Below are 288,358 nucleotides of genomic sequence, written 5' to 3' on the forward strand. Positions count from 1 at the left end.
GTCAAAAGCAAGAACACGCCACATCTAGATTATAATTCCTACCTTTTTCTTCGTGTTGATTTCGGCTAGGAAGACTCCCTAACCGTAATTTTTGCAGCTCTTTAAAAGAAGTTCCTATACTCTTTCGCGCAGCATTAGGTAAAAGGTTTCTTCTCCGCGCTGCACTTTTCAGGAGACACGAACTAACCTCCGCTCTGCACTGTGCAGGAAGTTCCCTTCGTCTCAGAGCTACTACGGGAAGGAAGTTCCTAGTCAACCTGATAGACCTCCGTGCTGATATGGACAGAGCAGCCTTCAAGAACCTTCAAGAAAAAGCTATGAATCGCGTACTTGAATTGAAAAGCCAAATTCAATTTCACACTTTAAAATGTTGCCAAAGGATAGGAAATCGTTTTCAATAACTATACTGAAGATTCCAGGGTAACAGGATGAACTGGAAATATTGTAAATCTAGCAAGCAGAGGAGGAGCCGATCGATGCGTATTTCCTAGGAAAGTTACGAGCAATTAAACAAACCATGCCAGAAACATAACAAGAATAGAAGATGCACTTCTTGTTTCTGGGACTCTAGTGTATCTTTTTTGCAAAATAAATTGCATTGGAATAATTTAGGACAGTCCAGGCTTTACGAAATTGCATACACTTACTAGAAGTGGCAGATGATTTAATGAGGAAACGAGAATATCTAGCACTATCTCAACATATATAATCCTCGTACAGCCAACCTTCCCGTACTCCAATTACCAAACGTAAGTTACAATTTTATTGTTTTGCAATCACACCAAGCTATTGCTCCTAATCAAAAACCTACTGCTCCCTTACAGAAAACCATTTCTTTCGTGCAACCATCTCAAGTTATGATTTTAACTTTTCAAGCATCATACCTATAATGCAGAATATTCCTTTTCTTACTTAACTTCCAGCTCAAAACAACAGGCACTTGAACCCTCAATTATCACCCCCATATAAAACCACCCCCCTCAACAAAATAATCCGTCCGACATCACCAGAATAACCAACGAAATGGCCGAATTATTTTCGATGGTCGCTTAAAAGACTATGCGACAACAATACGGATGTACGAGAACAAACAAAATTCAAAGAAAAATTAGAGCAAATTTAGAAACGACAACCCGATAAGGAGTAATAATGTGCATAAGCATAACAGGAATGTAGGTATCAAGAAACAATATCCAAAGGAAGACACACTATCTGTCTGTTCAATCTTCCTTAAACAGGGACACTACGCATCATCTTGGTGGGAGAACAAGAAGAAAGAATAAATACATATAAGACCATCCCCAAAGTTTCAATTTGGTAGGAAACAAGTAAAGAAGGTTGGAAACCATGCAACTGAACAATGTTTGTACCTCAACCTCAAATACTAACGGCACTTTTATTATAATATGGCGTATTCCTTTGTAAGTCATCGCATAATTTGGTACTGGATATTCATTTTGTGAAACTTAAGTAAATCTGTTTTTTTTTGTCAGACAGTGAAGGTTTTGTTTATGAAATAAAGTTTTCAGTTTTATTCTGAGTTTTAGAAGGATTCTCGAAGTCTAATATTCCTCAAATATATGCAATAAATTTTGTCGAGCCACCAGGTAATAGACTAAGAAACGTTATGATTTAAATTGGATATTGTTAGCAATGATTATTAAATAGCACTTTTGTCTAGTTTCGTCCAAACGATGGCAAGGACAAAGATGGAGATCACAGTAATGCTGAACTCAATCTATGTCTGCAATAATGAATAAGTAAATATTGTCTAATTTAGATAAAGTTGTTATTTGGAAAAATAAAATTAATGGTAATTTCTACTTTGTAATATGTTGAGAGAAAATTAGATTTTTCTCTGTGAGAAAAGAAAAAGAAAAAACAAAAGTTACTACTAGCACCCTGGATTTAAGTAACTATGAACTTACGTTCATGGAGACAGCTGGCTAAAAAGCCATAGATATTCTAATTGAGGTACGGAACGGATGTTCGTGTAAGATACCAAAACGGTGCTTTACTCCTGTTTGCAGTTTAAGTGGCCATTCTAATTGAGGTACGGAACGAATGTTCCTTAAGATACCAAAATGGTGCTTTACTCCTGTTTGCAGTTTAAGTGGCCATTCTAATTGAGGTACGGAACGGATGTTCCTGTAAAATACCAAAATGGTGCTTTACTCCTGTTTGCAGTTTAAGTTGCCATTCTAATTGAGGTACGGAACGGATGTTCCTGTAAGATACCAAAATGGTGCTTTACTCCTGTTTGCAGTTTAAGTGGCCAGTGTGAAATATGTCTTTATCTGGAAAATTAATGGACATATTAGTGATTAATATTATTAACTTATTTTGTGTGCTATGATCTGTTATGCGGTGATCCTAGTTTTTCAATTAAAAACCTGTTAATACGTCAAAATATATAATATTTGAATTTACGTTGAAGTGTTAGTGGAATTTCAATGTTGTAGGTTAAGTGGAATGTTCCAATGGATAATATTGTATAATTCATCTAATTTAATGTATCTTCAGCAATTGTGGACTCGAGGATATTTTGGTAAGTTGAACTATGTTATTTGTTTTAATTCAAGTTGCTCTAATTGAGTATCCAGTGTCTTCAGTTGGATGTAAATTTTTAAAAAAGGATACTAAGAACTCTATTGTCCTGTTCAAATATCCATTAGTTTACCAAGTTGGAAGGGTTTTGTAATATTAAAACTTTCTCTCACAATAAGGTCATTATATAACCACCTCAAATTTTAAAATCGAATTTTATTTGATTGATCCATTTGAACTTTCCAGTGATTCTATTCAGTGATGCCTCGTATAATTTTAGCTTTGCACATTATAGTGTTGTTCACTCAAGAGTAGTAAAACTATAATTATTTTGTGTGAGTAATAATTACTCGGCAACAGGCGTGTCTTGTTTTATACTTTACACGTTAGCACAACTTTCAGCCTTTGCAATCCACAACTGTTGCTCTGAGAGTTATTCACGATATATCACAACATTGAACGATTTCGACACAAATTGTGCTCGAATTCGTTCCACGAAGCACCAAAAAGAACATAGGAAACTTTGGTTATTATTTAGCCTTATTAAATCTATTCTATATTCTGTTTAATAATATTAACTATGTTTATGAAATCTGTATGTACACGTGTTTCGCACTTCATACCAAATTAATGTTTACACGACAAAAATTAAATCACACGTCCATTTAGATTATTTCATCGAAGTATACATTTCAATATCGGAATATATACATATCGGAGCATCCAATATATACATTTGACTTTTATATACGGACCAAACGTATACAAGAAAGTACAGCTTTTAATGAAACTATTTTTTGACTACATGACGAAACAGAAGTGCAGTATCAATAATAAATGTTCAAAAATGTAATACAAGAGACTTATAAAGCTTTATGCACATTTCAGAATTTTAAAAAATGTGGTATGTATTTACTAGTCATATAGAATATATAATACTCGTATATTGTGCGAAAGTCAGAACTAATATACTGTACAAGGTGTTTGAAAAAGAACTCCCTAGTTTTAAGTATAAATTTAATTGGGAAATGAATAAAAAACTTACATCAATGAGTACATATCATGAAAGAGATTTCCTTCAAGTTTTGTTTAATGTTGGTAGACTTCAATGTGGGATCCATTTGTGGGATCCATGTTCTCGGTCTACCTGGTGATTTTGCTTTTAAAACACTACCGGTTTCCTTGAAAGACTTTAGTTAATGGTGGTTTTTGCTATAAGTGGTTCACCACCATACTGACGTCTAAAATTACGTTGCACTGTTATAACTGACTCAGTTTTCATAAGCCAAATAACACACTTCTTTTACAGATTCTTTCTGTTGCGGAGTACACATTGTTGCTGAGTTGCTCTGCACTGCACGCCTGCCTGTACTGAACTGAGGAAACAGGGGAAAAAACAGTACTGGTGCCGTCTCAAGGTCAAGCAGATCTGCCAACTGTAGGGGTGCCAAACTTGGAGAGTTGATGAATCAAACACCACAAACTTGAATAGTGTATGTCACTTTCTACAGATTCTAGAACACATTGAAACTAGGGAGTTCTTTTTCAAACATACTGTATTATATAAATCTTTTATGTGGAGGACGTGTGCATTATACCATGACATTGTAAATAAGCTTGTTAAAGTAGATGTATTTAGTCTTTCAGAAAACAGGTTCAGGTCGTATCTGAAACAAGAAAATTTCTGTAGAAATAATTAAGAAATATATATATATATTTAAAATTTATTTATATACAACACAACAGGCTTAATGCTCAGTTACAATACTGTGTATCTACTGTAAACGTTATATACATATAACATTTACAGTAGATACACAATATTGTAACTGAGCATTAAGCCTGTTGTGTTGTATATGAATAATTTTTTTAAAAATTACTATTACTTGTAACATTGCAAAAATAAGCACAACTAGATTTAGAAATAACGGTCTTAACAACCAATATGCACGACTCAGCTTTCTCGTAGCTTAAGAATCTTCGACCACTGCTGATAAGCATCGTAAATGTAGTGAAACTTCCGACTAGTATGTATCCAAAGTAATATGACAATCATTTAAGTGGGTTCAATACCTGGATATATTCAAAGCTTAGAGTCAAACAAAATGGAAAATTAACAGAGAATATGAAAATTCTAATTTCTAGGTACCACATAATGCTGATCACAGATACGCATTTCTCGTGTGTAATAAGAAGAGAAATTAGGAGTGGTGGTAGAAGAGCGTGAGAAATTTGAAGTTTCGTACTTTCATTTGGATATCCAAATAATTGATTTAAATATGTAAAGATCTTTATGTGTTATGTATTAATATGTATTTTACAAATAGTGTTACATTCAGAATTCGTCATATTATTCAAAATCTTTGAAATTACACCTACACAAGTAAAGTATACTTATTTATAATCACATATTGGATACCATGTTATAAGTATTTCACGCCATATAATAGAAATTTATAACGTATCATATGTTTGTAAGTTGTACCTTTTTTTCCGCAGTGAATAGTAGTAACAAAAAAATTATAAGTAAGTTACATATTTTGCACAACTAATTTTCTCAATTGATTGCTTATTTTATTGATTGGTAGTGAGCTTGTAACGTTATGTATGTTTTTAATGAATGCCAACACTTTTTATTTTGTTGTTATTTTGAACACCTGTATCACTGGAAAGGCAGCATTCAAAGAAAGTTTCAACCCAATACTGTTTATTCATATTTCTCTCTCAAATATTGAATACATTCGTTATATGAATACGTACCAGGAAACCATATTGTATGGTTTTACGATGTAAGTTTTCAATTATATCTAATTTTAGGAAGAAAAACTAAATCTTACCAAGAATTTCCAGCCTTCCAAAAACAACATCACGAAATATCCTTGAAGATGGAAAAATAGACATCACGAAACCAGCCTGAGTTTCAGTATACCATCTGAAACAATATTGGTCAAAATATGAAATTCAAAAAGATAATCATGTAATACCAGAATAATATAATGATCTATAAGTCGATTTCTATATGTACACACATGTCTTGACACGAGTAGCCATATTCTTGAAAGAAAATATGAGTTCATAAACAATAGATGTTGTTATTATTTTTTTAAACTAGCTGTAAAATATAGTTGTTCTTGTAATATTTCTTGAGAAATGTATGCAATTACCAAGTGTGTTGTGATTTCATATCTGAGGGTGAGATCAATATTGTTTTAACTATTTCAATTATTCAAAGAACGCATTTGCAATTCTATGATCCAATGCTTATTTTATAACTTTATCATTTCCTGATCTTTCTTTAGAAATAATAACGAATGATAAGTATTTATATTTTGTGCACATGTGTAACAACACATTTTACCATATAAAGTATATAAGTGTTTCTTTTTATATTTTCTGTATAAAATCCTGCTAAAGGAAGACATATGTACATTATATGAATAATAATATATGAATAATATATGAATAATTCTGTAAATATTTGTAATTCAAATACAATCCCATTCTTCTTTATGGGACACGATAAAGTTATATTCGCAACATATGTATTGACATATATTGTATTATAAGTATTTTATGATTCTGAGCTGCTTTTAAAAGTTTAGAATGTGCTCACGTATGAGTCAGTATTTTTAATATGTAAATCACCTACCTAAGAAAGACTAATATAGTTATAGTAATCTACCAGTTGTAGATGGAAAACAAACAAAAAAGAACTTACTGATTCTTGTTATTCTGTAAGTTGCATGTTATGTTATTCACATAAAATATACTCTAAAAGGCGAGAGTCCATATTATTTGTTGTGAGTGTAATGTACTTGAGGTCGGGTTTCATGCTCTTTTACAGAACGCAATATGTTTGCGAAAGTAGCATTTAGTTATTATTTTATTTTGAAGTGGCTCTCTTAGAGATTACCTTTTAACAGTATGCATGGAGATGAATGTTACTAAGATCGCCTAATGGAGCGAGGATAACCTTTCCAATTAGAAAAAGAGATTGTATGTGTATTTGTGATATTGTAAAAATGGCTTCATATTGTTTATTCCTATCATACGTATTGCCGATAGAGTTTAAGCCCAAACAATACGGAGATATCTGCAGGTTGATGGAAGGCACGTACCAATATTCAAAAAAATTAAATGAGTTTCAAGATCATCTTGAAAGAGATGTACAGATACAGAAATTTCAATTAACTCGAATCATAGGTCACATCATTCGTTTCATTACTATAGTGCTTATCTAAGAACGGAACTTATTGTACTGATGCCCTATTAACACGAAATTATAGTTAAACATTGGAACTGTAGTTATTTATCTTCTACAATTAATAATATGCGTTTCTGACGTGCCGAAGTACTACTAATATACATTACAGCAAGTAGCTGTTCTAATTTTGTATATCTGCCTTGTTAGTTTTAGCTCGATTTATAGCAATGAAAAAATGTAACGGTAATACAATTTTAGAATGATTATACAGGGTGTTTCAAAACAACACCGACAACGTTTGTCCTGACACTAAATATGACAAAAAGTATAGACCAACTTGGGTGCACAAATCATTCCTTTCGGAGTTATAGGCTTCCGAGAACATGAAAAAATGAAATTTAAAGGTCCATAGCTCGAATGTTATGTGACCTACTGTAGTCGAGTCGGGACTTTATTTAAGAACTAGTGTGTGGGCTATCCTAATATCCAAGTTTCAGAATCCTGCGGTACTTCCGCAATAATTTTATAGAGGTAATTGATGAATGCTTCAAACTACATGGCGGTAGCCAAACTCCCTCTATAAAAATTGTTACGTGAGTAACGCAGGATTCTGAAACATGCAGTTTTGGACGGATTTTTCACATATTAGTTCCTAAGTGAAGTCTTGATCCGACTCCAGTATGCCCCATAGTTTAGGAGCTATGGACCTTTAAAGTTCATTTTTTTTTCATGTTTCCAGCAGCCTCCGGAAGGAAGGAAGCATTTGTGCATCCAAATTGTCTATACTTTTTGTCTTATCATGGTGTCAGGAATCACTTCCCGAACGTTGTCCGTGTTGTTTTGAAATACCCTGTATATTTGATGCGATCTCAGAATGATTTCTATACTCGATAATGCTCTTGCAAGATGTGTACGGGAACCAAGCTGTACGATCACAACGCATTATGAAAAGTAAACTTCTTTCTGTTGCATCGACTTTATTTTGGAATCTACACTTGTGCTAGCATCTGCCACTCGCACCCTAGATTGTGGATATGGAAAATCAAGTGTAAAATGTGTTTCTTCGTTGCATCATTGACATAAATGTTAGTTTTATGTTTTCTATTTTACTTCAGATCCAAACAAATCAATATATTTCATTGAATCAAACATTTTCTTGTACGCCTTATATGTGGAGAACTACATATAGTGTAGCCAAATAAAAGCTAACAATTTACTTAGTATGATGTGCTTATTCAGTTAAAACTACGAAAACTCGATTTAGGGGCCGTTCAAAAAGTTTGGGGCACCTGATCCAAAATCAAATTCTTGGCCAAAATTGCAATCTTTTGATGTACTTTTTTGATAATTCGTAAACTTCTTGGCCAAGATCGCAATCTTTTGATCCATTGTTTGGATCATTCCTAGAATTCTTGTTACTTAAACTTTCACTTACCAAATACAAGAAGAAAACTTACCTCTACTACTCAGCAATATTACCACTCTTGTGCACAATAACTGCCATTATTTACAATTTCATCATACACACAATAAACACTCCTTTTGTGTATACGTTCTTCCTCCAGCAATACTTTAATCGATCTGCTTCATTACTTCACAAACTGGCTTTACCTTTCCCTACCCTGCATAATGGATTACCTTAAATTTTATTAATACGTAGATCTCTATTGTAAGTTGTTACGACGTAGTTAATAAATCCAATTCATGCATTTAGTATTAAAAAATGCAATTAAACAGTTGCTACTCTAATTTACAATAATATGATGAATATAATGCTATGCAATGTTTATACTTAAGTTAACACAATAAAACTTTTCAATGTCTGATAGTATCTTAATTAACTTATTTCGATGTTGTATTTTCGGGAATGCTTTGTAACGCAAACTTCAACATAGCTAGTGTATGAATTACGAAAATTCTTTTCTAAATTCCACTCACTCAGATGGTCCTTATAAATGCTATCAGAATCTAATGACAGTCCTTCAAATAAGAACATTAAAGTGCTTAAACCTGATAGTTGTGATAACGTGTGTGAAGTAATGCATAATTCCATTGCCAATCATACTTTTATTTAACATGCACAGTATGTCGAAAAATAACGGAACTTTTTAAAATAAAGAAAAATAATTAGTTATTTCACAATCTGTAGTTCTCCTTATTAAAAATTTGTCACTTACACATCAATATACCGCTGGGCACGTTCTAACAATGCTAGCATACTATTTTGAATGGTATTTTTTGGAATCACTTCAATGACCCTCGTCACGAAAGACTGGATGTGTGTAACATTGTCATAAAATGTTCCTTTCATGGCTAATTTTGGAAATAGAAAATAGCCACACGGCGATAAATCATGCGAATACGGAGGATCTGAAAGCACATAGATTTGTTTTTTTTTTTTTTTAGCCAAAAAGACTGTTCTGTGGTAAGGAAAAATCGAGCACAGACTTTCCATCTCTTTAAATCCTTTGTCAAAATTTCGTGCATCATGTCTTTGGCCGTATTTAAATCCTCCGCAATCATTCTGACAGTCGAATTCGCATCGTGGGCGATCACTTCATGCACTTGTTCCCCCAACTCATTGCAATTGTTGGTTTTCGATCTGCATGGCTTTGGGTCGTCTTCCAAGGACAACCGACCGTCCCAGAATCGCGTATACCACTCGAACACCCGTGTACAAGATAAGCATGCATCACCACACACTTGCTTCATCATTTCCAATGTTTGTGTAAATGTTTTACCTAGTTTGAAACAAAATTTAATATTGGCACTTTGCTCGATTGCGTTTTTGTGACGAGGTGATACCAGATACACTCACGTTTCTTTCTATAACTTGACACTCCGTTAATTGGTTCTCATGATTGCGGTCTCGTTTTTTGTTTCTTATAATCCAATTCATAGAAACTACGTGTTCTTATTTTAGATTTGGTAAGTTAACTAATCCACTGGGGTAACAAAAATGTAAAAGAAACTTGATCGGCTTTTGAAATGAAATGTAAAATAGAAAATGAAAATTTGGAGTAACACAATATATTAATCGACCACAATAAAAACGTTAAAAAATAGCAAAAGAGCCAAAAGAATAAAGTAATATTATACAGCAACTCCGTCTGCAACTCAAGAAAATAAATAAATAATTTTCTGATAGTCTACACATGAAAATTCTCTGGAAGTTACCCCAATTTCAATTGGGCAAATTTGTACATAAATTAGATCACGAGAATTAATACTGGAATGAAAACAAGTACTTTTTACAAATTTCTGAAGTCTTGCAAATCTTACAGAGATTAAGGTAATATATTTTTTCACACCATTATTTTATCGTCCTTGTTCTGGATTTATTTTACAAATAGTCAGTTATAATATGAGTTTATATGTTTGTTCATTTGTTGTTTTATCAATATATTATTTACAATATATCAAACAACTCTGACTTTACATTCGTTTTTGTCTTTTAGTTCCATTACAATTATTTCATTCATTTCATTTACGAATATGTTACATATTACTTCTAGATAATATTTAATTCCTTACATGGTAGTTCACCTTTGATTTATATGTTATTTTGGCTGCCTCGCGATTAGAAGAGAACTTACAGCAAATAGAAGGAGTTCATATAAACAATGTTACCTTCGTCCAACAAACGAATATGAACTATAACTAGTTATTACCGTAAAATATTAGGTATGAATAGAACAATATGTTAGACTTGGCATGTTTTAAGTGAATACTTACGGCGTTCGTGCATTTAGTATTGGTGATGAATGATAATGTTCTTCATTACATTGAGGATAGCAAGAACAATCTCCTTTATTTATTAAAGTATCTATAACAAAAAATTTAGTTACTATCTCAAAATAAATTAGTATGTTAGTAAATGGTTGCTGATAGTGAAAACTAATAAATTTCATGTTCAACACTGTCAAAAGATTTTACTAGTACTTTGGCATCATTACATTAGTAATAAAGAAATGCTACTAGTTTGATTTGATATTTCCCATAAATGACACAGCTACGGTCCATGTATGGGCATTACGTATTAAAGAAATCACCAATACTTGTATACATGACAATATTAAATTATTTTCTTAATATTCATACATGTATATGTACAACATGTATAAATAGTTTTGTCTTGCGCATATTGTGTACCGTTACAGCTTTAAAGAAGATACTGAAAACAACTTAAGTAAATAGGTTAAAGCAAAGAAAGATGAGAAACTTTGAATTATTTCTTTTTATTGCTAATTTGCTAACCGGAACTAACAGTATAATTTGTTTTTCATAATTTAGTTACGTAATCGTTAGAACATTATACAAAATGTAATTGAAAAGTTATAAACAACAGGTGACGCCACTGCTCAAGAGTAGATGTAATTGCCTGTTGCGTGGAAGCAGAAGCTTGGTGTGACCTTACACGTGCTGCAAGAACCATTGCGATATCTTGGTTCAGTACAGCGTAACAACCTGTTGAATGCGGGCATGTGTGTCTGTCGTGGAAATTATTAATTTCACAAAAACTAGAACAAGGTGTTTATGTCAAATTTTGTTTTAAAACTGGATCTTCTGCTTCGGAGACTTATGAACTCTTAGAAACACCTTTGGGAGATAAAATCTCTGAGCCGGTCAAACGTGTATATCTGGTTTAACAGATTCAAAGATGGTTACGACTCAGTCGAAGACGATCCCTTCTACGGCCGGCCTTCCACGTCATAACCAACGAAAACATTGTGAAAGTTCGCGATTTAATGCGCTCGAACCGTAGGCTTACAATTTGCGAGATGGTTGATGACCTGAATTTAAGTTTCCGTGCGGTTCAGCCAATCTTAACTAATGATTTTAACGTGCACCGGGTGTCCGTGAAATTAATTCCGAAATTATTGTCAGAAACGCAGAAACAACATCAACTGGGAGTGCCCCAAGGACAGCTTAATATTGCCGAAACGGATTCAGAAATCTTAAATAGGGTAATAACAGATAGTGAAGCATGGATTCACTGGTATGGCTCCGAAACAAAGGTTCGATCTTCAATGGAAGAACTCAGGTTCACCACGAAGAAAGCCCGAGAAAGTCGGTAGAATGTGAAGAATATTTTGGTACTTTTTTCGATTCCACAAATGTCGCGCATCATGCATTGCCATTAGAGCACAGATAGTCAACCTGGAATACTACAAAAGTATCCTTCAGCGTTTGCGCGCAAATATGAAGAGGAAAAGGCATGCCCTCTGGAAAGACAAGAATTGGGTCTTTCACCACGAAAACGCACCAGTACATTGTGCTTTATATATCTAGGATTTTTTGGCCAAATTAAACATACTCGTGGAGATCCTTCGTGGCTAACTGGTTAGCGTACGCTATTTGGCGTGAGAGACACTAGTTCGATTCCCGTGGGTGCTCACGTGGTTCGAATTTCACGTTAATAAGTAGATCCATATCTCTTATCGCTTCGCTGCCGAAAAGGACACTAAGACAACTCAACTGAATTCAACATTCCTGTACCTAAGCAACTCCTATTCTCCTGATTTGGCCCCTGCCGACTTCTCCCTGTTTTCTAAACTAAAATTGTCGCTGAATGGGAGAGATTTGACGCAATTGAAGATATCCAGTCAAATACGTAGAGAGTTCTTCATACTGTTACGGAAGATAATTTTCAGGTATGTTTCTAGAAGTGGAAACACCTTTCGAATCAGTACATTCAGGTAGCAGGAAACTACTTTGAAGGAGATCCATTGCAATAGCATCTAAATACTGGCATTTCTAAACTACAAAGTGAGTCTTAAAGCTTTCCAATCATACCTTGTAAGTATTTAGTACTGTCAACGATTTAAACACCTACACTTCTCAATGATGTACACAATGGTAATATATCAGAAACAGATCTTCAATATCCAAATTAGTGTATGACTATCACAAGTGCAATGCCTTAGTTCCACGAAATATCTGTCCTAATATCCCCAAACCATCTAAATGATTAAAAGATATATATAATAAAGAAACCTATATAAGAAGGAAATAATGTGATTCATTCTCGAAATTTAAGTCACGTCTATCATCTAGAATAAAATTATAGAAACGGCATCGAGTAATAAATGAAGAATAAACGATCAGGTTGGTTAAATAGTTACATCGACCTAAAAATCCAGATTGAGAAGAAGAGCAGCAAATGATTTTAGAAAAGAGACTTTTAAAAGTTGATGAACAACTCCGTGTTTGGAAAGGTAATGGAAACTATTTTACAATAGTGAATATTAAACTAGTAAATTATTAAAAGAAATATGAGAAGCTAGTAAAGAAAACAAATTATAAAAGCACAATAATGTGTACGAAAAACTTTGTAACTATGCTTTGTGAAGATAAAATATTATTTAACAGTTTAATCTATGAGGGTATATCGAGTTTAGATTTCTTTTAATGTTTAATACATGACTTCAACTATAATGTTATGACATTGCAATATCAGGACAAAATAGAAATATGCTATACTGATACATATAATTATTTCTATTTAAAAAAATGTGAATGAAGATATAAAAAAAACATCAATTAATTCAATACTAGTAATTATCCGCAAAATAATTGATACAAACTGTTTCAAATAAATGAGAAAATAGTTCTTAAAATGAAAGATGAAATTAGAGAAAGCATGTAGTAGAGCTTGTCCAATTAATATTAAAAATGTATTCAATTAAACCACCAGAAATATCTCTAATAGGTAAAAGCTTTTTCAGAAATCTAACAGGAAGTCGATAAAAATTAGTAAAAAGAAATAAAATTGCATTATAAAAAATGAAGTATATAAAGTGATCAAATTTTTGAATATGACAATTGTTTTCTTTAGTTAGGATTATTATAAGAACAACAATTTAATTTGAAGTTATTAACAAGAGTTGTATAGTGTAAAAGTAAAACACTCATTCTTAATTATATAGATGATGAGAAATGTGTTATCAGAGATGCTAAAGACACCTTGCCATTGGATCATTATAAGGTAGAAAATAAATAATAATTTATAATATAATAGCATTAGATATAAGTTCTTTATGACTGAATGTCATATAGCCCTTTGTGAAAAGCTGTATAACCATTTCTCTTATATCATGTACAATATATAAATTCATCTATTTAAACTAACAAAATTAAATATTTATGTAGAAAATATTTATCCGAAATAATATAATCATTCTTAATTAAATCGAGTTTAATAATACTAATTTAGTAAAGTATTTGTTTGGGCGCATGTATTTATATAATTTGTGTATATAAGTTATCTTACAAATTGGGTTTGTGTAAATTTGATCATTTCAACATCAGCAGTAATTTCAGTTATGGCATAGTATTTTTGAAATATTGCGTAATATAAGAACGTTTTATTATGAGAGAAATACATAGTAGAATTTCTGACAATTCACGTACCTAAATACAATTTCTTCTCACATCTCCACCGCTAACTTCGTTTCATGCTATAGATTAGTAAGATTGAACATAAACGTATTTGGTAGACTATAATACAGAATAATTTATGACTTTATCACTGAGATATAGATTCCTATATTGAGAACATTTAGCCCAACATTTATTATTCTGAACCATGGACGTTAGGTTTTAATTGATTTGTAATTATTACTAGGCGCTACATCTACTCTTAATTAGCATCATGAATTTTCTGATTCAGAAAGGACAACGAGAGAGACATCATAACACATTTGGCAGTCATTTTTACCGATTTTCTTTACAAAATCAACCATGTTAATTCTACCAATATTCGGTTAGCCTTGACAATAAGACCCTTTAAATCTATGTGATTAGGTTACGTGAATTCTGAATCGGAGGCCCGGTACGATTGCCGACATGATCTCATGAAGTTCCTCTCTCACATTAGCCTGTGGTTCCATGCAGGTTTGGAAAAAATACAGTTTTTTTGTTTGTTTTTTTAAAAAAAAGAACAAAACATATGTTTAAAACATGAAAAAGGTGTTTAAAATGTTTTAAACATGTTTTAAAACACACACGAAAAAAACCTGTTTTAAACATTTTGAACAGTTTAAAACATGTTTTTAAACATGTGTTTCAAAATCGGGTGATAACTTATTTGTTAAGATTTCTTGCTCTTTACAAGCAATCAGTGATGCTATTCTAATTGTTTACCAACCTGTTCTGTATATATACATAAGAGAGAGAGAGTAGATGGATAAGTAGATAAATATATATAATTCTCTTAGGAAAAAACCGTACAAGGTAGACAAAAGCAGTTTTTTACTGGATACCACAAGTGACAAGAAACGACCTACACAGCATTCTATTACAAGATGGTGTGACGAAATTAGATACTACTGCAAATATCTAGAAAACAAATTTCCCAACATAGATGGTTGTCAAAAATTATTGGAAAGATCTTAATCCAGCAATGGATCGGCAAGTGTTGATAATATGTATGCGTTTCAAACATACGTAAACCTAAATAAGCCTTATCTCTACATTCATGTGATCACAGTTTTCATTCTTGATATCTGAGCACTTGAGATTAAGAAATAAATCGCTTATACTTTATTTCTAGGAATCATATGTTTAACCCTTTAGCTGTGAGAATTTTTTTAAGTGGAATTGTTAAACTAAAATTTACTATTGTGTCTGGTTGTAACAAACGGTTCTGCGAACTCGGAATATTTAACAACCGGTTCTAGCGAATCGATCGGAACCGGCTGAATTGCACCTCTGCTTGTAACCGACGTTTTCTGTTAAGGCTACAATGTATTGGGTACATAATATTTCAATATAGATTAGTAATTCTCAACTTTTTTCATATAACGACCCCCTTTTATTACTTCTCTTGCCAGTAACTCTCATAAGTACTTTCTTGGTTGTAATAAGCTTTTTAGGCAGATTTTAAAATCTACCTACTATAGAAATTTCACACCATCTATCAATATACATGGTGAAATAAAAGTCCTCACCATCCTTGTGTGTTGAGAACGGATTGAGGGAGAATGATGAAACTTAAAAGTAGTCTAACACATCAGATGGTGCAATCAAGCATCGTGGCTGCCATCTTTGATTGCAATTCGAAATTTCACATGCAAAGCGAATCATTTTACATGTTTTAAGGTTAGAAATTTACCAGAAATACGCTTGTGCGGTTATTTTAGCCCTAAGACAAGTCATTTCAAAGTTACTGCTTCTGAAAGTTTTCTAGTTATGTCCTCAGGGGCTAAACTCAGGTATCGTGAGGCAGGTGAGATTTTAGTTGCAAAATTTCATTACTATTTTAGAACAGTGATGCTAATAAAGTTATTTTAAAATAATTAGTTTTCGAACAGTAATATTTGTAGCACATTTCGCGTTGTGTTAACTTTAGAATATTTTCTGCAAACCTATGTAATTGGTTCCTTTTATCAAGCCAATAATTTATTGCAGAAAAGTAAAAGTAATCTGAGATTTTGGGGACAGTAAGGCAGTTTTAGAAACCTTTAGATAAGCAAAGTCCAACAGAACAAGTTTGAGGTCCTTACCAGGGTTACAAACCGTAACGATTCTGTCGGGACTGTACCAACTTCTGACTTATTTGTACCGCGTTCCGACCGGACATTCGTCGGGACGCATATTGTCCTGTTTTATCGATTTTCTAAGTTAATTAATATTTTACTGTGCCATTTTTACAAAGAAATAACATTCTTTTACCTGCAGTTTTATGTACAGAATCCCTTGTAACAAATGTGTGTTTTAATTTGACTCATAAAAAAATAGCAGCTAGTCCTTAATTGTTTTTATTTGATAATCCAGCCGATTATGATGATAGAATATTCCATGCAACACTAAAAAATATTGTTTTTGCAACCTCTTTTAAACGTTGTTTATGTTAAATAAATTACAATTACTTTGATTTAAATTTTTCGCATAATAATAGCCAAAGAATAAGACTTGATTTCAGTAATACTTTTTTCAGTAATTCCTTAACAATGTTATGCACTCATTTGTGATTTTAAAAAAAAACCTACACAGTTTTCTCTCTAAACTTTGTTTATATTAAATAAATAGCAGTTGTTTTGGTTTGAATTTGTTGCATATATTGCTTATACATATTGATGAGCAGTGAGTGGGAAAAGAAAAAATAAGGTGCCGCATTCATTCAGGCTCCGTGTTCAGCTGATTATTTACTTTGTTTTCAACGACTCACCGTATATGTAGTTTTCTCCGGGGGGGGAGCGGGTTCCAACACCGATTGTTCCGTCCCGATTTTTCTTAAGAGAAGTTGGCAACCCTGGTCCTCACACCTAATAAATATGGAAGAAATATAGATGATCAAAACTGGAACGTTGCTTAGGCCCAATTTCCAGAATTTTAAGCAGGCCCGAAACTCGAAAGTAGATCCACCTTTTAAATCCTAGGCCAACAACTAAACAAGAGAGCAATTTAGGCCTATAGTTCCTTACGATAAATAGAAATGGTGATCATAGTCGCGGATGACCTCTAAACGGACGCCCCTCTCTAGCGGCAATCATATAAAACTCTAGATTGCACTTTGTCATGTAGTTTTTCTTTCTTTTTAATTTTGGATTCTTTCTTTCTGTAAAGATGTGTATATGAAGACTGAGAACCAACACTATATCAACGAATGCCTGCGATATTTCAGAAGCACAATATAGCAAAGAACCCTTTGTTTGTTTTCTGAATACAACACAAAAACTTGTTTCCATTTTAGATCTTTTATTTATTTTTAATATAAGTTCTACAGTGCGTCCCACTAGCTTTCGAACCCGAAAAAAAACGTTATAATTTCCGAACAAATATACATAGGAAAATGAAATTCACAATACACGTACCTTGTTTCATGCTGAATACATGACCGTCAAAGCAGGTGCTGAAAGTGTCCTCCCTGGACGTTAAGACATGTTTGTACTCGGCGTTCCATATTGTGAAAAGTCCGATGTAGAGTCTCCGGTGTGATCTCATGAATCGCATTCTCAATGTTGTTTCGCAACTCTTGCAGTGATCGTGAGTTGTTTCTGTAGACACAACCCTTAAGAAAACCCCATAAGAAGAAATCAGGTGGTTTCAAATCCGGGGATCTTGGCGGCCACAATCCTTTGGAGATTATCCTGTCACCAAAAAAGGACTAAATTTCTGCCATGGTCACGTTGGAAGTATGGCATGTTGCTCCGTCTTGTTGGAAATAACCGCGATGCAGTTCTTGATCGTCCAGCTGATTCACAAATTCACTGAAGATGTGTAAGTAAACTTGTGTGTTTACTGTATCTTCAAAGAAGATGGGTCCAATGATACGCTGTCGGAAAATTGCACACCAAACTCCCACCTTCAAGAGATGAAGTGGAATCTCATGGTATACATGCGGATTTTTGGCAGCCCACACCCGAGTATTCTGCGAGTTCACATAACCGGAGAGATGGAACCAAGCTTCATCTGTGAACCAAGTATAGTCTAGGATTCTTGGATTGTCATGCAACAAAGCTTGCAACCAACGACAATACATCACGCGCTTTTCCCAATCTGTAGTCTTGAACTCCTGGACAACTGTAACGCGATATGGAAACAGCTTGGCTCTTTTGGCGGCTCTTTGCACAGTTGACTTTACATCCCTACCTCTTGTGATAATCGACGCATGCTCTTCTTAGGGGACTGCAAAAGACGTTGCCGCACATTCTGTACTGTCTCCTCGGACATCCGTGGACGCGCGCCTCCATGTCCCGTAAGCAACGTTCATGTTGTTTCGAACTTGTTCACCAAATGATGTATTGATGATTTCGATGGTCCTTTACGGCATCCAAATTCACGGCAAAATTCACGTTTAATGGTCTGATACGATTCCGATATCCAATATTTTTTAACAATGAACACGCGTTCCTGTACGGTGTACAGAACCATCCTCGCGATGCAGCGACTCGAGTCACACTAACGCACGAGCACCACGCCAAGCATCACTTCCCCTGGCGCCACCTATCGTCTTTGTTTTGACGTGTGCGCTTCTGTTCAACCCTTTTTCGTGTTTAGCATGAAACAAGGTACGTGTATTGTGAATTTCATTTTCTTATGTACGTTTGTTCGGAAATTATAACGTTTTTTGGGGGTTCGAAAGCTAGTAGGACGCACTGTATAAGAAGTCCAACCTTGTACTACGACACTTTATCGGAAGTTAACTGATAAGCATTTAAACAGTACAATAGGGGAGAAGAAGGGAATGGCGATCCGCCCACTTTGCCCTCATGTGTGACCCGAGGAGAAGTCAAACTAGTGCTTCCATCTGCCTCTTGTAGCAAGGTTTCTTGTGTATTATCGAGGAAGTTGTCAGAGAAGACTGAAGTCTACAGCGTGCTGAAACTTGTTTTTGTTGATTTTCTTTTAAGAATCTGCATATTTCAACTCACGATACGTACGATTTTAAGTTGTAAGATCTTGAAGTTACTAATATTCATAAAAAGTTATATTTACGTCTAATGCACGACACACAGTTATATTTCAAATAAACTTCGTTTTACAATATAACCAGCTCAATTTTCAAAATGGCGCAATGTTGGGAATGTCGATCATCGTGATCGGTTTACCATCATGGTGATCGTCATTCCTAACAAACATTTGGAATACTTCTCCAGCCAAAAATTATAGAAGAGGCTAGACCTAAGATACGTAATACGCCTACTTGAGTCAAAAACTGGAACTTTGGTATCAGTGTAACCTTTGTGGATCTTGGGTGGGTGCTGGCTGAACTGTTGTGGACTCACCACATGTATATATCTGTGACGTGTCTTTGAAAAAACGTCAATAAAACATTCAGTTGACGTTTCTCAATCTTTCGAAGGCGCAGTGTAGAAAAAACTTGAACTGCCTATGAAAGAAACTATGTGTGTTTATTAAGTTTGTACTGTGATCGCCATTACCAACATGTGATGGGAATGGCGACCAAAGTAGCAATTTGAGTTTTTTCCATCGCGTTCCCGAACTGAAAGAATGATCCTCTTTTTATTTTACCACTTATTGTAGAAGGATTGGAATACGTATTTACAAATTTGTTTCAATATATTTTGCAATTGAAACTACATAATTACCCATTTTTCTTAGGTGATCGCCATTGCCCACCTCTCCCCTAAACGTTAAAAACAAGGGAAAAAAGAGACAAAATTGTAAATCCCCACATTGACCTGCTGTAGCAAAGAGAAATCAAAACCTTCATATGGGAAGAAAATAGTCTTTTGAATGAGAAAAGCTTTTTGACCACATTTTCTTTCTCTGGCTATTTTTATTTTCGCAAAAATGAAATAAAATGAAAATAAGTATATATTTAAAACCAGTCTTTAAAATACACGTGCTTAAAATAAAATGTTTGAAACATAAAATATGTTTAAAACAAAATCAATCATTTAAAACAAGTTTTAATAATTTGTTTTAAACATTTTGTTTTAAACAGAACAACCCTGTTTCCATGTCTCATACAGCATATGTCTCGAATATTAATATATATCTTTCGTAGGGGCAGCACTTTAAAGAAAATTACCGAAGCGTCTTGTACACTATTAAGGATTTGAAATGCAGTAAAAAAGAGAATGAAGTGTGCTTTTCCTTGACATGCTGTACGATGGAATATTTTTATAATGATACGAAGAGTTTTAGAAATCATATTTATTTTCCTTTGAAATGATTCTATTTGGACATACTGAATAGCATTGAACGTCTGTTAAATACATATCTTCTTTCCACTTCTTCATATATATGTAAATTAACTACCAACTTAACTGATGTGTAAATAATTTAAGGTTACATTGTTAAGTTAATATAAGAAAAGAAGGTTATCATCAGCTTAAGTGTTATCACGTAGGGATAAAATACGGTTACTCTTGCAAAACATATAATATAAAAGTAACGGAATTTCTAATTTTGTCACGTACCTTTGGAATTAGCGTAACATATCAATCCTTGTAGATCACAATGCTCGTATTCGTCTGTAAGGAAAAAGTTTGTGATTATAATTTTAACATAATGTGGTTTATGCAGAGTCTTTTAAAGTATGATTAGCGTCCTACTAATGGTCTGACTAGTGCAGGAAACGTGTTAGTCGAACTCGTTAGTATGGCACTAATCACGCGCAGAACGACCCTGCATAAGGCCCAATATCGATTGCACAATAAAACTGTTTTAGTTCTATATTCACATTACTATAATATATGATCTCTACTCAATATTACGAATATTTGATGTAAAGAATACCTATAAATATATTATATATTTCCTTTGTACAACATTAAATATTGAAGGATATATTACATTAAACCTTGCAATGGTATATCTAGGATTCAAAAAGGATTTCCCAGACGAAATATAAAGGTGTCACATTCACAGCACTGTTTGTTGTAATTTCTGGAAATCGGGAAATGAATATTTATGTCTGTGGGTGAAAAATGTAATATGGTATTGTCAAGTAACTACTGTGTATGAACGGTAACAAATCACAAAAAATATCTTTATTAGTGTAATAAAAGTCCTATTCTATTCCTATAGAAAATTAACTCTGCTCTAAATGTAGACATTATCAAACTATTTTAAGAGATTCTTGAATGTTTTTTGCTAAAAACAAAGAAATTATATTTTTGTTGTCATAATGTGCTTCTTTATCTGTAAGAGCAATATAATAGTCGAAAATAACTTAAGTAACAAAACGCATTGCACCATACTCATAACAATTAAACAAAGCAAGTTATATATGTTCTTCTCTCATACTTCCTCAAAGAGCATTATAATTCAATTTAGATTTTCTTCTATTGTATCAAGTACAAATGTCCAAACCGTACATAGACTATTATTTAAAATTAATGATATAATAGTTCACTGTTTATAGTAATAACATTAAAAGTGTTACAATTTTTAGTTTCAAAAATATCAATTCACTAACAACCAATGGAATGATCAACAAAGTGAATGTTAACACGCATATATTTCAATTGAATTTTGAAATTATAAGTAATCTCATTGTATGCTCTAACCTTTTATTCAAATAAAGACATTTTGTCCGAAAGTTTTGAGTGCACAACTGTCAACAATATGTTGCATTGCAAAATAAAGCCTACAATTTTTGCCACATCACAAGGTAAATTGTGAAAATATACTAGTCAGCTTTGAATATCTGATTAAAATTTAACTGATTGAAATTAAGATGAAATTAAGATTATGGTGGCAGCACATGGAATGTAAAAAAAATATATTCCAAGGATTTATTCAAAAATTTGAAACGAAGAACACAATAATATTTCATTTGAAAATATTAGTCATACATTGAATTCGGCCCAATCATTAAACTCGACTGAGTATTACATACGAAAACAGTTTGAAAATTAAAGTGTTCGCAATAGTTCGTGACTCAGTTTGGCAGTGTTTCCTAGTAGAGTAGTTGATCTGCGTGCAAAGTTTACTGTATCTCGATCATTTCTGTGTCGGGAAAGGACACTTCTGATCCCAATTATGTGACTTGTTTGTTATACTATTCTGTGCTCAGGAAAGGTACATAATTTTATAAATATTTAGTTATTTCTACGGCTCTTTCGGATTTTAGTGGACACCAAAGACATGACATCTGTTCGATAAAAGTGCTAGAACAATCCAGATATATTTTCTATATCAGTGGTTCTTTTGCAATCCCAAAACACAGGACTTTTATTACCGAATTTATAAAACAAAATGTGTACTGCATACTTAGGAATTAAATTGGGTGACCAAGATCAATCCTGGACACCACATAAAATATTCAGAACCTGTGTAAAAATGTTAGACGGTGGACTGAGGGCTAAAGAAAAGTCTCAGTTTTGAAATCCCAATGATGTGGAGAGCGCAGCATAACAGTGTAAGTGGCTTCTTTGTATGGTAAATTCACCTGGATGAGCAAAAGATCTAACGATCCTATTCCTCTATTCCTAAATTCCCCTCATAGTGATGAAATTCCTATTCCTATATTCAGCATTTGCAAGTTCCAGTGACGAAGACGATTCCTGTGTCAACATAAATAAGGAAGTAATAATGAAGAATTTGTGGCGCTAGACAATAAATCTAGTTCGGGCAAATCGTTCGCTCTGGCAGTTAAACGTTTTCATTCATCTATCATCAACCTTCATCTATCGGAACGGAGAGAAACGTCTATTAAAATATTTTCAAAGGAACAAAGAATTGGTGTATTGTACAGATACGACAGAACTAATTGAAGTCATGGCATGTAAGTACAATGCAGAAGAACGGTTGCTCTTTATTGATAACTTGAAGTGGAGCTTAAAATGTGTATTACTGCATAATAATAAGTTAGCACCAATTCCTGTTGGTCACTCAATGTGCATGAAGGAAACCTACGAAATAATGAAACTACTACTCGAAAAGTTAAAGTTATGCAACTGGACAGTAGATCTTATATCATATGCATGTGTAAAGCAAATATACTGACCAGATATTAAACTTTACTTAAGGGGGCAGACTACTAAATATTTTTCAAAACCTAACAATTTTTCTTTTGCTTGTTTTTTCGTAAGTGGAAAGAGATAATGAAATGTAACTTACCACAATAATAGATACTGTTATTCTACACACAAAACTACGAATCAAGAGAATAATCATTGTTGACAAAAGAATAATCATTGTTGTCAATAAATACAAAGAATAATAATGTTTGTATTTATTTTGTAATAACTTATTTATTTTGTAGAAACTTATTTAAGTTATTATAGAATAAGTACAAATATTATTTAAAAAGTAGTAAACAAGGAACCAAGACAACATGCTAAGTCATCAATTACCGTTGAGTTCATTTTTCTAGTCGCTGTCTTAACCTAGATTTTTGGGTAATTCAAATTGTAGACACATTGTCATTTCTATGGATGGCAACACTGTTTATTCTTTAGGTGTATTCTTCGTACTTTTTAGGTGTAGAATAACATTATCTATTATTGTGGTAAGTTACATTTCATTATCTCTTTCCACTTACGAAAAACGGGCAAAAGTAAAATTGTCAGCTTTTCAAAAATATTTAGTAGTCTACCTTCTTAATAAGTATGATTAAATTACCAAAACTTCTGACATGATATGCAAAAACCAGCTATTTAACTAAAACCTGAGACCTCGATTTATGAAAAATCACTTTAAACATCTAAGTCAGCGGAAGAAGATTTTCATGTGTAGACCAGTGTTATCCATCAAGTCTCAAATACGATTTTTTAAATCAAAGACAAATTATAAATAGCAAATATAATAGTATAATACTAAGATATAAAAATAGAAACTAAAATTACAAAAAAAAACAGTGTTTGCGCAAACTAAACTGGAATTTATTGAAATGTTTTAAACAAAAATTTTAAATAATTAGGCATTCAAACTGCATTAAAAATAGCCCTCATTTAAATAATGATTTCTGATTAAAATTAGAAGTATGAAATTGTTACTGCTACATATCAATCGATTTTTATAATTAAATATCAAGTTTAAAGTCGTATTTTTTCCTATGACTTTAAACTATTAAGAAATTTAAGAACCAGTTTGAATCTACTCATGTTGAACGAACCGAAATGGAGAACTTTATTCGTTCATATGACCGTAAGTCTTTTATTTATCAGCAACATTTTTTTTTTACCTAAATTGAGATCCAACGTGGATCATTCAAATTTACATAATAGTGTGCCGTAGTCCTAAAAAGCATTCGTCAAATTTTAGTTTTGAAAACTTGCAAAATTTAAGAATGGTCGAATGCATACATCTTAAAATTTGTAAGGGGTGTATCATGGTATTCATATCTAATTCAAGAAGAGAAAGAAGGGTACTTGTTCATACGAACACATTTTGCAATAATAGCTGTTCTTAGTGAATTTTGTGTCATTTCCTTGAAATCCATGCCTCATGTTTATTAAATTTCTAAAGTAGAAAGTCTCACTTATAAATAGTTTTAGAAATTATTTTCATAGAAGGATACAAAGTAAAGCTCCTAAATTTACAATTATGTATTCAGGTGGAAGAGAATATTTACCAATATCTATTTTCTAACTTCCCAAACATAAAATATTGGTCTATGGTCAATTTAATACATTCATGATTTATGAAAGGAAATAGAGTCCTGTACTCATTCATATAAGCACATGTCACATGCAAAAATAAAAGCTTATGTCATGCAAGAGGCTATAACGTATTTTTAATATCCACATTTTTATTTCGACTGATATAAGAAAACATTTAGGAGTATATATCTTGGTCCTCGAAAACATTTGTTATTTCACGAAAATACCTAAATTTAAGGGTCAAGACAACACACTCTCTTCAAACTTTTAGAAGGGAGGGTAAATTTATACATATTATATAAAAAAAGAATAGATCTCTGTACTGAGTCATATAGATATATAACTTGATAAAACCAAATTATAAAGGACAATATTTGTTGAAGCGGTAGCTACGTTGCAATTTGAATAACTTTTCACTTTTTTACTCATATATATTAAAAGAGATAATTAGATATTCCACCTACAAATACCACCTACCAATAGATAATTACATATTCAAATTGTTAGATAATAGTCAACCATGTTTTGTCAATTCCTAAATTTAAGGATACTCATCGCAAATTTGGAGAGAATAGCATCAGTACTCCGATATATTTTGAAAAGGAATGAACTACTATACTCGATCACATAACCATATAATGTTATGAAACCTCACCAAACGGGATAAATTACGTGAAAAGCCTCCGAAATTTGATATTCTTAACATTTTGTTATTCGCAAATAGGAAAGTGATGGATGACCCAAACCTATACAAGTACACACACCACTATTTTTATTTTTGTTTTTTTCAATTTCCAATACTTAAGGGTATTAAAAATATGGACTGTTCGTAAGATTTTGGTGTTGGGCCCAGGGAACCTGACGAAACTTGGTGGATATTGACCATTGTAACTTAATACCGTTTAATCTGGTGAAATAGTGTTCATGAACCAAACAGAGACCAATTAACCGTAAGGTAGAGAGTAGAACTATAACTTGGAAGTCAGAATATGCGGAAGTCATATATGTAATGGATGCAACCTCGTACCTAGGTTAAAACGATGCGATTCCCGGAGGAGATCAAATAGGGGAACATATAGGTATGAAATTTATGGGACAGTTTCTAGACAAAAAAAGTAACGATACAACGGATAACTATTTTATGTCACTGAAACTTGCTAATAAGGAAGCAATGGAGTAACATCATTGGAACTGTTGACAAGCAATAAATCAATGAAAAGAGAAAAAGAAAGAAAGTAAGAAAAAGAAATTCCTATCTCTTTCAAAAATATTTGTGGATACCTTTCTACAGGCTCGTATCCAGGGAGGTCTAGGGGGCCTGCCCCTACATTCTTACTGCCCCCCTTAATTTTCACGGTAGGTTTGCTATGAACTATAATATAGGGATAAACTATAGTATGGTTGGATCGCCCCCTTACTTCTACCGACCCTTCCCCCCCACATTTTGGGGCTGGCTACGGGACTTTCTTTCCAAAAAAGACGAATTTACAGAACCAATACAACACTTTTACTTCATACAAAGTAAAGGCGTCAAATAACACCTCGTTCACAAGAGCCTTAACAATTCTGTGAAAATTGATTAAAGTTGCTTGAAGATGGAACCAGAGGCAATGATAGTCTACAACTACACAAAGTTATTGTTATTACACTGTTATTGTTATTACAAGCCGACCTAAATACATCACGAGTTATGCTGCATAATTGATATTAACACTGTACACGCTCGCACAATCGGTAACGGATCAAAGTTTTATCACGAGCCTTCATATAGCTAAAGAAAGCAATCAGCGGCAAGATGTACACAATCTTATTAACTAGGAACTAAGAACAGTCAACATAAGAATATGTCATATTAGAATGTTCAACAAGAACCGAAACACACACACACACACACACACACATATATATATATATATATATATATATATATATATATATATATATATATATATATATATATATATATATATATATATGCGGAAAGTATAAAATGTGCTTTGTGAACATTATGACTAAGGTAATAATGTGCAAGAATATTACTTGAAAATCACTCTCTGATCGTTATTGCATCAAAATTTCAACATTGTTAAAGTTGTTCTTTTTTGCTATATACCTCGATATAAAAATAGTTTATGTCCTAGTGGAAAATTATTATGAGCTAAGAAAGAAATAATAATATAACAGTTTAAAGCAATTCAATATTAAATTTAAAAGTTAAGCCTAGTATGGGAATTTGTTAAGGGGGCAGACTACTAAATATTTTTGAAAAACTAATAATTTTTCTTTTGCCCGTTATTCGTAAGTGGAAAAAGGTAATAAAATGTAACTTACCACAATAATAAATAACGTTATTCTACGTCCTAAAATACGAGTTGGAAGAATTTTCAGTGTTGCCATCCATAGAAATAACAGTGTGACCAAAATTTGAATTACTCAAAAATCTAGGTAAATGCAGCGACTAGAAAAATGAACTCAACGGTAATTGATGACTTATCGTGCTGTCTGTCTTCCTTGTTTACTACTTTTTAAATAATATTTCTATTTATTTTATAAACCTTACATAAATTCTTACAAAACAAATAAGTCATTACAAAATAAATAGAAACATTATTTAAAAAGTAGTAAACAAGGAACATAGACAGCATGATAAGTCATCAATTACCGTTGAATTCATTTTTCTAGTCGCTGCCTTTACCTAGATTTTTGAGTAATTCAAATTCTGGTCACACTGTAATTTCTATGGATGACAACACTGAAAATTCTTCCAATTTGTATTTTCAGGTGTAGAATAACATTATCTATTATTGTGGTAAGTTAAATTTTATTACCTCTTTCCACTTACGAGAAACGGGCAAAAGAAAAATTATTAGTTTTTCAAAAATATTTAGTAGTCTGCAGCCTTAAGTGACGGCTGGTGGATTTAGATGAGGATTTGATTTTTCAGGACATGCTACATTCTCAAAAAATAATGTCTCACTTACCTGAATTATAGAAATGTAGTGGAACGCAATTGCATGCTGACACTAGTTTCTTGTATTTACATTCCATTTCGCAGCCCATTAATGAGTAGACTTGATTGACTGCTATTTTTCTTTCATTTCCAAAATAGCACTTCCTTTGGTATGGAGTAAGTTGTTCCAAACTGGGTGAACTCACTGTTTGCATTATTGTAAAAATAGAAATAGCCCTGCTTGCAACTGAATCCGAAACAATACTCAGGTCTTTTCTTTGAGGATATTCGTACGGAGAATTCACAAAAAGCTGAATGATGAAAAGAAAAGAAAATTTTAAACAATACACGAACAACAAAACGTTTTAAGTATTTACATATATAATTTTAAAATAGATTATTTTTATATGGTGTAGTAAACCATGTAAAGCCAGTAAAAGAGAAACGTAAAATTAACAAGAAAAATGTAACAATAATTATATTAAAATCAGTAAAATATCATTTAAAATTTTAAAAATTTTAACTTCACTCTTTCAATGAGATTCAGATATTTTCATAGAATTAATGTATATATTTATCTACTCTTGGTAATAGTACATTATATTCAGTAAGAATCGTTGGCAAAAGCAATATCTGAATTGATCAAAGTCTAGGTTCCGAAATATATACTTCTATCACGCCTTCTGTAAATGAATACTCTAAAATTAAGAGTAACAAGTGAGTAATAACATTCATATAACCACGAAGAATTAAAATATATCTCATTAGTATCCTTATTTCAGCGACGAATAGTATATGAAGCATTTTCTGACAATTCTCATGATTTGTTCAGTACCTAATCTACACAGCAAAAACTGAGGTGTTGTAACAACACAAATTGCTACCACTTTACCATGTTACTTGTATATCAATTCAACATCAAGCACGTCGCCTTAGAGCATATCGAAAATACCTCGTTATTGGCTGTGAGTATTTGTATTGTTTTTTATTGGCTGGTATGAGCAAAGCTTTGCGAAATATATTTCACATTTGTGGCAAGTAACTAAACACATTCTATGTTTTCTGTAATCAGTCACAATAATATTGTTATAAACCTTTAAATCATCTGACAACAATTACACAGAGAGCAGTGCTTCCATCCGTTTTCTTTATGTGTTATTCTTATGTGTAAGCACGTATGAACCGAAGATGACAGAACTGTTGCCTATGTAACTCTTGTCAGACGACTCACAGGTTTACAACAATGTTATTGTGACCGATTACAGAAAACATAGAGCATTATTTGTTACTTAACACAAGTGCCAAATATACTTCGCAAAGCCTTGCTTATATTAAACCAATGAATTAATACCAATGAAAATTCTCCCAGGTAGTAAAAAGTTATTTCTGATATGCTCGGAAGGCGATGTGCTTCCTGCTGAATTAACACACAACTAACACGCTAAAGTGTCATTTTGTGTTATTTCAACACATCATTTTTTACAGTGTACGTTGCTCTGGAGCTTTGCTTTCAACAATCACTTAAAAGAACTCACTAAAACCAACTATCTTCGAAATATTTGGAGGATATACAAATAATTGAAATAGCCAAATCGAATTTCCGTAGCGACAAATGATGGCTTTGTAATATGTAACTGAAGATTAATTGTGAAGTTCTTCAAATCAGTATAATATTCGTAATATTAGAATATTTTCCTGGCTTTAGTAGTATCATATCTAATGGGCGGTTTAGGCCAACATTATGGTAAATATTATCTCCTATGAAGTTCAGTCATTAGGTGGTACGCACATAACAATATATACTTACTTTAATTTCCGAAATATATTTTCAGATTGCGGAGGAAGCTTGTTTTGTATAAATTGAATTGAATGGGGCTGTTAAGACTTTTCTTCAAGTTTACTTTGTATTAATTTACAAAACTTTGTCATTATATTTTGGGAATAAGCTCCTTACATCAAACTAAAATGGGCCTGTGGTAAAAAGTGGATAATTTCGAAGTTACAGGGTGCCTTAAACGTGAAAAAGTGCACCTTAAAAGTTCTTAGCTCCACTACTAAGGGACCTATCGTCGTCGAATCAAGATATCACTGATGAACTGTTATGTGAACCATCCAAATAGTCATGTTTAAGAATGATAAAGTACTTGCACACCAATTTTTAGAGAGGTAGGTGGAGAATGATCAAGTACTCCCAGTCTCTTAAAAAATTATTCTCAAGTGCTGGAACATTCTTTAACATGGATATTTGGATAGTTCACATACTAGTTCCTCAGTGATGTCTTGATCCGACTACGATAACTCTCGTACTAGTGGAGCTTTGAACTTTCAAAGTGCACTTTTTCACGTTTTCGGCACCCTATAAGTCCGAAACTATCCACTTTTTAGCACAGGTCCATATGTTTTTTTTTCTTATTTTGATGTGATTAGTCTGTTTGAAAATATTTTGGCACATTTTTGTAACACCTTGTATATACATCCCGCTATACATTGGACGTCGTTTTATGTTGAAGCCATCTGGCATCCCCTTGAAATACTAGAGTATATTATACATTGATTAGCGTATATATATTTAGTTTATGGATGCGGACAATAGTATCCAGCATTCAGATTTAAGATAAAGTTATAAATTTGGCAGTTTAGTGGCGTCGTTTCATCTTCCAGTCATATTATGTTCAAGGATATTTTTATACATATTTTTCTCTTTGCATTTTACATCCATTCAAGTGCATGTGTGTACAATTTAAAGTCACGCAGAATCAGAGCTCTTGTCATATTTCTCTTCTTTAAAAGACGCCACATGTTCTTAAATTGTAAAATGGTAGACAAGCTTGGCATTCCAGAGTGAAATCTGTATTGATTTAAGAATTATACTAATTTACTTTAATTTTTTTACTTGTAGAAGGAAATCATTGGGAACGTTATGAAGTTACTTCGTTTATAAACAATTAAATACCTTTTATAGATATCGTGCAGTACTATTGTTACGCAAATTAGTTTCGCTAGCTTTTGCACCTGTTCAGCACCATGACTACATGAATTTCTATCTACTCTGCGTGATCCCTCACTGATAGCTTAGCTTTCGACTTCCACGACAAGGAGCAAGAGTGTTAAGTATTCAGCTACGAATGAACCTTTAGCCTTCTTGTATTATTCATATGTTTTGATACAACGTGTATTTGATCTTTATATTTGAATGTAAAGTGATAGGAACAGGAAATATTTTTCAGAACGTTAACTTGCATAAATATGCCAAGAACTACTCTTTGTTGATTTACCTTGCCTTTGATGCGCATGGTTTCCAATTTGTTTAGGATTTAACTTCTAATGTAGCTTCACTATTAAGAATCGCCTAGTTAACCTAAAAATTATAAACACTAATGTTCTAGGTCACTAATAGTTCATTGTATGTATCATAATAATTTTCTGGAGGCTCGATAAGGTTTGCTTTTGCAGCACACGGTAACACATAATCTTCAACTTTCTCATTAATTTATCCTCCACGAAACATCAAAAGTTGATCCTACAAATTCGCAGCTAGCTATTTCAAACTTACAGAGGGGAATATTTACAAGGAGGTTCGGACGGGTCACTCCACCTACCTGAAGGTCACCATGAGCCTCCGAGCTCATAAGGTCCCAAGACTAAAGGAAGTGAACAAACCGAACCTAAGAAAAGGTTCAAAAGATAAATTCTAAGTGATATTTTGCATTAACGGAAAAATATCCAAATATGTGACATACCCAAGCGAATAGATCTCGCAGAGTAAAATAAAACGATATGCGTCTGTGTAATAGCTCATTGAGAATTCTGGAGAAAATTGGGGAACATTAATTAATTAGTATACATAAAAATTGACACTAAGCATAAACCACGTTACATAATGAGTAGACTGATAATGAAGCAAACTCTCATGATTTTTTATTATTATACTAGCAAGATTACAGTACGTAATATCGATAAGTAAAAAATAATGATTAACTCTTACTTTAATTTATATTTAACTGATACATTGTTTAAAGATAATACACATACGAGCTCTCAGAACAAGTAGAGCTTAATAATATAACATGTTTTAGTATAAATTTTGATGTAGTGTCCTAGAAAATTGATAAAATGAACTTTGATAAAAATAATAATTGACAGATGAGTTGGTGAAGATCGTTTTCACTTGTATTTTGTGCTGCAAATGTAAAAAATGCTCTGTAAAATGTATCGTACCTTCTAATAATAAAGCATATACTCTAATCAGCAGTGACACACTAATATTAAAAGTTGCGAACATAATTCTTTAATATATAGTAATATCTATTTATATTAACTCAATCTTTAACATTTGTCGAGTATATTTTCCAGAACTAGAAATTATAGATAAAATGTATCGACTAATCACTCCCGTCATGGTGGTAGTTAGAATTTCATAATGTCCATAATTTTGATTAGATCAAACATAGAAAAAAAGTACAAAGTACAAAGTTTAAAATGTAGTATCGATCACATGATAACGTAAATATAGTATCCATCATATGATAAGTTAAATACGTACAGTAAACTCAGAGTAATGCATTGTTGTAACCATTTTGAGACCAACACAATTAAACAGAAATAAATACATAGTATGGAGTATACGTAATATAAACAACATTCATAAGAAATAATAACATATCACGTGACAAGTAGCATCTCAGGTAGGAAACTTCTATTACGGAATGATCAAGTGAAACATCCTGCCCTTAATATATCTGGTAATCGATCATAAAACTTAACACCATTTTAGTTAAAATAAGCTATTAAAACCTCTACAGTGCATTTTCTTATTCGAAATTCTCAAATTTCTGAGATGAACTGTAGAAATATGATTTTATGTTTGGATAGGTGATTAAGAAGTAACCACGAAATAAGTTAGTAACGAGTTGGCTTTCTAAAGAAACATATATATTTTCTGCAAAATTGCAAATTGGAGCTTATGCTTCTTAACTATTTGCGACGTTGAAAGCTAAGAAAAGTTCATGAAAACATTTTACACTAGACATTGGATATTCCACAGTGCTATTAGCATTCAAAATCGATGAAGAAAATAGAATATCCAAGGAAGAAACATTCTATAAAAATCTGCACTTTTGTTTCAGCTGAACAAGTGGATATGATGTGTGTAAATCCCCATGTCAAAGTTTCGAGAAAACCGATAAGAAGTTAATTTTTGTAAATTTGAAAATGTATGTTGTACGATGATTATGACACTTCTTAATATGAAAGTAATATTAAACTGAATGAGAGTATATTAATAAAACTCTCATTGTAATACTACTAAGACCACAGAGAACACTATGGCTATGATATATGTTTTAATACTATTATCTTCTCTTAAATTTTATCGTTTCTTTTATTATGATTCTGTCCAAAAATAAAACAAGAATAGATAGATCGCATACATATAAACAAAAAACTAAGATGAATCTTGAATATTTTTAGAGAAAATAGAGATAAATGAACTACTGTCGTAAATATAATACAATTATAGTATAACAATACTAATATTAATGTGTAAAGTACTTTCATGATAGTACGAAGATATCACAGAAATTTCTTTTCCAGGAAAGTGAATAACAATTTTAAAATAAACGTATATAATCAATCAACATATCCAATGAACATATACAATTGAGAAACATAAAAATACCCTAAAGTCACTAAAATATCAAATTCAACCAATAATTTTCAGTAAGACATTATTTATATGCTTAATATTACTAAGCATATGAAAATAATAATAATGCAATTAATATGCAAAACATTTATTTATATATAGTTTATTTGTATTAAATAAAAAAGTGAAATTTACCTTGGATGGTACGTTCGGCAATACATTTAGGAAAGAAAATGTATAATTGGAGATTGTTAAGATACTACTTTGAAATTTCTCGACGGTTTTGTTGGAACCATATCTGTAAAATAGAATGTAATATTGTTTATTGACTGTTTGAAATACTTGAAATGCAGTTACTAGCAGAAAATCATTATCACACAATATGGTAACATGACATTAAAGTTGAGGAGTAACTTTTTATCTTTCAAAATGAATTCCTCAACATATGTCCTTGTCTATAACTGAATTGTTCGAAATCTTAGCAATAACAAGTCGTTTAAGATGGAAAATATAATTTTGTATCATGGAATTACTAAGAAAAAATATGTTTCTGCGATTAAACATGTGTATAGCTATGACTTACATCACGCGCGATAAAGACCAGTACATATCCTCAATAGCCAATGCATCCTAGCATTGCAAATTTTCAGCGGGTCGGGATAAAATCTTACAGGAAATATTTTCTCCGCGTTTATAGAAACTTTCGTTAGTGGTCAGAAACAACTAGCTTACATTGTTGTCCATTTATTCTTTTGCATTTTAATTACAGCATTTAGGTCAAATGTGTGAAAATTTTTTAATTATTAGACAAAACTTTAAATTCATTTATCTAGGAACATGACGGAAGATACAATAACCAGGTTACTAATTGAAATCATAATTTTATATATACTTTCTCATTAGTAATTGCTTTATTATTTATCAGTAACGATTAGATTATTCTAGCGAGGGTTAGAAAGCATGCAGATACAAAATATGTATTAAAGTTGAACGTTATATTCTACAATCCATGACCTGAAGAAAGATGCTCTATACAGCTTCAACCAGCGATGATAATTAGATCGATAATTATTACCAACATTCCTCTATGCATAACACTTAAACCTTAGCAATATAAATGTGATCAATGTGAAAATACATTACACGGAGAGTAGAATCGGTACAAAGCTAATCTCGAGTGGTCACTTTGTACAATACCTAACAGATGCATCAGGTATGTTGGAGTTGTCAAGGAAACCATATATCCTTAATGAAAAAGGGTAAACCTGCATTGATTTCCTCCGGAGGCTTGGTGGATTGCAAGGATTATAACATCCAGCTATTTTGTACACCCTAACAATGGTTCAAATCAATTAATATCTTGAATGTAGTCCCTGAACTAGACATTTTTCAAACCATTCGTCTCCACATTTAAGATCTCTATCATCTCTCCTCCTCAAAAACCAGAAAGGTCACTAATGTTTGCAATTTCACAAGAACGGTTTAAGATATATTGTAATATTAAACTGCATTGTAATTACGAACTATTGAAAATACGTGTTTTAAGAAAAATAGATTCATTAATAAGTTGTAACTTTGTTCAGACTCAATCAAAACAAGTCATATCGCAATCATAGTATTAGACACTAAAGCACTGTAGATGTGAATTGTTTCATCCGTGTCATTTCAGTTTTTTCTGCAAGAACCGATGCAGTTAATCTTCAGTTTGAGGTTCAATAAACACGTCAAACGTATATATCACAACGTAAATAAACTGATGTCCAATGTGACATCTTTAACTTATATTAACATCCCATTAACTAAGTTTTCATTGCAAACGTTGAATGATTGAGTATTAGTACGACATTTTTGTCTGATTGCTCTCCCACTCACAATCCATTACTCCATTTTTAATTCTCGGTAACTTCACACTTTATCCTGTGAACAGGTCGCAATTGAGTCTACGATCCCTTCAGTTTATCCAGATTTCTTAAAGCATTTCCAGTACTCTGATTTTCATAACTCTTTGATTTTAATGCTTTCATTGTGTCCTTGGAAATTAACAAGGGCAAAACATTTCCTCACGTAAAAATAACCTAAATTACTTACTGAGCTCAATACAAAGTCGCACAAACTTAGGATGATAATCATATACATAAGCTTTCTGAGAATTCCCTAGTGCTATTATAGAACTATAGTTTACACATGGTCAATATTATTTCATTATAATATCTTTGCGCTTACTGTCGTTTTCCTTTGCCCATGGAACATAATCGTAAATTGTCTACATTACTTAATGTGAACATTAACAGATCGACTGAATTGTTGCGAACACAAGACTAGAAAAACATTTAAACCAAAAACAAACATATATGGTAAAACAGCACTGATAAGAAACTAGTTATAATTTCCTCATTACTGAATAACATTTCTACTTTTATGTACTATTCCACCACTATGCCCTGCAGGCGAAGGGAGACGGATGGTTGATAAGAGTGAATGATTATAAAAGAAGGAAACATCAAAATCGTCAGAAAATCCGTGGACGCGATATTGTCCAACACAAACTCATATGGACTGGGCTCAAACTAGGGACTTCTCACTAGAGATGCAAAAAAGCCGGCTTTTTTTTTTTTTGATCGATGGTTTTATTCACATAAAAAGCCGGCTTTTTTGGGAAAAAACAAGAATTTTGGAAATTTTGGCTTTTTTCATTTTCATGATTTTTCTATCTAAATAGCTTTCTTATAGTATATTCTATAGTTAGATAAGAATTCCATGACCTAAATGCCATATTTCGCTTTGAAATTCACCATCAACATGGATGGAGCACATGTTTTACGAATTAAAGCTAACATGAAGAATGTAGTATTTGAGGGCAATTTTAGAGGCTATTTAACTTTTGAGTTATCGACATTTTTTTCATATCATTATAGTTTGTCATCCGTGTTTCATTTCTAAGAGCTTAGCACTCTAGCTTCTAGCGCAAAAGTTAAACTTACGTTTTTCTCTATATCCGTCAAAGCGTACGTTTTTCGATATATCCATCAAACCGTACTTCCACATTTCTGTTATACTGTAGCTGTGCAAAGATTTAGCAATAATTTTCCGGATACAACCTTGAATACTAATTTATACAAATAATCAGTAGCGGATTGAGAAAAGTACTTTCGGAGGGGTTTCTCTGATTGTTTCGTTTTCTAAAATGTCCTAATTTTATTTGGAAGGAGCTTGAAGTTTATGAGTACAGGCATAATATTTCGTTTCGTTGATATATTTAGCGATAATCTTCCGAATACAACCTTGAAGATCATTTTATACTGAGAATCAGTGGCGGATTTAGAAGAGTATTTTGGGAGGGGATTTTCTTACTAATATTTAGTTTTTCTAAACATTCGTAATTTTTATTTGACGGGAGCTTAAAGTTTATGAGTAAAGGCATAACTACCTATTTTCTTTGTTTTAGACATTCCGTAATTTTGGGGAACAGGCTTCAGTCCGAAAGACCACTTCTCTAACCTTCGCAAAACCGTCACTGCTGGTAATTAGTAATAATAACGATTTAAAACAATAAGAAAGGAAGTCGGCCAACTCACAGTAGACGCACTATTTCTACTTCACAGATGGAATGAAGAAAATCTTTGTCAGAATGGTCGAATGCTGGGTTGAATCCCGAACTTCCCGATAGAAGCGCAAAAGCTCCACTCAGTCATGTTTGTTGTGCAGTTGTATTTATCTTAACTTAAATATATTCCGTAGTCCTTATTTTTGGTGGTGGTGGGGTGGGGAGAGTTCCGTAATGATATGAAGGGTGTGAGCCAAGAACATGGTAACCAACAAATTTTCAATTGCTGAGATGCAGCAGATAGACAGCAACGCATACCGCTTCGTTAGGTCCTTCATGTATAGTATTATGTGAAAAATCAGCTTTCCGACTTTCAAAATGGATTGTGCAGCAGAAAATCTCTAATTTCTTAAAATAGTAAAATTGTGGGTTACCATGTTCTTGCCTCACACCCTTCATATGTTGAATCCCTCTTGTTAAAAATTCAGAAAACTTGAGGATTGAGTAAACCGTGATGGTGGTTATATAAAACTATAGAATTTCAAGAATATACAGAACCAAAAGCTCTAGATGTGCAGCCTTTAAGTGTATCATATAAATCTAAATATTCTTCTTATGATATATTTTAATTTTATTTTGTTCCAAAAAGAGGGTATGGAATATTTTGAAGTAAAAATACTACATAGAATTTTGCTAGTTGTTTGTGTATTTTTTAAAGAAGCATTTACTTTTAGGGTTGGCTGGTTTACACCAGCTGTTTTTTTTAATAAACAACTGGTTTAAACCAAAAATAAAAAGAACGAAAAATGCTAATCGTGTGAACTTCATGGTGACGTTTCCACACATCAAACCATCTGCATTAGTTTTATTTCCATTTCACCTTTTAATCAAGGTGTCCGTTAACGGCAGGTTTTACTGTATTTACTGAAATTTTATTTTAGAATAAATGTTCATTCAACATTATATCCCTACCTGATACCAGATAACGCTGATCCGTAAAATAAACATGTTCCGTTTTCTGTTCCAATATATTGACGATTATTATAATGTTCAGTATTATAATATGTATTCTGGTAGACTACTTGACATTTCTTAAACGCGTCCATTGGAAGCAGTACCTACAAATATTAAGAAGTTAATAAATTAATTGTAAAATATATATTAACATCCAATAGGAACAAAAGAAAAACACAAAATTGAAATAGTGTAGTTTGGGTGTTACTTTATCATATCTCACTTGTCAGTTATTCTGTAGGCTTCAAAGGTAAATTTTAGAAAGTTAAATATTTTACAGAATTCAGTTATTCATTTAGAGACACATGTACACTTTACAAAAGCAAAATTAGCAAAATGATAAACAATGATTACGTGCTTTTAGGTCAATACAAACCAAACAATATTATGGTAAAATATTCTATATGATTCAGCCCCAACTAAATAAATAAATTATCAAAATATCATTTTATTATGATATTACATTTTCGCTTAACATTGGAAGTTCAAAGAGTATACAGCCCAAATGAGTCGTCCGATTCAAAAAAGAAAAATCCATCATTTTAGATTGAAAACATAATATTTGGAGACAGTTTCCCCTCTTACACTTTGTTGTAACTCTTGTTATGACAGAGTTACCCTATGTCAAGGGACACTTGAGACACCCTGATATATATAGATATATGTGTCTGTGAGGGAGAGAGAGTCTGTCTGTGTGTGTTGTGTATTAACATTTCAGTGGATATATCACTAAAATAATATCCTTTTTAAAATACTAATGTTAATAGCGGTTAATATTTTTTACTTACCATAATGAAACTTTTACCATAATGAAGAAGCTAAGTTAAAACGCAACTATTATTTCAACTTATATTAATATCCGTGTTTTCAGTAAAGATGACTCTCTCACTACATTTGTCCCAGATGTCCTTCAGTTCTGGAACAAATTCTAGAGACCTTAAGGCCACATCACTCATAGAATAACTTAAAATAATATCTACTATCAATTATTTTTTAAAAAAAAACGAAAATCTCTGAAAAAACTATAATGACCAATTTAGAAGAGAGCCAATCTATTAACGAATTTTAGACGAATTTCAGTTGTTTTTTTTTTCACCAATTAGCGGAGTTTGCTTTTCTCCTTGAAATGACCATGAGGCAGAAAGAAGAAGGATGTTTGTTTTAATGACATAACTACATAGATACTGCCCAAAAAAATCAAAATGCTTATTTTTGTAAGAAGAATACACATAGCATGTGTAAACAAAGCCATGCAATACAGAAAGTGTTTTCAATTGGATTTTGATCAGAAACAGTGGTATCCTTGCCATATATCAAGCTACATTTTGTGAATATTAGGACTAAAAGAACCATGGAATTTATTTCTCGGGTGTCCAATAGCAGGTATACAGTACCGTACTGCATTTTTTATCATTTCTTATTGTTCTCCATCAGGTAAACTTAGTTTCTTTATTATTTTTTCTTAATGTGTTTCTAGTTACATCTTGAGCTCGGAAGAACCGAAGCAAATAAACCCATAAACTAGAATGTTATACTCGATCAATGCAGGGGTGTATACCTACTTTTGGGCCACCCTATGGTACCTCTAAGTACTATTTATTGTTAGCTGTGATTTATGACATAAAATATAGCATCTATTCCAACAACACTTCAGTAATGAATTCGTGACATAAAGAAAACAAATTAAAGGAATTGTACTTGACACATGAAGATATCATAGTAAGACTGAAAAATACCAAATTTCAACCTTCTAGGTTGGTTAGTTTTCGAAAGTTTACGGTTCGAAATGTCCAATTTTGGTCCAAAAATTGCATGTATTAGCTTCTTTAATTTGATATATCTCGACTCCTAATTAATTTACAAAACTAAGACTTACGTCACTGCTAAGTCAATGTTTTAGATTTTTTTGGATATTATATCAACCAATGGAGGTGTACTAATTTTTTCGAAAATTCAAAATCGAAATTTCAAATTTGAATTTCTCGAAAAAGGGCAATTTTAAATTTGTGAAAAGAAATCTCACATGTAGGTTAGGCCTTTATAAAGATAGGTTAAAATATAATTTTGGGATCGTGATGGAATCGCGAATAATAGAAACGAACCGGGTGAAGTTCTTCCACCAGAAAATGCATACGGCATCAAGGAATTCTACCAAATTGCTGAAATTTCTAGGATTATGTCAAACACAAAATACTGTAAGAGAGAGCAGTAAGAGACAGCTTCAGTAAGAGACAGCAGTAGGAAGAAGTTACAATTTCTAAAAGTCTTTTGTGTGATTTGCGGAAGGTATACCTTTTGTTTAAAGAGCAGTTTCCTTATATGAGCATAGGATTTTCCAAATTTGCAGAGGTTCGCCCAAAGAATATTGTGTTAACTGGAACTAATCAACGTACACTGTTTGCGTTTGTACGACACATCAAAAAGTGAAGTTAGTAATAGAAAATGCCAAGTTACAAACTCTCACCATTGGTTTCATAATGGTTTCGATTCTCAGCGGGAGCTTATGTAGTTCAGATTCCACATTAATCAGTAGATCCATGTCTCGTATAGCCTCGCTGACGAACGGGACGTTAAAATCGACTCAATGCTTTCATAACAAATTACAAGGACTGCCTACACCTCATGACGTGTGAATCTGTGTCTGAGGACTTTTCTATAGGAACTTGCTCTTCTTGCCCAGGAACTGACGTCATCAAAACTCTGATGGAAGACACCCTAGAGGAAAACTTAATCGGAACTCTTATTTTCCGTCATTGGTTATCTGTTCATAGATGTACATTACAAACTCTTCAGAATCCATTCTCAGAATTTATTGAGCTATTTTGTCAAAAATTAAATGATCATTTATCATGACTTCATAGCAAAGCAGCAACGTTTATTTTTCAACCATGTTAAAGGAAAAATTTCCGAAAGTTAATTGTGTTGTTGTTTGCGACTTCGCAGAAAATTACGACTTTGTTGTACAAGATGGGCCACAATCATTTCACTGGAATAGTAAACAAGCTACAGTCCACCCCTTCGTAATTTGTCACCGAAAAGATAACAAAAATTACCACTATAATTTGATTGTAGTAGCTGACTGTCTTGAGCACAATACTCTGGCATTCTGCTCTTTTGCAAAAAAAGAAAAAAGAAAAAGAAAGAAAAAGAAAAAAAGAAAAGAAAAAGAAAGAAAGAAAGAAAAAGAAAAAACTCGTGAAATTCCTTCGAAGCAAATATAGCACTGCACCTGAGAAAATTTTCTACTTTTCAGATGGTTCTGCTGCACACTATAAAAACCGTAAGAACTTTCTAAACTTATGGTTACACCAACAAGATTTCAGAATACAAGCTGAGTGGCACTTTTTTGACATAACCCACGGTAAAAGCCCATGCGATGGTATAGGAGGCACTGTGAAGAGACCGGCAAGAAAAGCAAATCTCCAGCGCCCATTCTCAGATCAAATCCTGGAACCATTACAACTTTATGAGTGGGCAAAGAAGAGTATCTCAGGGATTGAGTTCATATTTGTTACTCACTCAAAATATACTGTGACTGATGAATTTCTTAGAAAAACTTTTTGAAAATATTCACCAAATTTCAGGGACACGAAGACTCCATGGCTTTGTACCCCGTGATAGAACGTATGTAGTGACTAAGCCCTTCTCCGTTTGTTCAACATCCAGCATACACCAGCTACTGACGTCCAGGACGCTTCCATTAAGCGGATATGGATACATGGATATGTGATTATAGTTTACGAAGGAAATTGGTGGCTCGGATATGTCGTCACTACTAATCAAGAAGATGGCCAGGTGAAGATGGCCATTTTCGCACCACGCTGGACCATCACCTTCATTTCTTCATCCAAATAAGATAGACGTACTGTGGGTTCCGTCACGAGACATTCTATGTAAAGTGAGCAAAGTGACACCTACCAATCGTGTTTACCATATTCCTGAAAATAACGTCAAAACAACTACCAGAGCTTTCCAGAAATACATTTCTTCAAAAGGCTTTAGCTAGAGGTCAGTCCCTGCTTAGAGATGCCCTACAGTTGAGTAGTTTGAACGATTGCCAAATGTTACAGCGCAAGGAAAGTTCAGTAAGCACTATGCAAATCGTGTAAGACATTTTTAATTTATTCACACAATTTCCTTCGAAGTCTGTATCTCTCGATCCCGTAATGATCCCAAAATTATACTTTGACCGTATCTTTATAAAGGCCTTACCTACATATAAGATTTTACACAAATTTAAAATTACCCTTTTTTCGAGAAATTCGAATTCAAATTTTCGAAAATTCCTTTTAGTGCACCCCCATTGATATAAATGTCTTTAAAAAAGCTTAAAACAACTGCTTTGCAATGACGTAAGTCTTAGTTCGGTACATTAATTAAGAGCCGAGACATTTCAAATTAAAAAACTAATATATGCAATTTTGCGTCCAAAATTGGAAATTTCGAACCGTAAAACTTCGAAAACTAATCACCTAGAAGGCTGAAACTCGGTATTTTTCAATCTTATTGTGATATCTTCATGTGACGTAACAATCATCAAAATCTGAAGGGGTCTGTATAAAACGGTGTGCCTTAATGAATCAATTACATCAACATTCTTCTACATTTGAAAGTTTGCTCTATATGCGTGAGAAAAAATAAATATGACACATTATTTTTGATAATATTGGTGCAACATAAATTAACAGAGCTCTCTAGAAGCACTCAAAACGCTAACTTATTTTGCTGAAGTTTTTCGATTCTATACCATTCTCACACAGTTAAAAAAAAAAAAAAAAGTGTTTCCGAGCTATACATACCTGCTTTTGAATTTCACTTAAATTAAGATGTGAAATTACTGTGTCATTTTTGTATCGGAGGAACTTGTCAGTGTTAGAGTCCTGTATATTAGCCAATTGATGCAGAAATCCAGCCAAATATTGTTCTTTCTTCACGTCGTAGTCTCCAAATATACTAGTATAGAAAAAGAAACAAACTTATCATAAAATAAATGCCTTATTAAGTAAGATAAAAATATTATTATAATTTAATACCACTACTAATAGTACTTCACCATTTGACAATCTGCAGTTATGTACTATCTGTTCATTTCACAATACTTACGTGGATTTTTTTAAAAAAAGGAAATATGTATTTCTTCCTTCGATATAAAGAAAAAAACTCTCATTCGGGGATATCAATCTAAAATCTGTGTTAAAAAGAACTCAACATTCTTCCATGTCGCATGTTTTTAAATTAAAAATGAAGCGAAATATTTCAGATGTCCTATTGTTATGCTGTATATGATGAATGTAACGGCGACGATTAGAATGAATAATATGGTAAAATGAAGTAACTGGGAGGGAACGAGACAAACACGAGAAAAAAACTCATACACATTGTGTCTGTCCATCACAAAATACACTTGGCGTTAGTTAGGATTGAACCACAGACTCATGCTCCAGAAGTGTGAGATCTACAATTTCCTCTTAAAAACTTTATGATAAATATAATTTCTCTTTCTACTACTGATAAGGACTACTGGACTCGACAGAGATACGAACACAGAATATTTAGAACAGTTACAACTCCATCCATGCTACTACGAAAGTATTCGAACCCCCCAGTAACAGTTACAACTCGGAGATTGTCTACCGATGTAAAAGTTTAACGTTTTTCGTAAGTAAATTAATATACATTTATTGAAAGGCAAGAGTTTCTTAAACTCATGTCGACAGGTGTACCCACCATAAACAAATTACACAGTTGAAAAGTTCAATCTTGTTTGGGAACAGTCAAATATGTTTAAAAAATAACATGAGCAAAATATCAAAAATAAATATGTTTTCTAAAAATTCTTGTCAATTGCAGTGTTAAAAATAACGCCTTTTTCAAGAAAATGAGCTAGTTATTGAATATACTTTAATGTGTTTGCATAGTTTATTTTTGTGTATAGTCTGAACAATTGCTTCTAGATAATAGTTACGACATATTTATAATTATTTACTGAGTAAAAAAAACTTAGGGATTTCTTTCATTAGTCGCTCTGAATAAATCTGAGGCAGATCCACAACTTTTGTAAATATGAGAAGCTTGCAACAACGGTCACAAGCAAAATATCGAAAATGCAGACTGCTATGATCAAACTTGTTGCTATATTTAAAAAAAAATGTATTTTCTGAAAGTGCAAGTCATTTTACATAAATAATAGTTTTGGTAGTTTCCCTGACTTTACGCGGTTCGTTTTTAGTTTGAATAATTTGCACATAACGAAGAAAGTCATGCCTCATGAACAGATGCCAAGGGTTAACATAAAAAAAAGAACGCGATACTTAATTAAGAAGGTGTAACAAAATAGAATAAGGTTGAACCTCTAGAAACAATCTATCCGTATGAAAGTGATTCAACAAGAAACCGATTTGTTAAAGCTTCAACATATGTCGCTGAAATCTGATTTTTACAAATATTTACTAGTATTCCGATAAAACCATGTGTAAAAGTGGATCTGAAAAGCTAGAGGGACGGTAGCGTCATGACGTCACGCGTCCCCTGCCTATTTTTACTCATTGTAATTTTACAACGATAACGTTATATATTGTTTATTTCGATTGTGATCAGGGCAGCCGTGCTCAAGCACTATCTATAGAAGAAGAAAAAATATTTAATAGGTTAATGAAGATATTTTGTTTGTCCATTGTTATGGTGATGTTAGCCATTGTCAAGGAGATGTTTATAAACTATAATTGTGACTGTCGCCATAGTTGTTAGATGTACAATTTTGAATAGTGCGTTAAAATACGTTATTATTGTCAAATATAGATTTATGCACATTGTAAACTGGAGTATGTTACTTCAATCTATCTTTAATAATAACTAATATATGTAATAAAAAAATAATATAATAAAAAATATAATAATAATATAATAAAACTGTGAGCAAATGTATAAGGTAACGTTATTTTTTTTAGGAACTGGGGGACGCCGTATATATATAGTTTTTTGGAGGTGCGGACGACGTCTCCCTGCGTTCTCCTACACTTTTACCCCTGGATAAACAAACATCTCTCTTGATAATACTGCCATCTGTTATTGACTACACAGAAGGGCAAGCGAACGCACGCGCAATCGATTTACACTTGTATCTACATGCGAGAAATGTGATTGATCAAAGACAGGGACAGTGTTCCTTTCGAAATGGCGAAAGGCAATGTTTCAATTAATATTTAGTGGTAGATTATTGGTTTATGAAAAGGTGGAAAAATTGAGAGAGAGATAACTAAAATCTTCAACATTAATAAAACGTGTATTCACCAAACCATAAAGCGAAATGAAGAAACGAGACAAGTGTCCAGTCGCAAGGGTACAGGTAGAATGTGTTCTTCACAATAATGCTGTTCGCTAGTTGGTGAACCTTGTCCATACCTTCAGTAAAATAAAAACTTATTGAAGTGGGCATCCAAAAAGACATTTCTGACTAGTACCAACTGAACGCAATGATACCAATGGACGATAGATCATTTGCATTGGACCAAAAAACGTGGGAAATCATTTTTAGATGAGATAAGCTTTCAGGTATTCTTCAATCGGCCAGTAATATTGTGCCGAACTTCAAAAGAAAAATTAAACCGGAATGCATGGTGTCAATATTGGAAAAGAATACGGATACCAAATGATTTCGCGTTGCATGACATCAAAAGAGCCTGGCAAGATAACCATGATGGATGGTTCTGTAAATACGAATACATACTCAAATTTGATAAACGAAAATATTACTCCATCGAAGACGAAATTGATAGGAAGAAAGAAGACTTGGTTGTACCAATAAGATAATGCACCTTATCATGTCTCCAGAAACACTAAAAAATGATCCAATAAAATGAAAATTCCTCGCTGGAGTTGGTTGTTGGATCGCCAGACATGAATCCATTTGAAGAGGTGTTACGGAGACCCGTAACAATAAGGTAAAAAAAATAATGTGTTGAGGTGACACATGGCGTAGCTTCAATAAGACCTGGGTTAAGACACTCCAGGTACATCTCGATTTCATCCGAAAGCTTGGTTGAACTCAAGCGGTCGAATCGCACTTCGAGAGAACCCGAAGTGCATGGGATTCTTTACTGGGCCCGGCGTCCATCATGTACCATCGAGACCAAGAAATGGTAGAGCATTAAAGTTAATCACTAAACTTGGCACCTACGAGAGGTGGGCGATCGAAACACTGGTATTTGAGGATTGCACCTTCATACAGTATGTCCTCCAACATAGGAAAGAAATTGACCTCCTTACTACATATAATTTCCTAAGAGATTCTCTGGAAATTAAATTCATTCCCTCAATTAAATAGCTTTATTAAAGAAATTGAAAAAGGAAAAAAAATACAAAAATGTATTAACAACATACCACTCGGCCATGGCCGAGAATGATACCTCGATTTTAAATTTCTAGAATACTACTGGCTAATTTCATATATATGAGTGGTCATGAGTTTCCCTGAAACACTAGAAATAATCACAGAACCAGCTGTTAGATTTTCCATTGATGTCTGCTAGTCGCGCACAACTTGAGTTTGTAAGAAAGCTGAAAAAATTGAAGTAAATCTAAAAATGAACCAGTTTTCGAGAAATCTAATTAAATCACATTACAGCATCTATTCAGACTATTTCTGGCTAATACATTTTGAGTATACAGTGCATAGACTTTTATACGATGCCCAGCTCGGCTGGGTTCAATTTATGCTTATTGACACAGCCAACCAACGCGGCCAAAATAATAGGGAAAAACTTTAGATTTCTTTGGTCTGCCATGGGCAAATAGAGACTAAGTTCGCTTTTAAAATCGCTTAACTGTTAATAATTCCTAACTTGGATAAAATTCACCTTAGAACTCCCGTTTTTGGGACGGAGGAGGAGGTTGCTTACTCTCGGTCTTGTTCCTAAGTTGGCGGACACGGCTGTATATCGACTACCTTACTGGCTTTAACCACCGCACGCGAGTTTTTGCTATTTTCACATGTTTTTTGATTGCATACTCACCGTGTGGAGTCTACACGCGTAGCGAGTCCAGATAAACACTGCGAAAAAACTCCTGTCGGCCCCCGCAGGGCTACAAACTCGTGTTTATATACTCGGGAAGTAAGGTAACCATAACTTTGGGTCGGCCCACAAAAGGAGGGATAGGATTTATGTAACCTTGTACACACCTCTTTAGAGTGAGATGGAAGAAGACACAACAATAGAGAGAGAAGATATTATTTACGTATTTGTCTGAATACCGGAAATCGCATCTGTTTATGAATTTCTGCAAAATCCAAATTTTTCATCAACACAAAGTTTTATATGAGAAAACAAAAGTAATTTGTTGAAGAGAACAACAATTTAGCTGAATGTATTAAAGTAAATTTAATGAGAGGGAATATTCTCCATGTCACAACAGCATTTTTTCTATCTATCTCTGTTAAACATCAGAGATCGCCGTTAATTCTGCTTGCCATCACTCACATACCAATCTCTCTTTACCTGACTCATCCTCTATTTATCTCCTGTATTACATTCATTACACTCCTAACGCAAAATCCAGGAATCCATGTTCCGACCGATTGAAAGCAAGTTTACGGCCTTTTACAGCTTCGCCAGTGACTTGCTTCCAATCTAGGATAAAATTTTCACACATTAGGTATGATCATGTGTACAGTCGGCCAAGATTCCTGTTGTGTTCAGCCAACCAAGTACAACTCAGTGTCATACTTCGTCCTCCTATTGTTTTATTACATAACATTTTAATGTGTACCAAGCTCGACTGGGAGTCGAACCAGGGCACCTCTCATTCATGTTCCAACCCAGCAGAAAAACGCTGTTTTTCTATCCTGGTGTCACTGAGATTTTAAGGTGAACATACAGTCTATCCACATTATAGACTCATTGTCATGTTTAAAATTTTAATTCTTAATTATTCTTTCCTTCAAAAAGATATATTTCCTCTGTGAGAAAAATGGGAAAGCTTCAGGAGCAAAAAGAATTTTCTCAGGTATTTGGTAATGTGAATTCCAGAATTTGTAAGAGGTGTGCTAACAAGGACTGTACAACTCGAAAGGTGGGCTAACAAGGTATTAATCAGGTACGTAAACAAAAACTAATACCTTCTACAGCTAAAAGAAAAATTTGTGTGAAACAGGAAAAACAATGCAAAGATTTATCTTTACAGATTTTACAAGGGTAAAAAATCCCTGTTTTTCTACCACTTGAACATTAAAAGAAGTCAAGCTTATATTGGTTTTGTCACACATGAAAAAATGTATATATACATTGAAAGGTGACAAGAATTTGTTCATTTTCGGTAAATTAACTAAAAATAAAACATCCTGCCTAAAGTCAGGGAAACCACCAAAATCAATTAAAAGTGAGTGTTGTGATGCAAAATGACTAGTTTTTCATCATATATAATTATTTTTAAATAAAACAAGTGCAATTGCAACAGTCGAAAAACTTTTCTTTTTAAATGTTTACCTATTTTAAGCCCTACAGTATATTTAGACGTAAGTCTTCGGAAAGTTCTTTAATCTTTGGTCTGACACACCTAGAATACTCTTATAAACGATAATTCTCACTTTGTGACAGATCTAGCGCCGTATCCTAGATTTTTCTGTGGGGGCAAGCATTAATACGCGTATTTGGCCCCCCTAAAAAATTGTTTTCCTAATTCTTAGGCCCCTTCTTTCCCTTACTCTTTATGGCTCCCCGGATCCTGTGTTCCCTTCTGCATTTCAAGGTCTGCGGGGCTGTTCCGTTCCCTGGGCCCGTTCCATACATGACAAATTAAGGGGACAATATTGACAAATCTCAAATCCATACGAATAAATATTATTTCTAAAGCCCCTAATAGTGGACATTTTTTACTGAAATGGGCCCACGACTCATTTTTGTTTCATTTGCTCTTAGTGAGCTGTTTTGTTTATGTAATGTAGTGAACCAGTTTGATGTTTCATTTATAATTTCATGTTCATATCGTACATGGAGCAAAAAAAAATTGTCTTAATATGACCCCCCTCGAACAGCGTGGAACTTCTTTTGCCCCCTGTCCCTATAAGTTACGGCCTGGTCAGATCTCACTCTATTGTTAACAGACAGAACGTTTGTCAGGCTGGTCACAACCAAAATATCGAAATTCAAGTACTTTTTTTATGTTCAGTATAATACTAGGAATACGTAGTTATACCGTTTCCTTGATTCCTAGATGAAACTAATCGTAATATGATTGATATTTCAAAATAAATTGTTACTTTCAACAATGGTACCATCAACAACAGTTGATAAATGTTACTATCTACATGAGGAAGCTTATTAGAAAATTGCATCTCATTTAGAAATTGTATTCCTGTATCAATCTTCTGTTTTGAAACAACTTATTTTCGATAATAACTCCTTGGAGTATAAAATAATTCTACATATGTTATGCTCATTTTGCTTAGTTTTTCTTTCTTTTTGGTGAATTCTTAATTTGTTCACTATTTTTATTTTTTTTATTTTATTTATTTATTTATTTATTTATTTATTTATTTATTTATTTATTTTTTGTTTTGTTTTGTTTTGTAAACATCTTTCTACATAGTAATATTGACGACTGCAGCACAATACATTCAGTTAGTAATTAACTATTGAAACTTCGAAAATCATCATTTGACAACAATGAGCAACTTTTGACAATTGTCTGAAGCAAATAGTGTGAATTCTTCCCTTGACAACTTTACTGGGAATAGTTGAAAAAAAATCACAACTTCCTACAAGAAAACTAGCGACATACACGTACGTTATTCCGTTTAAAACTTGTATACATAATTCCGAGTTGTGTTTCGAGCTATTTTTGTAACAATGGCTTATCGACAATTGCTAGACAAAGTATATAATGATCAGAAACGGTTTAGAAACTCTTCCATTAGTTCCTCTGAAAGTATAAGATTCTTCTCTTTTTCCACATGAACTAACTCTGATTTAGTTTATCAGATAAGGTTGTTATATGCTTTTATTGTCTGATTTTAAGCTGTTTCGACTCTGAAAGTATAAGATTTTTCTCTTTTTCCACATGAACTAATTCTGATTTAGTTTATAAGATAAGGTTGTTATATGCTTTTATTGTCTGATTTTAAGGTGTTTCGATTTGTTTATTATCAATTATCTTCTTGAAACAACGATCACAAGCGTAATACCAAAATTGCATCTGTTGCGTTAGCCAGACACATTTAAATATATTCAATTCTGCTACAAACTTTAATTGAATTGTAAGTATAAATAATCGTTATAGTTAATTGTTTCATTAACATTGTTTCCTCCAACAATAACACAATGAGCAATACGGAAAATTGACAAATACCATTTTATAGCTATTATTGTGTTTATGTTCATTTTGCTGGATTAGTTTTTTTCTGGGGTAAAATATTTATTTGCTCACTAATATAATGGTTGTTTTATGTAATTCTTTATGTAAATTTATGTGTGAACCTTTCCTTATAGAACATTGATGATGGTTGTGCCATATATTAACCTAGATAATAACTATTTCAACGTCCGAAATACACTTTTGGGAACAACGGGCAGCTTCGAATAATGGTTTGAAGCAAACGGTATACGCTCTTACCTAGACATGTTTACGGAAAATAATATTAAGAAATCGCAGCTTTCTATGAGAAAATTGACAACTTACCATGTCAAGTTAAAAATTTGTATATGTAATTCTGACCAGTGTTTGTAGATTTCCATAACCTGTAAGTACTCGCGCTCTTATTTGTGATAGCAGTACTCGCGTGGGGTCGAATAGACCCCAAATTAATATTAGGTTTTTACAATAATAAATATTTTTTAAATAATTGAGATAATGTAGCATAACTCTAGAGATGTTTTTAAAAGTATTTGCTGCAATTAGATTTTTTCTACTCGTTTTGAGACTTGTTTATATATATTTTTGCATCAGGACTTCCGGCTAGCAACACAAAATTTACCTGTTTGGGAGTCTGTGAACACTCCGCGCAAGTACTTAAGAATTAAGAAAATTTATCTCGATTGACACAAAATTTTCTCTTTTCGTATCAAATTTTCCCAAGTTTGTTGAGTGTCTAATACCTATGATAGAAGTTACGTGATAAGATTAAGTTAGCTGTGTTAAAGGAAGTGCGAACCACTTGAGATGTTTTATTCATTTGCTTTCTGCTTTATTTTTTATTTATTTATTTATTTATTTACTTTTTCCTTCACTTTTTAGCAAAAAGTGCACAAATACCTCTCTTTTCTAAGTCTAATTAAATCTAGATTAGAGAAAGTTCCGTCAAACTAGGAACACAGTTCTGACTTAATGTGTTTGTTACTGTCTTGCAACAATGGTTTCTTAATAATTAGTACGAGAAGTGTATGTTGAAAAGACTTTATTTCTTTCCTCTTTAATTTGTCGTAAAATAGAAATTTTATTCGCAGATCCATCTTGTTTTTTGTCATTATTTTGCAATGACTTATTTTTTATAGTACCTACGAGTAGTGTGTAATGATTAAAGCACTTAATAAACTCTTCAGTTAGTTGCTTTGAAGGGTTTACTATGTTTTTTTTTTTAAGTGAATATTTTAATTTTGATTTGAGCTATAAATAGCTATACCAATTATCTAGGGATGCGCACGAGACAAGATTTGAGGCTGTCTCGTCTCGAAAATGTGCTGTAAAAGTGATGTCTCGACTCGAAAAATGTATATTTTTCTATTGGAAGAGCTGTGACTCGACTCGAATTTTGCCAGGAAAATTCTGTCTCGACTCTTCTCCCCTACATTTATCCCAACCGAGTTTGATATTTGCTCAATCTATTTACTGAAAATTCACGGTAAATGTGATTCTCTGTTACAGTGGTTTCCTCTAGGCTAATTATTAACAGATTTAACTTCAATCGGTTACTCGTGAACATACGTGATTTTTTTTCTTTGAATCATGATTATCTCGTTAGATAGTTACTGTAATTTTCTCTATTAAGTTTTAATGTAATCAATCTCTTAACATCTTGAAGGTTAAGGCTTCATTTAATGCACGCTAATTAAATCACATTTTCTACTATTGGAATAAAATTGTATAATACTGGAAATCTTATATCACAGCTTTAGATTGCAGTAAATATCACTCAGGAGTTGACATCCAAAGAATAATATTGGAACTTTTAGATGAGATCCTTTTCTTACGGTTTAGTTATTTATTATGGAGCCTATATTTTATTTCCAATTTTTAAATCGCTAATTTTTATTATCATTTTTAGCTATGACTTCCTGTAAGTTTCGTTAATTAACTTCATATTGACAGAGACAGAGGAAATGCCAATGTCACCTTAATGAACTATACATATGGGAAACATTTATACATATTTTACTTCAAATGTTGGCTGCATAAAGAAAGGAAATATATTTTGTGTTTTCCTCTTTGTGGAAATTTTGATTATTAATTAAAATGTAAAATCAGGTATAGTACCTAGAAATAGTCAGAGATAGAAGAAAAATACATTCGTTAGCCATAATATGGTTGCGTTTCTTAATCACGATCTACAAATTTAAATGTAAGTGAATTTGCTTTAAAAATAATTATCTACGTGTCATTTCTAATTTAACGTCCCTATAACGTCTTATAAATTTAATGTCTCTAATTCATGCCTTAGGCTAAAGGAGACGCAAATTAAATCAATGCCAAATAATTTACAGCGCGCTCTATCACCGGAAACTGTATATCTACGTGTAATTATCTACGTGTCATTTCTAATTTAACGTCCCTATAACGTTTTATAAATTTAATGTCTCTAATTCATGCCTTAGGCTAAAGGAGACGCAAATTAAATCAATGCCAAATAATTTACAGCGCGCTCTATCACCGGAAACTGTATATGGGACCGCGTATGCAAAAGAGACATATGTTACACACTAGAATAGTAGGAATGATGACACAAATGCTTCTAGTTCAGATAATATTATTATTTTCTTTCTTGAATGCAGCACTTTTGTTCAATGCTATGTTGATGGAGTATTGTTTCCTCAATACAAGGATTAATCATGTAATTTTATTTTACAGTTAATATACTGTTTTACTTATGATCTTTACGGTGTTAACTTATTCGTAATGTCAAACTTAAATATATTATTCATTTAGTATCATAGTTTAGATGACGTTTATGTCATCCGACATTGAAAGATAATTTTTAAGTATTTTAAATACGTAAAGTTTCTATTAAATATCTATTATGAAATATGAATCTTTCCTAAGAATGTTCAATTATTTGTCTATATATATGGAAATATTATTTTACATAATTTTCAAAAAGAAAAATATGTGAAATATATCTCTCTGACTTTATATATTTAAAACTGCTAAAAGGTGCTCTAGAAGCATACTTGAAACATTACTTCAAAGCAATATAGAAACGAAAGTGGATTAATATAAAAAATCAAATTGATGAAGTAGAATAGGCATTAGGAATTATACTTTACATGTCATATCTTGATTGTCCTAAGTTGTTTGATATACCAGTGAATTATACCAAAATATTTTGAAATATATAATTATTTTCAAATAATGTTGTACGTTGGTAGAACATGTGATAATTATAATTCCTAAAATTATTTTTCTAGTAGACTACAGTTATAAAAAATGTGCAGTCAATAACACTTCCTATCTTCAAAATTGCTAAATGACACTATATAATTTGATATTTGTTTCGCCACCTTTGCTTAAGTGTACACATTCAGATTGTATCTTACATACCTTGTCAGGAAGGACTTCGATGCGTTATTATTCCACATGTCTATAGGGCATTGGGTAAATGCCGGAAAAGAAAATGAAAAGTTGTTATAATTCCTCTGGATAGTTAACACAGTTGGACTTTCTTGAAATTTCTCCCATGATTTCAGAATAAGGTAGCATGCACAAGTGAGAGAGATCACGATAACAATAGTCCAGAATATCCTAAAACAACAAAACACATAACATTTTTAAAGTCTTTTGTAATGTATACATTTAACAACATTATTACACTGAGAAAAAAATGTAGGTGGCATACTTAAAAAGATAGGTTACGTGCGTAATTCCTGTAGTTTTTGGACTTAACGTACAGTAGACGCATAACTGAAAACGCATGTTTTATAATACTTTCTGTATAAGTGTTCCATCTATACGTACTTTCCGTATGAAACAATGTAGGCGGTCAGGATCTCACGTACAAATGGACGTATATAACATATAGCTGACGAAGGTAACATAAGTATATGCATGTGATATACGGAAAACTGTTAGATGTCAGACATCCTGCAACGGCATGATGTAACATCTAAGTGCAGTGCCTATGTAGCATACGGATGACGTATGCTCCGTACTGATTTATGTAGTAATCAAGAGGATACTGTATATTTGTACAATATACCGCTGTCCGGAGAACGGATTTTTCTCTGTGTAGTATTCTGAAAATTCAATATATTTCAAATAGTACGAAGATAATATACCTTAAATAATATAGCATAATATATATCTTAAATATCTTAAATAATATAATATATCTTAAATAATATACCAAAGATAATATAGCATAATAACGAAATCAGAGAAATATAGCGGAAAATGAACCATAGATGCAAGATTCTATTCTAATTAGTTTCCACCTTAAAGTATTTTACAAAACTAATGAAAAATCCTCTAAAAGTATTGCGATTTCTTTTGGTATTTTGTGCGTTATAAATTGTAACACTGGTCCGTCTGCCTGTCTGTTGGACATTTCGCACCATGGTTATTGTCTTTCTTCTTTTGCAAATGACATCTACAGTGATTGTTTAGTCTCCTGTAGAATATTACGTGAATCACTGTCACGTCGAGTAGAATATTGTGTTGAGGCTGACGGAGGATATATCGAGCATCTGTTATAACCATTAGTGTTCTCTGAATTCTTGTTCACCGTAGTAAGCAGAACAGCAAGCATAGTACATAATTCATGGTGGAAGATATCGTTTTCATGGATTTTCTAGAGATTTCCAGATTCCTTCAACTTTTTGTTCTACCATCTTTTTCATTATCATTCACTAGCTAGATCTACTGTATCTACTGTTGGATAATAACTAAGATCTTAGTGTAGCTACTGTGCTAAACCCGCTCTTCAGGAAGTAAGTTTCCGAATCTTTGCGCAATATTTATTTTTAGAGCATTTCAGATTTCTGTATCTCTGTAATCATTTGTTTATCATCTTTTGTTTCTATTACGTTTTTCTAGGTACGAAAACCATGATGAAATGATATTTGAAGTTATAACTTTGCTTGTAAGTGCAATCAACCACTTTTCTTTCATGTTAAAGTTTGCTATGAGTGGTTCCATAATTACAAATACTAAAATTTGTGAATTATGCAAACTTGGCCAATGATAATATGCATATACACTACATAGCAACATTATAAGCTAATAATTAAACTGTTATTCGTAGTTAAATCAGAATTCCGATAAACCAGCTTCCTCAATAAAATTCGTTGCGCCGACGAAATACAAGCTAACTCTAAAACATTGATAAGAGAGTGTACTAGCTCCTCTGGTATTTGTTTCGCCACCTTTGACGTACACTCTTGTCCAAAATTATTGTCGCATGTCTATAAATTATGTTGTTGTAGGAATAAAATTTGATAATTAATTCGCCTGGTATTTCTTACAGTGTTAGTGTGTGTATAATCGACAGAGACATGTATGTGGCAAATGTCATGTCAAAAGAGCAGTAAATAAGAACAATAAAACGAAAATAAAACTTTCTAGTCTATTTAGCATCATTTTGTTTTACTCGTTCTAATTTTCGTATTTATAATTCGTTTCCTATGAAATTTACCACAAATATACATTTCCCGATTATAAACATAGTATTAGTATTAAAAATACCCTGCAAAATCATTATCAAATTATATTCTTACGAGAAGACAGTTATAGATATGCGACAATCATTTTGGACATGAGTTTACCTTAAAGTTTTTAAGCTAGGTAGAAATTATAAGTTCCTTGTTTTGCAAATAGCTTAACTTTAAAACAACGTGGTTTTAACTTGTATTTTTATATTTTTGCATTTATTGTTTTATGTTTTCTCCAGTGGGTTTTATCTACATAATAAATGAACATCTTGTATGAGTCACATCATTTTTAGACTTGCAAACTATGTTATGCATACGTAACGCAAGTCTTATGGAAGTGATTCAACTAATAGTTAGCAGTTATCATGGCAAAATCGATATAATATGTTAAGATGCGGTTTTCTGTAGTGATTTCATCGTTCCAAGTATATGCTCGTCTCCCATGTAACTCTGTAATAAACCTAAAAGTGGTTCAAATCAGTCATTTCAGGATTCAATTTGTGTCACACTAAAATGAAAGCGGTAACTATAGCGAGAAGCTTTGTGAAAACGATGCAGCGTTTCAAGGCTACACACTGTGACTGACTATTCAGGACATTGTAGCAAAATTGCAAAGTGGCTCACATTTAGTGTTTCTTCCTCAGTAGTGATTTCCACAAAACAAAAACAACAATCTTGCAATTCCTTATTGGAACTTCCATAAACTGTCCAGTAGTACAGTGTACGCTGCTGATTCTCTGTCACATATTAGCAGCACTTTTTCAAACAGCACTCTTTGTCTGCAGAAAATACTTTTGCTCCAATAAACTTACCAAAGATAGAGGTAAAAACATTTCCTTAATTTCTGTTCGTTTTGATTTCTCTTGTTTAAATTGGCTTTTGTTCACTGGTCTCTTTACTTTCTGGAGACTTTCATAAAATATGTCTCAATTTAGAAGCTTATTTGTATATAATGGTTTGATAAATCAGGTTAAAATCCCAAAACCTCACTTGCATAATTAACTGATAAAAGGGTAATACTATAACTTTCCTTGTGAAAGTGAGTCAATGTAGTACTGAGCTTTCTTGTTGCCGTTAGATTGATATAGTCTATATCAAAATTGATTATTACTTTTCTTAAGTTAAATTCTACATTTTTTCAACACACTCTCTGAAACTGCGCAACACACCAGTGTTTTACGACGTACTCGTTGGCAACAACTGGCTTAGAAGACCATTTAGTGGCAGAATAATTGCAGTTCTTATTTTATGTATACAGTGGATTCAGGTAGAAGAAACTTAGTCAATTCCATAATGGTGTTAGTGAACCTCAATTTATTTTTCCCATTGAAATTAATGTAAATACTATTAATACGTTCTAGCCACAGGAACATGATACTATATGCCTTTCTCTTACATTTTGGAATCTTTAATTTGATGAGCAATGTAAAATTAAAATAACATTATAATGACAACAGCAATAAAGAATCACAAAATTAAACAAAACAAAATAACGGCGGAAAAAATATTAAAAAAGCGCAAAAAAGTAAATTTTTATCACAGCACTCTGGCAGACAGGATCTTTACAATATTCTGAATTATAAAATGCGGACACTCGTCAATCTGGCCAACTTATTCTCGACACAAATATAATAAGACTTATATTTTATTTCCAAGATCTCTTTTAAAATAATAATAAAATTTTAGGACAAATATAGTAAACTCTATAGATAGTAATTATGCAAGAAAAATCAGTAAACAATATACTAGTGTTCCTTCAATTATCACGCTGTACTGCTTTTCACTGCATGAGCCTTCCAATTGAATGATTTGAAACGTCACCGTCTATCAAAACAGAGAATACTTCTCACTGTATTAAATAGATTGTGTTGTTGGAAGTGGGATGAAGAAGTAACCACTATTCTATTCTAAAGCCATCTCTAGGCCGTCCACGATTTGAACGTGAGAGCTCATGAAGACACTTTAGAAGCAGCCCATAAAGGAAGTGTAGGCCACCATCCAGATGTTATCATCGAGCTGAGTTCCATTTCATAACATTCCATTCATTACCCCTAGCAGATTTGACAGGACGCAGTATCCAATCTTCAACATTACCTGGGTAGATTTGGTTCCTTCGCATACATGCCAGAAAGTTAAGTAAAACTTCGGAGATTAATTTCATCAATTAGAACAACCACAGAATCTTCTAGAGCAAACAATAATTAACGCAAGTACTGGTATCCTATTCTAAAAGTTAGGTCTTTTATTCTCTTCCCTATTTTACCTTCTTTATTTCATCATTTGAAATTGTTGAACATTATTTATGCATTAAAGTATAACCTTCTAAAATATTAATTTCGTGTAAGTTGTCAGTTGCATTTCTTTGTTTAAATAACTTATGGCAATTATTGAGCAAGTCATAAGTTAATATTTGAGTCAATTGAACTGACAATCCGCATCTGCACAATAATCCGATAATCCTTTCAAATATGAATATTTTTATGCAACATCAGTAAATCTTTGTATGTTCTCAATGCATTCGTATATATACAATATTTTATTTTACATAGCATATTTTTAAATATAAGTCAATTATTTATTACATTAAGAGTTAGTATTAAAATGGTACTCCAAAATTATATATATTATTGTTACGAAAAGTATGTTACCTAAGTCTATAAATTTACATAATAAAAATTTAAAAATGCATTCTGCAATATAACATTGTGTTTTACTGAAAGAGTAAAATAGAATACTGTTGACATAATCGCAGGTAAGTAGAGTATATTTCAGAAAGGCTGACTGGAAATCGATCCAGAGATTCTTGTCTTACAGATGTCGATATTCGATACCAAACATCATTCTAAACCATTTCTCACAATGGCCTACACACACTCACTTTATGGGCAACTGCAAGAGCTGTCCTAACTGCAGGGCCGTAACTTGTGGGGGCAGGGGCCAATTGTCAACCAGGAAAGCTTCCCTCCGTTCAAGGGGGGCCCATTTCAAGACAAAATTTGCTTACTCTATATACGATAAGAACACGAAATCATAAATGAAGCATCAAACAGGTTCACTACATTTACATAAACAAAACAGAAGCACACAAGAGGTAAATAAAACAAAAATGAATCATTGGCCCATTTCGATATATATATTGGGGGCCCTAAAAATAATATTTATTCGTATGATTTTGAGATTTGTCAATATTGTTCCCTTAATTAATAGGCTTCGGGGGCTCATCAAGAGTAAGAGAAAGATGGAAAGAGGGCCCAACAATTAGAAAAAACTATTTCTAGGGGCCCAAATACGTGTATTAATGCTTCCTCCCAGAAAAAAATCTAAGTTACGGCGGTGCCTAACTGCCTAACTGCTTGCTCGACTTGCGCCAAAATTTTAGTCACTTTTGCTGTGATTTGTCCCCACTGCAAAGGCCATTTTGGACATTGAAATTTTCAGAACGAAAGCGACTTTACAAATCTTCAGCCGTTGCTTTCCATAACATATTTTGCCTATAAACAACATCCATTTTTCTCGCGCCTCCAGAGAATTTTTGTCTTTTCCGAAATTAAGTTATCAGAACTATAAAAACGTTTCACACTTGTACTAGCTTCAGTTGTAAGCTGTCAAATTATTAGGACTGACCTACTGTAGAGGTCTGCATGGGCCAGTGAATTTATAATATGAGGTCCGACTCGAGTCCTTTAGACCCGAGCCTGTGTGATAGTCAAATGAGCCCGAAATAAGCCCGAATTACAGAAACTTAATAATTAATGCAAAACTGTATTTTTATTTACAACAATTATAGCTTTTTAATATTCCAGTTTACTTTTGTAGCACTTATTTTTCGTTAATACATTTTCTCCTTTTTGTAATTTTGTAATACTTTCGACATCCATTTTGTTAAAATTCAGTTTCGACAAACATTTAGAGCTAATTTCTCCTTTTACAAGTGAAAATGAGGATGATATATTTTTGTGAAGAAATTGTGAAAGAAATATTTCACATATCAGCAAAACAAATAAATAATAAAAAAAACTCAAATATAAACTAACGTAGTCCTCAAGAAGAAAAATAGACAACTTGTTCTGAAAGCTTTTCTTTCTTTAATTCAGTGTAAGAAACAGTATTTTGACTCACAGATAAGCTAAGCATTTTTATTTCTGTTTTTCTCTCCACTACACAGCTTTACTTTCAATTGCTTACGTCTAATGATAATCAGAATTTTAGTATGGACATCTCAAGTTATAAATTTAAATATGCTTTAAAAATTCTCCAGAAAAAAAAGGAGTCCGATAAATATCATTGTACAGCATATTTTCAGAGTTCTGCCCGAAAAGGCCCGAGAAATATGATTGTATATTTAAATATTTACGGCCCCTGCCCGGCCCGAGCCCGAAATGATCTATGCTTTGTAGGCCCAAGCCAGTGCAGATCTCTAGTCTACTGTAACTGGTATATTTCGAGGGTTGAGACAATAGCGTCACCACATGTTCAACATGCTCAAAACGCTCAATATATTTTTTAAACGAGCTTGTATTATTATTATTATTATTATTATTATTATTATTATTATTATTATTATTATTATTATTATTATTATTATTATTATTATTATTACTATTATTATTATTAAACTGCAAACAACCTTACCAGGGGTAAAATTCTTATATCAATAGTTTCTGGTTACAGTACAGCAATAGTATAGGACGCAAAATCTACTCTAGAAGTGTTGTTTCAAGTTGGAATAGCACGTGTTGCAATATCTTACTTTCTTTATTCTACACGGATTCTATGTTGAAAATAGAAGTTGTATTGCAAGTGAAAACAATGTATGGTCAGCACGTTAAATCATTTGAATGAATGTGAATAATAATAATAATAATAATAATAATAATAATAATAATAATAATAATAATAATAATAATAATAATAATAATAATAATAATAATAATAATAATAATAATAATAGGCTCTAAACATTTTACCGATATACTTAGGCGTGTTTATCTTAATTCTACATATCTGAATCTACAAATTCTACCAATTCAGTCTTTTTCATGTTTTATATTAATATAATATTCAAATCTAAACCATTAGGCTTTTTCAGAATCTGTTTGAACATAGAACTAGAATGATACAGAGTGTAACGGCGTCTCTCGTAGGTGCATAAAACACTATATTACTTACAGGTTAGATTAATAAGTTCAGGTAGTTCCTTATTGCTCGAACTGGGGTAACGAATATAAATTTTCCTTTTGATAATTTAACAATTTAATTTATAACAAATTAACTAAACAAATTCAACAAGTAAATAGACGAACATAACTACAAACATAGGAATATCGAAAGGGTGCGTTTGATTTTTTAATGTCGTATAGAATCCATTTTCATGTTGCACAAAGTGGCACATTTCAAAGAATTTAACACATTTTATGTTATTAATTTCGTAAAGGATTGTGCAAACCAATATAATTATACCACACAATTCAAATACTACCACTTGGTAACGTATGGGCAATAAGAATACGTCCATAAGTGGAATTAAAGCAAATATCAAAAGGAGCAAATAAACTAAACAACAAAAAAAAATGAAAATGAAGCAGTTGTAATTACAAATTTAAATATTCTACATAGGCCAACTCCTTATTCTCCATAGTTCCGCACAATCGTACAAACCTTTTTACGTACAATTATCACTTAAACTTCACTTTTGTTTATATCGTTCCACTGTGAACAAATTGGCACCATGTTAACACGACAATTGTGGTGTGCGTGTGTAAAGTCGATTAAGTCAAAAAAAAATATGAGAAATTGAGATTTTAGTAAGGTCTTACGTAAAAAAATAATAATAATAATAATAATAATCTGCATCTTTGTGTCTAGTCGGCTAAGTCATAACTTCATATTTAAGAGAGATGTGGAACTGTGCATATACAGACAAATAGGCAAAGTAAATATTTTGCGCGTGTACAGGCGGTTAAGGTGGATCACCACCCAGAAGTCAGTACATATTTTAGCTCGTTCCCTTAACTACTGCGCAATGAAACGTTAATTATTATAAATATTGTACTATAAGTTAGAGCTATGTTTCTGCTACAACACAAGACACTGATTCATTTGGTTGTGTATTGTGATATCGAAAAAGGTAACAAATAAAAGAAAATATTTGATTCGTTTTACAATGAGCACACAAGATGGCACTCGGCACAAGATGGTACTGTTAGATCTTACTAGAACTGCTCACTTTTAAGAAATGTTTACTTGTATGTGTAAAGTATTTTAAAGTAACGATCTCATTATGAAATGGATATATTGTTTTTCCGTTTTTCGTGTTATGTTTCACATTTTATTTGAATATTAATCTATATTTGAGGAAATAGATTTTGAGAAGGAACTTGCGCAGAAGGCCATAATGCGTCGTTGCCAAATTTATACGTTTACTGTGGTAGTCACAATAAGAAAATTCCTGGATTCTAGAGTTGCAGTTCGAGAAATGGAACTTAGCTCTGAATTGCGGTAAGGATCGAAATCTAATTTCTCCAGTACATATCCAAGCAGAATTCCATGATTACTTTCTTTATTATCTGGCATCAGTAAACACTTTACATTATCTGGCAACGCCGCACTATTCAAGCAGCTTTTAGCATAGCACCGAGAACACCTAGTGATCCACCTTAAGGTCAGAACTACGTGACTTGTCTGACTTTGCACTATTCTTACTTTGTGTGGGTAGTAGGTTAAGTAAAGACTGAATGACTTGTCCGATTTTACACCTGATTGTGTGGTATACTGAGTGTCCAAATACGTTTAAATTGCATCGATAGGTTTGAATGAAACTTCATATTATTCCTTCTATCCTTGAAAGAAAATTATTTTCGTAGTGTGTGTGTATATAAGAGTATTTTGCTCTGCTTGCAGGTGGTGCGAGAGATATACCGGTACTCGTGTTACAAGCCGAAAACAATTATAGTAATAATACAACAAAGCTTCGTGTAGTTTCCTTTAGATTGAAAATAAGAACACAGCTCAAAATAAAATGTCGGTTCCTTTACATGTTTTGTTACCTTTTTTAAAGCTAGCTTTTGAAAGGCAAAACTGAAAAGGAAATTCTAACTTCAAGACTTTCTAATAAAGCCGTCGCCAATACAATAGAAATCCTTCATTCGAAGCGTTATTTAACCACTAATATGACTACGGTCGGAAAACTTACTTCTTTCTTTCTCTACGTAGAATTAATAGCACACTCCACAGCAGCAGTTGTTAGAAATGTTTTCCAGGAGTAAGGTGATTGTCGCGTTAGCTAGAAAACACAAAATAGAAGACTCGGATAACTTAAGATAGGTAATTGACTGTTCTGATGACAGCGATAAAGATCCTCTTTTTAACCCAAACAACTATTCAGAAACACTTTCGGATTTAGATGAAAACGTGGATGAAACGAAAAGAAAATTATTAACGAGAGAAAGAAGAGTGGTGGAATAAAAAGATGAAAGAACATTAAACGTCAATTTTCTAAAGAAAACATCGAAATAGAAGACAATAGTACAGTTATGGTAAGAGATAAAGAAATGCGCTATAAGACACCCTGTAAAGATTTTTGGAGAACCACAAGAACTTCTAATCAAGATGTTACATGTAATCAAGGTCTCTTTAGCCAACTTCAAGATATTAGTTTTAAGAAAGAAACGAACGAATCAGTTCATGAAGGGATAGAAAAGAGAGGAAGCAAAGATGATACAAGAAAAGTACAACAAAAAAGAAAAGAAGCCGAAACACAGGAAAACAATACACACCAAAATCAGGAAAAGTAATGAAGGAAAAAGCTATGGAACCGCTAGGAACATGCAGACTGAAGTGTAGTGAAAGAATAAAAGACGAATACAGAGTAGAACTACACAAAGACTATTGGAATGGGGGAAGCTTTGATAAACGGGTTCTGTACATTTCAAGTTTGATCGATATTCGGGATAAGGCTAATACAAGAATACGGACAAATGATCTTGACAGATATAGACAGATAACTGTAAAATACAATTTAAGTATAAATGGAAAACTTGAGGGAATTTGTAAATCGTGTTCTATAAAAAACATTCGGTGAAACAAAGACTTTCATTGAAACAATTATTCAAAAGAAACGGACAGAAGTATCTGGAATTCCAGACCAAGACATGAGAGGGAAACATCCAGCAATTTTTAAATTGCCAGATCAAACAAGAGAAGCAGTTAGAAGACATATTCCGCCTTATCAGAGTCTTTTGACGTACGGTTAGCATCATACTAAGGGCCTGACTACTGTATTTAACATATGTTAGTAGCACTCTTTAGTATGCCACTAATCACGCGCCAAAACGACTCTGCGTAAGGCCCATCCTCTCTATACCAACTTACGAGAGTCACTATACTCGAAAAAAATCTGACAAAACATATTTACGAAGTCAACTTACTTTGTTATATCTATACAGGAAATTTTAAAAAAAAGCAATATCCAGAGAATCCCGTGAGTCGTAGAATTTACGAGTCTATTTTTCATGAATTTAATATAGCTATACAATATAAAAAATAAAACTGATACATGTCCTGTATGTGACAAATTTCAAATGAGAATGAAACTGTCCGAAGGTAACGATAGATTAATGATGAAAGAAGAATGGGAAAAGCACACTGAAAAGGCAGATACGAAGAAAAAAGAAGAGATAAGGAAATATCACGGAACGATCCAGATACTCTTACCCTCACTTTCAATTTTCAACAGTGCCCTCCGACACCAGTTGTTACTAACTCCATTGCGTTCTACAAGAGGCAGCTCTGGACTTACAACTTAACAGTTCATAACTGTAAAACGCAACAAGCGATTTGTTTCATGTGGCATGAAGGGCAGGCTGCAAGAGGAGCCAACGAAATAGCTTTCTGTATTTACTGATGCTAGAACCTAATGTACGTAACGTAATAATGTACTCTAATTCTTGCCTGTAATGTGTATGGTGTCTATCCAAAACAATCCAAATATATTATCCATCGATCATAAATTTTTAATCCCTGGTCACACTCATATGGAAAGTGATGGCGACCACAGCTTAACTGAAAAAAGAAGAAGTATGGAATTCCAATACATCATCTACATGATTGGGCCCAATTAGTTCGTGTTACAGGCAGAAAAACACCATTCCTTGTTACAGAAATGTCAACTGCAGACCTCCTTGACTTCTCATCACTACTGAAACAGGATTTAATTTTACGAAAAACTGACATGGAAGGAGAACGGATTTTTTGGAGAGACATTGAGTGGCTTCATTTCGATCAGCAGAATCGTGACAGCTTTTCTTTTAAAACACATCTGAACAACGACGGAATTTTCAGAAAGGTCAGTTTCAGGAGGAGAGGGAGACAGACAAGAAAGCTTGTACCAAAGGTTTGCTACAATGGACCAAATCCTATATCGGTGGAAAAGAAGAAGGATCTACTTGATCTTTTGCCATTCATCTCCGAGACTTTTTGGTAATTCTATAGGAACCTGAAAACAAGCACAGATGCCCGCAACACTTTGCCTGATGCAGTTGGAGATGAACACATGGGAGACTATATTCCTAGTGTGGTGATATTGTGTTGTGCCCTGAAATTTGGTTGATTTTTTTTATCCAAATAGTGTGTGTTCATTTTACTCTTTTTATTTGTATTACAATTTTCATTTCGCATTGTGTGTTGCAGAAATGATTATGTATTTTGTACTTGTGCATTATGTCTCCCAAGTTTTTGTGCTTTATGTAGCAGAAAGTGTTTAGTTTGCAAATGCTAGAGCTATACAGCGTGAAAAAATAATCAGTGTAAAGAATTTAGAATATTTTTCATTTAAGAAGAGTAGGAATCTACAAGTGTCATTTTAGTAATATTGTGGTAAACATGATGTGCAGCTTCTTCCTAAAGCATAGTCTTTGTTAATATTATTCGTGTGTTCAGTGACGTTAAAGCTTCAGTGCATTATTTTTTTTTTTTTTTCATGTTTATGTTATATTACCAAAGAAGTTTCGAATTTTGCAAGGAATAGTGGAATGCAAAGTGGTAATTTAATTAGAGCAAATCATTTAAGAACACATTTTACAGATATCAAAATATAAACAAGTTCGTAGCAACATGTAGATCAACAATTCATATTTTAACAGATGAGCTCATAATAAAACTGATTCAATCGGTTAAGTTTATAAAGTGTTTTATCTTTATTATTATTATTATTTTACTATTATTTTAAGTTTTGTTTAAAGAAAATTTGTATGAAAAACATACAGCTATGTCCTTAATGTCATTGGAAAATATTTAAGTAAAGCGATAAAAATAAACAAAAGCATAAATTACATTCCATAAACCGTGCCTCAAATCTTGTGTAAAGTACGACAAGTCATATTATTTTTTGTGTAAAGTCGGATAAGTCCAAGCTTGAACTGCAGTAGATTTTTCAAGTATTGTCTAAATGCCGAAATAACTTTTCAAGTTGCTGAGATGTAGGTGTAAAATCATTATTCTTGTATTAAAATAACAATAAAAATAAATAAAATTACTGTGGCTATTACTATTTATTATTTAAATAAATAAATAAAATTTTATGATTTACTGAGATTTTCCAAACTTTCGAAATTCATTTTTCTCAATTAATGCTTTTTCTGACTTATCCGACTTCACACACGCACGCCAGAATTATACCTAGGTTGAAATACCCAGCGGAATCGGTTGCATTTTCTTACGTTAGATGGCAGCACGATACGGTATTCTTTCCAGTCACCAAAGAAAAACTGACATCTACGGTGAATCACTGAAAGTTCAATGTCTCTATTTGTCATCTGTCCGTCCTTTCCAATTGTTATTAATATTATTCTCCCCCTTTTTGGAACATTACCGTTACACGAGACAGGGCCGGATCTACAAAATATTGCGCCCGGGGCAAAGAAGTTTTTCTGGCGCCCACTTCCTCCCAAGTCCAGTGGCGTATTTAGGGGGGCTTCCGGCCTTAAGCCCCCCGAAATCGTACTTACTATAGTAAAGTATATGAAATATCTTGCAGAATTTTCATATTTTCAGGCAAAGTCCCCCCCCCACCGAAAGTTAGCAAAGCTCCTCCCGAAACAAAATCTTAAATACGCCATTGCCTAAGTCCAAATACTTTTTGTTAGAAATTGGAACAAAGCTTAAAGTACATATTTTTATAAGATTAAACTGTTTGTCATCTTTCTCTCTTTTGTAACTTTTACTGAAATTTGTGTTCACATACAAGCAATGGCGTATTTTGGAGGTCTTCCGGGCTTAAGTCCCCCCCCCCCCGAAATTTTATTTACTATATTAATGTAATTGAAATATCTTGCAGAATTTTCACATTCCGTGGACCAAAGTTGGCAAATCCCCCCCCCCCCCAAAAAAAGCATAAATACGCCATACGAAGTATTAAAAGTCATTTTATCGTCTAATCGAAACACACGAAAATAAAATACTCTGTTATACTGGAAACAAAATTCTCAAGATATTCCTCGTAAGAAATAAATAGTTGTAGAAGATGCAACTTCGTTATATAGGGCTTACATGTATTGGGACCTATTGTAAAATGTCCTTCTGATTTTAACGCAAATATTAGTATTGTAATATAAAAGACAAAACAAATACAGTACATAACAATTCAAACAAGCTATAAAGGTAACAAAGAAACTTCTGTCGTTTTTTGTGGAGGTCTATGTTCCATTGGCTCTCACACCGTGAGTTGAATGTGAATGGAGAAAAGACGAAGCTCAGTTATTGGTAAGGGTATATACAGTGCCGAAGGCTGATAGTTTCAAGAGGGTAGGCCCAATGTTCTATTACTACTACTAATAATAATAATAAAAACTAAACTAACTAACTCTATGGCCTATGGAACCCGGAGGTTCAATGCCGCGTTCACAAAAGCTATCCACTCACTTCTATCCTTAGCTAACTGCATCCAGTTTCTACTTTGTATTCCTATCTCTGCGAGATCCATCTTAATATTGTCCTCCCATCTGCGCCTAGGTCTTCCTAATGGTCGTTTTTCGATTGGTCTTCCAGTCAAGACTTTGAAAGCGTTCCTACTTTCTTTCATTCTAGCTACATGACCTGCCCACCTAAGCCTCCTAGACTTGACGACCCTAACAATGTTGGGTAGACCATATAAATTATGTAGTTCCTCGTTATGAAGTTTCCGTCATTCCCCATTCCCGTTCCTTTTGGGTCCGAATATTCGTTTCAAGATCTCGTTCTCAAATACGTTCAGTCTATGTTCTTCCCTCAGAGTAAGTGGCCATGTTTCGCAGCCATACAGAACAACAGACATGATTATCGTTTTGTATATTTTAAGTTTCAAATTCCTCGACAGAATTCGCGACGACAAGAGATTTTGAACCGAATAGTAACACGAATTCACTGCTTTTAGTCGACATTTAATTTCTTCGTGAATATGATTTTCCTCTGTTAATATTGATCGTAGATATTTGAAAGTATCCACTTTATCAAAAGTATTATTTAATATTTTAACGCATCCATAATTTGCTGTATTACGGTCCAGACCCACTTCCATGTATTTAGTTTTCTCTGCATTTACTTCTAAACCCATGTCCCTGCAAGCGTTTAATAAGATCTCTGCATTTCTTTCTATTGTTCTCCTATCATCCCCTATTAAATTTACATCATCAGCATATGCCATAACCTGGTGAATACCGTTCAACTCTAGGCCCTGGTTGCTATCTTTGATTTTCCTTATAGCGTATTCCAGAACAAAGTTAAAAAATAATGGCGACAACGCATCTCCTTGTTTCAGGCCATTTTCGACGTGAAAGCTCGTGGACAAATATTTTCCTACCCGGACTCTACTTTGGGATTCATTTAAACATATCTTAATTAACCTAATTAGCTTTCTCCGTATTCCAAGTTCTGTAAGGACGTTGTATAATGTTTCTCTCCTAACCGAGTCGTACGCCTTTCTAAAATCAATAAATAGTTCATGTAATGGGGTTTGTATTCCCACTTTTTTTGGAGTATTTGGCGAATGGTAAATATCTGGTCGATAGTTGAGCGATTTCGTCTAAATCCGCACTGATAATCTCCAATAATTTCATCTGTGTATGGGGTCAGTCTTGCTAACAAAATATTTGAAAGGATTTTATAGGATGTTGACAGAAGAGAAATGCCTCGATTCAGTTTTGTCGCCTTTCTTGTGAATTGGAACAATGATTGATTCTTTCCACTCTTGTGGCAATTCTTCCTTGTTCCAGATAAGGAGAATGAGTTTGTGTATCTTGTTCCACAATTTTCCGCCTCCAGCTAAAATTAACTCAGCCGGAATTTCATCTACACCCGGAGATTTGTGTTTCTTTAATTTCTTTATAGCGGTTTCTACTTCTATTCGGTTGGGTTCTGAAATATACGGTTCTGCGGTGTGTATCACCTTTTCTCCACGCACACTAGTTTTTGGTTGCGTGTTAAGTAAATCGTCAAAAAAATCTTTCCATCTATTTAAGATGCTATCCGTGTCAGTGAGAACTGCACCGTCAGATTGCTTTAATATAAAAGCACGAGGTTTATAGTCTTTCTTAAATTCATTGATTCCCTTATACATGTCCCGGATGTTTTTATTTTTACTATTATCTTCAAGTTCCTTAATTTTAGCTTTCAGAAAATCGCGTTTCTTTGTTCTAAAAGTTTTGAAAGTTTCCCGCCTGATATCTGCGAAATTTTGTGTAGTTATTTCATTCGGATTTTGTAGCCAGCGTAATTTTGCCTGTTTTCTCTTCTCTGCTAGTTCTATGCATTACTGGTCGAACCATGGTTTGTTCCTACGTATTTCCGCGTGTCCCAATTTTTCTTTGGCTGAAATTTTAATGCTATCTCTAATTTCAATCTAGGTATCTTCAACACTAGTGCATTCCGAATCTTCTAAGGCCGAGAATCTATTCGAAACTTCAACCTGGTATTTCTCTCTTACCTGGTTCTCTTCTAATTTCTTTAAATTGAATCTCTCCGTTTTCGGACAATGAATATTATCTTTATTCAACGATAGCCTCTCTCGTATTATCACTGCTACCACGTAGTGGTCAGTGTCACAATCAGCCCCTCTAATCGACCGGACATCATTGCCTTCTTCTATCTGCTGAAACGTGATCAATTTGATTGTGTGTTTTTCCGTCTGGTGATGTCCAAGTGTATTTATGAACGTCGCGATATGGGAATTTTGTACTCTTCACGATTAGGTTTTTGGATATTGCAAAGTTCACGAGTTTAACACCGTTGTCATTACTTTCCTTATGCAGACTTTCGTTCCCTATAATCGGTTTGAAAATATCCTCTCGTCCTACCTTCGCATTGAAATCCCCTAATAGAATTTTCATATGGTATCGCGGGAGTTGGTCAAATATCCGTTCCACTTCTTCATAAAAACTGTCTTTTATATCGTCATCCTTATCTGTTGGGGCATGTACATTTGAAACAATAATATCACACCACCGTCCCTTAAGAGTAATAAAAGGAAGTCTATCAGTAACAATTTCAACCCGTTTAATTGCTGGTAATATACGTTTATGAACGAAAGACCCTGTTCCTAACTGGTGATTTTTATTTCCTTCCCCGTAAAAGAACGTAAAATTTCCGGAATTCTCAGTCCCATTTCCTTCTCACCTAACTTCCTGAACTCCTACTACGTCCATCCTGTGTTTCTCTAATTCTCTCGTTACGGATTTTAACGCGCCTGCCCTATAAAGACTCTTAATATTCCATGTTCTAAATCTAATGTCCATTTTCTTTTGCTGAGGTCGTGCCAAGTTATCAGTCCTTGTCCGAGGCTTTTGAGAATATTTCTGAACAAGTGCTCTTTTTTACAGGATGAGGTTGTTAGCCCTACCCAAACCCCCAAGCTGGAGGACCACTCCTAGTCGGCTGTCCGCGACTGCTTATTCAGTATATTCGCAGCTAACCTCTATATCTAGAGGCCTTCTCCTCGATCCGCAACCTGAGGACACGCCATGCCGTGGTGACAGGAACCCACGTTAACACATGAATAATAATAATAATAATAATAATGATAATAATGATGATGATAATAATAATAATAGTAAAATGAAAGATTAGACATAAATATTTTACTACAGAAATGTAAGAAGACGAATTCACAAATTTAATGCAATTGTAGTACATTGATAGCATTTATTCGGTCCGGATCTCATTTTTCATAATGAAATTGACGTATGTGACTCATAGATGATCTTAATTCGCCATAATGCAATTTAATTGTTTTAATTGGCGTGATCGGGTAGGAAAGATGGACTATCACATTATCTGTGCTTCACAAGAAACATATGTTGTGTAGTCTACATGTACTGAAACAAACACTGCTTGTAAAAGTTTGTCTTTAATTATATTGTTCAAAACACATGACAAGCATTCAATCAAGATATTTTGTGTGTCACTTAATTCCCAGAATCAGACTTAAATATTAAAATTAAAAATTAAATCAGACTTAAATATTAAATATTAAAAACAGAAACAGACTTAAATATTTTTATACGCCGCTCTTTATTTCAACAACTACAAATATATTTTTTTTCTTTTTGTACCAATGCATGCAGAACACTCTTGCCCTCTGTTCTATTTTCAACACTGGCGTTGGTCTTCGTTCCTTAATAATACATTAATTTTCGAAAGACCACTGACATAGAAGATTCTTTAATAGGAATTATATTACGTATATTCATATCCTCCACTTACTGACATTTTCTCTCATTCACTTTTGCAAATGTAAGAAAACAGTATCACTCACAATATCTCAAAAATACACATTCTTTCGATTGAACTCAACGAGTCTGATATCGTACAGGTTTGCGCCAACGCAACGGAATAAAGGGGTATTAGTTTGCGACAGTAGGCGTCGTGCCTTTAGAATTGCTTGTTCCAGTTTTTGCGTTGCGTTAGAGTCCGCAAAAATAAGCAAAGTTGGAACGGAATGGAGCCCATGTTATCTTGCTCTTTATCTGTTTGATATATCGAATCGAAATCGAAGGTCTCGAGAAAACCTAGTAGGTAGAAACGAAAGTCGATAAGCGCTGAGGCCGGTCTCTTTCGCAGGCTATTACCAACACGTTCTCTCGCGGGATTTTCTGAGTAGCTTGGCGGTAGTTCTACTACCGCCTGAGACACTGCTCGGTGAGGCTCCCAGCAGTGGTGCCAATCACGATTTCTTTATCGAACATTTTTTTTTTCAACTTAGAAAATATCATGCATTCTGTGCAAGAAATATGAAATAATGATAAATTATAATGTCTGAAAGTAAATAGGTAGGCCGGGCCTCTTACCACCCTTCGCCACTGGGTATATACAACATACTACCTGGTTGTGGCAGATCAGTTACACCGTGAACTTGCGTAAAGACAAAGTGAACATAGTACCTCCACTTAGCGTCACAAGGGCTTGGTATGTTGTACCACTTCAAACTGGGGTCCAAAGGCCGCTGCAGCGGAGCGGATGATATGCCATGTCTTTGGTGAGGGTGTCGTGACTATGCGGACAGTGCAGCGGTGGTTTAACAAGTTTAAGGACGGGAAGACGCACCACGTGTCAGAACACCAACACATGTACCAAATGAAGATCTTAAGGCAGTAAATGAGGCGAACAGTGGCCACACATGTGAGGAACTTTGACTACAATTCAGTGTGAGTGGAAACCATTCGGCAATACCTCCTTCAACTTGAGAAGTACTACAAGTTGGGTAGATGGATCCCACATGATTTGACTCCGGGCCAGATGGCAACGCGAGCAGACACCTGTGTTTCTTTGCTCTCTTGTCTGAGGAAGGAGCCATTTGTGAACAAAGTGTTGACATGTGATGAGAAGTGGATCCTGTACGAAGCTCCACGGTGCCGTCATCATTGGTTAGCATCCCATGAACATGTTCCAAAATAGCCAAAACCAGCACTGCACCAGAAGAAGGTCCTCCTATGTGTTTGGTGGACTGCTTGCTGCATCATGCATCGGGAACTGCTAACAACTGGTCAGAGCATCAATGCAACTACGTACAGTCATCAGTTGAGCCGTGTTCAAGAAAAACTCAAAACTCTGGAGCCAGCACTTCTGAATTGCAAAAAGGCCCTCCTGTTACAGGACAATGCAAAACCCCACGTGGCTAAGATGACCCGGATACCGTTCTACGAATTGGATGGGAAACACTTGCATCCGCCATACCCCCCGGACATTGCACAGTCTAATTATCACCTGTTCAATTCCTTGGACAATCACCTTCGAGGATGCCAGTTCAAATTCCTAGTAAAGGTTCAAAATGCACTTGGATTCCTTTTTCGCTTCACGATTCACCAAGTACTACCGCGATGGAATCCATGGCCTTCCAGAACGTTGGCAGAAGATCGTCGATGCTGATGGGGACTATTTTTGATCTTCCAGGTACGTCTTACTGGTAGGTGACATATCGATGTTTGAATGTGCTGGGTGAAAAAGCGACAGAACTTATTTGGTTATTTAGAAACATTTTTCTACAAATACGGACCTTTAACTTGATAACCTGTAGCTTCCTCTTCTTCTGTTGGCTCAGGAAATTCTTCTTCATTGACTTATTTTATGATTCCACCTTTGTGTGTATATTGGTTTTTCAGTTGTATGCTTGGCTTCACTTTATGTGTAGGCCTTCCACCTGTACGTTGATAATTATGTATTTTAATTTTCCTCAAGTGATATTGGCTTTTCTCATGCGATATTGGCGTTTCTCGTGTATATATTGGCTTTTCTCATGTGCATATTAACTTTTCGCGTGTCTATATTGCCTTTTTCTCGCATGCGTATATTGGCTTCACTCTATGTATGGTCCTTCCACCTGTGTGTAGATAATTCTTCTACTAATATGCTTACGTTTAAGGTAGATAGTTACACTTTCACATCCATTTATGTGTAACAAAAATACAGAGAACAATTATTTTTATTTATAGTATCTATTAATAACGGTATTCTATATAATTCCCTTCTCGTTTTTAACATGCGATCTGCTTGAGCAACCTTGTTCTCTGTAACTAATGTTGCCACATCTGAGAGATGTTTTAATGAGGTTTAGTTTGCTGAAACTTCTTTCACAAGTTGGCATACTGCATGAAAGGATAAGAAAATTTCTAAGAGACACTGAGACGTTTGGACAGATACTTTGAACGCCTTTTCGGTAATTATGTCGAGTATGTTCCTTGGGATAGACTTCTTGAGGTCCGGCAAGAATACAGCAGCCTGGTCATCAAGACTCTCAATTTCTTCACATAATTCTACAGCATTCAAATTTTCTTGGTATTTCAAAACGAGATCCGCGCACGATTTTCTTAGGTCCTCCGAAGACATTTTACACAATGAGCCTCCTCTGAGGAAGCTGAAGTTCTTGCGTACTTCTTTGAGCCTGTCCATTCTAGTAAAGAGTTCTTCCCGTAAGAGGTTAACATTTCTGAAGAAAGATTGTTTAAGGCGATCCTCTTCAGTGAAAAGTGTTGCATTATCCTCTCCTGACCTTCTCTTCTTTTTCAAGATACACTTTTCTCTGAACTGATATTCCACATCTATCAAATTAACAGTAACCTCCGCTTAAGACAGATATCTGTCAAATCTTCTGAACCTGGAGATTGTGTTCAAAAGATCAGATAACAAATCAAGAGACCTTTGCAGAGTCAAATCCTTATTCTCAGTGTTTCTTCCAGACATGTTTCTAGGGGAGTACTGCCCTCCGGAGGAGACCAAAATAATACGTCTATAATATAATAATAAATAGAATAGTACCGTGTGAAAATAATATGTGTCCTTCAGAATAATAAGTGTGCCCCGAAGGAACATTTTTTTTCTGAAAGAAACGCTGCTTATTCTGTATTTCTTTGTTAACTCTATTTATTTCATGCAAAACTGAGTCCCAATATACTAAATAATTTACAAATATCAGATCTTTGATTGGTTTCATTAAGTTTTAGACTACTGATTTGACTTCTGAATTAGAGGAAGTGGTTATAATTTCATCAAATGCTGCGAGAACATTTTTCAGCTCAGATTTCCTCCCACTGTCTTCATTCAACCAACCATTTCATCATCGTTCATACGGCCTTCCAAAGTTGCCAGTGTTAATCTTGCCTCGAAATGGCGCCCCCTACATGCTTTCAACCAGCTGCGCCCCGGGGCAAATGCCCCTCCCTTTCCCCCTCGTAGATCCGGGTCTGACACGAGATACGAAACATAATAAATCAGTCCTTAGCTCGGTCTCGTCTCATGTCCAAATTTATGGAATCGATCTTATTTTCGATTAGAACATACTTGTCTCGATCTCGGTCACAAGACAAAATCTCGATCTCTTCTTGGTTACGTCTCGGTAATCTCAAAATAAATTGTGTGTAATTAAAAATGAATGAGTAGTATCATATTACAACATAACATTTCGTCTTTATATTTTATTTTAAACCATTATTGACCGCAGAACTAATAGTTCTTCATAGCTAAGTCATGTCCTCTGTGCATATGTTCTAGTGTCCAATCCCTATTGGGGATATCAAGCTTTAAATGGACCCTAATAATTGTGCATATCTCACTTTATATTTTGAGTAATTTTTTCTCAGTATCGAAGAAAGGGTATTACCCTCCGATCGATCAGCTGTGATTGTTTACAGTCACTCACATAAGTACCTGGACCCCTGACTGTTATAATTCCATTACTTGGGGTCCAGGTCATGCAGTTGTGAGAACACCTAAACAGATGCAACCCAACTTACACGTAACTTTACTCGTCACAGACAGCTGTTTGTAGCATTAAGTCAAGTCTTTATGCAAGTAAAATTGTGAGTAGATGACGCACAAAACATTTCTCCATTCTGAGATGAATCGCTCTGGTTCAGAGCGTGTTGTCCAATGAAAATCATATGTTAATCTCAATATTGCTGTGTATGTAATGTATTATTTCTTTAAATACTGTATGTTTAGAGAAATAAAAATACTACCCACGCATGGATCAGTAAATGCTTGAAAGTAGCTGAAAATATAAAATCTAGAACAACTGCAGGGAATAAGTTTGTAAATTGTTGCCTGCGTTGAGTAAATTGTTCTCCAATTCTCATTATTTCAACATCTTTTTCTTTCTGGAGGAGAGAAGATATTGCTTGTCACACTGAGTATGTATTGAAATTGAAACATTTGAAAAAGTTTCAACCTGTCCGAGATTCGAACCCGGCTCCGCCGAATAGAAGTTCAATACGCTAACCACTTACCTACCGCGTCACTTCATCTTTCATCTAAAATATTTGCTAGTTAAAATCGTTGTATGTAAGACTATACAAAATACTAATGCTCGTATAATGAGATGTTCCTTATGAGTGTCGCAATGACTTACTCAAGATTTCCTTCTTTAACCCAAAAACAAGTTATATAGACCTTCGTCAATCAGGAACATATCACGAAACGTTCTTCAAGTTAAGGCTACGTTATCGTTTTCAAAGAAGAAAAGAGGATAGAAATTAATTTCACATTCTTTAAACTATATCAACACGTGTACAAATAGTGCGTACTGTGTTTACCTAACATAACTACTAGTTTATTTTCTTATCTTTGTATGAGCAATCGATGGCAAAGTGTGAAAGTAGAGAACTGCCATTATAGTGACATGGGTTCGAATTCCGCTGTGGCATTTATTATTTTCTTTATTGAAAGCTAGTGTTTATGTAATTGTAATTGTAATTCTGTTATTCCTTTATTATTATTATTATTATTATTATTATTATTATTATTATTATTATTATTATTATTATTAATAATAATAATAATAATAATAATAATAATAATAATAATAATAATAAAAATAATAATAATAATGAAAATTCGGCTACATATTTTATATTTTATGAATTTTCAGATTGGATTTCAAGTCTTTTTATTGAATAATCAACACACTCTTTTGTTGGTGGTTTGCAAATATCATCCTACTGCTTTTTACTTGTTAACATGCACGCTACACCAAGCTTGGATACTATATTTCACCCTTCTATATCTACGGGAAGTGCCCTAAAGGTTTTGATGATCATAAGAGAGTAAGTGAATAATGATGAGATCAATGAACTTTGCGTATTAATAACATTTAAAGTATCAGGTTGTCGGAAAAGGCATGTAGTATTTCGGTAAAATATGACAAATAATTATTTGTGGATATACTAAAGTAACTCGGATCATGCAATAGTTATTTCATGAATAGCTAAGATGTTGAGCATTTTCTGTATTAATATTGCTCTTTGTTCGGTTTGGTTTTACAGATTTGACCAGAGATGGCGTGGGTCAATGAAAACTTGACCCACGACCCACTGACCCACCACCCACCATGACCCATCACCCACCGTGACCCACTCTGGCCCACGAAATCACATCGTCATCAACTCTGACACATGATCCACGGCCTCTTCTCTAGCGACTAAAGAGTAATAAAACCAGTTGGGAAATTCTACTTAATCGGAGTTTGAATTTCTACGGTCAATCGCTCAAGCACCGCTCTTTTACAATAACGGTGGATCTGATCTTTACGATATAAAATGGTTAAGTGTTCGTCATGGGAAAAATTACAATGAATTTCAATTAAATTGTCATGGTCTAATTATTTCCTTGTTGCATTATAAATACTTTTTAGTGGAAAAACGGATGAAATTTGAAACTCCCAAATCAAGAAAAGTAGACCAACGAACAGAAGCTAACATTACAAATTTTATGTCTATTTTTCTCACAACTTTATGGATTGATTGACCTCTGCTCTAAGCTCTCCATATAATAAACAAGCTTCAGCAATTATTATAGTAGAAAGCGCATGGTAAGCATATACGGATATGTGGTGCGAAGCACTGTATTTTTTTCTCAACTAATATCAATCGTTTTTGATTATTTTTACAAACTAACCAACTATCAATTTACCATATATAGAAAGTGCCGCCATTCCCCATAAAGGTGAATTCTAAAAAAAATTGAGGAACGTTCTGTTCATTTTCAATAGAGTTAATATACTGAATTTTAGCTCTGTAAATTTAACGGCTTGTGAGATATTCATTTTTTTCGCAAAAATTCGGATCTCCTTATCCCTTAGGATATTATTATAATGAAAGCAATATGTTAACATCCCAGTTTGGATTAAGGTCTAACTATATACGAAAAGTAATTTCATTTGACTGCAATTTGGCTGTGATGATTAGGCACACATAGTTACATTCAATTTTTTCATATAATAATTTATATATTACAGTGGTTCAAAACTGTACTTTTTCCAGTAGCTAGCTCCACTAGAACTCACAGACTGCGTATCCCGAAACCCAAGTAGTAGTATACGTCCCATTTCTATTATTACAATTTCAAATATCAATATCCAAATATGACTCAAGTTCTTTTTTTACTTAGTGATACTCATCACAGGTAAGTAAACAGAAACAAAGGAAAAATGAAAATGGAGACCTTGAAAATAAAACGTAGACAAATTGACCATTGTTCAGTAGCATATTTTTAATTTACGCTCGACCCTACTTACAGGAGCTAAATACGCGGTTCTGATAAGTGGGAGTTATCCGTTTCTCGCCACGTACCGTAAATATAGCATAAATCAAGTGCCTGTTATTGGTGGTCTTCGTGGCCGAGCGTACCAGCGTAATGGGCTAGTAATTGGAATTGCTTTTGGTGTGGGTTCAAACCCGAGCTAAGGAAAGTATTTTTACTTTTATATTTTATTTTTTAAATTATCAAAACACATTTTTTTCATTAAAGATGAAAATAATACTCAAAAAAGTGATGACGTTACGTGTGCAGTTTTGCTATAAGAATCCACAGTATAAGTGGTAGTAGTAGTAATTGTAGTAGTAATAGTAGTAGTAGTAGTAGGAGGAGGAGGAAGAGCGGGGTAGAAGCCCCGCAGAGCTCGTTTTGTTCCACCTTGACTGCCATGATATAAATTTAACCTCAACTGCTTCTTCAATTTTCTTCTTCAATTCCAACAACTTGACAATTTTCCTCTATTACTACTATAATACACAAACATACCCCATAAGGTTTCGACAATCGTTAGTTACAACCAATCAGAAACGTGTTTTTAGTTTCTATGGCTAGAGTCGAGAGTGAAAATAATAGGCTGTTGAGATGCTGTCTACAATGCAGTGAGCAGAGTAAATCAGCCTGTCAGAGTGGGTGGTGGGTCATGGTGTGTGGTGGGGCGTAATGGGTCACGGTAGGTGACGGGTCGCAGTGGGTCACATGCTGTTGACCCATGACCCACTAACCCACTCAGAAAACTCGATCAACTTGATCCAATGACCCACTCCAACTCTGGATTTGACAACACATAGAAGATGTAAGACCAAAAATTGCATGTTCACCACATTTTATTGTTTTACTTCAGGCAAGGGAAAAATGCGCGAATATTGTTTGTGACTCTTATTGTCCTCAACGTTTCTGTGTTTTTGTCCCTATTCGTAAAGAGTTACTGGAAAACACTGTAAAAGTGAGTAAAACGCGTAAAAAAGGAAACAAGATACTGAGGAAGGTTTTTTTTAAAATTAGTTAACTTTTAAAAAATAATACAGTGCCCTGAAACACCAGATTCCAATCAATATGAGTATCTGTCCAATGCCGTGCAGTGAAAATCATAGCCCGAGGCGAGAGCATACGGCAAGGCCTCCGTACATAAGAGTTGTCAATTTAAAGTTGAATTCTCTGGACTATTCTTTCTGCATAATACTTTACTATTTTATCATGACTGAAACCAAAAAGTTTCAGCATTATTACACTGGAATCGTAGAAGTATGTAATTATTGAATTCACTGTACAAACAGTTTTTTTTCCTTCTCCCAGAACGGCGATGACTTAGATTAGTGGGTTAAGCGTTAGTTTCATTGTGCTGGGGCTACGGGTTCGATTCCGGCTGAGGCAATTAAGGATTTTTTTTATAATTTGCAATTTTGATACTTCTGATGTATACTAACATGAAAAATGTTCAATTTCTCTGGGTCTAAGAGTTGAGACGACTTCCTTCACAGGTGAACTGCCAACAACACAAAATTAAGTCATACGTATCAACCTTAATTTCGTAACAATCTGGCAACGTAACGTGTTGGGACAAAAATTGATGAATACATAAGGGTTAAACAAATCCTTACTGCTGTAGTATGGGCCAAAAACGAGTTCCATGAAATTGTTCCTAGATGTGCACAAATTACAAATAGTGATCGAACTTACAGCTCTAGTCACGAGAATGATCCTTTTTAAGATGTCACCTCACCTTTCTACCTAGAAAAAGGGCGAAACAAAATGCATTACTCTTATCATCATCATCATCATCATCATAGGTATTCTGCCTTTATTGGCAGGTCACTTGCCGCAGCTGAGAAGCTTCCATGCTCCACGGTCCTCCGCTAACCTTTTCGTCTTCGCGCATGAACTTTCTGTTTTAATATCATCCATTAATTGTAGTCTCCTTCGCCCCCTCCCTCTCTTTCCCACCACCATACCCTCTAGGACGTCCCTCATGATACAATCTCTTCTTAGGCAACGTCCCAACCAGTTTCTCTTCTTCTTCCTAATAATGTCTAAAACTGTTTTTTTCTCACCCACCATTTCTAACACTCTCTCATTCGTTTTCCGCTTGACCCAACTAATTCCTTCCATTCTTCTCCACACCCACATTTCGAAGGCTTCCAGTCGATTTTCGTCACCTTTGCGTAATGTCCACGTTTCCGCCCCATACAGTACAACACTCCACACGAAGCATTTTACGAGTCTTTTTCTCAACTCTTTGCTCAAGGTCCCACAAAACAGAATTTTCTTTCTTTTAAAGGCTTCTTTCGCCATTCCTATCCTTGCTTTTATTTCACGTTCGCATTTCATGTCATTACTAAGAACACTACCCAGGTATCGAAAACTATTCAATAGTTCTATTTTCTCCCCTCCTACTTTTATATTTGACACAGACCCCTTCGTTTAAATCCCCATGGCTTTTGTCTTTCTAACATTTATTTTCATCCCATATTCTTTAAAGCCCTTTCTCATTTTTTCTAACATTTTATTGATTTTCTTTTCAGATTCTGCAACAAGCACCATATCGTCTGCAATTCTAGATAGACATTAAATAGTGTTGGCGAGAGGCAGCATCCTTGTCGAACTCCCCTTCCAATTGCACTCTCTTCCGTCAGTTCTTCCCCTATCCTAACACTTACTTGTTGGTTCATGTATAAGTTTCTTATGAGTCTTCTATCTTTCCATTCCAACCCTGTCTTTGTTAGAACTCCCAACAACAATTCCCAATTCACGCGGTCAAAAGCCTTTTCTAGATCGATAAATACAACATACACCTCTTTCCGTTTTTCTATAAATCTTTCACCGATCACCCTTAATAATCCAATAGCATCTTTTGTGCCCTTGGCTCTTCTGAACCCGAACTGCCCTTCCTCAACATCTTTATTTGTTCTTCCGTATAACCTTCTCTTCAGTATTCGGAGCAGAATTTTAGCTGCATGAGATATGAGACTAATAGTTCTATAATCCTCACATCTCTTTGGGTTCGATTTCTTAGCCATCGGTATCATGATCGTTTCCAGAAAGTCTCTTGGCCATTCTCCTGTTTCCTATATTTCATTGCATAGTCGCCACAATTCTTTCTTTCCTTTGTCTTCTATATTTTTAATGAATTCGATTGGTATGTTATCTATTCCTGTTGCCTTTCCATTTCTAATCTCGGATATAGCCTTTTCAAACTCATCCTGAAGAATACTAAATCCTTTATCATCCTCGCCTACTTCATTTTCTACTTCAACATTTAGGCTACACGGTCTATCCCTACTCTCATATAAGTCTTCAACGTATTCTTTCCACCTTCCTATGACCTCATTTCTCTCGCTGACTACCTTCCCATTCTTATTTTCTACTGCCATCATAATACTCCCTTGTTTTTTTCCGAAATTCCATAGATTTCACTTCCTTGTACATTTCCTCATATTTCCCAACTCATTCTAATTCTTCTATGTTCTCGCATTTTCTTTTGTAAAACTCTTCCCTCGCTCTGTCTGTTTTTCTTCGTAATTCATTATTTAACTTTCTATACATCTTTCTGCCCTCTTCTGTATCAACCTGTTTCCACATCTTCCTCTCCCTCATTTTCTGCAACATCTGCTCTGTAACGCATGGTTTCTTAGCAGTTTTGTGTTCGCGGTAACCTACTTCTTCTTTTGCAGCCTGCTGTAAGCAACTTTTAATATGTTCCCACCGTGCATACTACCTGCGCCTATCCTTTCCTCGTTTGAACATTTTTCTTCGAATTTTTCAGCGAAAAGATTTCTTATTTCCTCGTTTTTCAACTTTTCAGTATTCAACACTTTGTTACCTACTTTTCTTCTGCCTACATTTTTCAGTTGAATATCTACTTCGGCCAGCACAAGATTATGATTACTGTTATCAGCTAACAAATATTTATATTCCATTTCTTGTTGTCATAAAATGATAATTCTATTTGTAAATCCATAAACGTAATAATATTGTTGCGTTCATGTGTAAACCTAAGAAACATCTGACATACTGTATATTTTTCTGTTCCTATGAATACCTTCGACTATGTTACTTTTCTTCCCTTCTGTGGTAATAATAATAATAATAATAATAATAATAATAATAATAATAATAATAATAATAATAATAATAATAATAATATGAATAACATGATTACAATACCGATTACATAAACATTAGCTTCCCATACAGAAAAATTAATAATTGCCACGACGGGATTTGAACCCAGGTAGCTGCAATAGATGCTTCCTGCTTTCACATTTTTTAAACAAGTCGCCCCAACCGGAGTATTGTTCACAACTGGCACCTCATGTCCTTTCGAGGTATTCCAAACACTACAGGAACACGAACACAGAAATACTGAGGACATTTAAAATTCCCACCTCTTTGCTCTTCAGAGGAATTCGAACCCCTAGTGGATTGCGCTCCATGATCAGAAGCCGAACGCCCGAGGTCACTCGGCTAGTGCCGCCTGCTCAATTAACCACAAATTTTTCATATGAATATAAGAAAATAAACTAGTAGTTATGGAACATAAACATAGAACTGTCTAATTCTACATGTGTTGATAAAATTCAAAGAATGTGAAAATAATCTCTGTCATCTTTACTTCTTTGGAAATTAGAAGTTATGGTAAAGAAGAAATGTAATGTAAATCGGGACCATTCATCAAACCGATGACGTAGCCTCAACTTGAAGAACGTTTCGTGATATTTTCCTCATTGAGGAACGTTTATAAAGCTTGTTTTTGAGTTAAACAAGGTAATCTATTTTGTGGACGCTTAATTGATTACCAAAAAAAACCTTCTTGCTTTATATTAAGGTCCTTGTAGACGGGGAAAGTAGAAGACCAGAACTAGCGGCAAGCTACTATAGCCGGCAACAAATGACCACCTACTTTCCTCGTCTATAGAGGTACTGTCTACTGGACCGGCAAGTAGGTACTGGTGGGCAGAACATGTTTGATTTTACTGGCGCGCGATCGGCAAGTAGCGCGTCATGTGGTCGGTCACGCGACTACTGGCGCCCAAAACTCTTTTGTCAAAACGTTGTACTTACGGCCAGTAGGCACTTGTCGCAAGTAAAAATTGATTTCCTTGTCGTGAAACATTCTAATTAAATATGTCTGTGGTTATTCCTGAGAAGAAGAAACTTATCAAGTGGGGGAGTGATGACATTATAACGTTTTTTTGGATATATTTCAAAACTACGAACTGTTATGGAACGTGCGACATGAGGAATACACTGACAAGTTTAAAAATGAAAGTGCTTTACGAGAAGTTCTTTTAAAGCGCAATGTTGTGGTAACTGATATATTAATTTCTTGCGATCAAAAATTAAATCCATAAGAACCCAAAAATTAAATCCAGAAGATACAGTAACTGGCCGCCAGTAAAACTCCTTTACTTGAGTCAAGAATACTTACGCAAGGTACATGCATGCGGGAATGTGAGGGAGTGGCCAGTACTTGCAGCCAGTTCTTAACACACTTTAACAGTTTGTAACTTGTGATCAATTTGAAACAGGAAGTCGTTGATTCAATTCCTGGTTTGAATAGAGTATTTAGAGAGATGGTGGTGGCAATTCTTACAATGCTAAACGGTTTCATTTTTTTAAGTTCTTTTGTGTATATGTGTGTGTGTGTGTGTGTGTGTGTCGAAGTACGTGAATGTTGTAACCGGGAGATACAGTGGGTTTTTACCACTTTTAATTTTAGTAGATAATTATTAATGGAGAAGGAGTGTGTTCTAGGGAGGATTAATCAATATTGTAGAGAATTGATTCTTTATCTATTTTCGTTTCTGCTTTATAGCGACCAAGGGGGGCGCGGTGGCTCAGTGGTAGACTGTTCGCCTCCGGTGCTTGGGGTCCCTGGTTCGATCCATCTCGCGCCGTATGGACTTTATGGTGGACAAACACCGTGCTCGTGGGTTTTCTCGGAGTTCTCCTGTTTCCTCCCACTTTCTTCATTTCACTCATTTCTCATTCCATTACTTCACTTCACATCATCGTCTCCTTTAGGCTAACCGGCATAACCGTGGGACGTTAAACTTAAAGATTTCATTTCATTTTATAGCGACCAACGATGAAACATGTAAATTGTCATTTTGACCACCACAAGTTTGAGTATCAGCTCCAGAAGCGAACTAGATTCCCAACTTTTAATCCCCTACATTCTGACCAAATTCAAGACGATTGCTCGAGTATTTTTTTAAAAAAAAAAAAAAGATTTTCGTTTCCCGGACGCATGGACGGACATGGAAAGATATAAAGTAGTTTTGGTAAAGCAAAGTTGTTTACAATTATCTTTATGTAACACAATTATGTTACTTCTTGTAATCAAGATTGTCCTAAACCATATTAGTTATGTTAATACGCAGTGGCGTAGGGAAGCGGGGGCCCAGAGGGGCCGCCCCCCCCCCCCAAATAGGTCCGGCAATGTACTTTGGTACTTCGATGTTTGTAATTTTTTATATATTTTTATGTTTATATATTTTTTTGTTTGTAATTTTTCTACATATACCTATAACAGCACTTGGGCCCCCCCAAACACACATCCTGGCTACGCTACTGTTAATACGTATTTAAAAAATAACCTGCGTAATAGTACACATGTTTAGGTTAGCCATATGAAGTCAGAAAGAACTCAAACAGCAATTTCTTAATAACGATTTTTTTTTTAATAAGAAGCATTTTAGTAACTTCGGAACTTCCTTTTATAATTTTATACGTTCACTATACATCTGAATGTTGATATTAAAATAATAAGAAAAACTTCATGCCTTAATCACACGAAGTAATGCTAAATGAAATATGTAAGCATAGTAAGATATAACGTTAAAAGTTCCACATCTCAATTGCAATGATACGCAATACTTTTGAAAACAGTGAATATCATGAGTAATATATAAAGTTATCAAACAAGTTAGTATCAAAGAATCATTGCAATACTATTTCTCAGCAGTTCATGTTACCAAAAGTGCCAATAAGTGTCAACACAATGCACGTAATATTGATTGTAGATGTTACACTAACTTCACGTCAATTAACGTTTCTGTATTATGTTTTAATTTTAAAACTATAAAATAATATATTCACTACGTATTATTGAATGCAGATAAAGCTACTTACTTTTCTCCAGTAGATCTCCCTGGTCTAGCAATTTCAGCGAAGCCATGAAATCCAGTGGACAGAAATATACGTTCCACGAAATTCGACATTATTCATATAACCAATAGTTGTAATATTACGATGAGTGTGTAACCTAGAAACAAAACAAGGTTCAACAATTTGAATGAAACAGAGGAAGCATAATTCACACACCTACTCACAATTCTGCGGTTCGGAGGAGAACAATAATAAGCGCCACTAGCTGAAATAGGTGGAGATTTCACAACAGAAGAATAATTATTTAGTTTAATTTAGGAAATGTACCTCTTGGTATCACGGAAAGTTTCTTATATATGTGAATTGCATTGCATTTCATGGGAATGTTAAACTCCATTTTCCAGTTTACTCGAAAGTTAGAACGTGTGGCTTGTCTTTCTTCGAACCTATACACATATAAGAAAAATTTAAACCTCAAACTAAATTTATGGAAATTTGAAATTACGTGCGTCAGTCAGAAAGTTAGCTGCCACTTCTTTCTAAATATTTTCGGTAAAAAAGGCGATTGCAGACATGTACACTCATATCCAAAATTATTGTCGCATGTCTATAAATTATGTTGTTGTAAGAATATAATTTGATAACGAATTCGTCCGTTATTTCTTATAATGTTAGTATGTGTATAATCGGCAAAGAAATGTATTTGGAAAATTTCATGTCAAAAGAGAAGTAAATAAGAACAATAAAACGAAAATAAAACTTTCTTGCCCATTTAGCAACATTTTGTTTTACTCATTCTAATTTTCGGATTTATAATTCTTTTCCTATGAAATTTACCACAAATATACATTTCCCGATTATACACATAGCATCAATATTAAAAAAGTACCCTGCAAAATCATTATCGAATTATATTCTTATAAGCAGACAGTTATAGATATGCGACAATCATTTTGGACATGAGTGTACCTGTATCGTGTAATGTAATGTAGCGGCTTTTACGAGGCAAGTGCAGGTTTTCTGACAATCAGATACAACATGTCTCAACAGTTGCAAGTGGACTCCAAATTGGAAATGCATGCAGTGATTCGATATTTAGGGGAAGGGCGTGTAACTGCACTGAGATTTATAGGCAGTTGCATGAAGTGTATGGTGAAAATACAATGTCACGTCAAGCTATACCGAAGTGATGCAACATGTTTGAGAAAGGACGTTGACAACCTAGCCACTCAGTACCTAATTGGGGATGCAAAGTTGAGTGCAACTAGGCGCCTTCCACTCACCATCTAGAATGAGTGGGATAAACACTGATATTAACTTGCGAAAGGTTTCTCATTTGGGGATAAATTAAATAAAAATACGTCCACTTCATTAAAATAAAAACACTGTATTTCGTTATGCTTGAGAGTGTACTGTAAGATTTCAGAACGTTAGTAATGACGGATATTAAGATTCATTTTGCCAGACGAGTACAGAAACGGTCAAGTATTGAGCTTTTGAATACTGAATCGGTGCTACACATACCTGGATGAACTGGTGTATTTCCCTCGTTGTTCCGGTGTTGAACTCGGCTCCTTTAAGCTGAATCTCCTAGCTGATGAAAGACGAAATGAGCATTGAAGTATGACTCCGTTCCAATGCTACTCTCTGCGTGACGTTCTACGTTGTTAGGATGATTTGGAATATGAAGTATTTTCTCCTCCTGTCATCTGGCTGATTCTCGAATAGAACTTGGTTCTCCAAACTCGAACCATAGAATGATCACTGTAACTTGATCATAGACTCTACTATAGACTTCCTATCGAATCTCGAAGTACTGTCCTTTGTCGAATCTCTGAGAACTCTCCAAGGACTGTCCCAGAACCGTCCCAAAACCTTCTCGTCCTCCAGTTTTGTTTCGCCTTGTCCAACCTCCGTCGTCTGCTTGTCGTCTGCTGCAGCACGTGCAACACCGTTTTCACATGGAGAGACAAATTCCTTCCATGTGTCAAAACTCAAAATTGCAATCCTCGACACGTTCTGATTTCCCGATTCTAAGCAATTCTACGTACATCCGTAATCTCATGAAATTCGTGAAATCTTACAGATTCACTTTATACAATTTCTAGAATCTGGCTAATGTGAGGATAGACACATTGTCAACATTTCCTTCCTACATTGCCAGACTCTCAACGATGACATTCTTGTACACATGTGTTTACAATAAACTGCTGACACAAACATTAGCAACTTTGTGCAGCTTGCATTTACTCGCATATACAACATTTAATTCCCATAACCTTAATAAATGATTTTGTGACATAAACATAAAATAAAATCAAAATATACAAATTACTTTCCTCGAAAATCGAGTCCTGCTACATGGCCCCCCTTAAAAACTTGGTTGCTCCGCAAACCAAATTAGACCTCGTAAGAGGGCGATTTTCCATAAACACCCTGTACATCATATAAACTGAATCAATATTGAAAGATAAATATAAACTTGAAATAAAATAAAATAAAACATGTATTATTATGCAGAATAATTATATAAATAGTAATCAATATTCCTTCACCTAAAATTATTCAAAAATATATATATATTTGAATTTTTAATCTTTTTCTTAATTCCTATAATTATAAAATACAAAAACTTCAAATGTAATGTAGCAAAGTATATCCTCACGACATCTAGTGAGTTTTCGCTGAAATACTTGCTCATCACATTTGGTCAAGAATGATTGTGCATAATTACATATATGTTAGTTTGCAAGTACTCTTGAATTATCTTCTCTTAGCGACAACGCTTTTAGAGTGTCAAGTTACCAAAAACTTCCACTACTCTGTCTGTCCATACGTGCCAACCAATGAATTTATTGGCCGTATCAGTACTGGATCAACTTCATTTATTTCCACCGCTATGTCAATGGAAATCTAAAACAAAGAACTTGTAACATAGTTTTCAGAACATAGTTAGTTAATATATTCACATTTGCACTGTAAAACTTGAAAATATAATTGTTTTATTTTCATCAAAATTTTATTCACTGACATTTTAGCATGAACGGAAATATAATCTAGCCGCAGGGCGTTGGATATCCTGTAGATCCTTCCAGCATAGTAACTGCAAGATGAACAGTTTTCAATCAAGTGCGTCAAGGTTAACCTAACTTCTATTTCCTGCCTTTCTGTTCGCGCGTCACTGTTGACTGGATAACATCGAGTGTTAATATTCCGTAGCAATTATTACGTTATTAGTTTTAAAACACTATAATTTATAATACAACGATGTCACACGGATAAAAATATTCACTTTTCATGTTTTTCGGGCACTCAGTTTTTCCGTGTTTGTCGGAATTTTCGTTGAAAACGTCGGTTTTCGTGAATTTATAGTGTCCCATTGATGTATTAGTGTATTTCTCATCTTCTGTAGTGATGTGGTGCAAGTGTGTGTTTTCCCGTTCAGTTTCAGTGCTCTTACTACAATCCGCTATACTACCATCTGGCAAATTCTTAAAAATAGTGATATCAGTGCTTTGTGGGACAGTTTTTAGTGTAGATTTGCTCTTATTAAAAATAGTGGCATAAATTGGTGATATTTGGGAAACTGCGTAAGTCTCAGACTCATCTCTACCATTTGCTTCTACATCTATGTTTGATCTTACATTATTTTTACCATTTCTTACACTATTTTCGTATTTTCTCTCTATCCTATTTAATCTTAACAAAATATAACATGTGATAATTACTATTACAACTAATACACTTCCTAAAACTAACGCTGATATTAATAATAATATTGTATTGATGTCCATTTCCTTCGCTTTTGGATATTATCTGAAATAGACGAGAAATAGATAAAGTCGGGATAGGCCTACTTAAAATTCGTAGAAAATTACATTTATTACAGTTAATTAAATAATTAAAACACCTAACTTGTGTCTGCCTACACTCTTTTGCGTTCTAAAAGTCGCATATTTTGAAGCAGTCTTATTTTGTTCTTTCTGTGTCGAGCACCCTTGTTACTTTCCTAGTAATCTTTGTGCATGACCGTTAAAACTTTAGCTATGTGTGAAGTCCGTCTAACCATAACTTGAAGACTATGTTTCACACTTAAAAACTCGTGTTTTCACTCTTTTTCTATCATAAATATAGCATTAAATTATACTCGCTATATCTCTCTATATTTAAGCTTTTATTACTTATTTCATACGTATTTATGTAGTTTAAACTTTATTTTAATCATTTACGTGGTTAAATATTATAAATTTTATTAAATACTAATTTTTCTTGAATTTCTAAAAACATATTATATGAATTTACGCTCGGACTAGGATAAATCTTCACGCTTTACGGAACTTCAGCGGGGCTAGATAGAGCGACTCCTGTTCGTGTTCGCTTCGGGTTCACTCGGAATCTTTCGTATTTACCATGTGCTCGAGACCTGGAGTGGAGACTAGCGTAGCCTCTCGCGGAGCTACTCTCTCGCACGGGTCTCAGTTCTCATTCTTATCTCTTGCTGCTCAGAGTTTCAAAGCTGTTTAACGCAAATCCATACAGAATAATATGTGAGCCTTTGCTCATATCGTTTACAAATTACGTTCTACAATAAAATTAATAATTCTAATGATTCTTTTCAATCAATATTGATTGATTATTACTAATTATAATAAAATACATTAATTTCTTTTCTTTTCTTTTCTAAAACTTACAAAAATTTTCGGAGTTTAAAAATAATGAATAAATACGTTATTACTACATACACTAAACATTCTTTAACACTATTTGTGAATTATTTCTAGCTTTATCTATGCTTATTTGCATCTTTTAACCTTTTAATTCACCATTTACATACACTATAAAATTCATTATTCGCTATTTTATAAAAACACTTGTAGTAATTATACATATATACTATCTACTATTACTATAATAGTAACCTATTACTAATTCGTCTATTTTTATCTATTATTAACTATTTTCTAGTGTTGTTATTACTAATATTATTACTTTCTACATTTATTTTCCTTATCCCTTCTTGAATGTTTGAATGTTTTTAGACTTTATCTATCCTTGATTGATGTCACTATCCTAGATTTATCTAGGTTATCTATTCTCATCTATTTCTATCCTTATTTCACAATTTTTTCTCATTTCGTTCACACTTTATACGGAAATGGGACATCGTTTGGTACACCGTATTACAATACAACCTATCCGGTTTGGGTAGTATGACTATTATGAACTATCATAGACTATAGACTTTGTTTACTTAACCTTATACCTTCATATGGTGATGGTGTTTACTATTGGTGATGGCTGCTTGGTGAGTATGGAATGCATGATTTGAATACACTTTGACACATTTACATGTTTGTTTACATTCGATTTTTTTTTTCAAAATTACCAATACTTAATTTCAATGTTTACGAACTGGTTTACAACCTTTTCTAGACTTTTCTCGCTCTAGTTCACAGAATACAAACAATTTTTATACAATATGATCCTAAATAATGTTATTATTATTATTGTTCTTATTATTATTATTATTATTATGATTATTATGGTTCACTATTTTCTACTTTATATTTTCTTATCGATCTATACAGTCTGCAGTACAACGTTATTAATGCAATGACTGAAATAATTAATACAAATATGATTGCTGCTATTACATACATTATGTAATTCGTTCTAATTATTAGTAGTGGTACAGTGGTATCCACTTTCAGTTTTAATAAATTTTCAGCTAGATTGTTGAGTTCCTCATGGTGTATACTAAAATTTAATTGCTTTAGCGTCCAATTCCCTATCAAACTTAGATGCTTATTATTTACACTTATTACTTTTCTTGTTGGAATCGCCAATTCTCCAAAAATTAGGTTATCGAATGAATCGTATTCAATGAAATACGAGCAATTGTTCCCAAAATTTACCTTCGTCGATGTAACTTCGTGATGTTTACCTAACTTAGTCACATATCCTTCTACCAATGATGAGTATAATACTCCAGCATGAGTATATTTGTACACTACCTTGCCTAGGTATTTCTCTGTTTGTTGTTCGCAACCACTTAACGATCCATTGAACACAATGTTGTTCAAGCATTTAGCTGCATCATCTAGTGATATCTGCTCGCAAAAATACAAGAAACTCTTGAATTCACATTTCGATCGATCTAGTGTGTGATATATTCCATTAGCTAAGTATACCACTTCCGGTAACTTATAGTACGTTCGAAAATTGTTAGTTAGATAACCCATTGAAATTACATTAAACATTTTTGATACAGTATTTTCATAAACAATAGGCGTTTTTAGCAATAAGTCGATGTTGTTTTCGTTATAGTCATATTTCATTATTCTAATGTTTCTTTTTCAGTCTCGAATAAAATTCTGGAATTAGTAAAACCTAATATTAATTTCCTGTTACTATTCATTTATTTATTTATTTGTGTTTTAGCCTACTATGAACAATTTATTTATTCCTATGTATTTTATATTTTTATTTTACTTTCTAGGTGTCAACTGATTTTAATTAATAATTTTAATTTTACATTCCATACATTTATTATTTATTCACAATTCTAGTAACTATAATTCAAAAAGTGTCTATCGATTCGGGAAATTTCCTGATGGAGATTAGCATTTCCTCCAATCTCGGGATTAGGGTTTGGTTGAGAAAGTGCCCCCTTTCTGACACTTCATCGGTAGACCCAATTTGTACCATAGTTACATTAGACCCTATGTTAAAACTTTTTTTTCACCAAATCAAAATTTATTCATCACCGTCTGATGTTTTATCTGTCTCACCATATTTTTCACCATTTTTACTTTCTACAAATAATTTTAATCGTCTTAAGTCTATAGTGTCACTCTTCTTTTCACCATTTTTAGTTTCATACTGTACTTTGTATGAATTATTGTTTATCTTGTCCACAATTACCCCTTTAGTATTGTAACGGTTACCAAAACATGCGGGCAAACCTGCTCTTGGCATTTCCCTAATTAACACTTTTTGACCAATTTCAAAATTCGGTTGATCAAACTTTTTCTCTATTTGCTTCTTCTGAGATCTAAATCTTCTCTGCAAATTTTTGTACGCTAGCTGGCGTGCCTCTTTTATGCTCTGAAGTCTCACCTCATTGTCGACGTATTCGCAAGGAATGTCTAGGTCCTGCTCAAGAAACGTTCTTGGTTCGACTCCATGCAATAGATAGTATGGCGAAAAACCAGTACAATCATGCACTTGCGTATTAATAGTAAATATCAAACTTGGCAAGATCTCGTCCCAGTTTGAAAAATCCTTGTCAATGTAATGCTTCATTACTTGCTGTAATGAGCCAATGGCCCTCTCTGCACTCCCTATCGAATAATGGGCGCTTGTATTCGCAAAATGCAATTGCATTCCAAATTTCTCTGCCATTTCTTCCACTATTCTGCTGCGATGAGATGATAGCCTGTCCAGATGGAGCTGAGATGGAACTCCATGTTTCGTAATCAGATCTTCGAAAATTACCTGCGCAACGATCTCTGCCGTTACTGCGGGTACCGCTCTAGCGATAACAAATCTAGTTGCATTATCTACAAACACTAGAATGTACTTATTTCTATTGTTACGAGACAATTTAAAAGGACCAACCTCATCCATCACAACTGACTGAAATGGAGCATAAGAGGGGTACGTCTGCGCGTGAAATGGTACTCTTCCTGTCTTTCTTTTCTGTATCTGGCAACTTATGCATTCTCCTATATTCTCCATGAAGAATTTCTTCATGTTCGGAAAATATATTAATTTTAATGCACGTCTATAGCATTTCGTGTACGAAAAATGTCCGCCACCATATACCGAACAATGTAGGTTCTTGAATACCTGTTCTCTTAACGCATAAGAAATACATAATAACAACTTTGTACCACCTGCCATTCTTTGTGTTCTATAAAGCCTATCGTCCTTTACCGTATACCATCGGGCTTGCTTTTCGGCCTTTACGTCAGCATCCTCTGGGTGTTCAATTGCATGCATAATCGGTCCGAAAAATGAATCTTTTCTTTGTAACTCGCCAACATCAATGTCCTTATCGAAAGTCAAATTAACTTGGAGATCTTCGGAATTCACTTTCAACGTTTCTAACTCAATATCGTCTACTGTTGGTTCAATGTCTGTGTTCCTGGACAAAATATCACTAGGATTCTTTTCTCCAGGACAATGCACCGGTGTGTACTTATACTGAGCTAAGTCTAAACTCCATCTTACCAATTTCGGAGCTAATTTAGGTGACGTTTGCAAATACTTTAATGCCTTACAATCGGTGTACAGCTCAAATTCTTTATTGAACAAGTAATAATTAAATGCTCTTAAAGAACTAATCACTGCCAATATTTCTAATTCCACTATGTGTCTGGTCTTCTCTTGTGGACGTAACACACGACTGTAATACGCTACTGGTGTCCATTCACCATTAGCCTGTTTTTGCATTAAAACTCCACCAATCGAACTAGTCGATGCATCTGTGTACACTCTCGTGTCCAAATCTTCCCTAAATGGAGCTAGTAATGGTGCATTCAGTAGTGCTGATTTTAATTGATCGAACGCCTGCTGGTGTGATTCATTCCATTCGAACTTATGACCCTTTTTCAAAATTGGTTGAAACGCTGATGTGATTTTGGCATAGTCCTTACAGAATTTTCTAACGTAATTTGTTAAACCAAGAAAAGATTTTAACTGCTTTACATTATTCGGGGATTTACATGCTTTTATCGCCTGAATTATCTTCGGGCTAACCTCATATCCTGCGTCACTGACAATGTGTCCGAGAGCCAAAATTTTCCTTTCTATGAACTGACATTTTTCTACAGATAGTTTGAGTCCGTAATGTCTCAATCTTTTGAAAACTGATTGTAGTACATCTACCATTTTCTCCTGATTATTCGTATATATAAATACATCATCCATATAATAGGAAACTGACTCCGGATTTACATTTGCCAGGGTCATCGCCATTATTTTTGTGTATATGGCGGGCGATTGTAAGTATCCCATCGGAAGAACACGATACTGATAAGCTCCTACGCCTGGTATATTGAATGAGGTATACTCCCGTGACTCCTCAGAAATAGGCACTTGATGGTAAGCTGATTTTACATCCAAAATACTAAAATATTTATGTCCTCCCATACACGTTAAAATTTGATGGATCGGAGGCAGCGCAATGCTATGTAATTTGACGCATTTGTTCAAAAACCGACAGTCCAAAACTGCACGAATACCCCCTGACGGTTTTTGTATAAACAACATCGGAGAGTTGTAAGCACTTAAACTTTCTTCAATTATTCCTTGCCTTAACAAAATATTAATTTGTTCCTTGACTTTATCTCTTAACGCTATGGGAATTGGATATTGGTGTCGTCTAAATGGTACTTTCGTTTCTAACTCGATGTGGTGCTCAAAATGTTTTACTTGGCCTAATTCGTCGTCCTGCCATGCAAAAACATCCGCAAAATCATAGCATAAATTCTCAATTTTATTCCTAATTTCCGGTTTCGTTTCGGTCCCAAATTTCAATCGAGATTTATCAAAATTTCTACGAGATCTTAAAATACTATCTATATCTTCGGTTGATAATCCTTCGTTCTTCAATTGTTCTTCATCCACACATTCTTCAGCTTTTCCTAGCGTTACATTTGGTCTTAATAAAATTGCTCTATTAGATGGATTAATAATTTCGATCTTGTTATTTTCAGCCGATAAAAGTGCACGCGGAATCAACACATTGTATTGGGCTTCTATCTTCCTGTCCGGTTCTAACAAGTATTCCCTGTTATTCCAAGAACTAACCAAACTCACTTCCACAGTAGTCTTAGTCCTAGGTAACAACCGTACCTTATGACCTAATACCCATCTTGGTCTAATACAATGTTTTATTCCTAAAGCTGCATTATCAGACACAGTCACAGATTCCTGTTCTTCCCTTTTCCTTAATCTTGGCTTTCCAAATCTCTGCAATGTCAATTTATTCTGACCGTAATTTATTTGGCAATTCTGACTCTGTAGAAAATCATTCCCGATCAAAACTTGATACGGAAAATCCTTCACTACGCGAAATTCCAAATGAAATGTCTGTCCGGCCATTTTAAATCTAGTCACAGCGATCTTATTTACTACTAACACATTCTGTGTTATTCCACGAATACGTGTAGGTCTAGGGATTACCTTCGCACTAGGTGGGACTAGCTTTTCATTTACAATAGATATCTGCGATCCTGTATCAATCAACGCCTTATGACTTCTACCATCTACTTCTATCGGAACATAGAGCATATTATTATCAGTTAACGTAGAGGCTACTATTTCTCTAACTTTTAATTTACCACCTGTAAATGTGCCTCTGTCATTTACAGTTTGACTTAGTTTAAATTATTTGTACTTGTAGCCTGATAATAAGTTGTACCATTTATCTGGTTCGGTACCACTGGAACATACTGTACGGGACTATTTACTTGGCTATGATTTTGGCACCATGATGAACCATTAACACCATTCGCACAACAACTATTCCCTCTTTGTTGCCAAAAACCTGTCTTCCTTCCACCTCTGTTATTACGCCAATTATTTCTAAATCCTCTTCCATTATTGTATCCACTAGAACCTCTATTCCTATTATAACTATTATTATTGCCATTCCGATTCCAATTCCTATTTCCATTATTCTTGTAAAAATTTCGTCCTCCATTCCGAAAATTTCTATTTCCTCTAAAATTATTACTATTATTCTTCTGTTGCTTCGAATCACTACCGTTTTTATCTTCTCTACTATTTCGGTCTTGAAAATTAGCAGCTAATGTCAACTGTAATTTCTCTATTTTCTTCTCTAGCTCACTCAATTGAGTGATACTCGGTGGCTCTTGCTTAATTTTTACGTCTTCCCTATTTTTAATCTCTTTCTTTAACAACAACTTGTCTACTTCCACATCGCTATCTTCCTCTTCTACTTGTTCTCTCATTTTCTTTAAAAGGTCTTTGACAGTAACCTTTCCGTTTTCCCGTTTAACGCGTTTCTCTACTTTGCACTTATTCTTCTCTATTTTCTGAAGATCCTCTACAAATTTATCAATTGTGGAATACGAGTTAGTTCCTACTCGTTCCATGAAATATGGCTGAAGACCACCTACAATTATCCCTATTTTCTTTTTGTCATCCATGCTAGCGTCTAATCTTTCGCACAAAACTAGCATATCATACACATAATTTATTATAGGTTCATCCTCGAGATGCAACCTTTCTCTTATACGTTCCTCTATATCTAATGTTACATTTGTACGTGTAAATTCTTCTATTATGCTTTTCTGTAATTGCTTATAACTAGTTTCGCTAACATTCCTTCTCTTTAAAAATACCTTCATCCATTGTCTACCATTCCCTTTGAATACACTAGGTAATAGCTCTTTTCTCTTTTCCTCACTTACGCCTGCCATTTGACACGCGTCGTCAAACTCATCAAAGAAACCAATTATATCGCTATCTGTCTTCAAGTCAAACTTCGGAAGTTTGTTTACATCGGAATAAAATGTTACTCCTGTCGCCATTTTATCTTCTTTTGTACTACTCGACTGCTTATTACCAATTACGCTATTTTCAAATGGAAAAATTGATGTAAAATCTTCCGTATAAGATTTTGCTATAGGACTGGACGGAAAATTCTCGACGGGTCCTAATTTCAAATTCGGTTTCACACTTTCTTGCTTTTTCTTACTCGAACTTGCAATATTAAACAAGTTTCCGACCTGTACTCCTTTTGCCGCTTTTTGTGCTCTCGTACGAATACTTTCGTTACTCATTTACTTATTAATTACTTACACTTATTCTTATAACACGTATTTTCGAGCTACTTAATTAACTTGTCGGGAAAATCGGATAACTATTTTCTTATTGCAAAACCTTAAATTCACTATATCAATTAATACATTATAACTTAATACCTTAACCTACTTCGAGAAAATACGATCACAATACTTAAAATTACACTTCATCGTAGAGAGGGTGGGAAGGGTGGGTTTTCGTTACTTAAATCAACTGAGACTGAAACGCAGAACATCTCCAGCATGGGAGAGTTGGGCATAACCTCCGCTAGGCATCGAACCCTAAGCATACTCCACCATGGGAGGGATGGGAGGTAATTAATCGTGTCTACTGGGAACGATACAATTGCAAAAGCAAACCAGCATGTCCACCATGAAGTTAGGGACTTAGTATGTCTACTGGGAACGCTACAAAATGGCCTAAGCCTCACAGCATCTCCACCATGACAACCTAGCCACTCAGTGCCTAATTGGGGATGCAAAGTTGAGTGCAACTAGGCGCCTTCCACTCACCATCTAGAATGAGTGGGATAAACACTGATATTAACTTGCGAAAGGTTTCTCATTTGGGGATAAATTAAATAACAATACGTCCACTTCATTAAAATAAAAACACTGTATTTCGTTATGCTTGAGAGTGTACTGTAAGATTTCAGAACGTTAGTAATGACGGATATTAAGATTCATTTTGCCAGACGAGTACAGAAACGGTCAAGTATTGAGCTTTTGAATACTGAATCGGTGCTACACATACCTGGATGAACTGGTGTATTTCCCTCGTTGTTCCGGTGTTGAACTCGGCTCCTTTAAGCTGAATCTCCTAGCTGATGAAAGACGAAATGAGCATTGAAGTATGACTCCGTTCCAATGCTACTCTCTGCGTGACGTTCTACGTTGTTAGGATGATTTGGAATATGAAGTATTTTCTCCTCCTGTCATCTGGCTGATTCTCGAATAGAACTTGGTTCTCCAAACTCGAACCAAAGAATGATCACTGTAACTTGATCATAGACTCTACTATAGACTTCCTATCGAATCTCGAAGTACTGTCCTTTGTCGAATCTCTGAGAACTCTCCAAGGACTGTCCCAGAACCGTCCCAAAACCTTCTCGTCCTCCAGTTTTGTTTCGCCTTGTCCAACCTCCGTCGTCTGCTTGTCGTCTGCCGCAGCACGTGCAACACCGTTTTCACATGGAGAGACAAATTCCTTCCATGTGTCAAAACTCAAAATTGCAATCCTCGACACGTTCTGATTTCCCGATTCTAAGCAATTCTCCGTACATCCGTAATCTCATGAAATTCGTGAAATCTTACAGATTCACTTTATACAATTTCTAGAATCTGGCTAATGTGAGGATAGACACATTGTCAACATTTCCTTCCTACATTGCCAGACTCTCAACGATGACATTCTTGTACACATGAGTTTACAATAAACTGCTGACACAAACATTAGCAACTTTGTGCAGCTTGCATTTACTCGCATATACAACATTTAATTCCCATAACCTTAATAAATGATTTCGTGACATAAACATAAAATAAAATCAAAATATACAAATTACTTTCCTCGAAAATCGAGTCCTGCTACAACGTATAGATATTGACGATGCTGAGCGCGAGGGAAGACTGTCACCCTCCTTATAGCCCAGACCTTTCACCGTGTGACTTCCATATGTTTGGTCCCATAAAAGACGAACCTTCAAAGCGACGATACCAATCGGATGACGAGGTGAAAGCTGCAGCCCAAGAATGGTTATCGGGCATTGGACGGGATTTCTTTGCAGAAGACAGAAAAATTTGTACCGCGTCTCGACAAATGCTTAAACAACGGAGGTAATTATTGTGAAAAGTAGGTTGTGAATGGAACTTAACGATACAAATGAAGTTATTGTAAAATTTCTATTATATTTTATTTTCTTAAGCAGTGCAACTATTTTTTTTTACTAACCTTTGTATATAACACTTCAAACGTTGTTAATTCTTATTAAATACTTTTCGAAGTATTAAGAATGTTTAAGAATGAGATTGTTTAGCTGATAATGTGGAACCAAAATATCAAGAAAATTAATTATAAAGTTCAAAATTAAACTAAGAATGAATATTATAGAGATCCTAAAAAGTTTAATTATTTAATAAATTACTCTTTTCCTAGAAGTAATTCGCTTATATTTATAAATTCATTATGAACCTAGTTGTGCATCATGTAAGATTTCCAGATAAAAACCAGTTGAGATTGCTCCAAGAGCATTAAACCAGAACGAACTTAAAAAGATTATTTTTTAAATTTATATGAAATTCTATATTTAATTTATTTAGTTAACTAATGGCGCAATTATTGAATCAATAACTGGTCTTGTTGTTGAATAAATATTGATATCAACACCAATACCATCTCTCTACAACTTACAATTCCCGAGATATGCCTTCTTAAATCTCCTGAAATCCGAACTTTTTTGGCCAATATTTCAAGGAACGGTAAGAGTGACCCGAAAAATTCAAATACTTCTTTCAGATAGTTTTTGATGCTGTATCTAATAGAGGGCTTAAAATTGAACAAATTCACGAATAACAAGCTGATAGACATAGACACACACACACACACATGCATACACACATACATACATACATACACAGAGAGAGAGAGAGAGAGAGAATGTAGCAACGAATTCTTTAAAACAAGTTCCTTAAAAACATTTCATGTGTAAACACTTTTTCAACTCAGGTGCCTGAAGTATGTAGAATATGATTTTTTTTTTTAAAGAAGTATTCAAACGTATTAGAAATGGAAATAACCCGTATAAACATCAAAATACAGCTGTAAATCTTGAAGTTTTTATGGAATAAAATAACGAAAATATAATTTTCAAGTTTCTCTATGTTGATTATGGCTTCTTGAACCTTCCAATTAATATCACTGCAGATACTGTTTAGGTTTTTGAAACATCGTCTAACCTCACAACGGAATGGATAAACAACCGTACATTTCAAGAGCAGTGCCTTACTTCAATCACTAAGAAAAATATTCTCGGTGCCGTTTATCAATTTATAAATATAACGCTGAAAACAGGAACTCTTCGGCAATCATTGATTTTTAACTTTAAAAAATTCATTTTTTTCGAAAGAAGTAGCTGCTATTTAAATACGAACTATGATTATTTTACTCATTTCTTTTTCTTAATAATCATTTTATTGAGAATTACAATGCGAAAATATGTAACTTTAACTCATTAACTTAAATGCGCTTCTACATACATATTAATCGAAGTAATTCATTCAAATATATACAAAATTTCTTAAGTTTGGAGCAGAAGTATGCTTCAAATCACATTCGTAACTGATGACAGGATTGTATGCATATGATCATAGGTCTTCTGCTGACAGGTTTCTTGCTGCAAGTCAGAGGCTTTCATGTTGCACGGTCTCCCGCTAACCTCTTCGTCTTCAAGTACGATTTTTCCGTTTCGATATCGACCAATAATTGTAGGGTCGTTCACCCCTCTCTTTCCTGCCACGATACTCTGTAGCACGTCCCTCATGATACAGTTCCTTCTTCCCAATCAGTTTCTTCTCCAATTCTTAATAATATCTAAAATTGCTCTATTCTCTTCATTTCTAACACCCTCTCATTCGTTGATAGCCCGACCCAGCTAATTCCCTCAATTCTCCTCCACATCCACATTTCGAAAACTTCCAGTCGTTTTTCATCCTTTTTGCGTAACGATTGAAAGTGTTTGAGAACAAGATCCTGAGACGAATATTCGGACCCAAGAGGAACAGGAATGGGGAATGGCGGAAACTTCATAACGAGGAGCTACATAATTTATACGGTTTACCCAACATTGTTAGGGTCGTCAAGTCTAGGAGACTTAGTTAGGCAGGTCATGTAGCTAGAATGGGAGAAAGTAGAAACGCTTTCAAAGTCTTGACTGGAAGACCAATCGGAAAACGACCATTAGGAAGACCTAGGTGCAGATGGGAAGACAATATTAAGACGGGTCTAGTAGAGATAGGAATACAAAGTAGAAACTTGATCCAATTGGCTAAGGATAGAAGTCAGTAGAGAGCTTTTGTGAACGCGGCATTGAACCTCTGGGTTCCATAGGCCATAGAGTTAGTTAGTTAGTTAGTTTTGCGTAATGTCCATGTTTCTGACCCATACAGTACAATACTCCACACGAAGCATTTTATGAGATTTTCTTCACAACTCCTTCTTGAAGGTTTCACAAAATAGTCTTCTCTTCCTTCTGAAGCCTTATTTCGCCATTTCTATCCTTGCTTTTATTTCACGTTCACATTTCATATCATTACTAATAATACTACCTCACATATCGAAAAATAGTCCCCTGTTCTATTTTCTTCCCACCTACTTCTATATTTGACACGGACCCTTTCGTTTCAATCAGCATGGCTTTTAGCTTTCTAACATTTACTTTCATCCCATATTCTTCACAGCCCTTTCTAAAGATTTTTAACATGTTATTGATTTTTTCTTCAGATTCTGCAATAAGCGCCATATCATTTGCAAACCGTATACACCTAAAGTATACACATAGTTTTTCTTAACTATGTATTATTCTATTTGTACATTATATGTAGAACGCGTTTACGAATTTAACTTTGAAACTCACATTATTAACCTAATGTCCAGTATATGTATGGTATTTTTGGGTTAATAATACATTTATTTTACACTATCCATCTCGGTCTTGCTTTATATAGTATGTGTTCATTTCCGTAAAATTATATTTAATTGCTGCTTTTCACTGAAATCTCTTGTTTGTTATGTAATTGTTGTCAAATTCCGTGCTGCTCTATATCCAATAAATATAAAGAGTATCAGCGTGTCACATACTTTTTTTTAAAAAAAAATATCAATAGTCATACATGTTGTTTAGTTTCTGATCATTTCCACTGATTATGATGTCCTCTTCAGCAGCAAAACTATGCAAGACGTTGGTATACAATTTAACGTATATTCCGAAAACCATTAGCTCCCACCGTGAGTCAAACAGGGGCCTCCCATAATAAACACGGATATTCTAACCACATAGTCACAAAGGAGTTGGTAACTTTAAGTAAAATAAAATCTTACATCCAATCAGTATATATATCACGTATCAGGTGGTTCATTTGCGCCGTACAATAAACAAGTAGATGACCAACCATACTTATGTGAAGAAGAAGTTGCCTACATCTAAGGCGCAACAGATTATGAAAATTACGAAAGTAATTAAAACTATGTATGATGGCTAGATGGAACTTGTTTGTTCCTTTTCTGTCTTTATTTGTGTATGTTGGTCATAGACTACACTAGTAGTGGTAATGACTTCACTTGTGATGAGATGGCTGGTGTTGTAGGTGCTTTTACCAGTGAGGAATACACAGACATAATCCTTATCTATGGTGAAACACGGGGAAATATGTCCGAAGCTCGGAGGTTATATCGGGAACGATTTTCTAAGCGATAATTAAGTCAGTACATGTATTTAGACGTACAGAAATTACGGCTCCAGCAAGACATAGACAAAGTGCAAGCAACAAGACATAGACTAGTACCTGGCAACGACTATACTATAGAAAGAGTTTGATTATTTTCAGGAACATCCAACACATAGTAACTAGTGGTATTCATTTTGTCATATTTGATATATTTCTTAGTATTTAAGGCGTCACATTTAAACTATAATGAACTACTGTGAGTTGACAGTTTAGCTTGAATAATTCATGAATGTCACACTGTGCGTCGGAGCTCTGAGAAAAGTGGCGCCCCAATGTGGACATCGTAGGGATTTGTCAAACTTCATTTAAAATACCATATTATATTACATTAAACAACAGTTTGTGTCTTCACGTAGCGCAATTACTTTACCATGGATAGTGTTCGCTCGCTTGTGTGAACAGTGCGAGAACGGTCCTAACAGATTACCACAAACACGATCACCAAAATTCGTATGTTTAAGATGTTAATTCATATTTTAATTTTCTCTCCCTCTCTTTCTTTCTCTTTCTCTCTCTCTCCCTCCCTCTCTCTCTCTCTCGCTCTGTGTAGTAAAGCAAAAGGAATCTAATCTTACAGGTGTCTTCGAGAACGTATTCTTTCTATTGAACTCTCACTCAAAGGCGGTTTAAGGTAAATTGCTTATACATTTTTCTGAAGATGTTGCCCAGCACGACTACATCTCTATTTTATTCTCTAGTCTCGTGTGATATAATCTCGATAAACTGAAAACGGGCTTCGAAATTGCAAATGTTGATTAACCTGGAAAATAATATTTGTAAACTTGATTCCAAATGAAATGTTTGATTCAAACGTCCACAACTTCCCTGTCGCGGAGCTTGAGCAATTAATCGTTTCCAGTTGCAAAGATACGAAAATGTTATGTACTTGAAAAAAAAAGTTCAAACATATGAAAACTGTCTACCTGGTGTCTACTTTTTTATATGCAAACATTATGTAACCTCCTACTACGTGGAAAACAAAAATGGCGAGAAGCAGGAGATTACGCACGCACCTTAATTTCCGAACTTATACGAGATATGGGAAACGCACGCACGCATGATAAACGAATTGATCCAAGAGCCTTTGTATAGTAGTTATCTAAAATGCATGAGACTGGCTTTGATTCCTGTCAGTTCAGTTTTCAGTATTTCTATGCTTATTCGAACTTAATTACACACATAATGATTTATTTGTCTTGATAATTACCAGTAATTTGTATGATTTCTAGTAAGCCTATCTGTTATTTTTGCGGCCAGTATCAAAAAAGGTTATTATTATTATTATTATTATTATTATTATTATTATTATTATTATTATTATTATTATTATTATTATTATTATTATTATTATTATTATTATTCATTATGAACTGTTGTTGATCCACTACTGCATGAAAGTCTCTTCGATATTTCTCTTGGACAATCCGGAGCTATCTTGGGCAATCCGTTTCCAAGTTAACTTACAGAGCTTTTGGTCACAGCACTTCATATTTCGACGCTTTCTAGGTCTTTCTTGTTTCCTGATATCCAGCCAGCAATTGCTCTTATTTAGCTGCCATAAGTTATTCTTACAATGTGTCCCACTCACTACCATTTTAGACCGTTTATTTTTACGATTATATGAGTCACTCCTGTCATCTTTCTGATCCATGTACTTCTTTTCTTCTGGGCCGCAATGGCTCAGTGGTAGAGCGTTCACCTCTCGTGCTTTGGGTCCCGGGTTCGATCCCAGCCCCCGCCAAGTGAACTTTGTATGGACAAACACCCTGTGCGTGGGTTTTCTCGGTGTTCTCCCGTTTCCTCCCACTTTCTTCATTTCACCATTTCATTCATTACTCATCATCACCGTCTCCTTTAGCCTAACTAGCATTACCGTGGGACGTAAAACCCAAAGATTTCACTTCATTTTCATTTTTTTTTTTTACTTTTTTTTTGGGGGGGGAGTTACACCGAGAATAAATCTCTCCATGCTTCCATTCTAAAGACGGTGAATGTCTGATTTTCAAAGTGTCCAAGTGTTCGATCCTTCCCTCAGAAAACAGGTAGAATACATTCGTTATATATTTTCCGTTCCAGGCATTTCTGCATTTTACTTTTCAATGTAAAGTTGTTTCTTCCGAATGCAACTCAATCTAGTTTGATGGGTTAATTTTTTCTTTAATGTTTCCACCTATGCAGGTCTGCCTCAGGTAAACGTACGTGTTAACTTTTTTTTCTAACTACATTTATTCCACTTATATCTTTGACTTCATTGCGAACTTGTTGAGCAGTTCCTTTGTTTTCTCCATATTCATTTTTAGATTTCCGACTTCTTTGTTTTTAGATTTGCTCTTTAATCATATCTTGAAATTCTGTGTTTTTGTTAGATAAGAAAATAATGTCATCGGCAAAACGTAGATGGGTCTCATATTACCCATTAATATATATTCGCATGTTTTCCCAATTTACAAAACGGAATACACTTTCAAGTATATTTATAAACAGTCAGGGGCAGATCCAGGGGGACTATCGGGGCGATCCCCCCCCCCCAGAAGAGGTAACTTTCTTATTTTATATATATAAATAAAACCCATCCCAAAGTTTGGAGCCCTTAAAAGTAGCAGTATGACAACCCACGGCCCCCACCCCCCAGAAGTCAGTCCTGGATCCGCCCCTGTAAACAGTTTGGAGGAAATTATTGTATCTCCTTGTCCTTTTTTTTCTTTCTTTCTTTTCAGTTCGCATAGTCTTCGTATAACCAAATAACAGAATAGTCACACTGGCTTCTTCATATATATTTCCAACGACTTTGATAAAGGCAACTTATACTCGTTTGATCTTTGGATCAGTTCCCTCACTATTTTGATATGGTCCGTTGTGGTATAGGCACTCCTAAATCTGACCTGTTCTCTTGGTCGGGCGAGGTCTAGCTGTTTTTCTAGTCGACGCGTCAGTACTTTTGTTAATTCTTTATTGCCGGGCAGAGTGACTAATGAGTCTGTGATTCCGTAAATATTTGTCTCGTTTCTTGTGCAACAATATAGTCGTGGCACTTTTCCTTCTTTCATCCTAGTATAAAATCCGCGCTAGGATTTTTTCAGTTTTTCATCAGCTTCTTGTAGTATGTCTAATGTTAACTACATCTTCCCCTGCTGCTTTTGCACTTTTCATGTTTTTAATAGCGTATGTAACAACATAAACAATATCTGTTTGAAGCATTCTTTCAACGTTGTTTGCTGTGTAGTGTTGTAAAACTCAACACTGCCTTGTAGACGTTAGAGTTTAAATTATAAGATGCAGTCATAACTACGGTATTAAAAATAGTTAGTAATAACTGCGATGGCTAGATAAGAATGTCGTCACTTTCACACCATTTTCGCTTTTTGCTTCACTTTATTCGTGTACGGTATATTTACAAAACTCAGAGCAATAGCTGGTAATTTAATTTCGCGTTAGAGAACACCGTTTACATCTACAGTTTGTTACGTATGTATATGAATAACGATCAAGTTATTCATTTATTTTGTATTCTACTTTTTCACAGCTAGTCGTACTCTGAGAGTTAGTAAAGCTTCCGTACATAGAATTTTGAAAGCAGACGTTGGCACCCGTACAAGCTTCATCTGAACCAAAAGCCCTATGGAAATGATTTTCAAAGAAGACTTGCTTTCTGCAGAAGAGTTCTAGCCGAGACTATTTGGATCTGTTTCTCTCAAACCTAGATTTACAGGACATTATATTTGAATTTGATTAAAAATGAGTTGAACCTGCAGAATTAGTTGGAAGACGTGTCTTTTTAATTGGCCATCAATCACTGGTTTCATCACGACAGTGCATCACCTCATCAAATTCTCCCAGCACAGCAATATCTTGATGCAGTGCATCCTGAGTGATGAACTGGTCGTGGGGGTATACGGACAAAATCTCGCGGCCGAAACATCGCCGCCCAAAATCTTGCCGGCCAAAACCTCGCGTGGCCAAAACCTCGTCGCCCAAGACCTCGCGTGGCCAAAACCTCGCCGCCGAAAACCTCGCGGGACAAAATCTCGCCGGGCCAAAACCTCGCGTGGCCAAAACCTCGCCGCGAATGAAACTTTTCTTTAAAATTTACCCAATGTGCTTCCTAATATGCAATTCCACATTGAAAATAATAATAATAATAATAATAATAATAATAATAATAATAATAATAATAATAATAATAATAATAATAATAATAATAATAATAATAATAATATACAAAACATCGTGTGCGTGGGCTTTCTCGGGTTATTCCCGTTTCCTCCCACTTTCTTTATTCGATCATTTCCTTCATCCTGGTCATCTACGTCTCCTTTAACCTATAGGACATAATCAAGGGACGTCGTGAAAACTCATATATGATTTCATACTTTCATAAATATTATTAGATTTTTGTTAAAATTTTAAGTTTTTGGATGTTCCAAAGTTCACGAAACTAACCTCGTTAGTAGTCATTACTTTCCTTTCTTTCCCTATAACCAGTTTAAAAACACCCTGTCGCCCTACCTTCACACTGAAATCCTCTAATACAGAAATAGAATTTTCATATGGTATCGCGGGACTTGGTCAAATACCCGTGATACTTCTTCTGAAACAGCGTCTTTTATACCGTCATCCTTATCATTTGTTGGAACATTTACATTTTGGTCAGGCGAGATTTTGGGTATGGCGATATTTTGAGGCGCGAGGTTTTGGCCCGGCGAGATTTTGGCCCGCGAGGTTTTGGCCCCGCGAAATTTTGGCCTGCGACGTTTTGGGCGGTGAGGTTTTGGCCAGGCGGGGTTTTGGCCCGGCGAGATTTTGTCCCGCGAGGTTTTGGCCAGGCGAGGTTTTGGTCCGCGAGGTTGTCGCCGAGAGGTTTTGTACCCAAACCGGTCGTGGGGATTAATCCCTGTTAATTTTTTTCTCCTGAGGCTACATTAAGAAGCTCCACAAGAGAAAATAATTGCTGAAACATGTAACATCCCTTAGCAATTTTCTTGACTGGAACGTTTGGGTTGTTTTCCTTTTTTCCTTTCTTTCTTTTTTTTACCTCATTTACCGTAAATGTAGATTGTTGTTAAATCTGTACATTTCTTGGAGCAGTAATAATTTCTAAACAACTTCCTCGTCCCTTATGCTATAGTTTGTTATTTCTAGTATCGGGGAAAGCGATTCATATGATATTTCCAATGTAATTCTTGAATGTATGATATATATATTTTTTCATACGAAGACAAAGTGCTTTTATAAACGCGTTATCCTGGAATATAGGCAACCCAGCTTACTTCGTTGTATGGTTGGTTGTCCAACTACACTAATTGTACAACGCAAATGAACCATCTGGTGTATTTATGCAGAGTGTTTCAAAACAATGCCGACAACGTTTGGGGTGTGATTCTTGACACCAAAATAAGACAAAAAGTATAGACCAACCTGAGTGCACAAATGCTTCCTTTCGGAGTTATAGGCTGCCAAAAACATGAAAAAATGAACTTTAAAGATCCATAGCTCCAAAACTGTGGGACCTACCTTAGTCGGGTCAAGACTTAACTTAGGAACTAATATGTGCTCTATTCAAAAATACATGTTTCAGAATTCTAAGGTACTCACGCAACAATTTTTGTATAGGCAGTTTGGTTACGGGCATTGATCTGAAGTACTCATTAACTACCTCTATAAAAATTGTTGCGTGCGAAGTACTGCACGTTTTTGAGAAGACACTATATATATATATATATATATATATATATATATATATATATATATATATATATATATATATATATATATATATATATATATAGTGCATTCCGTCGAGAAATTTAAAGCTTAAAATATATAAAACGATAATCATGCCTGTATCGCTAACTCTATGGGAGGAACGTAGAGTGAAAGTACTCGTATTTGGGAGTGAACTAAGAGGAACGGGATTGGGGAATAGCAGAAAGTTCATAACTTGGAGCAACATAATTAATATCGTTTATCAAATATTGGTAAAATCACTAAGTCTAAGAGCTCAGGTGGACAGGTCACGTGGCCAGAAATAATAAATTGTCAAACTTCCAAAGTTTTTCTTGGAAACCCAATCGGAAAGCGTCCTTCAGGAAAACCTAGGTGCAGATTTAAAAACAATAATAAGGTGTATCTAGCGGAAATAGGAATACAAAGTAGAAACTGGGTACAGTTGACTAAGGACATAACTCAATGGAAAGCTTTTGTGAACACGTCATGAACACACATATATATATGTATTTATGTATGTATAATACCAGTTACTTTATTTCTTTAGAAAGAAATTCGGTGTGAGAAACCTACCTTTCTCTTTCAACTCCCGGTGTATGTAGGGTATACAACTGTCATCAACATGAGTTGCTTAAGCAATTAGATGTGATAGGATTTCAGCTCTATATGTGTATGTGTTTTGTTACAAAGGCAACAATGTAAGAGTACAATGGACTCATGCTTAATTATATATTCATTCGCATGACGCTTATAATATTGTTTGTTATTTCCCTAGCAACTAACCCAATCAAAAATTTATAGGTAATTTGGATGTAATACTGGGCATAACTTCCCATAATTATATAGATAAGAGTAATATATGTTTTTTATAACTGTTTTTTTTATAACTGTATTCTATAACTGTTTTTGTATATAGACTCCTATTGATATGTGATGTTTATTACCATTTTTTTCATAGCAACTATTGCGTGTATTTATTATCAGTCATATCTGTTTACTAGTAAGATTTTTTTTTTTTTTTAGGAAAATATGAAACAGTGACAGGTGAAAAGTAGGTTTTCGTGGAATGAGGTCATATTATTCCAATCATTAATCTATTTTATTCTTTTAGGGTCGTCTTTGTTAATTATACGCATTTTAAAACAATGAATGATATACAGGGTGTCTCAAAAGTCCCCTGACAAATAGTAACTCTGTTATTATCAGAGTTACAACAAAATGTAACAGGGAAAACCGTCTCCAAATATGATGTTTTCAATCTAAAGTGAAGAAGCTTTTTAAATAGGACGACCGGTTTGGGCTGTACACTCTTTATGCGCCCAATGTTAAATAAAAATGCGTCACCATTTACCTGGCCCACAACGTAAGTGAATGAAGTTGTTGTCTTTTACACAAAACGTGTCGATGGCCAGCCCCATTTCAAACATGTCCCCATTTACCATACTCTTACAAAATTTATCCACCTTCCGCCCCTCCTCCCCTCCCCCAGGCTTTCTATTAATGGCAATGTTGCATTCTTATTTAACATTGGTCGCATAAAGAGTGTACAGCCCAAACGGCTCGTCCAATTTTTTTTTAAAAAAATCCTTAACTTTACGTTGAAAACATCATATTTCGAGACGGTTTCCCCTCTTACATGAGTTACACTATGTCAGGGGACTTCTCAGACACCCTGTATAAATTATATTTTATATTTTAAATGGAATTATTTGGCTTCCAAACTATACCATGCTTAATTTTCAGGAATTTCATAGAACGGGTTTGTCCGTCTGTCTGTCTGTCTGTTGATAGGTATCAAAATAAAAACTCTAAGATATAATGAGATGGGGCTTTTTGCCATCTTTTCAGTGTCCCAAGAATAGGTTCTATCTCAGCCTTTAACTTTGTTTTCAAACCGGAAACAGCTTAAATTAGCAATTTGAAGCTTTAACTTTTAACCTCATAGGGCAAAACGAGAACAGATAAAGAGAAGCAGTCTTTTGTAAACAATTCAACGTTTCGAGTTTACGTATGATTAGTCCTGACACAGTACCAAAAGACGAAGTGGTTCAAACTTAATATTTACTTCTGATTTCAATAACGATTGTCACCGAGCAGAAACGGAATACATATCGAGATGCGGTTTTCTGCAATTGATTCAGTGTCCTAGTTGTAAATTCTATCTTCTTGAATAGGGGACGCAGTGGCTCAGTGGTAGAGCGTACACCTTTGGTGCTTGAGGTCCCGGGTTCGACAAACACCGTGTGCTTGGGTTTCTTCGGGGTTCTCCCGTTTCGTCCCATTTTCTTCATTCCACTATTTCATTCATTATTCAATATCACCGTGTCCTTTAGCCTAACCGGCATAACCGTGGTACGTAAAACTCAAAGATTTTATTTCATTTTTTCTATCTTCTTGAATAACACCATATTTCAATAACAACTGAAAGTGGTTGGATATATCCATTTCCGGTTTATATACCTGTCGCAATAGAACAAAAATGGTAATAAATAGCTCCAAGCGGGCGGCTTTTTAGTAATCGATCCAGTGTCTCAAGAGAACGTGTCGTCACAATTCACTAGACTATATTAAACAGGAAGTGGATAGCGGGCCGCGGTGGCTCAATGGTAGAGCGTTGGTGCATGGGGTACCGGGTTCAAACCCTGCTCTCGCCAAGAAAGCTTTTTGGTGGACAAACACCGTGTGCGTGGGTTTCGTAGGGGTTCTTCCGTTTCCTCCCACTTTCTTCATTTCATTCATTTCTCAGTATCACCGTCTCCTTTAGCCTAGCCGGCATAATTGTGGGACGTAAACATCAAAAATTTTCATTTCATAAACAGGAAGTGTTTAAAATTCCAATACTGAGATGCACTGAGTCAATACGGTAAGAGACTTCGAGGTGTAGTTGTTTTCCATATCGGTTCTGTCTGTTCCACTGCCTGTGTTCAAACCAGAAATGGTCCAAATTCAACCATTTCCAGCTACAACATTTATTTGCTATAAAACAAAAATGGTAATATGTAGCTACAACCGGTTTCCTGCAATTGATTCAGAGAGTCAAGATTATGTTACACCACAACCTCCTACATTCTATCAAAATAGGAAGTCCTGGAAATTAAACCTGCCATATTTTTTCATGAAAATACTGGACATCTTTGATCCCCCCTCCCCCAACTTTCTAACACAATCCAATGAACTGTATCCAATGATCAGAGAGTCAAATGATCCTCTGGTTATGAACAACAGTATGATATACGAAAGTTCTCTAAGTTAAAGCTGCTTTCCTCTTTTCATTCCCTGCAATTAATTGTATGGAGTGAAGATATTTACAATCCAAGTTTAAAGAATCGTCTCTATAAAACTCAAGATGACGTTTGATAAAAATGCTTTACGGGAAAACAATATGCAAATAATCTCGTTTTATTTAAATCACACACAATCTACCTTCAATATTTTTCGCGTGTTGTTAGGAATATATACTTACATGGCTGTATTTGCCAAAATTACGTTTGTCAGTTTTTAATCTGATGAAAACTTAGCTGATTTTTCTCCTTGCGTCGTGTCGAATTGTCAGTATTTCCTGTTGCAATGATGCAACGTCCTAGATCTTCTGTTTCACTTCACCGCGAGTAAGTAGAGGTACCAACCTATGAGATTGACCCAAACAAAGAGTGTAATGATTACATGGGGAAACTGCATGAATTATTATTAGATTTATGATTATAAAAGGTTAGTGATTTCAAAAGTTATCAACGGGCTGGAAAAGGCTGATTTATGTAATGTCTTGCTGGAGAACAAGTCACTCATTTTCCCTGTGCTTGTAGATGTAGAAGCACTCGAAGCCATCTTTTTTTTTTTTTTTTTTTTTTTAAGAGTGTTCGAATTTTCACCATGTGCAACGGAAAAAGTTGCATTGCAAATTTTGCAGTCAACTTCATAGTTCAACTTCGTTGCTCTCAGAAACGGGTACTTCTTCAAATTGAAAAAAAAAAAAAAACGTGCTCTTCAGTTTAGGCATTCTTGTTGATACAAAATTGGAATACTTCACTTGTAATGTACTATCAACGATAGCTCAGCTTGTGCACTTTATCAAAGATTGCAGATACCCTTAATGGATGATGGACAACTGCAAGTCTGCACTGACAGTCTATTGACTTGCTCACTACCAAATCGGAGAGGATAGTGTGATAACTTCCTCGAAGCTGTTACAGTTTATTATTCATTTACTAATTCCAGGATTCCCGTCTAATGTCAGAATTTTTATTTTTCACTTTTCGAATAAGTTGATATTGATAGAAATGAGATGGGATTAAAATATGGGACATTTGCCTGTCCCGATTAAAGTTACGGGGATGCGTGACACTCGGGTCCAAAATCGGGACTATCTCGCTTTTATACAGGACGTATGATAGACTTATGGAAATTTACTCCAACTTCATGTTTTAACACTGATTTAAGTATATCAAAAAGGGTAATAGATATCCAGATGCAGTTTCTACAATCCCAAGAGTAGTTTCTAAGTATTTCTTTAGTAATCTAGTAAATCTAGAATTGATTCAAATTAACGATTTCCTGTCCTGATAGACCTTACGTTTGATATTATTTATCTACTGCAACCAGTAGATGTACTACTTCAAATTCGAGCATTGTATTCCCATAGTTTGTGTATTAAATTCCCGTAGCGTCCCATTTGTGAAAGGAAACTTCATTTCTTTCTAAAACAATATTATCGAAACTAAACAGTCACTAGGGGCAGCGGTGGCTCAGTACTAGAGCGTTCACCTCTGGTGCCTGGGGTCCCGGATTCGATCCCAGCCCCCGCCAAGTGAACTTTGTGGTGAACAAACACCGTGTGCGTGGGGTTTTCTCGGGATTCTCCCGTTTCCTCCCACTTTCTTCATATCGTTCATTACTCATCATCACCGTCTCCTTTAGCCTAACCGGCATTACCGTGGGACGTAAAACTCAAAGATTTCATTTCATTTTAAACAGTCACTACCGAATGTAGCAATATTTCTGCAAAATAGCGTAAATTGATTTGGTTGATAATGTATAAGATTCCATACGCACAAACAATACTAAACGCTGTTTATAAATATCACTGATTAAATTGACAGGTTCTTAATCGCATTCATCAAAGAGCTTAGTCAATAAACAAAGAAAGGGAAGGACAAGAAATCAATAAAAATGTAACACAACGAATCTAGTTGTTTTCTTTCTTCGAAAATACTGATTTATTCATATCAATGTACTAGCAATACTTTTACTTGTAAAATAACAGTATAGCCATATGGACTTAAGATTTGATTGATTGATTTTTGAGTTTAACGTCCCGTTCAGCAGCGAGGCTATATGAGACGTGGACCTACTGCTTAACGTGGAATCCGAACCACATGAGCTCCCGCCAGGAATCTAACCCGGGTCTCCTACGCCAAAAGCGCATACGCTTACTGTGCAGCGATATTAAAAATTAATTTTTCTTATATGCAGTATGCTTCATTTATGATTGACAAATTAACAAATATATTTCTTATAATTTATCACAAAGAAATACGTATTTTACGGTTCATTTTTTTCTTTAAATTACTTACTACATACCCTATATTTGACTCTGCCTAAGATATTAGCAAATTAGTTATATTTTGCGTTATTCATCTTTAATTCGTGCATAAGTAGTTTCTTGATATAAAAAGAGATTGTTTCGATTAATCTGTTGAACAATATATATCAATATTTTATACGTTATCAACAGTCAAGCTGTTGTAATATGCCATTACAGTCTAATGATATTATGTTCTGAATAGGAGGGTGCCCGAAATTTTTTGCACCGATTGTACTTGACGTTCAACAAAAAATTTCTGGCTGTTCATATAATTCGTAATTTTGTTCGTTATTCTATTTCAAATTAACATGGAAAACTGTAAAAAAATTCATTAGGAATTATAGTTTTGGGAATCAATATCTTTATTTACATTTTAAATTAGTTATAAGTCTTGTATATGGATATGTAAATGGATTATTACAATTCTTACGGTGTCAGTGCTATCTGAAAACATAGGTCCATCATTGGACGGAACTTCTCAGATCAAATAACCAATCTAAAATTCGACAGAATTTTCAGGACCACCCTTCACCTCTCTTTTAGATACCTAGGTCCTTCTAAAATCTAGTTTAATCTAGATTTTACCAAATTTTATTCGTTTCAAAGCCCCACCGCCAAAATGCTTAGTTTTGATTGGCTGATAAACCCACGCTATGATATTAGGGCGCAATTATTCCATTCCATGCCTGAAATTGTGGTCGACGACATTAGTTTTTTTTGCTTCGTAAATGGACTGATTCCTGCAGTGGTAAACATCAAAATTAAGGTAACATTTGGGATTTTATTAACACCTAAAATCGTTGGAAGTCTCTAGGAGCCAAAACACTATTAAATTTTTCGAACAATACTGGTTTAAAAAACTGAGAATAGTAAGTGCAAGATGGTGACGCCATGATTGCATCCACCGATGGCTATGGACAGGATCCCGAAGTATTGTGATTTCTGTTTTTCTTCCTAAATCCGGTTCTGAAGATCAGTGTTTCCCTTGATATCTCTACCTCCCAATTTTCCTACTAATTGAGGGTTACAAGACCTGTCCATTATAGATTTGTTTATGTAGTTAGCGAGTGATTTCTTTTTTTTTTTTTATTACATACATGGCGGTATTTAATTTCTTTGTAGTTAAGATAGGTAGAATAATGCACGTGTAAATTTACAGTAGGGGCTCCTATCTGACTCCCAAATTGGGAGTACGGCTTCCAGCGGGATGAGTTGAACATTTAGTTTGTTTCCGGGTTCCTGCCCCTTCAGGGCAGGGGTCCTATTGTTAGCTAATACTTCGATACGTCCCCTCGGGGACATTGATTAAACACTTAAGAATGTGATTCAGTGAATACAAGGGCCAGTTGGCCCTGTCCCTTTCTTTCCTTTTCCTTTCGAGCCGATTTAAAATGGTAAAATATGAATGTTTTCTGTGTATATTTATTAGTATAACATGTATTAATGATAGTGATGATTGGTGTGTATTGGCATGATGTGTCTTGTAGTTTGAGTAGTATGTGTATATTTGTAATGTAGTATCAGTGGTAGTGGTAGTTAAGTGATGAAAGAGTGTGTGAGATAATTAAATGTGGACAGTGTAGTATTTACTATGCGATAACTTTTTATTATTCCGTCATTAAGTGAACTCATACACAATATTTAAAAGTGAACATAATGTAGTATAATAATTCCGTGTACAAGGTCATATTCAGTTGTTCAAGGGTTGATTATATCGTCGCTAGCCCTAGTGTCAAAAGTCAGTACTAACCGCCATTCTTCCGTCGAGGTGCTTAGTGATTTAGTTTTCATGAAATTGACCTTTCTTTCCGAAATAAAACCTAGAAGGTATAATTCACAGCCCATATGAATGTACAGTTAGGTCAAGTGACCCAAAATTAATATATTCTGAAAGTTTCAACATTCTGCATAGTCTAGAAATCGAGATATTTAAGTAAATAAACAATACGTGATTTTTTAACAGAAGTCGGGCGATATGATGCTAGTTCTTCGCTTTGGAATTATATTAGATGTTCATTTTCTTCGTGGCTGCAGAAGCTCATTGTTGCTGCAGAATTTTATAAACATTAAATATTATCGCGGATAATTCTATTTTCAGTGAACATACGTAGGATTTTTTTTTTTCGTTCGTAATAAAGCTACCAGGTATTACATAGTATTGTGTGTGTGTGAAAGAGTCTTGTGTTCGAGTGAGGTTGTCGTGCGGTGATCGGAATGGGAAATGTTTGTAGTGACTATAGATTTTAAAGTATTATGATGAAATGTGTAAATAGGCTGGGCGTAGATAGAGGAAACAGGGTGTTTGTAGAATATAGCGTCGTGGCAAATGAATGTTAATGTGAATATGAATATAAAGTGTATGAATATTGTAGTAAATGAATATAGAAGATAGAACGCCCATATAGTTAAATATATAGTAGCCCAGTGAATACTTCGCCGTGTGTTGATATATAGATATTGAATAGATACGTGTAGCTACAAACATCTCAAGTTCTGACCCCTGCACCATGATATCACGCGGACCGGAGGGCAATATATAGTCGGACTATGGTAATACTTTGTAGTTTAATGTGTTATAATAATAATCAACCATAGTAATACCATCTGATAGAAGGGGTAGCATCATATAATCGCTGACTAGACATGTTGAATAATAAATTATGAAAAGACAGTAGTAGTTATACAACAGGGCTGTAGTGAATTATATTTTCTGGTCGGTTTTAAAAATAGAATATCCTGCTCCGTGAGATTTTTTTTTCTTCACGTTACCTACTCGGGCTAGCTTACAATGTTCATGGAGGCGACAGCTCTGACAGGGTTACAGAATCAAAACAATTAATTATTGAAATTTATTCGCGTACCCGGATGTCGACCCCTAGTCCCTTTAAGTATTTTCATTTCTTTTCTTAGTTTAATTAGACAAGGGAAATTAACGACATCCCAGACTGTGGCGTGTCTGCGCAGGGTAGCTATCGGTGAGGTTTGGCATAGAAATCACCGATCCAAAATTCAGTTTATTTAATTTTTTTTTTATTTCGGCAAATCATTAGTTAGGGATATCTCAGATAATACTTCTATTCTAGTTTCATTACTGTCCTCGAACCTTCTTAGTTTTTCTAAGGGATCGAATAATTTTTTTTACTTAGGGATTTCAAAATTGGGGACGCAGTTACCTGGTCCCTTTCCCCCTCTCCTTTTATCCTGCTGGTCTGGGCCGGATACGGGGATCGGATTTCAATCTTACAAGCAAACTCTTGTGGGATTGGGATCTGATGGACACAGAACTTGCATCCTTGGCAGCAGGGCGCCCCTTGAGTCTACGCATTTGAGTAGACCACCCTTTTTGGCATGTTAAGAATATTTTGGCTATGGATTTTGTTGAGAGCGAAATTCGACTTCTATCTTTGTAGCGTTAGTTATTTCTCACTTAAGTCTTTGGCGCCCCTATTCTTCGTCTTCCTTCTTCTCTATCTCTCTCTCTGTCTTCATTTCTTCAAGTTTTTTTTTTAATTTTCAACCTTCCCCCCCCCAAGATTTTGAACTTGTTGCTTACAATTTATTTAACGTACAACTCTGATCTGAAATTACCAGCTGAGACGTTGCAAGACACGATTCATGGATGAAGTAGATAGTGATTGGGTCCTCCATCATATTTTGACCTATCGCCGAAATGAACAAAGACTTAGTATTTGACGACACTTCAATTACGTTCTTTCACCGTCGTTCCTCTTAAGTTTTTTTTTTTTTTTTTTGATCCATTAGTCACTTTCCTTTCTGTTTTGGTTTTCAATTACCTTGTAGTTAACCTGGGCCCAGAAATTGTACTTTGGTTTATCTAGTTATATCTTTAGAAATGCTCTGTGTTACGTGCCTGCCTCACAAAGTTTTTTTTTTCATTATTTAAGCACGAATTGAATATATAAAAGTGAAAAAATTTATAGATGCGCGGTATCAGGTAGAAAAGCGATTTTCTTTTTCATATGTAATGTCGGAAGTCATTTGTTTTGGGACAATGTTTGCAACCTTGTAAAAAATTTTATTATTGGGGTGATTAATTTAAATGTGTGCGCATTTATTGAATTTAAATATATATATATATAGAGAGAGAGAAATGAATACGTCGAAATGTATATGTAATTAGTATGTGAATATGATTTTAAAGTAAAAGTATGATATTAAATGTATTATGAATATATGTAAGAGCGCTCGTGCCTGTCCCCCTAAACGTGTATTGGTTGCTATAGTTTGCCAGTGAGTTTTCCGACGAATTTGAGAATGTAGATTTTGTCATGAATACCGCCGTGCACTTAAGTAATTTTCCTTTTCTTTTGAATAAATGTAAATGATACCTTATGTAATTCTGTAATGGCATGTATTGGAAAGTAACGGCAGGTCTAAACGTAACTCACATCATAACGCATATTATCCCTGAACTACCAACCTAAAACCATTGTGGAAAGTGCACCTTGAATCCTTCTCACCTGCATATGTATCCTGTGACTTGATCAGTTTTTTTTTTATCCTCAATTTGAACCTTTATACTCCGTACACCTGCGGGAGATCGTTTTAAAAATCCGAATTATATACACATATGTACGAAAGTGATCCTAAGGAAAGGCCTCATGACATGTCCCAGTGTTGCATAAATAACTTAAAACTATTCAATCAATAAGTTTGGAAATTAACCGTCTAAGAGGAGAAACATCCTCTAGCGATAGTGATTTTTCGATATCCCTGGATGGGTATAAAGCGTCGCAGTGTGCGATTGCAGATATAAACTGTTAAAAGTTATAAACCAAGTATAGACGACGAATGGTTTTGTAAACCAATAGATATATATACATATAGAGATATATATAAACACGAACGAAGTTAAATGGAGCGAAATGTTTTGGACACTATGAGTAGTGCGTGATTTGTGATTTGAACGCTCAAAATCATTAATATCTTATTACCCAATGTGAGGTAGAGACTCATATAAGTTCTAATACACCAAAAAGTTTTTTTTTTTCTTTCCTCTTTGTCCAATTTTTTTTTTAAGTGAAATAAGTGTCTTCTCTGCGTATGTCGCAAATCATAATTTTGTTTTAGCATGCCTAAGATATGATACATGTAATTATTTTTTTTCCAATTTGTCAATATGATTGAATATATAAAAACTTACTAAAATTTAATACTATGTACTCTATTAATATATAACCAAGAACTTGTGCTTTTAATATTTTCTTATAATTATTTGTTTTGTCCTTTTTTTCACTATGAATGTAATAAACTACTTGTACCTTTGTAGTTTGTTGGTTTCCTTTAAACATATATACACTGTCCTGAGTGAGTGAGCGAGTGAATGCATGATAGATTTAATATAAGCAATTTTAGTGATATCATCTGTTGTATTAACATCTATAATATATGTGTCGTGTTTTAATATATGTGTTAAGGTAAATAACCTAGGTCATGAAGGACCGCTACTAATGGTTTAAATCGGCTCGAGGAGTGAAGCAAAAATAGCAGGATAAGCCTAAATACGACATCTTTCTTCTAGGAAGTCGAACCTTTTATTGATATGATACATAAATTTATATTGAGTTAATAAGTTTGATTTTTTTTCCTCTTGGCTAATTCATATGTGTGGTCGATCCTAGAGAACAGAGTTCAGATGCTGGATGGTTATCAATCACCGGTTGGAATAACAGTACAAAGAATGATTTCACTTTTCTCATTTCCAGGTCTAGGTCTGGGCAACCCCACGATCGTGGTGCCTGGAGCTAGGTCTGGGTGGTATGAGGGAACATGTGTCTATTCCGAAGCATTCCAAAATTGATTAGTTGTTAATAACATTTAGAATGATTCATCTTTCAACGACTTTCCCGACCTTTTACTATATTTCCGGAATTATCCAGTAATCTGTTTCTTATTAAAATACCCTATTTCTTTTCTTTCTTCTTTACCTACCTCCTTCTTTTACCCTTCTACTTTCTTCTCTTTCTTTCCTATTTCTAAATGAAAGAAAACGGAGTCATGATTGAGAGTAGTCGCTATTGGCACGGTCAATAAGTTGTTTCGATGAGTTTTCTTCGGGAGTCCGATATGGAATAATTAACAATAACAAAAGGTTTATTGGAAGTTACTCTATTGGAAAATAATCTGGATTTCAATCAGTAAGTGATCTTTCGTAATCGTCCTCGTTAAAGAGAATTAATTTTAGCGACTCCTCTCCAGTACTTTGCATAATTTTCTTCGTTTACTACTATTTTCTTTTTTTACGTTTTCTTTCAATATTGGCTAACCGTGACAGGATCTGTTGCCCTGGAAACGGCGGTTTCTATGGCAACGGGCAACGTTTTCTTTCACTGTGAATTTACCCGTATGAGGGAAGGGCGTATTGTCACTCAGAGATAATTGCACCAAACTTGGTGTAGGGGTAGGTAATGGAAATATAAAAGAACGTGTGGAAGCATTCATTTTGCAGGCGTTCAGAATCAGAAATAATGGGCCCTATATTTCTAAAGAAGTATGGCCTGTCAATCACATTTTGATGGGACGGAGCCTTTGCTCGCCGTTGCAGCCACTGCAGAAGAAGTTAAATAAAGCAGAATGAAAACAGAAAAGAAGAGCTGAACAGAAAATGCGCTTATGTCCGCCCTCAGTACCACCAGGCGAATGCCAGGATACTAAATCTATCAACTGCTCTGCCATTGCCGTTACTAATTGGGTATGCATCACTAGTTAGCTTATTGAAATTATATAAACAAAAAAAATAAAAAAAAAGAAAATATACATAGAAATTAATCACGGGTGTTGCCAGAAGTTTTCAGGGAAGGGGTCGAAATGAAGTTGCTGTATTACTTCATAATATAAGATGTCAGTATTAAATGTTTGAACTCACCAATATTAACTGATTAACCGATATTTTGGCGCTCATCAAAATTAAAGTATTGTGTGTTTGTGAGGCTAATTAAATATATATTTCGGGATTAGTGATATTTAAATGGAAACGACTGTGGATGATCATAACAAAAATAACCGTTTGAATACATACAAGACTATTCATTAACACAACTATGTTAACGCAAAGGATAAATCCCAATTAAACAAATTGCATAATAATAAAACCACAGGTGACGAAATCCCGTTAAAAATCAGTAAACAATGTGCCAAGCTACTAGCACCACACCTTTCTTATTTATTTAATGAATGCATTGTACAAGGAATCTTCCCTACTAAACTAAAAATAGTTCAAATTAAACCATTTTTTTAAAGGTAACAAATACTTAGCTGAAAATTATAGACCAATCTCACTATTACCTGCTTTTAACAAAGTCTTTGAAAACATATTCAAAACCAGGCTCCTAAATTTTCTCATGAAACACGATATTATATTAAAACACCAACACGGTTTTCTCCTAGGCAAAAGCACTACTTCAGTTACTTTCAATCTTATTGATAGTATACTGCATGGACTAAACGAAAAACTTCTAGTATTAGGTATATTCTACGATTTAATCAAAGCTTTTGATCTTGTAAATCATGAAACTTTCCTACAGAAGCTGGAACACTACGGCATAAGAGGCAAGTGTTTGACGCTCTTGGAGTCGTACTTAAAAGATAGAAAGCGAACAGTAGAAACTACTAATACTTCAACTGGACATACACAGACATTTCCAATCAACTCAGATAAATCGACATGGAATCCCTCAAGGCTCCATCCTAGGTCCGCTCCTTTTTCTAATTTATATAAATGATTTACAAACGAACACACCAGATACAAATATAATACTGTATGCGGATGACATCAGTATAACAATAAAAGCTAAGAATGTAAATTCATTATCTCGTAAATTTGAAGAGGTTACTGAAACATTAAAAAAATGGTTTAGCAGTAACAAATTAGTTTTAAATAATATTAAAACTCAATATATATTTATTCACACTATTCGAAATAAAAGAAGAAAAGATGGCACGATAACAACAACAAACACATCTATGCAAATAGCAAGCGCTACTAAATCCTTAGGGACTATCGTTAACGAAAATCTTAAATGGACAAAACGTATTCAGGTAGTATCACATAAACTTAACTCAAAATTGTATGCTTTCAGAATATTAAAAGACAGTTTAAACACAAACACTCGCATACGAGTCTACTACGGGCTTGTCCATCCACTTCTCAGTTTTGGAATTATTTTCTGGGGTAACTCTGGGGAAAGCTCTGCACTATTTTTAAAACAAAAACAAGCAATACGAATTATAGTTGGTTTAAAGCGTAGAAACAGCTGTAAACAGTTTTTTAAGAAATTTAAAATACTAACTCTTGCGTCATTATATATATGAAATAGCTAGTTTTATCAGAAACATAAACGAGGATTTTCCAATAACACACAGATATAGTACTAGGAACATTTATAACAAGTCCTATTTTAGTAGATTAAGCTTAGTCCACCATAGACCCAGACATATGGGCAACACTATTTAAAATAAATTACCAAATGAAATGAAACTTGGAAACAATTACAAATTGTTTAAGAAAAAGCTAAAAAAAAATACATAATACAAAAAGCGTACTATTCAATAAATGAGGGGCTGCGGTGGCTCAGTGCTAAAGCATTCACCTCAGGTGCTTGGGGTCGCGGGTTCGGTCCCAGCCCCCGCCAAGTGAACCTTGTGGTGGACAAACACCGTGTGCGTGGGTTTCCTCGGGGTTCTACCGTTTCCTCCCACTTTCTTCATTCCACCATTTCATTCATTACTCATCATCACCGTATCCTTTAGCCTAACCGGCATAAACGTGGGACGTAAAACTCAAAGATCTCATTTAATTTCATTTTCAATAAATGAGTTTCTGCAAGATTAAAAAATGTCAGTAACTGATAAACTATATTTTTTTGGCAAATCATGGTAAATTATGTAAATTTTTACTCTCCTATTAGTTTTTCTTTTGTTTTTCCTTCACTTAATACTATTTTTGTTAATGTAAACTTTTAAATATTTTTTGTAATGTAAAAGTTTTGATGATTTTCTTCGCATTAAGTATTAGGTATTATGTATGTATTTTGTATTCCTTTTTTATGTATCATCTTTTGTACTGTACTGAACCCTCCAAATACTATGTATTATGGTTTCATAGAGTAAATCAATGAAATCAAAACAAATCAAATAAACGAAATATTAAAATTTGGTCTATTCACCACTAGAAAGCAGCAAAATGTATTGCACAGAAACAACCTAGTAACAACTACGTTCAAAACTCATGCATGTTTCACAAACACTGCACTTTAATAGTGTGAACACAAAATAAACATAAGCGTTTCACTTGTGTTGCTTAGCACGAATGAGAGAAAATGTCTTCACTGTCTACATACATGCCATATTCGTAAAGTTAGCTTCCAAATTAGTCTCAAGAAGATTAGAAAATACCGTAGTTAACCTTAATATACTATATAGTGAGATATATACTTTTTTGATATAATGAAATAGTTAGTAAGAGAAGCTATTCAAAAAATAAATATGTTTAAAAGAACTAACACACTTTCAGTCTGAAACAGATGAGATTGATTTTTTAAAAATTTATTTCGTTCCTCTTTATAAAAATAAAGTGGGTAATGGCAAAGACAATTGATGATTTAGTATCCCGGCATTCGCCTGGTGGGATTGAGGGCAGACATTGGCACAGTTTCTGTTCAGCTCACCTTTTCTGTTTTCATTCTAGTTTATTTAACTTCTTCTGCATTGGCCACAACAGCGAGCAAAGGCTCCGTCCCATGAATATCTGATTGACAGGCCATACTTCTCTGAACTGTAGGGCCCATTATTTTTCATTCCGAACGCCTGCTAAACGAATGCCTACATACGTTCTTTTATATTTCCATTACCTACTCCTACACTAAATTTGGGGCAATTATCTCTGAGTGGCAACGCGCCCTTTCCTCGGTGGTATCTATGATTTACCTTACGTTGAATGTAATCTATCACATTAGTAACAATTTAATCTGGAATGCTGAAATATTGTTCAGTTTCATTGCACAAAGATATTCCCTTACCTCTCTAGCCAATATTTTGTTAATAGCTTACAATACTCTGCCACAAGACCTTTTGTAATAGTCTTTAAAAAAAAGTCTCATACATTTTTCACAACTCTCAAAGAATTAGTTGAATATTTTTCTATAACGCCTTTTTAGTACTGAAGCTTTTTGATCTAAGTATTTACTTTAGCATAATAATATAATTTGCACCTGACTGCTACTCATTCTAGCTTCAGAAGTACACGTAGCTTACATAAACATGAAATCTTTAGCATCTAATTTAAAATTAATTTCTGATAGAAAAAAAACATAATTAAACTGAATGCACACAATATTATTTTCAGATTAATCATTTTGCAAAAGTTTATTTGTTACTGATATCATATGCTTTTATTTCTTAGTAAAATTATTCCATACTACCGCAACTTGGGTCATTTCGGTCTTGATTATTATCCATGTCAGACGTGTGTGGGAGCTATTTCTCAAATCCAAGTTCACTCGAACAAACCTAGCGATTTGGATAGATTCGATGTCCTAGAAGTAACCGAAATATCAGCTTTACTGTATCTTATAGCATTAATTTTTCCCACTAATCGAGCCAGTTTAAGTATGTCTTTTATTCCAATATAACATTTCTTAATCAAGTTATTTTGTCTTGACAATTTCAAATTTAATTTCAGGATTCTTTCCATTCTGAAAACTAATGCAGTAGCTTTGAACACTGACTATGCAAAAATATTTAACAATCGACTGTTACGTGTCAGCGGTATCTCTTATATTCTACATAGCAAGTTTTACGAGCTTATTTTATTAAATTTTGACGATCCCTTACATGAAAGTATATAGCTTACCTTTGATGTAGTTTTCGTGCACTTATACTCTTATAAACTGTGTAGTTATTATTCAATGCAATGTTTTGACACAAACAAACGCGTAAATCAAGAGAGAGACAACCACAGTTATAATAAAAGTTACATTTAAAATTATATTATGTGCTTGAATTAATCCTCGCTGTTGATGAACATAGGACAGTACTTGTATTATTATAGCAGAGCGGACTGTGGCAGGATACCTATTTGGAAGTTCTATCCTTGGGCTATCAGAGCACTATTTGACCTTCGAGTGAAGTGAAAAGAACATTTGTTTTCAGTGTCTTGAACATGGCCTGCTTTGTGCCTGAAAAACATTTGCGGGAAGCGCTACTCTTCTGCTTCCATGTTAAGAAATCTGCTGCAGAAAGTTATCGTTTGCTAGTGGAGGCGTATGGAGAGCATGCTCTATCGGAAACAACGTGTAGAGAGTGGTTTCGATGATTCAAAAACAATGATTTTGACTTGACCAATAAAGTGAGTCCTGGTCAGCCGGAAAAAATTAAAGATGGAAACTTAGAGGCATTGCTGGAAGAAGATTCATTTAAGATGCTTAAACAGTTGTCTCAAACTTTAAATGTTGATGAATCAACTGTTAGTAAGAATTTAAAATCCATCGTAATGATCCAGAAAGTGAGAGACTGGGTGCCACATGAATTGACGGAAAGACATACTGCGAAACGTTTAACCATTTGTGAAGTGCTGCTTCAAAGACATAAACGGAAGTCGTTTTTGCATTGCATTGTAACCTACGATCAAAAATGGATTCTTTATGACAACCCCAAGCGCAGAAAATCATAGGTGAGGCACGGAGAAAAATCAACGCCAAAACCGGACATTCATAGGATGAAAATCATGAATTGCAAGCATGAAAATCTTGCTTTAGTGGATCAAGTCGGTTTGGTTTATTATAAGCTGCTTCTACCGGGTCAAACGATGAATGCTGATCGTTACCGAATACAATTACTGCATCTGAATCAAGGACTTCAAGAAAAACGACCGGAGTATAACCAGAGACACGACAAAGTGATTCTGCTCCATTATAATGCAAGACCACATGTTGCAAATGTAGTGAAAGAAACTTTAGAGGAATTACGATGGGATATTTTACCCCACCCGCTATATTCATCAGACGTCACCCCTCCCGACTACTATTTGTTTCGATCCATGCAGCATGACCTCTCTGACCAACATTTCAGAACTGTCGAATATATCAAAAATTGGTTTGATGGTTGAATTGCCTCAGAGGAACCCGCAATTTCATATCGCGGAATACACTTATTACCCGAAAAGTGGGAAAAGATTGTAGCTGCTTAGGGACAGTACTTTCAGTAGAAGATATTGTTCTGTTCGTGTGGAATGACAATTTATCATTGGTATTAAAAAAAAACAGCGGGAATTAATTCAAGCACCCAATATAAACGTGGAAAAGAAAAATAATTTAACCTCCAGTATTAGTAACTAAGAGATTAATTTTCCGGATTACGAAGTGCCAACACTAACAACTATCCTATGTTCACTTAAATAAATGTGATGAAATGATTTTACAGTATTTTTGTTAAATATTTATCTTTTTCATAAGTCAAATTGTGGAATTTGTATTAAAGTTGAATACTATCCCAACAAGTTTTATGGGTAATAAATATTTTACGATTTTTCATGTTATCAATTTTCTATACATTAATTGCCAATAACTGAAGGTAATTTGTATTTGATATTATCTTAGTAATGTTTCATTCGAGTTTACACATAATGCAATTAAAGCTTAAATGATTTTAGGGCTGACTTTCAGGTTATAACAGTATTTTTTTTTAAAAATAAGTTATTCATTTATAAAAAACTTTCATAATTTTAAGATATCTTAAGACAAGCTTTTTGAAGTATTTGCAAACACTCAAATAAATAAGAATGAAACATACCGAATATTAAGAAACATTTATGGAACAACAAAATAATGTTTAATGAAATTACAAATAAGTTCACAAAACAAAATATAAATTTACTGCTGACTAAAAGACTATCTGATATTCAACAAATATTTTTTTTAAAAAAACTGACTACTCTATGAAAACGAGTTGAAATTTACGTCTTGGTAAACAAATATATTAAAAAAGCAAGAACCTACACTATGTATTGTTTTATTTTGTATGTTTTGCGTTTTTATAGATTATTTCTTTCACAACATGTCAAGCAATGCATACCTATACATGTTATGGCTGTGCCAGATGTATATTACATATAATTATAACATGTTTACGTTGTATTTCTAACAAAGCATGAACTCCCATCTCTCTTACGAAAAGGTTGAATTTGAAAATGTAAGATTTTTTCAAAATTACAACTTGTCTACAATTATGTAATTTTAAAATTATTTCTACATGTGGAAGCAAAGAAATAGAAGATATGTACTAACTTCCATACCATACAGAGTGAAAATTTATCTGTTGAAAGGGTAAACCTTTACTTTTACAATTTACCAAAAATATCAATAAATGTGTAAAATATAAAATATAAATATAATTATAAACTACCACTTACCAATTTATGCAAACTGATAAGTTTTGTTGAAACGTTGGTGCATTACTCAAAAGATAATCATGAAAAATAAAACATTTGTTTGGTCTGTTCAGCACTAAAATATGATGTCCATCACTAGTGTTTGTGACGAGTTGTTAAGGAACAAAATATTTCATGATTGAGCATTGTTGTATATTTTGAAATACATGCTACTACCGTTCCTGATTTCCATATATAATTTTCCTCTTTTCAGACTTCTGATGTAGGTAATTATGGTTATTTATTTTTAACGTGTTATTTTGCTGAATAGTTTTAAAAGCTACTATTTGACGAAGCAATAAAAGAGAACAGGACATAATAATACATATTTCTTTCTTTAGGCTATAAAAGTTGCGAAACGGAGGTAAAGAGAAACAGACGATTTTACCTTCTAGCAAGCTCAGCACAAGGGATGACGTTCTTTTCAATACAACGCTATTTCAGATGACGTCATAAAGGAGGGAAAAACGATAATATCTTCTTCCTTCATTTTGGCAGTTGAAATCAGCTATCTACTCTAGAAATAAATTTTACGATGTGACGACAATGAAGTGGATAAATGGTGTTATTGACACCGGAGATTGTGACATAGCAACATTTTATTTCCCTAATTCTAAATAATGATTTAATTATACAATTTCAAAGAACATATAATTCAACATTTAACCATACTTTTACGTAACGTTGGGTATACAGGTACATATTAACATGGGCATTACCTGGTAAATGGTAGTTAGGAATGTTGTGTGTTGTTTATGTCTCTTGTTTTATCATTTTTCCATCTCGTCAAAATAAGTAACACATTTCCCATAACAAAATGTGTACTTGAACGTACCATGATTTATATGTATCCAGTTTATGTTTTCAAAAATGTCCTAACAACCTAAAGAATTGATTTTCCATTTAATTTTAGTCAATTCACAAGAAAACCTAATTAAATATTGCATAACCTTTGGAGCATGAGTTTCCAAGTATTATTCGTAATCCAATATGAAAATATTTAAAGACAATGTCATCGAATATGTTGTTATGTGAAAATTGTAGTGGGTATTTCAAAAGTTATCTTTAAACTTTAACCTTAGAATTAATTATACTTTATGACAAATTATTCTTACCCAAATCCCATCACTTAAAAGACTGACATGATTAGGAATATTTCGAGATATCTGTACTGAGGAAAAGATGAATATAATAAACACATTTAGTGCTATATTGTGGAAAGAAATATATATATATATATATATATATATATATATATATATATATATATATATATATATATATGATCTCAATGAGAAGCATTGTGCACAAATTAATTAATAGTACAAAATTTCTACGACACAAACTTGATGGTTAGACTGAATATAATGATAAAATATTACGGAATGCAATATGTGTTTTCTTCAAATCATACATTTACCATGATTTAAACAAATATCATATTGAACTGTGATCTTTCTATGAATAGAAATATGTACCAAACCTTACCAGAAAAAAAAAAAACAGAAATGCAGTATTGAATATATTTGTTAAGATATATATATAAGCAATCACTGTTGTTTAGACACTGAGTATGTGTGATTATATTTTATGTTTGATAAAATATCGTTCACATACACAACCACACGCATTCACACACACAAACGACCAAACATAATAAGAAAAATATGAAATATCATATGAGAGAATAAGAACCTAATTAGCACTACTGTATCACGAACGTGAATCAGTAATTAATTCATTTTACCTGATGACCTGATGTCTTTTATCCATATCTTTTAGCTCTACCCGAAATTATGGATTTTATACTAGATACACTTTGAGTTTTCTATTTATTATATAACCACACAAATTAAAAATGAAAAACATTGCTATATCCGAATTTCTCATTTTGTCTGTCGAACATATTGGATAAAAATCATGAATCAAAGTTATTAATTTTCTAGACTAGTACAATAATGATTGATACTGGACATACACAGATTATAGCAGTAATCCTAACACAAATGTTTAAGCAACGCAGTATACGTCATTATTTTCCAGGTGCAATTGATACTGAGTGATAGAGGATTAATACACAGAACGTTGGGTAAAAGTTGGATCAACGACTTTTCTGTAAGTCATCCTATTCTTAATACCTTCCCAAATTATCCAAACTCTCACCGTGTCATATTATTTGGTCATTACCAGCTAGGACACTCTCTGGGAGAAGCGATCTATATCATGCAACCGTTAGGAATACAAAATGGGCTCTTAAATACATAGATTACAAAGATAAATGGTATTTTCAGCTATCTTTCTTCAAGTGTCCATTTGCCTTATGGCTTCTTTTTCGTCTCTGCCCGATGGTCTGACACTGTTGGTGATCATCGTCTGTCATCATGCATGTGGTTCTAGATTAATACAACCCGACTTCTATAGCAAAGAACCTAACGACTAACCATTTGTTTACATGCAATCATTGTTGTTTAAATACTGAGAATGTGAGATTATATTTTATGTTTGATAATATATCGTTCACATACTACACAACCACACACATTCGCACACACACACACAAACGACCACACATAATAAGAAAAATACGAAATATCATATAAGATAAGAACCTAATTAGTACTAATGTATCATGAGTTTGTATGATTTGAACAATGTCATTGCGTTCTCATTGATTTGAGAACCTTGATTTTGGGATTATCCTCCTAACTACAATTACTATACTTACTTAGTTATATTTAAGAATAGAAATATACTCAAGCTGAGAGATCAGCATTTAGCTATACTCAAAACGGAGGCTTTGGAGCCACTCAACAAGGGTGTAGGGAACTAGTTCTCTACCAACGATTTAGCCAGTATAATAGTTTGAGAGCTATTCTCAGAAATAAGCAAAGTTTATCACGAACGCAAAAATGATACTTACTAATGAAATTCAAAGAGTGTGCAGAATTTTAGTGATTACACAAAAATTGGATATTGCAAGGGTAAAGAATAGAAGCATTGGCTATTACTTGCCGGATTACAGTGTCACTCCTTATAATCCAGAAACGAGTATGGTGAAGTAACGCATTGTACCTGAATCCACAGACCATCAAATGGAAATCAATGTGCAAACGGAAAATCAGATCTTGATCTCTGAGAATCAGGACAGTAAGACCGTCGAGAAGTTTATTTGGTCAAGGAGCCTGTCGTCAGAATAAATTCACCCTGAGTCACGTTCAGAATTTGAAAAAAAAATGTCCTTTGGTTTCAAAATATCAGATTGAAATTTTGCACAAGCATTGTGAACATAATTCCGTATTTTCAAGAGATTTTTAGATCCTTACGTGAACCAAGTCCGGGCAAGAGGAGATCAAAAATTTTGAAAACTAAATTTCGAAACAACTCCAGGTTTTCCCCAATTTCCCAGTTTCTGGTGTATAATACGGACAAGCGAGTAGGTACCGTTGAAAAGGATGCTCTATTCCGAAACAAAATAGGTATGAACCATGCTCCTACGATAAATAGTAAGGAAGCAATAGCTCTCTTACTCAAAAGTGGAATTCCGAAATGGATTAATTTTTATATAGAAATAAAACCTCGTTTAAAGGTTTAGTCGTATACGCTTTATACAGTATGGATGCTGAAAGAGACGCGACATTCAAGAAGAACAAAAAAGTAAGAAAAGAAAAAAAAACTAATACCACGGGAAGGAAAGACAAATCAAACAAATGGAAGAATGTGAACTAATTGCTAAAAAAAACACTATTGTCAGTAATTTTAGATGGTATCGTACAACGGCATCAGTTAAGATAGGATAAACAGTTTTCTGATGAAATAATGCGCAATCCCTTACTTTTGTTAAGTCTTTAAGCAATATACCAGATATATTCAAAAAGTATCAAATGTTTGGTTGACAAAAATATATTTATTGATTTGGAAATCCGAAACACGAATCACCTGCAAAGTACTCTCCTTGGTAATGTACACACTTCTCCCAGCGCTCCAGCCATTGTTGGAAACATTTCTGGAATGTAGTTATTGGAATGTTGAGCAACGCATTCTGCATGACGTCTTCTCTTGACTCAAATCGGGTCCCGTTTAGTGGCATTTTCAGCTTGGGAAATAACCAAAAGCCACACGGAGGCATGTCGGGTGAGTACAGAGCCTGACAACGCAGGAATGTTGTATTTGGCGATTACAGCCGGAATCAAATTTCGCGGACATTCTCTTCATGCCCAAATTCTAGTTAAAAATTGAATACACCGATGCGATTGAATGGTCTCGGATTGAGTATTGGCAAGGTTTTGGTAAAAAATTGGATGCAATATCGCTGCTCAAGATTTTCTGTCATTTTACAAAATACTGAAGTCCGACGGGTAGTGCTCACTACACACCTTCACTCGTTGGCCGACTGCCAACCACTGACGCTTTCTGCAGGCCGGGAAAAAATCACGATTGCGCATGCGTGTTCCCTCTACATCTACACTGAAGGAAGACTCCCGCTGTGTATTGGTTTATGCGAGAAAAAATAAGGTTCGATACTTTTTGAAAACACCTCGTATATTTTCTTTCACAAATGAAATAATTTAACAGCTTTCTTTTGAATAGTTTGTCTTCAATATACTATAAACAAGGAATACCAGAATCAAACTCCAAAATCACAGAATAAAATCGTAAAATATATTGTTTATGTGTCAAATAACAGTCCTTGTAAAAAAAATAATAATAACGGCATTAGATAGGTCAATAGTGAGTAAAAATTCGGACCATTGACCAGATATGGTATTCTCATGGTTAGAACCGGTCAAAAATAGAGAATTGTTTTATTTCCTCTGTGGGGTCAGATACAGATTCCTGAGAGATGTTTTCCACCAGGGAAACGATTCCGAATCCGACAAACGAATGGAATATTGATTGGAAACAGTTGTATTACAATCGGAAGAAACGGGATTGGTTGTACTTCGTAAACCAATAAAAACGTACTTTAAAATTGAGTCGTAATGAAAACAAGATTAAATTCTGCAAAGAGTATTTCATTCTTGTAAGTACTATACGGAATTTTAGACAGTAACCGTTAAGAAAGTAATAATTCTGGGAAAACAAAGTATTTGTTATTTTTATGGTAAAAAGATACGTATTGCTGCTGTAACAATACAATAATCAGAATATAATAGTATTGTAAAAAAAAAATATGTGCATAATTGTAGACGATACACACTTGCGCATGCGTAGAGTTGATGAAATATCAAAAAGTCCACGCCAACCGTTGAATTGGGAGTGTCAAAGAAGATAAGGATGTCTTGCGCACAAATATGTTAGGAAGTTCAGATATTTATACATTATTGACAGGTTTAAAGGTATGTATGTTATCTTTAAAATATTATAGTACTCTTTCGGAAACAGACTTCAGACGGTGCCACTTTTCTTCTCACTTTGCCGCCCGTTTGTAGTTATCCACCTCTTATTCCAATGTTTTCAACCAGCACTACAAGCAACACTATTACTTACAGTATTACACTGTAAAAAAATTCATAGGTAAATTTGCAAAAAAAGGTTAACAATCTCTTTGCCAAGCTTCCATGAAAATCAATTTACGGATATAATGTAAAATTACTGATATGAAATGGTGTAAAATTACATTTTTATCAATAAAAATATCATATTTTCTTGTAATGTTACTGTCAATTTGTAGCAAAGAGCATATTTTGTAATTGAATCTAAAGAAATGTATATCAAGTTATAAAATGAAAGATAAGTGATTTTACATTGATATTTGTAAATAAAACTACAGAAACTTTTGCATTGTACGTAAATAAACTTTAAGAAGAAAGTTTGGGGCTGGAGCATCCTACGAAAATACTGTTTTCCTACATGCTATTTGATTCTATATGGGCGTACTTACAATCATGTAAGAATACTTTTTTTTTTTTTTTAGCAAAGATGTAAACTTGCTGCCTTAGAATCTGTTTTATTAAACAAGAACTTGAATTAATAGATGTATTTTGACTTTTGCTACGTCTGAGTGTAGAAATTAGAAAGCAGTAACATGAATAAAAGTGTGAATATTCCTGTTAAGAAACAATAACAAAAATTAAAACAGATCAAATAATAAAAGTAGAAAATAAGAAGATAAGAAGTGTAGGGAAATATATCAATAGTTCAATTTAAAAAAAAAAAAAACTGTGAAAAAGAGGGGGATGATATGTTATTCAGATTTAGAAAATAAAATTAAATCTTTAAGTTTTACGTCTCAACAATTATGCAGGCTAGGCTAAAGGAGACAGTGATAATCAGAAATGAAGAAAATAGTGGAATGAAGAAAGTGGGAGGAAACAGAAGAACTCAGAAAAAAAACCACGCACACCACAAAGTTCACTTGGCGTGAGCTGGGATCGAACTAAGGACCCGATGAACCAGATGTGAACGCTCAACCACTGAGCCACCGAGATCTTATTTCAGATTTAGAAAAACTGAACTAATCGTAAGGTATAAGCAATATAGTGAGTTAAGCTATTTATTTTTTGTAACGTAAAAAATTACAGTGAAGTGACTTAAAAGAACTAATAAAATAAGCATTCCATTGTTACATGAAAACTGTACCACACTAACTAAGAAAAAAAGAAAGAAAGAAAGAAAAATTCGAAAATTCGAAAGAAAGTAGAGATTTGATTTCAAACCATGAGTTAGAACAAGGCCAGCATAAATAAAAACAACACATATAAAACATTTTGTTTTCGCAGATTTTTTTCTAAATAACTCAAAATAAAGAAAAGTAAATACCAATAAATGTGAGACGTAAAGTAAAGGAATTAAATCAAAACTGCTAACTGTGTCTTCCCGTTTGGCCTTTCCCGTTTCGCCTTCTGCCTGTTTTCATTGTTTCAGGCTATGATGCTAAGATAGGGATTCCCGTTTCGCCTTTTCCAGCCTCGCCTTACACCAGAGAAGGGAATTTTCAAATTATGAAAGGGAAACTTAGTGTCATTTTGCACAACATTTGTAAGGCTAGTAGTATTTACGTTCGAACGAATATAGCGTTCTATAATCAAAGTAAGTATTCAGAGCAATGCATTATTTGAGTCACTGTGTAAAAAGAAAAGTTTAATAAAACCTTAATTCAAAGCGAATAAGAGGTATGGTTATATTATGACTATGTTGGCCAATGGTTTTGCAAACACTCTTAATAAAATGTTCGCTGAACAAAAATACAGAAATAAACATAAGAATAAATATATAATACTTCTACTGCTGTTTCAACGGACTACCTCTGTCTTCTACAAACATACTGTATATCTACATGAAAAACATTCAAGTAGGTACTAAAATGAAATCTTTAAGTTTTAAGTCCCATGGTTAAGCCGGCTAGGCTAAAGAAGACGGTGATGATGAGAAAAGAATGAAATGGTGAAATGAAGAAAGTGGGAGGAAAAGGAAGAATCCTGAGAAAACCCACGCACACGGTATTTGTTCACCACAAAGCTCACTTGACGCCAGCTGGGATCGAACCAAGGACTCCATGCACCAGAGATGAACGCTCTACTACTGAACCATCGCGGCTCCTCAAGTAGATACTATACTTGAAATGTGTAGGCATAAGTCTAAACCTCCGGCTTCCAACGCTATGTACTCTCTCAATAAGAATTCACTCTCAAATATGTTGTGTGTGTGTGTGTTTGTTTGTCTATTTGTGTGTGAGTGTGTATGTGTGTATGTTTCTGTAGATTCGACTTCAATAACGGTTGTACTTTCAGATGACAGCCCAACTTGTAGCGTGGACCTAACTTTAAACAGTAAGTCTCGGCTTAGATATAAGTCGAGACAGTCTCGTGTGATATTAAACTTCTATTTCCCAGTCAATTTCGAAAAGAGCGATGCTTGGAAAATTATTCCCCATCTGTTTTCTTCTATCTTGGTATATCATCTGTGCAAATACTACTATCGACACTTCTATAGAATCGATTCTCAAGAGTCGAACATCATCTCGCGACAACCTTTATATAGAAATTGCGCGGTAGAACTCTTCCCATAACAGCGCAAGATTTCGTGTGAGGAAGTGTCAATCTAGTAAGTAAAGAAAATGGATAAAGGCGGGAGAGGTAAGTATTTCAATGATTTTGAAGTCTTCGTAGAATTTCTCGTAATCCTTTTAGATTTTTAACACAATATTTAACTCTATAGGTAGTTATTTTATGTTAGGCTTTTGCTGCGGGTTAAAATGGCTTCCATTGCAACACGAGCACATGGCAAAAAGATCAGGAAATGACTTTTTTTTGTTAATTTAAGAAAAATAATGAGTAATTTAAATTTAATTTCAACTTAGATGGAATTTATTTTACCTTTTGTAGTCTTTTTTATAACTTTGTAGTAATAAATTTGTCTAGATTTGAGTTGTATAGGTAGATGGTGATGGTGAACGGAGCTAGTTGTATAGATGGTGAGCGGATATTTTAATTATTACTAAAATTTACAAGTTGTAATTTCAATACCCATTAATAATTCCGATTATTAACTTTATTTCTTAAGAAATTACCAAAATTTAAGTGTGCATGAATCCGCAGCTACTTGTGAATGTGCAGAAATTGTTTTTCCTTTAACACTTTGTTCTATCTTCCAAAATGGCGGCGGCATGGCGTTAGGAGTTTTTGAATCTAACAGAAGCATGTTTGTCGAAATATAGAAATAAAAACTACTGAATTCTTTCAGACTAGGCTTATAATAATTGTAAGAATGTAATATATGTTTTTGTTATATACATACAAGTATTTATGTATACCTTTTAGATTTCCATCACTGTTATAATCCATGATCAAGGACGTGATTGCGGCTGTTATGTAGGGAGGGGTCAAAGTTTAAGATTTTACAATAAACTCGCGAAATCGTATCCTCGACACAACCAAAAATCCTCCTTTATGTGTGTGAGCTCTCTTTTTTGTAATTTGTTATATAAATCAAATCGTATGGGGAATTTCTTAGGTGTTTTGTAATAGCGGAAATCGGCTGTTCATTAGTATTGCGCAAGTCAGAAAAGTCCGCCATGTTTGTCAAGGAATTCCGCGCTTCTTACGTGTCAACGTGAAGTGACATGATTCTTTCTTGCGTAATATAGCTTTTCCGGTGAAGGTGGCGCATTGAAGATATTAATATAAGCCTATAGAACGGACATTTAAAACTTAATTGTTAATAAATTGGGATATTGATGCTTTGCTACATGCACATTGGCTAAGTCAGCTGATTGGTTGAGAAGTTTAAAAAAATGCATAAAATATATGTAGCAGTGAATTCATGTTAACTGTTGAAGATTATGCATCGAGTAAAAGGTAAGACGTTATAGCTTACATCCTAGTACGTGACAAACTTCCTTTGATTCACGAAAGGATCCCAGCTGATCTCAAGTTGCTTCGTGCTACGGAATGGTAAAATACTCCGTTATTCACAAACAAATGTTGAGCATAAAGTGTTTGTCTTTTCTGCTTGTCACCAAGATTATGAGTAAACGTTTAAACTTTAGCTCTGCAATAAATCGTGAATTATTATTATTATTATTATTATTATTATTATTATTATTATTATTATTATTATTATTTAATAAAATAAGTTAAAACAGATCAAATTTTGCTAGAGTACACTGTAAGCAATTACGGTCACATTTACTGACCGATTACCGTCAATTCTGACTGCCAAGTGATTACGGTATTACTGTAAAATTAATGGTTATAGGCCATAAAAAGGCCCTATTACGTAACTTTAACACTAATACCGTCAATTTTAGGATAATTGGTTGGCAGCCAGAATTGATGGTAGGGATTTAGGATTTGGATTTCTGGGCTTTCGGCATCTAAGGGATTCCTTCACGATTTGAGGGATGACGTCCCTCGGCGAGCACACAATCCGGGGAAAGGGAAGGAATAAAGGATTGGGAAAGGAAGGAAGCGGCCTGGGACCTATAAGTTAGGTACCACCCCGGCATTTGCCTGGTGTGAATGAGGAAAACCCAGGAAAACCTCATTCAGGGTGGCTGGCCTGAAAAAGCTGTTACACTTTTTCGACCGAGTCCGAGTGATCCCACCGGGAATCGAACCCGGGACCGCTCGCACCGAAGGCGAGAGCGTTAGCGACTACGCTACGCGGGACCACCAGAATTGATGGTAATCGGTCAGTATATGTGACCGTAATTGTTTACAGTGTGCAGCCAAACTGTATATATTTTTGTACTATCATAACTTGATAATATCTAACCGTAATCAATTTTGAACGATTTTCTTCATTTATCTGTATGTTGAATTTCCTTTTTTATGTCCATATATAAATATATCTACCTGTATTTGTCTACAAACTCTTGCAGTAAATATTCCGTTACTGTAAAGTCTCTATGTTCTTGCCTACTTGATTTATACGTTTGTCTGTATGCGCTACTGTGTCTTTGCTTTGTATTAGCCTACGTATTGCACTTATCTATATCATTGATGTATTATTATAATTCCCTCTGATGACGTTGTGATCGAGCTTAACAACGAGCTTCCCTACTGTATGTCCTAGTCATTCAGGAGATAACTTATTATCCTGCATGTTGACAGTAGTACATGTTTTTGCAATTTAAGAACGGATGTGTGTTAAATATTTAGCATGCTCGGTTTTGTTTTCAAAATGGTTTGCATAAAATTCTGCAGTAGCAGGGGCGTCATTTAGGGGTGCAGGGAGGGGCATTTGCCCCCCCTGAGTTTGAGATTTATATAGATTTTATCAATAGAGTAGTAGTAAATGAGTGAAAAACGCGAAATTTTACTTATATCGAGGGGTTTCCCCCCCCCCCAAGCAAAATCTGAAATGACGCTCCTGTGCAGTAGATATTAAGAGTGAAACTACGGTTACAGTTTATTGCTTCCACATGCCTTTAATTTGCATTGCCTTCTTTTCTCCGCGTATTTCTCCTGAAGGTTGTTGTAATATGGTATTGCATTATGTGTTACAAACATTATTATTATTTTTTTTTTTTTTTTTTTTTTTTTGTAATTGTCTACTACTAAGACAATATTTGGTCTATTGTATCCTATAGTTTTATCTGTGACGTGTATAGTTTGAAACTTTTGTTTTCCATGAGTAATTGGAGCTCACATTTGTAATATGGTAGTCTTTCTGATATCTGGCCGCAGTGAGTTGCTACGGTTTGGTGTGCAACGTTTACTACGTTTTTCTCTTCTGTACTCCCATGCGCAAAAAATATTGCGCGTATACTGTAACACGATTTTTCGAATTTATTCCATTTTCCTCACGTTTATGAGTAAAATTCAGTTATTAGTATGTGGAGATAATAGAAAGCTATCCATCTAAGGAAATATTTCCAAAAAATATAATAAAATAATAAAAATATAAGCAAAAAACAAAATAACGCTCTGTTTTGTGTATACTGGCAATCATGCTTTCGAGGGATTTTTCAGTAGCATAGCACAATTGCGAAGGGAAATTGACATAGGCAGTGAACTAGCTGGCGGAAGGGACTAGAAAGTGGACTAAAATATTGAATTTATTGGTTTAAACCTAGTGTCTAGATGGTTTGCAAAATATAAATTAGCTCCTGTAACTAAGTTGTCGTACGAAAATATAGAATTTAACAGAAAAGCTCTTATCTTAAGGTTCGAAGCGATACGCACGATGATTATGAGCATTACTTGTTAAGGAAAAGAAAGCAAACAAAACGTAGCCTCCGTGGTTAGGTGGATAGAGTCGCAGACTAGTAGTTCTTTTACTATTTTGACACGAGATCGAATCTCATCCCATTCCATATATATTTTTTCTTAGAAAACATTATAGGAAGTGTATAATTTTGATGTTAATAAGAACCGAAACAATATAATAAGGAAATAACTTATTGATAGTATCCTTTAATCGACGTATTTATTCAGTATTAGAATACGTGTAATATTGGAGACAGTGGTTGTTTTCAGTTTATGGTCTTGTATGTTACATTTTCCCTGCCCGTTCTTGAACAGCAGACAACTCACTTCGGATTTGTGTGTCAGGAACTGGAAAAATAACATACGCGACCTTGAGAGTCTTTTCAGTCTTACCCTTGTTACATCGACATGACGTTACATCGAATGTTAGAATAGCTTGTCTTCATGAAAAAAAAGGAAGAAAGGAAAAAGCTGATGTCAAATTATCTTTTGTGTGTGTATGTGTGGGTGCTTGTGTGGGTGTTTTTTTTTTTTTTTTTAGAGTATTGACTTTTTCCCTCTTTTTTTTTTCATATCCATAAGTGCAAGAAATGCAATCATCAGTCTATGCTTTCGTTGAGCGAAACTAAATTATACAGATCTATGTATGCGGAACACGAATATTTCCAAAAGATAGCAGGAATATGAACGATAATCATACCATATTTCTACATTATATAGTAGCGTGAAAAACTGATATTAAAACGATATAACAAACAGGCATAAGCTTTTTTTTCTAGCACGGCAACACATTAAACGTAACTCATTAAATTTTGGGGATTACAAATTATCACCTTACATGTCGTCGTATTTCTATTCGTTTTCACGTTCGAGCGACGAAAGAAGAAATTGTAGTGATAGTGATAAAAATCGAACTCGATATTTCAATGGATTCAACAACCCCACATATCGAAAAAGTGTTTTTGATGTCTGTCCATCTGTTCGTCTGTCGGTTCGTCACGCTTTTACATGCATTCAAATAGGGGCCATACTGTTCGACGCATCTGCACCGAATTCTAGACATGAAGTTTTTATAACACTTTATCGTTTCGAATTCTATATCCTCCGACACCTAAAAATGAGGGTAGTTTACTTAAGGATGAAAATTTAAAATAATTAAATTGTCTCAAAAACAGCTGTAAAGATTTTGCTTATTTTTTTACAAATATATATTTTATTAATAACCTTTCACCGTAGTATGAATCATTGTTCTAAAAAATACATAAGGTGTAATTTACTGTATGGGATGCGTTTTTTCGAACAATTTACTCAATCACATTTCATAAATAAATGTATGATCAATAACCTAAAAATATGACACAACTCGTTCGTCCTCTAAACATTCAGAAGGGGTAGTTTTCTCTAAGTTTACTCTTCTCCGATGATTAACGTCTGACGCAATTTTGTTCATATTTCATAAATAAATGTTACATAAATAACCTAACGATACGATATAATTCCATCGTCCTAAAATGCTAAAAATGGTATATTACTCTTCGGAGCAAGTTTTACCTTACGATTTTGTCAAGAACGACTCAGGAAATTTTGTTCGTATTTCATAAATAGCATAACTCGTTTGTCCTGAAAAGATATACAAGGGATATTTTATTCTTGGGGAAAACTTTTTTGACGATTTTCTCAGAAAGTACTCAGACGCTTTTGCTCATATTTCACATACAATTATTTCCTTAATAATTCTAATAAATGGCATAAGTTATTTCTAACAGATATATGACTAATGGGTACTTTACTTTTGGACGTAAGTTGTTTCGAACAAAGTTTTCCAAAACACATTATTTTATTCGCATTTCCCAAATAAATGTTTCAGAAATAGCTGCAGCCTAACACGAGTCACTTTAAGAAATTCGAGCGAGAAAATTCAGTGCGTTACATCCGTACCCATTCTTAAATATATGCTTAAATGACGCGTGTCAAGTTAGACCAACAACCAACACCAAAACGACCGGAACATATCTCAGAATTATGGGCTGTTTATGGGCTAATTAGTTGCTCTAATCCCCATTTTTGGGCTCCTACTGTTTAGCGGGAAATCGGATTCAAAATGGGCGAGTCTAGCTTGATATCAAGCTAGAACCCCCCATATGGTTACAATGGTCCGATCGAAAAAATTCAAACGCCAGAATTATGGGCTATTTATGGGCTAATTAGTTGCTTTAATCCCAATTTTTGAGCTCCTTCTGTTTAGCAGGAAATCGGATTCAAAATGGGCGAGTCTAGCTTGTCATCAAGGTAAAAAAAACATACGGTTACAATGGTCCACCCTTAAAATTCAAACGCTAGAATTATGGGCTATTTATGGGCTAATTATTAGCTCTAATCCTGATTTTTGGGCTCCTACCTTTTAGCGGGAAATCGGAATCAAAATCTGCGAGTCTAGCTTGACATAAAGTAAAAACTCTCCGTAAGGTTAAACATCTCGAATCGAAGAAAATCAAACGTCAAAAATATGGGCTATTTGTAGGCTAATTGATGCTGTAATTCCGAGTGTGGGGCTGCTACCTTTTAGCAGGAATTCTTTATCAAATTGTGAGATATGACTTAACTTCTAGCTATAAACCTAGGGCTATAATACTCCGAACAAAAGAATTAAAACGTCGGAATTGTGGGTTATTTGTATTGCTAAATTGTTGCTCTAATGTCGAGCTTTCTCTTCTATCGTTAGTAAGAAATCTAATGCAAAATTGGTATTGATTTTTAGATAAGTTGGGATGATACTTTCAAAGTTGCAGTGAGAAAACATCGATGTTTATTAACTGAAAATTGATTTATTTGAACTCTCCGCAAATGTAAATCTATATCTCTACTAGTAAATCCGTGAATTCTTTTTTCACGTGTTTATGTTCATTATGTTTGGAAGTAGTGTATATAGAGAATTTATATAGTGAAATATCATTATTTTTTAAATAAATTTTTTGTGCAAAGGAAATGCCTCTTCGCCGTTGCTGGGGCCGCAGTGGCACAGTGGTAGAGCGTTTAAATCTTGTGCGTGTGATCCCTGGTTCGATCCCAGATCGCGCCAATTGGTCTTTGTGGTTGACAAACACCATGTGCTTGGGTTTTATCGGAGTTATCCCATTTCCTCCCACTTTATTCATTCCACCATTTCATTCATTTGATATTATCACCGTCTGCCTTAGATTATAGATCACTCAACATATACACACACAAAAAGGAGGACTACAAATAGAGTTACGGTTTACGCAATGTCTTTATCATAGGCGAGATTACCTGTACATTTCTTGGAAAAGTAAAGCTTCCACAAATGTAAAAAAAATGGAGGTATGGGGAGGAAATGAAATATTTAGTTTAACGACCCCTATTAACCGAAGCTAAGGGAGACGGTGATAATAAGAAATGAATGAAATGGTGGAATGAATAAAGTGTGAGGAAAAGGGAGAATCTCGATAAAACCCAAGCACACGGTGTTTGTCAACCACAAAGACCACTTGGAACAATCTGGGATCGAACTAGGGATCACACGCGCAAGAGATAAACATTCTATCGCTGTGCCACTGCGGCCCCCACCAACGGCGAAGAGGCATTTCCTATAAACAAAACAATATTTTTAAAAAAATATATTTCACTATATAAATTCTATATATATACTACTTACTTCCAAACATACTGAACATATAAACGTGAAAAGACAATTCATGGATTTACTAGTAGAGATATATATTTGTATTCGCGAAGAATGCAAATAAATCAATTTTCAGTTAATAGACATCGACGTTTTCTCACTGCAACTTTGAAATTATAATCCCACGTTATCTAGAAATCAATACCAATCTTGCATGAGATTTCTTGCGAACGATAGAAGAACCAAAATCGACATTAGAGTGACTAATTAGCACACAAATAACCCATAATTCCGGCATTTTAATTATTTGATCGGAGTATTATAGCACTAGGTTTATAGCTAGAAGTTAAGCCAAATCTCACAATTTGATGAACAACTCCTGCTAAATGGTAGCAGCCCCAAACTCGGAATTAGAGCAGCAATTAACCCAAAAATAGCCCATAATTCCGGCGTTTGAGTTTTTTTTTTTTTTTTTTTTTTTTTGATCGAAGCATTGTTACCGCATTGGGGGTGCTAGCTTGATGTCAAGCTAGACTCGCCCGTTTTGTTTCCGATTTCCCGCTAAACATTAGGAGCCAAAAAATAGAATAACAGCAACTAATTAACCCATAAAAGCCCATAATTCTGGCGTTTCAAATTTTCCAATCGAACCATTCTAACCGTAACCGTATGGGGGTTCTAGCTTGATATCAAGCTAGACTAGCCCATTTTGAATCCGATTTCCCGCTAAACATTAGGAGCCCAAAAATTAGGATTAGAGCAACTAATTAGCCCATAAATAACCCATAGTTCTGGCGTTTGATTTTTTCTGATCGGACCACTGTAACCGTATGGGAGGTTCTAGTTTGATTACAAGCTAGACTCGCCCATTTTGCATCTGATTTCCCGCTAAACAAAAGGAGCCCAAAAATGGGGATTAGAGCAACTAATTAGCCCATAAACAACCCATAATTCTGAGATATGTTCCGGTCGTTTTGGTGTTAATGGTTGGTCTAACTTGACACGCGTGTTTAAATGTTATACCTAATCACAAATTTCCTAACAAACTCGAAACTTCTTTTTAAATGTGCCTTGTTGTGGCCAAATAGTTCAAGTGCATTGTTTCTGGATTTGATTCCCGGTGAGAGCTAGTGCATTTTTATCCAACGCTAAGGTATAGGTAATAAGTAGGTGCAAATAGAAATTTGTTTAAACAAGTCTAACCAAGCACAAAGAAATAATACAATATTACGAAATTATAGAAGAAACGTTGTTAATTTTAGATATTTGCGTGTGAATGTCCATCCGATGACTATCAACTCCATAAGTAAGAAAGTGAAACATCCAATACCAGGTTAATCAGTGGTCTCTAGGTAAAGCTATCCTACTAGGAAGTGATTGAGATACCAAAAAATGGTGTAATCGCTGGGAGACAGGTTAGGAGAATACAGTGGGTGAGAGAATTTAAGACTGCAACTCATGAATAGTCTGCACCTTAGTTGAGTATTGAAGTGCGTAGGCCTATATAGGTTTGCACTGAAATGAGCATTAATACACAATATCTATTGAACATTACGGGGGACTTGCGGACAGGTTTGCAGTGCATTTCACGGGGTTCGATATTGTAACGATTCTAGCGAACTTCTGAGCCTTCCTCACTTTACACTATAAGTTAAATTCCTGCTTAATTAAAACTCTATTTGTTTAAATTTAACACTGTTAACCGTTATCACCTGTGTACTACGGGCAACAATCCTCCAGTAATTCTTTATTTTTGCCCTTTGTTTTAGTGCCATAAATGTCTTTGTTCATAAATTTCTTTATCTATGGTTTTGCATATACGTAGCATGGACATTAAATTTTGACTTCTACGCCATATGCATACATATGGCAGTCCACTTCCTAAGAAATTTATTACTATAATAATAATAATAATAATAATAATAATAATAATAATAATAATAATAATAATAATAATAATAATAATAATAATAAAAAATAGGCTAATAGAAGAGAGTGAATTTAGTCTTCTTACCGCTCGACTTAGAAATAAGGTCCGCTAGAATTATATATAAAACACAATAATACCCAGCATTTTATAGAGTAGTTTGTTTTATTCGAAATGACATACTTCCTGCAACTGTTTGGTTGGAATTATTTGAAATCAAATCTTTAAATTTTACGACCCACGGTTATACCGGCTAGGCTAAAGGAGACGGCGATGATGAGAAATGAATGAAATGGTGAAATAAAGAAAGTGGGAGAAAACGGGAGAACTCCGAGAAAACTAATGCAAATGGTGTTTGTTCACCACAAAATTCCCTTGGTGCGAGCTGGGGTCGAACCAAGGATTCCATGCACCAAAGGTGAACGCTTTATTACTGAGCCACCGCGGCTCCTCTGAAATTATTTATAGGAGAGAGTGACTACGTTATGAAAACTTGATATCGAACAATTTGTTAAAAAATACCAGCTTTTTGTGAAATATTGCTTAATATTCAGGAAAACCTAAGTCAATAAAATAATAATAATAATAATAATAATAATAATAATAATAATAATAATAATAATAATAATAATAATAATCATCATCATCTTAAATTAAAAACTCTCTGGACCTAGTGCATTGGCACAATTCCACGAATTAAAAATAATTTGTTTACTTCTCCAAGGACTTAATCCCTGTTGCTTTCAATATACGAAGAAAGTGTCCAACTGTCAAATATATGCTACATAAAATGCCCTATACAATATAATGTAGTATAGACTCATCATTTCTAGGTTGTCTAAAGAACACTTTTGTTTTAGCAAGAAAGGAAGAAAATAGAAAATGCTCAGTTTTAACCTAGTAGAAAATTTGCAGATTTAAGGGAAAATGCACAGAGTTGTTGGATATTAAAATGTAGCTCGGATTAATGGAGTAAGGCACCGTAATTAGTTTATTGTTTGAAATATACTGGGAGTGACCAAGCGATTACCTTTGGAAATATCGAAAGAGATACGTTAATGGTGTTAGTTGCAAACTGTTGTAGAAATGAAAAATTTAAGGAAATCTCTAAAGCTCTGAAATCACAGATCGAAATTGACTGACTGTTAAGTAAAACTGCTAAATCTGACTAAAGAAAAAAAAGTATTAATGACCTGTGTTACTATTTCAGACATATCATTCTCATATCAAAACTACGATAGAAGTAAATTATGAATAAAGGTGAATTTACAGTTCTGGAATACCAACAATTATTTTGCTAGATGTAAACTTTGGGAAAACTTTTTTATAAGGCTTTAGATTTATTTATTTATTGGTTTGTTTGTTTATTAGCTTCCCCATGCCGTACACGTCGCCAACACCTAGTGACCCACTTGCCTGTAAATGGCGATCGTCGATATAGCGACGCGTCGAAGGATTGCCGCTAGTGTGCCCCTAGTGGCAGGGATTCGTCGAGTCGAAGCTGATATCTAGAATCGGGGGTATTGAAGTTACTTACCAACGCGTAACAGCGAGGACTTCATTTTGATACGCGCTCCTTTGGTTTGTCACGGAGAATCGCAAAGGGACCAACATGAACTATCGCCAGTCATGTGCATGCAGTTATTATTTTATATTATTTTTCCCTGACGAATTGTTACTATAAGGACAATACTTGAGCTCCAGGTGTCAAGAGTAACTCCTGCTTTTACATCATGACGTGAAAAATCTTGAGATGGGTGCGTATAATTGTATGAATTTACATGGCAACTTTCGCCGATCACTAGCAAGTGAATATGGGAGAACTGTGAAAAAAGTAAATAGACGCTTGCCATTTTGTTATAAAATTACATGGCGAGTGCATTTGATCTGATTCCAAACAGTTATCGTCAAATATACACGGTTAAAGGAGCACTCTGATTAGAAATATTAAAAAGACTTCAACGATTTATCACTCTACAAGCTATGTCTTCATAGTAGCCTCCGTGGCGAATTCGGAAGAACACGCAACTAGTAACCCTAAGATTGGTGGTTCACGCCTAGCTCAGGGTACTTTTTTTTACATTTTTAAAAATGTTTTTAGACTCACCTTAATGCAAACAAATTACGCATATAGGCGATTTAACGTATTTTAGGGGAATAATTATGTGGTTCGTTGGCTATCCGTAGCTTCTCTTCCACTGGTGGTATAATTTTCTAAACGGAAGTGGGACCACCGACGATCATCGCTGCGGGACTGCCAATTTTTGGGGACATGTTGCTAGTTGCCTATCGGTAGTCCACCGACGTTTACGGTATGGGGTTGTCCCCTTACAAGTGAGGCAGATTGTAATCGACCAAGAGTGTTTTGGAACAATGGGGAACATCTTCCGACTTCTACTTCTGCGTAATCCGTTTAGGATCAAGTCGAATCAAGGCTGCCCCACGAGAAGGTAGAACAAGTGAGGCGATCGTTCCAAGCACTACACTCGAGAGCCTCCGTCTCATTCAAGACTTAGACTCTTCAGGAAAAGTAACAAGTTTATTACTTGTAATTTATTCTTTTTGTCAAAGTATTTTGCAATAAACCATCGTTTTGTAAGATATTTTTACGATTGTATACTATTAATTTCGAAAATTGTACTCATAATACAATTTCCCATCATGGATTTGAAAAAAATCAAAGTTCGAACAAAGAAAGATCTCCGATCCACATGTCTCTTCATGTTTGATATGGAAGTCACATCTTCATTATTGACCCTTATTATTATAGTCCTAGGCAACGCGAATCGACGGGATGGCTGTAAGTGAAAACATTCATTTAGATGGTTAAGTAATCAGGAAATTCCTGTCGTTATTTCACGAAACACAACAGATCTTGAGGAAACAAAACAAAACAAAAAAAATTGCTTACCAGGGGAAGGGAGTAAGTCATCTGCTTACGTTTGCTTAACTAGGAAGAAGGCAAGGGCGCCGATCCTGAGGAGGCGGCTGGCCAGGCCCCCCAAAGCTCGTGTGGACCACCTTTGTATTTATGAATATACAATATTTGCATAATTTGAGTGCAATTTGTCTTAAAATCCTCAGATATATATATATATATATTCTACTTTTGAATGCCCCCCCCCCAAATTTACAAAGAAATCGGCGCCTTTGGAAGAGGGTCTAGTGAAATGAATAAAAATGTGATAACGTAATACTTGAACAACTCTATCTAATGGAGGAAAGTAAATTAGTATTCAATACTTCTTTCAAATTAGTATTCAAAGATTCTTTTAATTTAGTAGCGTCCCGGATTTGCAGTTTTGAAATACGGGAACTCTATCTATACCTTAACGTGGGAATCGGTTTCGGACCATGAACTTAAGCCGCATTGCCACAAGAGGCACATAGGAGTTTTTCTTTCGATTTCCTTAGGAATATTGCGAATGGTATGACTTTTAAAACTATGTTTAAAAACGAATACGGTAGACATCGACACAATAAGATGATAATCTGATACCTAGGAAATATATTGAATTGTCTTTAATTTGTTCTCACGCTACCAAAACAGTACTTATGCTTGTTTTATTTCAGCCTTTTAATATAAGCATTTCACACTATTGTCTCTTCTAGGACGATACAATTCTAGTTCATGTATATGCTAGTTTTGGAAATACAGTAGAGTTTCGCTTATCCGACATAAATAGGCAGGCAGAACGCCGGATAATATGGATGTGTTAAGAAAAGACCTATTAAAAGTAAAACTTATGGTATAATTTTACATATTACACATTTAATAATCATGTTTTATAACAAATAAATGCATTGCACTGAATCAGGGACGTATCCAGCATGAGGGCCTGTGGGCTGTCCCCTTCCGACTTTTTAATAAACTTGCTTTTACCCTTTTGAGGTTCTTTTATATCAGTTTACTTGGAGTCAGTCTCCAAACTTTGGGCAATGTGCAGTTTTCTTGTTATAATTCTAAGAACATACCATAATGCAATTATATCAAGTGGAATTAAAGAACAGTTTTAAATAGAATTAACATTTCGTTTCCGTTCTGTTTTTAATTTTAATATATTAGAACGATACACTCAATGTCTTCTTGCTATTTTTGTTATGTGATATACGTAGCAGACAGTTTTCTTTAGTTACATTTCTCTCGAAAATATGTTTCGTTTTGTTTGTGCTATAATGCAGTTTCTAAAGTAAACCGGTTTATAAATGAAAAGTAGGAAAAGTTTAAGAGAAATACAAAATTGTTGCATTATTTTTATTATTATTATTATTATTATTATTATTATTATTATTATTATTATTATTATTATTATTATTATTATTATTGATGTTTTTAAAACATTCAAATTATGTGCTTACGAGGATTCGTGTTGGGCCCCCTCCGAATAGAAAACATGGATACGTGTCTACACTGAATGATAGACATACTAGTCAAGGTGTAGACGGGCGCGCTAGGCGATAAACTCCAGAGCATGAAAAATAGATTAAGACCACAACTTGTAGTTCTTCTTGCTGATTGGTGCTTATCTGCAATGATATGTCGGATCATACGGTATGTGGAACAAAGGAAGGTCGGATAAGCGAGACCATGGTGTATTGGTGTTTTACGCACCTAAACTTGTAAAATGTTTGCATAAACAACTATCTTTCACTCCCTAGCTAAATTTGTGGGTATGATCACACAGCTTGCCTTATGAAGTATAGTCTTATAAAGAAAAAAATATTTTTTAGCTAAAAGCTAAAGAGAAGCAAACTTTAATAATTTACTTTAGTTTTTTTTTTTTTTAATAATGGCAAACTAGTCCATTTCATCACGATAAATCACGTTTGGTACTAAGATATCTTTTTCTGTCCGTATATATCCTTCACACTTTGTTGGAGACAAAATTGTTCTTTTCCCAAGAAAACAGGATGAGAGAAGCTATACAACAGCATGAACTGAAAACAATATATATTACCAATAGTACTCTAATCCTGGATGAATACTTCATTACAGCAAAATATCAGTAAGTTATGTCCTTGTTATATTGCTTCGGTTCTTATTAACATGAAAATTATAATGTTTTGTATAAAAAAAAAAGATGGGATGGGATTCGATCTTGTGTCAAAATTGTGTAAGAATTACTAATCCACCACGCTACCCACCTAACCATGGAAGCTACTTCTTGTTTCCTCTCTTTTTCTTAACAAATAAATGCTAATATCCAAAGCGTATGTCACTTCCAACCTCAAGACAGGAGATTTCCTCTTTGTTTCTATATTTCCGTACGACATCTTGGTTACAGAAGCTAATTTATATTTGGCAAACCCTTTAGGCACTAGATTTAAACCAATAAATTCAATATTTTAGTCCACTTTCCAGTTTCTTACGCCAGCTTGTTCACTGCCTATTGTCAATTTCCATCCCCAATCGTGCTTTGCTACTGAAAAATCCCTAGAAATCATCGTTGCCAGTATACACAAAACCGAGCATAATTTTGTTTTTTGCTTATATTTTTATTATTTTATTATATTTTTTGGAAATATCTCCTTAGGTGGATTGCTTTCTATTATCTCCACATATTAATAACTGAATTTTACCCATAAACGTAAGGAAAATGGAATAAATGCGAAAAATCGTGAGTTACAGTATACGCGCAATATTTTTTGCGCATGGGAGTACATTCAGCCAGGCCGGTAGCGAGCCCAAAAATTGAGAGGGGGGACGGCTGAAGTTAGGGGGGCCCGATCCAACCATACTATAGTTCATCACCATATTATAGTTCATTTCCAAGCCTACCGTGAAAATTTTAGGCGGGCTCAGCCCCCCTAGACCCCCCTGGATACGGGCGTGTATTCAGTTGGTGCTTGGGTTTAAAATTATCCCAGAATACATTCAATTGCTTCTCTTTTGTCTTGGACTCATTTGCATTTGTTTGAGCTATTAGATCATTTGAAATGTAGTAATATAATATCATTTCCTGTAATATAGTACTGGTACCAAATTTCTCAAAAGTAAATCCCCACGTTGAGCGGGTTTGCATATTCAGGCTCCTAACTATGAAAACATTTACGATCACTCCAACCCCAATCATTTCACAGATTCAACCTGTTGTATGTAAGTTATTAGGACGTAAAATTGAACATAATTTATATGAAAAACACTTTTATGCATTGCAAGACCTGTAACTGCCAAATATTCACCACAAACTTATAGTCGTATTGACATAAACAAAAAGAAGTGTGGAGCAGGAAACTACTTTACCCAAAAGTCAAAAGAACGCACTGAAGACATACGAACTTGTCGAGCGGTTTGGGTCACTAGTCTATCAATTAGAAGTTCGTGTGTTCAAACCCTGAAGGGAGTATTCGGTTTTTCTTGTTTTTCTTTTTAAAGTGTGTTCCTATTTTTATCAGAGGACTGAGAACATTTCTTTAAATAAATCTTTGGCAACTACTTTTCTCTCAAATTCCATTAGAAGGGAACATTATATGAATTGCAAATCTAAAATCCACAGCTGAGAACAAAATATTATGTTCAATATTTCATTATTTTCCTTTGATTTGTAAAGAGAAACTAATTATAAGCATTGACGATTTCAGAAGATTCTCCCCCAGTAATGGTCAATATATGAATGAGAGAAAACTGATAAAACATTATTAGTCCACTTTGAGCATGATCGAAGATAACTTATGGCCACGAAAGGGGAAATTTATGTCGACAGAGTCTCAAATTCTCCCACAGGTCATGCTCTGAAATCATCACTGTTTGAAGGTTTCCTTAACAAATAGAATATTACATTTATTTCTCGTTCTACGTTTTGAAATGGAAAAATCATAATTTTAAAGTGAATTATAATACGATAAGCATAAAGATTTATAGAACTAATGAAGTAAATATTCTTGTGTAAGTTATCGATTTCTAATCGGATTAAAACTCGAATATTCGTTTCCATCGCACTTTAAAGTAAATCCTCTCTCTATATAATTCTTACTGGAAAGTATGTTTAACTCCAATTACTTAATCAATATTTTTAATAATATATTTTTATTGTAATACTTTTACTATTTAATGTTGTATACACTACATTTTCCAAAGCAAATCCTCGCAAATGCATAGTGGACTAGTGAATATTATCAAATAAATTATCATTTTGTTTACGTAAATACTGCATCGCCTCATCTGAAACATCGTACTTTAAATAATAATAATAATAATAATAATAATAATAATAATAATAATAATAATAATAATCATACCCATACCTTTATCAGAATTTCAGGCTTAGTCAATAAATGAATTCAACGTGGTCTCTATTCGAAGTTCTATTTAATCGAATCCGATAGAAATACAAAGAGAAACTTCGGAAACAGGTAAAAGAAAAATGTTACCTTGGTGGGACTGGAACTAACCCTAAGAGTTCCTTTCAATTTACAGACAATTGCCTTAGGCACTTTGTTTCTTTTCTTTAAGTTAACTGATTCACCGAACGTATCTGAGTAACTTGTCTCCATTTTCTACTCCGTTATATACGTTTTACAATCATTTCCGTTAACCTTGAACGACAGGAACACGAATACAAAAACATCTAAGAGAATTAAAATTGTAAGCTCCCCCACCGGGAATCGAACCCGGGACCCCATACACCTTAGGCACACGTGCTAGCCACTAGACCAACGGGGAAAGCAAGTAATATGCATTTTGTAGTATCTGAAGTTTACACCTATTTCATCCTGCTGTAATAATGTTTACCGTATTCGTTACTTTGAGGAATGATTTATGTTATTCATATAGGTTCTATTACGTATTCTTCTGTAAATATTATATAAATTATCAGAATTATTCATGATCTTCAATGGAAATGCACAGGCGCATGCACAGTAGACAGACAGTGTAATTGAAAGGTGAGTTCAACAGATATTATATATTTCGCCGATGTTATTTAATAGCTATGTAGAAGAGATAGCAAAAATGAGTTTTCATAATGAAGACGGAATTTCGGTAAGAGATAGAATGATGAGGTGTATACGGTTTGGGGTTGATATGATTGTTGTTGCAGAATCCAAAAAGAAAATTAATAAGATGTAGAAAACTTGAGAAAGGCTTCTGAAGAATATGGGATGAAAATAAATGTTAGAAAGACAAAATCCATGGTGATTGAAACGAAGCGATCGGTGTCAAATATAGAAGTAGGAGCGGGGGAAAAAACAGGTGACTAGTTTTTGATGTCTGAGTATTATTATTAGTGATATGACATCCGAACGTGAAATAAAAAGGATAGAAATGGCGAAAGAAGCCTTTAGGATGAAGAAAATACTATTTTGTGGGGCTTTAGAGTTGAAAAAAGAGACTCATAAAATGCTTCGTGTACTGTATTTTACTTTATTTATAGGACAAAAACATGGACATTACGCAGAAATGATGAGAAACAATTGGAGGCTTTCGCAATATGTGAGTGGAGAAGAATGGAGAAAAATAGCTGGGTCAAGAGGAAAACGAATGAGAGGGTTTGAAATGGAAGGAGAAAAATATTATTAAGAAGAGGAAGAGAAATTGGTTGGAATATTGGTTAAGAAGGACCTGTATCATGAGGGATGTGCTAGAGGGTATGGTGGCAGGAAAGAGAGGGAGGGGACGAATTAGACTATATAGAAACATAATTAGGCTATTGGCGATATCAAAACAAAAATCGTATGTGAAGATGGAGAGGTTAACAAAAGATTGTGGAGCATGGCAGCTTCTCAGCTGCGGTAAGTGACCCGTTGGTAATGGCGGAATACTTCTGATATAATGATGCTGCTGATGCACAGTAGAAACAGAAAGATCCACTTTACTGTCATTGCTAATACGAATCACAATGCAAATTTCTACAAGTTGTCAAAATGCCTAGCTCTAAAGGCTGTAGAGAACTACCTGTTAGTCTGCGAGGAGAAATTATAGTCGAGTAAAAGTGGAACAAACTCTCATTCAGATCGCTTGAATTTTGGGCTGTGACGAGAAAGCAGTGAAGAAATTGATTTAGCGGTATGACAAATAATAATAATAATAATAATAATAATAATTTATTTCTGCCGGTAGCTTTCGCCCCCTTACTCCCACTTCAGGCTTACTCAGGAGGAAGCTGCGCGTCCCCAGGTTGGGAAACACGACTTTCTATTAAGGAATTCTGCTAGCCTGTTAGAAATATGCATTCTGACTAATATCAGTAAACTGCATTCTTCTGTTTCTACTGCGCATGCACCAGTGAATTTCCATGGAAGATCATGAATGATTCTGATAATTTACATAATATTTATGAACGAATATGTAATAGAACCTATATGAATAACATAAATCATTCCTCAAAGTAACGAATACGGTAAACATTATTACAGCAGGATGAAATAGGTGTAAACTTCAGATACTACAAAATGCATATTACTTGCTTTCCCCGTTGGTCTAGTGGCTAGCACGTGTACCTAAGGTGTATGGGGTCCCGGGTTCGATTCCCGGTGGGGGAGCTTACAATTTTAATTCTCTTAGATGTTTTTGTATTCGTGTTCCTGTCGTTCAAGGTTAACGGAAATGATTGTAAAACGTATATAACGGAGTAGAAAATGGAGACAAGTTACTCAGATACGTTCGGTGAATCAGTTAACTTAAAGAAAAGAAACAAACTGCCTAAGGCAATTGTCTGTAAATTGAAAGGAACTCTTAGGGTTAGTTCCAGTCCCACCAAGGTAACATTTTTCTTTTACCTGTTTCCGAAGTTTCTCTTTGTATTTCTATCGGATTCGATTAAATAGAACTTCGAATAGAGACCACGTTGAATTCATTTATTGACTAAGCCTGAAATTCTGATAAAGGTATGGGTATGATTTTATTATTATTATTATTATTATTATTATTATTATTATTATTATTATTATTATTATTATTATTATTATTATTTAAAATACGATGTTTCAGATGAGGCGATGCAGTATTTACGTAAACAAAATGATAATTTATTTGATAATATTCACTAGTCCACTATGCATTTGCGAGAATTTGCTTTGGAAAATGTAGTGTATACAACATTAAATAGTAAAAGTATTACAATAAAAATATATTATTAAAAATATTGATTAAGTAATTGGAGTTAAACATACTTTCCAGTAAGAATTATATAGAGAGAGGATTTACTTTAAAGTGCGATGGAAACGAATATTCGAGTTTTAATCCGATTAGAAATCGATAACTTACACAAGAATATTTACTTCATTAGTTCTATAAATCTTTATGCTTATCGTATTATAATTCACTTTAAAATTATGATTTTTCCATTTCAAAACGTAGAACGAGAAATAAATGTAATATTCTATTTGTTAAGGAAACCTTTCAAACAGTCATGATTTCAAAGCATGACCTGTGGGAGAATTTGAGACTCTGTCGACATAAATTTCCCCTTTCGTGGCCATAAGTTATCCTCGATCATGCTCAAAGTGGACTAATAATGTTTTATCAGTTTTCTCTCATTCATGTATTGACCATTACCGGGGGAGAATCTTCTGAAATCGTCAATGCTTAAAATTAGTTTTTCATTACAAATCAAAGGATAATAATGAAATATTGAACATAATATTTTGTTCTCAGCTGTGGATTTTAGATTTGCAATTCATATAATGTTCCCTTCTAATGGAATTTGAGAGAAAAGTAGTTGCCAAAGATTTATTTAAAGAAATGTTCTCAGTCCTCTGATGAAAATAGGAACACACTTTAAAAAAAACAAAAAAAACGAATACCCCCTTCAGGGCTTGAACACATAAACTTCTAATTGATAGACTAGTGACCCAAACCGCTCGACCAGTTTTTTTTTTTTAAAGACTTTATTCACAATTTAATTACAGTTACATTAGGCAGTTACAGAAGTAATCCAGAAACAATGTGCCGAAAAAAAAACTATATAGAAATGTAAATTGGAATAAATTAAAAGAAAAAAATTAAAATTAAAAATAATAAAAAAAATAAAAAAATAAAGAAGGAACAATTGACAATTATGAACAGTAAACATAAGTGTTATGAAAGTAAGACTACCAAATTATTGCAAAGAGTTTATAGTCATCACATTAGGCTGTTATTCAGGCGAGACAAAACATGTTGATTAAAAGATATATAACAATTCACAGGTAAGAAAAGTACATACTAGATTATGAAACTAAGACAACCAAATAATTGGCAAAATGTTTTCGTTTATATTGCACAGGAAGTTTCTGCAAATGGTGTCGCAGATAAGACGAATACACATCGACATGATACGGTCGATGTGTGGTAAGCACATATAGAAGAGTATAAGCAGCGAGCCAAATTACACTGTTATTTTTTGCATTAGGGAAATAATGAAAATCAGGATAAATAAGAATATTGTTAGCCGTAATGTAGTGGGGAGACGAGCGACAAATCTTACTTATAAGTAGGCTAAAATGGTGCCAGATATTTTGAATCTCTGTACAAAATTGTAAGCGATGCTCAAGAGTATCTTTGTTATTGCAGTGAAAACACATGTTGTGATCCACCATTCCTAAGTTAAAGAGGCGGTCTAGCGTTTTGTATTTGTTGTTGACAATGAAATACCAGAGCGATTTTTGCTGAGTAGTTAAGAAAGGAGCGTTGATATTTCGCCAAATATAAGGCCAGTGAAGTTGTGGCTCTTTCAATTGAATATGAGGCATGACGAAGTGTTGTGTCTGCACAAAACGGCGATAAATTGCTCTAACAGGCATGAGGTCTAAGTTGCTTCGGGCAATCAGCCCATAGGCTATATCAAGAACTGGTTCTCGCAGGTGTGGGAATTTATGGCCCCAAGGAAAAATATTAATAGGTGTTTGAAGGTCGACACAAGCTAAACAAGCAGAGATAACGTTACTAGATACACTGTTCTTATCATTCGTGAACACGTCGATGGTTCGTTTCAATAGTAGTGCCTGACCTTGGAGCAATATGTTTTGAAATCCTATGCCACCTTGTGCCGGAGGTAACACGAGTTGTTCACGTGAAACGCGAAGCACTTTATTATGCCACAGAAAGAACAAAGCGTGACTCGTGAGGAATTTGTATGTTTGTAGGGGGAGAGGAAAAATAGAGCAAACAAACCACAGAAGACTGAACGTTTTTTGTTTGAGAAAGAAATTTCTACTGATCATGTCCATATTGCGGGGTTTATGTCGTATTAGAAGACCACGTATTTTGTGTGCTATGATATCATAATTGAAAGTAATGGTTTGTTTGATGGTATTGAACCACTCAATACCCAGGATTTTGACGGAATTAACTGCCGTGTAGTACGCACTATATTGATCCTGATATTTTGGATGAATACATAGGAGCTTTGTTTTTTGTTTATTTAAGCTTGCTCCTGAAATGCTTTGATACGCGTCTATAAGATTCTGAATATTTTCGAGGGTGGAAATACTGTTCACATAGAAGTGGACATCATCTAAGTAACTCGCGACTGAAATAGAGACGTGGTAAATTTTGATGCCATTGAGTTTGGTCTGCGCCGCGTATATTAGAGGTGCGATTGAGAGACTAAATAGAATACTGGACATGGTGTCACCTTGAAGAATTCCAGTACACAAGGGGATAGCGGAGCTTAAACCACCATTAAGTTTCAATTTCGTAATTCTGTTGTGATACACTCCCTGAAGCATGGACAGAAAAGTGCCATTAAAACCAAATTTGTGTAGGACTTTAAAGAGATAGTCATGTGATACCCTATCAAAAGCTTGTGAAAAATCAGTGGATAGAATGGCCACAGGAGTGGGGGCGGCAGTCTCATGATAGGCTATAAAATCTCTTATGTTAGCTAAAGCTTCATAAAGTAACGCATGGTGTCCATGACCGTATTGACAGGAACTAAGCAACTCTCCTATATAATGGTTCATACGAAGCGCTAGACATCGTGTTAAGATTTTTAAATCGGCACATAAAAGACTGATCGGGCGGTAATGATCAATAGAAATAGAGTTAGACTTTTTAGGTATTAAAACAGTAATACCCGTAGAGAGAGATTATCCTAAAGTAAAATTTTCTCGATATTCATTGAAGAGATCCGTGAGAAAGGGGGCAAGAATATCAATGAAACTAAGATAAAATTCTAAAGGAAGAGAGTCAATTCCAGTAGATTTGCCACGTTTTCCTAATCTAATGGAGGTCTCAACTTCATCGATGGTAAAAGGACTGTTTAGATACTCTTGAGCATTAACATCTAGGATTGAAGGGATATAGTCCAAAAGAGATTCATCTTCATTATTTACATTAGGTTTGGCATACAATTGCTTATAATGCTTGCTTACAAATTGGGGAAGTACCTGCAAACCTTCATAAATTTGGCCATCCTTGCCCCTAATGGATGAAATCAACTTTTGTTTGCCTCTGTGTCGTTCTTTTTGAATTTGTACAATACTAGCCTGTTCCATGTCAGCGGCCGGGGCAATTTTGCTGCGAACAAAAAAACCACGCATTCGTTTGTTATGCAATGACAATAGATGGGCTTTGATTTCTTGTATTTGAGGCCTCACCAGGCGGCCTCGCAATTGTTCTTGCATGTATTCCTTGAGTAGGCGCGAGTAATAGTTATATTGAGTATTATATGCTTGGTTCCTTTGGATACAATATTGCTTACTTATGGATCGAAATCTAGGTTTAACTCGCTTATCCCAAAAATACATAAGTTTGCCCTGATAGCGTGATATTAATGGAGACAAGATTCTCCATTCCTCTCGAATTAAATGCTGATATTCAGGGTCCATAAGTATGGAAGTGTTAAAATACCAAAGAGGACTACTTCTCAAAAATTTTGACACTGGTAGGTTTATTCTCATAACAAGAGCATAATGATCGCTAAAACAGACAGGTTCAAGGGTAACATCTCGTACTTGTGCTACTAGTGAGCGACTTACGTAAAAACGGTCCAAGCGACTGGATGATTTTGAAGTATGAAATGAGTGACCTGGGTCAGTGGGTCGAAAGTGACGCCACACATCAACTAGATTATAGGTGTCTACTATTCGCTGGAGTTCAGGAGAGAAATTAAAGTTGGGAGTCTGGTCAATAGGTTGTAAAACGGAATTAAAATCTCCACCTAAAATACAAGGGTTGGCACCATTAAATAAAGCCTGCGCAAGATCAGTGTTGAAGAAATCCTGTCTCTCTCGCCTTTTGTGAGACCCAGATGGCACGTAAATATTGCATAATTTGATGCGGTCAAGCATTCCAATGGAGATTCGTTCATTTGGGTGATCATTAACGGCCTTAAACTCTAGATCATTACGGTAGATGATAGCTGTACCTAGCCCATTCTCCGTAAAACGAGAATAGCATGTATGATGTGAAAGATAACTATACTCTTGAAGGGCTACTTCTTGAGCGAACAACACATCAATGTCTGCTTTGTAGATAAAGTCTCTTAATGCTGCTTGTTTAACAGGAGAAGTAAATGCATTTAAGTTAATGGTTGCAAAACTAAAACTATACATAAAGATAAACATAAACAAAAATAGAGTGAAGCGAAATGTTAAACACTGCATAAATGGCTGTAATATAGACCACAATAGAACAAGGAAAATAATTATAAGTCGTCCCCAACGGGGATACCAGCTTTCAACTTTTTCAAAGTGGCCCGGGTTCGGGCACCTGAAACTTGGGTAACATCGGAAGTACGGCTTCCTTTAGAATTTTTTGAAACGCCACTAACAGTTGTCTTTAGTTTGGAAAGTTTACGTTTTTCGTATACAGGGGCACTGAGATCAGATTCACTAGCAGAGTCACTGGTAAGGGGTTGTACATTCCTATCGACAGTGATGTTTGAGTCTGCTCCCAAGTGCACGGCAGATTGATTATCATGGTCCATGGGAGCACTCGGAACAACTTTTATATCCTGAACTGACGGTTGGTCACCTACCTGAGCAAGTTGTCCTTCTTGGATAATTTCCTGAGCCTTGGGATCAGAATTAGTTGAGGGTACTGCAGTAGGCTCCGAAGGAGCAAGAACTTCCGGGTCAGTAGAACGAACTCCTTCCATAGGTGGGTCGGGGAGAATGTCTGGATCGGGGGATGTTTCAACTGCTGGAACATCTTGACTTGCAGCACCAGGGCGAGCAGAAGCAAGCAGAGGAAATTCCGTGTAGTTATCAGTATGCAAAGCATCTTTTTCGTGTGGAAGATTATGAGGTATACGGAGCGGTGGCGGTTGGAAGCTTCTAACTTGCGGATTAACTTTGAGTTGCGGAACTTTTTTGCGGGGGCACTCTTGCACAAAATGGTCCTGTGAATTGCACAACGCGCAAGTTTGGATTTGTCCTGAGTAACTACAAAATAGCCTTAAACCACACACTGTAATAAATGAAGGAATATTTTGTTTAACCTTCATCTTAATTAATTTACGTCCAGTACGGGTGACATACACATGGTTCGCAGAATACTGTTCGTCTATGATTGACTGTATTTCACCATAATGGGAAAAAACCCGAGTTAACTGTTGGTTACTAAGTTCCATGGGGCACAAAGATACTTTAACGACTGTAAAGCTGTTGTCAGCAAGATCAATAGGAAGTAAATGTTCCTTTTCACTATCGGTGTATTTGACTTCACCATTAGTTGAAGCGAGAATTCGTTCACACAGCACCTTGTTGACTATTTTAATATACAGTTGTTTCCTTATGTAGTCTAGTTCTATACTATGGAGTTGATCAATTGTTAACTTGAATGTATTTCGTATCCATTCATGGATAAAAATTGAAGTAGGCTTTTGACTTACTTGACCAAAATTAATACGTAAGGTATTCTCACGCAAACAACTCATGTTGAATTTTCCGTCGAAACACGACCACAAAAATCACTTCGAAAAGAAAAAATATATATATATATATGGATATGCAGATCCAAAACACTAACACAAACTTAAGTATCTCACTGAGAATTAACACAGTACACAAACTAAATTCGCAACTTGTCCTGTGTTACAACACAAACGGTCAGCGAGCGAGAGACGATGTTACTAGCACGAAGTCTCACGAACGTATACCACTGAGCCACCGCGGCTCCTTAGTATGTTCGTATGTCTTCAGTGTCTGTCTTTTGACTTTTGGGTATAGTAATTTCCTGCTCCACACTTCTTTTTGTTTATGTCGATACGACTATAAGTTTGTGGTGAATATTTGGCAGTTACAGGTCTTGCAATGCGTAAAAGTCTTTTTCGTATAAATTATGTTTAATTTCACGTCCTAATAACTTATATACAACTTGTATACAAATGATTGGGGTTGGAGTGATCGTAAATGTTTTCATAGTTAGGAGCCTGGATATGCAAACCCGCTCAACGTGGGGATTTACTTTTGAGAAATTTGGTACAACGTTGTCTTGGATTGTTACTGTATGTCCTTCTGCTCTAATGAATAGGACGCTATTGGTTAGCCATTTGTTTATGCGTTTCTTGAAGGAACGGATTAAGGGCGGAGCCAATAGAGGCCAGGCTCCTGGGCCCCAGCCTCAGGGGCCCCCCAAAAATCCCTCTCCATAATAGCAAAATATATATCATAGCAGTCAACATTTTATATTATAGGCTTCAAACCTATGCTAATTTTTTTCGCTCGTTACGCTCTCGGTATCGATAGAGTTAAGTTTTCTTCCTACAGCGTCTTCACGATACTTATCTTGTGAGGGAGTGAGCTATTTTGGGCCTCTATTACAAAACAAAATTATTAACTTGTGGTGACAATTTCTTTGAAATATTTGTGTTATTTCAATGTCGTTTAATGACACAAGAGAATCCTTTGCAAAGCCAAAATGTAGGAAGAAAACTTTTCTAACAATGTAGCCTTGTACAGCTTTATCTATTTGTACAGGATTTTTCTCCTTTTACTCTATTAGTGTTTTTACAGGGACGTTGACCATTTGGCTTGTATTCGGCATTTGTGTGTTACACTGCAGTATATGAGCGTTTATCTGTTAATTACGAATGTAATTAAATTAATTATTGTAAGCTTGGAGCACATTAAAATATTACAGCATAATTCTCGGTGTTTCGATAAGCCTATAAGGCTGTGGAAGGCAGCAAAGAAAATTTATGCGCTGGAATTATTCGTAACATAGGGCTCCCTTGAAATAGTCGGTTCCAGGACCCCAAAAGTTTTAATTCGCCCCTGGTTTCTTGTGTACGTGTTCTCGGAAGGAGAGCATTAAAAAAATCGAACAGTTTGCACTGGTTCGAATTGCACCTTACAATGTACGTTCATGCCTGTTATAGGACCTGAACTCACAAAACTCAAGAAAACTCACGGACACGATGCGATGTTGTCCACTATAAACTCGCATAGCATAGGATCAAACCAGGGACCCATTACACCAGGGATGAGTGCTCTGACAATGATTCACCATACACTGCAAAAATAAATCTTTGTTTGACATTCTTTCATAAATGATGTTTCGTCATACTTTAACATGTCCAAACATGTTCTAAAGTGTTCTATCAGTGACTAAAATGTCTAGAATGCCTCCCAACGGTAGGTTAATACACTAAGACAGCGGTGCAATTAAGCACTCGCCCACTCGCGAATGCTTGATCGATGCTGGCAAGTATTTAATATCATACCGAATGTAAGTAAATGATTTCTATTGTGGGATATGGGCTAGTAGGTATTTTCTTGGGCTAGTAAAATTTTGTTGCTTATTTGCATCCCTGCTCTAAGAGTACTAAGACTTTGCCTTAACTTCCCAAGTATTAAATAAATATACGAGTACAGAAGGGACTTTTGAGCAGTATTAGAATGCTATATACATTTATCATTTACACATTTTCAAATCGTTTCTGCCTGAATACTCATTAGGCACACAAGAAGTTCAGGTATATTTTGAACATTCTTAGAGCAGTTCCTATTAACCACTGTTAGCATGCATACTGAACATTTCTTGTTCACAGATAGAACACTTGAAACCATTTCTGGACACGTTAGACTATAAGCCTACAAACTTTCTATAAGCTTTCTTTAAGCCTATAAGACTATAAGCTTTCTTTAAGCCTATAAGACTATAAGCTTTCTTTAAGCCTACAAACATTGATTTTTTTTTTCAATGTCGAGTTTCTCCAATTCTATTGTTCTAGATCAGTAGCTCTCAACCTAATTTCTATCACGACCCCCATTTTATCGCATCCTCTTGCCAGCGACCCCCCTTATAATTTCTGGTTTGTAATAAGCTTCTGTGGGATTTTTAATATACCTATTGCGGAGATCTCACGATATCCATCTGTTTCTATAACACTAGAATTCATTTCTTGTACATACCGCTAGTGGTTACAATAACTTTCATAAAAGCGAATGGATTAAAACCAAATTTGGTCAGTTCATTCATATTGCAAATATCGAATCGATCAATCACACTGTTTCAAAATAAAGGCTGTTTAAAAATTTCAAAACTTCATAACTCCTTTAATTTTGGGTGATGTGATAAAAAAAATAAAGTGATCTCTAATTTTGATTTTAAAAAACTTGGACAGTTCTTAGAAAAAATATTTAATATTTTCAATGACTTCATGATGTGCGTCACGAAGATGGAATCGGTCATTACCGCACTAGTGAAATTACACCATGCTCAGATATATCATTAGCTTCCAATGTTAACCCTTTAATTGGCAAGCATTGATACCATTACTATTAAAATATTTAGTTTGTTTTTATGGTTGAAAAATGTCTTCCTTATCATAAGTTCATAATTTTTAAAGTATTTTTGCACTTTGGTTACAAAATACAGGGTGTTTATTTCAAAGCAACATTGCTATAAAATAGGTCATATGTGTAACTACAAACCAGCATTCTCTTATTATCAGTGTGGGAATTAGATAATTTATATTGGGGAGATAAAATTAGGCCAACAGGACGTAGAGTCTTAGGGTGCAATAGTTCAAAATGAGATAATAATGCCTTACCCCAACACCTCACACACATACATACATAAATATGATATCTGTTATAAATAAGAGACTTATTAATTCTATAAATCTACTGACAATAACAATGTATATAGTTCCTTTGTGGCCAAGCGGTTAGCGTTCGCGCCTTTGAAGTGGGAAATCCGGATTCGATTCCCGGCGGGAGCTGATGTGGTTCGGATTCCACGTTAATCAGTAGGTCCCGTCTCATATAGCCTCGCTGCTGAAACGGACATTAAACTCAAAATCATCTCAACTCAATTACTATGAATATATTGTTTGACATGCATTACACCTAACCTTTCTGAACGTGTTTAAATGTTGTACTCACTCTCGTGCTCGTAGCTTATTAAGCTTTATTTACTTAGTAATTCGGCCCTAGTGTTAGCCATGATTACAAGCATACCGGTATGTTTTTTCCGCTCATATTGAAATCTACATACAACCTTGCGAAAGAAAAGCTACTTCAGTATTATGAAAACCACTAAAATTATCAATTAAACCGGATTTACTTTTCTGTCAAAAAAAAAAACAATCATATTAGCCTATCATACGAGAAATAGATTGTTGCTAGTCCCGATTTGTGGCATCAAGGTCAAATCGAAGACCAAATATTTAAAAACTCTCAATTTAAATCTTGACCTTGCACTTCTATTTCCAGCTAATACTGTGCTCTCCATGTACTTTCTTCAAATATCGATCCCGCGACAGAGCTCAGGAAATCAACACTTACAATTACTTTAGTGTTAGGTTACAGCTATGTTGATTTACTATGTGCTACATTATCGAATTAAGTATAAACACTACATTGAAGTTTTCCAGACAGCATTACTGGCGTGGTCAACAAACTGTACAGCGAAAAGAGAGATGGAAAGGGTAGGGTTACCTTTAAACAGCACGCTCCAGTTGAAGTGCTTATACAGACACGGAGTCAGTCAGTCAGTCGTATTACCAAATGCTGAAACAAATCTTATGCGCTTACCCACCTTCACTAACGTGTCTGCTCACTACAAACGCATCCTCAGCATATTCGTTAACATATAGGCACGAGAGAATATATGACTCAGATTTTGAGTACAGTTTCAAAAGTTCATTTCCGTAAGCTGTAAAAGGTAGTGATGTCCAGGCAATAATAATCCACTTAAGTTCTGTTAAGTCCACTTGTTCTATTTATTAGATATTATGAACATTATGCAAACTTGTAAATTAAAATGAAATATAACAAAAACTAAAACAAGATGATAATCGATACAAATGTAGAGGATGAATATGACACGTCCTGCCGTCGCCAAGTATGGTGAAAGTAGTATTGATTTAGTGTGGTATCCATGAAAGAGATGCGACAGTTGATAAGAGATAGTTTATCGATTGTTTAATTAAGGATAAGGGGAGTATCGAAGGAGGTGATGAAATAGGGTCAGGTTTTTTTTTCCTGGAGATAGATGACGAAAGGAAAGGTTGAATGACCACTACGAAGGTCACAGTGGATGGTCCCTACCGCATGGTCCCTGGTTTCCAGGACCACAATGGATGACCCCTGGAAATGACCCCCAGGACCCATAGCCCCTATGCAGGACCCATGGCCCCTACGCTTCATTAGAAGCTACCTGTTAAAAAGATGTGCGAATATTTTAATGTTTTGGATAGCAAGCCATACTCCTTGCTAAAAAGGTGGGAGCAGATAAAAGGAAATGGTTCCCAGGACTACAGTGGATGACCCCTGGAAATGACCCCAACCCATAGCCCCTATGCAGGACCCATACGAACAGTATGTGAGAAGTGAAAAATATAGCAAGCCATACTCCTTGCTAAAAAAAAGGTGGGAGTAGATAAAAGGAAATGGTTCCCTTCCCTGCCTTGCAGGGCCCCTGGAAATGACTCCCAGGACCCATTGCCCCCTGTGCAGGACCCATGGCCCCTACGCTTCATTAGAAGCTACCTGTTAAAAAGATGTGAGCATATTTTAATGTTTTGTATGGCAAGCCATACTCCTTGTTAAAAAGGTGGGAGCAGATAAAAGGAAATGGTCCCTGTGCAGGACCCATACGAACATCATGTGAGCATCCCTCGACTTGAACAAAGTGAAAAGTTAAAAATAAGCCCCTCCCCCTCCTACAAGTATACTATGAAAAGGGTAATATTTATTAAAAACAATTTTTCTTACTTGAGAGTTGAAGACTGAGTGGCATAGACATCCTTCCTTGAGAGCCGTTGAAATTGAAATGAACGAGCGAAAAGCCGTTTGGCTTGGCTTTAGTGACGTCAAGATTAACTTTGTACCGTATCAGAATGATAAAAGTGTTTAAGCTATATCATTATAGACTTTACTTATTTACACGAAACAGAGATTAATTGCAATCATCTACAAACATTTGTATGATTTGAACTTAATCAGAACTCTGAATAACAATCACGTGCAAGGTTAAAAACCTTTATTATCGACAACCATGAGTGATATCTAACAGAGTTAATCACAGATGGATCACGAGTTTATGTGTCCGAGTTTAAATGATATTGACGATAGAAAAAAATAAACCGATAATCACGAGAACTGATGGGTTATTGAACGCTTACCCTATTACAAACTGAACTTGTATTTGTAAATATATATAAACAATTTGGAAACGTTATTACTTAGAGATAACCAGAGAACGGCAAAAACATTTATTTTGTTATTACAATCTAATACGAGAAAATAAACTGCAACTTTAGAGATTAATGCCCCGAACTGAACAATTATTATTGTATGGATTCAATGTCCACAGTGAGAACATTGACCATGCCCCGCCTATATGCAATAACGCATATGGACTTATGGGAAAAAAATGGTTCCGCCTATACTAAATAAAGTACTTATATATAAATCCCTTTGCTCCCTTTTTCTATATATTATAATTGTTGCTACTGAGAGTGTCTTTTATAGTAATTAATTGTGTGATTTTACGTGTGTGTGTGTTTGCGATTTCTAAAAAGTTTGGACGAGCAGCGAAAATTGTAAGTTATTATTGTAGTTGATGTATATATCCACACATATTCACTGACGCGCCTTTTGTACATTAATATTTAAACCTAGGGCTACCGAACAAATGTAAAATTGTAATTTACTTTAAAAGTATAACACATAATCGTTAACGTGCCACCACAGGCATTTACATTGAAACGTGAGAAAAAAGTGATTATTTGTAAAACATTTTGGCATTAATGCTACGCGTTTGTTTGAAATGCTATTTATGTTGTGCGCTTACACAAAGATTTATTTTTTAATTATAGCAAACATTTACGGAAATAATTTTAAAATACCATTCACCATAACACATGTTGGTTACGCCTTTGTTATAATTGCACTTACGCGAAAGCGAAATAAAAATCAGTGTGTTCACCTAACACATGTCGGTTGTACTTTTTAAAATTGCACTAACGCGAAAGCGAAATAAAAAATTACTGTGTTCACCCAACACATATTGTTGCACTTTTTAAAATTGCACGTACGCGAACATAAAATAAAAATTACTGTGTGCACCTAGCACATATTGGTTGCACTTTTTACAATTGAACTAACGCGAAAGCGAAATAAAAAATTACTGTGTTCACCTAACACATATTGGTTGTACTTTTTAAAATTGCACGTACGCTAATACGGCCACCAGTTTACATTTAAGAACGCATTATAAAATAGTTTGTGTTATATAACTTTTGCGGATAAATTAGTTGCCTGGCACAAAATTTAAATTGCCTATTCATTATTAAGCTAAGCTAAGATGGCTATACTTGCTAACGCCCCTTTACTTGAAAACCACATGTTTTTTACTAAGCTAACCTAAGATGTTTATATTTGCTAATGTGCCTTAGTGGAAAACCACATTTTTTTACTAAGCTATTGTAACGTAACCGTCGCTAACGCGCCTTTACTTGAAAACCATATGGTTCCTTAATAAACTAACCTAAGCTGGTTATACCTGCTAACGCCACCTATGGTATCGTGACCGTCGGTAACGCGTTTTTACCGTATAACCTAACTTAACGCAACATTATCCACCTTTGATAATAATGTATAAAACAATTATTATTTTGTTTTAACTGGTTGCTACGCGTTTGCTAATACTAAACAATTGCTTGGAAATGCACACCGGCTCTGCCCTACTCTGAACCACTTGTTTGCGCGTATGTTTTGCCCTGCCCTGCCCTGCACACTTGTTGCCGCGGATGTTTTTTTTATATAAATGGACATTGACTGCCACGGCTTTAAAAACTAATTAATGTAATTATTGTACGCATGCTTCCGTATAAATGCAGGCACGTTTTTTCACGAATGGACTTGTACTGCTACGCCTTGAACTATTTATTGTACGAATGCTTCCGTATAAATGCACGCACGTTTTTTTTCACGAATGGACTTTTACTGCTACACGTTTAAAACTAATAAATGTAATTAATGCACGCATGCTTCCGTATAAATGCAGGCACGTTTTTCTACATGGAGATCGACTGTTACGCATTAACATTAATAAAGGTACGACTGCTTCCGTATAAATGCACGCACGCATGGGAACCAATTGCCACGCTTTTAAAATTAATCACTGCTATATTTTTATGCATCTACATTAACAAATACGCAATATAATTGATTTTAAAACACGGAAAACAAGAACAACCTGCAATCGGCTAACATTCACATGTCGGAAATACCTTTAAATAGTGTAGGCCAGCATCATTTGCTTAACGCACATAACAACGAATATATTTTCATAAGTATTTATAAAATAATTGTAGAAAAAAGATCACCAATTTGAAATACTTCATTTTTAGTACATACTAAATAATTTAATGGTAAAAATGATATTAAACTTACCTTTATATACATCCTTTTAATTTCCGCCTGTAAGCACATTTTAAATTACAAGTATTCCTATATGCGCGTCGACAGGAAGTGACTCAACTTCCTGTAGCAGTGTTGGTAAATTTTTATATTTTGTGTTTAGTTAGAGAATGGTAATGGAAGATTTTTGATTTAAAGAGATTAATAAATAAGAAATCATTATGAAATGGGGAATTGTTTTTGGTATACTTTAATTACAAGTGCAGAAAAAGTATTTGTGTTGCTTAGTTTGTAAAATAAAAATAAATGAAAATGCTTTAGGTCATTTTGTATTGTAGCCTATAGGAATATGAGCCGATTCACTACCCTTTATGATATTTAGACTGCAAAACACAGAATACAATGTAACACATTTGCTTATTTTATGGATTTTGCGATGGATTATTTACGCAAACTAGAATGCGAAGACAATTTAGTAAGACACAATGTGTTAGTAACAGAGAAAAAAGGGGGCAAACTAAGAATAGTTAAGGTCTATTTAGGTGGTAATCAGGGGTTAGTTACGGAATACTAAAGATAATCAAGGGGTAGCTACGGAATACTAAAGATGGTCAGCGATTATTTAGGGGCTAATTAGGGTATACTAAAGATAATCAAGGGGTAGTTCCGGAATACTAAATATGGTCAGCGACTATTTAGGGGATAATCAAAGGCTAGTTAGCCCATAGTAAGGTTAATCAAGGAATAATCAGGGGATATTAAGAATGCTTAAAGGGTAGGTAGCCCATAGTAAGAATATTAAAGGAATAATCAGGGGATATCAAGAATAATTAAAGGGTAGTTAGCCCTTACTAAAGATATTCAAGGACTATTAGGGGAAGCTTAATTATAGAGTACAGAATGAGGGCCTTTTCTTTTTTTGTTATACTTAGTTTGAGAATAAATATTGCGGTGGGGCGCAGTACAGAATGAGGGCCTTTTGTTTTGGTATAGTTAGATTGAGAATAAATATTGCGGTGGGGCGCAGTACAGAATGAGGGCCTTTTCTTTTGCGATACTTAGTTTCAGAATAAATTTTGCGGTGGGGCGCAGTACAGAATGAGGGCCTTTTCTTTTGCTATACTTAGTTTAAGTATAAATTTTACGGTGGGGCGCAGTACAGAATGAGGGCCTTTTGTTTTGGTATATTTAGTTGAGAATGAATATTGTTGTAGGCAGCAGTACAGAATGAGGCCCATTTGTTTTGCGATACTTAGTTTCAGAATAAATATTACGGTGGGGCGCAGTACAGAATGAGGACCTTTTCTATTGGTATATATAGTTTCAGAATAAATTTTTGCGGTGGACAGATTGGGCTTTAGGATATTTTACAATTGGAACAAGGCTACATACATGTGTACTGTTATTGGAAACATGTATAGAATGTGAATCGGAAAAAAAATGCACAGAGACGTGTTGTTTTATGAACCCGTTTGCAGACGACTTAATACTATACTGAATGCTTTTGAATAAGGCCGCTAGGTGGCAATACTTACCACATGATAGCGGCAAAACATGCGTAAACTTGTTTAATGTAATGACATATATAATAATATAATATTTCGTTTTAATATCATTTTATTGTACGCCGTTGGACGTAACGTGTTGTTTATCCTTGACTTATTATTAGTGCTAATAGTAGTATTGAATTTAGTAAAAATATTATTACTGTTTTACAGTGTGTGGACCCTGCAGTTGCAATATATAAAAATTAGCGAGGCCATTTTTAACAGTTTTTGAAGAACAACTAAGAATTAGAAGGTAAGTGTATTTCATAATTATTATTATTAATATATTTATTGAAAGCAGTTAGTAACCAAGACTTTTTTAAAACCAATTTAATGAACAATTGTTTAGCTAATGTTGTTTTTAACCATTAATTATTTAACCAACACTTAGTAAACAAGACTTTTTAAAACCAAGTTCTTGAACATTTCTTTAGCTGAGCTTGTTTTTTAACCAGTAATTAATAAACAAGTTTTTTTACAGTTTTTTCAAAGCAAGTTATTGATTATTGCCTGTTTTGCTAGATTTTTTTATTACATAGAACTCAAAATCTTTTCTTTTTTTGTTTTAGATGGATTTCCTGTGTTCAACTGGTGAGTTCAATATGATTGATGAACTTTTCCTGCATGAAGTTTTACGCGGTTTTGATGACTATTCGCGTGTCTTCAGTACGTGGAAGGCGATAATGGAGCTGCAGCGATTAGGTCATCGAGCCAGTGTAAGATGTGAGGCTTTACTACACGCTCTTCGTGCTTTAGAAGGTAATGACCTTATACTTTTAAATCATTGCGTTTCAGCCGCCGATGTGCTTGAGTTATTTGTACATGGATTTTTTCGTAATAAGGAGTTTTACAATTATGCTCAAGACAGATTTATGTATTTAATGGCGTGCGGAGAAGGGCAAATAGATAAAATAAATAATACAGAGTTATCCAACTTTTTTGATTTTGGTTCGCGATTTGTTTTGGATGAATCTTTAATTCCATCTGAATCGTCCATAACTGTGACCCCTCAAGAAAATTGTAACTTGAGTGATGAAGACTTGGCATTTTTAGATGGAGTAAATCTAAATTCCGATGAAGAACGAGAAGTGAGGAGATTGGTTAAAAATGTGGACGATGCTGTGGTTAAACCCACGCAACAAGTCCAGGGACAAAATCCTGTATACAATCAATCTTGTGTACAGGATAATCATGGTTATGGGGACCAATCTGATCCTCAACCTGGACCCTCACATGCTCCTGACCCCGTGTTTGTTGGATATGGGAGCAATAATGGGAAAAGTACAAATAGTACTGATTGTAGTACTAGTGGTAGTACTAGTAGTAGTAGTAGTGGAAATAATAATGAGGGGGAAAATCAGAGTAATAATAACTTCGAAGTAGTAAGAGAGAGCAGAAAACGGTTTCGTAAGTTTCATCTTACGGGCCATGAAATCGCGGTTAGACCTGTGGATAATGAAAGACGTATTGATAATCCACAGGCCTATATTGAAAGCTTATTTAATTTTGCATTAGAACATGTGTTATCTAATGCTCGCCCCACAGATTATATTGGACTGTACATTGATAGTAGCAATAGTAGAAATAACAAGTCTGTGTATGTTCCATTTAGAAGAAAACCCGATTTTTCTGCTCAAACTGTCCTTTCCTCAGTTGAACGAGTTTTAAATTCAAATGAGGATTTCCTTTTGGGGCATGAGGTATTGTTTCGCTTCCATGTAGCGGAGAGTATGCATGGAAACGGAAGAAATGCTGCAAGTGCTGTTGAAAAGTATTCCAAACATCAAGATTATTTGGAAAAGCGATTAATACGCATAGAAAACAATAATATGTACTGCCTACCCATGGCAATTGTTTGGGGAATTACGAAGCACACCGCAAGTAAGCAAAGTTTATATAAATTAAAAACAAGAGATTATGATACATGGGTTCTTAAAGCAGAAGTTCTCTGCGAGATGGCAGGAGTTGACGTTAAAGCAAAGGGTGGATATGATTTTAAAGACCTGGATTTGATACAATCATATTTAAGTGGTGAGTATCAAATTGTGGTGTATGAAGAAGATGAAAATAATGACCGGGAATATATAGTACGTTACCCGGGAGAGTATGCCGAGAATAAAATCTTTATTTTCTATAAGAGAGGTGACACTGTTGGCCATTTTGAACCCATTCCATACATTAAAAAATTACTTGGTAAACTGAAGTATTGCTATTATTGTTTGCAAGCATATAATGGGTTAGCATATAAACATAAGTGTGAAACTCAGTGTTCTCTTTGTGAATGCAAACACGAACGAAATTATAATACTAATAAAATTAAATGTAATGCGTGCAATAGAGAGTTTGCTGAGGGTACATGTTTTCAGAATCATAAGAAATGTAATAAAGGCGGGAAATCTGTGTGTGATAATGTTAAGGTCTGCAATAATTGTGGTATCATCTTTGATAACAGGCGTCGAAAATCAAACCATGTGTGTGGTGAACATTTTTGCACGACTTGTCGTAAGCATGTTGATATTACTCACACATGTTTTGTACAACAACAAAAGCCTGTACATACTGATAGGTTTATGTACATTGCATATGATATAGAAACGATGTTAAAGGCACCAAATGCGCGCGGTGAAAGGGAACATGTGGTAGTACTTGTATGCTGTAAGCATATTTGCCACAACTGTATGAATAAAGGTATCGATGAGTCCTGTAAAACTTGTGGTGATAATAATGGAAATCGTTCGTTTTCTTTTAAGACAATGACGGACTTTATTAACCATGTATTGGCAGACCGACCTGACTTCAGACGTATAATTTGTATTGCACATAATGGTAGCAGATATGATGGTCTTTTCTGCCTTAGAAATCTAATAGAAGAGCAGCATCTTATTCCTAATGTGGTAATTCAGGGTCAGAAAATTTTTAATATTAATATTGGTAATCGTATTTTCTTTAAAGATTTTTATTTATTGGATGTAAATTATCTAGACTTCCCAAAACTTTAGGCCTGCGCGGAAATTTAAGAAAGGGAGATTTCCCATATTTATTTAACACCGAGGAAAATCAAAATTATGTTGGTCCCTATCCCCCACTTGAATTCTATGACCCTGAAGGACGAAGCACCGAAGAAAAACAAGAATTAATAGCCTGGCACCAAGAACGTGCGGCAAGTGGCGAGGAGTTTAACCTCGAAAAGGAAATGCTGTCTTATTGCGAAAACGATGTTAGAATTCTAGCAGAAGCGATCATCAAATTTAGTGACATTATCGAGGAGAAAACGAATGGTTTGCAATGTTTCATGACATCATCCACCATTGCAGGTCTTGCAATGCGTACATATCGTACTTTGTACTTACCTGAAAATACTATTCCCGTAATTCCCGCGTTGGGTTTCCATCATAAGACAAAGTATAGTACTAAAGCTATGCAATGGCTTATGTATATGGAAAAACAATTAGGGATAGAAATCCAGTATGCTAGGAGAGGTGGGGAAAAGTATATTGGTAGGTACCAAGTACGATATGTACGCATTGCAAGACCTGCAATGGTGGATGATGTCATGAAACATTGCAAACCATTCGTTTTCTCCTCGATAATGTCACTAAATTTGATGATCGCTTTTGCTAGAATTCTAACATCGTTTTCGCAATAAGACAGCATTTCCTTTTCGAGGTTAAACTCCTCGCCACTTGCCGCACGTTCTTGGTGCCAGGCTATTAATTCTTGTTTTTCTTCGGTGCTTCGTCCTTCAGGGTCTTAGAATTCAAGTGGGGGATAGGGACCAACATAATTTTGATTTTCCTCGGTGTTAAATAAATATGGGAAATCTCCCTTTCTTAAATTTCCGCGCAGGCCTAAAGTTTTGGGAAGTCTAGATAATTTACATCCAATAAATAAATAAAAATCTTTAAAGAAAATACGATTACCAATATTAATATTAAAAATTTTCTGACCCTGAATTACCACATTAGGAATAAGATGCTGCTCTTCTATTAGATTTCTAAGGCAGAAAAGACCATCATATCTGCTACCATTATGTGCAATACAAATTATACGTCTGAAGTCAGGTCGGTCTGCCAATACATGGTTAATAAAGTCCGTCATTGTCTTAAAAGAAAACGAACGATTTCCATTATTATCACCACAAGTTTTACAGGACTCATCGATACCTTTATTCATACAGTTGTGGCAAATATGCTTACAGCATACAAGTACTACCACATGTTCCCTTTCACCGCGCGCATTTGGTGCCTTTAACATCGTTTCTATATCATATGCAATGTACATAAACCTATCAGTATGTACAGGCTTTTGTTGTTGTACAAAACATGTGTGAGTAATATCAACATGCTTACGACAAGTCGTGCAAAAATGTTCACCACACACATGGTTTGATTTTCGACGCCTGTTATCAAAGATGATACCACAATTATTGCAGACCTTAACATTATCACACACAGATTTCCCGCCTTTATTACATTTCTTATGATTCTGAAAACATGTACCCTCAGCAAACTCTCTATTGCACGCATTACATTTAATTTTATTAGTATTATAATTTCGTTCGTGTTTGCATTCACAAAGAGAACACTGAGTTTCACACTTATGTTTATATGCTAACCCATTATATGCTTGCAAACAATAATAGCAATACTTCAGTTTACCAAGTAATTTTTTAATGTATGGAATGGGTTCAAAATGGCCAACAGTGTCACCTCTCTTATAGAAAATAAAGATTTTATTCTCGGCATACTCTCCCGGGTAACGTACTATATATTCCCGGTCATTATTTTCATCTTCCTCATACACCACAATTTGATACTCACCACGTAAATATGATTGTATCAAATCCAGGTCTTTAAAATCACATCCACCCTTTGCTTTAACGTCAACTCCTGCCATCTCGCAGAGAACTTCTGCTTTAAGAACCCATGTATCATAATCTCTTGTTTTTAATTTATATAAACTTTGCTTACTTGCGGTGTGCTTCGTAATTCCCCAAACAATTGCCATGGGTAGGCAGTACATATTATTGTTTTCTATGCGTATTAATCGCTTTTCCAAATAATCTTGATGTTTGGAATACTTTTCAACAGCACTTGCAGCATTTCTTCCGTTTCCATGCATACTCTCCGCTACATGGAAGCGAAACAATACCTCATGCCCCAAAAGGAAATCCTCATTTGAATTTAAAACTCGTTCAACTGAGGAAAGGACAGTTTGAGCAGAAAAATCGGGTTTTCTTCTAAATGGAACATACACAGACTTGTTATTTCTACTATTGCTACTATCAATGTACAGTCCAATATAATCTGTGGGGCGAGCATTAGATAACACATGTTCTAATGCAAAATTAAATAAGCTTTCAATATAGGCCTGTGGATTATCAATACGTCTTTCATTATCCACAGGTCTAACCGCGATTTCATGGCCCGTAAGATGAAACTTACGAAACCGTTTTCTGCTCTCTCTTACTACTTCGAAGTTATTATTACTCTGATTTTCCCCCTCATTATTATTTCCACTACTACTACTACTAGTACTACCACTAGTACTACAATCTGTACTATTTGTACTTTTCCCATTATTGCTCCCATATCCAACAAACACGGGGTCAGGAGCATGTGAGGGTCCAGGTTGAGGATCAGATTGGTCCCCATAACCATGATTATCCTGTACACAAGATTGATTGTATACAGGATTTTGTCCCTGGACTTGTTGCGTGGGTTTAACCACAGCATCGTCCACATTTTTAACCAGTCTCCTCACTTCTCGTTCTTCATCGGAATTTAGATTTACTCCATCTAAAAATGCCAAGTCTTCATCACTCAAGTTACAATTTTCTTGAGGGGTCACAGTTATGGGTGATTCAGATGGAATTAAAGATTCATCCAAAACAAATCGCGAACCAAAATCAAAAAAGGGGATAACTCTGTATTATTTATTCTATCTATTTGCCCTTCTCCGCACGCCATTAAATACATAAATCTGTCTTGAGCATAATTGTAAAACTCCTTATTACGAAAAAATCCATGTACAAATAACTCAAGCACATCGGCGGCTGAAACGCAATGATTTAAAAGTATAAGGTCATTACCTTCTAAAGCACGAAGAGCGTGTAGTAAAGCCTCACATCTTACACTGGCTCGATGACCTAATCGCTGCAGCTCCATTATCGCCTTCCACGTACTGAAGACACGCGAATAGTCATCAAAACCGCGTAAAACTTCATGCAGGAAAAGTTCATCAATCATATTGAACTCACCAGTTGAACACAGGAAATCCATCTAAAACAAAAAAAGAAAAGATTTTGAGTTCTATGTAATAAAAAAATCTAGCAAAACAGGCAATAATCAATAACTTGCTTTGAAAAAACTGTAAAAAAACTTGTTTATTATTACTGGTTAAAAAACAAGCTCAGCTAAAGAAATGTTCAAGAACTTGGTTTTAAAAAGTCTTGTTTACTAAGTGTTGGTTAAATAATTAATGGTTAAAAACAACATTAGCTAAACAATTGTTCATTAAATTGGTTTTAAAAAAGTCTTGGTTACTAACTGCTTTCAATAAATGTATTAATAATAATAATTATGAAATACACTCACCTTCTAATTCTTAGTTGTTCTTCAAAAACTGTTAAAAATGGCCTCGCTAATTTTTATATATTGCAACTGCAGGGTCCACACAGTGTAAAACAGTAATAATATTTTTACTAAATTCAATACTACTATTAGCACTAATAATAAGTCAAGGATAAACAACACGTTACGTCCAACGGCGTACAATAAAATGATATTAAAACGAAATATTATATTATTATATATGTCATTACATTAAACAAGTTTACGCATGTTTTGACGCTATCATGTGGTAAGTATTGCCACCTAGCGGCCTTATTCAAAAGCATTCAGTATAGTATTAAGTCGTCTGCAAACGGGTTCATAAAACAACACGTCTCTGTGCATTTTTTTTTCCGATTCACATTCTATACATGTTTCCAATAACAGTACACATGTATGTAGCCTTGTTCCAATTGTAAAATATCCTAAAGCCCATTCTGTCCACCGCAAAAATTTATTCTGAAACTATATATACCAATAGAAAAGGTCCTCATTCTGTACTGCGCCCCACCGTAATATTTATTCTGAAACTAAGTATCGCAAAACAAATGGGCCTCATTCTGTACTGCTGACTACAACAATATACATTCTCAACTAAATATACCAAAACAAAAGGCCCTCATTCTGTACTGCGCCCCACCGTAAAATTTATACTTAAACTAAGTATAGCAAAAGAAAAGGCCCTCATTCTGTACTGCGCCCCACCGCAAAATTTATTCTGAAACTAAGTATTGCAAAAGAAAAGCCCTCATTCTGTACTGCGCCCCACCGCAATATTTATTCTCAATCTAACTATACCAAAACAAAAGGCCCTCATTCTGTACTGCGCCCCACCGCAATATTTATTCTCAAACTAAGTATAACAAAAAAAGAAAAGGCCCTCATTCTGTACTCTATAATTAAGCTTCCCCTAATAGTCCTTGAATATCTTTAGTAAGGGCTAACTACCCTTTAATTATTCTTGATATCCCCTGATTATTCCTTTAATATTCTTACTATGGGCTACCTACCCTTTAAGCATTCTTAATATCCCCTGATTATTCCTTGATTAACCTTACTATGGGCTAACTAGCCTTTGATTATCCCCTAAATAGTCGCTGACCATATTTAGTATTCCGGAACTACCCCTTGATTATCTTTAGTATACCCTAATTAGCCCCTAAATAATCGCTGACCATCTTTAGTATTCCGTAGCTACCCCTTGATTATCTTTAGTATTCCGTAACTAACCCCTGATTACCACCTAAATAGACCTTAACTATTCTTAGTTTGCCCCCTTTTTTCTCTGTTACTAACACATTGTGTCTTACTAAGTTGTCTTCGCATTCTAGTTTGCGTAAATAATCCATCGCAAAATCCATAAAATAAGCAAATGTGTTACATTGTATTCTGTGTTTTGCAGTCTAAATATCATAAAAGGTAGTGAATCGGCTCATATTCCTATAGGCTACAATACAAAATGACCTAAAGCATTTTCATTTATTTTTATTTTACAAACTAAGCAACACAAATACTTTTTCTGCACTTGTAATTAAAGTATACCAAAAACAATTCCCCATTTCATAATGATTTCTTATTTATTAATCTCTTTAAATCAAAAATCTTCCATTACCATTCTCTAACTAAACACAAAATATAAAAATTTACCAACACTGCTACAGGAAGTTGAGTCACTTCCTGTCGACGCGCATATAGGAATACGTGTAATTTAAAATGTGCTTACAGGCGGAAATTAAAAGGATGTATATAAAGGTAAGTTTAATATCATTTTTACCATTAAATTATTTAGTATGTACTAAAAATGAAGTATTTCAAATTGGTGATCTTTTTTCTACAATTATTTTATAAATACTTATGAAAATATATTCGTTGTTATGTGCGTTAAGCAAATGATGCTGGCCTACACTATTTAAAGGTATTTCCGACATGTGAATGTTAGCCGATTGCAGGTTGTTCTTGTTTTCCGTGTTTTAAAATCAATTATATTGCGTATTTGTTAATGTAGATGCATAAAAATATAGCAGTGATTAATTTTAAAAGCGTGGCAATTGGTTCCCATGCGTGCGTGCATTTATACGGAAGCAGTCATACCTTTATTAATGTTAATGCGTAACAGTCGATCTCCATGTAGAAAAACGTGCCTGCATTTATACGGAAGCATGCGTGCATTAATTACATTTATTAGTTTTAAACGTGTAGCAGTAAAAGTCCATTCGTGAAAAAAAACGTGCGTGCATTTATACGGAAGCATTCGTACAATAAATAGTTCAAGGCGTAGCAGTACAAGTCCATTCGTGAAAAAACGTGCCTGCATTTATACGGAAGCATGCGTACAATAATTACATTAATTAGTTTTTAAAGCCGTGGCAGTCAATGTCCATTTATATAAAAAAAAACTTCCGCGGCAACAAGTGTGCAGGGCAGGGCAGGGCAAAACATACGCGCAAACAAGTGGTTCAGGGTAGGGCAGAGCCGGTGTGCATTTCCAAGCAATTGTTTAGTATTAGCAAACGCGTAGCAACAAGTTAAAACAAAATAATAATTATTTTATACATTATTATCAAAGGTGGATAATGTTGCGTTAAGTTAGGTTATACGGTAAAGGCGCGTTACCGACGGTCACGATACCATAGGTGGCGTTAGCAGGTATAACCAGCTTAGGTTAGTTTATTAAGGAATCATATGGTTTTCAAGTAAAGGCGCGTTAGCGACGGTTACGTTACAATAGCTTAGTAAAAAAATGTGGTTTTCCACTAAGGCACATTAGCAAATATAAACATCTTAGGTTAGCTTAGTAAAAAACATGTGGTTTTCAAGTAAAGGGGCGTTAGCAAGTATAGCCATCTTAGCTTAGCTTAATAATGAATAGGCAATTTAAATTTTGTGCCAGGCAACTAATTTATCCGCAAAAGTTATATAACACAAACTATTTTATAATGCGTTCTTAAATGTAAGCTGGTGGCCGTATTAGCGTACGTGCAATTTTAAAAAGTACAACCAATATGTGTTAGGTGAACACAGTAATTTTTTATTTCGCTTTCGCGTTAGTGCAATTGTAAAAAGTGCAACCAATATGTGCTAGGTGCACACAGTAATTTTTATTTTATGTTCGCGTACGTGCAATTTTAAAAAGTGCAACCAATATGTGTTGGGTGAACACAGTAATTTTTTATTTCGCTTTCGCGTTAGTGCAATTTTAAAAAGTACAACCGACATGTGTTAGGTGAACACACTGATTTTTATTTCGCTTTCGCGTAAGTGCAATTATAACAAAGGCGTAACCAACATGTGTTATGGTGAATGGTATTTTAAAATTATTTCCGTAAATGTTTGCTATAATTAAAAAATAAATCTTTGTGTAAGCGCACAACATAAATAGCATTTCAAACAAACGCGTAACATTAATGCCAAAATGTTTTACAAATAATCACTTTTTTCTCACGTTTCAATGTAAATGCCTGTGGTGGCACGTTAACGATTATGTGTTATACTTTTAAAGTGAATTACAATTTTACATTTGTTCGGTAGCCCTAGGTTTAAATATTAATGTACAAAAGGCGCGTCAGTGAATATGTGTGGATATATACATCAACTACAATAATAACTTACAATTTTCGCTGCTCGTCCAAACTTTTTAGAAATCGCAAACACACACACACGTAAAATCACACAATTAATTACTATAAAAGACACTCTCAGTAGCAACAATTATAATATATAGAAAAAGGGAGCAAAGGGATTTATATATAAGTACTTTATTTAGTATAGGCGGAACCATTTTTTTCCCATAAGTCCATATGCGTTATTGCATATAGGCGGGGCATGGTCAATGTTCTCACTGTGGACATTGAATCCATACAATAATAATTGTTCAGTTCGGGGCATTAATCTCTAAAGTTGCAGTTTATTTTCTCGTATTAGATTGTAATAACAAAATAAATGTTTTTGCCGTTCTCTGGTTATCTCTAAGTAATAACGTTTCCAAATTGTTTATATATATTTACAAATACAAGTTCAGTTTGTAATAGGGTAAGCGTTCAATAACCCATCAGTTCTCGTGATTATCGGTTTATTTTTTTCTATCGTCAATATCATTTAAACTCGGACACATAAACTCGTGATCCATCTGTGATTAACTCTGTTAGATATCACTCATGGTTGTCGATAATAAAGGTTTTTAACCTTGCACGTGATTGTTATTCAAAGTTCTGATTAAGTTCAAATCATACAAATGTTTGTAAATGATTGCAAGCAAGCGTTCAATAACCCATCAGTTCTTGTGATTATCGGTTTATTTTTTTCTATCGTCAATATCAATTAAACTCGTACACATAAACTCGTGATCCATCTGTGATTAACTCTGTTAGATATCACTCATGGTTGTCAATAATAAAGGTTTTTAACCTTGCACGTGATTGTTATTCAGAGTTCTGATTAAGTTCAAATCATACAAATGTTTGTAGATGATTGCAATTAATCTCTGTTTCGTGTAAATAAGTAAAGTCTATAATGATATAGCTTAATCACTTTTATCATTCTGATACGGTACAAAGTTAATCTTGACGTCACTAAAGCCAAGCCAAACGGCTTTTCGCTCGTTCATTTCAATTTCAACGGCTCTCAAGGAAGGATGTCTATGCCACTCAGTCTTCAACTCTCAAGTAAGAAAAATTGTTTTTAATAAATATTACCCTTTTTATAGTATACTTGTAGGAGGGGGAGGGGCTTATTTTTAACTTTTCACTTTGTTCAAGTCGAGGGATGCTCACATGATGTTCGTATGGGTCCTGCACAGGGACCATTTCCTTTTATCTGCTCCCACCTTTTTAACAAGGAGTATGGCTTGCCATACAAAACATTAAAATATGCTCACATCTTTTTAACAGGTAGCTTCTAATGAAGCGTAGGGGCCATGGGTCCTGCACAGGGGGCAATGGGTCCTGGGAGTCATTTCCAGGGGCCCTGCAAGGCAGGGAAGGGAACCATTTCCTTTTATCTACTCCCACCTTTTTTTTAACAAGGAGTATGGCTTGCTACATTTTTCACTTCTCACATACTGTTCGTATGGGTCCTGCATAGGGGCTATGGGTTGGGGTCATTTCCAGGGGTCATCCACTGTAGTCCTGGGAACCATTTCCTTTTATCTGCTCCCACCTTTTTAGCAAGGAGTATGGCTTGCTATCCAAAACATTAAAATATTCGCACATCTTTTTAACAGGTAGCTTCTAATGAAGCGTAGGGGCCATGGGTCCTGCATAGGGGCTATGGGTCCTGAGGGTCATTTCCAGGGGTCATCCATTGTGGTCCTGGAAACCAGGGACCATGCGGTAGGGACCATCCACTGTGACCTTCGTAGTGGTCCTTCAACCTTTCCTTTCGTCATCTATCTCCAGGAAAAAAAAACCTGACCCTATTTCATCACCTCCTTCGATACTCCCCTTATCCTTAATTAAACAATCGATAAACTATCTCTTATCAACTGTCGCATCTCTTTCATGGATACCACACTAAATCAATACTACTGGTGAAGAAGCTATTTGTTTACTTCTTCTTGGCCAACCGCTAAGAGCATTTATAAATCCATAGAACATGGGTTATTGCTTTCTCATCGGACTTATGCCAAAAACACAAATTGCAAAAAATTGGACATACGTGGGTTCACATCTTCAACGACGATATGTGACTTTGTTATGCGCAATTAATACATTCAAATTCAAGAACGGCGACGAACTGAAGGGTATGAGGATACGGTTGCAAGTAACAACTGTAGTCATAATATTATATAGTTCAACTAAGCAACAGTGAAAATAGCGGGGAAATCAGAAATGATCAAAACTGAGTAGTTTACATCGCACATTTCGAAATACGGCTAGCAGATTAAACTTACGAGAAATGACAAGTGAAATTTGGCGTTATACTAAACATGGTTTGGAGAGGGGGGGAAACGAGCATCCCGGTGGGGACACTTCAGTTGATTTCTTTGGGGGGAACAAAATGTGATTGAGGGGAAAAATCCTCCTCATCGCCTCTGGTAACTCACACCCCGCCTATCATGTAAAATATCATAAGAATACTCTCAGTAATTACCAACAGTTTCGTTGAAATAGTTTCCTACAGAGCAAGAAACCACAAATTAAAAAAGGAAAAATAAGAACTTTCGCGGAACGTAGGAGGTAAAGCTTCTGCAATAGTAAGTTTGACTTTCGCCTCTTGACGAAGATTAGAAATATCTAAACAAGCTACCAGCAAATCATGTATATGAATATTGTATGAAAGCAATAATGATAATTAAATAATCACTGAAATTATACTTTGTGCAGATAACGGAATGAAATGCGATATTGCTTGAGAGCAACACTGCCCAATAAAGGGTTAATTGTATTTCAATATACAGGTTTTTTTACAATTGTATTTTTCTGGTATTTCAATATGCAGTTCTCATTGGTTTCATATCGTACCTCTTCATTTAAATTGGTTTTAAATAACTCTGCAGTTAAAAATGTTTAGTAGATCTATTTTTTTTAGAAAAAAATACAAAATAATATTCCGGTATTAGATTCTAATCATATTTATGTCTTCCGCTTATATTTGGGACCCTCATACATCCCTCTCGCTGCCCCTAGGGATTGCGACCCCCAGGTTGAGAAACCCTGTTCTAGATGTTTTGTAACGAAGAAGGGAACAAAGAACGTGAGTATGCTTAGATTTCGTATAAGAAAACAAATTACAATAAATATCTACTAAATAAAAGTCTCATTTATCATGCTCAGTTGCACAAACCAAAGATTAATTTGTGGATAGAGATATAACTAAAGTTAATTATCGAACTGAGAATTATGTGTTGCACCAACACCGATCTGAAAATTATTTTGACAAATCATCAGATTGAGATAAATCGTCGAAAACGGGAGATTAATCCAGGATTAGCGTTTTGTAGCGAATAACAGCTGTGAGTTAGTTACTGTGGTTATTTCAATCCTCCTTTATGCATATACCCACCGTCGCTTACGCGCCTCCTCCCTTCGGACGCACTCCCGTGCTACCGTTCGGGGCAAGCTATGCTCCTGCCCTGACTCAGTTCGATAAGTATTTGTGCTTTTTAGTGTCCACGGCGGATGTTCAAGTGGTTTGGATTCCGACGTTTAAACTGTAGGTCCACGTCTCATATAGTCTAGCTGCTGAAAGGGAACGCTAAATTAAAATCAAATCAAAATCAAAAGTTGGGGGTCTTATTCCGTTAACCGTACTGTGTGCTGTAGTCTTAATGTCAAAATTGGTACGGTTATTAATCCCGTATCAGTATCAATTTCAAGTTAATAGACGCCGTGGCTATTTTACAGATTCAATTTTTACGTTATATATATATATATATATATATATATATATATATATATATATATATATATATATATATATATATATATATATATATATATATATATATATATTCTTTTTTCTGGATTATCTCGAAAATTAAACTTAGGGTTTTACATTTACCATGGTAGATACCTCATATTTTATTTATTTATTTATTTATTTATTTATTATTATTATTATTATTATTATTATTATTATTATTATTATTATTATTATTATTATTATTATTCAAGTTAATAGCAGAGACATACGCATGACTATTTCAGGAGGAATCCAGAGCCTTTAGAGAGTCCAAATTCATATGAGGATAAATTATAATAAATTTTTACAATCGACCCTGAAATTAGACTTAATTTACGGAAAAGTCGGGATTTTGAACTTTTTCCCACTCCTAGGACTCTTGCGTACGTTCGTGATTAATGGTATTGAAGAGTTATGTACTTATCCCAAATTATTGAAGACCCAAGATCTTAAGACTGATCATCATTTTACTTAATATAGATCCAGGAAACCCTGCCGAAGACAGTGATCAATCAATTGGGTCATATGAAGATCCTCACAATCTAGACATTTTCTGCATTAACCGTGAAGGCGAACGTCCAAGGTCATTCGCAATGCCATTTCCCGAAGAGGAGCCTGGTCCATCTGCTGTGAACAACGAAGAGGTTCCTCGGGTCAATCGAAATGAGGTAAGTTAATCGTTTTCAAATTTTACTTAAACTAAACATACTCACTAGAAATATTTCAATGGTGCTTTTGCAGCTACTTCGTACCTCAAAAACAAAACATAACTTGACACAAGATCAAAAAAATTTGAAAAAGTTGGAGATTAGTTGAAAGTCAGGGACTTTTTCTGATGAAGAAGTCAATTACGATAACAAATTAACTTCTCCATCGGAAAAGTCGCTGACATTTTACTAATCTTTAACTTTTACAGACATTTTCTTCTTCTCCTGCAAAAGGCTTTCTAGTTGCAAAGTACCGTCAATGTAGGGCGGGTTTCTTCCAACGACAATTAGATACTATCAGGGGCAGATCCAGGACCGACTTCTGGGGGGGCGGGGGGTTGTCATATTGCTACTTTTAAGCGCTCCAAACTGTGGGATGGGTTTTATTTATATATTTGTAAGAAAGTTTCCTCTTCTGGGGAGGCGATCGCCCCGATCGCCCCCCCCCCCGCTTGGATCCGCCCCTGGATACTATATAGAGAAAGAAACTAGGGATGGCCAATTCCGGAATTTTTACTTTCCGGAATCCGGAAAGTAAAATCGGAAAATTCCGGAATTCGGAAAAATTCCGGATTTCGGAAAAATTCCGGATTTCGGAAAAAATCCGGAATTCAGAAAAATTCCGGAATTCGGAAAAATTCCGGATTTCGGAAAAAATCCGGAATTCGGAAAAGTTCCGGAATTTGGAAAAATTCCGGATTTCGGAAAAGTTCCGGAATTCGGAAAAAATCCGGAATTCGGAAAAATTCCGGAATTCAGAAAAAATCCGGAATTCGGAAAAATTCCGGAATTCAGAAAAAATCCGGAATTCGGAAAAATTCCGGATTTCGGAAAAATTCCGGAATTCGGAAAAAATCCGGAATTCGGAAAAATTATTTTTTCTTTTTGTAATCCTAAGAATTTTGTTCAAATGCAAACGAACAAATTTCCTTTTTGTAATCCTAAGAATGTATGATGCAAGTTAAGCTGAAACTTACATCCTAAAGTATACACTACTCAATCTTCCCATGGTTAATGAGATGTAGTCCAAAAGTACGATGTACTCCTAATATTTAATTTTTGTTTTACTGTGATATTGTCCAGAGGTAAGACATATATCACACTGAGATAAACAACTTGACATAATGAAGATGTTATCATACGTAGTTTTCCAGAAAATCGTGAGAAACGATTTTTTATGAAGTTAAAATATGCGTCGCTTGTTGCCAGTGTGATGCAATTGATAACTTTTATGCTGGAATAGTCTTATTATTATTATTATTAATCGTTTATGTACTGTAAAAGAAAAATATGAACCGTTAAGTAGTAGATTTTATCTGTTGTTTTTTGATATCTTCTAACAGTAATAACAAATTGCTTGTAAATACGCAATGATTATCAAGGACAATGGCATATTAATGTAAGGACTACTCTGCAGACTAGCAATAAACAATAAACAATAACAGATAAACAATAGTCCCCCCCCCCAAAAAAAAAGTAACTAACTTGGGCACGTCAGAATGTTCGCGAGAATATAGGGACGCATTGAGACTAGCAAAAAACGTGGTGTTATTATTACTCAAAGGGCCGTACGATGGAGGCTTTAACGTTAATGTTAATGGCACCAATGAGCACTTACTTGCTCTAACGGTTAACCTCATTTTTGAGATGATTCTTAGAAGTGGGCGTGTTGGCATGCAGTTGGAGTACTAACGATTTGCGTCACTATCGAACACTAACGTAGCACTAGCGACGTTTAAAGTCGAAATTGGAGTCTGACATAAGTGGCTTGTCAACTTCACGGACATTATATTTTCCTTGAATGCGAGAATTTTGCGCCCGGGAAATTTGCGCCCTACCACAAAAATAGGAATGGGGCCGCGGTGGCTCAGTGGTAGAGCGTTCACCTCTGGTGCTAGGGGCTCGGGTTCAAACCCTGCTCCCGCCAAGTGAACTTTGTGGTGGACAAACACCGTGTGCGTGGGTTTTCTCGGGGTTCTCCCGTTTCCTCCCACTTTCTTCATTCCACCATTTCATTCATTACTCATTATCACCGTCTCCTTTAGCCTAACCGGCATAACCGTGGGACGTAAAACTCAAAATTTCACTTTTTTCACAAAAATAGGAAAAAATGCGCTCGCAATATATTTGCACTGGGATGTTTGCGCCCTACCCCAAAAAGAGGGGAAAATGCGCCGGCTATATATTTGCACTGGGATGTTAGCGCCCTACAATTCAACTTATTATTGTATTGTGTAAAGTAACTTCCACTCGCACTTGAACTAGGCTTGCCTCTCATCGTCTCAGTGAGTTACTCCATCCGTTATAATATTCCGAACAAATGAAAAAAAAATACAATTTTAGTTCACTAAAGGGCAATCCATACAAATACAATTTTTCATTATACTACAAAATTTACAATAAACGTATAAATGACTGATATATAATTATTTATTAATATAATCAAAGAGTATAATTTAATCTACAAAAGGCTGTTTGGCTCTACCCAGATATCTCTGTTCACAATCCTTGCGAGTTGTTTGGCTTTTCAGGACACACAATATAGAAAAGAAAATGTAAAGTGAATGTAAAATCAGTTCAGTAATATTATCAAGAAAACTATGTACAGTGTGTTTACTTGCTGGAATTACACTTCAAACACACTATTGCGTTCAGTCGTTCTTTCAGGAAAAATGTTCCGGGGGGCACATTTAGTATTCCGGAGGGGGGTCACTGCTGGTACTATTCTATTTATTATTATATTATAGACGTATTATTTTGGTCTCCTCCGAGGGGGCGCTCTGAGAGCTCTGGGGAGGCCAGTGTTCCCCCAAAATCATCTCTGGAAGAAGCAGTGATTGCGTTGATCCGTTGTGTTCTTTTGGCTTATATTGAAGTTTATTCTCCCCTTATATAGCCACAATGAAAATAAATCACAAATGGCATGGTTGTGGGGGGAGGATTGTTTATGCTGTAATGTCAGCCCCTCCGAGGAAATGCGTAAGCTCCAGTAGGTTCTTTTATTTCGCAGGGCTCAAACTTCCCGGTGGAGGTACATCGCAGGCGCAATTTTCCCTGTTCTTGAGGTAGGGCGCAAATTTCCCAGACGCAAAATTCTCGACACCGTTCGAATGACCTCGGAAGACGATATCTTTTTCAATACTTTTTTTGTATTCTTTTACTCGAGATTTCTTCATAGCTTCTTATTAAAATACTTACTAATATATCCTCATTTTATTGTCCTAACCAATCAATATGGGTATGTTGTCAGTAAAATATTTAGATTGATCGAGCCTCTAGTGTGTAACCACAGTATTTCATATCATGCCCCCATTAGAAATCTTGGCTAAACGAACCAATATATGTTGCCAATAAAATAGTTTAGAATGATTGAGCCCCTGGTACATAACCACAGTATTTCGTGGCAGATCCCCCCCCCCCTTCCTATTACCATATTCTAGCTACGTGCCTGACTCAGCTAATTCTCTACATTCTTTACCAAGCACACATTTTCTAAAGCGGAAAATGCTCTTTAAATACCTAAGCTCATTACTTTCAGCAGATGCACAAACTGGGTAACATTCTATCTACATGAATGTTATATATGTCGATTACTGGAAACCGCTTCTCGCTATTACCATATTTACTATATAATGATTAACGTTAAAACCGGAAATGGTTGATTTGTACCGCTTCCGGTTTGAATATTACATTCATCAGGGAACTCGATTCTTAACTATTGACTCTGTACATCATAGCCAAAATTGATGGTAATCCATCAGATAGTTCTTGAGACTGTTTGTTTCACTGACGGACAGAATGAATATATGGCTATAGAGTTTTGATAAACTAAATTCGTTAATGAGTGATGATGGAACAAATATAAGAAAGGGAACCAAGAGTACCACCGGGAAAATTTTCGAACACAAAATTAGTCATCGAAAACCCACATGTCCTGGGTTAGAATACCATAGATGAAAACTCTACCACTGAGTCATCAATCACCCGCTTATTAGTTTTGTTAACTATTATATTAATATAAATTAATGAATGCCTGCTTATGTTAATTATTGAACAATTACATTGTATACTTCGTAAAGTCAAAAATTATAAATTTGTATTTACTGTACGTACAGTGAGCGCAGAAAGTGTTCATACACCTATGCTATTGAAACGAGAATGCCTGCGAAAAAGAAACAGAAAATTTAAGAAGTGTAATAACACACACAATATGAATAATGAAAACTAAGCTTTATGAATATATCAATAAAGAATCACAAAGACAAGTTTAATGGTCAGAAAGTAAATAAATTCCGTAGAAAATGTATAGAGTAGACGCAAAAAGTGATCGTACACCTGACGTACGAATACGAAACAAAGATACCACAACTGGGGTTCACTAGTATTCACCTGAGTATACACCTCTGTATAGCATGACGAGTAACAGAATGAGTTTAGTTGTGAATAGGAGTGAAAAAACTGCACGGTGGGCTGTCGAAATGGGAAGCAACCGAACAGAAACAAATGAGGAGACAAGAAAAGTAATTATTAAAGTGCATAAGAAGGGTAAGTCTTTGAGAAAGATAGCAAACCTCAAGGGCAGATCCAGAGGGGGGCGATCGGGGCCATCGCCCCCCCCCCCCCCACAAGAGGAAACTTTCTTATTTTATATATAAACAAACCCATCCATAACAAGTTTGGAGCTCTTAAAAGTAGCAGTATTACTGCCGACCGCCCCTTCCCCAGAAGTCCGTCCTGGATCCGCCCCTGTATAGAGTAGCCACAATCGAGTATTTTCCGCTGTATGTTTGGAGTCGTTGTCTTGCTGAACAATAAATTGTTTTCAAGAACCATCTTCTGCGCACTAGTATGGAGATATTCCTTTAATATGTTAATATATACTTTGTGGATCATCACTCCATCGATAAGGTGGAGACGACCCACTCCTGAGGCCTCATACAACCCCAGACGAGCACGGACCCTCCTCCGTGTCTTACTTTAGGGACGAGATTTTGAGGATTCATCTCTGTATTCACCTTGCGCCATACCATACGCCTCCCATTGGACTCGATAAAATTAAATTTACTTTCGTCCGAAAATATGACCCTATTCCAGAAAGAAGCCTGATCCCTTATCTTTATACTCTTTTTCAAACTTTAGTCTCTTTATACGATTTGTCTTGTTCACCCAGAACATTTTCCTGGCTATCCGACCATGATACCCTGCAAATATTCCGCACTGTACTGGCTGATACTTTAACACCGCATGTTTCCAGATCCGTTGCCAATTGCACAGCACTACTTTTTGGAACCTTTTTTCTTTCCCTAATAATGTAACGTTTAACTTGTTCACTCAACACTCTTGGTCTTCCAGTTCTTTTTTATTATTATTATTATTTTATTATTTTTTTTTTATGGTTTCGCACAGTGATAGAAACATTATACATCGCAATTATTGTTTGTACTGTTGAACGAGGCCTGTCTGCAAGGTCTGACGGACTTCTGCGGGGGCGGTCGGCGGTAATACTGCTACTTTTAAGAGCTCCAAACTTGTTATGGATGGGTTTATTTATATATAAAATAAGAGTTTTCTCTTGTGTGGGGGGGGCGATCGCTCCCCTCTGGATCCGCCCCTGACTCTATAATACCTTGAAACAGCTTCGCACACCTCCCCAATCACCAGACATGAACCCCATAGAACATCTATGATCTGTTCTGGAGACAAGAATCAGAAGGCACAGCTTGTCTACTAAAGATGGCCTAAGAAAAGCTATTCAAGAAGAATGGGACATAATCAGTCCCGAAGCTACAGAACTACGAACTACTACAGGTGAAATCAATGCCACGAAGACTACAGACAATCATTAACGCACAGGGTAATCCCACAAAATATTAAATAACGTAATATACTTTATAAGCATTAATTCAAGCATAAGTGTACGGTGACTTTTTGCGTTTACAAAAAAGGAATTCTCTCTTTTCTTCTGAACAAAACAGTGATTGTGTTTGTTTGGCCTTTCTCTTGTATATAGAAATAAAATGTATGAATGTGTAGTCTTAATTCTGGTTATATATATAATTTCCACTTCCCGTTCTCATGCTAGCTGTTTTCAATATAAAGTATACGAACACTTTCTGCGCTCACTGTAGGTATGTTGACAATAAGCGAATGTTATTAGAATATTTGTTGAGATTTATTTTCCTTCACTGCCTTTCGCCTGGTTAAAAAGTAGTTTGCAGTGCTTTGGAGCAGCTGCAGGTGGAAACGCGATAATGTTTGAGACATACCGGCGACTTTTTTGTGTGTGAAAATAAGACCTTTCTCATAAAGTAGTAAATAACTGCAATAGCAATTGTCTACGTAAATGATAAAGACATATCCAACTACAAGAAATTAATACAGTATATATAGCCTATTCATTATTGTGTTTCTCTTTTAACAGCTATTAGCTAAGGATGGATAATTCCAGAATTTTTACTTTCCGGAATCCGGAAAGTAAAATCGGAAAAATTCCGATTTTTCTAAATTCCGGATTTTTTCCGAATGTCGGAATTTTTCCGAAATCCGGAATTTTTCCGAATTCCGGATTTTTTCTGAAATCCGGAATTTTTCTGAATTCCGGAATTTTTCCGAATTCCGGAATTTTTCTGAATTCCGGAATTTTTCCGAATTCCGGATTTTTTTTCCGAAATCCGGATTTTTTCCGAATTCCGGAATTTTTCCGAAATCCGGAAAGTAAATTTTCCGATTCCGGAAAACAAAATTTCCGGAATCCGGATTCCGGAAAATTTTGGCCATCCCTAAAAAAACGCATATGACGTAGGTAAAAGCATAGGATGCATAGTTTTTTAACTTAACGTATGACCATAGGAAACACCCTGCATCAAACGTATAACGTATGCTCCGTACAGATTTCCGTAGTAAACTTATGCATTATGTATATTTGGACAATATACCGCTCCCCTGATAACGGATTTTCTCCTTGTACAGGACGTCAGTATTTTCAAGTAATAACTTCATAAATTCCCTGTCGTTAGTGAAACCTAACATTTCTTGCAAATTGATATACTAGATTGTCTACCTTGTATGAATTTTTGTTACTTTAAACTCCTATATATACAGCATTTATTTTGTCTGTTCGTCTGCCCGTTCGGGAGACACAAAATCTCAAGACGTGTTTGATGTTTCGTTATCAATTTTGATCTGGATGTAAAGAATCATACGCTAGGAATTGGGTTCGCTTGTTGGAGGTTATCCATCCACGGGAATAGTATAAATAAACTATTTTTGGTTTTAATATTGTTTTAAAAGATCAAAAATGGTTATTGATTAGCGTGAAGCAGGTTCTTCCAATCTATTAAGTTTAACAAGAATCACCGGCGCAAATCTGTCTTCAACATTAGGGAAGGAGGGGTAAGACCGTAATCATAACCGTTTTTTTTTTTTTTTTTTCAAAGCGATGTTCAAAATATTTATGAAGTTGAAAAACAATGCTCTGGAGAATCTTGTTTTCAACATTGGGAGACAGGCAGATTTGAAATGAAATGAAATCATTAAGTTTTACGTCCCACGATTATACCGGTTAGGCTAAAGGAGACGGTGATGATGAGAGATGAGTGAAATGGTGGAATGAAGAAAGTGGGAGGAAACGGGAGAACCCCGAGAAAACCCATGAACAGGGTGTTTGTTCACCATAATGTCCATACGGCGCGAGCTGAGATCGAACCAGGGACCCCAAGCACCGGAGGTGAACGCTCTACCCCTGAGCCACCGCGCCCCCAGGCAGATATGAGACTTATTATGAGGAGGGAGACATCAATTTCATCTCACTTTCTTTTGTGGCAATTGGGCACAAATAATCACATTTCTCCCCGCCCCAAAAAGACACATTTCAAATCTATTATTAAGGTGACAGTCCCTCCTAGTTCCAATATTGAATGAGACATGCCCCCCTCAACTCCCAGTGGATTGCGCGAGTGACAAGAATCTTCACCCTAAAGTCTATACTAAAACTGGAAGTGATAGAAATCCATTAGAATTTCCGGTTTCAATGCTCATCTACATAGAACAAAAATAATAAGATAGATAGAAAAGTGTGTATTTTCTTAATCGATTGTAGTAATAAGTACTGTCTTCTCTCTTAAACTTCTAGACAAGTTGGAAGTAGCATAAACCAATAACCTGCAGTTTCAGCGTTCATCGCTATAGAATAAAAATAGGTATACGTTTACAACAGAAACGTACAGGTACAGACAAACCAAAAAGGCAAATGTAAAGAAAAAACAAAATGTTTAACGAGGCTATGAGTCATCGCTTTCCATACAACATCCAGCTAAAACCTGTGACAAACATCTTGGCATTTCAGCTAAACGAATAAAACGCAAGCTCTGACGCGACGTTGCCAAGTGGTAAAGGGGATGTGGCTACGACTTTAAGTAGATGAAATACAGCGCGATCAGGTGGCAGAGGATAGACGTGGATGTGTACAAAATAAACGTGGCAATACCGCAGGCCTCTCATTTGCTGGCAGCATTTAAAAGGAACTTGGAGTGCCGCCTTCAAATGGCAAGATGTTTGTCACACCGTTTAGTAATGTCAGGTCCATGTGGTTCTCTGAAGGATGCAACACTAGAAAGTTCTTTTCTAATTACAATATTATTAATTATATTTTCTTTGATGTACAGGTTGTTATGATATTTGAAATCTAAGTTTAAATTGGGTTAGCACTAACGACTTATAAGTTCCATGTCTATACTATTGTTAATCAAAGAAGATGCCTAATGATTGCTTGATGTTGTTGTTGAATTTGTTTTTGAGAAATATGATGAGTTGAAATGACGATTATACCTAAGATCAATAGCACACACAGAATTTCGTCACAGACAGGGGGCTCTAACTGCCAAATTCACATAGTTTTAGAATTTTCGAGTATAAGATCTTAATATCATCATCACCATCATAGGTATTCTGCCATTGTTTGCAGCCCTTGCCACAACTGACAAGATTCCATGGTCCACGGTCAGAGCCGGATTTAACATTTTGGCGCCCCTAGGCTCAATATTTTTTTTCGCCCCCTATCTGGTTAAAGTTACTTTCCTAAAAACCTTTATTAAAAAATTATATCAGGTCTATATGTTAATTGCTTAAACACCACTCCACGATGCAAATAGTTTAACTTTACCAACAATTATTTGTTCCAATGAACTTCAGAATGCTTTATTAGCCTGATATTTTAAAATCAATTCAAAAAATATGTTAAGTTATGGCTATTTATTTTTATTTCTAGATATTTTTTTCTCTCGGCCATGCGCCCATAGGCCCGGGCCTATTGGGAAATCCGGCCCTGTCCACGGTCTTCCGCTAACCTGTTCGTCCTCATGTACGATTTTTCTGTTTTGATATCGTCCGTCAATTGTAGTCTCCTGCACCCGCTCCCTCACTTTCCTGCTACCATACCCTCTAGTACTCCCTCATGATACAATTCCTTTTCAGCCATGTCCCAACCAGTTTCTCTTCCTCTTCTCAAGAATATATCTGAAAGTGTTCTCTTCTCTCCAACACTTCTATCATGCTCTCATTAGTTTTTCGCTCCACCCAGTTAATTCTGTCCATTCTTCTCTACAACCATATTTTGAAAGTTTCCAGTAGTGTTTCATCATTTTTGTATAATGTACATGTTTCTTACCCATACGGTACAATACTCGACACCAGGCATTTCATCTCAACTTTTGACTCAAGGCCCCACAAAATGGACGTTTCTTCCTGCTAAAGACTTCATTCGCTATTCCTATCCATGTGTACTTGTTGCAGAATCTGAAAAGAAAATCAATAAAATGTTAGAAAGAATGAGAAAGGGCTTTGAAGAATATGGGATGAAAATAGATGTTAGAAAGACAAAAGCCATGGTGATTGGAACGAAGGGGTCTGTGTCAAATATAAAAGTAACAGGGAAGAAAATAAAACAAGTGAATAGTTTTCGATATCTGGGAAGTATTCTTAGTAATAACATGAAGTGTGAACGTGAAATAAAAGCAAGGATAGGAGTGGCGAAAGAAGCCTTTAGGAGGAAGAAAAGTCTGTTTTGTGGGACCTTGAATAAAGAGTTGAGAAAAAGACTCATAAAATGCTTCGTGTGGAGTGTTGTACTGTATGGGGTGGAAACGTGGACATTACGTATAGGTGATGAAAATAGACTGGAAGCCTTCGAAATGTGGGTGTGGAGAAGAATGGAAAGAATTAGTTGGGTCGAGCGGAAAACGAATGAGAGAGTGTTAGAAATGGTGGGTGAGAAAAGAACACTTTTAGATATTATTAGGAAGAGGAAGAGAAACTCGGTGGGACATTGCCTAAGAATAGATTGTATCATGAGGGACGTCCTAGAGGGTATGGTGGCGGAAAGAGAGAGAGAGGGGCGAAGGAGACTGCAATTAATGGATGATATAAAAACAGAAAGATCATACGCGAAGACGAAGAGGTTAACGGAGGACCGTAGAACATGGAAGCTTCTCAGCTGCAGCAAGTGACCTGCCAATAAAGGCAGAATACCTATGATGATGATCCATGTGTACCGTAAGTAAAAAAAAAAAAATAATAAAATAAAATAAAATAAAATAAAATAAAATTTTAAAGAAAATAAAGATCAAATGAATAGTATCAAATCAATAACTAAAGGAACAGTGAATTCTTAAATCCAATTAAAAGTGTGAAATTAAACGAATGGTTGCAATCTCTTATTGTCGTAAGTGACAATATGTTATTAATGAAACAACTGACTTACAATGGTAGTATAGTGTATAGTGGATACATAATTTTTAGAATCACTCAATGTTGGGACAATTATAACAGAAATGAGTTAAATATGAATACATTCAAATCTGCCTGTCACTTTCAGAGACTTCCTAATATCATGTTACATGCAAAATAGACAATTAAAGTTCTCTGTAGTCATACTTTACCTTAGTGTATATTTCGCTTGGTTTTGACCAAACAATGGTCTCTCTTGCGGTATTTGTAATTTCGTATGGATGCTGGATGCAGGATCCAGAATGCAGAATGCGAAATGTCTTTTTTCTAGTTGCAAACTTGGTCATTTTATATGGAATATTGTCCTTGTTTGCCTTAATTATTTTTCCTTTTTACTTTGCCAAAAGCCAATATAAAAATTCACAAAATCTTAGGAAAGTCCTAATTACATTTTCTGAAAAATATTGTTGTTATCTAATGATGTAAAAATAAGTATTTCTGAACTTTAATTTACCTTGAGGTTTGCTTTTGTCTTTTTCGTGATTTTATCCGAATTGTTGATTACTACTGAGAAACATTGTTATTTGACTACAGGTGATTCTTAACTATTTTGCTTCTGCTTCCAACGATTTCTTGATTACAAATACTGTCTTTGTGATTTTTAAAAATAATGTTATGCATGTATTCAACAGTTAAGATATTACAATAAACTTTGTTCCATTTTCACCTACCAAATTGCAGGCCGGTAGTCAACCCCAAAATATAGGGGGGGGGCCAAAGTTAGGGGGGCCGTCCCAACCATATTATAGTTCATCACCATATTATAGTTCATTTGGAGGCCTACTGTGAAAATTTTTAGGGGGGCCGCCCCCTAGCCCCCCTGGATATGGGCCTGCCAAATTACCATTTTTATGAATAAAAATGATGATTTTTTTAATTCTTAGTTCATGGTTTCATTACACATGCTTTTATTTCACGTTTGCATATCATTAATAATATTAATCAGGTATCGAAAACTAGTCACTTGTTCTATTTTCTCTTGGTAAAGGTTTATTTTTAATCGATTTCAGAAAAGCAAGTAAACTCTCAATTCGGCCCCTTTATCTCGTATATATGTTCTGTGAATGTTTACGCATAGCTTCGATATAGATGAACCTATCTCGATTTTTATTTTATTTATTTATTTATTGAGGGTATACTTTCCCGATGATCTCACGTAAACTTCATGAGGATTTAATAATAGTTTTCGGAAACTCCTCAACGACTGGCACTGTTAATACTATAATTGGTGTGTGTTTGATCACTCATAACTTCGACATAAGTGAACCAATTTTGCCTTTTTTGTTTATTTAAAAGAACATACCTTCCCGGTGGTCTCATATAAATTTTATTACGATCTGGTGATAGTCTTTGGAACTGGATCATGAAATTCATCAGCGATTAACACTCTTAATACTATAGTGGTGTATACGATCACTCATAACTTTGATAGAGGTGAACTAATTTTGACATTTTTTGATTATTTAAAAGAGCATATCTTCCCGGTGGTCTCATATAAATTTCATTACGATCTGGTGATAGTCTTTGGAACTGGATCATGAAATTCATCAGCGATTAACACTCTTAATACTATAGTGGTGTATACGATCACTCATAACTTCGATATAGGTGAACCAATTTTGACATTTTTTGATTATTTAAAAGAACAGACGTTCCCGGTGGTCTCATATAAATTTCATTACAATCTGGTGATGGTCTTTGGAGCTGGATCATGAAACTCATCAACGACTAACACTATTAATATTATAGTGGTGTATACGATCACTCATAACTTCGACAGAGGTGAACCAATTATGATATTTACAAATATATATTTACAAATACATATTTACAGATAATATTTACAAATATATACAAATGTACAAATATTTACAATTATTTACAGTTCTTGTGAAGTCTCCTCCTCCACTCCGGAACTACTCACATAGGCATATGAGGCATGTTTCAGAGACTCTTCAAGTTTCCAATTTGTTGCTCCTCCTGTTTGCTCTCCTTCGAAATTATTATCTTCTGAAATGAAAACTTGGTTTGCTGTTGGTGGCCCGGGGTGCCCTCCTCCCCTTTCCCGGGACCACGCTTCACCTAAGGGTATCAGACATGTTCTAGATGCTTTTGATGTCTTCACTTACTGGCTCCGTATCGCAATTATCTTCTTAAAATGTAAGGTTAATTTGCTGTTGGTGACCCGAGGCGTGCTCCTCCCCTCCCCCGGGACCACTTCTCACCTGAGCGTATCATGGGTGATCTAGAAGATTTTGAGGTTTTCTTTGTTTCTTGTATTGAAGCTAATTTATGAGGAATCTAAAATTTGTTTATTACTGGTGGTCCAGGTTGTTCTCACCTAGAACCACTCATTTGAAAGTTTGAGGTATATTCTAAGAACTTGGACTTTTGGTTGTCACATCTGGTTGCTGTTCTGGAACTAATGTCGTGAGAAACTTTTGTTCACTTTGGTTGTCCTGGATGTCCTTGTCTTCCTCTCCCGGGATCATTTCTCGTGTGGTCACCAGAAGGACGTTCTAGAGTAATATTTTAGTTGTCATATCTTGTGGCTGCTGTCCTGGAAATTGCTTCCTGAGAAATACAAATGTGGTCAGCGTTTGTAGCAGAGCTTTTATCCTTTCTTCACCTGGATGTTTCCAGCATATTCTAACTGAAGACTTTGCTACTCTCACTCATTTTATCCCTTAGTTCTTGGGTTTTTGGAAATAATAGAATAATAAAACAAGACTTAGCTCATAAATGGTGATCCGGGATGTTTTACTTCCCTTTTCCAGGAGCAGGCTTCGCCAAGGATAATGTCGGTGTTGATTTAATAAATTCTGACAGTTCCAGTGGATTAAACTGGAAAAAATATATTTTCATGTTCTGAAAACAAATAAGAACATGAAATGTGATGACATATATTTAAAACGATGAAGGAATTTATATTTTCAGTGACGTTACCAGTAAAATAAAATTCTAAATTTGAGTGTATCATTCTATTTGTGTGTTTTGTTAGCGTTACTCCAAAATTCTTGTACTTATAGAATATACCAACCAAATATAAAAAAGATTTATACTCGTGGTCATGGGCGCCCATCAGGGGGGCAAGATGGGGCGCTTGCCCCCTCCCCTAAGAGGAAATTGTACTTAGGAATATCGAAAACCCAATATCATGTTTACATTAGTTACAGCAAAATTTGAAACTATATTTAAAACGTCACTTATACTTGCCCCCCCCCCTTGGAAACCACAACATGGGCGTCCTTGCTCGTGGATTATGTTCAATTTTAGGTCATCTAGGGATGAATCAGAGTGCGTTGTTTGATAGAATAAAAATAGAAAAAAAAATATTTCGCTCATCTTTCTTTGTTCTTATGGAAGTGAAATTTTCAAAAGATGAAAAATATGAAGTCTTGTATTGTTAATTTATTGTGACAACAGACCATTACAAAACTGTCACATTGTTACGTAACAATATACATTTATGAAACAATTTTCATCATTTATTAGCTGTCTTGTCTGATAACGGAAGAGAATGTTATCAGACCTGTTAAAGCGAATAAACACTTTAGCCCTAATTCGCAGATATATCAAGTTATTACAATAAACCTATCAACTTCAGATTAATATGTCATAACATTATACATACCAACTAACATCGATTTATTCCTTTTATTTATACAAACATATTCCATCTATATTCGTCCATTTCGTGTATACGTCCATAATAATCTTTTTCCATGACAACATGTCATGTCAATAACAATGTTCTTTCTTTTAATTATATCTAAGCTATATGCTTAATTATTGCGCCTCTGATCAATGTTGATAATATAGGTACAGATTAATTATAATAGGGATATATCGCTGTAAATGTCGCCCAGAACGGGAATTCCGTAACAGTATTACAGTGAAGGAAAGAACCCTGGATATTTTCAAAACATTCACCTTTTGAATAGCCCTCGTACTAATTATTATTACATCAATCCTCGTATTAATTATTATTATTACATCAATATAAATATTTTTCTTTTCTCTTCTTGCTCCATATATATATCAATTCATTTATAACAACATTTTTCTTTTATTACTAATTACGTATCATAAAACGTCGATTCATTACAAATATCATTTATGGGTCTATTCAAAATTATAACTAATTGATGACTTACGCAGAGTTACTAGTTAGTTGTTCCTCTTTTACATTGAACGATAACATCCATATACAAATGATATTTACAATTAAGATTGTCATCATATCACACGTCAACAATCAGAAGGCAATAATTACATTTAGAAGCTTCAATTAAGATCAATGTCATGAATTTAAATTTAACACAATCAGGTTTCCTTTGAACACGTAAGATAAAATAAAGATAAACATAACACTGAAAGTTAGTACAAAGATAAAATAAATGAATCACATCATAACATGTTGCACATATATAAAGTCCAAATGAAGTACTCATAACACAACTCGTAACATCCAAGAGAATAGATCAAGAATTGTTAGCCAAGTTTAGTTTAGTTAACACATCAGGGTTGACTAAAGTTTGAACTAGCTTCAGCCATTTCCAACTTTAATCTGATACTTATTTTCCTGTTCTTGTTCTACCTTTTCACTACATCGCTGAAACTTCTGATGAAGCCCAACTCTAGGTGAATCTACAATAACAAGTATCTTCTTTCCAGCTACTTTCTCCACTACGGTGGGCAAAATATCTTCAGTCCGTCCGACAAAATATTCTCTGTTTGTGATGACATTTTTTACAGCATTGCCTCTTGTATCTTCTATTGCTTGGCTCGACATCTCTATGTCAAGAACTTGAGCACATTTCTTAGCAAGAGTAAATCCAATTCCTCCAGTGGCACAACACACATCTATCAAGGAAGTTTCTTCGTCAACTTCAACCATTTCCGCGATGGAAGTATAAAGCTGCTCGGCTCCCGAGGTATTCACTTGAAAATCAGAATCTGGAGATAATCGGAAACTCATGTCACAGATAGTTTCTTTCACATATTCTAACAGCTGCAGAGGTGGAGGTTTCTCACCTTCTTCCTTTTCAGTGAAGATCTGGAAATAGAGCGATGTTACATTCAAGCTGTTTCCTTCTCTGTTTTGGAGATAATAATCTTTCAAATCATCCTTAATTTTTCCTATAGGCAAATGCCTCAGAAAGTCTGCAAGTCCTTCATTCTTCTCCTTTCTTTCTTCTACCCAACCTGCTAAATCCAGATTCCTTCTCAGCAGCAAATCCGTCAGTCGCGTGGGTGAAGATTTTATTTCTTCAGTCTTCTTCTTCAATTGTTCTCCATAAGTAACATCCCACAAAGGTATTGTAGCCTGTTTTATTCTATCTTCTACAGGTAACACAACTTTCGCCTTTTTAGAATCCTTGTCATTAGACTTTTCCAATTTTCGCTTACGTTGATCAGTTCCGGCAACTTCGGCTGAAAGAACTCGCTTCTTCCAACTGTATCCATTCAAGGTCTTTACTGCCTTCTGTTGGTCTTCTTCAGTTTTGAAGATCAAATAAATCCAAGAACTCGCTCTTTTCGGTGACCTAATAGTATGGCTTCCCAACTTCAAATCGTCTGTCAACAATTTCTTCAATTCCCCTAACCTGTATAATCTCGGCAGACCTTTCACTTCAATTTTGAATACGCCTGTATTCACTTCAATTTTGAATACGTCTGTAGTAGTAGTGGTGGTGGTCTCCTTGGCCGGAGATGATGGTTCTTCTTTAATTGCAGCATCTTCCGCATCCCAATTCACCACAGGTTCAGTTGTTTCGTTTACATCCTGTTCTTCAATATTTTCATTTCGTCCATCGACCTTCTTCTGACCTTCTTCCGGTTCTACTTTCATATTCACACCAGTACCATTCACTTTTTCAATCAACACTTGCAAGTCCTCTTTCAAATTATGCTGTAACCGATCGAAATTTTCATGGATACCCTGAACTCTATCTGCAAGAGATTTGTGTTGGGTCAATATTTGCTCGAACTTCTCATCATTTGATTTCTTCATATGCTCCAGCATCTCATCATTCGATTTTTTCATATGCTCCAGCTTCTCATCATTCGATTTCTGTATCTGTTCTAGCTTTTTATTGTATTGTTCGGATTTAGCATCTAGTAGTTGACTAATCATATCAATAAGATTAGAATGGGAACGTTCGGACACAGTTACGGCAGTTCCAGACATGGTTTCATCTAAAGTACTGGGTACTTCTTCAATCTCCGAATCCTGCATAATTCCAGTTCTTTGGATTTTCTTTCCACTTCTCAAAGTAGTGAAACTCATAAAAGGTAAAATATGCACATAAACTCCGTTCTTACTATCCTTCGGAACTAAAGGTTTTCGGTATAGTCCCGGGTCTACGGCACCAGATAAAAGCGAATAAACACTTTAGCCCTAATTCGCAGATATATCAAGTTATTACAATAAACCTATCAACTTCAGATTAATATGTCATAACATTATACATACCAACTAACATCGATTTATTCCTTTTATTTATACAAACATATTCCATCTATATTCGTCCATTTCGTGTATACGTCCATAATAATCTTTTTCCATGACAACATGTCATGTCAATAACAATGTTCTTTCTTTTAATTATATCTAAGCTATATGCTTAATTATTGCGCCTCTGATCAATGTTGATAATATAGGTACAGATTAATTATAATAGGGATATATCGCTGTACTGTAACTTGTAATATGTGATACTTTTAGTTAACTCAAACTTGGAAAGTTAAAATGGAATAGTAAAGAAGTATTGACCAAGTTTAATCGGAGGTTAGGTAAGGAAGGAATGAAATTTAATTGGTAATGTATAAATTAGAAATAAGGCTATCAGAAACTTTCGTTGTCTTGGTAAGTAATGTGTCACATGAAAATGAAAGATAAAGTTAAATAAATGCGGCCTATATTTCCACGTAAAAATTGAAGGAAATTTGTTGATATAGGGTTTCGGTTGAATTAACCTTGCGTTTTATACGAGTAGGGGATTTGAAGTTTTTCATCTTAGTTTATCAACTTTTTGTCAAAAAAGGAGAACATCTCTTATTTTGGAATCTAACAGTGGAAAGAAAATGCCTTAAGTATTTTATCGTGGTTACTTTTCATAATGAGTTAAAAAAAAATTACAATTTAATACAACTTTGGTATTTGGCATTTAGAAATTTCCATTTTTTTTTTATTTATTTTTTTTTTTTTTTTAAGGAACTAATAAAATATAGGGTATTGAAATATTGTTGGCTTCAAAGAAGAGAAAATTGTTGGGACATTGCTGATAAGGAACAGTAACTAGAAAGGCGTGCTAGAGTGTATGGTGGCAAGCAGTGGCGTATTTACGATTCGGTTTCGGGGGGTGGCTTTTCTAACTGTATCCCTGAAAATGTGAAAATTCTGCAAGATATTTCATTTACTTTAAAATACTAAATAAAATTTCGGGAGGTGCTTAAGCCCGGAAACCCACCCCTTAAATACGCCACTGATCTCACTCCAATTGATCTACCACTTTCGCTGTTCAATCTATAAGGAAGTTGTGACTACTGCACCTCTGAAAAGTAAAGTGTCTCATCAACTCTGACCGCTGAGTGTGCTGAGTTCCAAAATTAGGAGATTGGTATGCCATGCAATATTAGGTCTATGCTTCCCCACAAAGCAACATTGAGCCATCAAAATGATCGTGTTCCACAATATTCCTATATTCAATTCGTATTATCACCTATCGCCAGATAAGTATACGTTCGGAAATACTTCTCCGACTGAATATGCTCTGATCGATGAAAGGAACGCGATCTCACTCCTCCACTGTTCTGTCCTGCTTTACTTGGCATCCCCGCAAACAGTGCCATAGATGCGCAAGTGTCAACAGAATACGCTTAATGCCTACCAAACAAAACGACCATTCCATGCAGTCGATGTCTCAGTATATAGAACGAAATTGGGCGACTTTCAATTCTCTTAGATGTGTTTGCAATTGCACTCGCTGTTTGACGTGGGTTTCTTCCTGGCTGTTTTACAATGTAGCAGTCGTCCATTCCTGCGGTTGACCGTGGTCGACCAGTACGCACAGCATAGCCTGTTGTTCGGAATGTTCTTCGTCCACGTGAAACAATGCTATCGGGAATACTAAGTTCTGGGCCACACTAATCATACTTTATTCTTCTTTCAGTTTCCCGACGATTCTTCCCCGTGTGAAGTCATTCAAATGTTGTCTCCAGACCATGTTGTTTTGAGTAACACCCTCACAATGCAATCGAACATCTTACTGGCTGACTTACATTGTCTCATCTCTTTCATTCGCCTTGTTGATGTTCAGGAAAGACTAGAGATGGGCGAGGGGAAAAACCCAATGGGAGAGAAAATATATTTTAGGTTTAAATCCGATTTTAAGACCGTATTTTCTCACCAAAAAATGGGTTTTTATTAATAAAGCAAAAATACGTTATTTTTAGTTGATGTTTATTGATTTTAATTAACAGAATCTTTGCCAGTGTAACCTACATCAATTATAGCCACTTAATTCGCACGGGGTGTTTACAGACCCCAAAACAGGTAACTTTTGTGTTGGTTCAACAGAAGTCCTGATGAAAAAATATTTTCAAAAAAAAATGTCTCAAAACGAGTACAAAAATCTAATTGCAGCAAGTACTTTCAAAAACATATCTAGAGTTATGCTACATTGTCTTAATTATTTAAAAAATATATTTTTATTATTGAAAACTAATATCAATTGGATCCACGCGTGAGTACTTGTGTTAACAAAACGGGCGCGAGTACTTACGGGTTAACTTCTTAAATATGATGACACAAGAAACTTTATTCACTTACGCAAGAGATGAAAGTTTGTCTGGCTGTATAATCAATATAATTTCTATTATTGATATTTGGTATTTGATAAAAGTTTAGCTTTAAGAATGGGACGGCGTAAAAGCGATATCTAGAAAGTGTACAGAGAGAAATTAAATAAATCGGTGGAATGTAAATTCTGCCACAAGACCTACGTAGTTGCAGATGGGGAAAAATGTCAGCTCACATATTAGAATGATACATGTCTCCACAAGATGTAAAGAATAAGCATCTGAAAACCACCCGGAAGTGTACATCTCTATTTAGGGCATATTTAAAACCAAGGAACAGATACAAATACTACGTCACTAAATTTGTACTAATCGGTAGATTCTAGTGCATTGTCAACGTATAGAGTGAATGAAACTGCATCACCACAGTTAATAGGATTAGACTCAGAACAAGGAAACAACTCGCAAACATTTACAATCTCCAACCAAAGTCAAGAGAGTATGAAATTTGTTCTTTTATGGATAGCATGGTTGAAGGAGAAACAGTGAGCGCATATTTTGTTTGTAAGAAAAAGTTTTTTGAATCAAAGTTTAAGGTAGGATAAAAAGAATGGTCCACCAAACTTACATATTACTGAACTCAGGTTAGGTAAAATTGGGTTACTTCGCTTAAGAATGATAAAAATACACTTACATATGATGCGATAAATGTGGTTTAGTGATACTTTGTCCCTCGTACATAAGGAAAATACAGAATTCTTACCGTTTTGTATGTGTGGTAGACCAGTTTTCTTGATCCTTGCGAAAGTTTACACTATAATAGGCTTTTCACTAGCGATGCACCGTTAACCAAAACAAGCTAACCTAACCTAACCTAATTCCTAGAAATGGAAGTCCAGATGAGGTTTACTTTTCTAATATGATAAAGAATATAATGTAGTTAGTTATATTAACAAAGTAGGCCTATATAGGTTCTTTTGGTATTCCTTACTAAAATCAACGTAATTTAAATTGACCTAGAGATAAGTTATGAGCAGTGCAGGCCAGTCAACCATCCGAAAATAATGATGTTTGTGGTCGAAGGTCCGTAGGTCTCTCATAGGTCGAAGGTCCCTCATAATCATCATTTATTAGTATTTAAGCAACTTAATGTTACAATAGACTTCATCAATCAATACGCAGTTACAAACTTTACAAACAATACACTATTATAGCTATACTTGGTATTCTTTTATTACACACAGAAATCATTTGGCTTAGCTTAAGTTGTATTGACTGATATTTATTTTGACTCGGGTATGTGGCACGTCCATCTTCTTCTTGAATCGTATTTATGATTGTTTTCAGAAACCTTGTAAGTGATAAGTTCAGAGTAATATTACTTAATTTTCGTAAAATACTAAAACTTATGATAACTGTATTATTATATTTCGAAACAACCTGTATTTTTTTCCGTGTCGAGACACACTTATAAATAAGAAATAAATGTAAATAAAAGTTATAATATATTTTTCTTGTCGTTATACGAAAAAACCCTCATACTTTCCCAAAATGGAAAAAAAACTGGGTTTAAACCCAAGGATAAAAACCAAAAATATTTTCCCGAGTTTTTGCCCATCACTACAAACTACACATTTATCACGCTTACGTCACGCAATCCAACATCTTGTTCCATGCACACGTGTAGGAGGCATCTGCCAACATGTTGCCAGGCTTTCATTCATTCCTATCAACTACATAATGTTTCATATTAATTTATTTATCTCGTCCTTAAATTTTGAAAATCAGTGTACTAATGTTAGAATGATGTTAAAAGTGTTGTACGACAGTTAATTATAAGATTATATCAATAATGTATGGTTCTCAACATTTTATAGTTCACTTAATATCCTTATGTTGATTGCATCAGATAATTAATCAGTTGTGACTAACATAATCACAATACATAGTTATATTTAAGAGAGCATACCAAACATTTATTTTAATGCTACACAGGAAAAATATAAAATAAACTAATGCACAACGTACAGAGTGTAGTATAATTACGGAACAAGACTATGCTATGAGGTTGGTTCTGGGATAGAGGTTTTTCAGAATGCTGACTCTTGCGTGTGACCCTGAGAACACGTACAGAAATTTCCAGATCTACTTGTCGCCAGTTTCGTGTATGTAGCAGCTAAGTATACATATACTAGTCTTGTGAAACTTCGCCACAGCCCCAACAATGAGACCGCGAATTAGAAGCCCTGTGCGCGCTTGAATTGTTTTCAAAAACCATGGAGACAATTGCGTTTTTCGCTACAGTGAATTCCAATTAGATTTTCAACTTCCATATGTATATTGCATCTATCGGAGTGGGCATATTTATCCTTCGACGGGACTAAGGAAAGTGGTTGAATGCACACTCTCTGTATTAACGTTTTATCCTTATGATAGTAAATATTCGGATTCGTTAACAGGTGATCATGTTGTATTCTGAGTATTGGGTCATCTTAATACATTTCTCGTCTTAGTGGAAAGTATTTTCTATGAATTGATGTCATTTATTCGCAGTCTTTGTTGAAGTTCATGATGACTCATCTTATGTCTCACTCCAAAATCCATTTCTTCTCCAAGTGTTCTCAATTCATTCCTATACTCAAAGAGGCTTCATTGAACCTGCACAGATAAGCATGTCCTCGATCGATTCATTCTGCTAGATTAATAGAAATACCCTACATTAATATTTATTATTCATAAATTTTTCATATACTGAATCTTGTTTCCTAATTGAGGTACTATGTATACATACATTTTAGCAGTACTACAACAATATTCGTCTATAACCATATCTTCATTATATCCACAATTCTTATTTTAGTACTTTATTATTATTTAACAGACGCCAGCAAATCAGTTAGATCATCTACGCAATGCAGAATCAAACGTGAGACTTCGTTCTCGCCATGACACTACTCGAGTAGTTCCTGAGATGCCATTCCAAAGAGGCCACTATATGGAGTCGACTAGAAACCGAAATACCATGGTTTCCTCATTTCGTAACAGAACATTCAGCCTTCTACGCAACGAGACTCGAAACAAATCCTGCACATATCATAAAGATGATTGTAAATTTAGAAGCCGCGTCCAGGGTCGCATTACTAAACGTCAGGTAAATTGTAGATACAGACCTTACCCATGTTTCGTCGGCGAATGCAATGCACCTGTAAGATTATCAAAATTTCTGTTTAACTTTCAGCAACATCACCATAGATTCAATCACTTAATTTATAGAGAAAGACGAAGTAGCCATTAGTATTTCGAATTTCAACTGAGAGATGAAGTAGGTTTCAAATTACTGGCAGCTAACGGTAGCAAAGAATTCGCTTTTAAAACGAAATTTGTTGATGGCATGTATTGCTATATGCTTGAGGAGGTTTTCGGGGACTATTTCGCTCAAAAATACCATTATAAAATGACCTTATGTCTTCACGAGAATCGCTCATATCATAACTGTTTTTTTCAATCGATAGACCGAAAATAAGTTATCAAAACTGTGTTTTTCAATTATTAGGCGAAAATTAAGTTATCATACCTGTCTTTTCCAACCGCTAGGCCAAATAGAAGTTATCATGACCGGGTTTTCTAACTATGTCCAGGATATGTCCAACCATGTCTAAAGAAATATAACATAACTTTGTTTGAAACTGCTTTACAAGCTGGAAAGTTTTAAATGTATTATACTGGAGCAAGATTTTGTGAATTATACCAGCGAAGCGAATACTCAATTAGTACTTCAATGTGTATCCCGTACCTCAACTTTCTTTATGCGATTCGTTTCCCCGGTACCGAAGGATTGTAGAACATGGATATTTAGTCAGACTAGCTTCCGTGCAATTCTCTTAATCGCTTGCAATACGTAACATAATTGGTTATTTTAAATCATGATATTTCGCATTTTCCGCGGTTTCTAACTTTAACAAGAGAATTTCTCGACATATATTTATTACATTTTCCTTTCATATGATATAAGGAATCGTTTTCCCGTGTTTGGTCAGTGAATTTCTAAACACACTCTACAGACCAAAATATACTGTATTTTCCGACTAATTATGTCCCAGATGTGTTAACAAAATATATTATAACTTTGATTTGCAAATATCTAATATGTCTACTCGAACATTGTTTTGAGAATTAATGCTTTCTGGATACGCGCAGCAACTTGTAGAACATCAATTCACCCATTTTCTCGGTTACAAGAGTTTAAGCACTGCTTCATCATGTAACAATTTATGTTTAGGTATAATTCCATAACCCGTATACCGATTAAAAGGAGTACATTTGTTCACAATACTCGTACTTCTTAGGCTGATCCATTTATAATAAGTTAGAGTCTTACTTTAAGTTTAGGTATCTACTAAAACTACTTGGGTAAAGAAAAGGTAGAAAAATTAAACACACTTAAAAGAAACATATTAGAATTCAAAGATACGCTAAAAGCAAAACATACTAGCATTTTCTTAATAAATCAATATAAAGTAACTTGAACAAAAGTGCTCAGAGGTAGAAAATATTGTAAATAACTCTTAAAAGCAAAAAAGAATGCATTACTATCATCTATAAAAAATTATATCCGTGAGAATACAAACAATTTAATATCTAATATAAAACAAGTTGTGATGGTTAATTTATGAGACAACTAGCATATATTACCCGCTTCGCTGGGTTGAAGTAAATAATTTAAATGCACATGTTTGTATCTCATGTATTTTATTGCCATTAATTTTTTAATGTATATTGCAGAAGTATGTTTACACAGTTTTTGTTAATGTTTGGGAACGTTATGATGTAGTAACAATCTTTGCTCTTAGTTGTAAATTGATTGTGATTCGTGTTCTAATACTGCAGAAATAAATTTTTTTTTTTTTTTTTGTCGTAATTCAATGTGTCACTGTTCATCTCGTCGACGGCAAAAACTATAGATTCAACACTATTATCGGTCATTTTTGACCATATATATATATATATATATATATATATATATATATATATATATATATATATATATATATATATATATTCCCCTCCCCGTGTTGCGGGCCTTGGCATCAGAAGTGTTATCATTCATCTCAGCGACCCCAAAAATGTCGATTCAGCACTAATATCAGTCATTGTCGATGATTTTTAAATATCTCTTCCTTCCCTCCCCCAAGTTGCGAGTTTGAATTTGGATCTAAACGGGATCGAAAGTATCACTGTTCATCTAAACGACCCACAAATCTATAAATTCGACACTCATAGTGGCCATTTTCGATCATTTTTATATATCTCTTTCTCTCCCTTCCCCAAGTAGCGGGGCTGATTTTGGATTTAAATCGGATTGGAAATGTCACTCTTCATCTGAATAATCCCGAAAACTATGGATTCGATACTAATATTGGAGATATTGATCATTTTGAAATTTTTATCCCTCTCCCCTACGTTGTACCCTCCTCCTCCCCAACTATCAGGGCTGAATGTGGATTGAAATAGCATCAGAAGTGTCACTGTTTCTCTCTTCGACCCCGAAAACTATGGATTCAACACTAATATCGGTCATTTTTGATCATTTTTAAATTTCTCTCCCCCTCCCCTACGTTGCATCATCAAAGTGAATAGCCTAAAGTAATCCCTGCCCCATCAAGAGTGATGAAGTCACAGAGGCAGTCATTTTTATTTTTATTTTTTTACCTGTATCTCCTCCTCTCCCTCCCCTACGTTGGTTCGTCAAAGTTAAAAGATAAAAAAACACCCAAGGCCCGGTTCTCATATATGTTGAAATTTTTATCGAGATTGGTTGGGTGGTTCAAACGTTATTAGGTTTTAATAGTTTTTTATTTATAAGCCCCCCTCCCCTCTCCCTCTCCTAGGATCTACCGTTAAAGTGAAATTACAAAAATGTTTCCAGATCTGAACCTCATGTATCGTGCAAATTTGATTGAGATCGGTAGGATAGTTCAAGAGTTATTAAGTTACAAAAATAGTCACTTTCAGTCTTATATAAATTGATTTTTATATATCTCCCCCTCCTTCTCCTTCCCTACGTTGCTCCGTCAAACTTAAATCATAAAAACGATCCCAGGCCTGAACCACATCAATGTTGAAAATTTGATCAAGATCGGTCGAGTGGTTCAGGAGTTATTAAGTTATATTTATTTTTATATCCCTCCCCATTTCCCTCAGTTTTACCATCTAAGTGAATAGCCTAGAACAAGCCCAGCCTCGAACCTTATCCATGTTACAAATTTGATCGAAATCAGTCTGGCGGTTCACGAGATTTAGAGTCACAAACGTAATGATTTTCAGTTTTATATATATAGATCCGTAAGCTTCGCGCAGAATTTAAATTTTTGTAGGCAAAACTAATAAACAATTTTAAGCTTTGGAGTTATTATTATTATTATTATTATTATTATTATTATTATTATTATTATTATTATTATTATTATTATTATTATTATTATTATTATTTTCTGCATTTCAGCGCTATGTTGAAGTCGCTTAATATCACTTTTCTTTTTTAAAAAAAAAAATCCTTTTATTGTACAGTATTTTGTTAAAATTGGGGATAAAACCCGGATGTACACCACTGCCAAAGATGTTAAGCTTAACCAAAACATTGTAAACAATAAAGTAAAATGCTGGAATCGTATAACTGGTGATCAAAATTTACAGATAAAAGTAAGTTTAGGGTGCTGTCTCACTTTCTCAAGTGACACACAATAGTTAAACTTGAATCATACATAGAGCGTAGTGCAGTTTGATGCAGGAAACAACAGAAAAAAATACGTAAATAGAAGAAGAAAAATGCCTTTTTAAAGAGCGCATAATTTATACATTAAAATGATTATGACTCATGATGTGACCCTTGACATTACACAAGAAGTATACTTTTCCTTAAAGATTGAGATCACCACAGACAGGGATACATGCTCTGTTACCATGCTTCCATGCTGCCACAAATTAATAATGGGTTATTGTGTTATGACGTTCCATTCTTCCACTGTTGACAACTGCTGAATGATCATTAGTGAATCTAGATTTGCTATAAGAAATCCACAATAGTATTCCAAATGTATTCGTTGGGATTCAAATCGACCAAACAGGCAGGCAAGCACATTCACCGGATATCGTCTGATTCAAAGTGCTCTACCGCTTGCGCTGTTCGCTACTGCATGTCTGAAAAAATGTACGTGAAGGAGTAAAATGCCACAACAACTCTGACTAGTGAGTATGCTGAGTTCAGAAAATAGGAGATCGGTATGCCATGCAACGTCAGCCCTACGTCTCTCACACAACAACACTGAGTCATCCAACTGATAGTGTTCTACCATATTCCGGAGTTCATTGTGTATTATCACTTATCTCCAGATAAGTATACGTGCTCCAGAATTTCTACTCAATCTGCTCTCATCAATAAAGAGAACGCGATCCCACTCTTCCTCTTTTCTGTCCTTATTTACTTGGCACCACCACAAACGGTGCCACAGATGTGCGGGTGTGAACAGAATACAGCATAATAGTGTCAAGTAAAGGGACTATTTCATGCAGTCGACGTGTCACTATGGAGAAGGAATTGGGCGACTTGCAATTCTCTTAGACGTGTTTGCAATTGCATTCGTTGTTTGACGTCAGTTTCTTCCTGTCTGTTTACAATGTAGCGCTCGTCCTCCCCTGCAGTTGACTGGGCTGTGGTTGACAACTACGTCTCCTTCGCACTGCATTGCCTGTGGTTCAGAATTCTGCCCATGCACATGATCAATGCTATGAGAAGTACCAAACTCTGTGCCACATTAATCACACTTATTCTTCTTCCATTTTCCCGATAATTCTTCCCCATGTGAAATCATCCAAGTGTTGTCTCAAGGTCATAATGTTTTGAATTACACCATCATAATGCATTCGAACAGTTCTCCGATTGACTTACGCTGTCTCGTCCCTTTCATTTGACTTGTCTGTGTTGAGCAAGGACCCATTTGACATTATAGTCACCTTTACGTCACACTATACAACATTTCGCTCCATGTACACGTGTAGAGGCATCTGGCAACATGCTGCTGGGCTCTTACTCTTTCCCATCTACTACCTAATGTTTCATGTTGCTTTATTTATCTCGTCCTTAAATTTTGAAAACCAATGTATTAATGTTAGAATGATCTTAAAAGTGCTATACGATACGCAATTATAATATTATATAATACGACATTGTTTTCAACATGTTGTAGTTCACTCACTATCCTTATAATGATTGCATCAGGTAATTAGCCAGTTGTGACTAACATCGTTACAATTAATAGCTATATTTGGAAGAACATAACAAACATTCTATTCAGTGTTGCACAGGTAAAATATAAAATAAACTCGTATACAATGTGGTATAATTACGAAACGAGATGATTCGTTGCTGTGAGATTGGTTCTGACATGGAAATTTTTCATATTAGTGAATCTTGTGTGTAACCTGTGAACACGTGAAGAAATTTACAGATAGACTAGTCGCCAATTTGGTGTATACAGGAGCTAAGTATATACCAGTGCTGTGAAACTTCGCCACAGTTCCAACAATGGGACAGAGTGAATTACAAGCTCTGTGCGGCTTGAATTATTTTTAAAAACCATGGAGACAATTGTGTGTTTTCTTCCTTTTTTTGCAGTGTTGTGGTGATCAGATTTTCAACTTCCATTCATATGTACTTCATCTAACAGAGTTGCATATTTATGCTTCGACTGGTCTAGGGAGAGTGGCTGAATACACACCAAACTTTTGTCCTTATGATAGCAAACCCTCACGTTCATTAACAGGTGATCATGTTGTATTATGAATGTTGGGGTCATCTTAATATATTTTTCGTCTTAGTGAATAGTATTTTCTATGAATTGATGTCATTTATTCGCATTTTTTCTTGAAGTTCATGATGACTCATCTTCAATGTCTCGCTTCAAAATTCAATTCTTCTCCAAGTGTCCTCCATTCATTACTATTATCAACAACGCTTTATTGAACCTGCATTTATAGGCATGTCCTTTGATCGATCCATTCTGATAGGTTAAAAGAAATACCGTATATTGACATTTGTTATTATTGAATTTTTACATATTCTATCTCGTTTCCTAATTGTGGCACTAATACATACATTTCAGCAGTATTATAACAATATTCTGGACATAGAGGTAAGCCGTCTATCCCCATATTTTTAACATATCCACAATTCTTATTGTAGTATTTTATTATTATTTTTACAGATGCAAGCAAATCAGTCAGGTCATTTACGTAATGAACTACCAATCGTGAGAATTCGTGGTCGCCATGACACTACTCCAATAGTTCCTGAGATGCCATTCCAAAGAGGCCACTCTATGGAGCCGGCTAGAAACCGAGATGCTATGGTTCCCTCATTTCGTAACAGAGCATTCAGCCTTCGACGCAACGACACTGGAAACCAATTCTGCATATATCATGAAGATGGTTCTGGATTCAGAAACCGCTTCCAGGATCGCATTACTGCACATCAGGTAAATTGTAGATACAGGTCTTACCCAAGTTTCGTCAACGAGTGCAATGCACAAATGAGATTATCGGAATTTCTAATTCACTTTCAGCAGCATCACGAAAGATTCAATCACTTAATTTACGGAGAAAGTCCAAGTAGCCTTTAGTATTTCGAATATCAGATTAGAGATGAAGTAAGCTTCAAATTGCTAGCAGATAACGGTTGCAAAGAATTCGCTTTTAAAACTGAATTTGTTGATGTCATCTATTACTATATGCTTCAGGAGGTTTCCGGAGAGAATTTCCCTCAAAAATATCGTTATAACAATACATTGTCTTGTCAAGAATCGCTCATATCGAATCTCTGTTTTCCGATCGTTAGGCCAAATTAAGTTATCATAACTGTGTTTTTCAATGATTAGGCCAAAATGAAGTTATCATGACTGGGTTTTCCAACTATGTCCCAGTTATGACAAACTATGTCTACAGAAATGTAATATAACTTTGTTTGAAAATGCTTCACAAGTACAAATATTTTAAATATATTATACTGGAGCAAAATTTTGTGAATTATGTCAGCGAAGCGAATGCTCATTTAGTACTTCATTGTGTATCTCGTACCCCAAACTTCCTTTATGTGAGTCGTTTCATCGGTACCAAAGAATTCTAGAACATGAATATTTAGACAAACAAGTTCCAGTATAATTCTCTAAATCGCTTGTAACACTTACCATAATTTTCAAGTCAGGTTGTTTTAAATCATGACATTTCGCATTTTCCGCGGTTTGTAAATTTAAGAAGAGAATTTCTCGACATATATTTATTACAACTTTTTCCTTTCATATGATATAAGGAATAACCTTCTCGTATTTGGTCACTGAATTCCTAAACACAGACCAAAATATAGTTATCATACTGTGTTTTCCAACTATGTCCCAGATGTATTAATAAAATATTTTGTAACTTTGTTTTGAAAATGTCTAATATGTATACTGGAACAATGCTTTCTGAATACGTTCAGCAACTTATTGAACATCAATTGACCCAATTTCGCGGTTACAAAAATTTAAACACTGTTTTATCTTTTAACAGTTTATATTTTAAGTACAGTTCTCTAACTCGTATATTAATTTGTTCACATATTTGTTCACGTATATTTGTTCACACATGTTTCTTAGACTGATTCATTTATAACACTAGTCAAAAAAAAAAATATTTTTTTTCTGTAACTGGCATGAGAACAGCTAATCTTCATGTTTTCGGGTATGCTGACAACGAAAATGCTAATGAAAACTTAAAATTAGCTCTCGTTTTGAAGTAATGATAATTTTACATTATTGCCTGTATAAACTTATGCATGTGTTTACCTTGTTGTTATCCCTCGGAGGAAGGTCACTGAAGGCGCAACCACTTTGCCTGTCATTTGTAGTTTTCTGTTGGCGATTTCCTAATAGTTTCCAACAGTAATCGGCTAACATTAATGCATCCCACTTTCTCCGGTATCTCATTTCCATGTCCGAAATTTGCTGATGGAAGCGTTCTCTGTGCTTGTCGCTTACAGCACCATAGTTGTCAGGAAAGAAGTCCAAGTGGGAATCTAAGAAATGTAACTTTAAGGACATGTTGCCCCCCAGTTTATCGTAGCAGTGCAGAAAATTTACCACAAGATCCTTATAGCTTCCTGCCCTCTTATTTTCTAAAAAAAGAAAAAAAGGTTTGTTAATACTTAAACAAAGGCATCCCAAACTAACTTTTCATCGTCTGTCAGGATGGTGTTGAAATGCTCATCTTTGTAGAATTTGCGTATCTGGGAACCCACAAAAATCCCCTCTTTTGTTTTCGCCTCATTAGGACGTGGAAATGGAGAAATGCTTCACCCGTTTTGTCCATGGCCTTAACGAAGTTTTTCATTAGACCCAGTTTTACATGAAGAGCAGGAAGAATTATGTTCTTGGATTCGATAAGTGCTTCGTGCATAACATTGTAAGATCCTGGTTCAAGTATTGACGCTTAGGCCAATCCTTTTTATAATGAAGTGCTTTGGCGCGACTATCCTAGAGGCACAGGAAGCAACAGTATTTGGTGTAGCCCTGTTGTAGCCCAAGTAATATGCCTATGACTTTCATATCCCCGCCATTTAAATTTGTCATAGTTCAATCGCAATAACAATTATTTCATGTTATCTTATGTTTCTTCATGTAAGGTGCATATCCAATCGGAATCAGTGGTAACACGTTGCCATTATGCACGAGGACACATTTAAGACTTATTTTGGAGGAGTCGATGAACAACTCCTCCACTCATCACTTTTATAGTCAATATCAATACCCATAGCTAACATTAGTCCCTCTAAATCACTACAAAGTACCAAGTTATTTTCACTTTCGGAAAATGGAAGGAATAACATATGGCGGTTACGCAATGCAGTCACATTTACCGTCTTATCAAGGCAATTCTATTGTTGTAGTCTTGACGTCAATAGTTCAGCTTTATCTTTCGTAATTACAGATCTCTCACTAGATCATTAAGGTCACACTGTGTTATTTTGTGATTCTGTACACTCATCGTTACACACAAAATCAGAATCTTTCGAAGAACTGGATTCTGAAGGCGATGGTGCAGCAATAGTTTCACTGCCGCCCTCATCATTATCACAATCAGGTGGGACAGGAACAGGCAGTCCGTTTCCATGAGGCACTGGTCGCATGGTCGACGGTATGTTAGGATATATCAAGGAAGACTTTTTCTTCTTGAAAATACCATGTATTAATGGAAATTAGTCATACAAAAGTAACAATCATCCACATGGATTGATGGTTCTCGTCAGATCATGAGTATAGTAAAGCCCATTTAAGATCTTTTACGATTCAATCAAGAATGAAGACTCGAGACTCAAGATATTCTTCACACATGAGGAGCCCAAGGTTTGTCCTGGTCCCCAATTTCACAGCCAAATTACAGTCTGTAGACCTTCCTAATATATGGCGTTATTGGCTTCCTTTGCGATTTGAATGTAGGCTCTCCGGAAATGTAGCAAAAATTGTCAGCACTGTTTACGCATTTGCAAGGCATATTGAATCACAGGAATTACAATGAACACACGCACTAACTACACTTCTATAGCACATTTTTCCAGCACCCGAACACAACATAGCTTGTAACAGACTGAAACTACGCTTAAATAAAATATGCTCTTCTTCTCCCTCCTCTTCCCCTTACCGCCATTGTTGCTACGAGCTCTGGCTAAAAATAGCGACAAAATACACACAGGTATTGTTGCCTGCAGAAACTTAATCACTCTTTCTACCAGCAGCGAGATTTGAAGCCTATATGGGAAGGGATCGACAATGAATACTAATAAAATATAATAATTATAATTAAATGCCCCCCTTTAACATAGAAATGAGAGCTAATTCGGGTTTTTCATTGTCGATTACGTTATCAGCGTGGTCTATATAGTTAACAAACATTTATTTCATTCCAGTTACGTTTTCACTGTTGGCTAGTGTAACAAGTTAGCATCTTAGCTTTAGGTATCTAACAAAAATACTGGAGTAACGAAAAATGGAAAAATTAAACAAACTTAAAAGAAAAATATTAGAATTAAAAAATACAAAAAAAGCAAAACATAAAAGTTTTTTGTTTTCAAATCTGTAGTAACGAACTTCAGTAAAAGCGCTCAAAGCCGGAAAATTTTAAGATTAAAACTTTTGAAAGCAGAAAAGAATGCATTATTATCATCAATAAGAAAAATGAAGTCTATGAGAATACAAACAAGTTAATGTCTAATATAAAATAAGTTTCGATGGTTAATTTATGAGACAATTAGTTTGCTTCGCATAGATTTTAAATTTTTATAGGCAAAAATACTAAAATATTTTCTGCTTTTAAGCTTTATTATTATTATTTTATGCATTTCAGCGCTATGTTAAAGTCGCTTAATATCACTTTCTTTTTTAAAAAAAATCGTTTAATTGTATAGTATTTTGTTAAAATTGGGGATAAAACCCGGATGTACACCACTGCCAAAGATATTAAGCTTAACCATAACATTGTAAACAATAAAGTAAAATGCTGGAATCGTATAATTGGTGATCGAAACTTACAGATAAAAGTAAGTTTAGGGTGCTGTCTCACTTTCAAGTGACACACAATAGTTAAACTTGAATCATACATTGAGCGTAGTGCAGTTTGATGCAGGAAACAACAGAAAGAAATACGTAAATAGAAGAAAAATGCATTTTTAAAGAGCGCATAATTTATGTACTAAAATGTTTGTGACTCATGATGCTTGAGTCTTAACATTACACAGAATATCCTTGTCTTTAAAGACTGAGATCACCACAGACAAGGATACATGCTCTGCAACCATGCTTCCATGCTGTCCACAAATTGATAATAGGTTACTGTGGTATGAAGTTACATCCTTCCACAAGAACTGTTTGCAACTGCTGGATGATCATTAGAGAATCTTGATTTGCTACAAAAAGTCCACAATAGTATTCCAAATGTATTCGATGAGATTCAAATCGAGCGAACTGGCAGGCAAGTCCATTCACCGGATATCATCTGATTCCAAGTGCTCTGACACTTGCGCTGTTCGATCTATAGTGAAGTTGACGCTATTGCATATCTGAAAAATTTACTTGAAGGTCATAATAACTCTGACTGGTGAGTGTGCTGAAATCAAAATTTACGAGATCGGTATGTCATGTAACATCAGTCCTATGTCTCATCACACAACAACACTGAGTCATCAAACTGATCGTGTTCGACCATATTCCCGAGTTCATTGTGTATTATCACCTATCGCTAGATAAGTGTACGTGCCCCAGACTTTCCACTCAGATTGAGTTTGCTCTCATCGATGAAGGGAACGCGACCCCACTCCTTCTCTGATCTGTCCTGATTTGCTTGGCACCACCACAAACAGTGCCATAGATGTGCGGGTGTGAACAGAATACAGCATAATAGCTGTCAAATAAAGAGAGTGTTGCATTTAGTCGACGTGTCACTATGGTGAAGAAATTCTGTGACTTCCAATTCTCTTAGGTGTCTTTGCAATTACACTCGTTGTTTGACGTCAGTTTTTTCCTGCCTGTTTCACAATGTGGTGATCGTCCTTCCCTGCAGTCTACTGGACTGTGAGAGACGACTATGTCGTCTTCGCACACCCTTGCCTGTGGTTCGGAATGCTTCTTATATACGTGAAATAATGCTATGAGGAAAATCAAACTCTAGGGCACACTAATTATATTTTATTCTTCTTTCATGGGGCTTGGAGGCTTAGTGGTAGTGCGCTTACCTTTGATGCATGGGGTCGTTGGTCCAATCCCCTGCCAAGTTTATGGTGGGCAACATCGCGTCCGTTGGTTTTCTCCGTGTACTCTCGTTTCCTCTCACTGTCTCATTCCACGAGTTCTGTCGTCATCTTTCACTTGCTTTAATCATAGTCTCCCTTGGCCTAAAGGGCATAATCGTGGGAGGTTAAAGTAAAGACTTTGTTACATTTTTTATTCTTTCAATTTTTCGATAATTCTTTCTAGGGTGAAGCCATGCAATGTCTCCAGGCCATGTTGTTTTGATTTACACCATCACAATACATCCGAACAGTTCTCTGACAGACTCATACTGCCTCGTCCCTTGCATTCAACTTGTTCGTGTTGGGGAAAGACCCATTTAGAGATATGGTCATGCTGGTGTCACACTATCTAACATCTTGCTTCTTACTGATGTGTGGGAGGCATCTGGCAACATGCTAACAGACTTTCATTCATCCCTATTGATTACCTAATGCATCACGGTACTTTAGTTATCTCGTCCTTAAGTTTTGCGCACCAGTGTATCAATGTTAGAATAATGTTAAAAGTGTTATACGATAGGTAATTATAAGATTATATCAATAATGTTTGGTTCTCAACATTTTATGATCTACTCACTATCCTTATATTGATTGTGTCATGTAATTAATCAGTTGTAACTAACATCATTACAATACATAGCTATATTTAAGAGAGTATACCAAATATTTATTTCAATGCAAGACAGGTAACACATAAAATAAAGTCGTACACAACGTACACAGTATGGTATAATTACGGTATTTCTTGCTGTGAAGTAAGTTCTTGCACGTAAGTTTTTCATAGTGCTGAATCTTGCGTGTGACCTTGCGAACACGTGCAGAAACTTCGAGACTGACTGGTTGCCAGTTTGGGTCGGTTTGGAGCTAAGTATATACTGGTGTTGTGAAACTTCGCTACCGTTCCAACAACAAGACAAAGAGCGAATTTGAAGCTCTGTGCACGCTTGAATTGTTATAAAAAAAAAAACATGGAGACAATTGCGTTATTTGTTCCAGTGAATTTGAATTAGATTTTAGTGTATTGCATCTAATGGATTGGGCATGTTTATGCTTCGATTGGCCTAAACAAAGTCGTTGATTACTCACCGAAGTTTTGTCCTTACATCCTTATAATGATAAAGCTTCGGGTTCGTTCACAAGTCATCGTATTGTATTCTGAGTATTGGGTCATCTTAATATATTTTACGTCTAAGTGGATGATATTTTCTATGAATTGATGTCATTTATTCGCAGTCTTTGTTGAAGTTGATGATGCTCCATCTTCAATGTCTCACACCAAAATCCATTTCTTCTCCAAGTGTTCTCAATTCATTTCTACACTCAAAGAGGCTTCACTAAACCTGCGCAGATAAGCATGTCCTTTGATCGATCCATTTTGCTAGATTAATAGAAATACCTTACATTAATATTTGTTATTCATGAATTTTTCACATACTCAATCTCGTTTCCTAATTGCCGACTATGTATACATACATATTAGAAGTATTATAACAATATTTGTGGCATTGAAATAAGCCATCTATCCACATATCTGGAGTATCTCCACAAGCCTTATTGTAGTATAATTATTATTATTATTATTATTTACAGATGCAAGCAAATCAGTCAGATCCTTTACGTAATGAACTACCAATCGTGAGAAAACGTCGTCCCCATGACACTACTCCAGTAGTTCCTGAGATGCCATTTCAAAGAGACCACTCTATGGAGCCAACTACAAGCCGAAATACCATGGTTTCCTCATTTCTGCAAGCAAATCAGTCAGATCCTTTACGTAATGAACTACCAATTGTGAGAATTCGTGGTCGCCATGACACTACTCCAGTAGTTCCTGAGATGCCATTTCAAAGAGACCACTCTATGGAGCCGACAAGCCGAAATGCCATGGTTTCCTCATTTCGTAACAGAACATTCAGCCTTCGATGCAACGAGAGTCGAAACAAAAGCTGCATATATCATGAAGATGGTTGTAGATTCAGATGCCACATCCAGACTGGCATTACTGCACATCAGGTAAATTGCAGATACAGGCCTTGCCCATGTTTTGTCGACGAGTGTAATGCACAAGTCGGATTATCGGAATTTGTATTTCACTTTCAACAACATCACGATAGATTCAATAACTTAATTTACGGAGAAAGACGAAATTCCCATTGGTACTACGAATTTCAAATGAGAAATGCAGTAGGTTTCAAGTTGCTGGTAGCCATCGGTTGCAATGAGTTCGCTTTTAAAACTAAATTTGTCGATGGCATTTATTACTATATGCTTCAGGAGATTTCCGGAGATTTATTCGCTCAAAATTATTGTTATAACATGACCTTGTGTCTTGACGAGATTCGCTCAGCATCTTATACTTCAACTGTGGAATCTCTTCGTGTATTAGATGATTGCATCATTGCCAGAAATGATTGCCTGACCATCTCTAATGAAATGATGAGGAATTTTAATCACGATCTTGCTGTTTTCAAAATAGCTGTGTGGCGACTTTCGTAAATTCACAGCACAAATGTCTTGCATGTTTCCTAGCATATACAGTTTTCTAACCAACACGTTATTTTCTTAAACAAAAATTCACCATATTGCTGGAAGCCTGGCGACATTACTGCATTAATTTTGGTAATGTACAACAAGGATGCATGCAGTTCTTTCTGATTGTAAAAACAAGAAAGAACTTGAAGTTTTGAATAAGTACAAAAAAGTTTAAGACTAAAATCCTTTTTTAAAAAGTTTAAAATATGAAAAATATACAAAAATGAAGATTTAAATTTTTTTTAAAAAGTTCAAAATACTTTAAAAAGCAAAAAAAAAAGGAGTTTAAGATTTATCAAATCTTTGAAAAGAAATACTGAGAGGTACAAAATGAAGTTTTAATTTAAAAAAAATACTATAAAGTATCAATGTCAAGAAAGAATTGCTTTAACGAAAGAGTTTAGAAGTTAAGAACAACACCAACGTTTTACATAGTAGTAGAGAAACGTTAAGAATATTACAATTATATATTATATGTATGAATATATCATTAGTTTTCCTCTTTTATCTTCTGCTTTGTTTTCTCTTTGGAATTGTCCATTTTTTTCAGTTTTTACTTTCTCATTGTCTTTGTTTTGTTCCAGAAACTAATTTTCCCCCATAAGAAATCAACCACTTTGATATAGACTTGAAAAGTAATTTCACATATAACTTCTTGCTTTCTTTTCAATACTAATGTACTTTTGAATGCATGAGATTAGAGCGCATCAAATTTAGATGAAGTCAAATTAGCAGTCAATATGCTCTTTTCGTAGAAGTTTTCTACATATTCCATCTTTTTTTTTCTTTAATATCTTCAAATATATCAAGTTTGCATCATTTTCTTTTATCATCTTTAAATGTCCATAACTATTTTTTTTTAGTTCATAAATGAAACCTTTTTTGTATTTTAAAAAGAATTTTAAAAAAAAAACTATTACAAATTCAGTTTTCTTAATCATGTCTTCAAAAATATTGAAACATAGTTGTGCACATGTGCACATAAATGAAATATGGAAACACTATTCGTTCTTGTGAACTTATACAATGTTCACTTTTTGAAAAATTTTCATAATTTTCTAGTATATTGTGCAAACTGTGTACCAAGTACTGAATTAATCTAGTTTACTAAATGAATATATATTTAATATATATCGCCTAAAGTGGCTAACTATCAAACGTCCTAATTCTTCGGTTGGTTTTATGCAAATAGATTCTATAAGAAAACTAGACAATACATAGATCACTTTTATTAGCGTCTAAACTGTCATTTTTACTAATGATTTTCTTAACTTTTGGTATCAGCGATAAAAGATAAGCATCGTTTCAATTGGAGAAAATTCAATTTATCAACACTATCATTATTGGTGGAGATAGTGAAGTGCATGCGATCTATCAAACAAGAGTATACAGGATTGAGTGAAAGCTCAGTTTAACTCAGAGTTAAAAAAATAAGATAAACTCAAATTCCAATTCACTGTTTAACATAAACAAACAAACACTTTTGTTTTCGCCGAAATCTAACTTACGTGGAGTTACAAATTAAAGTTACAAGTAATGAACTTTTATGATGATTCTTGTTAATACGCAATTTAGAAAACAAATCTACAAATATTCATGTTGCTTATTTTTAGTATTGCTCTTTTTTTACTGTAATTAAACTATAGTTCTGTTTTCGAATTGGTACAAAGTATACTTGTAGAATGCGCTATATAATACAATCTGGTAGTATTTTAGCATTCGTCTTTAAATGTGTGTCTAAACCATAAAGTTCTTATTTGATAACGAAAAAAACATTTACTGAAAAATTTGTTAAGACGATGTTCGCATACGAATTTTCGTCAACAAATGTTACTGTTTCATTTATTTTACACTAATCAAACAGCTATTTGTCTAAAACTTATTGTAATTTCTTATAGTTTATTTGGCATCATCTAAACAGTAAATCAATCTAAGCAATGTTTATATTGTACACACAATACTGTATAATACCGTACATATTTTACTTATTTCCAAATGACTGTAATTAAATTTTTCCTATATGAATATGTAAATTTACCGTGACCATATTAGAAAAACTACCTTTAAATAACTCTAATTAATCAGCTTGGTTCAAATTCGTATGTCACCTCTACATCTGCTGCTAATTTGATGCACAGTTGTGTGAAATGTTACTCTTATTGTCAATACTTGCGAGAGAACTCCCTTGGTAACTTTGATTATCAGTAAAATTAAAATTTTATGTATCGCCTCAACATGTATTATAAATTTGATGCACGGTTATATGAAATTTTAGCTTATTATTAATATTTCCGACAGATTTCCTTAAAGTATTTTGATTTATGAACCAAATTCAAATTGATGTATCGCCTCATCTGTTAGTAATTGGATATACGACTGTGGGAAACTTTACTTTTATTATTAATACTTCCAATTGGCCTCCTTTAATAAACCAAATTCAAATTCATGATTCCCTTCAACATCGATTGGCAATTGGGCACACGGTTATAAGAAAGTTTACTCTTATAATCAATAAGAGAATCTCCCTTAGTAACTTTGATTTATCAACCAGATTCAGATTTATATATCACCTCTATATCTGTTGTCAATTGAACGCTAGATTGTGTGAAATTTTACTCTTATTGTCAAATACTTCCGACGGACTTCCCTTAATAATTTTTATTTATTTCCCAAATTCAAATCGGTATATCACCTCAATATCTGTTGGCAATTTGATGCACGATCGTATGAAATTTTATTCTTAGTAATCCTTAGTAACTTTGATTTATTACCCAAATTCGAAATATCACATTATCTACTAGCAATTGGATACTGGGTTGTATAAAATTTTACTTGTTTTGTCAATGCTTCTGAGAGACTTCCCTCAATAACTTTGATTTACCACCTGAATTCAAATTCATATATCACCTTAGCATCTGTGGGCACTTGAACACACGGTTGTGTGAAGTTTTACTCTTAGGCCTATTATCAATACTTGCGATGACCTCCCTTAACCCGTTTGATCCCACTGTCCTCAAATGAGGACAGTCTAGTTAAGTTACGATTTCATAAAATGTACTGCGTTTCTAGGTCTTTTATATATTTAATATGCTCAAAGAAGAGTCAAAGAGATTAAAATAATATATGTTCTCCGAAAATAAAGTTACGTTTCATCTCAATGCGAAAATATATTTTGCCAGTTTAAAGTGCTCTCTCATGTATTAATTATAAATTTAATTTTGTTCTGGTGATGCTTGACGACGGGCTCCTCATGCCTCTGCTTCATCTCCGTTCTTATAAATTCTGTCAAACTGCAAATGCTTATCGTTGATACGAAAGGAATTTGAAAGAAATTCTTAACTTTTTAACAAATATATGCTTGGTCCTTAACGGGTTAACTTTGATTAAAAACCCAAATTCAAATTAATATAACATTTCAGTATCTGTTTGCAACTAAGCACATCGTTGTGAAATTTTACTCTTATTCTCAATACTTTCTAAAGACCTCCATTAATAACTTTAACTTATCATTCAAATTCAGATTGATGTGTCACCTCAACATCTATTGGCATTTGGACACGTCCAATGTATCTTTCTTAATACCTGTAATTTTGAAGCCTAATTTAAGTTTCTATATTGTCTCAGTTTTCTGTTGGTAATTCTAAACATGCTCATATGAAATAGGATCCAGGTTAACCAATACAATACAATTTTCAGAAGAAAAAAGTTTGTAAAATATATAAGTATTTAAAATATATTAAAAAATTTCAGAATGACCAATATGTGGAGTCAACTGCAACGTTTTGTTTGATTATTAATACATGGGTTTCCTTGTACGTCCTTCAGAACCAACTTACCTTCTCTATTCATGATAAAGGCAATATTTCTAAAGTAGCATCTGTTTCAGTTTAATTTGAAAGTCTTAAAATTTACTTCTCGTAAATTCTACGTTGAAGTGCACTTGTTAATGTTTATTTGTTCCATTGCTAGAGAGAAGGTTCTTGATCTCTACATAACCTTAAACTGTTTTGCATGAACGTGGCACATAAAAATCACATTTTCCTTACATCAAGGAAAAGAAATAAATTTCTTCACAGATTTCAAAAGAACAAATAGAAAAGTGTAAGTATATAAGTATGAAAGCATTTCTAGTACTGAGATATAATTCGAATTTACAACAAACAGTGTCATTTACTATGTAAGGTATACAATTTCAAATAGATTATATTATTGTAAACTTTTTTGTAAATATTTTTATATTGAGACCTAAAAATTAATTTCAAACTCACACGTTATTTTAAAGTATATACTAGTTATAATACCTTGAGGCCCTTTTTGTGTAATTCTTCGATAAAACTCGAATGAATAAATTCTTCATGTAGTGAAAGTGTGTTTATCTGTTCGTAGCCAATCAGACTAGCTCGGTTGCTTTTTGGCTTCATCGATTTAATAGGATGAAGATACATATGGGCAGATCCTCTATTTATAACATCCTTGTATTTTTCAGTAGATGTACTTAAAAATGACATTTGAGCTTTAGTAAGTTTTGGTATAACATTTAATATACATTTTAAATTTATGTGAAGATTGTAGTAAATGTTTTAAAATTACGCAACAAAATTACACTTTTACCATTGGTTTTAATACAATTTTTTATTTAAACTGTCACAACTACTGATTCTCAAACCTATGTGATAAATTGTACTCAAAATCAGAAAAACTATCACATATTGTCTCTTGAACGTAACATAAAAACTATAAGTCTGGAAAGAACTGCTCTTGTATCTATTTGTGTGTTTCGTTGTATGTTGTATTTAGCCTATATTCAATTTTAGAATCAGTTGTAAAGGAAGCTATCGAGCTGATTTCTTTGTTATATTTTTGCTGTGTGTACCCGGGCAGCAGGTTTATTTTGTTTGTTCCAGAAGTTGAGAATGCTTTGTACTTTTTCAGTAATGTAACAATTTGTAAGAAATTCCATATACGTATAATAAAGAAGAAATAAATAAAACTAAAACCAATTTTATTTTATTTTATTTTTATTTTTTATTTTTTTATTTTTTTATTTTATTTTATTTTATTTTTTTTTTTTTTTTTTTGCTCAATATGAATGCATATTAAGTATTGTATTTTCATAAGTAGTTTGAAACTTTAGTGAAACCCTTGTTTTTTGTACTATGGTTACACCCATGTAGGCTAAAAGACTGGTAATTAATGAAAGTCAATGAAAAAAATGAAATTTTAAGTTCTACGTCCCACGGTATGCCGGGAAATAGTGGAATGAAGAAAGTAGAGGAAGCGGAAGAATCCCGAGAAAATCGACGCACACACTGTTTGTCCATCACACGAGCACGAGCTGGGATCAAACCAAGGACCAGTGCACCAGAGGTAAACGCGCTACCACTGAGCCACCGCTTCCTCCATGAAAGTGAATGATTATGAACAGAACTGATGAATAGACTTTCCAGATAAACAGAAGTTCCCCGAAGTACCCAGGTTTGTAATATACTCTAGAGTACTACGAACTAATGAAATAAACGTATGGGCTTTTAATATTAAATAACCTATAATTAATTATCTATGAACTTCATGCCTTACATGTTGCACTTAATTGTTGTTAATTATTATTAAAAATTATAGTTTTTGTTCTAACAAAAAGCTGGTTTTATTATTTATCATTATTATTGGGCAGGTATGTTGTATTATATCGTGGCACCAACACTTTTCATTTAATGATATGACAAAGATGGGAATGAAACTTATAATTAGTTCTATGGTAATATACTATATAATGAGTTCTGTATTTCGAAGTCTATACTATCAACACTTGATAATAATAATAATAATAATAATAATAATAATAATAATAATAATAATAATAATAATAATAATAATAATAATAATAATAATAATAATAATAATAATAATTGTAAATTATGGCTCACCTTTTTCGAGAATGCAGATGTATCCAACGTATTCAAAATAACGCTATTGTAATCAGTAGTCAGATGTCGAACTAGTGTTTACTGCAGGGATGGGGACCCTGCTGCCTTTAGAATCACAAAGTACAGCTTCCTGGAAAATACTACAAATTATCATCATTTAGCATTTTTACAACAGGCCACACATTATGACTCAGAAAGCCGCTGGTTCCCAACCCCTGGTTTTATAGTTAGATAATAGAATTTTAAAGAAGTTTTTGATGGCCGAATTTGTGTTCAAATCTACTTGGAAATGACCCATCAATTTCTCCACAAAAGAATTTGGAAAATAGCACTCTTCTGGAGAAGGAATTTTAAAAAATATATCAATAACGAGATATTCGCCTATAATCACTAATGTAGTAGTAATTAAAGTGGTAGCAATAGCAGTTCCAAGTAGCGGTAGCTTAATAACACGCAGAAACCTTCAGTTTCAAATTTGTGTCTCCAATTACATAAATATGGCTAGTCTGCGGGCTTGCCTTCAGTTTAGTTTGGCAAACCTATCAATGGATTGACAATGTGGGAAGAAACCGGAGAACCCCGAGAAACCCCATAAACACGATGCTGTTCACCACAAACTGTCATGACCTAGGATCGAATCAAGGACTTCTCACATCACACGTGAACGCTCTACCATTGAGCCCACGAAAGTTCAACATTCTTCAGCAACACCCAACTAGTTTGAGGTTTGTTTCAGAATTATAGCTAACAAACGTGTAAACTAGAAGCTATGGCTCATTAAAATAATGAAACTATTTTCGTATTTCTTCTCCTTCTGAATTGAAATTGAATTTTGTAAACAGGGTGGATTTTCTGCAAATTTCAACCTCAAATGTGTCTGTGACCTCAACTGCAATCTCAAAGCCATACATTGAATCTTCAATCTCACAACTCTTCTGTGGTCTGTTCCACAAGGTATATACAGTATAAGGTTACAAATGCTTGCTACAAATATTGATATACTGCAAAATCATATCAGCAAACGTGACTTGTAAAATGACGAGTGCTATTACTTATAATTAACCGCATGTAATTTTGTAATTTTATGTAACATGCATAACTTGAGTTTGTCTGTTCCACATTAATATTACAAAGTTACTTGCTTTAATGAATGTTAACCAATTACATGAACGTGCTCACTTAAAATCACAAAATAAGATACGTAAATATGGAAGTATATACAGTAGAATATGCAGGGTAGAATCCAGGAATCCAGGATTTTCTAAGGGGGGTGCACCAATCACACTAAACTAACAAAATAACCAATCATACTGAAACTCTTCAAAGTGACATGCGACAATATTCTTTATCCCTAACAACGCTGATACATAGAACGAGGGAGGAGGGATTTTAAAGAGGTTTGCAAGTTATACGCAGGTAAAAATGTTCTTTTCTCCTCCTGGCTTCTGTTTTCGTCCCTACTTGACTAAAGTTATACCTAGGTATTGTTTTGTTTGATGAATCTTTTTCCTTCAACCTTCAGAAAATCGATTGCTTTTGCAAAGCTCTGCTTTCTCTTAAGCTCCAAACGGAAAAATAATGGCAGAAAGATTCATAAAGTGTTGCTAGTTTCACTGCTAGCTTCCCATTTAGATATTTACAACGAAGGGGGGTGTACGTACGTTCACCCCTCTAAATCCGGCCATATATATATATATATATATATATATATATATATATATATATATATATATATATATATATATATATATATATATATATATATATATATATATATATACATTTCTCATATTTAAAAAAAAATCTTTGTAGTAATGCTAGGTACCTACGACATCTTAGCTACTTACCTACAGTGCTGGGTACCTACGATAAAAACAAGGGGGGAAGAAAGGAAAGTTGTTAGAAATATGTGGTTTTCAATCTAAAATGTTGTAATTTTCCCAATACCAATAGTCGTTTAGGCTCCACAGTGGTAAGGTGCCCTGTATTAAATGAAATAGCAATGTTGTTAATTCAGCAGGCTGTACCCCTTGAGAGCTCACCGTCCCAATCAACATGTCATTGTTGAAAAACGTATTCTATATATTCTAAGTTTCCTCACATATATCAATATGCACGTTCCCTCTTTCATTTGTTGCGTACTCTTATGTATCATTCGAAAACCCAGTTTAACTGGAAACGTTGTCTTTTTATTTAAAAGAGGGCACCTTAATAGCTTTGAGCGCAAAAGGCTAGTTCAATTGGAAAAACAATTTCATTATTTTAGGTTGAACCCCACCTATTTCCAAATACTTTCTTCTCTTTTCATTCACTCGTATCTCTACTCATAACGGACTTGGCCAATAGCCCCGATACACCCAGTATAACAAAATTTAATTTTTCGCAAAGTGAGGGACATTTAGTAGAACTGAAGACGAAACCAATAGAACCAAACCATTTAAATTCCAGCTAATTTCAAACGAAACAGAAAATAATTCTCCATATAAATCAATGGGTTAAAAAGAAAGATGGCTCAGGTATTCAACTCTTTTAAGTATTTTTCAAGTCTCTGTAGTTTTTTTTCTTTTTTTTTTCTTCTTTAAAAAAATTCTCCAGTGGTTGTTTTCCTATGTATGTTCTTGTGTTCGTGCAAGGCTGATTGGGAGAAACTATGACACATGAACGCCAGGCGTACCAACTCGTCATGCTAACACGTTGGCAACATTGCTTTGCTGAATCAGTTGCCGGATGTTCGATCTAACCGTACCTTCTGCCCTTTCTTGTTTACATCACATTCGCGATGGAATTCCTTAAGCTTCGTCAATACCTACGTAATACTGTTATCTGATTATGGTTGCAACACTCGAACACCACTATAAGAGAAATTGTTTCATGAGCACCAAATGCCAATTGGTTCAATAATAGTAGATAAACCATGCAATTATGTTACTACATATTTTCTCATACAAAATCTGCTTTCTCATTGGTCAATCCGGAATTCAGCAGATTAATTTTGCTGTTCTGATTCGTTTGTTGTTTGTTTGTTTCTCAAAGTTTAGCTTTTAAACGCCGACGGGCGCAACTGCTGCATCAAAGTTTTCAATCTTAATAGTTCAACCCCTAATTAAGCTACAAAAATAATTTTGGTATCAATGTGTTCCTGATGGACGAAGCTTGCTGCCGATATGAATTTCATGTTGTTAGGGGTACCACGGCATAGAGAGGAAGGGTACATTTGGCGTTTTTTTTTTCTTTTTTGTTGTTTGCATCGCGATTTTTTGGTAGGGCATTCACTCTTCCCTTGAAGGTACAGTCATAAAGATTGGTATGTGAAGCAAAGAAATTGTCTCCACTACATGCTAATACCCTGCAAAAGTATTTGCTTATATGGAGGAGTAAGGGAGAGAATAGTTCGTCAAGTTTTTGAATCTCAGTTATTGACGAAAATTATATTTATTTTCTAAACGGTTTCACATAACACAAGATATTTTTTCACTGAATTGGTCTAGAAGCATAATTCTTGTTTCTATATGTTCTACGAACAATAATGAAAAAAAAATGGCGTGCATATAACATTGTACTAGAGTGGGTGGGAGCGGGACGAATGTCAGTTTTTTTTCTGCTATAAACTTTCGTTCTGAATTTTTATGTCCCTTTGTATTGCAGCAATGGACACCAAGCCTATTAGCTTCATTTTGTCAGCGTAGAGTGACTGTAACAGTTGCCAGGGACCTCCGAATTCTATTTTGTATGTTGTGTGTGTGTGTTTTTTTTTTTTTTTTCTTTTTTTTTAGGATTTCTTCCTATTCTTCTTTTACGAATAGGGTGAGGATTCTACAAGTACTACATTGTTGGAATCAGTGTTCCATAAGCTTTCCCATGAGGTACAAATTATTTCCTTTTAGGTATAATTAGGATTGTCACCAGGGCTCCCAACGTGAGAGTCTACGATTTCGTTCAAATCCCTGTCCGGTGTGTAAAAATTATTCTTCCTTTTCAGCTTTGAGGCTATATTGTGTTATTTAATATAAATTTAATAATTATATTTAAGTATAATTAAAACTTTTTAAAACTCATTTAAATATAAAGGCAATAGCAACACTCTTTAGAAACAAGATATTTCATCAAACGGACAAATCATTGTAAACAACTTCTGGTGAAAGGGAAAGTGTTCTGCCACAATCATATAAAAAAAACTCACTTTTAACAACAAGGGATGATTTGAAAAATTTGAAGATTCGAGTTGATTAAACTACCAAGGTTCTTACGAAGTCTTTCAAGAATGGCAGCACACTCTCCTGGCCAATAAGTTGTCCTTTCTCTCCTAACTGCTTATTTGTTATAATAACATTTGCTATGCCAGATTGTTGGTAGGTCTTCCAACAACAGGCTTGACTTATGCTACTAAGTATTGTGCCTATAATAGCGAAAAGGCAGAATGTGACTTTGTATTTTATCTGTTTATTATCAATATAATAAATCTGTTAACAAATCACATCCCTTTCATTTCACATAATTAACATAATATAATATTTTTAAGAGACGAAACAATATGGTACATGGCTTTACAGTTTAAGATGGAATCCTAACCACCCTAATGAACTCAATGTTCTCGTAACGGAAATCGAACTCGAGACCTCGCGATTTGAAAGCATGTACGCTAGTAATAGACCAGCAAGAAGGGCTGGTCTATTTCCCCTTCTAATAATGTGAGGAATAGGAAACAGAAGCAAGTGGTCTATAGACGGAAAGCAGTTGCATTATCAGTTACACCATTTCAGTTGACAAGGACTTTAATATGGAATGTTAAAAAAAAATCGAATTCTGAGAAGATACTCCAAATGTAATACGAGGTAACTAAGAGATATTTGGCTAATGTACTAAAGATGATTCTAATAGTTTGCTAGAAATACATAGTCTAAACTTAAGGAAAACTTAGTAGCAGCCACTACGTAAATATGGTCATTTGGACACGAGACTATAGACCAGTGGTTCTCAACCTCATTCCTATCATGACCCCCATTTTATCACATCCTCTTGCCAGCGACCCCCTTATTATTTCTGGTTTGAATTTTAAACAGCTTTGCACCTGTTGAAAATGTTTAGTAGACCTATTTTAATTGTTCGTAACAGCATGTATAAAAATATGCCTATCAGAAAAAATTAAAAATAATATTTAACCCGTAAGTAGTCGCGCCATTTTTTGTAACGTAAGTATTCGCGTGGGGGTGCCACAGACCCCCATATTTTTTGTTGTTTTTTTAGTTGTTAATTAAAATATTGCGGTGAGAATTGCTAGAGACATTCCTTATAACCTTTCTTTTCGACTCAGTGATTAATAAAAGGCAAAATATTGATATTTCTCAGGAAGGTACTGTAAGTGGCAGCAGTATAACCAAATCCATTTTCAAGAAGATCACTAAGGAAACTTGCTGGGGGTTCAGGAGACCCCCACGCGAGCACTTACGGGTTTTAAAAATATTTTTCGGACTAATTATATTTATCTCTTCCGCTTATCTTTGCGACCCCCATGAAACCATCTCGCGTCCTCCCTAGACGTTGCGACTCCAGCTTGAGAAACCCTGCAATAGACAAAAATAGTAACAATATATTGTTATTTTTATTATTTTTTCTCTCCTTGATATGAGAAGTATTTGATGTTCTCTGTAGCAATATTCCTGTATGCCAAAGTTAAACGAATCGAAATTCTAGTAATTTTGCAAATAATTGAGAACAAAATTGATTTCCATTTATTGCACACATCTTAAACGTAAACAATTTCAATAAGTTTTCAATTAGCTATAGATTAAATAAACCACACCCAGACAATTAACAATAAATCACATCTATATTGTTTCAAATTTTGAGAACAATTAGTACAGCCTAAAGCTCTAACCATGACTAATCATGGACAACGTAAGATAAATAGGTATCTATTTATGTGCAGATACCAATCCGACCAGGAGTTGAATCAAGACAAGAAGACAAAATGGCTGTCGGATAAGTTTCCTAGTTTTAAGCTAGTGTTTAAAGACAATTTTTATACTTAAAAACAGTTTTACGTTAGACAATGTATTTTGTTATCATTTTTATACCATATAATACAACTCAAACATAGCCGGCGTCAGTAATATTACTTACTTATAATAACAATTCGGATTTATGTCCGTGCCACTATAGTTACAATATATACAGGGGATTTCAAAACAACACCGACAATGTTTGGGAGGTGATTCGTGAGACCAAGATAAGAGAAAGTATAGACCAACCTGGGTGCACAAATACTTCCTTTCGGAGTTCTAGGCTGCCGAAAAACATGAAAAAATGAACTTTAAAAGTCTGTAACTCCAAATCTATGGAACCTACCCTAGTCGGGTCAAGATTTTACTTAGAAACTAGTATGTACCCTTCCCAGATATACATATTTCAGAACCCTGCGGTGCTTCCGCAACAATTTTTTATAGAGGTAGTTGGTATTTCAAATTATATGCCCGTAGCCAAACTCCTTCTATTAAAAATTGTTGCGTGAGTACCTTAGGATTCTGAAACATGTATTTTGGATAGCGCACATATTAGTTCCTAAGTGAAGTCTTGACCCGACTATGGTGGATCCTATACCTTTGGAGCTATGGACCTTTAAAGTTCAAGTTCTCATGTTTTCGGCAGCCTGTAACTCCGAAAGGAAGCATTTGTGCACCCAGGTTGGTCTATATTTTTTTGCTTTATCTTGGTCTCAGGAATCATCTCCCAAACGTTGTCGGTGTTGTTTTGAAACACCCTGTATATAGTAACTATTGAAACTATTTGTTATTTGATACAATGTTTAACATCAAACAATCTCAGTGATGTAGTGAGTCAAGCTCAAATGCTTTGATTCTGAACATTTATAAGATGAAATGATTGGAAAAGAAAGAGTAATCTGACCACAACCACGAAGTTGGCTGGTTCAGATATAAAGCTAAATTTGAATCGTCAGGTTCATGGTCACGATGAACATATTATGACTGCGTGATCTTCCTCCGCATCTGCGCACCATTCGTTTCATCTCGGGGCATTTTCGGAACTTCCTTTCTGGATGCGCAATGTATGTTGGTGCAGTATTTCGCTCCAACTCCCTTCCAGCAAAATATGAAATGGGCAATTACTACATTAACATCTACAGTAGCGTAGTGCAGTGGTTCTCAACCAATTCTGACTGATAACACACTTCATTGACCTCCCACAACATCGCAGCACTCTTAATACATTAAGCTCATAACATTCTATATTATAACATATTAACTCCATAACATTCTATATTATAACAGATTAAGCCCATAACATTCTATATTATAACACATTAAGTCCATAACATTCCATATTATAACACATTAAGACCATAACATCATATACTATAACACATTAAGCCCATAACATTCTATATTATAACACATTAAGCCCATAACATTATATATTATAACACATTAAGCCCATAACATTCTATATTATAACACATTAAAAACATAACTTTCTATATTAGAATACATTAAGCCTATAACTTTCTATAGGCTCTATTTTAATATGTCATATTAAAATAGTGACTCTATTTTAATATGACATAACTTATTTGACAAGGATATTTTATTTTAATTAATAATCTTAATACTTTGTAAATTTTCATATTTTAAATGGAAATAAAATTCAGTTCCCAATCTGGTGCTGGTCGGTCGTTCACATTTTCAGAACAATCAAGAAAGCATCGTAGCAATATAAAACTATGTCCAGATTTAAAAAAAAAACATTCTTTTCGATAACAAATATAACTTATGTTATAGCAATGTGTCAACTCAATAACAAACACTTCCTACTTAGAGTCATAAGGGAATTCTTGTAAATGAAATGGTAAACAGAAGGGAATGATACCACCAAAAGCTAGGAAGGGAAGGTAGTTGGATAGAAGGAGTAGTGAACTCGAGAGAGTTTTGAAGTGACCACAAAGGTGTTAAGTTCATCCTCATCGTGCTCTCCCATTAATCTTGGTGAGTACATACTGGTTACAAGTCGATAACACACTGTTATCATACGAATTAATTACCAATTTCACTTACATCAAAAATTCTACTTCTATTTCAGTATGACACTTATTATCAATTTTATCATAAGGCCACAGCATCATTTTTGGGTAATTATCTAAATCTGATGTCTCTAGTTTTATTTATTCAATTAAGACATTACGATCTTTATATATATATATATATATATATATATATTGCTCTGTCTAAATTAAATGGTTAAATTTGTTATGAGATTACACTCTAATTGTCCCCATGCTAACATAGTTATTATTACAGTAGAGAGTCGATTATCCGAACGTCGGTCAACCGAACGACCGCTTAACCGAACTGTGTACTCGCTCGCACCTGTTACTCTCCCACCCTACCGTCCATCATCCCCCTCACTCCCAAACCAAGTTTCCCACAGTAGTCGCCGCACTGAGCCACCGCTGGCGGAACATTGCTTCTAATGGGGCCTTCATAAGGCGCTGCTGACCGGCCAAGCCGCCAGTCGCTGTGTTTCAACAATCAGCACACTTCTGTCAGTTTGGCACTGGCTGTAGAAGTAGCGACAGTATCAAAGCTGTTCACAGCAACAGCTGCGCCAGCTTAGAGTTGAGGCGTGCCGCTCCGCGCATGAGAAATAAACATGTACAGTTCGATTATCCGAACAAACCAGTTTTCCGAACACCCATGTCCCCCAATTACTTCGGATAATCGACGCTCTACTGTATCTGAGCTAAGTGTGGATATATGTCGACGTCCGGATTTCTATCCAGTAAGTTGGCATACGTTAATATGTAGTACTGAGTACTGTTGCTGTATAGCTGGAGGTCTTGTTGGTTAGTACAGTGTGTGAAAATTGATTTTAATTTACCACTAAATGCTTCATGATTCTTAAATTCTAAAATATCTTGACGTACCCTAAGGGACTGTGCTATACACCAGTTGTAACCATTGGCTTGTCGATAAGGCGTTTACCTACTATCATGTTCCAATAAAAATTAAACAATGAAAAGTTTAAAATTATTATACACGCATATACTTTGTTATGTTTCCTTTCTGAAAGTTTTATTAAAGAACAATAATAGCAATATAATCCAACCACAGAAAAAAAAATACTATGACTTTGTCACACAAAAAAAAAAAACTAGTACGCAAACGGATTTTCCAGTGGCATTAAAATATATTAGATGAAAACTTTTAAAGTGATGGTATCAAAGTATATTTAGGGTGATAATATTAAAATAGATAAAAACTTTCAAGGTAATTATTTTTTAAAAAAATAAAAACATATTTTCCATATAATAAAAAAAACAGCATAAACAGTGCCTTTCTAAATCCAAAATAGTTTTTTGTGATAATATAAAAGCTGGCGTTTTAAAACAATAATTATCATTCGACCTACACCCGCTAATTGTGTAGTTTGGTATATTCAATCTGCATCCAGGATGAACCAACCAGGACTGACGGTCGTAAAGGGACGCCTGAGTTTGTGAGTATGCACTGTGCTGATGAACTTTTGCATGACATATTGTCGTGAAAAGAGGACTACATAACGTTCGAATACACACGAGAGAACCAAAGATTTCTCCTTGGTACGACCCCAACCACTATACTGTACTTCTTATGTCTTATATCATGATCTTGTAATATTATTTACTTCTATATTATTATCATCTAAAATGACGGGTACAATAAATACTCCAAATGAATGACACTTGTCCTTTTATTAGCATTTTAATTACTTAATGTAACAATTTATTGTTGCTATATTCAGTAACATATTAGTAACATATTACTACCAAGTGGACGGTCATCGTTCAATTACTGGTGAAGGCGGGAATTTTTTCTCGTTCTACTCTTATTGCAATACGGCTCTGATGTTCACCTAATCTCTTTAAATTGTGTACCTAGGGCAACCTGAATAATTAGGATTAGGAATTAGGGTGCGCATCGATGGTCGTCTTAGCCTGTCATGTATGAGAGATGACGTCGCTCAGCGATCACATTATTCGAGGAAAGAGAAGGAAGGGAGCGACATGGGACCTGTATGTTAGGAACCATCCCGACATTTGTCTGGTGTGAATGAGAAAAACCCAGGAAAACTATTCAGGATGGCTGGGTTGAAAAACTTTTTTACTTTTTCGACCGACTGTCCCCACGGGGAATCGAACTCGAGACCGCATGCACAAAAAACGAGAGCGTGCGTGACTACGCTACGCGGGGCAAAAACCTGGACAATTAAAGCAGGTCTGAGCGTGGAGCTGACTACACTTCAATACCTGCCACAGCCAAGAAAGGTCCTTGGCTCCGTACACTACCGCTGAACCTGGAAGGTATGAAGGCATGTGGGACCGCAGTGGCTCAGTGGTAGAGCGTTCACCTCTGATATATGGGGTACTGGCGCGAGCTCTGTAATGGACAAACACAGTGTGCATGGGTTTTCTCGGGGTTATCCCGTTTCCTCCCACTTTCTTCATTTCACCATTTCCTTCATTTCTCATCGTCACTGTTTCCTTTAGCCCAGCTGGCATAACCGTGGGTGGGCCGTAAAACTTCAAAATTTCATTTTCATGACATGTCCCGAAAGGAAAATGACCTTCACTTTACTTTTTGTTAACATGATTAATCTTATCTTTCCTTCAAGCCTTAGGGACGAACATTTTTAACCTATACATTCCAGTCTTTACATCCTTGTCAGACTAGATATAGTGTGGTCCTCCCAGACGGAACAACGTTACAAAATTTGAACACATTATGGATTGCATATTTTACCTTAAACTGTAAATCTATGTCTTATATAACCTCAGTGCTGAATGTAGACGCCAAACCTCAAAATATAAATAAACAGAAGGAGTGGTTCCCAATCTGGGAGAGTAAAGGACAATCAAGCGAGCGCAAGTTATTGACAGAAAGAAACTATATTAGTAATAAATACAAATATTACAAATGTTGTAACGAAAAGGCGTTAAATTAAATATTGTACAAACACAAAATACCTATTGGGTAAGAACTGTGGTTCCTTTAAGAACAAAGTTAGAAAAAAAATAGTTCTTTACTACGATGGTATGCAGTTTTTCAGGAAATAAATATAAATCGGTGAGATTATTATTATTATTATTATTATTATTATTATTATTATTATTATTATTATTATTATTATTATTATTATTATTCGTAGTAGTAGTAGTAGGAGGAGGAGGAGGAGGAGGAGGAGGATTGAAGATTTTAAAATTTAATATTGCATCCGAAATCGCAAACCAAAGGTCATATAAAAAGTTACGTATGATCCCAAGCGAGAAGGAGTGTGACATAAAGTATACAGGTATTAAGAATGGGGTGTGTCAAGTAAACAAGGTTGGAAAACACTGGTGTATAGGAACTTGGATCCAAGTGGAGATTTAGAATTAAATAATTTCCAGGATACTCTTCGTTGTACCTCCAAAGCCCATTTGGGGGCACAGTGTCTCAGCGTTAGAGCGTTAACCTCGGGTCCATGGTTCTATACCCGGCCAAATAAGTTTGTGGTGGACAACACCATGTCCGTGGGTTTTCTCGTGATACACCCCTTTCCTCCCAATTTATCATTCCATCAAATCTTCCATTATCATTCACTTGTTTTAATCATTACCTCTCTTAGCCTAAAGCACACAATCCGTGGAACGTTAACCTGAAAGATTTCATTTCATTTCCAGAGCCAATTTCCAAAATTAATTGTCTTTTAATCGTGATGTTTACTTTTTGAAACTTTATTTACATTATTATCTTGTCACCTTTATTCTTTAGCAGATAATCGTGTCTTGTGTCGAATGTTCTTTTCACTTCTTTAGTTGATTTCGTATATAGTGATAAGCTATTCAAAGAAAAAGTGTAGGTCATGGTTTCCATTTTGTTTTATTAGCTACAGTTATTAATGTTTATCCGTTAAAGAACATTTCTGTTTTCCCCATTTATTTTTCATTTATATTTGTTTATTGTCTGTGTTTTTACGCATTTATACTTCTAAGCATGCTGCAAAATGTTCCACACGGTCTCCCAGCGTATCATCTCATGATTAAAGTCACTCTTCAGAACTTTTTTTTTTTAGAAAAAGCTGGAACTTTCTTCTCTCGGGATCTCATCTTGGCTTCATAGCTTTTGCGAGATGCAAGAGTCTTTTCGATTCATGAGGCCTTGGTGATGGTGCTGTACGTGTTCAAGTGTCGTAGCGCGCCTGTTTTCTGCTAAAAAGACATGGCTGTGATGAAAGTTGTTGGACTATTAACGCTTGTTTTGTGTATAAGTGCTATCTTGCTTAAGTGCCAAGTTCTAGCTTCACAAGATGAGGGAAAGCATAAACCCGAAGAACTAGACACAAATACCACAGGTACTGTTAGTATCTATATAGGAGTCTGGAATATTCAAAATCATTATGGTGTTCTTCTATAGCATAATAGTGTATAGTGGTTTTTCTATAGCATATAGGTCTATTTACATAGTACTAACATCAATTATCCGCTTCGCTGGGTTAAATTAAGAAAAAATGGTAATATGTTCCGTTAGTCAGTCACTTTTTAACATTACTAAAGCGCTCTCTGATATCGGTCATTTTCGATGATTTTTACATTTCTCTTCCCTTCTCACGACACGTATATTTTTATTTCGGCAATGGTGGGGTTTAAGAGTAGAAACCACCCTTTGAACGTTAGGGGCGGTTTCCAAGCATAGACAGAAAACAATCATTTAATGTAGAAGAAACCATCGACCTGTAGGCATCTGCGATGTGAATCAGGAATTCATTTGGAAATGCTGTATGTCTGCTCTCGATGAATTCTTTTCCTTCAACCTTCAAAAAATTGACTTAAACTATTGATTTTCCAAAACTCACTGCTAGCTTCTCACTTTAGGTAGTGTATATTTACAACGAAGGGGGGGGGGGGTGCACGTGCACCTTTGCACCATCCGAATCCGGCTCTGGATATATATATATATATATATATATATATATATATATATATATATATATATATATATAGGCTATATCAGATGGATAATTTTACGAATATTGAGGTGAGATGGTGTAGTCGAGGGAACCCGACACTTATTTAAGCATACACATTCATTTTCGTATTCATAATAACACAAAAACACAGAACAATATTCAATAACAAATATTAGCTGGAATATACATATAAACTTTCACAAGATTTCCGAATCCGCTAACTGCATATATTTAACGACGGTTTCACAATATTCAGTTCGTCGTTACCCCAATAGATTTATATTTCAACCACAACAGTTTTATATATTCAACAGCAGTGCCTATATCTTTTTTTCTTTGTCTTGTCTTGTCTTCTACACCTTTATTGGTGTTAAAAATAGCGTTGTAAATAGAAAAAAAAACGTTCGTATTTTTCAGAAATGTACGTTTTTTTAGAAAAAAACATTGCCTCTCGTTTTTTTCTAAATTTCGTTTTTTTTTTTCAAATAGTCATTTGTAATGTATCTTAAGTCTATTTAAGTATCAAATATTTTTATGTAGGTATAAGCACCGTAAAATGCAACATAAATTAAACGCTAGATACTCATACGCTACAAATATTTTACAATTTACATGAATACCATACCTATTAACAATTCGGGTTTCAGCAGTTTTCATCAATATCAACTAAGAAATAAAAGTAGAAATGAAATTTTGTTTTTTTCGTGAAAGCAGGCCTTTAATAAGTACGAAAATAATGTCACAAACAGTATAAAATTCAAATAACTTGTCTAAAGGTAAAAACTAATACTAATTTGCCTAATAGTATTTTTCTAAATGTCATATATAAATAATTTGTCGACTAGATATATATGATATGCAGAGCGGGCTCTACCATATATGCAATACGTGCATTTGCGTGGAGCGGCAAATTTTGATGGTCCGGCAAAATCTGTCATAAGTATATTATTTAAATTAAATACTTCTTGTTGGAAACAGACTTCATGATGATGGTAGTTACATTTACTAAGCTGACCTTCTATTTGAATACTACATTCATAAATTATGTTTAGGTTGCATTAGTTGAAGGCCACATGGACAATGCTAAAGCAAATGGTCGAATAAATCCGAGCACAAATTGCTTGATTGTTGCCAAATGCAAGAATTCAATTCACGAATAGTAGTGAATATCTGTTCCATTTAGTAAGTTATCACAGTTTTGATATGACAACTAGTCTTGTTTTTGTCAGAAACAAGTTCCTTATCATTGAAGATAGAAACAAGTTTTTTTAAAAAATGTTAACAGATATAGAAGAAAAATCAAGAAATAAAGATAAAAGAGCTAGTTGCACTGGAATTGCAAACTGATACATTGAGATTGAAGCTCGATAGTGAATTCTATAAAAAGGATTACCATCTTTCCTCTGCAGGTGTGTTTGCTTTATCTTTCACTATCATAATAGATTAATATTTAAAGAAAAAACAGACACAACGGGATTGCATTTTCAGTAAGTATTTAAGCCTTTCTGAGTGCTACTGCTCTTACCCTCACCTTTGTTGTTCATGCTGGAGTAGTATACTTAAAATCATGACTTTTAAGATTTGTTCTTTCTGGAGAAAGGGGGGCCGGCAAATTTAACACAACACTCACAAAAATGGTAATGTTTTGTGCGTTATTGTCGTCCGCGCGGAAAAACAACTTCGTTCCCAGGAAGCCACTGCACAACACTGCAGGACACCACGAGCCAGGTCGGGTGAGTCCATTCTGCCCGGGAGGGGGAAGGAACGAAATCGGCCAAACGTAGGCTGAACAACCTCTGTACTATTTAGAGGAGGGCCGTCATGGCTCGGTGGTAGAGCATTCACCTCTGAGGCACGGGGTCCTTGGTTTGATCCCAGCTCGCGCCAAATGAACTTTCTGTTGGACATTTCTCGGGGTTCTTCTGTTTCCTCCCACTTTCTTCACTCCACCATATCATTCACTATTTCATCATTACCGACTCCTTTAGCCTAGCCGGCACAAATGTGGGACTTAAAACTTAAAGATTTCATTTCATATACTATCTAGAGAAAACCCTAATAGCTTTATGAGACAGACTATCTTTGTTATGTGTGTTATTAAGATAGCTGAGAAAAGAATATCAAGAATGTGTCTTTTATGTAAACAAATGCCAAAGGTGTAATCAGGAGAGAAACGGGAGTCCGGTTACCCAAACGATCTCCTGCCTCCCCTCCCCCCTCGCCAAATGAGATTCGTCCGTTACATGTTAATATTTATAACTTCGCCGTGGCTCAGTGGTAGAACTTTTATCTCTACTGGTTCGATTCCCGGCCTAGTAGGTTTCTAATGGACAACATCTCTCTGTGGAATTTCTCTGGCTACTTCCGTTTCCTTCCACTTTCTCATTTCACCAATTCTTCCATCGTCATTTAGTTCCTTTAATCATCGTCTCCCTTAGCCTAAGATACTGGCGTCGTTAGCTTTTTAAATCTAGGGGGAGGGGGTCGGATGAATCAAAATCAAAATTCTCTTTCCGAGAAAAGTTATATATACAAAGTAGTATAGTTTCTTTAAATATATTTGACTGAAATCTGGAAGGGGCGCGTCTCCCCGACCCCCCTGCTAACGACGCCTTTGCCTAAAGGGTATAATTGTGGGGCGTTAAACTGAAAGATTTCATTTTATTTCATATTTATAACTTGTTTAATTCTAATGGCAAACCAACAACGTTTATAATAGAATGTGAAGAAAAGATTATTTCAGAAATTTAAACACATCAACACGTTAATATAAAGAAAGCAATGAAAATTAATCATTAGGGCAACCCAAAAGCATAAAATGTATAAAAAGCATAATAGCAATTTACACATATGGTTGGTACCTTGAATATGGTTTTGGGTGTCTAACGGTCCAAAAGAAACTAATTTTAAAAGCATAATGAAGCATAATTTTAGAAAATAAAGCATAATTTAAAATATATAGCACAACTCTTGGAAAATTCTGTTTAACTGCAAGTTTAACACACTGTATTAATATTTTTTAAAATCAATATTTCCAATGTAAAATAATTGAGAACATAATAATGCAACAATGAAAAGCTTATTTTCATTTCTGTAAACTTCTTTTCGGTCTTCGGTGTAATCCTTTGATGTGAAGAAAACAAAAAAGGTAAAGGAAGAAGAAACTTTTAAACTAAAAGTTACCTAAGGATCATCTCCACCATGCTCTATCTCTTCAATCATCTCCACTTTAAGTGTTGCCAAATTTGAAGATTAATACGTAACGAGGTTGTGCGCCAAGAATAGCGGATTTGAACTATTTGTAGGCTAAATATGAAAATGAATTATTTTGCAGCTATACACTTGTACTAATCATATAAGTATATATACACAAATCCTTATCGATTTAAGGAAAACACCTGGAGTTAGAAACACGTCAGTTGTTTGGGTTGGCAACTATTGTTTCGGACTGTTGGCGGTGGTGTGTTAGGGCAAACTCCATACTACGTCAGGAGCCAGTGGCATAACTAGTTTTACGCGCCCTGAATCGATCGATCATCGATTTACTCATTCATACCTGCCCCGTGTCCCACGCATTTTAGCTGTTGTGTTATAAAGCCCTATATACAGGAAAAAGAAAAGTAAAAACTTTAGGTTTCTTAAGCGGGCAGACTACTAAATATTTTTGAAAAACTAATATTTTTTCTTTTGCCCGTTTTTCATAAGCAGAAAGAGGTTATAAAATGTAACTTACCACAATAATAGATAATGTTATTCTACACCCGAAAATACGAATCGTTAGCATTTTCAGTGTTGCCATCCATAGAAACTACAGTGTGACCAGAATTTGAATTACTCAAAAATCTAGGTAAAGGCAACGACTAGTAAAATGAACTCAACGGTAATTGATGACTTATCATGCCGTCTATGTTCCTTGTTTACTACTTTTTAAATAATGTTTCTATTTATTTTGTAATAACTTATTTATTTTGTAATAATTTATGTAAAGTTTATAAAAAGTAGTAAACAAGGAACATAGACAGCATGATAAGTAATCAATTATCGTTGAGTTCATTTTACTAGTCGTTGCCTTTACCTAGATTTTTGAGTAATTCAAATTCTGGTTACACTGTAGTTTCTATGGATGGCAACACTGAAAATTCTTCCGATTCGTATTTTCGGGTGTAGAATAACATTATCTATTATTGTGGTAAGTTACATTTTATTACCTCTTTCTACTTATGAAAAACGGGCAAAAGAAAAAATATTAGTTTTTCAAAAATATTTAGTAGTCTGCAGCTTTAATAAAAATAACTTTGTATACTTGTACTGTTAGTACTTATCTTTTTCCTAAGTAATCACTACATATTTAATAAGAATTATGTTCATAGAGAATTAAATTAAAAATTGTTTACTGTACTTAATCCTGTCACCACGGCATGGCGCGTCCTCAGGTTGCGGATCGAGGAGAAGGCCTCTAGATATAGAGGTTAGCTCCGAATATACTGAATAAGCAGTCGTGGACAGACGACTAGGAGTGGTCCTCCAGCTTGGGGGTTTGGGTAAGGCTAACACCCTCATCCTGTAGAAAAAGGTACTTGTTCAGAAACATTCACAAAAGCCTCGGACAAGGACTGATAACTTGGCACGACATCAGCAAAAGAAAATGGACATGAGATTTGGAACATGGAATATTAGAAGTCTTTATAGGGCAGGCGCGTTAAAATCTATAACGAGTGAGTTAGAGAAATACAGGATGGACTTAGTAGGAGTTCAGGAAGTTAGGTGGGAAGGAAATGGATCTGAGAATTCCGGAAATTTTACGTTCTTTTACGGGGAAGGAAATAAAAATCACCAGTTAGGAACAGGGTTTTTCGTTCACAAACAAATATTACCAGCAATTAAACGGGTTGAATTTGTTACTGACAGACTTTCTTTTATTACTCTTAAGGGACGGTGGTGTGATATTATTGTTTTAAATGTACATGCTCCAACTGAAGATAAGGGTGACGATATAAAAGATAGTTTTTACGAAGAAGTGGAACGGATATTTGACCAACTCCCATGATACCATATGAAGATTCTATTAGGGGATTTCAATGCGGGGGTAGGACGAGAGGATATTTTCAAACCGATTATAGGGAACGAAAGTTTGCATAAGGAAAGTAATGAAAACGGTGTTAGACTCGTGAACTTTGCAACATCCAAAAACCTAATCGTGAAGAGTACAAAATTCCCACATCGCGACGTTCATAAATACACTTGGAAATCACCAGACGGAAAAACACATAATCAAGTTGATCACGTTTTAGTAGATAGAAGAAGACAATCTAGCATAATTGACATCCGGTCGTTTAGAGGGGCTGATTGTGACACTGATCACTACCTGGTACCAGCGATAATACGAGAGAGATTATCGTTGAATAAAGGTAATACTCAATGTCCGAAAACGGAGAGATTTAATTTAAAGAAATTAGAAGAGAGCCAGGTAAGAGAGGAATACCAGATTGAAGTTTCGAATAGATTCTCGGTTTTAGAAGATTCGGAGTGCACTAGTGTTGAGGATACTTCGATTGAAATTAGAGATAGCATTAAAAGTTCAGCAATAGAAAAATTGGGACACGCCGAAATACGTAGGAACAAACCATGGTTCGACCAAGATTGTATTAAACTAGCAGAGAAGATACAACAGGCAAAATTACGGTGGCTACAAAATCCGAATGAAATAACTACACAAAATTTCGCAGATAACAGGCGGGAAACTTCCAAAACTTTTAGAACAAAGAAACGGGATTTTTTGAAAGCTAAAATTAAGAAACTTGAAGATAATAGTAAAAATAAAAATATTCGGGACATGCATAAGGGGATCGGCGAATTTAAGAAAGGCTATCAACCTCGTGCTTATATATTAAAGAAATCTGACGGTACAGTTCTCACTGATACGGATAGCCTCTTAAATAGATGGAAAGATTTCTTTGACGATTTGCTGAACACGCAGCCAAAAACTAATGTGCGTGGAGAAAAGGAGATACACACCGCAGAACCGTATATTCCAGAACCCAATCGAATAGAAGTGGAAGCCGCTATAAAGAAATTAAAGAAACACAAATCTCCGGGTGTAGATGAAATTCCGGCTGAGTTAATTTTAGCTGGAGGCGAAAAATTGTGGAACAAGATACACAAACTCATTCTCCTTATCTGGAACAAGGAAGAATTGCCACAAGAGTGGAAAGAGTCAATCATTGTTCCAATTCACAAGAAAGGCGACACAACTGACTGTAATAATTATCGAGGCATTTCTCTTCTGTCAACATCCTATAAAATCCTTTCAAATATTCTGTTAGCAAGATTGACCCCATACGCAGATGAAATTATTGGAGATTATAAGTGCGGATTTAGACGAAATCGATCAACTATCGACCAAATATTTACCATTCGCCAAATACTCAAAACGAAGTGGGAATACAATACCCCGGTACATCAACTATTTATTGATTTTAGAAAGGCTTACGACTCGGTTAGGAGAGAAACATTATACAACGTTCTTACAGAGCTTGGAATACCGAGAAAGCTAATTAGATTAATTAAGATATGTTTAAGTGAATTCCAAAGTAAAGTCCGGGTAGGAAAATTTTTGTCCACGAGCTTCCACGTCGAAAATGGCCTGAAACAAGGAGATGCGTTGTCGCCATTATTATTTAACTTTGTGCTGCAATACGCCATAAGAAAAATCAAAGATAGCAACCAGGGCCTAGAGTTGAACGGTATTCACCAGGTTATGGCATATGCTGATGATGTAAATTTAATAGGGGATGATAGGAGAACAGTAGAAATAAATGCAGAGATCTTATTAAACGCTTGCAGGGACATGGGTTTAGAGGTAAATGCAGAGAAAACTAAATACATGGAAGTGCGTCGGGACCGTAATACGGCAAATTGTGGAGGCGTTAAAATATTAAATAATACTTTTGATAAAATGGATACTTTCAAATATTTAGGATCAATATTAACAGACGAAAATTATATTCACGAAGAAATTAAATGTCGATTAAAAGCAGGGAATTCGTGTTACTATTCGGTTCAAAATCTCTTGTTGTCGCGAATTCTGTCGAGGAATTTGAAGCTTAAAACATATAAAACGATAATCATGCCTCTTGTTCTGTATGGTTGCGAAACATGGTCGCTTACTCTGAGGGAAGAACATAGACTGAAAGTATTTGAGAACAGGATCCTGAGAAGAATATTCGGACCCAAGAGAAACGAGAATGGGGAATGGCGAAAGCTTCATAACGAGGAACTACATACTTTATACGGTTTACCCAACATTGTTAGGGTCGTCAAGTCTAGGAGGCTTAGATGGGCAGGTCATGTAGCTAGAATGGAAGAAAGTAGAAACGCTTTCAAAGTCTTGACTGGTAGACCCATAGGAAAACGACCATTAGGAAGACCTAGGCACAGATGGGAGGATAATATTAAGATGGATCTCGCAGAGATAGGAATACAAAGTAGAAACTGGATGCAATTAGCTAAGGATAGAAGTCAGTGGAGAGCTTTTGTGAACGCGGCACTGAACCTCCGGGTTCCATAGGCCATAGAGTTAGTTAGTTAGTTACTGTACTTAATCCAATCTACTATTTTTGTACTTTAAAGGTAGAATGATATCATTGTTTGTAATTTTTAGTGTAAGTAGGGAGTATAGGATAGTTTTATAAGTGTCAACTAGGTTTCAAACAGGCACAACTTTCGTTTTATTCCCGGGTGATGTTGGAACCCAGGCGGGGGCGTGGCGCGCTGATTGTAATGACTAATTATACAAAACTTTTACTAGCCAGCTAGCTAGACAAACATTGCAGTGACGATTGTCCGGGTATCGCCCAGAGGGGATCCAGAAAGGGGACGCGGGGCTCGCGTGCCCTCCTTGGGGAGTAAAATGTATAAATTAGTCCCTAATGAAGCGCTTCTTCAAAGGCTGTGGGGGGAAAAAGTTTTAAAATTTCCCTCAAAAGGAAGTTTCTGGTGTGAGTGCATTCTCCACTCGTTGTAGGTAATGTATGCGTTTCCAGGTCATGGTAATTCTGGATTCTCTCGTGTTGAACAACATGGCTTCCTTCAATGCCACCTCCAGAAGGGTGAAGATAAATACGTATTATGAAGCACTGTAGTCCACATTTTCAGTTAGCGAAACAAATACCGAAAAATATCTCAAGTTTATATTTCATACCTACGCCTCCCCCCTCAAAAATTCCTGGATCCGCTCCCGGTATCGACTGTCGCCAATTAACTGCTAATAGTCATAGCATACCTTTTGAAATGTTTTCCAACGTTCTTTGCATAAGGAACAGTTTTCCGTATTCTTTTTTCCGTCCTTGCGTCTTTTTACTGGGCGGTCTGGCGCAACTTCTTCATTCGCTCCATTGTAGTTATGCCACTGTCAGGAGCAGTAGGACTGAAGTGTGCAGGGAACTGGGCAGACGGCATAGTTTAAAATAAGCGGTCTTTCTATTTCCAATGAAACAATTTGCTTAAGTCAGTTTTGTGGGCTCTGAAATACACTTTACAACGTTTATAGTATACTTTTTCACTTTTATTCTTCACTTCTTTAATTTATTTGCTAAGTTCGTCATCTGAGAGCCATGGGGTTTGAAAAATTTTATTACACTTACTCAAAGGCGCCCATTGTGGTTTCCAAGGGGAGCAAGTATAAACGACGTTTCAAATATAGTTTCAAATTTTGCTGTAACTAATGTAAAAATTCTATTGGGTTTTCAATATTTCCAAATACAATTTCCTCTTAGGGGGCAGAGCGACCCACCTTGCCCCCCCTGATGGGCGCCCTTGCACTTACTCCACTTATTCATTATGTTAATATAGATAATATAGTAACACACTTAAATTCGCAGTGTACACGTTTACACAGTTTAGTTCTACTATTAGGCCTAGATGTTAACTAAGGTAGTAACGCGATCACTGATACTGCAACAGCCAGTAAAAATTCAGCAAAATCAAAAGTCCAGAAGATATAAGGTCGTTGGATTCCCGCGCTTGGATCTGCTCGTCACTGGAGGTGTGGTAAGAGGATAGCCAATCACTACTCACCATTCACCGCGCTTAGCGAGCCACGAGTAACCAAGCTGTCAACTCCCCAGAAACGTTACTACAAGTTTTCGCGGGAAGCCAACGACGTTATACCTTCCGTATTACAGTGTTGTCAGATCTGGAGATTAAGAAGTACTAAAACTAGAATTAAGCTAGTATCAAATATGTTAGTTTTAGTAAAACTATTGTTGATTTTGGATAAAATATTCAACTAACTAACTAACTAACTCTATGGCCTATGGAACCCGGAGGTTCAATGCCGCGTTCACAAAAGCTCTCCACTGACTTCTATCCTTAGCCAATTGGATCCAGTTTCTACTTTGTATTCCTATCTCTGCGAGATCCATCTTAATATTGTCCTCCCATCTGCACCTAGGTCTTCCTAATGGTCGTTTTCCGATTGGTCTTCCAGTCAAGACTTTAAAAGCGTTTCTACTTTCTTCCATTCTAGGTACATGACCTGCCCACCTAAGCCTCCTAGACATTGACGACCCTAACAATGTTGGGTAAACCGTATAAAGTATGTAGTTCCTCGTTATGAAGTTTCCGCCATTCTCCATTCCCGTTCCTCTTGGGTCCGAATATTCGTCTCAGGATCTTCTTCTCAAATACTTTCAGTCTATGTTCTTCCCTCAGAGCAAGCGACGATGTTTCGCAACCATACAGAACAACAGGCATGATTATTGTTTTGTATATTTTAAATTTCAAATTTATCGACAGAATTCGCGACGACAAGAGAATTTGAACCGAATAATAACACGAATTCCCTGCTTTTAGTCGACATTTAATTTCTTCGTGAATATGATCTTCGTATGTTAATATTGATCCTAGATATTTGAAAGTATCCACTTTATCAAAAGTATTATTTAATATTTTAACGTATCCACAATTTGCCGTATTACGGTCCCGACGCACTTCCATGTATTTAGTTTTCTCTGCATTTACTTCTAAACCCATGTCCCTGCAATCGTTTAATAAGATTTCTCCATTTCTTTCTATTGTTCTCCTATCATCCCCTATTAAATTTACATCATCAGCATATGCCATAACCTGGTGAATACCGTTCAACTCTAAGCCCTGGTTGCTATCTTTGATTTTCCTTATAGCGTATTCCAGAACAAAGTTAAATAATAATGGCGACAACACATCTCCTTGTTTCAGACCATTTTCGACGTGAAAGCTCGTGTACAAAAATTTTCCTACCCGGACTTTACTTTGGGATTCATTTAAACATATCTTAATTAATCCTATTAGCTTTCTCGGTATTCCAAGTTCTGTAAGAACGATGTATAATGTTTCTCTCCTAACCAAGTCGTAAGCCTTTCTAAAATCAATAAATAGTTGATGTATCGGGGTATTGTATTCCCACTTTTTTTCGAGTATTTGTCGAATGATAAATATTTGGTCGATAGTTGATCGATTTCGTCTAAATCCGCACTGATAACACAGGCCTACAGAAAAAATTTTTTTCTTGGTGCCTAAAATTTTAGAGCTGATTTTAACTATGTGTGGGGCGCTGAATCCAATAATGTAAGCAGTTTTTTTCTATCAGCTCTACTTTGGTAGATACAGGCTACTGTACCAGTAGTGTTATTTACGTTACAATGTATGTGGAAGAAATATTACAATCCAAAATAAATATGTAAATTATAAATGATGTAACCACTATTTCTGCATGCTTCTTGCAATAGTATACAAAATAAGCAAAAGAAATACAAATATTCTCGTAATAACAAGTTTGAATATGATCTTATAAACTCTGCAACTCAAATAAATCCTACTGTGCTCTATAGAGATTTCTATTTGGAAGAAAGGCGCTCTTTTCTCATTAGTGCTGCTATCTGTCGGTACTGAACGGAAACTAGTCATATAGTAGTTCCAGGAACGTCCACTAGATTGCATTGGTATTCTACTTGGCTAGTGGATCGTAGTTGTTGTCTTGCAGGTGGAGTGACATGTTGGAACATGTGAGTTTTGTTCTGAAATCATAACTTGTATCGCGTATACTAAGGCTTTATATTTAACATCCGTGTTAGTGGCCTGAACATAAAATGAGTTCAAGTCGAAGAAGTTGTGTTAACCATCCTGATGTGTTTTGCTACATATGTGGTGAGTACACATTTAAAGACAATAGAAAACATATCAGTGACTTTGTAAAAAAAAAAGCATATCATGCATATTTTGGTGTACGCCTAGGGGACCAAGATAAAACGTGGGCTCCACATATTGTGTGTAAAATGTGTACTGAACACTTGCGACAGTGGACAACTGGAAAAAGAAAAAGTCTTAAGTTTGGTGTTCCAATGGTTTGGAGGGAACCCACAAACCATGTTGATGACTGTTATTTCTGCCTGGTAAATGTTACGGGTATGAATAGAAATAACCGGAACAAGTGGACATATCCTGATCTGCCTTCAGCAAGACGTCCAGTTGTTCATTCCGATGAAATACCAATCCCAACGTTTCACCACTTGCCAGAGCTTTGTGAGACTGAAAACGAACGTAGTGAACATTCTTGTGACATGGATGATGGAAGTGACAGTGATTATGAGGGAATGTCAACAATTCCTCAACAGTTTAATCAAGATGAGCTAAATGATCTAGTTAGGGACCTTAATCTTTCAAAAGAATCGTCTGAATTACTTGCTTCCAGATTGAAGGAGAAAAACGTACTAGAACAAGGAACTAAAATCACATTCTACCGAACAAGGGAAAAGGAGTTTTTACCATTTTTCACTGAAGACACAAATCTCGTATTCTGTCACGATGTTAGAGGTCTCCTAGAACACATGGGTCTTCCAGAATACAAACCAGATGATTGGCGCCTGTTTATTGATAGCTCCAAGCGAAGTTTAAAATGCGTCCTTCTACACAATGGCAATAAATATGGCTCAATTCCAATCGCTCATTCAACACGACTGAAAGAAGAATATGAAGCAATTGCTTTGGTTATGGAAAAAATTAAATATCAGGACCATCAGTGGGTGATTTGTGTGGATTTAAAGATGGTGAACTTTCTTCTTGGACAGCAAAGTGGCTACACAAAATATCCTTGTTTTCTATGTCTGTGGGATAGCAGAGACAAAGCAAACCATTGGTCAAAAAAAGAGTGGCCGCAGAGAGACGACATGGTTGTTGGTAAGAAAAATATTATTAACATGCCTATTGTTGAGTGTGACAAAATCATTTTGCCACCTCTACATCTCAAGCTCGGTTTGATGAAGCAGTTTGTAAAGGCGCTAAATAAGGACAGGCCGTGCTTTGCTTACATGGGAAACAAGCTACCTCAGATCAGCACAGAAAAATTAAAAGCTGGAATATTTGATGGTCCCCAAATAAGACAACTCATGAAAGATCCGGCTTTCGTGGAGTCCATGAATGAGACTGAACGTAGAGCTTGGACCTCATTTGTAGAAGTTATCAAGAATTTCCTTGGCAATAATAAAGCTGATAACTATGTTGAGCTAGTGAACCAGATGCTTAATGCATTCCAAAAACTTGGATGTAATATGAGTATCAAAATTCATTACCTGCACAGCCATTTGGACCGTTTCCCAGACAACGTAGGCAGTCTGAGTGAAGAACAAGGTGAAAGATTTCAGCAAGATATTAAAACAATGGAGGACCGCTACCAAGGAAGATGGGATGCCCATATGATGGCAGATTACTGCTGGAACCTAAAAAGAGACAGTGCAAAGAAACATTCAAGGATGTCACGAAAACGAAGCTTCCGAAGTGTTGAATAGATCGTTTTGAACAAATTATTTGATTTTTTATTCATAAAAACTATTATAAAATGTAGTTACAGAGTTATTATGTACTTGATGTTTGTGTTTATATGGTTTTCATTATTTTCAAAGTGTTCCAAATAACAGATTTAAATGTCATAGTTTTCTTTTCACTTACAGTAAAACAGCACCTATGCAATTTTCAACGTTGTAGCAGGTCAGTCTTGCAATTCCTATATCTCAAAAACTAAAGCTGTTAGGGGAAAACTAACGCCATATTTGGATTCAGCGTCCCAATTCTACTTCAAATCAGCTAAGAAACACCCGGCACCAAAACCACTGTAAGCCAGTGTAATCTCCAATAATTTCATCTGCGTAGGGGGTCAATCTTTCTAATTGAATATTTGAAAGGATTTTATAAGATGTTGACAGTAGAGAAATGCCTCGATAATTATTAGTCTGATTTGTCGCCTTTCTTTTGAATTGGAACAATGATTGATTCTTTCCACTCTTGTGGCAATTCTTCCTTGTTCCAGATAAGGAGAGTGAGTTTGTGTATCTTGTTCCACAATATTTCGCCACCAGCTAAAATTAACTCAGCCGGAATTTCATCTACACCCGGAGATTTGTGTTTCTTTAATTTCTTCATAGCGGTTTCTACTTCTATTCGATTGGGTTCTGGAATATGCGGTTCTGCTGTATGTATCTCTTTTTCTCCATGCACATTAGTTTTTGGCTGCGTGTTCAGCAAATCGTCAAAGAAATCTTTCCATCTATTTAAGATGCCATCCGTATCAGTGAGAACTGTACCGTCAGATTTCTTTAATATATAAGCACGACGTTGATAGCCTTTCTTAAATTCGCCGATCCCCTTATGCATGTCCCAAATATTTTTATTTTTACTATTAACTTCAAGTTTCTTAATTTTAGCTTTCAAAAAATCGCGTTTCTTTGTTCTAAAAGTTTTGGAAGTTTCCCGCCTAATATTTGCGAAATTTTGTGTAGTTATTTCATTTTGATTTTGTAGCCAGCGTAAGTTTGCCTATTTTCTCTTCTCTGCTAGTTTAATGCATTCCTGGTCGAACCATGGTTTGTTCCTACGTATTTCGGCGTGTCCCAATTTTTCTTTTGCTGAAATTTTAATGCTCTCTCTAATTTCAATCGAAGTATCCTCAACACTAGTGCACTCCGAATCTTCTAAAACCGAGAATCTATTCGAAACTTCAATCTGGTATTCCTCTCTTACCTGGCTCTCTTCTAATTTCTTTAAATTAAATCTCTCCGTTTTCGGACAAAGAATATTACCTTTATTCAACGATAATCTCTCTCGTATTATCGCTGGTACCAGGTAGTGATCAGTGTCACAATCAGCCCCTCTAAACGACCGGATGTCAATTATGCCAGATTGCCTTCTTCTATCTACTAAAACGTGATCAACTTGATTATGTGTTTTTCCGTCTGGTGATAAACAAAACATTTATTGCATTATAGCCTATAAAACTAATAATTCGAGTTGATTTGTAGTTTAATGTCCCGTTCAGCAGCAAGGCTATATGAGACGTGGACCTACTGATTAACGTGCAATCCGAACCAAATGAGCTCACGTCGGGAATCGAACCCGGGTCTACCACGCCAAAGGCGTGTACGCTAACCACTTAGCCACGGAGGAGCTCAAAACTAATAATTTGTGATTTCATATATAAAAATAAGAAAGTAGCTCATTTTCAAGTGTTACAGCCTGCAGATAATTAAAAATAGCTCTAAAAGTAACGTGTCACCCAATTGGAAATTTTGGTAGCGAGGGAATTTCAAAAATATCCTAATTTGCTACTTTCTAACTCACTCTGACAATACTGCCATCTTAAAGTGGTTTCTTACTGTTTATTTCAGGGATGCAAATAAGCAACAAAATTTTACTCGCCCAAGAAAAGAAGCTACTAGCCCACATCCCACAATAGAAATCATTTACTTAAATTCGGTATGATGTCAAATATTGGGCCGCACCGATGAACCACTCGCCCCGGGCGAGTGATTATTTGCATCCCTGGTTTATTTACTAACTTTAGGTGAGCTACAAGTTATTCGTCTGTCAGACATGATCTAATTTACGAGTACAATTAAGTTTATTGCAACTGAAGCACATGAAGAAATGCTCTGCTTCAGTGTGTGCACTGACCATGAAACATACGCTAATGTAATTTTAATTGTTGTCCTGTTACTTACAGAATTGTAATTATATTTTTAAATCTTTAACTTTGAAGGGTTTTTTTTCCTCCTTAAAATTACGCATTGCTGAAATGTGCTGTGTGTGTGGTTGCTCCGAGCCTCAAGCACCTATTGGAGGTATTTAGCACTGATTGAAATTTTGCGTTGGAATTAACTTCGAAATTACACTTTCAGTGTATGTGATCCTAGGTTAATTGTAGATAGGAATGCATATGTGTTGAATAATCATTTATCAATACTTATTTTAGACTCTTCAGGTTTACAGCATATCGAGGATTGAACGATATAACACAGGGCTGTCCAAATGGCGGCCCGCGGGCCGCATGCGGCCCGCCAGACCATTTTCTGCGGCCCACAAGGCTTTCATGATTTACGATTGTTATAACTGATAATATTTTAATTTATATTCATTCATTCTTTTAATGTTTCCACTCTTCTTTCGGAATAAGGCATCCATTTAGCGCTTCTATACAACAAAAAGGCGTGGGCATCCACGGCAACACTGGAGTCGGTAATGTAATCGTTGCTGAAAGGGACGATATATATTTGATCTAGCTTTTTAAATCAGACCCTTTCTTCCTTGAACTTTGCCTAGAAGCCATAGCGCGCAAGAAATACACCACTTCTTGTGATAAACACAATTTAGTATACTTTCCAAGTTGCAGTCGTCTGACATTAAATTTTGAAAATGAAGCATTTAATTTTTCTGAGTTCTGTAGAGACATCGAAAGTACCATGAATGGATTTAATGCGAAATTCTCAGATTTTGACAAACTAAAACACGACATTGCATTATTTACTAATCCATTGACAATAGACATCGAAGAACAACCTCCAAACTTACAGCTCAAACTTTGTGACCTTCAGGCTGACCCATTCTTTCGGGACAAGAACAAAGAAAGTAGTAGATTTTTCAGGCTACTTTCTAACAAACGTTTCCCTAACATTTGTAAGTTGTGCCGGAAAATAGTGTCAATGTTTGGTAGTACTTAACTGTGTGGAAGTGCATCGTCCACCATGAAAATTGTAAAGAACCGCTCCAGAAGCTGCCTTGGAGATCCTTCTCTTTTACATCTTCTGCGGGTTACATCTTTTACAAGAGGAATGGATGTAGATACCTCAGCCCTTGCAAACGCTGGTAGTTACCTTCATTAGTCACATTGAATAGGTATGTAATATTTCAAATATAGTTTTTTTTATATTTTTCTTTTGCAGTGTAATAATAATAATAATATTAATATTATTAGCTGCGGCCCTCCACCTTACTAGTAAAGACAATTATAGCCCTCAGGTTCATTATAATTGGACACCACTGATATAACATTACAGAAATAATAATAATCTTCGGCTGTAATTTTGTATAAATTATTTCTTTAAAGAACATAATGTTGCTAATTTATGTTTTTTTTAAATGTAAAATGCTGCACATGTATTACAAGAAAGTTGAATCATTTTCTATTTTCACTCAAATTATCCTCAAGTATTCTAAAGGTTTGATTGTAATCATAATTATTTTAATAATTTTCTATCTCCTTAATTGGCCAATATTACAAGAAAGTTGAATCATTTTCTATTTTCACTCAAATTATCCTCAAATATTCTAAAGGTTTGATTGTAATCATAATTATTTTAATAATTTTCTATCTCCTTAATTGGCCAATATTACAAGAAAGTTGAATCATTTTCTATTTTCACTCAAATTATCCTCAAATATTCTAAAGGTTTGATTGTAATCATAATTATTTTAATAATTTTCTATCTCCTTAATTGGCCAATATTACAAGAAAGTTGAATCATTTTCTATTTTCACTCAAATTATCCTCAAATATTCTAAAGGTTTGATTGTAATCATAATTATTTTAATAATTTTCTATCTCCTTAATTGGCCAATATTACAAGAAAGTTGAATCATTTTCTATTTTCACTCAAATTATCCTCAAATATTCTAAAGGTTTGATTGTAATCATAATTATTTTAATAATTTTCTATCTCCTTAATTGGCCAATATTACAAGAAAGTTGAATCATTTTCTATTTTCACTCAAATTATCCTCAAATATTCTAAAGGTTTGATTGTAATCATAATTATTTTAATAATTTTCTATCTCCTTAATTGGCCAATATTACTAAACGCGTTTGAAATTCACAAAAAAACCTTAATGTTTAGTTATTTTGTTCAATACAAAAGTTTAGGAAATTGTGCTTTTCTTAGTCTTTGCAAGTTAAACATAATTTAAGAGTTCATTTTATTTCAGTAGCTCTTAATAGCCTTTTTTGCCTCTCAAGAAGAAGTTAGAACGACTGTTATGTTGGTTCTGCTTAAAAAAAGAGAGAGAGAAAAGGAAAAAGAAAAAAAGAAAAAAGAAAATAAAAATATTTGACGTTAGTGCCGACGCCTGAGCATCCATTAAGAAACTTAAAAGTCGGCGCCTATGTTCGCGGTCGTAAGTAGATTTGGTCTAAGTTGGTTAAGTGAAATCTATTATACAGTAAAGTATAAAATACTCTTTTGATCAATCGTCAGCCTACTGCATTACAATTTATCAGAATTCGCGGATTTGATTTAATTTAAGTTTAGCGTCCCTTTCAGCAGCGAGGCTATATAAGACATTGACCTACAGCTTAACAGAGAGTTCGAACCACATGAGCTCCCATCAGAAATCGAACTTAGAGCTACCCCGCTAAAGGCGGGTACGCTAACCTTTTAACCTTCACCTTTTGTCGAGACTGCCCATTTCGGAAAAAATGTTCTGCGTTCCAGGACTTTAAAATGCCCTAACTTTCATATTAATTGATGAAGTTGGTAACTCCTACTGTTAGCGATTAGGAATTACATTTCTGGGCTTTCAGCACTTATGGACATGTTAGCCCGTCACTTGGATTAGGGTTAGGAATTAGATTTCTGTGTTCTCGGCATCTATGGCCATGTTAGCACGTCACTAGGATTAGGATTAGGAAATAGATTTCTGGGCTTTCAGCATCTATGGGCATGTTAACACGTCACCAGGAGTAGCATTAGGAATTAGATTTCTGGGCTTTCAACATCTATGAGCATGTTAGCACGTCACTAGGATTAGAATTAGGAATTAGATTTCTGGGCTTTCGGCAACTATGGCCATGTTAGCCTGTCACTAGGATTAGGATTAGGAATTAGATTTCTGGGCTTTCAACATTTATGAACATGTTAGCATGTGACTAAGATTAGAATTAGAAATTAGATTTCTGGGCTTTCAGCATCTATGGTCATGTTAGCCCGTCACTAGGATTAGGATTAGGAATTAGATTTCTGGGCTTTCAGCATCTATGGCCATGTTAGCCCGCCACTAGGATTAGGATTAGGAATTACATTTCTGGGCTTTCAGCATCTATGGCCATGTTAGCCCGTCACTAGGATTAGGATTAGGAATTAGATTTCTGGACTTTCGGCATCTATGGCCATGTTAGCCCGTCATTAGGATTAGGATTAGGAATTAGATTTCCTGGCTTTCAGCATCTATGGCCTTGTTAGCTTGTCACGGATTAGGATTAGGAATTAGATTTCTGGGCTTTCAGCATCTATGGCCTTGTTAGCTCGTCACGGATTAGGATTAGGAATTAGATTTCTGGGCTTTCGGCATCTATGGCCATGTTAGCCCGTCACTAGGATTAGGATTAGGAATTAGATTTCTGTGTTCTCGGCATCTATGGCCATGTTAGCCGGTCACGGATTAGGATTAGGAATTAGATTTCTGGGCTTTCAGCATCTATGGTCTTGTCAGCCCGTCACGGATTAGGATTAGGAATTAGATTTCTGGGCTTTCGGCATCTATGGCCATGTTAGCCCGTCACTAGGATTAGGATTAGGAATTAGATTTCTGGGCTTTCGGCATCTATGGCCATGTTAGCCCGTCACTAGGATTAGGATTAGGAATTAGATTTCTGGGCTTTCGGCATCTATGGCCATGTTAGCCCGTCACTAGGATTAGGATTAGGAATTAGATTTCTGGGCTATCAGCATCTATGGCCTTGTAAGCCCGTCACTAGAATTAGGATTAGTGATTAGATTTCAGGGCTTTCGGCATCTATGGCCATGTTAGCCCGTTACCTATGAGGAATGACGTCCTTCGGCGATCACATTATTCGAAGAAAGGGAAGGAGAAAAAGGATTGAGGAAGGAACCCAGAGAAAATTGCAACTGGTGTTCAGTTCCAGATGAACCTGCAGATATTTAGCTAAACTTACCAGTACCAGAGCCAGAATGAGTGGTAAACACCTTCTTGTCATATTGTTGGACTTAGTGTTGTAAATAGAAAAAAAAAACCGTTCGTATTTTTTCAGAAATGTACGTTTTTTAGAAAAAAACATTGCGTCTCGTTTTTTTTTTCTAAATTTCGTTTTTTTTTTTTAATAGTCATTTGTAATGCATCTTACGTCTATTTAAGTATGAAATATTTTTACGTAGGTGTAATCACCGTAAAATGAAACATCAATTAAACACTAGATATTAATACGCTACAAATATTATACAATTTACATGAATACCATACCTATTAACAATTCGGGTTTCAGCAGTTTTCATCAATATCAACTAAGAAATAAAAGTAGAAATAAAATTTTGTTTTTTCGTGAAAGCAGGACTTTAGTATGTACGAAAATAATGTCACAAACAGTATAAAATTCAAATAACTTATGTAAAAGTAAAAACTAATACTAATTTGTCTAATAGTATTTTTTCTAAATATGATATATAAATAATTTCTCGACAAGATATATATGATATGCAGAGCCGGCTCTACCATACCTGTAACACGTGCATTTGCATGGAGCGGCAAGTTTGGAGGGTCCGGTAAAATCTGTTATAAGTAGAGACCGCATGTTTAGGCATTAAAAACTTGAAAAATAGGCAGGCAAATAGGCACTTAAAATTTAAAACAAATAAGCAGTAGAATAGGCACTAAAATGTAACTCGAAATAATGAAGATAAATACTCAATACAATTTAAAAAATAGATTAGTCATAAATAGTGTTCAAAGAATATAGCAACATACTTGTTTGTTAATGTCTTCTTTCAGTCTATATGTAAAGAACGAAGCTTGATATGTATTTCATAGTTATATATATATATATATATATATATATATATATATATATATATATATATATATATATATATATATAGGGAGAGAGAGATTATAATGTACCTTGTGCTTGTGTTATTTACAGTATATAAATTATATATATATATTTCCCAATTAAATCTTATTTCAAAGAAAATACATAGAATACGCAACATTATGCACTAAAGCAATTATTTAGGCAGTGAGGGGTGAAATAGGCAAAATAAAGTTGGCTTAAATCGAAACTATAATCCCCGATATATACTTTAAAACGTTATTCTTGATCATATCTTTAGCATTATAGCATCATATTTTAGCATTAAATTAAATATTTCTTGTTGGAAACAGATTTCATGATGATGGTAGTTATATTTACTAAGCTGACCTATTTGAATACTATCTTCATAAATTATGTTTAGGTTGCCTTAGTTTAAGGTTACATGGACAATGCTAAAGCAAATGGTCGAATCAATTCGAGCACAAATTGCTTGATTGTTTTCAAATGCAAGAATTCAATTCTCGAATAGTAGTGAATATCTGTTCCATTTAGTAAGTTATCACAGTTTTGATATGACAACTAGTCTTCTTTTTGTCAGAAACAAGTTCCTTATCATTGAAGATAGAAACAAGTTTTTTAAATAATGTTAACAGATGTAGAAAAAAATCAAGAAATAAAGATGAAAGAACTAGTTGCATTGGAATTGCAAACCGATACATTGAGATTGAAGCTCGATATTGAATTTTATAAAAAGGATTACCATCTTTCCTCTGCAGGTGTGTTTGCTTTATCTTTCACTAACATAATAGGTTAATATTTAAAGAAAAATACAGACACAACGGGATTGCATTTTTAGTATTTAAGCCTTTCTGAGTGCGACTACACTTCCCCTCCCCTTCGTTGTTCATGCTGGAGTAGCATACTTAAAATCATGACTTTTAAGATTTGTTCTTTCTGGAGAAAGAGAGAGGCGGCAAATTATGCCATTGCACGGGGCGACAAATTTCCTAGGGCCGGCCGTGTGTATGATGATGAAAGTTAGTTGATAATAATGGCACTTCTTGTATATGTATATTCAAGACATGAATATAGGATGACTGAATTAGAAGTAATGCAGGGTGTTTCAAAATTAATATTACGGTTTTGAAAGTTTGTAGTATCTATTACAATTAACTTACAATTATAAATATTATATCAAATGAAAGAGCTACTCAAACAGTTTTGTACTCACACATGTATATGCATTGTTTCTTCTGTCTGCCGTTAGAAAGAGCAAGTAGCAAAGATGGAGACTGGAGAGCAGAAAGCTTTTTGTGTTTTAATAAAGACTGAATCCGTACAGTGCAACCGTCTGTGTGAAGAATATTAAGGAGACGCTGAATCCGTACAGTGCAACCGTCTGTGTGAAGAATATTAAGGAGACGCTTGCAACTACGTCCTTATCGTTTGCAGTTGCTACAGGTCTAAAGCATACAGACTACGGTTTATGTGCCGATTTCGCAAGTGAAATATTGCTGCATAACAAAGAAGATTTTCTGGATCGTGTCGTCTCCAGTGATAAATCGACATTTCACCTTTCACCTAAGAGCTAATGTGAACACTCATAATGTTTGCATCTGGCCGTCAGCAAATCCTCAGGAGATGGTACAGTTGAAACGAGACTCCCCTAAATTGAATGTGTTTTGTGCCATATGGCGGAAGGTTTATGGGCCTTTCTCGCCTATCGACTAGATGCGTACCATGTGACGAACGAATCTCACATCGGACACGTGTAGCAAAGATTTTTTGAGATGCTCTTTTACTTGATGCATTGCTTATAATTGTACGTAAAATGTAATAAGTACTACGAAGACTTAAGACCCCGATATTCATTTTGAAACACCCTGCATTTCTCACCAACAGTGTTGGAACTAAGATGTAAAAAGGAGAGAAAAAATTCCTTATGAAGTTATTGTTTACAACAACGATATTATTATTAGTAGAGACTATAACTGCAACAACAACACGGGTTAGTAGTAAAAAAAAATGTAATCAAATGTACACTAGGTGGCCAAAGTGGCACACACGGGTGTGTCACTTTTTTAATCCGCTCCCGTGTGGACACTAATTAAAATATCGGGATATTATTCTTGCCAAATATGGTTGTACCATAGTTTATCATATTAATTTCTTTTTCTTCTGGTGTCGAATTTACTTCTCAAAATTCACCCGTCAAAAATTCGAGAATTATCTAATTTCGAATTTCCTTTACTCCTTTTTTCCCGGTAGCTTCCTTGGTTGTAGAAAGACCTTCTTGAGATTTACCAGATAGATACCTTGGATGGATACCTAACTGTTGACATCAACTGGACGGGCCTGCGCGTAGTGTTGCCAATTAGGGAAATTAAAACTTCCCTAAATTTGGGCAAAAAATTCGAGTTTTTTGTTTATAAATCCGTACCTATATTTTCGAGTGCAAGTCAACTTACGCCAATCGAACATTTGTCCTTACTTAACAAACGCAAGTACAGATCGTTACAATGGGGTAATTAGGGGGCGCACGAATAATTCGTATTTAGGTTTTAAACGTTGATTTTTCTAGTATTTACCTTTTATGTTTACCGTAATATATTTTTGGTAATTAGAAGCTTTGTTCCTTAAATAACGCCATAATACTTGTAGGATATATTAGTGGTGTACCGATGTTTAATTTAAGATAGTTTGTGTGTGTGTGTGATAGCAGTGTTGCAAGCTACAGAAAATTTTAATTCCAGATTTTAGGGGCAAATTTTGGGAAAATTATCTGTTTTGTCTCTATTATTTCCCTTTTGTTAGCTACATATGAACAAACTTACCAGTATCTGGAAGTCTCGTCTTTTTCCTACACAACGCACTATAGAAAGTTTCAATAGAATAATTAGGGGAAGTACAGTTGAGGTTTACAGTAGATCTTGTTCTCTAATTGGAAAGATAACTGTGATTTTTTTAAGGTAGAATGAGATATTTTTTATTGACATGCTTACTTTATTAGATATCGTCACAACACTTGCAGGATATATTAGAGTATACCAAAGCTTATTTTAAGATAGTTTGTGTGTGTCTGATAGCAGTGTTGCAAGCTACAGAAAATTTTAATTCCAGATTTTAGGGGCAAATTAAAAAAATCCCTTTTCGTTTCTATTATTTCCCTCTTGTTAGCTACATTCGAACAAACATACCAGTGTCTAACAGCATCGTCCTTAGTGTACACAGCGCACCACAGAAAGTTTCACTAGAATAATTAGAAGAAGTACAGTTGTGGTTTATAATAAACCATGATCTGGAAATGGTAAGAAAATGGTGAATTTGTGAGGTAGAATGAGATATTTTTTTAACTTTCATGCTTACTTTGTTAGATATCTCCATGATACTTGTAGGATATATTCTTGGAGTACTAAGGTTTATTTTGGATCATTTTCGTCTGTCTGATGGCAGTGTTTCCAGCCAAAACAATTAATTTCCGCTTTTAGGTGAGAAATTCGGAAAATTTCCCTTTTCCCCTCTATTATTACCCTCTTGCTGGCTACATTGAAACAAACGTACCACTACCTGAAAGCTTCCTCTTTGCCCTACAGAACGCACCATAAAAGTTTCAATAGGATAATTAGAGAAGCTGTAGGCCCGGCATATTTTTTGATTTTTGCTTCTGAGCCGTAAAAAGTGTCAAAATTTCATGTGTATGATAACAGAGAATTTTTTCATCTCCTCTTTGAATGGAAGCCAGCGACTTCAGAATTTTACTGTATCTTGTCAACACAGCAAAGAATTTGTTTAGGTGACTTGAACTCAAATAACGGCAGTGGTGCTAGATACAAAAAAATGAAATTCGGTTAGGGAATTTTTCTAAATTTTCACTCCTACATTTCCCTCAATAATTTCCCACCCATTGGCAACACTGCAATGCAACTTACACCAATCGAGTGAATGGTTTTTGAGCAATAAGTCACTAACTGAAAATGTAGGAAAACGCCAAAAATGACCTGGGTCCGAAAGAAATAATCACACAATTTTGCTCGTATGTAGGTACGAAGAAACAAACGATTTGTAAGTTACGAGGGCTTCGACTCAAGTTCTGTTGATTACTTCAATAATCTGCAACATAAATCAATAAATAATAGTTGCCAGAAAAAAAACAGACATTTGAAAAAAACATGAAAAAGAACGATGTTTTTTATTGAAAAAAACTTCACAGAAAAAAAAACGTTTTTTTACAACACTAGTTGGACTACATGCGTTTAGTAACCAGAGCCGTGCCGTGGAAAATCAGCGCCCGGGGCGAGAGTATACGACGGCGCCCCCATACATATATTCCAAGCAACTTTTCCTATCTTTTTCCTTTTTTATCCCGAATTTTTCGCCCCCTTTACATCGGCGCCAGGAGCGTGTCGCCCCGCTCGCACCCCCTACGGCACGGCCCTGTCAGTAACATAGGCAATATAACGTCTGGTACACTGCTTACTGTAAACATTACAACAGACATTTAACCTAGTATGTTCAGTTGCCATAGCCATACGTATGGCAAATTCTTCTGGAACTGAACAGCAGTTATTTTTTTTTTTTTTTTTTCCTGAGAGAAAGCTGCCTGGGACTGCTGTGTTAAGGTACAGTCCGCGGCATAAAATTTGTTACAAAAATTCTAAGTCCAAATGAATAACAAACTCTTGCCCAGTTTTCTTATGCATTCCCGCAATACATGTATCAATCGATTAGTTGCTTCTACTATTTATAACAACTCCTCCCCGTCCTCCACCTCTCCTTGTCTAAAGCAGTGTGTGTGACGTAGTACACTCTTTCCATTCAGCTGAAAAAGAAACAGGAATCAAGTTTACAACGTTATAGCTTTAAAACAGTCTTTTCCATTCGTTTGTTCAGAAATATTTTTAAGAGCCTAAATTAAAGGAAAGTCACACAATCTTCCCAGAGTTTCATAAATATCTTTAGTTTCATTCTTTTTCTTTCTTTAAAGAGTGCAAGCTAGTAAGATGCTTCCTAAGAAATCTATGGAAATTGCCAAGAGCTCTAAAATATCTACGGACAGAAACGAGTTTTATTCAATGATTCATTTAATTTCTTTTCAGTAAGTGCAAGCAAATGTTTCAGGGGCGTCATTTGGGCAGGACAGAAGGGTGTAATTCCCCCTCTCTTGAGCTTCATAAATACGTATTTTTTGATCAAATGTATAGTAATACACTAACAAAAAGTGCAAATCTTATGTCGCCGGAGAATCTCTTCCTTCTTCCCCCCCCCCTCCCCCGAATAAAGTCTAAAAGACACTGGTTTTAACAACAAACCTATAGAGCTACGATAGCACATTCCTAAAGAGCTTACATTTGGTTTCAAGAGTCGAAGGTTTGATCTCAAGCTATATGACTTCCTGGGTGACATTGAGAGAGAGAGAGAGAGAGATATTCAAGTATGGAGACAGAGAGGGATGATTTGTATACACAGATTTAGAATTGGGGAAAAAATGATCGGACAGCATTAGTATTATGACGAAAATTCTGATTTTGTGAAAGATAAGAAGGGAAGTTTTCGAACTGCGAGGATCACATTAGGCAGTTGTCGAATTAATGTGGAGAACTCTTTTTTAGAGCATCAGATGATTACGAAAGGAGAGAAAGATCTTCAGAACTGAGGAATTAAGATTTTAAAAAGTCTGATTTCGGTGACGGGTTTCGAACCACGAACCTTGTGGTTATCGAACCATGACTTTATCCATTCTGCTACGGAGAATTCTATTGCTCGTTCACATACGTTTTCCTTAGCTGCGTTGAAAGCTACCTTAAAGGAGCAGTTCGAGTTAAAAACAAGTTTGGTGCAATAGAAAGAGAAACAAAAAATAAGAGACCCGTATTTTTTTATATCTTGATAGGCCGTCTCATTCAGCTTCTACAGGCATTTGTTTTTGATGAATCGTAAATGGTGACGTCATTGGTGGGACGCGAGAAACTCAATGTGAGTCAGCAACCACTCCCTTGTACGCAGCTGATAAACCTTTAATAGTGCATTGGATTTAATAGATTGTGTTTTGGATTTGTTAGCAGTCTTGCTCTGTGTTGATTTCTTGAGGGAAGTTTCTGTTAGTTGTTTTTCCTATAGCATTAGTATAAAAAAGAGTAGAGAGAGAGAGCAGTAATTACGTTTGTTGTGCGAAACAGTGTTTCTTCCAGATATGTTTTTAGGGTGGCACTGTCTCCCGGAGCTCTGAGAGATTCCCCCGGAGGAGACCAAAATAATACGTCTATAATGTAATAAATATAATAGTACTGTGTAAAAATAATGTGCCTCTCCGAATAATGTGTCCCCCCCCCGGATTTTTTTTCCCTGAAAGAAACACTAGTGTGAAGTAGAAAACACATGTTAGTACAGCGCGTGCTGTATCTGTGAAGTGAAGTAGAAATGCCTAACACCTGCTGTGTTTTCGGTTGTAATTCTTGGTGCAATTAAAGCTGAGGACGTAAAGTATCTTTTCTTACGTTTCTAAGTTATGAGAAATCATCAGATCGATATAAATCATGGCCCAAGAAAATCAATGAAAAAAAAGAAAAAAAAAGAAACCAAATAAAATCACTCGTGTTCCAAACATCTTGAAGAGCTTGTCTTCGAGAAGTCAAGTTTACTGAAAGAAAAGTTAATGCCAGTGGCGGATCTAGGCTGGAGCCGGGGGCCTAGGCCCCCCAGTTTTTGAGTGACAAAATTGATTTAAGCTATTATTTAGATATTTTTGAAAGTTTTTAGTAAACATGATATACATATCATAGTCTGGGTTCTGACTCCCCCCCCCCCCCTGAGTTTTTACCGTCTAGATCCACTTCTGGCTAATGCCAGGATAATTATTTACACGCAAACTGATGAAGAATGCTGTTCCAACTATATTATTGAAAGGTTTAAAATCCGAGCCATTGAACAAGCACCGATCTATGTCCAGTTACCAACATACAAATATTGTACAAGACGCAGTTGATGGTTGTAGTCAAGACGAAGCATTAGAGAGTAATAGAGACGATGTCACTCATGATTCTGAAGATATTGCTTTAGAAATAAGCTATACAATATGAATTAGGGAGTGAAATATACCGGCTTGTAGAAGGAAGCAGTGACGATGACTGTTCCTCAAGACATTGATCCATCGTTTAATTTCTCTGTATCATGTGACAATGATGATGAAACGGGTGATGAGAGTTGTTCCGTGGACAGCTTCGAGAATAAAAGAAATTTAACCGGTGAAGTGTTTTTCGTATTCTGGCAAAATTTACAGATGTTATTTCATTTTTGCCTCATATGTTACGCTCCTGTACATACCTTGAAGCACAAAATTATAAGGTCAGCGTTAAAAATTGCAACAAAACGTGGAAATGAACATACTTATGTTTGTGAATCGGAAGAATGATTAAAGAAAAAGTACTTAGGTGTTGCAGCAATCTCGTCCGCCATCTATTTACATATTGGTTTCGATTTTTTTTTTTTTTTTTTTTTTTGAAACGCTGAACTCATGCTTTATAGGATATGTTTTATAATATAAAAACGTTTGTACAGCCCACCATCAGATATCATTTTCTATATGCAGATGATATTTGTAAGTCTTTGCAATCAGTTCTGGAAAAGGAAACCGCACTTAGAACGTGCCACCGCACCTCTCACAAACGAAATGCTTGGCACTGTGTAGTATGTAAGCCTGCTCTCGCTCTTTGCCCACCTATGACGTCATCACAAAATCTTTCTTCCTCTGTTACTTGCTAACGACTGAACGTATCGCGATCAAACAAACACCATTCCTTTTAGAATTTTCAACTCTACAAATGGAAATGAATTGTAAAAAATGCATTTCTAAGTCGAACTGCTCCTTTAAGGGGATATTCCAAAAGTTGACTCGGTGGATGCGCCGTTCAGATAGGACGTAAACCTCTTGTAACTTAGTTACAATGTGCAAAATGAACTTCCTCTTCTTCAGGACACTTTTTAAAGCTTTATAGTTTGTTACTATTGTGTTAATTAAGTTACATTTGATAGAACCATCTGATAAAGTAGTGCCAAGCCCTGTGCGTCATTGTCTGTTAGGTGAATGGTTAATGTAAGTTACTCTTACGTGGATTGTCCGAGCTTCCAATCAAGACCATTATAATTGATTATTTTATTTTTAGCTACGCTCATAATGTACATTCCTCAAGTTCAACTTTGAAGTAATGTAGTCACAGCTAGTTTAATTCGAAATAATTTTCCAATATTATATTTGTTAATAAATTTACATGGTACTCCTCACTGTTTGTAGCCCTGCATAAATGCAAAATTGTTTTAAAAGTATATTTTACTTTCAAGTTTTATTGATTTTTTAAATTGTCCTTCAGCTTTATTTTATAATTATTTTCTATCTCTTAATTATAACATATTTTCTATTTATATTGTATTCTACGTTACACGTCCCGGCGGGAGCTCATGTGGTTCGGATTCCACGTTAATCAGTAGGTCCACGTCTCATATAGCCTCGCTGCTGAAAGGGACGCTAAACTACAATCAACTCAACTCTATGTTACACGTTTATTATTTATATTTTATGTCTTACCTTTGAAGAGGAGCTTTTGACAATTCAGAGCAGCAGGGACATACACCGGATGCAGGCCTTTGCAATCAAGAGCTTTTGCCCCCACGAAATCACTACTTTTTTTGTAAATTATATCTAATTTTAGAGATGATGATAGCAGGGGCGGATTCAGGGGAGTGCGTTCGGGCGATCACATCCCCCAGAATAGGGAACTTTTTATACTTTTTATTTTAAAAATAAAACATATCCTAAGTATTTTTGATCTTTGTATTATAAACTTAAATTAAAACCTAAAGTAGATAGGCCTTACTTTCTTAAGAAAGTTAATTCTGCAGAAGAGCTACTTCTCCTTTTCTAAATTTGTTTTTTTTCTTTTCTTTACTTTTTTCTTTTTTTTCTTTCTTTTTTTTTTTTTTTTTTTTTTTTGCAATCCGCTCTTACCTTGATTTGACTTCGAACGACCGCCCCTCCCAAACAATAATCCTGGATCCGCCCCTGGATGATAGACATTTTAGTAAAATATGCCATCAATCGCTCAAATAAATCCCTTTCAAGCTTACGATTGCTGAAATAAATTTCTGTCTACGGCCCTGCAAAACAGTGACGATTTTAGGGAGTGATCAGTTAGTAATGCCTCCCTGGAGCAACGACACTTCCCCAGAAGTCATATCTCCGATAATTCAGAATGTGATTTGTGCATTATCACTTTTCACTCTCAGTGTCTTGAGACGCACCAAAAAGGAACTGTTCTGAAGTATTTACTGGTTCTCCCTATGACCCCATTTCAATATGGCCAACCTTGGACATATACACCCCGAAAACTATCCATTCGACACAAATATAGGATATTTTCGATTCTTTATTCCTGTCACCCTCCCATTGTCAACTCGAAGCCAACCAAGACTTATTTTGGACTTACGTAGCATCCACAGTGTCACTTTTCATCTTTGCACATGAATTCGACACTAATTTCGTTCGTATTTGACTACTTTTACATGTCACCTTCACCTCTTGGTAGGGATTTTTTCAGTATCTCGCCCCCACAACTATGGAGAAATTTCCACCAACTAAGTATAATTATAAATTATCATGTGAAACACAACAGTACGGGTGATCTTTTTCGCAGAGGAATTCGTTAACTACTGTTTCAATATCAATATATTGGCTTTTTTTGCTGTCCATGCTGAAGATTGCCAAAGAGCTAAACTTCATTCTGCACTATTGTGCTATGGATATAGTGGTTTAATTCACTGAATACTCGCTTAGATGATGCTCTCGTCACAGGAAAAGTGAGATACAGTTATGAAAGAAAAACGAAACGAAATATTTAAGTTTTACGTCCCACGTTATGCCGACTACGCTAATAGAGACAGTGATGGTGAGAAACGAATGAAATCGTTGAATGAAGAAAGTGGGAGGAAACTGGAGAAACCCGAGGACACTCATGCACACGGTGTTTGTCCATAATAAAGTTCATTCAGCGCGAGCTGGGGTCTAACCAACAACTCCATGCACCATAGGTAAAGTTATAAAAGAATAGGCGTCTAAACAAATACGGAACACTACTATCAATGAGAGTTGTATAAGATTAGATTTTTATTTATTTCATTCTAAGTTGAAATTTCAATCAATCTTGTTCTTCATTACTGTTCGAAATCCGGACCAACAAGTATTCCCCACTAGGGTAAAGATTAATTGATCGCCAACAGAAATCCAAAATCCTCTGTATAACCCCACGTTCCATTATTCCATATACACAATTAAGAGTCCAGCGTAACCTACCAGTTAATAAGTTTTCTTCTTATTATTATTATTTTTAACACCTCAAAAATATAGGCTCATAATTGAACCACTGATTGGAAAAAGGGAATAAGTACATAAATATATTTTTTCCACTTTTAAGCTTTTCTCACCAATTGCAGTGCTACAATACAAGATTCTTCTTCTTGTCTTGGAGTTTGTCAGTTCTTTTGCTACAATTAATCAGTTATACACTTGTTGAAACAAATACAAATACGCCTCGGGAAGGTTTCTTAGCGTTTCTGAAAACTTAGGTCTGATGTACTTATTCCCTTTTGCTGGAAATAGTTGCTGCAAATAGTTGCTGCAAGAGTCGCGTGAAGTTGGCCCAACCACATCGTAGAAATACAAAAAATTTTATGTCAAGATTTAGTGCTTAATTAGTGCTAATTAGTGCTCAAGACCGCAGAATTAGTGCTCAATTGGTTTTCGAGATATATTGATTATTAAGATGGTTGGGCCAACTTCACGCTTTCTAAAAGTTGTTTCAAAATTCAAATTAAACGGTATAGGTAATTAGTGCTTAATTAGTGCTCTTCATCCCACATGGTCCCAGAATTAGTGCTCAATAAATAAGGGTATACGGGGCATATGTATTTTTGGGGTAAATGTGAGTTGGCCCAACCACTTCGAAAGAAATCAAAAATTTTCATGTCACGAATTAGTGCTTAATTAGTGCTTTCAATCCCGCATGGTCCCAGAATTAGTGCTCAATTTATTCTCGAGATATATTGATTATTAAAATGGTTGGGCCAACTTCACGCTTTCTAAAAGTTGTTTCAAAATTCAAATTAAACGGTATAGGTAATTAGTGCTTAATTAGTGCTCTTCATCCCACATGGTCCCAGAATTAGTGCTCAATAAATAAGGGTATACGGGGCATATGTATTTTTGGGGTAAATGTGAGTTGGCCCAACCACTTCGAAAGAAATCAAAAATTTTCATGTCACGAATTAGTGCTTAATTAGTGCTTTCAATCCCGCATGGTCCCAGAATTAGTGCTCAATTTATTCTCGAGATATATTGATTATTAAGATGGTTGGGCCAACTTCACGCTTTCTAAAAGTTGTTTCAAAATTCAAATTAAACGGTATAGGTAATTAGTGCTTAATTAGTGCTCTTCATCCCACATGGTCCCAGAATTAGTGCTCAATAAATAAGGGTATACGGGGCATATGTATTTTTGGGGTAAATGTGAGTTGGCCCAACCACTTCGAAAGAAATCAAAAATTTTCATGTCACGAATTAGTGCTTAATTAGTGCTTTCAATCCCGCATGGTCCCAGAATTAGTGCTCAATTTATTCTCGAGATATATTGATTATTAAGATGGTTGGGCCAACTTCACGCTTTCTAAAAGTTGTTTCAAAATTCAAATTAAACGGTATAGGTAATTAGTGCTTAATTAGTGCTCTTCATCCCACATGGTCCCAGAATTAGTGCTCAATAAATAAGGGTATACGGGGCATATGTATTTTTGGGGTAAATGTGAGTTGGCCCAACCACTTCGAAAGAAATCAAAAATTTTCATGTCACGAATTAGTGCTTAATTAGTGCTTTCAATCCCGCATGGTCCCAGAATTAGTGCTCAATTTATTCTCGAGATATATTGATTATTAAAATGGTTGGGCCAACTTCACGCTTTCTAAAAGTTGTTTCAAAATTCAAATTAAACGGTATAGGTAATTAGTGCTTAATTAGTGCTCTTCATCCCACATGGTCCCAGAATTAGTGCTCAATAAATAAGGGTATACGGGGCATATGTATTTTTGGGGTAAATGTGAGTTGGCCCAACCACTTCGAAAGAAATCAAAAATTTTCATGTCACGAATTAGTGCTTAATTAGTGCTTTCAATCCCGCATGGTCCCAGAATTAGTGCTCAATTTATTCTCGAGATATATTGATTATTAAGATGGTTGGGCCAACTTCACGCTTTCTAAAAGTTGTTTCAAAATTCAAATTAAACGGTATAGGTAATTAGTGCTTAATTAGTGCTCTTCATCCCACATGGTCCCAGAATTAGTGCTCAATAAATAAGGGTATACGGGGCATATGTATTTTTGGGGTAAATGTGAGTTGGCCCAACCACTTCGAAAGAAATCAAAAATTTTCATGTCACGAATTAGTGCTTAATTAGTGCTTTCAATCCCGCATGGTCCCAGAATTAGTGCTCAATTTATTCTCGAGATATATTGATTATTAAGATGGTTGGGCCAACTTCACGCTTTCTAAAAGTTGTTTCAAAATTCAAATTAAACGGTATAGGTAATTAGTGCTTAATTAGTGCTCTTCATCCCACATGGTCCCAGAATTAGTGCTCAATAAATAAGGGTATACGGGGCATATGTAGTTTTGGGGTAAATGTGAGTTGGCCCAACCACTTCGAAAGAAATCAAAAATTTTCATGTCACGAATTAGTGCTTAATTAGTGCTTTCAATCCCGCATGGTCCCAGAATTAGTGCTCAATTTATTCTCGAGATATATTGATTATTAAGATGGTTGGGCCAACTTCACGCTTTCTAAAAGTTGTTTCAAAATTCAAATTAAACGGTATAGGTAATTAGTGCTTAATTAGTGCTCTTCATCCCACATGGTCCCAGAATTAGTGCTCAATAAATAAGGGTATACGGGGCATATGTATTTTGGGGTAAATGTGAGTTGGCCCAACCACTTCGAAAGAAATCAAAAATTTTCATGTCACGAATTAGTGCTTAATTAGTGCTTTCAATCCCGCATGGTCCCAGAATTAGTGCTCAATTTATTCTCGAGATATATTGATTATTAAAATGGTTGGGCCAACTTCACGCTTTCTAAAAGTTGTTTCAAAATTCAAATTAAACGGTATAGGTAATTAGTGCTTAATTAGTGCTCTTCATCCCACATGGTCCCAGAATTAGTGCTCAATAAATAAGGGTATACGGGGCATATGTATTTTTGGGGTAAATGTGAGTTGGCCCAACCACTTCGAAAGAAATCAAAAATTTTCATGTCACGAATTAGTGCTTAATTAGTGCTTTCAATCCCGCATGGTCCCAGAATTAGTGCTCAATTTATTCTCGAGATATATTGATTATTAAGATGGTTGGGCCAACTTCACGCTTTCTAAAAGTTGTTTCAAAATTCAAATTGAACGGTATAGCTAATTAGTGCTTAATTAGTGCTCTTCATCCCACATGGTCCCAGAATTAGTGCTCAATAAATAAGGGTATACGGGGCATATGTATTTTTGGGGTAAATGTGAGTTGGCCCAACCACTTCGAAAGAAACCAAAAATTTTCATGTCACGAATTAGTGCTTAATTAGTGCTTTCAATCTCGCATGGTCCCAGAATTAGTGCTCAATTTATTCTCGAGATATATTGATTATTAAGATGGTTGGGCCAACTTCACGCTTTCTAAAAGTTGTTTCAAAATTCAAATTAAACGGTATAGGTAATTAGTGCTTAATTAGTGCTCTTCATCCCACATGGTCCCAGAATTAGTGCTCAATAAATAAGGGTATACGGGGCATATGTATTTTTGGGGTAAATGTGAGTTGGCCCAACCACTTCGAAAGAAATCAAAAATTTTCATTTCACGAATTAGTGCTTAATTAGTGCTTTCAATCCCGCATGGTCCCAGAATTAGTGCTCAATTTATTCTCGAGATATATTGATTATTAAGATGGTTGGGCCAACTTCACGCTTTCTAAAAGTTGTTTCAAAATTCAAATTAAACGGTATAGGTAATTAGTGCTTAATTAGTGCTCTTCATCCCACATGGTCCCAGAATTAGTGCTCAATAAATAAGGGTATACGGGGCATATGTATTTTTTGGGTAAATGTGAGTTGGCCCAACCACTTCGAAAGAAATCAAAAATTTTCATGTCATGAATTAGTGCTTAATTAGTGCTTTCAATCCCGCATGGTCCCAGAATTAGTGCTCAATTTATTCTCGAGATATATTGATTATTAAGATGGTTGGGCCAACTTCACGCTTTCTAAAAGTTGTTTCAAAATTCAAATTAAACGGTATAGGTAATTAGTGCTTAATTAGTGCTCTTCATCCCACATGGTCCCAGAATTAGTGCTCAATAAATAAGGGTATACGGGGCATATGTAGTTTTGGGGTAAATGTGAGTTGGCCCAACCACTTCGAAAGAAATCAAAAATTTTCATGTCACGAATTAGTGCTTAATTAGTGCTTTCAATCCCGCATGGTCCCAGAATTAGTGCTCAATTTATTCTCGAGATATATTGATTATTAAGATGGTTGGGCCAACTTCACGCTTTCTAAAAGTTGTTTCAAAATTCAAATTAAACGGTATAGGTAATTAGTGCTTAATTAGTGCTCTTCATCCCACATGGTCCCAGAATTTGTGCTCAATAAATAAACGCATACGGATGATATTTCGAATTGGGTTATAATTGAAGTTTCTTAATTAAGCTGTACTTATTCCTATAGTAAATATTCCTAAACATATAGAAAATATTTTTGTAACCTAAAGATTGTTTCATACATTTCATTTGTAGTATATCTTTTCTTATAAAAAACATGTACCCATAGATGTTGTACTGCGACCTTTGTCAGTCTTCGCAGTGCAGTTGACCCTTTCCCTCGCGAGGAAATTTATTCATTGTCCTCACTCTGTTTGGGGTACAGAAACTTGTCTTCGTCCTTGCGTATTCTCTTCCTCGCAGTGGCCCTCACACTCGTTCACCCTCACCCTCGCGAAGGAAGTTGTCTGGTGCCCTTCCTCGCCCATGTTCTTGTGTTGGGAATTTGTCCTCTCCCTCGTGCAATCTCGCCCTCCCTCTGGAAGCTTGTCCTCGCCCTGGTGTACCCCCGCACTTGCGTCATTGTGGGAAAAGAAATTTGAGAATGAGGATGGTCTCAAGAGGGTTACCCTTGCGAGAATGAACACCTCTTCATGAAGTTACATATTTTTTTATATAAGAATTTGGGTACCAACACTTAAAAATTACTTATTGTCTTTAGGACTTTATATTAACACCGACTCAATGCTAGATATAGTGCCTCGTGTATTTGACCCGAAAACTTTGAACCCCTCCCAACATTTTTTTTTGGGGGGGGGTGCGCCTGGATTTAGGGCTATGCGTTTGACGCCTGTAAGAAAACGTGTCACTTCCAATAGAAGTGCCTACAATAAGAATCGGATAGTTGAACTTAATACGTGAGGATAGTTAATAACAATGAGCAACAGCCTTTGGCGCGGGATGCTCGGGATCGATTCCCGGCGGGAACTTATGTGGTTCGGATTCAACGTTAAGTTATATGTCCACGTCTCATATAGTCTTGCTGCTGAAAGTGACGCTAAACTCAAATCAAACTAGAAACAATTATCAACATCGGCACCTTTGCTATCTTAGTCAGCGTTTTTCAGCTCAAGAATGTACTATTGAATCAAAAGCAGTTTAACGACATTTTATCTTCATTTAATTTTTTCTCCCCCTCCCCTGCAAAAACAATTACGCCTGCCAACAGTTCACTTACAATTGCATTAGAAATAGTATTTTATTCTGATTACAGTTGCATTCTGTTATGCATTTGCAGCATAAGAATCATCACCATTTGACATCTAAACGCTAATTAGTTTTTAAGTATGAGGTATTTGTAAAGGAAAAGGACTCCATGACTTACATTAAGTAAAACAATATTGTTACTACATGCCTTCCATTGCTCCAACAATTGGACTTGGTTTTGCTACGTTTCTTTATTTGAAACGCTTGAAACGCTAACAGTATTGAAAAATGAATGCAACATTATCAGAAGTTTGCTTAATTTTCAGCTTACAGTAAAAAGGATGAAAGGAACAGATGATGTCTGACAGTGGAAGAAAATGAAAAGAAACATAGACACTAGAGACTAGTAGAAAAAAATAGATTTTTATAACATAATAGAATATATGAACGATCATAACTTATACAGTAAGGGTAATATTAGCAGTGCAATAACACTAGAAAAAACTCATTAATATTGGTTATATTTTATGTTACCAGACATACTTCAGAATGCAAATGTTCCAATTCTTATAATACAATAAATTTTCATAAAACGAAGTAGATCATTTTCATTATTCTACATAAAAAGTATGCCCAAATTCATGTTATAATTCAGTATCTAATAACGAAATGATCCAATCGGATGATCCAATCGGATTGCCGAATAAGATGGCCAAGCATATTGTTTCTTCTTTTTCCTATTATCTTCACGATCTGTCGTCCTTCATTAAGTTCCTTTAGTACGTCTTCACAACCACAATAATACAGTAACACAAATAAAATAGTCTTAATCATATTTGCATTTTGTTTGTTTACAGATGATTAGACAAAAATTTACATAAAACATTTTACCCCAGAATTAACCCTCCGTTATAAAAGTAGGTTCGTGCAACGCCACTGAAAGATGGGGTGTATTGCACCCCATCACCTCAAATAGCTTTGGCTATATTTTTAGCACATTTTTAATGAGTTGGGATATAATATTGCTATTATATGATTTTACTATTATATTATTGATTGTTTTTGCTTTTTTGCTTTCTAACCCGTGGAGTCATCTAGTAGTTACAACTATAAGTCATACACCCCATCTTTACGACGGAGAGTTAGGAAAATGTTAAATTATCATATTTCATTCACCAAAGTCACCAATTGAAAACATGTAACTTTAGAAAGACAGACAATACACTACAAGGGCGCACTTACGGAGGGTCTATCGGGTCCGGACTTCCCCCAAACTTCGTAACTTAATATATACAATATGAAGGAAAGGTAACGGAACTTTTTCTTTACAGATAACCACTAAATCCATCTATTGAAGCAACTTATCTGCTCAACAAAACTGCAATCATGAGAACAGATTAAAGTGTCAAGTTATAGCAAGAAAAGTGAGTGTATCTGGTGTCACCTTGTTACAAAAACACGATGGAGCAAAAAGCCAATATTAAATTTTGTTTCAAGCTACGTAAATCATTTAGACAAATATCGGAAATGATGAAACAAGTGTATGGCGATCAGTGTTTATCTCGTATACGTGTGTTCGTGATTTCGGGACGGTCGTGAGTCCTTGAAAGACGACCCAAAACCAGGCAGACCGGAAAACAAAAATCTGGTGGAACAAGTGCGAAAAATGATCGTATACGATGCGAATTTGACTGTGAGATGGATGGCGAAAGACATGGTTCACGAAATTTTACCAAAGGCTTTAAAGAAACAAAAAGTCTGTGCTCGATTTGTTCCGCACACCTTAATTGCTCGCGTTGAACATTGCAAGGAGCTGATTAAAACAGCCGGATGGAACAGAACATTCCTGAAATCGATTGTAGCTGCTGACGAGACTTCCTGCTTCAAGTACGACTCGCAAATAAAACTCTAAAGTGCTACTTGGAAGTCCCCAAGTTGACCGAATGTGACAAAAAAATTGCGTTTTCAAAAGTCACGTGAGAAGACAATGTTGATTTATTTTTTGGACGCGTGTCTAGTTAGACCAACCACCAACACTAAAACGACCGGAACATATCTCAGAATTATGGGCTATTTATGGGCTAATTAGTTGCTCTAATCCCAATTTTTGGGCTCCTACTATTTAGCGAGAAATCGAATTCAAAATGGGCGAGTCTAGCTTGATATCAAGCTAGAACCACCCATGCGGTAACGATGCTCCGATCCAACAAAACTCAAACGCCGGAATTATGGGCTATTTATGGGCTAATTATTGGTCTAATTCCGAGTTTGGGGGTGTTACCGTTTAGCAGGAATTCTTCATTAAGTTGTGGGATTCGTCTTAACTCTAGCTACAAACCTAGTGCTATAACACTTCGATCAAATAATTAAAATGCCGGAATTATGGGTTATTTGTGTGCTGGTTAGTTACTCTATTGTCGATTTTGGTTCATCTATCGTTCGCATGAAATCTCATGCAAGATTTGTATTGATTTCTAGATAACATGGGATGATCACTTCAAAGTTGCAGTGTGGAAACGTCGATGTCTATTAACTGAAAATTGATTTATTTGCATTCTCAGCGAATGCAAATATATATCTCTACTAGTAAATCCATGAATTGTCTTTTCACGTTTTTATGTTCATTATATTCATTATGAATAAAGTGGGAGGAAATGGGAGAGCCCCGATAAAATCTAAACACATGTTTGTCAACCACAAAGATCCCTTGGCGCGATCTGGGATCGAACCAGGGATCACGCGCACAATCGGTAAACGCTCTACCTCTGTGCCACTGTGCCCCCAGCAACGGCGAAGAGGCATTTCTCTTGCACAAAAAATTTATTTAAAATATAATGATATTTCACTATATAAATTCTATATATACACTACTTACTTCCAAACATAATGAAGATAAACAAGTGAAAAAAGAATTCATGGATTTACTAGTAGAGATATAGAGAGCCTGGTGCTTGAGCCTGGAGCCTGGTGAAAAAATAGGATTAGAGCAACTAATTAGCCCATAAATAGCCCATAATTCTGGCGTTTGAATTTTTTCGATCGGACCATTGTAACCATATGGGGGGTTCAAGCTTGATATCAAGCTAGACTCGCCCATTTTGAATCCGATTTCGCACTAAACAGTAGGAGCCCAAAAATTGGGATTAGAGCAACTAATTAGCCCATAATTCTGGCGTTTGATTTTTTCGATCGGACCATTGTAACCATATGGGGGGTTCTAGCTTGATATCAAGCTAGACTCGCCCATTTTGAATCCGATTTCCCGCTAAACAGTAGGAGCCCAAAAATTGGGATTAGAGCAACTAATTAGCCCATAAATAGCCCATAATTCTGAGATATGTTCCGGTCGTTTTAGTGTTGGTGGTTGGTCTAACTTGACACGCGTATTTTTTGGGGCTACGGTGGATCATTGGTAGAATGTTTACCTCTGATGCATGGGGTCCTCGGTTCAAACCCTGCTTTCGCCAAGTGAACTTTGTGGTGGACAAACAACGTGTGCGTGGGTTTCCTCTTGGTTTTCTCGTTTCCTTCCACTTCATTCCACCATTTCATACATTTCTCATCATCACCTTTAGCCTAACCGGCATAAGCGTGGGACGTAAAACTAAAAAAATTCATTTCATTTTTTCATTTTGATTTATTTTTATGATTCCGAAGGTATTATGCTTCGGAAATTCGTTCCACATGGTCAAACCGTTAATGGTGAATATTATCTGTGTGTTATGGAGCGTTTGTGGAAGCAAATCGTTCGCGTAAGGTCCGAGTGTCAAGCACCAGGTAGTTGGTTTTTATGTCGCAGTTCGTGACTTTGCTTCTGCATCCTCCGTATTCGCTTGATTATCACTGTGTGATTATTCCTTATTCCCAAAATTAAAATTGGCTATAAAAGGAACCTTTTATGACAATGTTACACACTTCCAGTCTGCCGTGACGACAGTCATTGAGGCGCTTCCAAGAAAGGACATTAAAAACTATGCTAGCATTGGTTGAACGTGCCCAGCGGTGTATTGATGCGGAAGGGATGTATTTTGAATTTAAAAAGTGAAATTGGTAAAATACTTAATTCAGTTTGTTTAATTTGAAAAGTTACGTTATTTTTCCAACATACTGTGTACATTTGCACCCTTTCTTAATAAAATTATACGTGCTTAGCAGATAAATCCTTCATATAGGCTAAAGATTTGACCTTACTTATCATCTGTACTATTTCTCTTCTGATAAAAACAATCTAATTTTATCATTTTTCGTGAAAGTATAACTGTTGGTATTTAAAAATTATTTATATTTTTGTTTTCGGCTGTTGAATAATACCCATTAGATACTAGATATACATAATGTCTTGTATTATCGAAACCTTCCCAACAAAAATTTCCCTGTTATGCTACACAGTTGTGAGCAACTCAAATTTTAACAACATTTACTTTTAGAACAACATCATAAAAATAAAAGTGAAACAACCAGATAAATATAAGATGTATCAACCTGTGAGGAACCGAACTCAGAAGCTCCCGACGTGCAAAGCTATGGAACACCTCCTATCCTGTCGAGCCAAACCTCTATCTGGCCGAGTTCAGCTATCAAATATACCAAGATTTAAAGAATATTTAGTTGTAGTGGGACATCTTCAAATTTGAATTTTACCTACCTCAGCATTTTGTCTACTATTTGTACATTTTCGTACAACCAAATAAAACTGTACCATTCAAATAAACAAAGGAGGCTCATTAAAAAATTTGAGCCACTTCGATCAAAAGTAGTGCGACATCTTCAAATTCGAATTTTAACTAGCTCAAAACTTTGTCCATTCTTTGGATATTTTTGTACAAGCAAGAAAAAATGTACTATTCAGATAACAAAGGAAGCTCTCTTAAAAATTTGAACCACTTCGATCAAATGTAGTGCGACATTTTCAAACTCGAATTTTAACTAGCTCAGAATTTTTTCCAATTTTTGTACCTTTTAGTACCACCAAGAAAAAAATTGTACCATTCAAATAAACGAAAAGGTGTCTCATTTTAGGATTTTGGGGTTGCATTTAGTTGTAGTGCAACATCTTCAAATTCAAATTTCACTAGTTCATAATTTTGTACAATTTGTTTACAATCAACAAAAAATTTTGTAACATTCAAGTTAACAAAGGAGGCTTATTAAAATTTGGGCTATTTCGATCACCTATAGTGTGATCTCTTCAAATTCGAATTTTAACTAGCTCAGAAGTTTGTCCAGTCTTTGTACCTTTTCGTACCACCAAAAAAACAAAACTGTACCATTCAAAAAGTGAGGGAGGACTATTTCAAAATATTCGCCACTTCGATCACCTTCGGTGCAACGCCTTCAAATTCGAAATTTTACTAGCCCAAAATTTTGCACTATATTTGTACCTCTTCGTTCCACAAAAAACAAAATGATACCATTCAAGTAAACGAGGAAGGGCCATTTCAAAATTTGTGGGTGAATTTAGTTGTAGCGCGACATTTTCAAATTCTAATTTTAACTAGCTTAGAATTTTGTACTATTCCTGTAGCTTCTTGTACCACCAAGAAAAAAACTGTTCCATTTACATAAACGAAGGGAGGCCAATCCAAAACTTTTTGAGTACATTTAGTTGTAGTATGACATCTGAAACATGAATTTTGACTGGCTCAGAACTTTTTACTATTATTTTGTCTACGGAGTTCCTACAGGAAATGTTAGAAAATTTGATTCTTATCAGGGAAAGTAGGATAAATTACTGAAAAGTACCTTAATATCAGGAAATAATTGATAAGTTTTTGATAGGAAAAAGTAGGCGTTCCCGAAAATTTAGGAAATGTATACATCATTAAAATTTCAAAATTTTGGCCACTTCGATCATCTTCAGTGCGACGTCTTCAAAATCGAACTTTTACTAGACCAGAATTTTGTACTATTTTTGTAACTTTTCGTTCCACAAAGAAACAATTTCGAATTTGAAGATGTCGCACTAGAACTAAATGCAGTCCAAATTTTGAAATCGCCCTCCCACCTTTATTTGAATGGCACAATTGTTATGCTTGCTACAAAAAGGTACAAAATTAGTACAAAGATATGAGCTAGTTAAAATTCAAATTTGAAGATGTCGCACTACAATAAATCGGCCCTAAAAATTTTGAAATGGCTGTCCCTCGTTTATTTGAATGGTATCATTTTGTTTCTTCGTGGAATGAAAAGGCACAAAAATAGTACAAAATTCTAGCCAAGTAAAATTTCGAAGTGGAAGATGTTGCCAATTAATTTGAAAAGTGATCGAAGTGGCCAATATTTAGAAAAAGTCCTCCCTCGCTTATTTGATTGATACAAAATCTTTTCTTTTTGGTACAAAAAGGTACAATAACTGAACAAAATTCTGAGCTACTTAAATCCAAATTTGAAGATGTCGCACTACTAAATGGACACCGAGATTCATCCCCGAGAACTTGCCCTACAAATCATTGAGATTCGGTCAGTAGCCATCAAGAAATAAACCTGGAGTGAAACTATAAATTCTCGTATGTAAAGTGAAGTGTAAATTATTTTGATGCCTCATAAAACATAACTTGCATAAACAACTTACAAATCAATACTTTAAACAAAGCTATTACGATTACAACCTCATTATTTGAGCAAAGCACCTCGGTCCAAATCAGTACTACATCCTAACAACAGTGGGGTTAATTTTACGTAAATCCAAACCATAAATATGCCAGATGAACTCTTACTTCCTGAGCACTAATTCTAAGGACGTTAAATGAAGACTTCTAAAAAAAAATACTAAATCCTGAGAAAAACTTACATTATTTTTTCCAAAATTGGCTGGGTAACATACGCATATGTCGAAACTATAAATATGCCCTCCAAGCCTTTATTTGTTAAGATCTAACTCTCGGTCTATCTGGGACAAAAAGCACTAATTACACATTAACACCTGCCGTGCCAAATTCTAATTTTCTTGTAACTGGTTCAGTCAACTTCAAATTTACCCCAAATATAATTGTGACACTTATGATCACATATATAGAACACAAATTATGGTACAATGCGGGATTGAAAGCACAAATTAGGCACTAAAACCTGACGCGAAATTTTTTCATTTTCTTCTAAGCGGATGGGCCAATTTCACATTCACCCCAAACGTACATATAAGCAGTATACCGGTACCCTTCTTTATTGAGCACTCTGGCATAATGTGGGATTGAAAACACTAATCAAACAATAACGCTTAACGTGAAAATTTCCATTTTCTTGTAAGTGCTTAGGACAACGTCATATATACCATGTCGCATATGTACTTACTTATTAAACAAAAAGTCTCGGACCTCGCGGGATTGAGACCAAAAATCAGGCACTAATTGCTGACATGAGAAATCTTTATTCTTTTCTAACAGTAAGTAGTTGGGCAAAATTCACATTTACAACAAACATACATATGCCCTATGTACACATATTTATTTAGCACTAATTCTGGGACCATGTAGGATGAAGAGCACTAATTACTAATCCAGTTTGATTTTAATTTTGAAACAACTTTTAGAAAGCGTGAAGTTGGCCCAACCATCTTAGTAATCAATACATCTCGAGAATAAATTGAGCACTAATTCTGGGACCATGCGGGATTGAAAGCACTAATTAAGCACTAATTCGTGACATGAAAATTTTTGATTTCTTTCGAAGTGGTTGGGCCAACTCACATTTACCCCAAAAATACATATGCCCCGTATACCCTTATTTATTGAGCACTAATTCTGGGACCATGTGGGATGAAGAGCACTAATTAAGCACTAATTACCTATACCGTTTAATTTGAATTTTGAAACAACTTTTAGAAAGCGTGAAGTTGGCCCAACCATCATAATAATCAATATATCTCGAGAATAAATTGAGCACTAATTCTGGGACCATGCGGGATTGAAAGCACTAATTAAGCACTAATTCGTGACATGAAAATTTTTGATTTCTTTCGAAGTGGTTGAGCCAACTCACATTTACCCCAAAAATACATATGCCCCGTATACCCTTATTTATTGAGCACTAATTTTGGGACCATGTGGGATGAAGAGCACTAATTAAGCACTAATTACCTATACCGTTTAATTTGAATTTTGAAACAACTTTTAGAAAGCGTGAAGTTGGCCCAACCATCTTAATAATCAATATATCTCGAGAATAAATTGAGCACTAATTCTGGGACCATGCGGGATTGAAAGCACTAATTAAGCACTAATTCGTGACATGAAAATTTTTGATTTCTTTCGAAGTGGTTGGGCCAACTCACATTTACCCCAAAAATACATATGCCCCGTATACCCTTATTTATTGAGCACTAATTCTGGTACCATGTGGGATGAAGAGCACTAATTAAGCACTAATTACCTATACCGTTTAATTTGAATTTTGAAACAACTTTTAGAAAGCGTGAAGTTGGCCCAACCATCTTAATAATCAATATATCTCGAGAATAAATTGAGCACTATTTCTGGGACCATGCGGGATTGAAAGCACTAATTAAGCACTAATTCGTGACATGAAAATTTTTGATTTCTTTCGAAGTGGTTGGGCCAACTCACATTTACCCCAAAAATACATATGCCCCGTATACCCTTATTTATTGAGCACTAATTCTGGGACCATGTGGGATGAAGAGCACTAATTAAGCACTAATTACCTATACCGTTTAATTCGAATTTTGAAACAACTTTTAGAAAGCGTGAAGTTGGCCCAACCATTTTAATAATCAATATATCTCGAGAATAAATTGAGCGCTAATTCTGGGACCATGCGGGATTGAAAGCACTAATTAAGCACTAATTCGTGACATGAAAATTTTTGATTTCTTTCGAAGTGGTTGGGCCAACTCACATTTACCCCAAAAATACATATGCCCCGTATACCCTTATTTATTGAGCACTAATTCTGGGACCATGTGGGATGAAGAGCACTAATTAAGCACTAATTACCTATACCGTTTAATTTGAATTTTGAAACAACTTTTAGAAAGCGTGAAGTTGGCCCAACCATCTTAATAATCAATATATCTCGAGAATAAATTGAGCACTAATTCTGGGACCATGCGGGATTGAAAGCACTAATTAAGCACTAATTCGTGACATGAAAATTTTTGATTTCTTTCGAAGTGGTTGAGCCAACTCACATTTACCCCAAAAATACATATGCCCCGTATACCCTTATTTATTGAGCACTAATTCTGGGACCATGTGGGATGAAGAGCACTAATTAAGCACTAATTACCTATACCGTTTAATTTGAATTTTGAAACAACTTTTAGAAAGCGTGAAGTTGGCCCAACCATCTTAATAATCAATATATCTCGAGAATAAATTGAGCACTAATTCTGGGACCATGCGGGATTGAAAGCACTAATTAAGCACTAATTCGTGACATGAAAATTTTTGATTTCTTTCGAAGTGGTTGGGCCAACTCACATTTACCCCAAAAATACATATGCCCCGTATACCCTTATTTATTGAGCACTAATTCTGGTACCATGTGGGATGAAGAGCACTAATTAAGCACTAATTACCTATACCGTTTAATTTGAATTTTGAAACAACTTTTAGAAAGCGTGAAGTTGGCCCAACCATCTTAATAATCAATATATCTCGAGAATAAATTGAGCACTAATTCTTGGACCATGCGGGATTGAAAGCACTAATTAAGCACTAATTCGTGACATGAAAATTTTTGATTTCTTTCGAAGTGGTTGGGCCAACTCACATTTACCCCAAAAATACATATGCCCCGTATACCCTTATTTATTGAGCACTAATTCTGGGACCATGTGGGATGAAGAGCACTAATTAAGCACTAATTACCTATACCGTTTAATTTGAATTTTGAAACAACTTTTAGAAAGCGTGAAGTTGGCCCAACCATCTTAATAATCAATATATCTCGAGAATAAATTGAGCACTAATTCTTGGACCATGCGGGATTGAAAGCACTAATTCGTGACATGAAAATTTTTGATTTCTTTCGAAGTGGTTGGGCCAACTCACATTTACCCCAAAAATACATATGCCCCGTATACCCTTATTTATTGAGCACTAATTCTGGGACCATGTGGGATGAAGAGCACTAATTAAGCACTAATTACCTATACCGTTTAATTTGAATTTTGAAACAACTTTTAGAAAGCGTGAAGTTGGCCCAACCATCTTAATAATCAATATATCTCGAGAATAAATTGAGCACTAATTCTGGGACCATGCGGGATTGAAAGCACTAATTAAGCAGTAATTCGTGACATGAAAATTTTTGATTTCTTTCGAAGTGGTTGAGCCAACTCACATTTACCCCAAAAATACATATGCCCCGTATACCCTTATTTATTGAGCACTAATTCTGGGACCATGTGGGATGAAGAGCACTAATTAAGCACTAATTACCTATACCGTTTAATTTGAATTTTGAAACAACTTTTAGAAAGCGTGAAGTTGGCCCAACCATCTTAATAATCAATATATCTCGAGAATAAATTGAGCACTAATTCTGGGACCATGCGGGATTGAAAGCACTAATTAAGCACTAATTCGTGACATGAAAATTTTTGATTTCTTTCGAAGTGGTTGGGCCAACTCACATTTACCCCAAAAATACATATGCCCCGTATACCCTTATTTATTGAGCACTAATTCTGGGACCATGTGGGATGAAGAGCACTAATTAAGCACTAATTACCTATACCGTTTAATTTGAATTTTGAAACAACTTTTAGAAAGCGTGAAGTTGGCCCAACCATCTTAATAATCAATATATCTCGAGAATAAATTGAGCACTAATTCTTGGACCATGCGGGATTGAAAGCACTAATTCGTGACATGAAAATTTTTGATTTCTTTCGAAGTGGTTGGGCCAACTCACATTTACCCCAAAAATACATATGCCCCGTATACCCTTATTTATTGAGCACTAATTCTGGGACCATGTGGGATGAAGAGCACTAATTAAGCACTAATTACCTATACCGTTTAATTTGAATTTTGAAACAACTTTTAGAAAGCGTGAAGTTGGCCCAACCATCTTAATAATCAATATATCTCGAGAATAAATTGAGCACTAATTCTGGGACCATGCGGGATTGAAAGCACTAATTAAGCACTAATTCGTGACATGAAAATTTTTGATTTCTTTCGAAGTGGTTGAGCCAACTCACATTTACCCCAAAAATACATATGCCCCGTATACCCTTATTTATTGAGCACTAATTCTGGGACCATGTGGGATGAAGAGCACTAATTAAGCACTAATTACCTATACCGTTTAATTTGAATTTTGAAACAACTTTTAGAAAGCGTGAAGTTGGCCCAACCATCTTAATAATCAATATATCTCGAGAATAAATTGAGCACTAATTCTGGGACCATGCGGGATTGAAAGCACTAATTAAGCACTAATTCGTGACATGAAAATTTTTGATTTCTTTCGAAGTGGTTGGGCCAACTCACATTTACCCCAAAAATACATATGCCCCGTATACCCTTATTTATTGAGCACTAATTCTGGGACCATGTGGGATGAAGAGCACTAATTAAGCACTAATTACCTATACCGTTTAATTTGAATTTTGAAACAACTTTTAGAAAGCGTGAAGTTGGCCCAACCATTTTAATAATCAATATATCTCGAGAATAAATTGAGCGCTAATTCTGGGACCATGCGGGATTGAAAGCACTAATTAAGCACTAATTCGTGACATGAAAATTTTTGATTTCTTTCGAAGTGGTTGGGCCAACTCACATTTACCCCAAAAATACATAT

At 34.9% G+C, this 288,358-nt stretch overlaps 2 protein-coding genes across 5 annotated transcripts; one reads left to right on the plus strand and one right to left on the minus strand.

The window, feature by feature from the left end:
• Positions 1 to 37,880: 37,880 nt before the first annotated feature.
• On the minus strand, positions 37,881 to 85,562 carry LOC145682274 (uncharacterized). Its single transcript, XM_081753853.1, has 4 exons — positions 85,455 to 85,562; positions 53,671 to 53,871; positions 42,726 to 42,879; positions 37,881 to 38,030 (listed from the first exon to the last, which is right to left on the minus strand). Exons 1-4 carry the CDS (start codon positions 85,541 to 85,543, stop codon positions 37,881 to 37,883), a joined length of 594 nt encoding a protein of 197 aa, XP_081609979.1. The 5' UTR covers positions 85,544 to 85,562.
• A 4,885-nt stretch (positions 85,563 to 90,447) lies between these two features.
• LOC145681755 (uncharacterized) lies at positions 90,448 to 222,566 on the plus strand. 4 transcript variants are annotated; one of them, XM_081753367.1, is made up of 4 exons: positions 90,448 to 90,735; positions 184,512 to 184,699; positions 213,586 to 213,855; positions 220,785 to 222,566. In XM_081753367.1, the coding sequence occupies exons 2-4, from the start codon at positions 184,625 to 184,627 to the stop codon at positions 221,688 to 221,690; spliced, it is 1,251 nt and encodes a 416-aa protein (XP_081609493.1). In that variant the 5' UTR covers positions 90,448 to 90,735; positions 184,512 to 184,624; the 3' UTR covers positions 221,691 to 222,566. The 4 variants fall into 4 exon arrangements, with proteins under 4 accessions (XP_081609493.1, XP_081609491.1, XP_081609492.1 ...); XM_081753365.1 differs by lacking the exon at positions 90,448 to 90,735 and adding an exon at positions 135,480 to 135,593; XM_081753366.1 differs by lacking the exon at positions 90,448 to 90,735 and adding an exon at positions 178,318 to 178,385.
• The last annotated feature ends 65,792 nt before the right edge of the window (positions 222,567 to 288,358 follow it).

This window comes from Thermobia domestica, chromosome 3 (genome assembly GCF_964235325.1).
Source record: "Thermobia domestica chromosome 3, izTheDome1.hap1.1, whole genome shotgun sequence".
Classification (NCBI taxonomy): Eukaryota; Metazoa; Arthropoda; class Insecta; order Zygentoma; family Lepismatidae; genus Thermobia; species Thermobia domestica.

Excerpts from the sequence above, each read along its gene's own strand:
- LOC145682274 (XM_081753853.1), bottom strand. The coding sequence starts at position 85,543 with ATGTCGAATTTCGTGGAACGTATATTTCTGTCCACTGGATTTCATGGC. Across the intron at positions 42,880-53,670 it reads TCGAAGTCCTTCCTGACAAG|TATATTTGGAGACTACGACG; the intron begins GTATGTAAGATA and ends TTTCTATACTAG. Across the intron at positions 38,031-42,725 it reads TAAGTGAAATTCAAAAGCAG|GTACTGCTTCCAATGGACGC; the intron begins GTATGTATAGCT and ends TAATATTTGTAG.
- LOC145681755 (XM_081753365.1), top strand. Across the intron at positions 184,700-213,585 it reads CTCGGGTCAATCGAAATGAG|ATGCAAGCAAATCAGTCAGG; the intron begins GTAAGTTAATCG and ends TTATTTTTACAG. Across the intron at positions 213,856-220,784 it reads ATCGCATTACTGCACATCAG|ATGCAAGCAAATCAGTCAGA; the intron begins GTAAATTGTAGA and ends TATTATTTACAG.